This window comes from Eublepharis macularius, chromosome 7 (assembly GCF_028583425.1).
Source record: "Eublepharis macularius isolate TG4126 chromosome 7, MPM_Emac_v1.0, whole genome shotgun sequence".
NCBI classification, from domain to species: domain Eukaryota; kingdom Metazoa; phylum Chordata; class Lepidosauria; order Squamata; family Eublepharidae; genus Eublepharis; species Eublepharis macularius.
The window spans coordinates 5,988,072-6,231,864 of record NC_072796.1 but is presented as its reverse complement, the minus strand read 5'-3'; the positions used below and the strand labels follow the sequence as shown (position 1 = coordinate 6,231,864).

At 45.3% G+C, this 243,793-nt stretch overlaps 4 protein-coding genes and 1 pseudogene across 9 annotated transcripts; 2 read left to right on the top strand and 3 right to left on the bottom strand.

Annotated features, from left to right (window-relative positions):
* The first annotated feature begins 3,487 nt into the window (after nucleotides 1-3,487).
* On the top strand, nucleotides 3,488-80,991 carry FAM193A (family with sequence similarity 193 member A). 6 transcript variants are annotated; one of them, XM_054984618.1, is made up of 16 exons: nucleotides 3,488-3,568; nucleotides 7,294-7,430; nucleotides 10,876-10,950; nucleotides 33,765-33,877; nucleotides 34,256-34,504; nucleotides 42,160-42,313; nucleotides 42,402-42,584; nucleotides 44,809-45,045; nucleotides 47,432-47,618; nucleotides 52,152-52,424; nucleotides 52,936-53,209; nucleotides 57,651-57,837; nucleotides 59,942-60,172; nucleotides 74,730-75,480; nucleotides 77,648-77,729; nucleotides 80,216-80,991. In XM_054984618.1, the coding sequence occupies exons 2-16, from the start codon at nucleotides 7,365-7,367 to the stop codon at nucleotides 80,307-80,309; spliced, it is 3,156 nt and encodes a 1,051-aa protein (XP_054840593.1). In that variant the 5' UTR covers nucleotides 3,488-3,568; nucleotides 7,294-7,364; the 3' UTR covers nucleotides 80,310-80,991. The 6 variants fall into 6 exon arrangements, with proteins under 6 accessions (XP_054840593.1, XP_054840596.1, XP_054840592.1 ...); XM_054984617.1 differs by lacking the exon at nucleotides 3,488-3,568 and adding an exon at nucleotides 4,700-4,790; XM_054984620.1 differs by lacking the exons at nucleotides 3,488-3,568; nucleotides 42,402-42,584 and adding an exon at nucleotides 4,700-4,790.
* Nucleotides 80,992-82,652: 1,661 nt separating this feature from the next.
* On the bottom strand, nucleotides 82,653-121,068 carry ECSCR (endothelial cell surface expressed chemotaxis and apoptosis regulator). The gene is made up of 7 exons (XM_054985676.1): nucleotides 120,935-121,068; nucleotides 109,560-109,697; nucleotides 107,095-107,202; nucleotides 97,770-97,868; nucleotides 88,235-88,271; nucleotides 83,674-83,759; nucleotides 82,653-82,954 (listed from the first exon to the last, which is right to left on the bottom strand). The coding sequence occupies exons 1-7, from the start codon at nucleotides 120,990-120,992 to the stop codon at nucleotides 82,917-82,919; spliced, it is 564 nt and encodes a 187-aa protein (XP_054841651.1). The 5' UTR covers nucleotides 120,993-121,068; the 3' UTR covers nucleotides 82,653-82,916.
* A 14,087-nt stretch (nucleotides 121,069-135,155) lies between these two features.
* STING1 (stimulator of interferon response cGAMP interactor 1) lies at nucleotides 135,156-167,574 on the bottom strand. Its single transcript, XM_054985349.1, has 7 exons — nucleotides 167,494-167,574; nucleotides 159,145-159,383; nucleotides 158,808-158,988; nucleotides 149,037-149,145; nucleotides 146,638-146,876; nucleotides 141,966-142,152; nucleotides 135,156-137,381 (listed from the first exon to the last, which is right to left on the bottom strand). The coding sequence occupies exons 2-7, from the start codon at nucleotides 159,381-159,383 to the stop codon at nucleotides 137,182-137,184; spliced, it is 1,155 nt and encodes a 384-aa protein (XP_054841324.1). The 5' UTR covers nucleotides 167,494-167,574; the 3' UTR covers nucleotides 135,156-137,181.
* Nucleotides 167,575-195,297: 27,723 nt separating this feature from the next.
* UBE2D2 (ubiquitin conjugating enzyme E2 D2) lies at nucleotides 195,298-220,757 on the top strand. Its single transcript, XM_054985253.1, has 7 exons — nucleotides 195,298-195,558; nucleotides 212,788-212,851; nucleotides 216,221-216,252; nucleotides 216,330-216,407; nucleotides 216,494-216,599; nucleotides 218,954-219,047; nucleotides 219,863-220,757. The coding sequence occupies exons 1-7, from the start codon at nucleotides 195,535-195,537 to the stop codon at nucleotides 219,906-219,908; spliced, it is 444 nt and encodes a 147-aa protein (XP_054841228.1). The 5' UTR covers nucleotides 195,298-195,534; the 3' UTR covers nucleotides 219,909-220,757.
* A 21,381-nt stretch (nucleotides 220,758-242,138) lies between these two features.
* On the bottom strand, nucleotides 242,139-242,221 carry LOC129334132 (U2 spliceosomal RNA; annotated as a pseudogene).
* Nucleotides 242,222-243,793: the final 1,572 nt, after the last annotated feature.

The window sequence follows — 243,793 nt, the reverse complement described above, 5'->3', positions numbered from 1 at the left end:
GCATGTGCGGGGATAAGAAGTGAGTTGTTGATAACACGATTTGCCTTTTATGTCTTAGGATGGTCTGCTTGCCCCTCCCCTGATATTTGTATTTGTTGGTTTAGTCTTATGGCATGGAGCACCTGCTTAGTTAGTACTGTTTGTTGGCTAGACGGATAGAATGCTAGAGCTCTCTTTTTCTGGAACCAGTTACTTCCATCCCTATATCTCCTATTTAACATGTTGTTCTGAATTGTAGGAGCTGTGGCTCATTGGAAAAGCTGCTGCTTTGCATAGAGAAGGTCCCAGGTTCGATTCCCAACATCTCCAGTTAAAAGACCAAGTAGCATCTCCAGTAAAAGGACCGAGACCTCTGCTTGAGACCTTGAAGTGTTGCTGTTGATCTTGATGAACTGATGATGATTCAATGCAAGGCAACTTCATGTGTGTTTACACACATCTCTGCTGTAAGACCTACGATCAGGAACCTTCATGAGCTATCAGGAAACGGCAACTTTTACATGACTTAAACATTTTGCAATATATCCTGTACTTCCTATTTCTAGAGAGTAATACACTAATGTCTCGCTTTCATAGTTGCTTAATAATCAGTGTGTCTATGCCAAAAATTCAAAGTTCAAAGACGTCTGGAGTCCGGACCAATTTTAAGCAAATTGAGGTTTGCTTCATATCATGTATCACATCTTTGCTATTCAGACGCTTAAAGTAATTTGGATGTTTTGAATATCACACATTCTGCATTTCAGCATTGTAGCTAGTGCAGGAACAGCTCGGACATTTGGAGATACATTTATTTCCATATTTAGAGAAAGGAGAAGTATTTCTCTCCCTTTTAGAAGTTTCTAGTAACCATAGTGCCTAGCTCTGTACAATATGCCTACACACATGCTTGGATGGTATGGAAATACTGTACCATTGGACTGTACACTTAATATTTTCCATTTGGAGGAAATGATAAAATTTTTTCAGGCTTTCTAATATTTAGATGAAGTGATCCTAAGCAGGTCTACTCAAAAGTAATCCTCATATTATTCATAGGGACTTAGTCCCAGGAAAGTACCTTTAGGACTGCAGCCAGAGTGTCTTAGACTACATGTGTACCAATGACAAACCCTCTTGCTAATGTGAAAATACCTGAACCATTTGGGAATTCTCTTTGTCCCCATTTTCCAAGGGAAATTTCTGTGTTCACACTTACTTGCCAAAATCCCCTCTCTTATGCAACTATTAACAGTACAAAAGCTGTCTCCACCTTTGCACAAGGTTCCCTAACAATGCATGTTTATTTAGAAACAGGTCCCATTCTATTCAGATGATTTTTTAAAAATTAATTTTATTACTCAGTTATACAACACGTACACAAAACCATACATTAACAAAACCAAACAAACAAGGAGAAAAAATGAAAAAGCAACTATCAAACAAAACAAAATTACGAAGGAAATTTTTTTTTTACAATCATTGCTATACATTTTGTTTTAATTGTTGTTGTTATGTTTGTGTATGTCTGCGTTAATAGAGTGCATATCAGCAGGGAGTGCACTGCTTGAACATGGCTTATGTACTGTTTGTATATTAACATATGACATGGATTTGTTTGTACATTGATTATAACCATTGTTGTGGGATTTTGGTAAGATATATTGAAATGAGTATTTAGTAGTTTTGATTGTGGTAATTGACTTCTCTAGTGTTTTCGCCAGTACCGTGCTTTTGTAAATCCCTTAAGATCCCTTCACGTGTAGTGTTCTACTCCATTCGTTTATGTTCATTGGTGAAGGTGCCTCCTATATTTTGAGTATTAAAATGTCAGCAGTCATTTGATTTTTCTGCTAATTTAATTTGGTGTGTGTTAATTTCTCTGTCCAAGCTATATTCCATGAACACTTGTACCACATATAAATAGGAATTTGCAGATTTCAAATATGATGGATTTCACTGATTAAACAATTAATAATTCATATGGCACTTTCTTATTCACGTGGTAGCTAAAAAAAGCAAATGCAATTTTCAGCTGTATCAACAGAAACATAGCGTCCAGATCATGTGAAGTGATGGTATTGCTCTACTCTACTCTGCTTAGACCTCGCCTAGAGTATTGTGTTTAGTTTTGGGCAACACAATTTAAGAAGGATTTAGACAAGCTATTACATGTCCAGAGGAGGGCAACAAAGGTGGCAAGGGGTCTGGAGACCAAGTCCTGTGAGGAAAGGTTGAAGGAGCTTGGTATGTTTAGCTTGGAGAGGAGAAAACTGAGAGGTGATATGGTAACCATCTTCAAGTACTTGAAGGGCTGCCATATAGAGGGTGGAGCAGAGTTGTTTTCTCCTGTCCCAGAAGATCGGACCAGAACCAACCGGTTGAAATTAAATCAAAAAGAGTTTTCAGCTAAACATTAGGAAGAACTTCCTGACAGAGTGGTCCCTCAATGGAACAGGTTTCCTTGGGAGGTGGTGGGCTCTTCTTCTGGAGGTTTTTAAGCAGAGGCCAGATGGCCATGTGGCAGCAATGCTGATTCTGTGAACCTGGGCAGATCATGAGTGGAAGGGCAGGAAGGTTTACATCAGTGTTTAGTTCTCGTGGCCTCTATTTACATGCCCAGGGTAATGCTGATCACCACTTTGGGGTCAGGAAGCAATTTCCCCCAGGCCAGTTTGGCTAGGGATCCTGAGGTCAGGATTCCTGTCAGTTTTTTGCCATCTTCTGGGAACGGAGCAGTGGGTCACTGGGGGTGGGGGTAGTTGAGAATTTCCTGCATTGTGCAAAGGGTTGGGCTAGATGACCCTGGAGATACCTTCCAGCCCTATGAGTCTATGTAAATTTAACAAAACCCCTTTTGGACCAGGTATTTATGTTAATGTCAACATGTTGTTATTCTCATCATATATCACGTCCAAATCGGCCATTTTCTTCCTGAAGATCAATTGTTCCCATCTAGGGAGAAAGCCAGGCGCTACCGGGAGGTTGGCAACATCATAGAGTCCTATTCCGCTGTCTCAGCTCCCGCAGCCCCGCCCTGCCAGTTCCACGGCCTTTCCGGCGGCGGGACCTTCAGCTGTAGACCGGGCCGTACCACTTCACACGGCACGTCGAAGGATGGCAAAGCAGAAGCCAGGCTAAGCTACAGCATTTTTCTCTTATTGATATGAAGACTAAGAAAAAAAAAACCTGTCCAAGGTTTTGTTCTATTTCGGTACGAAGAACGCTCTAAACAAAAATTAACTTTCCCCCGCCTGCCTTCCGAAATGGTACAGTCCACTCCCCCTTTTCGGCCTACGCGGAGGTAATTCTATCACATCACAAAATCCACAGAGGGATCAAAGAGTACTACTCCGCCGTTTAAAAGAAGCCCGTAGAAAAAGAGCGTCTGTTTGAAGCGCGGCCGGCTGGGCGGAAGGATCGCTTCCTTGGAATGACAAAGAACTTCGGCGTGGGGGGGGGGGGGGGGGGGGAAGAAGCTGAGGGGGAGGAGTCAGTCGAGCGTCGCCGGCGACGGAGGAAGCCCCGCCCCTCGCCCCGCCCTTCACTCGCTCCGCAGCCGCGATGGCGCTGAGGAGACGCTCCTGAGGTAAGGCGCGGGGCCGCCGGCGCTTCGCCGGGCTGGGTAGGCCGCTCGGCCTCTTTCCTTCCTTCCCCTTTTCCCTCGGAGGAGGGAGGCCCTTGCCTTCGCGAATGGGGCCGGCTTGTGGGCCGCCTGGCGCAACTTCCTCCTCCGGCCTCTCCGCCGCCCCGCCACTGGGCCTCGGAGGCCGGCCCGAGGCCTGCTGCGCCTCTTCGGGGGCAACCGGCGGCCTTGTTGTCTCGCCCTCTCCCCCCCCCCCGCGAGTTGTACGCTGTATCGAAGTGGGGGTGGTCTACGCTAGCAGCAGGCCGAGGGGGTGGGAGGGGCCGGGCCCCTTTCAGGCTGGGGGTTTTCTTTTTCATAATCCCCTGCCTTAAAACGAATTAGATCCAGAGGAGTTAGCCGTGTTAGTCTGTACTTGCACAATAGTAAAGAGTCCAGTAGCACTTTTAAGACCAATCAGCTTTATTGTAGCATAAGCTTTCGAGAACCACAGCTCTCTTCGTCAGATGCATCGATCTGACAAAGAGAGCTGTGGTTCTCAAAAGCTTATGCTACGGTAAAGTTTGTGAGTCTTAAAGGTGCTACTGGACTCTGCTATTTAAAAAGAATTGAGCGCAAGACCACGAGTGCAGAACCTTTCCCCCCCTCTCTCTCCCCCAAGGCCTTGCCTTTCTTGCTTCTGTGTAAGTTTAAAATATGGATTAGCCTTTGAAACTGCAAGATGTGGGTCTAGTAGTATGTTAGAGTGAAAGCGCCAAACTCGTACCCTGGAAATTTAGCGAGAGGCCGTTGGCTCCTATAAGACTTAAACAAAATTTGGGGTAGGATATGAGCTTTTGTGAGTCACAGCTCACTTCTGTAAGTGCTATTACTACTACCACTAACACTACTACCAATAAACCAGTAACATGTATAAGCCTAACAATTTGGGGTAGGGTATGAGCTTTTGTGAGTCCCACACAAACTGTGACTCACAAAAGCTCATACCCTATCCCAGATTTTGTTAGTCTTATAGGTGCTACTGGTCTGTTGCTCTTGCTACTTGTTTCTTGCTCTTCTCTACTGTTACAGACAGACTAACAGAGCTACCCATCTTGATCTATCTCCCTGGAAATCTCGTTAATCTTTCAGGTGACCCAAATCTTGCACTTCTTCTACCGACACGGCAACCCACTTGAAACTGGCTTCATTTGCAGCTGGAATATTGCACTGGCAGTTTGAAATGGTGCAGCTTATATATTCATTTACTTTGTTTGTATTGCACTTTTCCTCCAGGGAGCATTCAAAACAACGTGCAGTCTTCTCCATTCTCACTATTCCCCTGTGAGGTAGGTTGGGCTGAATGTGTGTAATTGGCCCAAAGTCACCCAGTGAGCTTCCTTGACAGTGTGGGGATTAATACCTGTCTCCCAGATCCTAGTCTGTCACTCTTAAGGGTTACATCACCTTGGCTCTCCTTCTGCTTCTCTTATTCTCCGACATGGGCAGACAAGATCTAATTGTGCCAGTGTAGTGGTTAGAGTGTCAGACTGGGATCTGTTAGACTCTGTTTTGAATCCCCGCTCTGTCATGGAAGCTTGCTGGAAGACTGGGTGAGTCAAATGCCCTCAGCCCAAGTTTCTTTCACAGGGTTGTTGTGAAGATAAAATGAGGGAGAGAGGAATGATGCAAGCCATTTTGAGTTCCCAGCGGAGAGAAAGGCAGGGCGTAAATGAAGCAAATGCATGAAATCCTAAGCAGATCTATTGAAAGTCCTGCTCAGGTTTATTTAATAGCGGTTGCTCTCTTGAAAATGTTCATAGGATTACACTAAGTTTGGCATTTTGTGGAGCAACAAAACTTTTTGAGTTTTTCGTGAGCTGAGGCTTAATGTGGTGGCTACAAGCAAGTATATTATTGCGGCAGGGTTTCCCTCTTAAACAGCTGGAATAGTGATCCCTCTGCACTCCAGATTTTGCTTGAATCTTTTGGATTGGGAACTTCCTTGAGTAAAAGACTGGTTTAAAATGGTTTGGGGCCCATTCACTCTTTGCAGTGAAGTTTTGGGTGCTGCCCTAAGGATCCTCAAATAAAATAATTTAGATATTCCTGTTTTTTCTCTGAAAATATAAATGTTGACTGAAAAGCACTCAGTATCTGCCTTTTTTTGACTGGTTAGATTCCCCCCACCCCTTGAGTAGATAGCACTTTACTGTCTCCCTGTTATATTCTTGAAAATTCTCGCTTTGATGTAAACTTTCATGTTTCAATGTGGAAAGTAATAATAAAGAATCTCCTTAAAATGTATGCATTTACAATGACACTTTCCAAGGGTGGACTAAAATCTGTGCAGAGTAGAAATGCCTCTCTTCCTTCAGAGTTTTTCATAGCAGAAATTCCCAAAGAGCATGACATGAGAAACAAGTGTCTGCAAGCTCAAAATACTATCTATAGAAAGTGCTGTCTACTGAATTTCTGCATATTGTCCTGTTCTGGCCTTACTTCCTTTCTCTTCTTACCAGGAGACATACTCAGATTAGTGACATGTGGAAACAAATGGGGGGGGGGGCTGCTCTGACAGTAGATTATCCTTATATATTCTAGAAGTATCCTTTTTGGGTGTAAATGTGGGGGAATGATTTCTTCTCAGTCTTGGATTCCTATGTATTGGAGGAAGTAACTTCTTCCTGAATTGGAAACTCGAGAATGGAGTCATTTGTGCTAAAATACATGTTGGTGTATGGCTGGTGTTGGAGCATTGTAGTGATGTAATGGGGGTAACAAATCATTGTTTATAAGTTTCTTCCAAGGTCATGTGGGATGTCAGTTTCCGGTGACACATACATAGCATTCAACCAGTTATTTTTTTAAAATGTAGATATGCTGTTGCGGTCCATATAACTGTTCACAAGACAAGCGTATTTGTAGTGCTCTTAATGCTTCTTATTCCCAAATTAAGTTTAGGAGAGGACACAGCCTCAGAAGAGGAGCTCAGGTGCTTCATGTTTGGTACTTGTTCTAATGTACCTTTGCATGATGGACTAAATACGTGTCGGGATCAGTCAGATTGAATTTTACTGCCATAGGATGTAGAGATGACCACCAGTTTAATTGACTGTAAAGGGGATTAGACAGATTCATGGGGGATGGACCCATCAGTGGATGTTTGCTGTGAAAACTAAACAGAACCTCCATGTTCAGAGGTAGTATAGCTCTGATTACTGGTGCTCAGGTGCAGTACTGGGAGAGGCTTGGGTCTTTAGAGACCGATTTTACCAGTGTTTGGCTGGCTGCTATGTAAAATAAGATATTGGATTTAGATGGAACACTGGTCTGATCCAGCAGTGCTGCTCTTATGTTCTTATGAATGGCTTTTAAAACATAAATTTTATGGTGATCATCATACATCTTTATAACGTGTGCCTAAAAGGATAATTGCATAACCTTCCACTTGAGAGCAGGAACGGGGTGGAGTGAAATTCTATAATTTGACCAAGTCTCCAGTATTGTAGTAATATTTTAGTCTTTATTCTAAGATATTTATGCTGTTGCAGCTTTGCAAATAAAGGCCAGTTACAAATATGGTCTAAAAACAGGATTTTGTTCAGATCTACCTAATTGATAACCTTAACACTTCTTAAAATTTCTGCACTCCTGACATATTAAAGCTGCTAGTGGATACTGCTGACTATTTTGATATCCTGCAGGTGAATAGTCCATTATAACAACTTTCTTAATTTGTTGGCTAGGAATAACACTCAGTTTGTGTGGAGATACTTATAGTACCTTGCTACAACAGTATTGCCAGTTGGGACAGGAGATGGGGCAAGTTGCTGAAGCATGGCTTGAGTGTCAGAAGAGAATAGATGATTATGTTGATGAACAGGTAAGTATATTATATGGGCATTTTATTTTAATACGTGCAAAGTTAATGCAAGGTGTGTGTGAGATTTTTTTTTTCATACTAGTACGATTTCTGTCACTTTGCCGCTGGGTGGTGTTTGCTGTCATGCAGCTTCCTGGCGGGCTGTGCCGGCTGTGCCTGGAGTGCCTTGGCATCTCCTTTTGCTCCTAGGTTGTCCGTGCTTGTTATATATTTAAAAAGGCTACACCTTAATTGTGGGATTGGAGAGCAACAAAGAATAAGGTGTCTGTTCTGGCAGTCTATGTGCTGTTCAGCCGACCCACCCACCCCGCCCTAATATGAGAATAGTCCAAAAAATCTAGGAAACCATTTTTCTTTTCTAGGGGCCAGTAAGTAGATAAAATAATGTGTCTGTATGCGTAAAAATCAAGATCTGATCCTAACCTGACTTTTAGGATGTCTGTCCAAAAGTTCAGCAGAGGCAGGCAGGGTCTGAGGCTGGAGCGGAGTGCAGTGTGAAAACCTGGCATATAACTTTGCTTTAACAGCTTAGAATTTTGCTTTGTGCATTGCAGATTTGACACAAACCACCAAGAGAAGCTTCATTGCAGTAGAGTTGTCATCAGCACAAGAGAAGATGTCAAAAAGAAAACATGAACTTGGTGGCTTATGTTCTGTGCTGGTGTTGTCCTCCACTGCCACTGAAGAAATGAGTCTTGATATTCTCTGCAACAGGAAACAGATCAGCTGCTTGTATTCATTATCTGTGAAGTTATGTGACCCTTGCCAAAAATATGGCTACCTATGTAGCCATTCAGTGCTTTGCCAAAGAATATGTGAAGTATAGACTGCTTGGGTGATGGACACTGCGTATAAAACATGAATCAGGCAAATGGCAGAGTATCATAATGTGGAAGAACAAGGATACTGCTTGAAAACCTAAGAGCTTGCATATAAAACAGTGAGCAAGCTGGCCTCAGTAGGGTCAGCAATACCAGTGAGTTCAGGTTTGCTTTTGAACACCTTCTGCGGTGTTGTTGATGACAACTCTACAGTGGTTTATTTCAGATCTGAAACAGACCTAAAACAAATTATGCACATTTTACCTCTATTAGTTTGGGCATAGCAGCCCCTAGACAAGGTGAGAAAATGTGTATCCTGGCTTATTTTTAACTCTTACTATTATCTGAAAACAAAGAGGCCAGTTGGTTGCCAGAAATGACACATTTTTTCTGTCCCCCTCCCCTTCTAACATTGTTCCAGTAGGGGAGCATTGTCAGTAGCACACACCACCATCATGAACTTCTCTTGGTTGTTAGCTGCTAAACTGTTTTCATTCTTTAATGTCCTACCATGTTTTCTTGTGCAGCAGACATGTTAAGCTACTCCACAAGATATTCTATTCAGGCAATGTATGTTAAGTGCCACAGAAAGTGGTGTTTTTGAGGTGTATGAGAATGTTTCATTTTTAATTTGCATGCTTATTTTTGTCAAAATAACTTTGAGGATTAATTACAGTGTGTTCATAAACCAGAAACTACAACCTACAGTGTTCACTTTAAAGGGAAGCACACTTTACATTCAGTTATTTAAAGACATTCTTTTAAAATTCTGACATCACTGGAATGCTTGTCAGATTTCTTAAGTATAAGAAAGTGGTAAAAGTATATTTATTTGGAAATGTATATGCTGTCTCTTAAGAGACCTGCTTGAGGTTGCTCACAGCTAAAACAATATGACGAAACAAGCTAGGATAGAAAAACAAACATTGCGTAGCCTAAAATGATACTCATAAATAATCCTTGTGTTAGAGGCTGTTATAAGGGATGGAACCCTTTGGAAAAGCCGAGGTAAAAAGACATGTTTTGACCTAGAGCCTAAAGGTAAAGGTGCCAGGTAAGCTGGGGGGGCGGGGCAGGGATGAGGGGGCCACATTCCAAAGAGGAGGCCCCACAGCTGAAAAAGCTGTATCTAGTCACCACGTGCCTCACCTCAGCAGAGCAGGCCTTGAGAACAAGGATCGTAACCGCAGGGGTGAACAGCATGAAGGGGAGTGTACACAGGGGTAGGTTAGTAAGGATTGCTGATACCATCAGCCTGGGAGTGTTCCATACTATGATAATTGGGTTTCTTAATGGCACCAGTCACACGTCTGGATGTTATATTCATGCAGCATTTATGATGCTACAATCTTGTCTACTACTTTGTAAATTAAGTCGTCGTGAGAAGACCTTACTGGCCAAGATAGTTGTTAAAATGATAAGTATTGCAAGCAAATGTACAAAGAAATTAGCTAATTGCAAGATGTCTTACTGTTTTTTTGTTAACACAATCACAAAAGAAGTTATGCATCATTAAAGACTTTAGTAACCAGCAATAAAGTATAAATACCTAAGTTGTCCATCTTTAGTAACAACACTACAAAATGGGGGGGAAAGCTAATTATACATTTATTAAAAGCCTTTGTGTGCTGCTTTTCCATTTAATAAGCCATTAAAGGAGCTTGCAGACTTCATATGTACATAAAATCCGAACTTTATCTGGTCACATAAGACATTTCTCCAAATAATATAAGCCAGTAGTAAAATACAGACAAGAAACCGGCAAAAAGATATCAAGCAACAGTTTTAAGTCAACTGTATTTTGATTCATTGCCAAAAAGGACATGCACATAGCTGGTTTGGATGCCATCTTCTGATTCTGCATAATGTATCATTTAGAAAAAAAATAAGATGCTTTAGATGGAAGAAAACTTAACTTTCCTGGTTTATCTTTCACTTTAGCGTCCATTGCAATTTCAAGTTGTATTGCAACATGACTGTTTTTGACTATCATAAATACAAAATTAAAAATAAGAAGCAAAATTGACTACAGCTTTAAAGATAAAGATTTCACAGTAGACTCCAATCCTCTGTCATGAAAAACCAAATAGCAAGAGAGATTACGGTTGGGGAGTTCTTCAGTTAAACAAATGTAACTAGTAAAATATTAGGGAAGGACAATGAGTAGAGCGGCATAATCCATTTAAGTTTATTCTGTGGATTGGGTCCCGCGATCCATCAGTGGAAGGCACTGTTGGTCACCTGTCTTCCTGGTGTTAGCCTCAGTACCATTTCTGACCCTGGGAAAATTTTATTCCTGATGTCATGGGTTCTGTGCATGGAGCAGTCACTATGCAGGTCAAGAAGCAATGGGGAGGTCCGTGTGAAATCACTCCATCCTGCCTCCTTTTCCATCAGCCTTAAGGAGAATTGGCATCAAAATACTGGAAGATAGAAACCCACTCAAGTAAAAAGTCATTCAGTGGATTGCTAGTATGTTCTTTGCTTACTGACAATCCACTGAATGGTAGCAGGTAATTACGGCATTGAGCAGGTTTTCTTGTTTCACCAGCATGTACTCTGAAATAGGTGTAGTGTTAATTAGGCTGCCTTTATCCAATTAATTCGAATGAATTTTGTTCCAGGCAGCAATGAAAACAAAGCAACGTTTGCTGAAAGAAGATTGGGAATTTTATAAACAGAGCCGTTTTATAGAACAGGTGAGGCCATTTACTTGCGTCACTTAATTGCCGTACAGGAAAACGAAGATTGTTTCTGAACTCTTTGGTATATAATACATTTTTCTTCAAACAAGCTCATGCGTGTTCCCAAAAGCCAGCGCTTGTATCCCAGATGATTCTACCTTGTTTTAAATTATTTTATGTAAAATGCAAACATACTTACTTAAAACAATTCCACTCTGCTTTGCCTACTTGGACTCAAGGTGGCAAACAATGTAAGAATCAAGTTGCAGAGGCATAAATTAAACAAAAAGCCCAAATTAAAGTATGCACTTTACTAATTTAAAGCATTTAGTCTTGACCTACCCAGGAGTTAAAATACACAGGATCAGCCTTATGTGCCTCCCTAAACATAGTAGAGTATGGGCCCGTCATCACCCACTGTGGCAGGGTATTGCACAGGACTAGGCCCACCACGGAAGAGGCCATGGCCTCATTATGGCTCCGTGGACAGGGGGGAGGACACCTTGAGGAGGAGGCTGCCTGAGGAGCATAAATGGTGTAGGGGTGTCATACTAGGAGATGTCAGTCCATATGTATGAGGATCCTGGGCTGTGAAGGGCTTTAAAGTAACCAGCACTTTAAATTGGACCCGGAAACAAATAGGTAGCCAGTGCAGTTGATGCAGCAATACAGTTCTGTGTTCCAAGTGACTGATTCTGGAGAGGAGCCTTGCTTCCACGTTCTGCACCAGCTGGAACTTCGGAAACATCAGAGGTAGCCCCATATAGAGTGCGTTACAGTAGTCCAGCCTAGAGGATACGGCATCAGGAATCAGTATAGCCAGGTTGGCAGGATCTAAATAAGGGGCCAGCTTACAAGCTAGATGTCCTTGAAAGATGGTGCTTCTAGCAAAAACAATGACCTGCTTATCCATTAGAAAAACGGGGTCCAGGTGATCCCCTATGCATGGTGTAGTGGTTAGAGTGTCAGGCTTGGACCTGTTACAGCTGGTGACTAAATCCTGACACTGCCACAAGAGCATGTTGGGTCACTTTGGGCCCATCACTGTCTCTCAGCTTAACCTGCCTCACAGGGTTGTTACGAGGGCAAGGTAGAGAGAATAATGCACTAAACCCCTTGAGAAAAGTGGAATATAAATAAATAACACCACTATGGCTGTTGGGGCAGATTGTGAGAGCGAGAGGATATTGGTGGCACTTGTTTTGGCTGGGGTGGGGTTAGCCAGGCTTTGGTTGGAGCAAGGAGATGTAGAAGGGCAGATTGTGAGGTGTGAGTGTTTATACTGAGGCGGGGGTGGGGGGGGCATAAAAATGGTGAAGAGATTTTGAGTGGGGACAGCAGGTGCGGTGATGGAATGCTGGAAACAGATAGCATTAAAAAGTAGATCGAAGCTGAGAAATTACTCAGAGCAAGAGTTTTTAAGCTCATATTGGACTTCTGTTTTATTTTTAATAGCAAGCAATATAAAGATTTGCATCTAGATTAATTCTTGTATAGATTGTAGATGTCTACAGTATTTTCAAGAATTCGTTTATTGTTTTACACTTTACTGATTTTGTCCACAATTAATATGCTGTAATGTGTGTAATACACTATTGAAAATACCGAATTCTTCAGTATTACAAACTTTAATTGGTTATGTTAATGCCGTTGATTCTGTTCTGATTGAGACTGTTTCTGTCCAAATTGTACTTTTGTTTGCTGTAAAATTCTTTTCAACTTCCCCTTCTCAGAAGCCAAAAACTAGAAATACGTGCAAAGATAGCCAAAGATGCAGATGTTTACAGTGTTTTCTAGATAGTATTGGCAGTTTTGCTTGTAGAACACTAACTTTCAGAAATAAACCAGATAGTTCAACTTTATATGCCAAATTATAAATGATGCACTTTACGTTAATGCAGTAAGATAAGTTTAAACTTGATAAAGAGTTTCAGATTTCGATTTCCCCAAACTTGTGTTCCTAGGGGGAAAAAGCCACTTTTTTGATGGCTTCTAAACGTTTGGACATTAGATACCTCGTAATGCAGATGAAGTGCAGGGAAGGAGTGCAGTAGCACTGAAGTAAACTAAGGAGTCTCTCTACATGAGACATGTTACACATGCTCAAGTGTAGGAAGCTGTAATGTTAGCCTGGAAGTGTAGTTTAAAAAGACAGAGCCAGTGGAGATGGCTCCTCAGAGGGTTTGTTAATATGATCTTCATCTCCCCAAAGGCCCTGTCAATTTCACCTCCTTTTTCCAGAGGCAAAGATGAAATTAACAAACCCTCTGAGGAGCCATATCTGCATGAGGTGAAATTGACAGAGCCTTTAGCTCTGTCTTTTAAAACTATGTTTTCAGGCTAACATTCAAAAGGAAAACAAATCCCACACTCTACATGTTTTGAGCCTAATCATATGAAGAATTAAATACATCAAACATTGAACACATTTGTGGCACTTTAGAAATTGCCTGTATACTTTATTATTTTATTTATTTGTTTATGTCATTATAGTCCATCTTTCTCACTGAAACTCAAGATGGATTACACAATATGAGATTAGTACAATGAGTATCAAGTACATTTCCATATAGTATCAAGGACATTTCCATAAACAATACCGTAGGGTAAATGGATACAAGTTTAAAAAGACACAGCATTATCAAGAATCCAATACAAAGTAGAAGAAATACTGAAACAAAACATAATCAGTTCTAGGACTGACATTAGACAACCTAAAGCACAGGTAGTACATAGGAGTACATATTTAAAGCAACAGATAATATGTAAGGCAACATAGTGAAGTCTGTGGTCCCTAACTCATTAGTGAAGCATCTGAGACCCCATCCCTACAATACAGCCCTCCCATTTGAGTAAAAAGCCTTTTTGAATAATTCGGTTTTGCATTGTTTGAGGAAAGCCAGGAGAGTGGGGGCTCTGCTGACTTCCTCAGGCAGGTCATTCCACAGGGTAGGGGCCACCACAGAGAAAGCCCGTGTATGGGCTGCTGTTGATTTCGCACATGTGCAGCCTGACAGCTGCAAGAGATCCTGTTCAGATGAGCGAGGCTGCTGTGAAGGAACAAAGGGAGGGAGGTGGTCCCTTAAGTATGCCGGACCAAGGCCTTGAAGAGCTTTGTATGTAATAACCAGTACCTTGAACTGATATTGTCTAATGGAGCAAGAAGTATATGTAAAAACTATTAAGGAATTCATTGTTAAGAAAGGACTAGCTCCCTGTGCTAAGTTTTCCCTATGGGAGATGACAGTTGAGTAAATATATACTGTATTGGAATAATCCTAGTAATACCCACACACCCCATAATGCCAATGCCATCAATTAGTACCTGAATTTGGTTGGTTCATTTTTCATCTCTGTATTTTTTAAACAACATTTTGGTTAATATATATTATATGCTTAGCGTGTGTGTTTCTTTAAGGTCTACAAGGGGGGAGTCACAACACAACACAGACTGAATATGTATGGACAACTGTCAGTCTTGTCCATTTGTGTGGGGTCACCTTCAGGAGTCTTTTCTCAGCGTGAATGTGTTGTAGTGAAGCACAGTGGAATTGGTGGTCCTGCAGATAATGTGGGTCCAAGGTCATGACCTATGATGTCTGCATGAGGACTGCCTCCTTGGGTGCTACTCAATCAGTTAGACTTTCTAGGTCTGAGCTGTTGGTTCCCAGCACAGATTTATGTGTTCTAGCTCATTCTAAGGTGGCCTGAAAGCTAGGTGACTGTGAGCACTGGCAGGTCTATAAGGTCATATACATTTTGAAGAGGAGGAGGAGCTAATTCTGTTCACTCTTCCGGTATTGAAGTGTTCCTGATTCCATTTGGTGGGCTTTGTTTCCCCTTTAGCTGGATGGCACCTTTGTCTTTACAAAGGTTTTGCAGACCCCTGGCAGTACCGTCATGGGCTCCAGAATGAAAAATGCTCCTCTTATTTATATTTACCAGTTTCCTGTAGAATTATTGGCTTTTCTCTCCTCAAGGATCAGTTACCCATTAACTATCTCAACAGAGGCTGCTACTTACATGCTTGAAATTGCATCATGAGCCCTAGAAAGGAGGTCTAATCTTGTGAAAAGTTACATATGTGGCGTGAAGAGTGAATTGAACGGATCGACATTACACACTGGAAAAATACATTTTGACTTCCTTTGGGTCCAGATTTCCCAAATGGCAAAAAGAGCCCCATATTATGGAAAACAAATGAGCTCCAGTTCCTTGCTCCAGCCTGCAGAATCCATGTATAAATTGAGAAAGACACGAAGAAAGTAACAGATTAAAATCAACAACATTACACTGATGAGAATATACTTGGTGTACCACAAAGAAGTGGAAGTGCTTCTTTTTTTTTTGAATATATATTTTTGAAGCAACTTCTGCACTCCTTTCTACATTTTGCCTTTGTTTCATTGTTCTTGTCTTAATTGTTCTTTTAGCTTTCCCTAAATACAGAAATGCACACAAACCTAACAAAAATCACATAGGGGCTGTTACGCTTTTAAAGGGCCGTAATACATATGGCCTCCAGTCTTGAAGAATGAAATTCAGTGCAATCAAGCAAATGTTTACTTGGAAATAAGCTCCATTATCTTCAGTGAAGCTTTCTTTCAATTAATTGAAAAAGTCTTTAGCTGCAGTGCTGGGCACAAAGCTGTTTGCTTACTTACTATTGTCTTACATTTTGTTGTAGTAAATTAGTGTATCCAGGTACTGCGGACTCTTAAAAATAATAACAACATTGTGCATTTATACCACCCTTATGCACAGATTAGTGCCGTCTCACTGAAAGAGGTGAACAATGTCAGTGTTGTTATTATTCCCCCAATACAGCTGGGGAACTGGTCTGAGAGGAGGGGCTTATCCAAGGCCACCTACAGAGTTTACGGAAGTAGTGGGAGCTGAACTAGCAGAGTGCTGTTTTGCATTCCGGCCACTTAATCACTATGCTACAGCAGCTCTGCAAAGCGAGGACCCTCCCTCCCTCCCTCTCTCACCCCACACACCCCACCCTTTCCCCCCTCCTCTGAAAACCCCCCTCTTGTTTTTTCCTGCTTGCTTCTCTCCTTCTCATTCACTAGTCAACCTACCTTTATCTGGCCCTCCCCTTCATCTCTCTAAAGGCTCTGCTCGGGGCCAAGATGCTCGATGCTGGCCACTGAGCTCAGTTGTACCACAAGGATTTGTGTGAGACACCACACTTTTTCACGTATTCCCTTCCCTGAATTATTTCCTCTTTCCCTTTGCCTAGTAACTCTACATATCTTCATCTTTCATTGCTTTCTTCCCTCCTTCCCACTCACCCAGTCTACCTTTTATCACCCCCTCTATTTACTTCTTTTCTGCCTTTTTTCACACTGAGAATCCACAGCAGCCTACATAATTCTCCTCTGTTTTATCCTTATGAAAACTCTGAGGTAGGTTAGGCTGAGATTGAATAACAGGCCGAAGGTCACCCAGTGAGCTTCCGTGGCAGAGGGGGGATTCGAACCCTTGGTCTCCCAGATCCTAGTTTGAAACGAACCACTGCTCCACACTGACTTCGGTGGAGTGGCTGCTGTTGAACAATGCAAGCAGCTGGTCCTGGGTGGGTCGTGCAAGTGATGTGTTATCAAGCTGTTAGTTGCTGCCAGGCCTGGCCCTGATAAATCCTCCCTCAGAGGCTAAAACAGCTTTGGAAAGGGCCCTGCCCCTTCCCGTCACCTTGTCCTGACAAAAACCAAGCCTAAGAGTTCAGATTTTTCTGCAAAGCTGGAGCCTTTTCAGGATTGTAGAAAGATCTGTCTTGTGGATTCATGGCTCTGATATCTGGATTTAAGTATCCGCAGATTTTGCCACATTGAGAATTAGACATATTGATAATGGATTCCCAGGCATTGCTCAGAAAGCTATCATTTCAACAGTTAGACTCTTATCGGCTAGCATTACTCTTATCAAAAGCTTATAAGGGAATAACCTTATCCAATTCAATTTCTGTGAAGAAGGTTATTGCTTCTACAAGTACAATATTGAAGCATGTAGTTTCCTGTGTGTAGTTCTGGTATAGCTGTTTTTCATTGTGAAATTCTTTGTAAAATGACACAGAAGTAGAGTTACACTTCATGGAAAACTTCAGACTGGGGTAAGATCATTCACAGATGAAAGAGTTATTGTTGCCACATGTGGTGCAGACAAATTTCTGGGTATCTAGACATATTTCCTACTTTGTGTCTTCTGTTTTACTCACTGAGTCATAGTTTTCTAGGTCATTTATTTTCTTTCAAGGATCGCAAATGGTCTACTAAAAGTTCTGCCTGTAGCCATGTATTTGCTGTTCTAGGGATTTTATCCATGCCAACAAGAACGGTGGTCACATCTGTGTCTGATGTTCAAATCACTGCAGTCTTTGGAGGACAAATCTACTTTTGCAGGGAAGCCATATGTCTGTTGCTTTGTGACTGCTCTCGAGTGAATCCACTTCATTTAAAATTGTTTTTCTAATTCATATTTATATAATAGAGTGTCCAGACTACTTCATGCTGTTTTGTTGTCTGCACGTCCAGTAAAGTTAGGTTAATATTACGTACACAATGCAGATTGGAGGGCTGAAGCTGAAAGTGAATGGCTTGCTTGAGACCCCCCCACTGAGTTTATGGCAGAGGTCAGATCCAAACAAAGGGCTTCCTGAACTGAGATTCAGTCTCTCACACTAGTTCTCATTTAGGAACCTGAATAAAAAGAGTTTTACCTGGATGATATTTTAGTGTCATTGAGGATGCAACTGCCATAATTCTGATGTTTTTTGGTTAAGTGCAAAGCCGGTTTTGGTTAAGTTCACTCCATGTGTGTTGGGAAATTCAAATTAGCTTCTCTAAGCTGCTCCAGAAATCACAAACTGAATTTTTGTTCTTCGTGTCATTTTTTTGTTTTCCTCAAGGTCTTTGATACATAGTGAAACAGTTCTTCCTGTTACCATGCCTGCTTGTTCCTCTGCTATATGGCAAAGTAATAACGAAATACAGAGGAAAAGCTGGCCATATATAACTGGGAAATGAAGAAAAGACACGTCTGCAGTGATGCAGTCCCCAGCTATTGGTGAATCATTTGTGTCACAACGTTTTAGATATCTGAACCCATTGGTTTTGTCACGTGTCAGTCAAGCTACCAGTAGGACATAAACTCTGTGCTATGGAAGTAAGTGGATAATGAGTGCTCATGCCTTGTCCACTTTCTTCTTTCAAGCCCAGTATGAAGAATTCTTCAAGTTTGATCTCTCAATAGTTCCATTTGAAGAACTTTTCCATGAGTATTTTTTCCTGCTTTCTCTTCACACATTCCAAAAGAACAACAAACACATGCATAGTGCAGAAGTCTCTAATCTACTAAGAGCTACTGTACACTAAGTAATAAATACACCCTCAACTTCATTCAACATTTAGCATTCAAGGAAAAAAATCTGATTGTAAACATAATACAGGTTTTCAAGAATTGGATGCTTTTGTTTGCAACACCGTCAAAGGGATTGAGGTAGTCTTTGATACCATCAGTCTCAGTTCTTGGCTGTCCTTGCAAAAAATTAGACAAAGTAGTGGAAGTATGGTGGCTCTTACACAGTTGAAGGAGAAGAGGTAGTTCTGATGTAGTCTGTCTGTATCCTGTTGAAATAGATTTAGTATAAAAGTTGTAGTCCCCCTAGCCTCCTTTTAGCATCATACTTCACCATTCTATAGTTAAAGCAATGTCTTGGGGCAAAAACTTTATACGGTACGTCTTCAGAATATTCAGGCGCAATTACAGAATTTAGCTCTTGATTCTGAATGAGATCCACCTATTTTTCAGCAAGGTATCGTAAAATTGCATTAACTTTCTTTAGTTAAATGAAATACAGATGATAGACTTGAAAGCCTTGTTGGGTTGCTTATATCTAGTTCAAAGTCTCCTAATGTTCCTTGAAAATACTGAAATAAATGTAAAATTATGCAAGTCCCCCAATGAACTCTTCATATCCTTCACGAATGTCACATGGTTCTGAACAGGGCTTTTTTTGTGGGAAAAAAGGTGGTGGAACTCAGTGGGTTGCCCTTGGAGAAAATGGTCACATGGCTGGTGGCCCCGCCCCCTGATCCCCAGACAGTGGGGAGTTGAGATTGCCCTCCGCGCCACTTGGCGGCGCGGAGGGCAATCTCAACTCACCTCTGTCTGGAGATCAGGGGGCGGGGCCACCGGCCATGTGACCATTTTCAAGAGGTTCCGGAACTCCGTTCCACTGTGTTCCAGCTGAAAAAAAGCCCTGGCTCTGAAGAACATTCACTCAGTTCAGTGAATGAGTTTGATAATATCAAGAAAAGTTGGCGGTTCTTTGAAGACCACGTCAGGCATCTGCTCATCAAATACTTTTTAAAAAGAAACATTTGAAACTCTAATAGGGGTGTGCAAGGAAAAAACTTTCGGCTTTCTTGTTTCGGGATTACCCGAAACAAGATTCTCTACCGTTAAAGCCGAAAGCCGAAACAAGAATCTCTTTCGGGATTCGGGATTCTTTCGGCATTCTTTCGGCATTCTTTCGGGTTTTTTTGGGGGGAAATGCCTCCGTCTTTCAGGACTCCTGGAGGAGGCATTTTCCCACCGAATAAGCCCAAAATTGGTGGGGACCTTCCTCTAACCCTTCTCTAACAACCACCCAAGTTTCAGACAGATTGGACTTTGGGGGGCCATGTTATGGCCCCCCAAAGCAGGTCCCCCCATCCTCCCATAAGAAAGCGAAGGAGCAGCATATTGTTAGCATGCTGCTGCTGATCTTTCTTCATTATTTCCTATGGGGAAAAAATGAAGAGGCAGGCTTCCTTTGCCAGGGGTGGCATTTTGCATGCAAAATGCCCCCCAGCCCTCAGGGGCCCTTCTCCCACCCCTCCTCCCACCCCCCACCAAGGCTCAGCCTGCTCCCACTTGGGGGGGCCATTTCATGGCCTCCCCAAGTAGGTGCTCTAATCTCTACCACTGACAGCTGGGGGAGGCTTGTGTTGCCAGGGGTGGCATTTTGCATGCAAAATGCCCCCCAACCCTCTGGGGCCCTTCTCCCACCCCTCCTCCCACCCCCCACCAAGGCTCAGCCTGCTCCCACTTGGGGGGGCATTTCATGGCCTCCCCAAGTAGATGCTCTGCTCTCATCTCTACCACTGACAGCTGGGGGAGGCTTGTGTTGCCAGGGGTGGCATTTTGCATGCAAAATGCCCCCCAGCCCTCTGGGGCCCTTCTCCCACCCTTCCTCCCACCCCCCACCAAGGCTCAGACTGCTCCCACTTGGGGGGGCCATTTCATGGCCTCCCCAAGTAGGTCCTCTCAGCCCCTAAAGTCCACCCCTTACAGCCCCACACAAACCCAATTCCCCCCCAGCTGCCACACACAGACCCAAATCCCCACATTAGCCCCTCACAGACCCAAATCCACCCCCACCTGCCCTACACCCATAACCCCAGGAACAGGCTGGCAAAGGCCAGCCCTCTCCCTTTGTTCCCTATGCTGGGAACTTCTAAACTCTCTTTCCCTGGGCAATTCTGCACAGCCCAGGGGTGCCACAATGGTGGGCACACTTCTGAGTGCCAGCTGGTCCCTGTGAAAGAGCACCTGAACCACAGACACCCTCCCTCAAATTCCCCCACCACCTACAGAGATGGCTGGCCAGCCAGCCCCATTGTTCCCTATGATGGGAACCAACTGCACAACAAAGAATAAAACAAGAACAACACAAAATAAAGTTTTAAAAAAATTATATTCTCCCTTCCAAAGTACAAGTAGGCAAAGCATTATGACACATTACACCAGCAGTCCCCCACACAGAAAAATTAAAACAAAACTCACTTAACATCAGAGAATCACAAAGCATGATTCCTGTCAAAAACACTTTATTTCTTGAACAGCTTTAGGTTACACAGCAGGGGGGAACACCAAAGGGCATGGCAGCACTATCTTACACAAAAATAACACAACTCACTTAACATCAGAGAATCACAAAAGCACAATTCCTGTCAAAAACACTTTATTTCTTGAACAGCTTTAGGCTACACAGCAGGGGAGGAACACCAAAGGGCATGGCAGCACTATCTTACACAAAAATAACACAACTCGCTTCACATTAAAGAATCACCCCAAAAAATTGCTGTCAAAAGCACTTTATTTCTGTAACTGCTTTAGGAAGGCACCACAGAGCAGGAAAGCAGTGTACTACACAAAAATAACACAACTCACTTCACATCAGAGAATCACACAAACACAATTGCTGTCAAAAACGGTGAAGTGGGTTGTATTATTTTTTGCAGTACATTGCTATCATGCCCTGTTGTGCCCTCCTACTGTGTAACCTAAAGCTGTTCAAGAAATAAAGTGTTTTTGCCAGGAATTGTGTTTTTGTGATTCTCTGATGTTAAGTGAGTTGTGTTATTTTTGTGTAAGATAGTGCTGCCATGCCCTTTGGTGTTCCCCCCTGCTGTGTAACCTAAAGCTGTTCAAGAAATAAAGTGTTTTTGACAGGAATCATGCTTTGTGATTCTCTGATGTTAAGTGAGTTTTGTTTTAATTTTTCTGTGTGGGGGACTGCTGGTGTAATGTGTCATAATGCTTTGCCTACTTGTACTTTGGAAGGGAGAATATAATTTTTTTAAAACTTTATTTTGTGTTGTTCTTGTTTTATTCTTTGTTGTGCAGTTGGTTCCCATCATAGGGAACAATGGGGCTGGCTGGCCAGCCATCTCTGTAGGTGGTGGGGGAATTTGAGGGAGGGTGTCTGTGGTTCAGGTGCTCTTTCACAGGGACCAGCTGGCACTCAGAAGTGTGCCCACCATTGTGGCACCCCTGGGCTGTGCAGAATTGCCTAGGGAAAGAGAGTTTAGAAGTTCCCAGCATAGGGAACAAAGGGAGAGGGCTGGCCTTTGCCAGCCTGTTCCTAGGGTTATGGGTGTGGGGCAGGTGGGGGTGGATTTGGGTCTGTGAGGGGCTAATGTGGGGATTTGGGTCTGTGTGTGGCAGCTGGGGGGGAATTGGGTTTGTGTGGGGCTGTAAGGGGTGGACTTTAGGGGCTGAGAGGACCTACTTGGGGAGGCCATGAAATGGCCCCCCCAAGTGGGAGCAGTCTGAGCCTTGGTGGGGGGTGGGAGGAAGGGTGGGAGAAGGGCCCCAGAGGGCTGGGGGGCATTTTGCATGCAAAATGCCACCCCTGGCAACACAAGCCTCCCCCAGCTGTCAGTGGTAGAGATGAGAGCAGAGCACCTACTTGGGGAGGCCATGAAATGCCCCCCCAAGTGGGAGCAGGCTGAGCCTTGGTGGGGGGTGGGAGGAGGGGTGGGAGAAGGGCCCCAGAGGGTTGGGGGGCATTTTGCATGCAAAATGCCACCCCTGGCAACACAAGCCTCCCCCAGCTGTCAGTGGTAGAGATTAGAGCACCTACTTGGGGAGGCCATGAAATGGCCCCCCCAAGTGGGAGCAGGCTGAGCCTTGGTGGGGGGTGGGAGGAGGGGTGGGAGAAGGGCCCCTGAGGGCTGGGGGGCATTTTGCATGCAAAATGCCACCCCTGGCAAAGGAAGCCTGCCTCTTCATTTTTTCCCCATAGGAAATAATGAAGAAAGATCAGCAGCAGCATGCTAACAATATGCTGCTCCTTCGCTTTCTTATGGGAGGATGGGGGGACCTGCTTTGGGGGGCCATAACATGGCCCCCCAAAGTCCAATCTGTCTGAAACTTGGGTGGTTGTTAGAGAAGGGTTAGAGGAAGGTCCCCACCAATTTTGGGCTTATTCGGTGGGAAAATGCCTCCTCCAGACGTCCTGGAAGACGGAGGCATTTTCCCATAGAAAAGCCGAAAGAAAGCCGAAAGAATCCCGAAACGTTTCGGCTTTTTTCTTTCGGCTACCCGAAACGTTTCGGCATTCCCCGAAACGTTTCGGCATTCCCCGAAAGAAGCCGAAACACTTTTGTTTCGGCATTCTTTCGGCATTCTGAATGCCGAAACGCACATCCCTAAACTCTAATGATTTGTTGCAGAAGCTGACATCGCTTGAAATATACTCCAGAAATAATTTCAGTGATCCTGCAGTGATTCAGATTGTCTGAATACTTGTGGCCTGCAAAATTTTTCAGTGTTCTCCCCCAAGCACTTGAAGGAGGCTGTTTTGATCTTGCAGTCCTCTCAAGATGGAGGAAGGGATGATCAAAATGTAGGGCTTCTTCTGCTTGTATGTTCAAGGCGGTTGTAAAATTAAGTGTGACCATTATATGGGCCTGATCTCGGTTGTGGTGTGCTGAGAGTTTGTCACTTGTTTCTACAACTGCAGCCAGAGACATTGGAGAGGTGGTTTTCTATAATAAAAATGATGCAGCAAGTTTGACATGCCAATATAGGGGAATGGACACTTTATTTTATTTATGTCATTTATTGTCTGCCTTTCTCACTGAGACTCAAGGTGGTTTACACAGTGAGATTAGTACTGTCAGACAGTGGCTTGTTAAAAGTTGCAATCCAGACTACCTCTTGCAATGAGACAAGAACCCATAGATTTCAAAAGATTTACTGAATGATAACAACCATTATAGTCCACTATCCAAGACACGAGGATCTTGGCTGATACACGTGTTGTTACGAATGACAGGCAAAAGCTAAGGTACAGGATAGCAAACCCCTGCAGGCCCCATCCTCCCCCACAGTTCTCAAAACAAACGGCCCGAGGGTGAGAAAATGGAAAGCTTCCCAGGACTGGAAGAGTTGTAGTCATAACATTCTTCCTCTCTACGATGTCTTCTACTGAACAGCATGCCACCTGCAAGAAAGGCACTTAATACACTGACAGGATTAAAATGGAGTCCCTTTGGTTTGATCACACATGAAACATAGTCAGAACCTGACAAGTACAACCACTATCAAGTACATTTCTGTACAGTATCAAGAACATTTCCATAAACAGTGCCATAGGGTAAATAGATGCAAGTTTAAAAAGACGTAACATTAGCAAGAATCCAATAACAGAGAAGAAGAAATACTGAAACAGAACATAATCAGTTCTAGGACTCACATTAGACAAAGTACAGGCAGTACATAGGAGTTCATATTTAAAGCAACAGATAATATGTAAAAGAACAGTGTAAAGTCTACAGTCCCTAACTCATTAGTTGAAGCATCTGAGACCCATTTGAGTAAAAAGCCTTTTTGAATAATTCAGTTTTGCATCGTTTGCGGAAAGCCAGGAGAGTGGGGGCTCTCCTGACCTCAGGCAGACCATTCCACAGGGTAGGGGCCACCACTAGGGATGCTAGACCCCTGCTGGGGGCGGGGGATCCCCCATACCCCGCCCCTGCTTACCTGGCCAGCGGGGGGGGGGGAGCATGCCTTCCATGCGTGCTCCCCTGTGGTGCTGCGCGCTCCCATGCACTGCTGCTGCCTGGATTGGGCCCGTTTTGGCCCGGATTGGGGCCGCTGCAGAGCGCGGAAGCGATCCTTCCCTCTGCAGGGGCCCAGATCGGGCCTGCTTTGGCGTGGATCGGGCCCGTTTTGAGCCACTGTGGAGCGTGGGAGTGCTCCTGCGCTCTGCAGCAGCCCGAAATGTGCCCATTTTTGCCTGGACAGGGCCCTTTGGGCCGCTATGGAGTGTAGGAGCACTCCTGCACTCCACAGCGTGTCAAAACGGGCCCGATCCACACCAAAACGGGCTCGAAATGAGCCTGATCTGGGCTGAAACGGGCACGTTTGGGACCCCTGTGGAGGGTGGGTGCGCCCCCATGGGCTTCGTGATGGTGTCACTTCCCAGAAGTTACGTCATCACACTTGTGGGGGCATGACCCCCCCCACCAAAACAGGTAAGTGCCAGGCCCCAATCCCCCCCTGAGAGGTTGAGGGGGCCTGGCAACCCTAGCCACCGTCGAGAAAGCCCGTGTACGGGCTGCTGTTGATTTTGCCTGTGTGCAGCCAGGCAGCTGCAGGAGATCCTGTTCAGATGAGCGAGGCTGCTGTGGAGGAACATAGGGAGGCAGTTCCATAGGTATGTCAGACCAAGACTGTAAGAGCTTTGTATGTTGTAACCAATACCTTGAACTGATATTGTCTAATGGAGCAAGAAGTATATGTAAAAACTATTGATCTTAAGCAATTCATTGTTAAGAAAGGACTAGCTCCCCGTGCTAAGTTTTCCCTATGGGAGATGACAGTTGAGTAAATATTGAAATAATATGTATTGAAATAATACCATAAGGCCAATGCCATCAATTAGTACCAAAGTCCAGGCTGGGTGTGACCCCTACCCTCCATCGCTGATTCTGAGTGGAATGCCTGAAAGGCAGTTTCTTCTGGTCATGAGAGAACCATGAGATAACCCAGCCTGGATTGTGCACTCCACCTCTTTCATGACATTTGCAACTGATTTGCATCTACTCTTCCCTCACCACCTATATCTCTCTGGCCAGTTTCTTCATATTCTCCATGCATCTGATGAAGAGAGCTGTGGTTCTCGAAAGCTTATACTACAATAAAGTTGGTTAGTTTTAAAGGTGCTACTGGACTCTACCATTTTGGGACTACAGACTGACATGGCTAACTCCTCTGGGTCTGCAGTCTGCAGCTGTGTCTCAAGGCTCTCTGATCCAGTGGGAGTGGCGGTGTAGGCTGCAGAGCAGAGTGCAGAGACTAGAGAGAAGAGAACCAGGGTTTGCCAAAAGTACACCACCCTCTCACTTTCTGAGACCTTGGCAGATGAATCCATTATACTAACTCACAGCAACTGTTTGCTTGCCGTTGCTTTGTGCTTGGTAGTTCTGCTGCTGTAGGGCCAGTGATGTGAGTACCTCTTTCTGTTCTGTGGTGTTTCCTTATTGGTCTTGGATTCTGCCTGGTTTCTATGAGTGATACTGGTTCTGTCCCTTGCTTCGGTTTGGTTTTGGGAGAATTTTCTGGTTTGACATGATTCTCCTGTTTGATGTTTCCCCTTGAATCACTTTGGTTCTGTTGGAATTTCTTTGGGTTCAGTTTACATTGGGGATTGGCCAATGGCTGCCTTGCCACTTGGGTTTTTGCATGAGAGCCAGTTTAGAAACAATGTCAAAAAGAGTCCAGTAGCACCTTTAAGACTAACCAATTTTATTATAGCATAAGCTTTCGAGAATCAAGTTCTCTTCATCAGATGCCTGATCAAAACTGGGCAGATACAGAAGAGGAGGGGGAAAGAGAGGGAAGGAAGGGAGCATAAATCACAAGAAGGCAGAATGCAATTATCATAGAGGCAATCAAAACATTCCTTTGCTTGGAAAAGTAAACATCTCCTTTTGGTGTGCAGTCAGTTTGTAGCAGTGAAGGTATCCAATTCCTATGTAGTATAAGCCTTCGGTAACCACAGCTCTCCCTGCCAGTTGCATCTGACAAAGAGAACTGTGGTCCCCGAAAGCCCACACCAGGCGTCACTGGGCTCCCCCAGATCACGCCTCTGTAAAGAGAATCTGTTACCTTTGGTAATGTGATAACCATTCATAGTCTCTATTCAGTCCCCGCTTGACAGAGTCAAATTTGCATATGAATTCCAATTCAGCAGCCTCCCGTTGGATTTTGTTTTTGAAAGGTTTCTGTTGAACCACAGCGACCTTTAAGTCTTTGGTGGAATGTCCTGGTAGATTGAAGTGTTCTCCCACTGGTTTTTGGACGTTTCCATTTCTAATGTCAGATTTGTGTCCATTTATTCTTTTGCGTAGAGGTTGGCTGGTTTGTCCAATGTACAGAGCAGAAGGACATTGTTGGCACATGAGGGCATATATCAGATTGGAGGATGAGCAGCTGTAAGAGCCAGAGACAGTGTAGTTGATGCCATTGGGTCCTGTAATTGTATTCCCTGGGTAGATATAGGGGCAGAGCTGGCATCTGGGTCTGTTGCAGGGCTTGGTACCTGTGCTGGTGACTCTGCTGGCCGATTCATGATTGTAAGTGAGAAGTCGTTTAAGATTGGGGGGCTGTCTGTAGGCAAGGAAAGGTCTTCCACCCAGGGCTTCTGAGAGAGAGGTATCATTTTCCAGGATGGGTTGTAGCTCACTGATGATACGTTGGATGGGTTTGAGCTGGGAGCTATAGGTGACAACCAGTGGTGTTCTGTTGTTAGTTCCTTTAGGTTTGTCCTGGAGCAGACTGTTTCTGGGTACTAGTCTGGCCCTGTTAATTTGTTTCTTCACTTCATTTGGTGGGTACTGTAGTCCCAAAAATGCTTGTTGTAAATCTCTTAAGTGTGAGTCTCGGTCGAGAGCATTGGAGCAGATACGGTTGTAACGTAAGGCTTGGCTGTAGACAATAGACCGAGTGGTATGTTTAGGGTGGAAGCTGGAGGCATGTAGATATGAGTATCGGTCTGTTGGTTTCCGGTATAAGGTGGTATTTATTCGTCCATTATGTAGTTGTACAGTGGTGTCCAGGAAGTGTACCTGTTGTGTAGAGTGGTCCAGGCTTAGGTTGATAGTAGGGTGAAAGTTATTGAAGTCCTGATGAAATCTCTCAAGGGCTTCCTTCCCATGGGTCCAAATGATGAAGATGTCATCCAGGAATCTTAAGTATAGTAGTGGTTCCAGTGGATGGGAGCTGAGGAAGCGTTGCTCTAAGTCCGCCATGAATATGTTAGCATATTGTGGTGCCATGCGTGTGCCCATGGCTGTGCCATTAACCTGTAGATATAAGTTGTCACCAAATTCGAAGTAATTGTGACTGAATACGAAGTGACAAAGTTCAGTGGCGAGGTTTGCTGTGGTTTTGTCCGGGATAATATTCCGTATGGCTTGCAATCCATCTGCATGTGGGATATTGGTGTACAAGGCCTCCACATCCATGGTTGCTAGGATGGTGTCATCTGATAGGTTGTCAATGGATTGTATTTTCCTGAGGAAGTCAGTGGTGTCCCGTAAATAGCTGGGTGTGCTGGTGGCATAGGGCCTGAGGATAGAGTCCATGTATCCCGAGACTCCTACTGTGATGGTGCATTTTCCTGCAACAATTGGGCGTCCTGGGTTACCCGCTTTGTGGATTTTGGGTAGTAGGTAGAATCTTCCTGGTCGTGGTTCCTGGGGTGTGTCCGCATTCTTGTATGTCCATGGGGAGTGTTTTTAATATTTTATTGAGTTCCCTTTTGTATTGTTCAGTGGGGTCAGAAGGTAGTATTTTATAGAATGTTGTGTTGGAGAGTTGTCTTTCTGCTTCTTGTATATAATTTTGTTTATCCATGATGACAACTGCTCCGCCTTTGTCAGCTTCCTTGATTACGATGCCAGAATTATTTTGGAGGCTGTTTATGGCCTCTCTTTCTCCACGGCTGAGGTTCTGCTTTAGGTGTTGTTGTTTGTCAATTATCTCAGCCTGAGCACGTCTACGGAAGCATTCAATGTAAAAGTCCAATGAGGAGTTACGGCCCTCAGGGGGTGTCCATGTGGAATTCTTTTTCTGGAGTTTTGTAACGATGATTGTGTATTGCTGGGTTGGTGGGGTGGGGGCTGCTGTGATGGTGTCTGTTCAGTGTTTTGTTCGTCGTTTTGTCCAGCAGAGTAGTTGAAGAATTCTTTCAGTCTTAGGCGTCTAAAATAGGCCTCCAGGTCTCCACAAAGTTGTATGGTTTGTGTGGGTCTGGCTGGGCAAAAGGATAGTCCACGTGAGAGGACTGATTCCTCTGCTGGGCTCAGCTTGTAACTGGAAAGATTGATGATGTTGCTTGGATCCCAAGTGTTTTTGCTCTCTGTTGCAGGCAGGAGTTTTGAGAATTTCTTCTCTTCCTTGTTCTGTAATTCAGTGAATAGATTACAATAAATAGTTTCTCTGGTTGTGGCAAACATCTCCCAGTTACCGGTCTGTGCAGAGGGGGTGCACTTCATGGAAGAGTCTAGTTCAGAGACCTCTTGCTTGATCCATTGTTGCTTGCTGTACATCAGTCCAATGAGGTGAATTAAGAGTTTCCTGGATAAGGTGTTGCATAGTTTCTCACTGTAGTCTGTGTAGTAAGTGGATTTCAATGGATTCCTCACACGAAGTCCCTTGGGTAGAATGTCCAGTCTTTTGCATTTAGAAAGAAAGATGATGTCTGTTTGTATCTGTGCCAGTTTCTTCATGAGGTTGATGGATTTCCTCTCCATTCGGCTGAATGCGGTGCTTTCCATGGTCATAGATCCAGAGGAGTTAGCCGTGTTAGTCTGTGGTAGCAAAATCAAAAAGAGTCCAGTAGCACCTTTAAGACTAACCAATTTTATTATAGCATAAGCTTTCGAGAATCAAGTTCTCTTCATCAGATGCCTGATCAAAACTGGGCAGATACAGACAATGGAGAGTGACTGGGTTCACAGGGCACTTGGGCTCTTGGTGGAGGGTCCCTTGCTTCAGTTTCGTTCTGTTGGGCTTTCTCTTGCACTTGGAACTGTGTCTTTGGCCAGTGGCTACCTTGCCCTTGTACGTTTTTACCTGAGAGCTGGCTTGGAAATTTTCCAACCATAGAAAACAATGAAGAGTGGCTGGGGGCAACTTGTTCAGGGGCCCATAGAATTGGCCTTTGAGGTCCAATCATCCTGAAATTTGGGGGCGGGGGGTTGGTTAGAAGACAGTCAGGAGCAGGTTCCCTGCAGATTTGGCGGAGTTTGTTTGAAAATGTCTCCCAGCCACCTGGTTACTTTTCTCCATATGGCATGAGGGCTGGATTCTATAATCTTGCTGAACTGGATTAGAGAAAGTTACCTAGATTTCAGGGATTTTGATCTGGTTCAAACAAATTTCTCTTTGGTGCATACCCCTGGAGGGGCTACAGCTTTCCTGAATTGTATTGTGTTCTTTGCAGGAGTGGAGGATGGGCTGAAGAGAAAACGGTTGGTTATCATGATGGTTTCTTACAGTATTTGCAGTACCTGTGTTCCTGTGACTTCTTGTGTACTGTTAGGATAGATGAGTTGGTTTAAGAAATACTAGTTAGTAGGTAGAATAATGTTACCCTCAGTCAACAATACAAAATATTCTCCAATTTGGCTTCTGTTGGCTGATATGTGTACAGTTTCAGCCCCCAGTGGTCTTCTGCATACTTTCCAACATGCTCTGCACAAGGATGAGACAACCTAAAATTGATCCAAATAAGGTGGTGTCCAAAAGAAGAAACCCAAATGTATAATAGAGCAACATCCCAGAGGCACCTGCCTCAGCAATGCCAATATTTTGATGAGCGTTTTGAAATAATGGGCTCTGCTGGTAGACTTGAATCTTAATGTATGTGTATCTCCAGACTGCATGAATTACATGAGTGGGAGAAATGTCCCTTGTCCGTTGCTGTATCCAACCACCCTCCTGGGGTTCAGATGAAGGGGTATATATGTATGTGGAGTGTAAGTGTTAGTGGTGAACCCATAGAAGCATATGGGTAATAGTAACTGAGGAAGTGGAAGAAACATCACAGACAGAGCTTGATCCTTTGCTCATTTCCTCCCTCTCTTATTGTACGATGTGTGTAGAAGTTCACTCTTGTATCAGATGCTTTTATACTTGCTAATGCTTAATGAGAAGACCTGTGTAATACAGCGTTTTGCACCTGGAATTTGATCCTGGTTGGAGCTTGCCTACCTTTGGTGCACTAGTAAGAGCTAACAAGAGTTCTTCTGGCACAGACCAGAGGAACAGATCAGTGTTCCATCTAGTTTAGCATCCCATTCCCCACAATGTGAGACCAGATCGCTTGGAAGGGACGCAAGGGCCATCCGCTGCTGCGGCCTCATTCCACCCCAACAGCTGTCAATCTTTTTAGTGTTTAATATGAGAGAATAGCCTTACAAACAAGTCTACGTTGACAACACATATTTTAACCCTGCCCAGTATGTGAATTTGATTTTTTAAAAAGCTGTTTAAATATTTTTAAAAGTTTCTTTATGGCATACTCTTTAAAAATAATAGGTATAAAATAGTTGTCCTTGGCTTAGCTGATGAAGAAATGATAAAAGCAATAGAGGGGAAAATTGACCTTGAAGTAACTTGAAGAAGTAACGCTCACTTTCTTCCTCCCAAAGGCCAAAGGTGATCATTTTTTTAAAAATCCTATGTGCTCAAACTGACCCGTGCAGCTTTGATCCTATGCATGCTTAAAGGCAAAGGTAGTCCCCTGTGCAAGCACCAAGTCATTACTGACCCATGGGGGGACGTTGCATCACGACGTTTTCTTGGCAGACTTTTTACGGGGTGGTTTGCCATTGCCTTCCCCAGTCATGTACACTTTACCCCCAGGAAACTGGGTACTCATTTTACCGACCTCGGAAGGATGGAAGGCTGAGTCATCCTTGGGCCGGCTATCTGAACCTGGCTTCTGCCAGGATTGAACTCAGGTTGCGAGCAGAGCTTGGGCTGCAGTACTGCCACTTACTACTCTGCGCCACGGGGCTCTTATGCATGCTTACCCACGTTTAATTCAAGTAAAGATGCACAGGATCATGGTGTTGAGCTGCAATAATAAATGTCCTTAATTTGGAAAAATAGCCTTATTAAATTTAAGTGATTTGATTTATTTGATTTATTTGAGTTTTAGTGCCCTCTCCCTATGAACAGGCTCAGAGTGGATACAACAATATTAAAACTTGACATAAATGAAATTAATGTAAGTGAAAATTTACGTTAAAATCATTAATAACGTACAGTTCAATCATAAAATAGCTCTGGATGACGGTCCCAACTTACCCCTGGCCCCCCAAAAACATTTCTAGGGGGGGGGATGTGGAGGAACCAACAGCAGTCTCACTGACAGAAACTGGGGAGCGGGCTATGTATAGCTCTGCCTTTAAAGGTGAGTTAAGTGGCTTCTTAACCTTTTACCCCTTGGGCAGTTTGCTGAAATTTACCACTCTAGGCTACTTCCACCCATGGTAAAAGCAGCTTGGGGTTGGTGAATTTTAGCACGGAAAAAGGTTAAAAAGCAACCTTATTCCCTGGACCCATTCATCCCCTTTAAGTTTCAACGCTAGCAGAGGTATTTTCTCAAATGAAGTCCTAAAAAAATCCAATTTTCAGATTGGAGCAAGGAACCTAGGAACAAACTGCAAGTGAAAAACTTGGACAAATCCACACACCCTCAGAGTGTCCTGACGTTGCGCTAAATGTTTGCTAAATACCCGGAAGTATAGCGTCTTTCTAGCGCAATTCAGAAATCGCGCTAGAAAAATGCTATACTTCCGGGTGTTTAGCGAACATTTAGTGCAACACCGGGACGCTCCAAGGGCGTGTGGATTCAGCCATTGTTTCAGTCTTTTTCATTCTAAAAGAGAAATAATTACTGCTTCTTGAAAAAACAAACAGTAGTGAACTAACCTAGTCAAAGAACTAACTTGGAAAAAAAAGATAAGTATGATATTTTAAAGATTAGTATATTGACTATTGCATAAACTTTCATGGACTAGAACGCAGTTCTGACGGCTAGAGATAATGAGAAGGTAAATAAATAAAAACTGATCTAGCCTGGAAGAAGGCCCCCTGCCTGGACACAGCCCGTCTGGCTACTTGAATCCGTGGTATGGTAACATTGAAACTTGACGGCTGTAATGTCCTTTGCATAGGAGTCCCTTCAAACTCAACTCAGAGACTCCTGTTGGTGCAGAATGCTGCAGCTTGATTTTTATCAAGAGCTAGGCGGCGTGTGCATGTTACTCCCATTCTGCAGCCACTTCATTGACTACCCATCAGTTACCGGGCTCAGTTTTAAGATTTTGGTTACACATACAAAGCCCTTCGTGGCCTTGGGCCCTCATAACAACGGGACTGCCTCTTCCCCTATGCCCTAGGCTTCAGTCCTCTGAGCAGGGCCTTCTGCAGATGCCACTGTGCAAATGGGCAAAATCAACAACTGCCCATTCATGTGCATTCTGAACTGTTGCCTCCATGTTATGGAATGGCCTGTTCGATGAGGTACGAAAGCGCACACTCTTTCTGCAAACTGTGCAGAGCCAAATTATTCAGGAGAACTTCCTTACGTTGGTAATAGGACTGTGCTGTAAGGAAATGGTTCAGAGAGATGCATTGGTTCTATTAGGGTAGGTTCCGTAGACTGTACTACTGAGTACTGTCTGTTGCTGTAAATATTCTTCTACTTGACAGTTCTGCATCTGTTTAATCTGTCATACCAATCTGCTTATGTTGTGTTTTAGCATCCCCCCCCCCCCCAACACAGTATCGGATTTCTGCTTGTTTTGTTTCTACATTGTTTTCTAGCTCTGTATTGGATTTCTGTTTGTTTTCACATTTCTGCTATCCTTACCCTATTTTGTTGTTTACTGGATGTCCTGGTCATTGATCGTATTGACTTATTCTTTATAATCTGCCTTGAGACTTAGTGAGAAAGGCAGACTATAAATAACATAAATAAATAAATAATCACACAGTCTCAGTTTTAGCCACAAAGCAAAGAGGCTTCACATACAAAACTGAAAATATTGGGTCAGTCTTTAGAGCTGAATTCAGCATGGGTAATGGATTTGATTCTTTTCGAAGACGATTCAAACTCATCCAATAAGCAAGGAAAATTAGTGAGCCTGTGCAACTGCATGTTGGGGTGGGGAGCAGCTCTGTTTCTAACTGCAGTTATGCATAAATAGTTTTTATCTGAGCAAACTATTTTATCACGTTGTTAATCTCCTTTATCTTGGAATTTTACTTTTCAGGGAGAAATACTTTTTCTATAACTTTGTCAACAAATTAAAATACCAAAATTACAGTGAAATCCTAAGCAGAGTTACTCCAGTCTAAGCCTATTGATTTCAATGGGGCCTAGACTGGAGTAACTCTGTTCAGGATTTCACCGTTAACAATACCAGAAATCATTCTCACTGCTTATTTGTGTATTCCCTTGCAAATTCTAGTTAAATGGCAAGAAAGCACTAGCTGGAGAAGCTAACTTCACAGACACGATGAGACATCTGTTTTCATCACGACTGAGTATTTCTGATTGTCCCAATTGCAATTATAGGCGCAGGTGAGTTTGTAACTTTTTAATTACTACTTTTAACTATTCATAATATTGGTGTTTTGGGTAACAGATGATAGTAAATAGCATAAACCAATTGCCTTGATCCATTGCAAGAGATCAGTACCCGTAAGTAGCCTTCAGCATGATTTGCCAGTGCTGCTGCATACCTGGGTGCATCTCTCAGTCTGCATCTTGCCTACTTATCTGATCCCTGCTGATCTTGCTGGATAGGTAGTTGATGTGAATGGGGATGAATTTGGCTATTGATTGCTCCATGTGACTTGTGCCTACCTCTTACTGTGGCTGGATAGCAGCCAGTATGTTTGAATGGAATTGAATGAGACCCAGAATGCTAATAATGTTGTATTTTTAACTCGTGAACAGATGTACTTGTGATGACTGCAGCCTTTCTCATATTCTGATGTGTGGAATCATGGACACGCCAGTTACAGAAGACATCCACAGTAACCAGCTAACACTGCAGATTGATTCTGGTCCAGATTATCTATCTGAAATCCCCCTTCCTAGCATGTCATCTGGAAGCTCAGGGTCAGGTTCCAGTTCCCCTTTTACGGTACAGCAGGCAGAGAGACCGAGACTCATTCTGACAGATAATGGTTCTGATCCAGCTTTGTAAGTGCAATCTTTATTAACATTTCGGTTATAGCGAACTTAAAAGTTTTGGGACCATGCGCTATAGGACAATACAGAGAAGCTCTGCATCTGCAGTGGGGCTTCCGAGCCCTACACAGGCCCCCCCTCTCTGGTCAGTTTCCTGCTTGTTGTGACAAAGTCATGTGGAGGCCCAGGAAAGAAATCTGGCAACAGCCTTTGATGCAACATGTAGAATTGCACGTAAAAAGGCAAAGAAAATGAAAGTATAAAAGTACTTGAAGAAAATTAAGGATCTTTATATCCCAGGTATAAAAAAATTATGTATTTTAAAACTGATGATGACTTGAAGATTATCATTTAATAAATATTTGTAGCATTTACTGCAAAGCTAGACGAGACCATCTCTGGATTTCCCAGATACACAGCAAAATACCGGTGTTGTACATTTTAAAAGATTATTCCCCTGCCTCCAGTGAGCCCTAAAAGGGCATGAATTGTGGGATTTTGAGGATACTCAGGTATAAAATAAAAAAGTAGAAGGAACAGAGGGAGAGGAGAACTTGACTTACTAATGGCTTTTTAGTATCATAGAGAAGGGAGTTAAAGTTCATCTACAGTCTTCCTGTGCAGTCCCACATGGGACTGTGCATGCGCATGCCTGCCGACTTTGGAGATTTTTAAAGCTCAAAACCACTAGGGGCTCCCTTGCCTCTCAGTGCACCTGCGCAGCCGTCTTTCCCACTGAAAACAGCCTCTAAGAGGCGGGGTGCCTCCGACGTACCCTCAGTCCCTCTTTTGCTGCCAACTTGAGAGGTTCTTGCTCACTCTACTTCTTCAGACCCAGAGGAGTTCCTTCTTCCGAGAGATCTTCTTAATCTGTAAGAATGTCAGAGAAAGCCCTATTCAAAAGATGTATTTCGTCTGATAGGAAGATGACTAAATCCGACAGCCACTCCAACTGCCTGTATTGCTTGGGGAGACCCACAACATACAGGCCTGTAAACACTGTCGCACCTTCACCCCGAAGGCCAGAGCAGAGCGGGTGGGTAGACTGCAAGTCTCCTTGTGGCAGCGCACCATGGCGGCGACCGATCCCCCTATAACAGAGAAATCCTCTCTGCAAGGATCAACTACCCTGCTGATACCCAGGCCCTCTGGAGCTAAGACACCTCGCTCTTGCCCTTCTCCGACCCATACTGAGCCCCGACTATCAGACATGAACATGCCGGTTCGGAGCTCCTTGGAACCGACCGCACATACCTCATCGGATCTGACCCCTTTGGACTCGAGACCGGCTTCGGAACCACCCACCAGACTGGATGGTTCCGTGACTCCAGGGCTGTCAGAACCTAGAACTCCTCGGAGTGGAGCCGCATCGGATCATCGGAGTCAAACTGGTAATTCATCGGCTCGGAAACCTTCGGATCTGACGAAATCTTCGGAACCATCAGGTGCTAACCTAGAGAAGAAAAAGAAAAAGAAACATCAATCCTCTAAAAGTGATAAGCAGGTCCTGGAGAGCGTTATTTCTCCACAACCATCAGTGGAACAGCGGGTCGAGACTAGATCCGAACCACCCGAAAAGCGACGTCAGGGCTCTGGGGACCAAATCTCCCCTCGAGACACTCCCAGATCGAAGGGTTCTGGGGAACAGGATGTCTTTCTGATTGAGAAGCCCCCGACGCCATCAGGGACAGCTAGATCTCCCTTCCATGGTTCCTGGTCATCATGCTCTTCCCATAAAGAGGGGGGGTCATGTACGACAAAGAGAAAGCCCATATTATTGGGAGAGAGATAGCCCTTACTCCAGACATCACCATTCCCTAATGGGCTCTACCTCACACTGATATTACAGGAGAGGTTCGTATTTCTCTGATCGCGGAACCAAGGACCGCTCCAGGTCCCCCTCGGTATGAGCTTGCTCTTCTGAGGGATCCAGAAGGACCCCTAGATTTCCGACACTGAATATGATGACTGCACTCGTTATGAAAGGTCATATGAATTCCCACCTTCAAATTCACCTGATAGGGTAATTGGACTGTCGGAGAAGGCATCTCCGACAGATGATTTCTGCGCTTACAACAAACTCCTTCAACATATGGCGAAGGCGCTTGAAATCGAAGTGGCTTCTACAGAACCGCGTTCAACAGACAAGATACTGAAACTGTAGCCTTTCCAGTGATCGAAGGCTTTGTGGATGTGCCCATTTCTGTCTTTACATCCTCCCCCATCCTCACTAGTGACGGAGGACATGCAAGCGAAACTGAAACAAGGATCCCTGTCGGTTCCTTCAGACAAGGAGAGCAGGAAGGTCGATTCCTTGGGCAGAAAGGTCTATAGATCTGCAGCCTTTGGCATCAAGATTGCCAACTATGCAGCAATGATGGCTGCTTATCAGTTATTGCTGTGGAATAAGGTGGCAGTGTTTGTTCCACAATTACCAGACGACCAGAAGATCTTTCTCAGGGTCATTCAAGAGGAAGCGGTCCGTTTGTCCCACCATCAAATCAATGTGAGCAGGAATATGGCAGATACTTCAGCCAGAGCCCTGCTTTCGGCGCTTGTCATCTGCAGATTCATGTGGTTGAGAACGACTGCTCTACCGGCTGAAGCCAGGAACAAGGTTGAAGATCTTCCCTTTGAGGGACAGACCCTGTTCTCAGAGAAAACGGATGACTATTTGTCAAAGAAGTGCAAAGATAGGCTCACAGCACATTCCTATGGTGTTCTTCACCAGCATCAGGCACCTAATCAAACTCAATATCCCTATCATGGGTATAGCTACTAACCACAAAGGCAGTATCAAAGCCCACAATCATCCTTTTCGAGGATGAGACAGGGCAATAAGAACAAACAGGGAGCTCACCAGCAGCAGACCAAAGATCTGGCACACTCTCAGAAGCAATTCTGACAATTACACGGACCTGACCCACTGTTTGGGGACAGGCTGTCTACCTTTTTCTCTGAGTGGTGCCATATTACTTCCAATGTGTGGGTTTTGCAAGTAGTTAAAATTGGATATAAAATTGAGTTCTTACAGTGGCCTGGTCTCTGGCTCCCTACATTTTCATCCCAGAGTACTCTATCTGGGGTAGTGTCTGAGCTATCGGCTCTATTGGAGAAAGGGGCAATTGAGGAGGTCTTAGATACTTCCCCTCCTCTTGGTTTCTATTCTAACCTTTTTGTAGTAGAAAAGAAGGATGGAGGACTCCGCCCTATTCTAGATCTTTGTGAACTGAACAAGTTTGTACGAGTCCGTAAATTTAAGATGACCACTTTACAGATAGTCCTTGCCTTGATACCCCCCAATGTTGGTTTGTGGTCATAGACCTCAAAGATGCGTACTTTCACATCTCTGTTTTTCCAGACCATAAAAAGTTCCTCCGTTTCACTTATGGTACTCATATCTTCCAGTACCGTGTACTCCCCTTTGGGTTATCCACTGCCCCTAGGGTGTTTACTAAATGCATAGCAGTGGTTATTGCCTTTCTTAGAACACAAGGTTGTTGTATATTTCCTTACCTTGATGACTGGCTGATAGTTGGGCAGTTGTCAATTGATGTGGATAGGCAAATTTCCACTATTCTGTCCATTTGTCTAAAATTGGGCCTATTTGTCAACCAAAAGAAATCGAAACTGTCCCCCTCTAGAGTTACCCAGTTCATAGGGGCTGTGATTGATGGAATACGGGATGTCGGTTTCCTGCCCATAGACAGGGCACAAAAGATTAAAGTGCTGATTATGAAATTCAAGAGATGCAGGTTTCAATCAGCTAAGCTTATTCAGGTGTTACTAGGATACATGGCTTCCATTACAGCTGTGATCCCACTGGCTAGGCTTCGGATGCGTCCACTTCAACTCTGGTTTACTGCAGCCTTTTCTCCAGAAAGGGACTCCCAAAATAAGAGATTTAGTGTCCCTCGGAGGGTCCTTCTATCTCTAGATTGGTGGATCGAGGACTTGAACCTTTATAAAGGTGTCAAATTTGGATATAGGCAACCTGAGGTTTCAGTTACAGCGGATGCGTCCACGCTAGGTTGGGGTGCTCATTGTGAAGGGTCTTATGCCCATGACATGTGGGATGAAACGGAATGTGAGGAGCACATTAATCTTCTGGAGTTGAGAGCTGTATTCTATGCCCTAGTCTCCTTTTCAGATACGGTTTGGAAGAAGACAGACCAAATTTTGATGGATAATATGACCACGATGTTTTACTTAAATAAACGGGGGTATGATATCCATGGCATTATGTAAAGAGGTAGTGAAAATTTGGAATTGGGCAATAGACCACTCTCTGTGGCTTTTAGCAGTCCATATCCTGGGTGTAGATAACACTGTGGCAGATCATCTTAGTAGGCTGCAGGGGGACAACCATGAGCGGTCCCTTCAAGACTTGTATCTACGTCCTGTCTTTACAGAGTGGGGGTTTCCAGACTTAGACCTTTTTGCGTTGGAGGAAAACCACAAGACTCCCCGTTATTCTTCCAGAGGAGAAGTCGGCCTCGAGTCTCTTGGGGATGCATTTCAACTAGAGTGGTCCAACCGTCTCCACTATCTGTTCCCTCCGTTTCCTCTGTTAGCCAGGCTTCTCTGCAAGATTCAGATGGACAAAACGTCGGCCATTCTGATAGTGACAGCCTTGGTTTCACATGCTCCTGAGACTCCACAAGTGGATGCATTGCTTCCCGATACGTCCGGATCTGCTGTCGTGGAAAGAGGTGTTCCACCACAGAGTACACACACTCAAACTGACAGCCTGGCTGATCCTTCAGGATGGGGTTTCTCCGAGGGAGTAATGCATGTGCTAGAAAATGCCCGGCGCTTGTCTGCTCGACAGTCCTATTCCCTAAAGTGGAACAGGTTTACTGTTTGGTGTTAGGGAAGGGAGTTGGACCCTTTGACTTCTTCCCTTTCAGAAATCCTTGACTTTCTATGGGGACTCAAGCAAACGGGTTTATCTAACTCATCTGTTAAAGTCTACTTGGCAGCTATTTCTGCCTTTCACCCCCCAGTGGATCGCAGAACAGTGTTCTCTCATTACACTTCAAAGATATTTTTGAAAGGATTGAATAACTTATTTCTCCCTGTCAGGGTGTTAGTTCCTCAGTGGTCTTTACCCCTGGTTTTGACTAGGCTCCTCTCGAAGCCCTTTGAGCCTTTGGCTGCTTGTCCTTTGAACTTTCTTACATTTAAAGTTGCGTTCCTGGTAGCTGTTACTTCAGCTAGGAGAGTGGGGGAATTGGCAGCGTTGTCCTGTGAACCCCCTTATCTAAAAATCCACCCAGAGAAGGTAGTCCTTAGAGCCAAGGTGGAATTTTTACCTAAGGTAGTGCCTAAATTCCACCTTTCTCAGGAGATCTCCCTACTGGTATTTTTCAAAGATCACATCTCCGAGACAGAGAGGGCCCTCCACACTTTAGATGTCCATAGGGCTCTTCTCTTTTATTTGGACCGTGTATGACCCTTTAGGGGGGATTCCCACCTTTTTTTATGCTTCGCAGGGCCAAATAAGGGGGGAAAGGCTAGCTCTCAGACATTGGCTTGCTGGGTGGTCCAGGCTATTATTATGTTGTGTTATAAAACTGCTAATTTACCTTGTCCGTTGGAAGTGCATGCTCATTCCACTAGGTCTCAAGCGTTGTCCGCAGCTCTTCTGAGAGGCGTCCCACTGCAGGACATCTGTAAAGCAGCGACGTGGGCCTCGGCAGACACGTTTGTCAGGCACTACGCCTTGGACGTCCTAGACAGGAAGGAGCCGATAGTGGGTACAGCAGTCCTACAATCAATCTTCCTGTGATGAGCCTTCGTTACCTCCACCCAGGTATTTAAGCTTTGTAATCTCCCATGTGGGACTGCACAGGAAGACTGTAGATGAAAAACAGTGTTGCTTACCTGTAACTGTTGTTTATCTAGGTCTTCCGTGCAGGCACACACACCCTCCCTCCTTCCCCGCTAATTCTCTTGGTACTTACCTTGTAGTGCGGCGGCGAAAGAGGACTGAGGGTACGTCAGGGGCGCCCCGCCTCTTAGAGGCCGTTTTCGGCGGGAAAGACGGCTGTGCAGGCGCACTGAGAGGCAAGGGCGCCCCCTAGTGGTTTTGAGCTTTAACAATCTCCGAAGTCGGCAGGCCTGTGCGTGCGCAGTCCCATGTGTGCCTGCACAGAAGACCTAGATGAACAACAGTTACAGGTAAGCAACACTGTTTTTCCTTTGTTCGTTCATGACCATATTTTCCCCCTCACCAATCTAGAACGTTACAAGATTTTAAAGGCTCCAATCAATTTGCAGCCAAAGTACTCTCAGGGCAGGGAAGGTTTGAAAGAAAAATACTTTTTCTGATCATAATTGCATCTTGAAAGGAGCAGATTGTGTAACAGGTTAAAGTATTCTGGAATTGGGCAGAGGGAGTGGTGAAATTATGCTTGAGGGAGCAGTTCCAATTTCCACCCACCACGTCACCCTCCCATTCGGCTTGGACACGAAGAATACTCACATTATATCACTCATGTTCACTTTACCTGCTGTGGTTCAGGATGAAGTCAGTGGCAAGTTGCTCATCTAGCTCTAGAGCTATATTAACGTACTTGTGGGAATTTCTTATTTTATCTTCTCTCCCACCTCCCAATTTCTTTCTGTTAATGCTAAAGCGGCTGGCCTCCTTTTTGAACACTAAAACTCCTCATTCTGCCAATTGATAAGGGATGCGAAAGAGAGAAATGAGGAGGAAAAGGCGAGGGCATTAACAGAGGGAAAGTACTGCCGCTTGAAATGCCCTGTCTCTAGTTACCACCCACCTTATTTCTGCAGGTAGGGGCACAGAACAGTGTTTTTAAAGTTGAATTTGAAACACTGTAAAATTTCACTGCTGATCCAGTGAAAGTTGTGGCTGTTCATGGATTTTAATTTTTACACCCCACCATTCTCTACAATGAGGACCCAAAGCAGGTTTCTCCTCTCCTCCGATTATCCTCACAAAAACGCTGTGAGGTAGGTTAGGCTGAGAGTCTGTGACTGGCCCATGGTAGAGTGGGATTGTGACTGGCCCATGGTAGAGTGGGATTTGCACCTGAGTCTCCCAGATCCTAGTCTGAAACTGTAACCAATCCACCATGCTGGCTCTCAGTATGGATTTGACTCTTTATGAAACATTCTTATCATGTACACTAATGACTCTTGTCTTACTGTTCCTTTTAAATAAGTTAAAAGAAGTATATTGGAATCCAAAAGAACATCCACATTTAAAATTGCGTATCTGAACAATCTGTCTTGAGAATAAGGCTACCAGTAGTGCAGTGCAAAGATGCTTCCTTTCATGTCCATATTGTACTTTGTGCTGGCATCTTTAATACCCTTGCTTGTGGCATTTTTATCGTCCGTTCTTTCTAGCAATTTATTGCTCTATATCAGATTACTTATCTTTCCTTTTATGGTACAGTTTTTGATCTCAAATTAATAAATGTTAAACCTGTCAACAAATTTCTTATTGAACATTTCAAATCCAGTATTTCTTTTAAGAAGTTCCAGTTGTTGTAAGAAAAGTTTAAATTATAGTAACAGCCTTGTTTCTAGATGAAATTTCCCAGCTGTGAAGTAATGGGAATTATATATTTTAACTCTGTTTCTGCTGTATGTGTGATGGAGCGTTTGATAGAAATAAGGCTTTTTCTTCACAGTAATAGTGAAGATGAGGACGTTGCACCACTATCAGCAAAACTTACTGATATTTACTCCTTTAATAACTTTGATCACACGGATGTTGTCAGAAATGTTGATGGAATCCACAGTGAACTGAATGGTGGAACTGAGAACATGACATTGAAGTATGAGGTACCGTTATTTTCAAGTATGTTTCATACATTTGTCAGATGCATTCCTTCGGAATCTGAAAAGTATCTTTTGCCTTTAAAATGTTTAGCAGTCTCTCCAGGGAAACAGTACTAGTAGCAGTTCATCAGAAGATGAAGCTGAAGAAGCAGATGCTGAAAATGGTAGCGAACTACCGAGAACCCTGGAGGGTGATTTAATGCTTGGCAGAAATGTGCTAAGGGAAAGGGAAGCCAAAAGTGACAGTCCTTTGCCATCATATGCCACTCAGCAGGTACACCTGATTTGGTTCCGAGGACTATTGTAAATAAAATTTAAAACTATATTCTTCCACATGTTCTTACAGATTTGATGTGGGAAATGGGGGCTTTGTTAGGCTTCAGCTTCATTGGACCCGCCCCTCCAATGGTTCCCGTTTTTAGTATGATCATCATAATGTGCCATCCAGTCTTAATTAAAAGGTTGCTTGGAGAGGGTTTAAATCACTTATTTTATAATGCCAAATGGTGGCACCTGTAACTTGGCACCCATTTCATTTGTCTAATTTATAGTCTTCCTCTCAGTCCAAAAATTTCTGTCATAGACGCAGCTCACCTGACTGGGTTAACCTGGTATTGGAACTTCTTCAGAGGAGTATTACTATCTTACCGTGGGAATCATCCACTGGCATGGCATGAGGATAGAGGTTTCTAAAACACAAACCAATTGGGAAACGCTCTCCCGTTTGCAAGAATGATTTTACCTCTGTTTTCTCCTTTTCTTATACTACATTTACTCAATCCAGTGCCATGCCTTACTGCTTTCTGTGCTGCAAGAGTCCATCCCATGCTGCAGCTGTCTTCTTCCTCTGGCCTCCCATTGTCACATCTAACTGAATCACTGCTGTCCATTCAGACATGTGAAACCATTACTTTATATCCCTGCATGGGGTTTCTGCCCTCTCTTATACCCAGCACAAGCCCTTTCACTTCTAAGCTGTCCACTGGCCTTGGCTTTCCCTAGCCCTTTGCACTCCATTCCTGAGAATTCCTTGCTTGCCATTCAATCCTTCAGCTCCACTGTTTTCAGTCACTGGGAGATAGCTCTCTTCCTCATTTAAATGACTTCGCCCACTCTCCTGGCAAGATTTTGGACCTTTATACCAGCATCTCCCTCCCAGAATACCCACATAATGCCTAGTTCTCTGGTCCTTCAAATCTGTATTTTATGCTTAAGTAACCTTGTCAAGGTTTAGCTAAATCCATGTAGCTTCATTTTGTCACATCCCTTGTTACCCATGCTCTGTTTTTTCCTTCTCTGTCAAAATCAGCAGATGTTTTTTGTTTCCATTACTTCGTAAAACAGCAAGAGCATTATAAATAACATGCACAGTGTTACACCACTCTCTCTTTCTGTACGCACACACTCTTGAATGCACAGCAGAAAATCCAGAATAAAAATGTCATATTAGAATGCCGAGTAGCTGGGTTTTTTTTACTGTTAAAGTTTTTGTTTTCCTTGAGTGAAATTGTTGGTAGATGTTTAACCATAATTTGATTTTAATTGGGTAGGATTGTGGGGGGCCAAATGAATTTGTGGGGGGAGCTGTCCTGTGGACCACTAGTTAACCATCCTTATTTTCAGATACATATGTAATTGTGTTCAGTTCCTGATTAGCAATGAATAAGAACTTACAGACCCATTCTTGGGCTGACTGAACTTCAGTTATTTATAGCTGATTTCAACAGTAATCTGTGTGAATATTACAAGTATGGAAAACATAATTATTTCTGTCATGTAACACACAGACCCTATAGTTTAAAGCTAGGAGATGTGCTGAACCCTACCTTCTCTACCAGCGACTGCAGAACCATCATTTAGACAGAGTTTGCTATTGTTTCTTGTTGCTTGAGTCTTTGCTGGAGACATTCTCGTGAATTCCCGCATCCATATGTCTGGCTTCACCTTCTGATTCTGGCAGGTGCTTCCTATTTTTGGAAGGGACTTTACCATTTGATGTAATACTGTTTATTAGTTTGAAATGTAAATATCCCACCAGCTAACCCCACAAGTTGTCGTTGCTGCTTTAACAATAAGCAGTAAACCGTCCTTCAATTCCTGTTAACATTTAAAGTAAGCTCTATGGGGCGGGGGCCTACTTTATTTCTTATGGCTTTCTTTACTATTTACTGGAAAAGGTAGTTTGAAAATTGGGTATACATATACGTATTTCTTTCCTTTTTTATTATGGCATGGTCTTGAAATTTGATGTCCTGTAAATATCCGAAGTCACATAAATACCAGTGACTACTCTGCAACCCTACCAGAAAAATAGTTTAAAGATAGGGCAGTAACTCGTATAAAATTAATATGGCTTTGAGCTTATTTTTGTAAGAATGGCACATTCTGATACCATTTTAAAAACCACTGAAGCAACTTCTTGTAAAGTTAAAGAAATGTTTCATTTTTCCCCTGTATGATTAGAGTTGCACACTGTTCTTTTTTTAAATTGTTTGTAGGCTGATCAAGGTTCAATTTGTTGTGAATGCCATGCCTGTAAACAGGAAGCGTCTGATGCTGAAACAAGATGTCTTCCTGCTGGGCATCAGTTTAGGATCCCAGAAAATTCTGCCCATCCTGCTCTTCACCTTTATCCTCACATCCATGGACAAACACCCTTGCATACTCTGCCTCATTTACCGCCTCCACTAATCCATCCCTCATTATATACAGCATCCTCCTCTTCACAGAGTAAGGTAAGTCTATACAGCAGTTGTCCACAGATTTCCAGGAAACAATTTCTGAACAACTGCATTTGATCAGTTAAAAAAATTTGACATGCTCTCTCAGCGAATGTTATCAAATGTTAGTCAGCAAGACAGAATTCATGACCAGAGCAGGTACTTCACAGGTCTAAAAAAATAGTTGCTGTAACTATTAAAAACAAACGAAAAAGCACGTGAAACTTATCAATTAAAATGCAATTACAGAATTATATTTTAATAACATTAATTTTGTGTTAAGATTATATTATGTAAGATTGCGAAGGTTTGATTTTCTCCTTGCAAATATTCTGTCAAAAATGCCTTCTGGTTTGCCAGGACATATATTTTGCAGACTTCGTGATCATATAGACAGGCTGAATTACAAACAGCTCTATATTGGAAAATTCAGGAATTTAGCATGCGAGGTGATATATTTGTTAATTATGTTTCCCGTGTGGATACTGACTATTGTGATAGTTTGATTAAAAATAAGTGTTTTTCTAAACCTAATTCCTGTTTACAGGAATTTTGTTGGGGTTGTTCGATTTTGAGAAATAAACAATAGAAGGAAAACTGTACAAATGGAATGAAAGAGGTGAAATGTTCCAGAGGAGACAGTCTAGGAAGCTGCAAGCAAGAATGCCTGTCTGTCTCTTAAAGAAATGAACTTCAAACTCAGCCAAATTACTTGTAGTACTAAAGAGTAGGAATGCGCTGTCTCATTTGTCTGTAAAAAATATGTTAAGTAAAATGTCTTGAAATGACAGTGTGCGCCAATGGCAGGGTCTAATACATTTTTTCTTGTAAAAATAGTATTATACAAGTGGGGGATCTTTGAGGACTTGCCAGGGGAGGGGATTTTCCTACTTCCTTTCTACCTCTCACTATTCCTCTTTACCTCTCCCATTCTCTCCCATCCTTAAATCTCGTCCCCCACCTTCTCCCCAGAAGCCCCTCCCCTTCCGTTCTCTCACACCCACCTGCCTGTTTCTCACCCTGGTAGCCTCTGTAATTGCCCCCCACCCCCAAATCTGTCTGGCCATCTTTTTCTATTTCCCTCTCCCATTTTCAGCTTTTCCTTTTTACCTTTTTTGTTCTCCGCCTCCAGCTTTACCTTTTCTTTCTCCTACATTTTAAAAATTCTCTCTCTCTCTTTCCCTTCCCTGCATTGATTCTAACTGAAGGTTGGAATCATGGGCAGTATTGGTTGAGGGTTGTCTAGCAGCTGACAAAATTAGCTGCCAAGATATCACAATATAGCCTCTTTATATTTTGGTGGCATTCTTTTTTTAATGGTTTATTTCAAAATAAGCAACAACGAATGCAACAATAGCAGTGGCCGGTCTACATGTAGGCTTCTATGAAAAGTCTTCAAATATCTAAAAATAAATCCATACAGAGTTGTCATCTGTATGCTAGTCATTCAAATGTTGATAAAGCAGTAAGTTTCTTAATCTGTTGAGTTACGGGCGGTGGGCATTTGTCTGTGCAATGCTGTGATATAAGACTTTTAGCTGAAGTAGATCACTGAGGGTCTGTTTTCGTTGACCATCAGTTAAACTCTAGGAAACAGGCAAATAATTTAGAAGTACATAAACATCTTCAAGAACCAATGGATATTCTAATACAAAATTAATATGACCTGCTCACCAAAAGACTGAATAACTGGATATATCCAAATCATATTCTTAAGAGATGTGTCCTATAAGTTGCAATGCCAGCAATTAGAAACTATAAAAGCCCCAAGCCTGCAGCTTGTAAATACGTAAAATGGATACAGAAGATGTGTCAGTCTGAAAGATTGATTTGTTTAATTAATTTATATCCCACTTTTCTCTCGAATGAGGGACCCAGAGCAGTTTAAGCTGCACCAAAGGCCTCTGGGACAAAGGAGCAGAAATGCCTGCTTGTGATACTGAAGCCATAGAAGATAGCGGCGCATAGTTGTAGCCACCAGGACTTAGAGCAGCTCAATTTCTATGGATTATTTTGGAGTATTCATCCCAGGATTTTCCCAAGAATCACAGTTAGGTGGGGGCCAGATGTCAGCAAATGTATTTTTATTTTGTGATTTACCACAGGTGCTCTTGTTAGATTTGTTTGTAGGGAAATAAAGTCCACTGACATCCTGGGTAGTGGGTCTCTTCTGTGCTTGTTGCCACTCATTGTGATTGACAGAGCCCTGAGGAAGGCGTATGAAGAAGTTATATTATTAACTACTTCTTGTTGACCCAGATGGCTGTAGCACGTGTCCTACCATTCTGCTCAACAAACTTTTGAAGTCTTCTTCCATCGCAAAGTTTTCCTTGAATACGACTAGTGATTTTGAGCAGATGCAAATAAGAAGAATGTTAATTAGAAAATACTCTTGTCTTAGGCACTGGTCCAGAATCATGCAAACAAGTATCAAGCCCTCAGTACATCACTCCAAGATCATATCTACCCAAGTTGTTTTGGGAATACTCCAGACTGGAAAAGTTCTAAATTTCTAAGCATTTGGGAATCTGAAGTCATGAATGACAAGAACTGGAATTCCTCTACCTTTTTGCAAGATGTGCTTCCTGGTAAGAGTAAGGTTATTCTGCTTTGCTCTCAGAAATTGCATTTTGATTCTGGAATATTGAAATCTGTTTTGATAGTAAAGCTATTTTGTTCTTGGCTTGAACAAGATTTACTTTTTGGATTCCCTTTTAGGGGTGTTAATTGTTGAACAATATGAGAGAAGAGATCAGAATTGAAGAATTGGCTGTTTTGCCTGTGATAGTTAACGTTTTGGCATTGTCGAAATCGAGGGCCTAGAAGAGATTGTAAGAGGGGAAAGCAGTAGTCCCCCCCCATCACAGCTTTGCCTTTAGTAACGGAATTTATAGAAGAATGGTTTAATCAGCTCTGTTTCTGCATACTGATCATCCTTCCTTCCTTTTTGTGTGGTGGTGGTGGTTGCTGCAATGGAGATGAATTGTTTTTAGTTGCATACATAGAACATAATCGAGTCAAAACATATAATCAAGTCAATTTGCAGCTTCCATTCTGGAGTATTGTAGAGTCTGGAGTATCATAGAGTCTGTGCTAATGTTCATTTATAAATAGATTTTTTAATTAAAAAGATGAGGTTTCATAAACAGCAGCCACAGTCCAACACTGATTTAGGTGTGCTTAAGCCCTTCTGTTTCAGCCAGTTATTAATTCTGACCAGGGTTTTAAGTACTGCATTTGTTTTCAGGTGAGGGCCCCTGCTGCATGACTTCTGTTCCGTTATTGGAGGAGGAGACTGATGTACTAAGGAAGGGCACTACCTTTTGTACCTTGCCAGAGCAGTGTTTAGGTGGTGCTGTGTGCTTCCATTTCCCCACTTCTGCACGAAATTGCCTTCACCAGGCTGGTTTTTGCTTTTTCATCTTGTGAGGGGAAAGATAGACAGATGCAACTGGGGTGGGGGGGAATGCACACTGAAGGGAGGTTTTTGGCCTGAAAAACACTAGAGGTGAAGTGAGCAGCCTTTCTGCAGCCATAGACATGAAGTACCAGACTGACAGTTCCTTTACAGGCAATGCTTCTGCTGTCATAGGAGGGTTATGATGGCTCAGTGGAAGAGCCTCTGCTTTACATGCAGAAGGCCCCAGGTTCAATCCCTGGCATCTCCCATTAAAAGGACCAGGTAATAGGAGGGGATGTGAAAGACCTCTCTGCCTGAGACCCTGGAGAGCCACTGCCAGTCTGAGTCAATACTGACCTTGGTGGGCCAGGGGTCTGATTCAGTATAAAGCGGCTGCATGTGTGTTCAAGTCTTACTGAGTATGAAAAATAAACTTCTAAATACTGCAGTCCAAATACAAATACGACTCTTGGTTATTATCCTCATATTGAGGAGTAATTGGGTTGGTGGTCTTTGACAATCTAGTAAGTACATATTGCAGACTGGGGTGGGGGTTGCAGTCATGATCCTTGCATACTAGATGCCAGCTAGAGTTGACAGTCTCAACCACTAGCTAATAAATATTTTTTAAATGATTATGTTTTTCTGTTGGTGAAATACTGTATTACAGGTATCCATTGCATTACTGTACTGCAGACAGACAGTAGAACAATTACATAAAAGGACGTGTAAATCTTTAACGTGAACTCTTGCTGTCCAGGAACTGGCCTGGACTCATGGCAGTCGACCCTCCCCCTGGTGTCCCATAGGACACCAGCCACATGGAGCAGCCCTGGCGCCTCTCCCCCTTTTATCGCCCTGCAGCCCTGCTTTTGGGACAGGAATGTCTTTTGATGCTGGGGTTGGTGGCTGGAAGCAACAGGCTGGCCGGCAGCTCTCGCTGACTGCAGGAGAAGCTGCGCTGGTGGATGGTGTCATTGGCTGGCTCCCGTTGAGCCCCCACTGCGCTAAGCCTCAACCCTGTAGCACTTGGAGGCTCTCAGGGAAGTGTTGGGTGAGGCCAGGAAGAGCACAGGCACCCAGGCCAGGCCAGGCCAGGGAAGGGCCTTGGGCCAGATGCCCAGCCACTGGCTTGTAGAGGCCCAGGGAAGGGACTGTGGAGATGGGGCTGCACCTTGGGCCAGGTGGTGGTGCAGCCTGAGCCATGGGGGCGAGTGGATGAAAGGGGTGGGGAAAGGCGTGCGAGGCCAGAATGCTGAAGGGTCAGGACTCCTGAGAAGCCGGCAAGAGGAGGGCCAGGCTGCTGGAACTCCCCTCTGCCCTTCCGGTCTGAGGCCTGGCCAAGGGTGATCACACCGTCACATTGAAAACAGGCTACAAGAAAAAAAATAGCCCTATAAAACATACTTCAAATGCAGCCTATCTAAATTGTACTCGTCGTCGTCGTCCCCCCCAATTTAAAACCAACTGAATGTAGACACATCGTGCTTTTTTAAAAAAAAATCCAGCAAGGTAACATGGAGTGGCAAAATAAAGCCAGATCCCAAAACGTTACTTTAGTTGCTGATTTCGGTGTTCTGTCTGTATGGACGCAACACAACTGGGCAGCTTTTGGTTTTAAGAAAAGTGGAAGAAAGTCATAGAATTCGGCAAAGCACACGGGGTTAGATTCAGCCAGTTCTTCCTCTCGATCGCATCTAATTTCCTTCCTTGCTGTAGACCCCGTCGCACCTGCCTCTTTCTCCGTGCAGGGCCCATGAATCCCCAGCATGGCTTTTTGGTGGTCAAAGGGGACCTCCCCCCCCCCCAGTCCAGTAGCTCACAAGCTGATTGGCTCCAACACATAGTTTGAACTATAGCACCTGGGGATATTTTTTTCTGGTAGACAACAAGACTTGTTCTGAGAATAAAATGTAGGGAAGGAGAATGATATAAGCGGCTTTGGGTCCCCATTGTGGAGAAAGGTGGCAGGAAGTAGTAGTGAAGGGAAAGTGATATGAGGGAAGGTGAGGTCCTCACAAGTTTTTGCAGGTTTCCCACTGTGCAACTGGGACCGGCCCAGCGACCAGCAATGCGCAAGTGGGCCGTAGTTTTCTCGGGTAGAAGCTGCCGGGAGCAGGGAAGGAGGGAAACCGTAGCGAGGGGGGCAGATAAAGGTAGTTCTGCTGATGGGTGGGGAAGAGGGAAGAAGGCAGGGAAAAGGGAGAGGCTAGGAGGGCTTTCTGGGAAAGGAAAGAGGAAAGAGAGGGAGAGGAGGAAGTGAAATCTCCCCTGCAAGTTTTTGCACATTCCCACTTGTCATATCTACATTTAACTGTTCTGTTCATCAGTCACTGCTGTGCTCTGTATAGCATTTGGCAGGAGGATGTGTTCCTGATGATACATTCTAAATTCCCTAATCTGTATTTCTCCTTTGCAAAACTGAGATTGGAATGTGAAGGCACTCTTCCTCCCTCCTGGCACATGTGTAATAGATACTTACCAGCACGATTCAAAAATATACAAGAGGGAGACCTGGTATGAGGCATTGGGTAGAACGTTGGAAGGAGTGGAGATATCCCTGTTCAAAGCCCCATTCGGCCAAGATCAGTACTTCTTAGCCGGACTCCACAAAGTTTTGGAAGAACATGATGCAAATATAATTTAAAAATTGCCTGGCTTCCTACATTTTGGACACATTAGACAGCACAGTACATGTTCTGCAGATCGTAGTCACAGATAAACAACCTCTGAAATAGGAATGTTGACTCCTGTTACATAGCCCATCTTCTCTACCCCTCTTAGCTATACTCTATAAGTCACATTCAGTGCATGTCAAATTGTCTTGTAGATGTTAAGAGGGCATAATTCATTTCTGTGCTAACAAGATGAACAGGAAGTACATTCAGACTACTGAAATTTCAGTTCCTTTAAAAAAACATTAATTATGGTCTTAGAACAGTCAAAATGTTGGTCAGCTTTGTCATGCCAACCGTAAACCAATTTTAAGAGTAACTCTGAACTGTAACCCTAGTTATGGCTGAGTGGCAGAATATTTAGCCATTCTAGGTCTTAGCATGGATCACACCTTTTAAAAATCCCATTTATGCTAAGAGCAAAGTCCCTGATAGCCAGTAGTTGACTGCTGCAACATGCTGTGCGTAAGGTTTGCCTTTGAAATAACATGGACGTTTCTGAATGTTGCAGGATTTTGTCACGGACCTGGAATGAATGCCGTGGTTTCATCAACTCTCTTGGTTGTGCATTTACCAGGCGCTGGTCTTGATCTTTGAAAGCTGCCCTGAGTCTGCCTGGTGTAGGGGGTGCCTTCTCTTATATCATACTCTGGAGAGATGTTGCTTTGAGTACCACTATTTTTAAAATGAGGCTGTTAGTAGTAATATCTTTTAAGGCTGCTATTGTATATCTTTTGTGTGTGTGTGTGTCTAAAAAATGTACTGATCTAGCTATCAAAATCAGCCTTCTCATTTGCTGTGGCTGTGTTTGGCTGTTGCATTCTGAAGAGCAATTTAGAACGTAAAGTTCACTTTGATTGGCTGCCGCAGCAGATTGCACGAGCAGCTGAGCATTTGTACTAGTCAGATTAGTATATTGCCTAACCCTAAATTTAAAATGCTTATGGGCAAACAGTGCAGTGTTTTGCAGGTTACTGAAGGATTGAACTTTGGTTATATTAATAGAATTCTGTTAACTGTTCCCTGCTTCTTTCTTCCATTTAAAGGCAGTGATACAGTAGCACCAACACTCTTGGAAATGAAACCTAATGAACTTCCTGTAATGTCTAGTAATGAAGGAATTGTAGTGACTGATAGCAAGAAGAGGGAAAATGTGTTAAAGAAAAAATGTCTGTACCATTTCCAAGACGCTGTTATGGACACTAGCAAAGTTGTTATGGCAACTTCTTCTGCAACCTCTTCAGTCTCATGCACCCCAACTACAGTGCAGTCAAGCAACAACCAGTTTAAAGTTTCATCTAAAAGATTGTCATCACTAGGTAAACTTTTTAAATTGGAATTCAGTAAAATACAGCATATTTTATCTTTCCGGTATACCTGCAACATGTGATTATGGCCCATGGAAATGTCCAACTTCAGTGGCACAATTGTTTTGTAAAAGTTCGTACTAACTTTCATTTTGGCATAATGTTCAAGGGAGATACCACATTACAGTTGATTTACTATCTCTCTTCCCTCTAACATTGCATGCAGTAGCTGCACAAATGTTCAAATTTGAAATGCACAGTTGTGTCCTGAACATGCACACTACCTTGGATTCTGATATTTCAAGGCAGACATGGTGCATTTTCCGTTTGTCTTTGAAAACGTCTGGATAAACTGGTCTTCAGATTTGCAACATAGAATTTCATTCAGATTCCTAAGTGTCCTGAAGAGATTCCATGGAGCAAACAAGGGTCATACGAAAGTCGCAGTTCTATAGCAAAAATTGCTGTTTTAAGAGTCTGAGCTAGACAGTAAATAACAGCTATTTTCTCTTTTCATATTTAGGTCAAGTATTCCACAGTATCAATACACATGATCACTCTTCATCGGCTGTGCCACAAACCAGTTCTACTTGTTTAGCATCGCTACCTTCTCTCTCTCCTGTGGTGCTTTCTCCAACTTCTGCTCCTCATCTCCAAAGTCCTGATGCTCCATCTTTCTCTGAGGTTACTGCAGCCGCTTCTGGCTTTGGGGATCCCTGTTCAGATCTTTATTCTACAACAGTTGCACCTCCTTCAACTACCGAAGATTTGATCAGTGCTCCATCCAGAGCCTGCAGGTAAGATTTTGTTCTTTGTCTTTACACTTGTCTTTTCAAGTTATAGTAAAAACAAAGAGGGGTTGGTCACAGCTCAACCATATGTGTCTTTAATGCTTAGATGGTTTCCAGTAGTTGCAGCAGCTGAGAAATTTTATTTCTGGAATGTGACTCTTGTGTTTGTTTGCACATTTTAACTTGTTTGACTGCTCCCCCTGTATTGTGATCCAAGTGCGAGTTCTTTGTATCTGATGTATGTGTGTGTTATGTGCTGTTAGGTTGCCTCCGATCCATGGCGACCCTATGAATAAAAGACCTCCAAAACGTCCTATCTTTAACAGACTTGCTCAGATCCTGCAAACTGGAAGACATGGCTCCTTTTATTGAGTCCAGCCATCTCATTTTAGGTCTTCCACTTTTCCTCCTGCCTTCCACCTTTCCTAGCATTACTGACTTTTCCAGAGAATCTTGTCTTTTCATGATGTGACCAAAGTACAATAGCCTCAGTTTTGTCAAACTGGAGGGTGTGACTTCTTTTATTTAGTTAAGCGGTCTCATTTTGGGTCTTCCTCTTTTCCTACTGCTTTCATCTTTTCCTAGCATTGTTGACTTTTCCCAGAAGATAGATTCAGGTGGGTAGTCATGTTGGTCTGTAGTAGTAGAGTATGATTTGGGTCCAGTACCACCTTAGACACTGAATGCACAAGCCCTCCTGCCGGACGCTCTCTTCATTCCCTTGCCTCCCCGACAGGGCCTAAGCTCTGCAAAAGGCGAAGAAGGGAGGCTCATTGGTTGTCGCTCCTTCTGACTCTCTGTATCTGGAAGTCAGAGGAGTGCTTTAACTCCCAGTAAACCCTTGCAAGACTGCCAGTTACCCTCTCCTGGGTTCCAAGGGTGAGATACTCACAAGTAGAACAACTAAGCTTGGAAAAATAAGTACTTTATTATACAGTTTAATTAAATTCTCAGTTAAAGTCATTCCAGTAGAAGTCTCAGCAGTTCTGAAGCATAAAACAATAAAGCTATCTGAGCTAGGTCGTACAACTGTTACCTGGAGCTGACTTGTTCTTTGGCTCCTCTTCATAGATGGTTTGAGTAGCAGCCGGGCAATACACAAGCAAGGCACCAAAACGCATCCAATTGCTGTTGTCACGGCCATCTTCTGTTCTATCTCTTAATTAGAGATAGGCTTCGGGCTCACATGGGCCAGGCAGGAGGCCAGTTTCTGGTAACTTTCCAGAACTGATCTAAGTGCTCTTTACTCCCCGCTCCCAGTACTAAAATCAAGCTGTATCACTCTGTGGTTGAAACGATCCTGAGTTGTTAATTGGAATGTCTTTTACCGAGGTGTGCCGAGTTAACAGAACTAAGTTCTGAGCAGTTTCATTAACTCATGACGCACCAGGGCTACTGGACCCTAATCTTACTTGTCTTTTCCCAGTGAGTCTTGTCTTCTCATGATGTGACCAAAGTAGTCTCAGTTTAGTCTTTTTAGCTTCTACAGAGAATTCAGGCTTGATTTGATCTAGAACTCACTTAATTGTCTTTTTGGAGGTGCATGCTATCCCTAAAACTCTAACATGGTGATGTTCTTGTATGCAGTCATCCAGTTGCCTGAAGCATGTGTTTGCAATGAACAAATGTTTATTTTCCAAATGTTTGTCCATTAGTTCCAACAAAAAGGCTTCTAGTTAAATTGTATATTGATCTTCAAAATTTTCTGTATTATCATATGAGTTTGTGACCAAAATTTTTTTGCTTTAGAACAAGTCCAGCAAAGATGATAAAATGTGCCTTCATGTTGCTCATATTTTCAACATTTGTTTGACATACCTTTACTCATATTTGCTAATTTATCAGGAGACGTATACCACTGATACATCATTTTATAAAAGTTTTCTTTAAGTGTGGAATTCAAAGTGAATTTGAGCACCTTTACCCACATATTTTCCCACTGGTCCATTTGTTTATTATACCCAAAATTTTTAGCCCATTTTACCGTAGTCTTTCACACATTCTTCTTCCATTTCAAATTTCAACAAAAGTTTATACGTTTTAGAAATAACGTGTTCATCATTTGTATAAAGCTCTTTTTCAAACTTTGTCTTTTTGTAGTCAACCCCATAATTTTTTATTTGATTTAAACCTTTCCAATAATTGTGCATAGAAAAACCATTGACATTTATAACCTTTAGCTGTTAGATCTTCCCTTGTCTTCAATTTACAATCTCCTTGTGAGAACTCTCATAAATCTCCATAAGTCAACCATCCCTGTTTAGTTGTCATTTCGCCTCAATAAAATGCTTCCTGTGTTGAAATCCAAAGCAGGGTCTTCTGTGACAGTCTTAGGTTATATTTCTTCCAAATTCTCAAGATGGCTCACCTAATATAATGATTTTTGAAGTCCACGTTGATCTTTGCTTTATCATATCACAAATAAGCATGCCATCCAAATCTCAGGTCATAAACTTCCAACGTCAAGAGCCTATCATTTCTCAGAAGCATGCATTCCTTCATCCTCATTAGACATGAGGCAGTGAAATACAACTTCAAATCCAGTAAACCTAGGCCATTTCTCTCCTTCACATCTTGTAAAATTTTGTATTTAACTCTTGGTTTTTTCCTTGCCATATAAATATTGAAATATTCTTTTGCGCTGTTTAAATGGTACTTCTGAAGTTAAAACAGATATTGTCTGGAACAAACATAGCAACCTAGGTAAAACATGCATCTTGATAACTGCTATTCTCTCCAACAAGGACAACTGTACTTTAATCCCATCTTAACCTATCTTTTTTATCCCATCTTACGTACCTTTTTTAATTTCTGTCCATGTCTTAACATAATTATTTTAAAATAGCATACAATTCATCCCCGTCAGTGTGGTACCTAAATATTTTACCTTTTTTTCAACCTTAAAACCTGTTATTTCCATCAATTCTTCCAGGGTTTTAGTATCCATATTTTTCGTTAGCATTTTTGTTTTCTGTTCATTTATTTTGAAACCTGCAAGAGTACCAAACTCTGTCAAATTCTGCAGAACGAAAAGAGAAAGAAGCTAGAAAAGTAGATGAACAGTTAACCACAACTGTTTAAAGATAAGAAAAATATAGCAATTATTCTAGGTCATACCAAAACTATATAGTTTACAAGTGTGAAATAATAGTGCTCTGGCCACAAAGACTGTATAAAGCACTGTACTGTGCTACAGAAATTGACTGTCATATCAGGTAATATGTTTCGAGTGGAAGAAAGAAACAATCATACTCCAAACCACAAACATTTTACCCCTGCCCCCTATTTCTTACATTCCTTGCTCTAACATACAACTAGGCTGGCAGAACATGTTTTTGGTCAAAATCTAGCAGTATATTTTAAGATGAAACTTGATATGCAGACATGAGCTTTAGTTAACAAACCCTTTTGATTTCTTTTGAAAACTAAAAAAAAAACCTAAATCAGTTATTACAAACCAAGAAACTACAGAGATTGTAATTCTCAGACTGATTTTGCTTGCACTTGTGCATCTGGAGGATATGGGGATCCATTTAATCCTCACAACAACCCTGTGAGGTCGGTTAAGCTGAGAGTATGTGACTGGCCCAAGGTTACCCAACAATCTTTCATGGCAGAGTGAGGATTTGAACTCGGGTCTCCTAGTTCCTAGTCCGACACTGTAGTCACTGTACCATGCTGGCTCTCCATGCTTTCGTAGGCCGGAAGGGGGCAATTCTGTTCATATTTATATGGGAGGAAATTCACCTGCACAAAGTGGAGCTGGATTTCAAGTAAGTGGTTGCAGGATCAGAGTACAGAAGTTGGCTATTAAGCCACTTGGAAACTAAAGGTTTTCCTGCCAGTGGAAGAGGGCAGGTGAGTCTCATGCTAAGTTTGGTGATAGCGACAGTGGAGCCTTACGATCTGTACGTATGATGAAAGAGTAAAGCAGGCAAAGTATAATTCGAATTCTTGGTTCTTCCCTTAAAAAAAAGAGTATGCGATTTGTCTTGTGATAGAGTTTGAAGTTCTTGTTCCTTCTTCCTTCAATTTTTGTTTGGCATTTGTCCGCTGCTTATGGCTGTCTCCTGGCTCTGACAGTTTTCTTCTGTGGCAATTCAAATTGAACAGTTACTGGCAGAGAAGGATAAAAGGTGTCCAAAACCTTTTTTTTTAAAAAAGTCAAACATTTATCTTCAGTTTGATTTAGTTATCAAGTCAAAGTCCCGAAGAGTGACTGAAAACAAACTGCCTACTTGTTGGTATCAGTTTTGGTCTTCTGCTCCAAAACTGCATCTGTGTTAGACTGAAATCATGTGTACATTGCAAAGGGTGGGAAGAGGTTTCTTTCCCCCCATATGTTGAAAACCTGATGCTCATGCATTTAAAACTTTCTGTTTTTCATATGTGCACAATAACAACAGAACGGCTGTGGTTATAAGTTCCCTTTTCCACCTTAATATAGTGATCCTGACTGTGAAGGCCATCACTGTGAGGATAACAGTCTATATGACCACCAGCAATATGATGGCGAGGACAGCCAAGATGAAGACAGCTGTTCAGAGCATAGCTCCAGTACCTCAACATCTACAAACCAGAAAGAAGGAAAATACTGTGATTGTTGCTACTGTGAATTCTTCGGCCACGGAGGAGTAAGTAGTCCATTCACAGCATATATTAGTTATAGATTTCTTCCTGTCATTTCTTTCTGCATAAACTCTGTCTGCAAAACATACTAACCAGACCTGCAGGGTTTGCAATGTGATCCTGTGCAGAGTTACTCTAGTCAAAGATTCCAGTGCTCTGTGGGTTATTTAGTGGCTGGATTCGGTTGTCACATTGACTTGGGGCTTAATCAAGATTTGTTCAAGCTCTGCGCATTAAACAAGGAGGGAGGTGGGAGGAGCAAAGGCCGTGTGCAAGCACAGCGACACACTGTGCCGAAACAGAGTCTAATGGTCACATCCTCCCATGGCGTCTGAATACATCCTAAATGTCTACCATGGGGGAGGAAGAAGAAGGAGTCCCTACCCTTGCTCATCTGTTTCCCTCTGCTTCCTGTGAGGCTAGCCTGCAAGGGGTAAACCATAGCACTGAGGCCTCCTTTGCTTGGATATCCCAGAAAGTGGGAATAGAGTGCACTGGCATTGCAACAAGGTTAACTGCAGCTCTTTATGACACCTGAATGCAACTTTTCTGTACTATATTGTAAAGTACTTTATTGATGAAATTATTGTGAGAATATACTACAGCCAGATGATAGGGTATATGCAACAATATCCTCTGAAAAGCAGTTCTTGTAATTCCAAATTTGAAATGCAACAACAAAATAGCTTTAAACAAAGTAATAGCTTTAAACAAATTAAATTCAATTTTAGACATTTGTATGTCTGCCTTTCCTGCTAAATATAGGGGCCCAAGGTGGGAGTAACGACATAAGATCACAAGTAACAATGTCTATTAAAAACAGAATAATAATGACTCCAAACAAATCAAGTCATGCCTTAGGCCCTTTTGCAGCTCATGGGGGTCTTTCTCACAGCCTATGAAAAGCTGTTTCATAAAATGGGGGCTGCAACGGAGAAGCTACTGTTTTTCCAGTAGGAGGGCAGGAGGAGGAGGAGGAGGAGGAGGAGGAGGAGGAGGAGTCCTCCACCTTTCTCGCTGAGATCCAAGGCGGGTTACTCAGTGCAAGTGAAAATACAATATAATCGACCCCTAGGACATTCATTGAGCAAAATACAATAATGAACATGAGTTAAAACATTCAGTGAAAAGAGACACACAATATGGTATGGTAGCAGAAAATGTGAACAACAAGCATAAAGCCAAACACAGAGATGAAGTCTTTCTGAAACAAAGCATAACTAATTTTCATGGCATGTTTAGCAATGTGGAAAGCTTCCAAGCAGGTGTATGTCTGTATCAATAGACAGTACCCAACAGTGTAATAATAACATAATAATAACATTCAATTTATATACCGCCCTTCAGGACAACCTAATGGCCACTCAGAGCAGTTTACAAAGTATGTTGTTATTATCCCCACAACAAAACACCCTGTGAGGTGGGTGGGGCTGAGAGAGCTCCAGAGAGCTGTGACTAGCCCAAGGTCACCCAGCTGGCTTCAAGTGGAAGAGTGGGGAATCAAACCTGGCTCTCCAGATTAGAGTCCTGCCGCTCTTAACCACTACACCAAACTGGCTCTCAGTGTATGTATAGTCCCTGTTCCTACCAGTGCATCTTTCTGAGCCCCCACCGTTCATAACGGAGTCCACCAAGGAAGGATTCACCCCATTCCCATTTAATGTGAATATTGTATGCTTCCAAAAAAGAACAAATCTTTCTATTTATTGTTTTTCATATCCTAACCTCAAAATTTCTCTCTAGGTGGTTAATGGTACTGTTTGCCATGCTTTGAACCATTCTTTATTTCTAGGCATTTTTGGATTTCTTTATTATTTAGCTACATTTTTTTGCAGCTGTTAACAAATTAGTTACTAGGTAGTAGTGTGTTTTTGATACAGGTGCATTTAAAAGTCTCAGCAACATAATTTTTAGAATAGGTTGTTTTAAATTAACTTGAAGCTTCCTATTAAGTCTCATTGTTCTCTTAATGATTATTGCATTGGGTTATATTTGGTTCTCATATCACATTCATTGTTTCGGGACTTCTGCTGAAATGGCATGTTGAATTTTAAGCACTCTTACAAACTTTGGGACATGATTCCTATGACCTTTTTTATCCTCTGATAGCCACCAGCAGCACCAACTAGTAGAAACTATGCTGAAATGAGAGAAAAACTTCGCCTGCGTTTAACAAAGAGGAAAGAGGAACAACCTAAGAAATCAGAACTAATTTCAGATAGAGAGAGTGTTGTTGATCCTAGAAAAGTGGAAGACTTGCTACAGTTTATAAACAGCCCTGAGACTAAACCAGTAAACAGCACGCGGGCAGCCAAAAGAGCAAGGCATAAGCAGAAAAAGGTAAGACGCACCATGCCATGGAAGGTAGGAAAGAAGAAAGTGGGGTATTCAAAGTATCATAGTCTTGAGATGATGCTGTGCTATTTAATTAGATTCTTTTTCTCGTTAAAAGACATGAAAGAGTTAATTAAGTTTGATAACTAGGTTTAAAGTTAAGGAGTGCATGATGGAGGGGCAAACTGTTGGTTATTCAAATGCGTGTAGCAAAACCGTATTTTTTAAAAAGAAGAGCACTTGCAATTTTTAGCTGAAAAGCAGTGGAGAGGAGGAAACTACCCATTCCTCTGCTTTTTTTCTGCTCACCCTTCTCCTGTGCATTTACAAGAGGATCATTTTATTTTTATTTTAAATTGTCATTTATATGGGTAGTTAATTGTTAGACTATGTTTACCTGAAAGGAAGACAACCCTGAATATAACAGATAAGACAACTCCCTTAAAGAGAGAGATAATACATAAAAATACATGTCCCCTCCCCAGTATGATAGATGAGCCAGCCACCAGTGTCCTCTTCTTCTCAGCCCCCCCCCCCCCCGCCCAGTTCCCAGTGGCTCCCTTGTCATTGCTTTTGCACCTCTCTGTTGCTCCAGTCGATCCCAGCCAGAAGACATTGATTAGCATGATGCAGCTGCTGGGGGGGGGGGGTGGACGCGCCACTGTATCTCCCTTAACACTTTTTGGACAAGTCAGAAAGCACAAAAGGAGAGACTGGACCCTGCAGCTCAGGCCCATAAGCTGCTTCCAGCGCCCTCCCCAGCTGACAAGCTGGCCTTTCTCTCTCCCATGCAGAAAGGTAAGGTGGCCCCCGATCAACTAGGTTGTAGGAGTGGCAGCTCCATTCAGCAGACCCCACCAGTAGGACACACAACTTCTGAACTTGATCTTTCCAATATCTGTCAAAAAGGACCGTTATTAATATTCTGTTAAGGTATATAAATCGAATGTTGTTGTTGTTATTATTATTATTATAGTCATGTGCTGAATAATATTCATTTATTCACATTGATCTTTATTTTTTTTTTAACGTTGTTTAGTTTATTGAACGATGCTGTTTTGCGTACATACATATTACTTGTTTGAAAATTTATCCTGTGCTTTCTCCCTCAAGGGGACTCAAAGCAGCTCACAATATTTTACAGTTTCCCTTGAAGAAGTTGTCAAAATGTTTCTGGCAGTGTCCTTTTGGTAATAAATTTTCTACCTGACACATATTGGAGGTTAGCCTCCTTTGTTCGGCCTGCAGCCGTTTCGGCTGCTGCCCCTCTTTTGCCTTTAAGACAACAGTACTTCCTCTCCCACCTGACTTCTTCCATGCTTGTGATTTTGATGATTTAATGGGAGAAGAAAGGAAGTAAGAAGTTGTCATTTCAAATAAGGTCTGCTCTGTTTATCCTGAGGTCTGTCCGCTATCTTTAGATATTAGTGTCTACACTAGTATCCAAAATTGTGGAAACCTTTTGGAAAAAGTACATTTTTGCAGTTTGATGGCTCATAACACCACTTTTTTTTTTGGAGTAATACCATAAAATTATATATCAATGGAAAGATAATTTAATCAAGAATGTAATGCAATAAAGTTTGTTCAATTATCTGTATTCTATCAAATGTTACAGCCAAATAACCAGGAAAAGGAAGCACAACTTGCTTAGGTTGATATGAAGTAGCTTTCCTTCATTTGAATGTAGCCATTCAACGCAATACAATTAAAGAAATGGCGCAAAGAATTGACTGGTCACCCAGAAAGCGATGTAAAATAGTACTATTAAGTGAACAAGGCTACAGTTATGAAGAAATTAGAAGAAAAATTGGTGGAAACTTAACCAAAGGTGGCATTTCTAAATTTTTGAAGAGGTATAAGGCAACTCAGTCACTACAAAACCAGACTGGTAAAGGCAGGAAAAGGTGCACACAAGCAAGGGATGATAGAAGAATTGAGAGACTGAGCCTAGGTGACAGAAGAAAATCATCGGGGTGTATACAGAACGAAATGGCATAATTCAATATGAAGTTGAGTGCAAGGACTGTTCTGTGCAGACTGGAGGAATTCGGTCTTAATGCTAGAATTCCACGAAAAAAACCATTGTTATCTCTCAAACAAAGGTTGAAAAGATTAAACTGGGCTAAAACCCATGTTAACTGGACAGCGGAACAATGGGACAGTGTTATTTGGAGTGATGAGACCAAAATCTCCCTGTTTGGTAGTGATGGCATAAAATACGTGAGAAGAAGAATCGGAGAAGATTTGCATCCTGATTGCATTATGCCTACCGTGAAACACCCAGTTAGTGTTATGATGTGGGGTTCTATGACATCAAAAGGTGTGGGCAGAATTTGCGTGATAAATGGCAATATAAATGCCCCAAAATACATAAATGAAATACTTGAGCCCAAACTGAAGCCTTCCACACATGATCTTTTCCAAGATAGTGAAGCATTTATATTTCAACAAGATTCAGCTCCATGTCGTGTTGCTGCTGTGTGCAAAAAGTGGTTTCAAGATAATCATATTCCACTGTTAGAATGGCCTGGGAATAGCCCAGACCTTAACCCCATCAAAAATTTATGGAGCCGACTAAAGAAACTGGTTAGTGAGAAGCAACCCAGCAATAAACCGCAATTAATAGAAGCAGTAACTCAGTCGTGGTTTCACATTATAGCAGCTGCAGAACTAAAAAACTTGGTTCGCTCCATGGGAAGGCGTAAGGCCGTAATTAAAGCAAAAGGTTACCCAACTAAGTATTAACTGACATGGTGAGAATTGTTGTATAGCTCATTTTTTCTGTGTTTCAATTTTCTTCTTTATAACTACTGCTCATAAAAGTTATTGTGTTGCATTCTTGATTAAATTATCTTTCCATTGATATATAATTTTATGGTATTACTCCAAAAAAAAGTGGTGTTATGAGCCATCAAACCTCAAAAATACACTTTTTCCAAAAGGTTTCCACAATTTTGGCTACTAGTGTACAATATTTGCAAGCTTGAATTATATACAGAGTTTGAAATCCTTACAGCCATCAAAAATTTTAGGAACTCTGACAAGTTGGCAAAAATTAACTTACCTTTTTTTCAAACACCCGTTTTCTTTTGAATTGGGTTTTTCTTTTGATCGCCTTAAAGTTTCGCTCACTGGCAGTTTGGCACGTAGTGATTGGCAGCGTTTGGCATGGCCACCAGATAACTGCTGCCTGTGTGTGCTTACTCACTGTTCCCTGGATCATCATCATGTCTTTTAAAAAAAAAAATAGTCGTGTATTCTGATGCCTTTGTGCCTGTGCAGACATCCTTCTTCTCTTCTTCTCCCCTTGCTCTTCACAGTTAGCATCTTTTTGTTCCATTGTGTTGTTTTTTGGGGGGGAAATGCATTGTTTTTACTGCTGTTATTTGCCTTGGGTGCCAGTTGCCTGAGAGAAATGCAAGCTTAAAAATGTTTCAAATGCATTACTTAGCCAAGGCTTCATAGGCATGTTCAGATAATATAGAACCCCTCCTCCCCCACACCCAGGGAAGTTTCCTGGCTGTGGAGAGCTCATCCCTAAGGGAAAGTAATCGTCCTGTAAGATTATTTTTTTTCACTGAGTAGAAAATGATTTGGGGAGGGTAACAGCCATGGCAAAGGTACATGTCCAGATTATTTCCAGTTGGAGGAATTTTCAAGCCATTCTGAGTAACAAACACTGGGGCAGAGAGGCTTGAGGGACACCTGAAAGTTCCCTTACACCTGAAAGTTACACATGGTGAAATGCAAAATTTTTATATACTTAAGGACCATGGCAAACACCAGATGAGAAGGAGAGTGGTGCCAGTGAACAAGGGGAGGAAACCCTGGAAAGCAGCAGGAGAAACATACATGTACAATTGGATTTTTTGAACAATGAAGAACATAAACTGTTGAAATGCAATTGAACAGTGTCAGATATTCAATTCATTGTCCATCTTCTGTGCAGTCCCACATGGGACTGCACACACGCAGGCCTGCCGACCAGAATTCTTTTTCTAGCAAAAGTCCACCAGGGGGCGTTTGTCTGCCGAATGCCCATGTGTGGACTTCCCCACTGAAACGACATCCAGTGACGGCGCCCCCTCACCCTCAGTTTCTCTTTTGCCGCCGACCAGTTAGCACCTAGCTTGTCCACTGTGAAAGAAGTGCGCAGTTGGTGAGAGTAGATTACAGAGATTTCGGATAAAGCTTTATTTAAACTCTGTTCAACCAAAATGACCAAGACTGATGGTCATTCAGTTTGTCTAGAGTGTTTGGGGGAAGCCCATAATGTGCCGAAATGTGAGCATTGTCAACGCTTCACACTGAAGGCTAGGGCCGAACGGGTGATCAGACTCCAGGCTGTCATGGAAAAGGACCATGAAATGGGCTACGGGTGTCACCAAGACATCTCCCAGACCGCCATCCATCAGTGGGGTCTGTTCATAGCGCGGCCTCAACTTCCAAATCCCGTTCTCCGGATCGGATCCGTCAGCCCTCCGTTATTGCCCCGGATCCGAAGGGGGTGTCGGATATCCCGAGCAGCCTTAAGGACCCAGGTTCGACTCGGGCTTGCAGACAACGCTCGAAGTCGCTGTCACGTTCAGAACGGACGAACACTCCAACTCCAAAAGCAAAGAGGGCAGCATCAGATCTGGTCCTACCTGTGAGATCGGAATCGAGAGCGTCAGATCCAAGGAGATCAGACTCAAAGTCGAGGAAGATCGACTCCACAGCTTCCACCTTGGATCCGAAGACTTTGGATCCAACTGTGCCTGACATGAGCTCAGATCCGAAGGATCAGAAGTGTAGTGCTGACTCTGTCGAAGTTGTACCTGCTGCTAAGAAGTCTAAAAAGAAGTCGAAGCACAGGCACTCAGCTGCTCAGCTGCAGTACAAACTGAGCAGGTCTTATGGGACAGGCCTAAAACTCCCTCACCATGTGCAAGATCTCCATCCTGCCACTCTTCGATGGATGAAGGCGAGTTGCCCGAAGCCCCTTCAGCGGTGTGCCATAGAGGGACTTCCTGGGATTATGTCTCTCGAGAGGGACTTTCTCACCACCTCTCATATCGAGACTATAGCGGGCAAGGATCGGATTTTTCCAGGTCGCATTGCTCTTACTCCCCTTTTTATGGCAGAGACGACTGGGATGGAGGTCGGAGTGACTACTCCCGCTATGGTTCCCCGGAACGAGAGTTTGTACATCACTCGTCGGAACCGAATCGGGAGCCGAGCCCTAGCCCACATTTGGATCAGTCCCCTGAGGAGATCATTATTGGGACAGGACATGTTTCCCTTAATGAAGACTACAGGCTGTATACCGAGCAGATGCTCTGCATGGCTCACTGCCTAGAGATTGAAGTTTCATCTGTTAACCCAAAACCTAAGGACAAGATCCTACAGTACATCCATTTGGGGAATCCCACCACTATTGCCTTTCCCATGACAGAAGGCTTGGTGGAAGTCATCTCTTCACTTTGCGAGAAGCCTGCCTCTCTCTATCCTACCTCCCGCAAGTTGGAAGCCTTATACAAGGCAAGAGACAATGTATGCACTTACCTCTTCTCGCATCCACCACCATCTTCCTTGGTCACTGAGGAGATGCAGGCTCGACACCGTCAGGGGTCTCATGCTGTGCCTGCGGATAAAGAAAGCGGAAAGCTAGATTCTTTGGGCAAAAAGATATATTCATCAGCAGCCCTAAGCCTGAAGATAGCGAATTACTCTGCTATCATGGGAGCTTACCAAATTTTCCTATGGAATCGTATCGCGATTTTCCTTGAGAAACTCCCTGATGATCAGAGGCCCCTCTCCAAGGTGATCATGGATGAGGCATTATGCTTGTCCAGACAGCAGATCAACACAGGATGTGATTCTGTGGATACATCTGCACGGTCTTTGGCTTCTGCGGTTGTACTTCGTAGACACTCCTGGCTTCGCACCATGGCCTTACCCGTCGAGACATGTAACAAGATAGAGAATTTACCATTTGAAGGACAAACCTTGTTTTCAAGCAAGACTGATGAGTATCTTTTGCAGAAGCGTAAGGATCGCCTTACTGCCAGATCTTATGGGGTGCTCCCATCCAGGCAACCATCTGATCAACGATATCAATACCGCAATCCGCAGGGCTATCGTCGTAAACACCAGAGATTCCACCCATATCCTCATTATGGATTCTACAAAACCGTTCCAGCCTCCTTCAGGTTCCTAATAACCGACCCCGCCGCAACCAGCAGGGTCCTGTTACCAAGGAATCTGCCACTCAACCCAAACAGTTCTGACTATATGATGAACAGTCTGTAGTATTTGGGGACAGACTGGCTAGTTTTGCTCCGTCTTGGGCCGAGATTACAGTTGATAGTTGGGTTTTGAGCATCGTTACATTTGGTTATAAGGTTCAGTTTGAAACTTACCCTGAATTGTCTCTGCCTGATTTTTCTCACCATACTTCCTCTGACAGTTTACAGGCGGAAGTACTGGCTTTACAACAGAAAGGGGCTGTTCAGCAAGTCCCACCACAGGCATCCCCTTTGGGGTTTTATTCTAGGATGTTTCTAGTAGAGAAAAAGGATGGAGGAGTTCATCCTATCCTAGATTTGAGGGAGCTGAACAAGTTTGTTAGAGTCAAAAAGTTCAGGATGCTCACACTCAATACAGTCCTTCAATTAATGCCTGATAATATGTGGTTTGCTGTCCTAGATCTTAAGGATGCATACTTCCATATCTCTATTCACCCGGATCATAGAAAATTCCTTAGGTTTATCTGCAAGGATAAAATTTTCCAGTACCAGGTACTGCCCTTTGGTTTGTCTACTGCTCCCAGAGTATTTACGAAGTGTATGGCCACTGTCGTGGCTTTTCTTAGGGAGCACAGATGTACCATATACCCATATTTAGACAACTGGTTATTGGCAGCGCCCTCAGCCGAGGCCCTCCAGGAACAGGTGGGGAAGGTGGCGTTTACCTGTACTCACTTGGGGCTCCTGATTAATTTTAAGAAATCGGCCCTTATTCCCTCTAGGAGAATTCTCTTTATCGGTATGGTTCTGGTTGGCATTTTAAACAAGGGGTTTTTACCTACTGATCGAGCGTGAAGGATCAGTAGAATGGTTGCCCTCTTTAGGAGGTGCAGATTTCAACCTGCAGCAGCTATTCAGAGATTATTGGGACTTATGGCCTCTGCTACAGCAGTCACCCATATGGCAAGGTTACATATGCGTACCCTCCAGTTATGGTTTCTGTCAGTCCACAACTTTGGGGTATCTTCCCAAAGTAAGAAATACTCAATTCCTAGGGGTGTTATTCGCTCATTAGATTGGTGGCTTAGGGAAGCTAATCTACTGAGGGGGATAGCGTTTGGCCCAGTACAGTCTGTAATCTCTGTTTCTACTGATGCATCTACAATTGGGTGGGGTGCCCAATGTGGGGTCCTTAATGTGCATGGCACCTGGACAGATCAAGAGAAGGACTGTCATATTAACCTTTTAGAATTAAAGGCCATTCGTTATGCCTTTATCGCCTTTGCAGATATGCTTCACCAGAAATCGGTTCAGGTTCTCACAGACAACAGTACCGCGATGTTCTGTTTGAACAAGCAAGGGGGCACCACTTCCAGAGATATTTGCAAAGAAGCAATGTGGATCTGGGAGTGGGTATTGGACAGACGTATCCACATTTAAGCAGTACACATTCCCGGTACCACAAGCGTAGTGGTGGACAAGCTGAGTCGCATGATGTCCGACAGCTACGAGTGGACGTTAGCAGACAGTTACCTGAACGACGTGTTTGTGAGGTGGGGGTTTCCGGAAGTCGACCTCTTTGCTTCAGAAACCAACAAGAAGGCTCCTCAGTTCTGTTCCAGAGGGGGGTGTAGGTCTCCATTCCCTAAGGGACGCCTTTCAGATAGTTTGGAGGGGACACCTGTTTTACGTTTTCCCCCCATTTCTGCTGGTCTCCAGAACGGTCAGCAAGATTCAACGGGACGGATCCCATGTGATTCTAGTGACACCCTTTTGGCCCCGACAGCCTTGGTTCCAACATGTCATGCTACTTTTGCAGGGGTCATACTATCAATTCGACCTGAATCCAGACCTTCTATCGGACAGGGGAATCTGGTATCACGACCTACCCAGACTGAACCTTACGACTTGGCGTATTCTAGACAGGGGGAAATGTCAGACAGAATGACTGAGATCCTGCTTAATGCTAGGAGGGACTCTACTAGATGATCTTATTCAGCAAAGTGGAGACGTTTTGAGTCTTGGGCAACCCTGCAGGGGTTAGATATTTGGGATTGCCAATTGGCGACTATATTTGAGTTCTTATTGTCTTTGAAAGACGAGGGGCTTTCTAATTCGTCAATTAAAGTATACTTAGCGGCCATTTTGGCCTTCCACCCCAGAATAGATGGAAAAACTGTCTTTTCTCACAGTCCGTCTAAATCCTTTCTAAAAGGATTACACAACATGTTTCCTCAGGTGAGGGAGATTGTACCTCAGTGGTCCCTCATGTTAGTACTAGCGGAGCTTATGAAAACCTTTTGAGCCATTAGCGACATGTGATCTGAAATCATTATCTCTTAAAGTTGCGTTTCTAGTAGCTATCACATCAGCCCGTAGGGTTAGTGAGTTAGCAGCTCTGAGATCTGACCCTCCTTTCCTGAAGATGCATCAAAATAAAGTGGTGTTGAGACCTGACCTTAAGTTCAGACCTAAGGTGGCTACACAGTTTCATATGTCACAGGATATTGTTCTCCCTGTGTTTTTCCTGTCTCCTTTAGATAGCTCAGAAAGGGTCTTGCATTCATTGGACGTACGTAGAGCAATTTTGTTTTACCTATAACGTATAACTCAGTACAGGAAGGATAAGCAGTTATTTGTTTGTTATTTTGGCCCTAGGAAGGAAAAAGCTGCTACTTCTCAGTCGATTTCTAGATGGGTTACATTGACTATTAAAACTTGTTATTTGCATGCTAACTTGCCTTGCCCCCTTGAGATCAGGGCTCATTCTACGAGAGCCCAGGCTTCCTCGGACGCATTTCTGAGGGGGATTCCACTGTGTGACATCTGCAGAGCCGCTACGTGGTCTTCTTCGGAGACGTTCATCCGGCATTATGCTATGGACGTTATGGAGAGGAAGGAAGCTGCGGTCGGGCAAGCTGTTCTTCAATCACTTTTTCAATGAGAAGCACACCCACCTCCAGAAAGTAAGAGGATTGTGACTATCCTATGTGGGACTGCACAGAAGACGGACAATGAAAACAGAGTTGCACTTACTGTAACTGCTGTTCATTGACGTCTTCTGTGCAGGCAAACAAACCCTCCCTCCTACCCCGCTGTGTTCTTCCAGATGTGGGAATAGCGGCGGCACAGGAGAAACTGAGGGTGAGGGGGCACCGTTGCCGGATGTTGTGTCGGCAGGAAAGTCTGCGCATGCGCATTCGGCAGACGAGCACCCCCTGGTGGACTTTTGATAGAAAAAGAATTCTGGTCGGCAGGCCTGTGCATGCGCAGTCCCATGTGTGCCTGCACAGAAGATGTCAATGAACAGCAGTTACGGTAAGCGCAACTCTGTTATCTGCTTGTTACAGATAGCAAACTGAACTGTCAGATGACTGACTATTCTTGCCAATTACAGACATTTGAAGGAAGAAAAATAGCAATGAATCTGATGTTAGACTGATATTAGACATAAAGATCTTTTCAGAAAATTTTCAGATAGTTTTGTTGTGTAACTGCAAAGCAGGATATGAATTTTAGTCAGCATGACAATCTCTCCCAACCATTGCTTTTATGTAATTCTGTCTGTTGCAGTTTTGGGGTCGGCAGAGGTGGTCCCTGGCCTACTGCTGGAGACTCCCAGACATTGTTCTGGAATAATTCAATAGACAGGTGAAATAACCTTTTCAGAATTGGTTTCAGTTTTCCTTTGCTGTGGCTTAAAGGGGAAAACACCAAGACTGTGTATGATGCTTGGAAAAGAGCACATCATGTGCAAGCTCCCCCTAAAAAGTGAGGCATCCAGATACCCACACAGGGAAACACTTTATGTGCAATTGACCATTATAATATTTTCTTGAATTTTGTCCCAATGATCTGAGATTATAGTTCTTTAGGGAAGGAAGACGATAATCCTCTGGCAGCATGATCTATCTTTCTTTGGACACGTTCAGGTTCTTTCAGGGCATCCGATTGAAGCTCCATATTTAGCAGAGCATTTATGTCGCTTATTTTTTAAACTTCTACATAATGTCCTCATTTCCCTGTCATAATTTTTGATCCATTGATGCTCTGTCTAAATTAGTACAGTCAGTGCTTGGTAATCCTTTTACACAGACCTCACGGAGTATGTGTTTGGCATCTAGCATGTGCTCAAAGTATGCATTCAGTCAATAATACAGCACTGGACAAAAGTTTAGCTGTATTTTTAGGGGCTGAACTATAAACATAATACAGCTTATTCTACTATATAAAAGGCAACCCATGTTGCTGATGACTCCCTTTTTTTCCTGGCACAGGCACAGTGAGTTGTCAGCAACATCGTGCCTGCGCCAAGATAAGCCTGGAGAAGGTGCAGCCCTCCCAAGGCCTCTGTGGCGTGGCCTTCCAAAGGAGGCCTCCGGAGCAACATGGGTGGGGAGGCCCAGTGCCCTAGCACAGCCCTTCAGAGGCCCAGGAAGGCCTGGTGCACTGACAGGAAGACCCATTAAGGCAGCACAAGGGCTGCGCCGGTGGAGGAGCGGCCTTCTCTGTCACTGCGGGGCCTTGGGAGGGGCGCTATGCCATGCTGGGCCTCTCTGCTGCCTCTGCGACCACAGAGGCGGCAGGGAGGCCTGGTGTGCCAGTGCAGCCGTCTGGAGGCCATTTTCTAGTGAAAAAATATTTTTGAATTACATCCTGCTGTATCTAGGGTCCAGATGTCATATCATATCATATCTAGTTCCAAATGTTGCAAAACTGTTAAATCCAGGAATTAGTCCAAGCATACCAGAGGCAACATCAGAAGACACCTAGTTTCTTAGTAAGAAGGTGTCTTCATTATGTCTGGTTTTAAAAATCTGACATATGGGAGGAAAGAAGATTATTCCAGACTGGAAGGGGAAGAAGAATAAGAATAGAACAAAGAACAAGGAACTTTGGGGATAGATAAATAAGGGATGAATGATAAATAAAGGGGCCCCAAATTTACTTGGTAAAAATTTTAAAGAGAATTCCCTATAAAAATACGATGGTATCTGCTAGTACAAAGGATTAAAGGTTTGTAAAGTAAAGATTGGAAAGGGGTATAGAAGTATTATTCTATTATTTTGGGTGGTTAATGTGTATTTGAAAGATTAATTTTTAGTCTAGGCCAGAGTTGTATGTGTTGAGAAATATGGACCCCCGGCGGGGGGGAGTATGTTTTCTTTTTAATGTCATGTAGGGACATTTTTATGTATGTATGTCGTTTATATTCCGCCTTTTTTGCTGAGACTCAAGGCAGATTACATAGTGTGGGATCAGTACAATCAGTGGCAAGGACAAGGGCAGGCATTTTCGTACAGTGTCAAGAACATTTCCATAAACAATGTCATAGGGTAAATGAATACAAGTTTACAAAGACATAATATTAGCAAGGATCCAATATGGGGTTGAAGAATTGCTGAAACAGAACACAAGAAATTCTAGGACTTACATTAAACAACATGAAGCACAGGTGGTATATAGGAGTGTCAGACTATGGCATTCCAATAGGCTAGAGTCTGCCTTCCTCCCTTCTGCAAGAAGACAAGGTCCCTTGGTTTCAAAAGGCTTTATTCGAAAGACAGCATTCAGGCCCAGGTGGCCACGTTCCAGGTCCAAGCAGATCCTGGCTGAGCAAAGCTTTGTTAGGAATGAGATACAGAACGAAAGTTGTTACACATCAAACTCTCAGAGCCCAGCCTCCCCCCAGAGTCCACACATAGCAGAAAACTCCTCGGTGAGAACGCTGGCCAGCCAAGGTCGGCTGAGAAGAGAACAGATAAGACGCAGCATCCTCTCCCATGGACTCGGCTCCTGGCATCCCACGGGCCTAGAGAGAGAGGAAGACTAAACAACTGCAGAAATAAGTATGGCGTTACTCAGGTTGCATTTCTGTAGAATAACAGACTCTGACAAGGAGTACATATTTAAATCAACAGATAATATGTAAGGCAACATAATGGTGAAGTCCGTGGTTCCTAACTCATTAGCAAAATGTTGAAGTGGTTTGTCTGCTGACAGTGGAGGTATTGGATTGGAATGATGTAAGTTTTAATTGAGATTGTCAAACTTATAGTTACAAAGAGATATAAAAGTATACATAGCAAATTGGAAGCCCTTGATGATTTTCTGTGGAGAAGAAAAATGAATTAATGATCAGTCTATGTTAAAATGTGGGATGTTAAGGATATATATATTTAAAGAAAAAGAAAATTAATTAGACCACAAGCTGATTGATGTGAAAAGGATGACGTGTCGTAGGGGGAAAACTGTAATGACTAATAATATGAGTTAGTTTTCTTTTTTAGGTCTCTGTGTGTAGGCCACTCTAGGCCTTTATTAGTTATATGTATTTTTCTTTTCCTTTCTGTTCTCTCTCTTAATTTTTCTACAATAAAATAAAAATGTAAACATTAAAAAAAAATCTGAACTATTTCTGCAATGGTATCAGTTGCTGATTTGTCCAATCCTACTAAGCCAAAGATTCGTGGTAAAAGTTTCGTGTGTTTGGAATAAAAACAGTTCTGAGAGGGGAAGGTAATCAGCTGAAATAGATAAATCCAAATGATTCCCATTTCACCCTTCTCAAGGACTTGGGGAGTGATTTAAAGAGTACGTTACTATTCTTCCTATTTGCTTCCAGATTGGATTACTTGATATATTTACATGGGAGTGGTCCTTTCCTCTTGAAGGAAGTTTGAAATGACCATGCAAGCATGGTGTAATGGTTACAGCGTCAGACTAGAATCTGGGAGACCCAGGTCCAAACTCTCTATTCTACCGTGGACGCTTCTGGGTGACTTTGGGCCAGTCACTCACTCTCAGCCTACACTACCTCACAGGGCTGTTGTGAGGATAAATGGAGGAGGGGGAATGTCAGCCACTTCAGGTCCCCGTTGGGGAGAAAAACAGAATATAGATTAAGTAAATAAATTCAAGGTAGTAGCTATTCCCACATTTTTGTCCTGAAAAAGTTATTGCTGTCTGTTTTTTCCATAGTTTTTCCATAGTGAAAATAGTTATTGCTGTCTGTTTTTTCCATAGTTATTTCCATAGTTTTTCCATAGTGACTTGCAACGATTATTTGAAGGTATCTAATAGGCTTGTGTTCTTGTTCACGAAGCCTAATTTTTTTCCAACATCCAGAACTGAGGAAAAGGACAAATTAACCTTTTGACTTGTAAACATATTAGCAGCAGAATGTGTACCATCAAAACTGGCAAATTACCTGATTTGTTAAACTTAAAGATTTGTGTTATTGTCATCCTCATCATCATGAAAACATTTATATCTCAGCTGAACTTTCACTTTTCATACACAAATATACAAACAGGTAAAATATGACCAGTCACTACAGAATAAATAACAGTACTGATTCAGTGTAACGATTGTGAATGTGTACATTTCCCCCATGCCCTTCAATACAGAATATTACTCTGAGGATAGAGAGGAAAGCGGAATTTCATGGTAAATAAATGGGAGGAAAAATACCCAGAGTGGCCATTTTGTTAGACAGCTTTTATGCCCATATCGGGACTGATGATGGGGCTGTGGCACGTTGACCGCCTCAGAGCAAGAGTGATCTCTGTTTTCCTCTTCCTCCAGAATTTCAAGGACAGTAAAGCAAATAAATGGCACAAGGCTAAGGATTGGCTAAGTATTGTTCCCTCAGCTTGCTTCTTTCCTGCCTTTCAGTTGTATGCACGTTTCTGTGTAAGCTGCTTTCTTGGATATTGGTTATTAAAGTATGTCTTTTCCCTATTTACTTGTGAGTAGTAACTAGAAGAAATGAGGAAGTCCAATAGAACATTTTACAAATGATGTATTGTCGAAGGCTTTCACGGCCGGAGAACGATGGTTGTTGGGGGTTTTCCGGGCTGTATTGCCGTGGTCTTGGCATTGTAGTTCCTGACGTTTCGCCAGCAGCTGTGGCTGGCATCTTCAGAGGTGTAGCACCAAAAGACAGAGATCTCTCAGTGTTACAGTGACTGAGACACAGTGTTGACTGTGACACTGAGAGATCTCTGTCTTTTGGTGCTACACCTCTGAAGATGCCAGCCACAGCTGCTGGCGAAACGTCAGGAACTACAATGCCAAGACCACGGCAATACAGCCCGGAAAACCCCCAACAACCATTTTACAAATGGCTGTATTTAATGTTGAGAGTTAAGCCTTTAACCATTTCTCCTTGCAGTCTTTTGAGTAGAAAAGAATATGATGGATCTGTTCCATATTTTATGTAGTTGTTATGCGTGTCATGTTAAGGAGTCAGTTGTCTCAAACAATTTGTTACGGCTGTAATACCTTTTGGTCCCCATAGACATTTTCAAAAAACAAATTTGTCTTCACAGTTAAAAGAAAAGGCTCATCTTGAAACTGAAGCTGGAGTAAAGGAGTCTCACCAGCTGCAAGATGAGGAAGTGCAACTGAAAAAGGGACTGCAAGAAGCGCAGGAGTTTCAGGCCGTGAAGAAAAAGAAAAGAGAAAGAAGCAGCCCAAACTGTCCCCCACAGACTCAGAATTGCCAAGTAGTGGTGCCGCCTGACTCTGGACCCCCAGAAAATACTCAGAATGGACTACAGGGGAAAATAGAAATTGCATGTGATTCGCTGTCTAAGGATGCATGTAATGTTAAACAGGGGCCAGTTTCAGAAGATGTCTGTGAGTTGCCTAATTCAGTGAATGGCAAAGGCTCAAAGCCGTTCTTCAACACAGACATGACCGTGAAATCCCACGAGCCTCTTTCTTTGCTCCTTAATATAATGCATCATCATACAGAAAATAAAAGCAAACAGCAGATAACACAAATAGGTAAGCTCTTTGCTGAAGAACTGAAAAAGCCATCCAAAGCAACAAACCTTCAGCCTAAAATAAAAAACCAAATGCAATCCAAAATAAAAGCAGCAGCTGCAGCCTCCAAAAAAGAGGAGAAGAAAGTAAATGCTAATAATATAAAGCAGGTGAATCAAGCAACTGAATCATCTTTGGCAAGTGGCTCACCAAAGCAGCACAATAAGCTGGTATTGGAAAGTTCTCCTGAGCCAAAGTACAAGAGCAAGAAAAATAAGAAAAAGAAAGGCGACAAAGGGAACTCATCAATTGGTAAGCTTTTATTTTAAGCAACAGACTCCTGTCATTCTGGGGCAGAAATAATACTGAACTAGAGAAGAAACTGATAACTGTTATGTAGGACCAAGCTACATTCTAGCCCAGGCCCACCCCTATTTTACTGAAATGTGCCAAATGAGAATAGAAGAAACAGAGTGAGTGTGTGTGTTTGCAAGAGGGGCACCCTTAACACATCCCCTATTGCCACACCCAGTTGCTTCTTCCCAAGTAACATTTCCTCCTTTGCTGTCGTAATTACCTTTGTCCAAGCAAATGTGATTGGAATCTGTATAAGGAATAAGTTGCTGAATGGAGGTGACATACACCAGAAGGTGGTGGGCAGAGAGTCATCGCCTTGGGTCCTCCTGTAAGGTGTACCTCATTCTAGTTATTTCTCCTACAGACCTCTCTCTGATTCTGTTTTTATCTAGGGCATAGCTTTTGGGATATGTTGTACAACACCCAAGCAGCAAGCTCCCTTCACTAATGCACAGGGAGCATACTTTTTAATAAAGGGGCCCGAATGGTCATAAGGAAAGGTTTAAAAGGTGTGAGAAAGCAGTAGTTTTGCTTGGCAGAGGGTGAAATTTGAAATTCAGTGAAGTTCGTTTTGTTATTAGTATCCCAGTCAGGCAACTGCTGTTCATATTCATGTACAATACCCGTGTTGAACACAAGCAGCAAGTATGACCTTGGATGACGGAACATCTATTCAGAAAACATAGAGGGCATGTGCAGTGCATGCAGCAGTCTTTACAAGATGCTAACGTAGCCTCGCCTTCCAGTCCCAGCCTCTTTCCCTTCAGAGTGCTGTCCTACCTCCACCACTCATTTTGGGATACCCAGCAGTCTTACTTCCTCCACGGCAAGGTGGCTGTCACTAGAAGGAAGAGAGGCTGTGCTCATGGGTGACACGAGAAGAAAGACAGTTGGATGCCCCAAAGTAAAATGTGGGGAGACTTCCAAGTGAGAGGCTGCAGCAGTATCCTGCTATGCGTTCATGGGATTTAGAATGGCTTCTTAGACTGCTGGCCTTGAGTCCAAACTTGACCATACCACCTCATTGAGTCTGCCATGGGGATACAGCGCCTTTTTTTCACTTTTAAAAATGCCCTGGGGGCCTGATCCTGCTGGGGACTGCAGCACAAAGGGATGAGAAGCTCTTGTCCTCAGCTCAGCTCTTGAAAATAGCAGAGAACAAAAACGGTTCTGCATCCACATGATGGACTTGGGCATTTGGGATCATCTAATTTGACTCTCAGTTTGACAATCAAACTGCGTAATATCAAAGTTATGCACTTTAATTCCAGTTAATTTCAGTTGGAGAATTTGAAACGTTCCGTTCTCTGTTGAATCATGATTTACAAGTGGTTGACTTTGGTTGCATACTGCCCACACCCTGCATCTCATTTGAGTCTCTTTGTTGACTGGGGCTGCTACACATGGGAATCAGTTAGTAGAACTCTCTAAAACTTCCATGTAACCAAAAGTTGGGCTGCAGTGCGTGAAACAAAAAGTCCGTGGTTTATACTTTTATTGCCTGTTGATACCCGGTCCATCAACACACTGAGGGTTTTTTATTTGTTTTTCTCTTAGAACAAGCATTGATTTTGAGTGGGTATTCTGTGCATCTAACAACATAACTGTCACTTGGCTTTACTTCTTGGCAGTATCTTTATTTCGTTACGTATATTTACAGCCTAAGGGCTGTATGAAGATTGCAACAGTAGTATGAACTGCTTCGTATTGCAAACGCATGCAACTTAAACTTGATGGAGTTGCTAAGATAAGGTTAAGATTCTTGTGGCTATATATCAAATCAAAATTGTTAATGTAACTACATCACTTCATTCGGTAGACGCGTGTCTTTGATTTTTGCTATAGGTCTGAACAGGCATATGTTCAGTTGAATGTTAGTTGAGCCACACCTAATGATGAGAGCACTCCGCAGTGGGGTCAGTTGTGGGTGATGGGGGCTCTCTCTCCATGCAGAGGCTGGACAGTCATGGATGCTTCAGCTTGGATTTACTACATTAAGGCAAAGGGTTGGACCAGGTGCCCTATAACACACCTTCCATCTCCATGGTCCTGTGTTTTAATTTGTTTTCTAGGTGAACGGGTTACCAGCATTTAATCTTGTACGTACAATGTGATTTTTCAGATGATGTATTTTTGCCCAAAGATGTTGACCTTGACAACGTGGAAATGGATGAGACAGAGCGAGAAGTGGAATGTTTTAAAAGGTAAAGGAAGGGCCATGTGTCTTTCTGTCTGCTGCTATGACCAGAATAAAGATTATGTATTTTGTTTCTGATCCTCCTCTGAGTAGGCACATAGCCCTGTAATGGTGTAGAGGACTGAGCAAAGGTTTGAATAGGGCCCAGATAATACTTTTCTTTATTCTCTGCTCTTACGACTACAGTCTTGAGCATCAACAATACAGAAGACCAGAAAGCAATTATAATGATAACAGCAATTAATGATAATAATAACGACGGATATAACTAACATCGCCCAGCTGGAACACCGAGTTGTCCAGATCTGGCTGTTTATTAGATTTAATCACGTAGGAGCAACTGAAAGAAAACTTAACTAAAACAAATCTTGACACGTTTTCTGGCGGCTGCTTGAGGTAGCCCAAAAATTTAGGAGCCGGGTCCATTTTCCAGCTTTTGGGGTTTCATCTTTTAATGACCCAATTTTCTAATTATTGTTACCACAAAACCTAATCCTATCTTGCAATTAGGATTACAATTGTAATTGTTGCTTGTAATTGTATTAAAACTATGGCAAAAATATTGTAATACAGGGATAACCCTGGTTGCCATCACCACAATTAAAACCTAACCTCTCTCTCTAGCCTAACTTCCTCAGTTTCTCATAACTCCATTAATGCTTTTAAAAAACTGCACTAAATTGAACACGAGCCAGAATAGCAAGCATCTGGTCCAGGTATGAATTCCACTACCAACAAAAGGTGTAAAGTTTACATATAAACTGTGAAAAGAGCTTCATAAACTTGTGTGTCATACATTAAAACACTCTGATGCAGTGTGATAACTAAGCTTTTGGTTGGGTCCAGTTGTCAGGTTCTGCTAAGGGCGCTGCCCTGTGAGACGCCAGCATGCCTGACTTCAGCCTTAAGGGACCTTCAGGGAATATGTGGGATCCCGCTCTGTGGAAGGAGAGGGGGTATACCTCACCCTCACACTCTCTCAGTCCACTCGCAGGTCCCTTCAACCTGACATTGTCCCGGCTGCCTTCCATGACAGCTGTCCCCATCCAGCTGTCGGTCTTACTGTTACTCCTCCTCCTCCTCCTCCTCTTTGTCTTCTTTCCTCCACCTCCTCTCCACTGTCCTCTCTCTCGTTCTCGTTCTCTCTCTCTTCCACTCCTCCACACTCCTACACAACAACCCACCCCACCCTGTGGGTGGACTTCCCTTACATCCTTTCCCTCATTCCTGGCCCCACCTGTCAGCCACACCCCTCTTTTGCCCGCTAGCCTTGGCCTTGGCTGCCTCAAGCAGCTGCACCTGGGGTAGCTAGTCTGGCTGTTTGGGGCAGCTACAGCTGTGCTCTCTTGGCTGGCTGCCAAGCCTCCTCTGCTCGGAGCTTCCAGCAGCCTCAGCTGGTCTCTATTATTCCCTTCCTCCCTGTTTGCAGGTTGGGGCGTGGCTCTGTGCTGCTTCTGCTGTCCTGCCGGTAAGGTTGCTGTCTGGCTGGCTGACGGCTGGCTGTCCCTATATCTTGTGCCTTCTCCCTCTGCCCTGGTCCCCTCCTGGCTGTCCTTACTCCCCCTGTTGGGGCTCTTAGTCTCCCACTGGAGGGTGGGGCTAGCTGGCTTCCTCCTACCCCGTTTGACTCTCTGGGGCTTGGGTGTCCCTTCTCTTTCCCTCTGTTGCTGGGCGTGGCAGGTCCATGGTGTCTGTTTGAATGGCTGAGCGGTGATCGTCTGGCTGTCTCCCCTCTCCTTCTCCTGTTAAGTCCGGGGGCAGAGCCTCAGATCCCAGACATCAGTCAGCTTTTTCACTCAGTCTTGGTTAATTCCCTCCCTTTTACAGCCTCTGTTCCGTATGGCTTTTGTTCATGCAGGTCTTGTGATCCCAAACGACCCCTCCGTTCCTTTTTCATCAGTAGAAAAGCTGGAATCTCCAGTGGATGAAATGCTCTGGAGCAATGGGCTGGTTGCTTGGTGAGCATGGAGCTGAGAGCATCTTCAAAACATGAGGGCATCATTTGATCCCTTGTGCCAGTAGTTGGCATCCTTAACCCCAGTCAGTTCATTTTTAGTCCGTCGCAGTTTTTGCTCCTTAACAGTAGCCATGTTTTGAACTGAGCAAGACTTGAACAGACAGCAGCATTGGCTCTGCCCCATTGACTCTCCTCAGCCACTCACTCCAAGGCGAGTGTGATGGCTCACATCATCTATTGCAACCCATGCTCATGTGGTCAGTATTTTTGACTTGTCAGTTCTGTTAAGGAATCTTTTGGGGTTTTAAATAGTTTGTGCTGTTCTATCAGATCTTCTTGACCTACTTAGCATGATTGTAATATCTCTAACATTACATTTTCCTTTATAGCTAAAATCAACTCCACTCAAATGTCAGTTTATGTTTTAAATAGTTGTTAATTGGGAAGCTGGCCTTTGAATCACAGGACATTATGACCTGAACAAAGCCAGTGCTCTGTTGGGATCTGTTGAACCCTTACATATATTTTCTCAACAGATTCTGCTTGGATTCTGCCAGACAGACGAGGCAAAGGCTTTCAGTCAACTGGTCCAACTTCAACTTGAAGAAAGCTAGCTTTACTGCCCACTAGAAGACACAAATGGGCACCTGACTGCTATTGGCGCTAATGACTAACACAGCTTTCTACTGTGCTGAGAACTGCTCTGGCTCTGCGAGAGACAACCTCGTTCCCAAGGCTGTGTGGATCTGCACTGATGCGCTAGCCTTTGTCCTAATTATCCTAGCAGACTGAAAAATTGCTGCTTTTTCTGCATTTGTTAGCTTGTGTGTAGACTTCTCTGATTGTAGCTCTCGAGTGCTGGAGATAGAACAATTGTTTCCATTTCTGGAAGGCCCATGTTGTCGGTGACTTTCAGCAGTTGTGTTGAAACTGGGCTCCTGATTTGCACCACCTTTGGTTTCTGCCATTTCAATATGACCTCCCCTTCAAATAGAGCAGTGGATCCATTTGCTCTTTCGGCTATAGACTTTTCATGACAACAATACTATTCTGGGACGTGCATCTACTTTGTTTTTCACAATCTACTGTTAAGAATGTACAAGTTAAGCTATTTGTGTTTTGATTATTTCTTATTTGTAGCCAGCTTGTGTAAACTTGCAGAAGGCAATTTAACAAACAGTACTCGCATATCAAATCAGTAATATTCTATAATTGTATTAACACTGAAGCCTACCTGGCTAATTTTTAACATATTGTTAAGTAATATTAAAATCATGCCTTTCTTGTTGAAAGATGGAATACATCAGTATCAGAAAACACACAAGTCCTTTTCTGTATTTTTCACTGTCATTGTGGAAGGTGTGGGGGGAAGCCAGTATCTTCAATATTTGACAAGAAAGAAAGACTATCCCTAAACAGCCAGAATTTTTTACCTAACACGATAAGGCTTTTGAAGGCAACTGGTACACTGAGGTCGCAGTTCAGCATGTAAAAGGCAAAGTAAACTAATTCAGATGGAGTTAGTAAAAGACCTAAGGTTAAAATTTTAAAACCTTATAATACAGATTACAGGCAGCACAGTTCTGTTCCAGACTTGTACCCACTAAGGCCAATAATTTTGCCAGCAGAGTGACACCTTTGCATTGGTGGGAAGCTAGCACTTATTAATTCTATCACTGGCAGGACTGGGGTATGACAGGGAGGAGGAAGTGTTAGAATCCTGTGTACTCTCAGAGGTGGGGCTTGCTCCTGACAGTGGTGTAGCATTACACCAGCAAAAGAGATGGCATAAGTTAAAACACTCCCATTGGAGTCTGTCAACGGCCCCAGACAACTGTCCCCCCTCTCCTCACCAAGACTCTCCTGCCAATCAAATTAGAGGGTAGAATTCTGACTTGACAATACAGCCATGCAGTGCCTACCACCAGAAGTATATAAGGCCTGGCTAGGGAAGCCTGGCCTCAACAGTCAACATGCATACTGTGTCCCCATATCTAAATAACTATTAATTTAAAACCTCCCACCCAGCCCTCTTATCAATCAAGACTTTCTGAGGTGGCTTACAAATCTTCATACGAAGCATTCATCTGGGACTATTTTGATGGGACAAACACCTAACCATCAGTCAGAACACAAGAACAAAAAAAATAACAATTGTCTTCAGAAAATCCCTTTATTTCTATTCTATGCTCTTAAGGGGAAGGTCAAGAGGTGGCTTAGCAACAATTAAAAACAATATAAACAGTAACAAAGTGAAAGGTAACAGCGTAAAGTCAGTTGCACAAATAATCAATACAGTTCAGAAGCTGCAATATAAAAATGACAATTATACTGTAAATCAAAACAAACCTAGCAGTAAAAACAAAGCAATAAATAAAACAAGTAGAGTAAGTAAAAGTAGAAACAAAGCATAGCCCTGTATCTGCTAGTCAACCTCCTTAAACAGGGGAGACAAATGCAACAGGAACTCCGAAGATGATCTCTGCTGCTGATCAGCTCCACGAAGGTTAGCTGTAGAGAGAGCAGTCCTAGACTGTTTGCAGGTACCCTGCCCAGGACGCCAGACCCAAACAAGAATTCTCACCCCACTAGTGAAACAGGTTGGAAGGACAAAGCACCCTATATAGATCTGTGTAGGAGGAGAGACTCGTAAGGGAGGGGAAGCCCATGCGTCAAGGCATAACACTTGCATCTGCTTCATCCCACCCTTGAGACTTAGGCTTCCTGTGCTTGATGTTGAAATGAAAAGGGGATTGTATAGGCAAATAAATAGCTATCCGAGTACAGGGAACTTTGGGTAAGGATCAGGGCTTTTTTTCAGCAGTAATGCGGTGGAACAGAGTTCTAGCACCTCTTGAAAATGGTCACATGGCTGGCGGCCCCGCTCCCTGATCTCCAGACAGAGGGCAATCTCAGCTCCCCTCTGTCTGGAGATCAGGGGGCGGGGCCACCAGCCATGTGACCATTTTCTCCGAAGGCAATTTAAGCTTTAGAAAAAAACCTTGTTCCAGCTGACCCAAAGTGACGTCATTGTTCGGTCCTGAGTTCCATCACCGCTTTCCCCAGAAAACCCCTGGTAAGGATGATATATCCCCTCAAGAATCGCTCAGAATACATTGAAGACACAGTTGAAAACTAGGTGATGTCCCAAACAGGATTCCCATTCTTTTATAAATGAAATATTTTCCTGCGTTCCCTATTACGATAGAAAATCATTGCAAACTCTTTATGGATTCCTTATTGTTCATCATGTGTTACCATTGACTTCGTAATACCTAGAAAAGCAAATGAGAAGGCTTTAGTGTTACAGATGCAGAAATCAAAGCTACTGTTTCCTATTTATTTATTTAGGAAATCTATAGGCCATTGCTCTGGTGTACTGCTAGCCTGTGTTGTTTGCCTAGGCAACTGAGAAATAAATCCATCTAAAGGACAATGGTTCATCAGGGACTGTGGTTGATACATGTATAGCCAATGGCACGCATGTTTTGAATCTCAGCTCATGGGAAGTTAACTGCATGCCCAGATTCCTGTTAACTTTAGATAAGCCGCAAAAGGACATCGTTCTTGGCTACAGTCATGCAAGCCTGCCATCGTGATCAAGCACAGAATAAGTAAATCAAAAAGTGACCTGGATTAATAAGAGTGAAAATTTTTGTATCATGTTATATCGCAGAAGACTAAACTTTTTCTGATGCATTAATGTGGAAGCCAGGGCTTTTTTTCAGCAGGAACGCAGTGGAACGGAGTTCCGGAACCTCGAGCGGCGTGGAGGGCAATCTCAACTCCCCTCTGTCTGGAGATCGGGGCGGGGCCACCAGCCATGTGACCATTTTTGCCGAAGGCAACCCACTGAGTTCCACCACCTCTTTTCCCAGAAAAAAAGCCCTGGTGGCAGCTATTTTCACACTAACAGAGGTAGGCTTTTTTGCAGGATGGACTCTACCTACTTCCCACTATGGGTCTGCACATGAGAGTTTTTCCTTATACTTACCCTTGCTGTTGTTCGTGTTTAAGTTCTTCATAGAGACCAGCATAATGTTCTTTTTGTCCGCTGCAGGATCTGCATCATCAGAGCAGCTGTCAACAAAGAGAGAGAGAGAGAGAGAATGCATACCTCTTTGAAAAATCTGGTCCTGTCATGAGAAGTGTTTGTTTCTACTGCTGGTTACCAATGCCTAGGAAGAAGAAGGTTCGGTGGCTCGCTATTTCAGTTTCGGTCCACCGATACTGGGAATAAAACGCTCAACAAGCTCTGCTCAGAAATGGCCTAAATATTACAAAGGCACAAGAAAGGTTTCTCCAAGCTCTGGAAGATCAAGCTTGAGCTGCATATAGATGTATGGAATAATATGTATTTGAGGGGAGGGGAGGTTATTATGCAGCAGGACATGTTTTATTGTTTCAGTTACCAGTTCTTTCCACTTTTCTTTGATGTAACCAAACTTCCAGGAAGATTCTCACTTGTGGGATGTGTTGCTGCTTTGCATCTAGGCTGAGGCTCTTACCTCCAGGGAGCCAGCTACTTCTTTCTCTGTCCCTTGGCGGTCTGTGATTTCAGTACATTGTCACTGCCCCATGAATCCACTGCTGATATTAAACAGAGGAGGGAAGCCGAAAACCCAGCTCACCTTCGAGGTGCAGAACTTCCTGTTGGCCATTTCCCATATCAAGCATTAAGACTCAATGTGGTGTTAACTTAAAGGGGCTAGGAGAAGAAACAGCAGGAGGCAACAGAGGGTGAGCAACCCCTACTGACTGAGCAGCTGAGGAGGAGGCAAGCCAAAGTCTGAAAGACTCTGCAAAGTATTTCCAGTTTAGCTAATGGAGACCTGACGTGGTCCAGGGAGCTGGATCATCAAGAGTGACTGTTTGGGCAGGCCAGGTGCTTAGATCACCTGCTGCCACTCCTCTACAGGTAGAAGAGGAGCTAGAACGCTACGAGACCCAGAAAGTGAGAGATCTCGGCGGTGGGGGAGATCCTGGATAAAGGATTTTCCTCATTGCCTTGAGGTCCCCTCGGAGAAGGGCGAGCTAAAATCTCTGCAGTACTCTTTGAGTCATTTGTTTGGCATAAGGTCGCCAGAAACCAAGCTTCAGAACCAGATTTGGCCAACTTGAAACGAAAGAAACAGCACGAAAGACCCAAATGGAACAAATTGAGGTAAAAGATCCTTATCTTGCTTTCGGACTTAAAATGAGAAGAGAAATTTAACTAAAAGTTAAAATTGTGGACTAAGCTGATAGAACAAGAAAGGAGCAAGGCATTTTGAAGGAAAAAGTGGAATTTGATAGACTATAAAGCGTAAAAGAAGTGAAATTAATTTTTGTTTATGCATACCTGCGGTTTTGGAAGAGATAACTGGCAGTGAGAAAAGGGGAGGAGGTTGAGAAGCTGCGGAGCAAACATCGCGAGAGGTTAGAATGCAAGGAGAACAACGAGTGACACTGCCTAGAGAGGCTTAAGCTGGAGAGCAAGAAGGAAGTGGAAACAGCAAAGAGACCTCGGAAGGAAAACAAAGGAAAAAACACGAGATATAGCAACGAGAGGACAAAAGGAAGTGGATACCCACCATTCCGGAAGTGAAAAGGACAAAGCAAGTTACCATAGAGACTCTCTGCCCGATATCTGGTGAGATTAAAGTAGTCTGGATTTTCAAAATAAAAGACAAAAAGGATATCTGGGACGGGGAAGAATCTAGTGTAGAAGCATGAAGAAAGTAGAGAAGGAAGGGCAGGTTGCCATAGGAACGGCTATAGAATCACTGGGGGAAAAAGTTACAGAGGGCTATGAAGAATTGAGCAAATCTATGCAGAAAATGGAACGAAGTTTGATTAAAAATATAAAGGATTTACTAAAAGCAGAAGAGGAGGTGAAGAATGAGCTACAAGTAACAAAGCAGATAGCTCAAGAGATGGAACAAAAAACCACCGAGTTGACATTGAGCTTAAAAGTTGAAAAACAAGCTTTTCAAGATCGTGTGGCAGAAATTGAGTACAAAACTACAGACATTAAGCTGGGAATTCGCGATATGTTAGGGGAAACAACGCAGAGTGTGCAGGAACAAATGACTGAAGTTCTGGCAGAATTTTTAAAGAAGCAATCAAAAGAGCCAACAATAAACATGGAATACAGAATCAACTCCAGTTATGTACAACAGAAGAATTTACCAAGAGATAATATTGTTCAAGTGAGAGAGGAAACCCGGAAAAGAGGCAGAAGTGCAAGATTCAAGTTATAAACGGGAATTACTTAAACGACTAAGTTTTCAGCTTTAAGCTACAAGAGCTACCTAGGGGATTGAATTTATGGTTAAAATGTAAAGTTAAAGGAACAATGTATTGTCGAAGGAACAAATTGATAATGTAAGATGAATGAACAAACTGGAAAATGCTAAATGTAAAGTTAAATGAATTAATTGATAAGAAAATAAGGAGAACAAAATTTAAGTAAAAAAAAATGTAAAAGTAAAATTTATTTGTAAAAGATGTGGAGAGATAGAAATATAAGAATGAAACTATAGATGGAATTATTTGAAGGAATAAGTTTTTAGTTCTAAGTTAAAAGTGCTATCTAAGGGATTGAAGCTAAAGCAAAAGTGCAAAGTTATATGTAATTGGCTAAAGAAACAAATTGTAATAGATTGAAGACTGGATTTAAACTGTTGTATATTGTGGAAATGAATAGTTTGATAAGGAAGTTATGAAAATAAATTTAGGTGAATTTTTTTTTATAGAATGGGGGAAATTTAAAATGAAATTTAGGTGGAATTAAGGGGGATCCGATAGGATAAGAGTACTCTATTGATAATTACAGAAATGTAATGATAAAGAATAAGCTAGAATTTTGCCTTTAATTATAGGGACAAATGAAAGTAATATAGAGTTAACGATAAGAAATAAAGGAGTCATAGTGCTGTTGGGAGTCAACATAGAAAAGGGGGGAGGGGGAGGGGGAGGGGGAGGGGTGGGCTACATATATCAATATATGGGGAAATCATGTTGCAAAATGATTGGTAGAATGTATGTTAACCCACCCAATAAAAATTTATTTTTTAAAAAAATGAAAGACTGCAAAGGAAGCAAATCCACCCTGAAAGCATTCCTACAGCCTCTTGTAACAAAGGTTGCTCTTCCAACAGCTAGAGTATCCCCAGAGACCTGCCACTGATAAAGGCAAAAGAGTCTGGAAAGGTGACCCAGAAGAACTGCTTGGTTGATGGGCAGAAAGGGGACTTCTGGCTCCCCATCTGAGAGGGCACTACAGAATTTCTGTGGACCAAAGGGAAAAAATTATCCAGACTTTATTGAAGCCTTCAACCAGAGCCGGTCAAAATCCAGTTCAGAAAGACCAGAAAAAAGGAAGAATTTCTTACTGCTGATGACAAGACCATAGCTAAGGTCCTAGTGGAAGTTGTTGAGGGCAGGTTTGGTTCGGAGTTCTATGTGAAAAATACTAGAAAGGTGATCAAAAACCTTTTGAAGAAGCAGTGGTAATTATGACCAAAATAGGAAAAAAGTATGCAACTTTGGAATGGTAAAAGAACGTGAATGGCATGAGTAAGCTTAAGTCTTTTAATCTGAAGGGAAGTATGAAATATAATGTAAGAAAAGCCTACTGGATGGGACCAATGTTCCATCTGCTCCAGCATCCTGTTTCACACAGTAGTCAACCAGTTGCTATGGAGGACCAACAACAGGGCATAGAGGCCGAGGCCTTCCCCTGAAGTTGCCTGCTGACACGGCATCTGAATGTAGTAACTTTGGTAACTGTGGCTTGTCACCACTGACAGACCTCTCCTCCATGACGCTGTCTAATCCCCCTTTAAAGTTTTCTACACCTGTGGCCATCACTACCTCCCCTGGCGGTGACTGACTAGTCCCATTTCAGTAGAGTTCCTTCTTTTGAAATCAAAAGTGATTATTTTGGACTTTGGAAGCAACTTCCTGTTGGCATTAACGATGAAATTAATAGCATTGTGATCGCTGTTCCCACTCAGTGTGACAACATTTATATCTCACACCAGGTCAGAACCAAGCCCAGAGCTGCTACGCCTCTAGTTGGTTTTGTGACCAACTGCTTCAGTGCACAGCCATTGATGATGTCTAGAAAGCTTGCTTCTGTGGCATGACTCAAGTATATATTTGTCCAATCAGTTTGAGGGTAGTTGAAGTCACATACTCCCCTTTTAGCCACCACACTTACTTTCCTCTTTGAACTAAATTACACAAGATGAATTACATGAGGACACTCAAGTGAAGGGAGATGCAATGTTAGCTGGGAAGCATAGTTTGAATTTCACTCCTCTCTACAGAGCCGGCAAAGATCACTCCTCTGAGGGTTTGTTAATTTCCTCCTTGCCTTCTTGAAGGCTCTGTCAATTATTATCAAACTTTCTAGGGAGCAATCTTTGCCAGCTTTGGCTCTTAGCCACTACACCAAACTGGCTCTTCTGCATGCCAAGCAGATGTTCTGCCACTGAGTCACAACCTCTCCCCTAACCCATGGTCATTTTAACAAGCAAACCAAGAAAGGAAATGATTAAGTAGTTCACCTGTAAGAGACTGTCAGCTGTTGAGGTTTCTGTTTATCTGTTGAAAAAGAAAAAAAAACGTTATTGCAGACTCGTACAAATATATTCAAAACAAGCAGAAAATACGAGGCTGTTCCATTGCTACTGAACAAAGGACTTCAGACAGTAGGAGACAGACTTCCAAACAGCAGGAAAAGACGAAAAACTTGCTTGTGAGAGATTTAATGTGAGATAGTGAGAAGACACCCAAATAATGAAATAGCATTTAAACCAGAAGTAGTATCAACAGAAGAAAGGGATCCAAGTCAGGAGAGGGAAAAATAAAACAGAATACCTTCAGCATAAAAATAGTATTTCACGTTACATGAATGTATAATGGTTGCCAGGCCGAAGAATGATATAGAGGAAAAAAATGGGGACTGTAGACAGAAACTGGAACTGCAGCAGAAAAAAGGAGAAGAGACGCAGACGCAGACGCAGATTCTGAAAAGAGAGAAAGGATAAAATGAAGCTTGTTTGCCAAAACCCCGAGAATTTGCCAACACTATTGAAAAGCTGAGGAAAGATCAGAACTCAACTAAAGTCAGGAGGCTTAGCCAAAAGAGATCATGCTACACCCTTGCAAGTCATTAATTTGTGACTCATGATTTCACTTATTCATAGTCTGTGTGTCAGGTCTTGCTAGGTAAATTCCCAAACACTTCATTGCATCACTCAGGTGTATGAGTTAAAGTTACTTTATTGAAGAGAAATACCAGTATCAAGATGGTCAGACAGGATCATTGCCTGGAATGGCTCAGGATGGTAAAGCAAGGTTAATTATAGGGCAAATTCCCCAGCCCAGCCCAGTTCCTAGTAAGGAAGAAAGTCCATTAGGATTTTGGCTCTCAGAGCCTGGGGAGAAGGGAGGAGGGAAAGGATGAGCATTGCTCAGTCTCTTAGAAGTTCGGTGCAGTCTCTGCTGTACTTCAGGGTCACTTTCTCAGGCCTGCCAGGAAACCATTACCAAAACACCTACAAGAGAAGCAACTAGCAGTCCTTCAGCAAAACAGATTTTACTCTGCATGATCTCAGAGGCATATTAATCCAGCTAGCATGAGAGACACAGTAAGACATTTAACACGTTACACAATGTGGCCCCCAGTATGTTTTTACTCTCACTGCACCATCATGGCAATCATTACATTGACAAATTTTGTGGGAAATGTGGTAGTTTTGTCATTGGGAGGCAGCAGACCCCTGGGTCGTGGGCTGGGCCAACCCAAGCAGAGTAGTCAAAGTCCAGTCGAAAGTCAGAGCATGAGTTCAAAGCCAAGGGTGAGTCCAAAGTCCAAAACCCAAGTCAGGGAGTCCATAGGTCAGTTACCGGTAAGGTCAGGTCTAGATGCAGGCAGAGACAGGGCACTGCCCAAGAGTTACAGGAGCAAGGTGAGGTTCAAGGGACTGGTTGCAGCAGGAGCAGGAATACAACACATTGCTTCCATGCTTGACAGTTCCTCTAGACTGGCTTGTATAGCCAGGCGTGCTTTGCAACCAGTCGCTTGGGCTCTAGTCTGATGCTACTCATCGTTGCTGTTCACAAGCAGCTGGTGTCGGCCCAGGAGGCAAGCACTGTACTGTCTCTCCTGCAGCTCCACTCTCTGCCTTCGTCTGCGGCACTGTTTGGGTATAGGTGAACCTGGGGGGGTGGAAGCCCCTGGCTGGGCTTCCTCTTCGGCTCTGCCTCAGCTGCTGGCTGTGAACTCTGATTAGCCAGCAGCTGTTCTTCCTGATCACCGGCTTCAGCTGAGTCAGGGCTGGATACACGAAGCTTCTCTTCTCCTGAGGAGTCAGGGCTGGCAACACGCAGGGCCAGTGCCACAGTTTCTGGTACCTGAGGCCAGGGGCAGCTTTAGGGTTGTTGCTGCCCCCACACGCGCACACGTGCACGCGCACCAGGGCTGCATGATGACATCTCTGCATGTGACATCATGCAGCATGTCGCTGTGAGCTGGCCCCAGCTGTGTACATGCGGTGGTGGTGGCAGTGTGAGGCAACTGAGCGGGAGGGCTGGGAGACTGCCTGCTCAGACTGCCCCGTGCTGCCGCCGCCAGCACACACTCCCACCCGGGCACAGCAGCTGCGGGCCAGGCATCTTCCCAGCCCTCACCCTGCCGCCTCCAGATCTGTGGCATGCGCCCCTGCCGACGCCTCAGTGCTCAAGGTGGCTGCCGGACCTGCCTCCATGGATGCACCAGCCTTGGCTACACGAAGCTCCTCTTCTCCTGAGGAGTCCTCACTTTCACTGAGCCCAGACTAACCCATGACACCCTTCCTCTCCCTATTTCCAGTGATCTCAGGAACAGCTCCCCATAAATGATGAGGGTCTATTGTAATTGAGATTTCTGAAATGAATTAGGTAAATGTTACTAATTAGGAGTGAATAATTCAGGTTCGGTATTTGGTTAAAAATACCAAATTTTACCTGATTTGGTGAAATTCGATACTACTGAACTTAAAAGGTATTACTGAATCGGATTCAGTAATATAGAATTTAAGTTTACCAAATTTATTTGGCAAAATTCAGTAAACTTCAGAAATCATGGCTGGGCTGTTCCTTGGTTAAAGAACAGCAAAGAAACACTGCATCTCCTCTTTTTTTTACCAGATGGCAGGGAGGGGGGGGGAGGGAAAGGGGATGAGGCAGAAGAGGAAGGGAAAGGGGGAAGGGAGAGGGGACTGAGTGGCCAAGCCTTGCAAGAGCTCTCCTTCTCTGGCCAATGGGATTCTCAAGAAGGAGAGTGCCTTTTTTAAACTGCCCTGCAAGGAGTTAAATTAGGCAGGCTTGCCTCAGTCAGCCTCCTTTTTGCTCTGGCCTGGAGAATGAGAGATACTGTCTGGCTTGTTGCTGACTGTTGGCTCTCTCTCTGTGGTCTGGCTGGTTTGGACTGTGGCTCAATCCTGCTACCCAATGAGTGGATTTCTGGCTGCTGCTGCCTGTACTGAGACCTGCTGTACCTGGAGAACTTCTGCTGCTGCCTGGTTTGAGAGCCGTAGACTCACTGAGTTTTTTCTCTCTTTGAGGGAAGGGATTGGCGTGGTGTCTGGGCGGGATAGGGTTGGGGGGAAAGGGTAAGTTTTTTTAGCATGCATTCTAAAAACTTTTTTTTGCTGAGAGGGGGCTTTGGTTGGGCTTTTGTGTAGAGGGGTTTTTGGTTTCTGGCTTTTGAATTTGGTTATATTTACCGTTCACTTTGCTGCTTGTTTTTCTGGGGGGGGGGGTCTTTCTGCTATATCCTGTTGTGAGTGATCCTGTTGTGGGTTTTACAGTTCCAGGTAATTTTATTAAATTAATCTCTGTTTTTGCTGGTTGTTCTTTAGTGGGAGTTTGTTTTTCCTTCTTTTTGGTGTTCGGGGTGCTTTCTCTTTATAGTGTTCACTGTTTTTTGCTTGGTGTTTTCTGTTGCCATAAGTTTGGTTTAGTGTTCAATTGTTGGTTCAGGGTTGGTGTTCTTTGGGAGGGTGTTTGCTGGGGTGCTTGGTTCAGTTTAGCTTAAATTACCTAGTGGTGTTTGGATGTACTTTCAGGAGTAGGTCCCATGAAAATTTGGTGGTGGATTTTGCTTGCAAAATGCTATCCTCAGGTCCCCGGATAGCCCCCAGATAGTTTTCCCCATAGGGAATAATGGAACTTGGAGGTGGCTGGTGGCACCTTCTTTGGGAGGCCATAACCCCCCCCCCCGGTCCAATCTTTATGAAACTTGGGGGATAATTAGAGGGCAGGTAGGAGTAGGTCTCCTGCAAATTTGGTGAAATTTGGTCAAAAAATGACCACCCCCATGCCCCTGGGTATACCTGAATTGAGTTTCCCATAGGAAACAATGGCTGAATTTACTCTGTATTACCGAACTGAACTGGATAATGAATTCTGTATTCAGGGAATACCAGTTTTCCCCCCAGTTCATTATTACCTAATCCAAATTTACCAATTTTTTTCCTTTGCACACCCCTACTTCTAATCTATGTTCAGGATTTCCTTTTTAAAAATTTTATTTTTAAATTCTAATCATCCAGTGAAGAATCAGTTGAGAAAGAGCTTCTGGGGGAGGGTGTGTTTCACCCTCCCCCTACTGTTTTTCTGACCTGAATGACACCCCCCCCCCCAAAGCCATGCACGATAAACACACAGAGCCAAACTTTTCTGAATGAGCGGAGAATAATGAACAGAAAGAATCGCGATGTTCCAAAAGGAAAAGGCCCTTGAAAACATCAGAAATGAAAAGAAATGGAGTTAGGGGGATCCAAAGAAGATTTTTTTGAGAACAGGAAAAGTAGCAAAGAGAAAAGGAAAAATGAAAGAAGCATTAATATAGGAAGGAGCCAGAGGTTCAAGCAAAGCAGATGTAATGGGACCATAGGAGAAGGTAGTGGCTTTAGAAGCAACCACAAGGGAGAGTAACACAGAATCTCTCTACACAAGACAAATGACACGAGGATGCTCAAGTGAAGGGAAACGTAATGTTAGCCGGGAAGCTGAGTTTTAAAAGACAGATCGGAAGGCTCTGTGTCATGTCTGCATACCATTCATCCATGCCATCCGTGTATTCTTTGTTCTGTGCATTGGTGTGATCACACTGTATACCTGTATGCTCTCATATCATGCTTATATATTGTAACCATTATATCCATGCCATCTCTGGGCTGCCTGGAAACTAAAGTACTATTGCTGAGCTTGTTATCTCTGAAGCCTGCTTGTTGACCTTGTAGTGTAACTCTTAGCAGGAGACAGAGGGAGTTGAATTCCTTGTAATCTTCTGGCTTTCTCTGCCCAGACAAAACTATTGTGATTCTCATGAGAATTGGGTTGTTCGTGCCTTATTGCTAACTGCCCCAGAGGAGGGGGAGTCCTTCTCCTCATATCATAGTGCATGTGCTTGTATTCTCATTCCTGCCAACCTATTCATCTTTGGATGTGCCTGTGAACTTAATGGATCTCTATAATAAAACCTTTTCAAGCAAGACCCTGGAGTACTTGCTGTGAGAGGTTTGGTGATCTATCTGCCATGGACTGCCATTCCTAGAACTGGGATTCTGTCATTTTCACCTCTCTAGAGCCGGCAAAGATCACTCCTCAGAGGGTCTGTTAATTCCCTTTCACTTCCCTGAAGGCTCTGTCAATTTCACCTCTCCTTTGGGAGGCCAAGAGGAAATAAACCCTCTGAGGACCATCTTTGCTGGTTCTAGAGAGGTGAAATTGACAGAGCCTTCCATTCTTTTAAAACTCGGGTCTCTCTTCACTTGAGCATCCTTGTGTAATTCATCTTGTATAGATAGACTCACAGAAAGGGGAGTAAGAGTAGACGAACTCAGAGAGGGTGGTGACATCACTAGGTATCTGTGCTGACTCTGGGCTGGGAAAATCCTGGAGATTTAGAGGTGGAGCAAGGGGAGGGCAGGGTTTGGGGAGGGGAGCGACTTCAGCAGGGTATGATGCCATAGACCCCACCCTCTGAAGCTGCCATTTTCTTCAGGAGAATTGATCTCTGTAGTCTGGACATCAGCTGTAATTCCAAAAGATTTCCTGGCTCCACCTGGAGGTTGGCAAATTGACCAATCAAAGCTAATACAACGGGCCTTCAGTCTGAATTAGTTTTACCTGACCCAGTGATGATATCACATAGCCAAATTTGATTGGCTATGTAACAACTGTCTTGATCTTGGGGGAGAAAAAAGACATTTAAAGCAAATGGCGCTGCACCGGCAGTTGAATGGGGCTGCCGTTATGCTGTGAAGAAGCATGAAAGAAGACATTTGCTAGGCTTTGAGGGAACATTTCAGACTCCCCAATACCCCCTTTTGTCCCCAAAACATTAGGTTATAATTCTGTAAATGCAGCCCTAGTATAAATCACACTTAGAAAAACACCCTCAAGTACCTGAATAAATTTAGAGATGGAACACAATGTGCAGAAAAACAAGCCTCTTGCAGTTCCAAAAAAGCTTCCTCAGGAAGGAAACGAATCACTTTACCTTGGGGAACTTTGGATGTCAAGGAATTGGCTTTTGACACATGCCAGAGAGTTTTGCAGGAATACATGTTCAGTCACAAATCAGAGCGTTTCTCATTTTCGTTAACACAACAGATAAAATATTTTATTAACTAACCATTGCAAGCACATTCGGAAAACTAGCATTCAAGCTAGAGAGCTTAATCCATCCTGCAATTCATCAAAGACCTAAAGGAGAGTAGGGAGCAGGTAAAGGGAAAATTCAGGAAGGAAGGATATCTCACCTTCCCCTTTATGAAATGCTGGGGAGGGATGCTAAGGGGTTTCCAAGCTGACATCCTTTTATTCAGTGTTAACAGAAAACCCATCCTCCAGTTCCGTATTAAACCTCACTTCACCCAGGTGTTGAAAGAGGAGGGAGGAAATTCCATGTTTTGACCTCTCCAGGGGAAACTTGAACAGGGCAGTTGAAGTCTGTTAGCAGGGGCAGAATGAGACATTAACTCTGGAGTGAGCACCCTCAGTGCTGCTTGGTCCAAACCCAGGTGTAGGCTGGCTAGCTGCCTCCTTTCACACTGCCTCCAACAGGGTCTGGCCCAGGACTTTTTTTCAGCTGGAACGCAGTGGAACGGAGTTCTGGCACCTCTTGAAAATGGTCACATGTCTGGTAGCCCCACCCCCTGATCTCCAGACAGAGGGGAGTTGAGATTGCCGTCCGGCACGGAGGGCAATCTCAACTCCCCTCTGTCTGGTGATCAGGGGGCGGGGCCACCAGCCATGTGACCATTTTCACCAAGGGTGATCTAAATGTTTAAAAACTCCCGGGATTCGGTTTCATTTTCTCGGCCATGTCGGACGCTCCTCTCCGCAGGTCCGGGAGGAAGCGCCCGAGCACTCTGACCGGGCGGCTGATCTGCGAAGATTAGCCCCCAGGACTCCCAGTGAGGGAGGCAGGGTCCGGGACGCTGCGGGAAGAGCCCCCCGAAAACCTATGTGGGGGGTAAATTGCCCGTTTGTCCCTATGGAGGCCGGCAGAAGTGCGCGGTGCCTCGTGTGCTGCCGGGCCATGGAAAACGGCAAAGAGCAGAACTAGGCGGAAGCCTGCAAGTAAGTGAATCCCTTCTGTTATTACAAGCGCACGCGAAGGAGTGGTGGGATCTGAAGCTAAGAAGGCTCGTTCTTCCCCCTCGCTGAGTCTCAGAATTTGGTCGGCGGTCCCCCCCCCTAAAATGGCAGCAAAAAGACAGAGTCCCGCCCTGGGCAAGTCAATCTCGGCTGCCCTGCAGGGGAAGGGAGAGTCGCTCGAAGAACTGGTGCGGAGGTCGGTTATCGAAGCCATAAAACCCTTTGTTGACAAGCTGAACAAAACAGATCAAAGGGTGGGCTTAATTGAGAGCGAAGTGAAAACCATTAAGGAAGCAGCGGGGGGGGCAGAGAAGTCTGCTCAGGAAAGTGCGTCACTTGTGAAGGCTACGAATAAAGAGTTAAAGCTGGTGGAGAACCAGCTGATCGGGCTACAAGTGGAACGAACACAAACAATTTTGCGCCTCCAGAATGTGAAAGAGGAGGAAAATGAGGATTTATGGGGTTTGGTCTCGGAACTACTGGCGACACCCGCGAAGGCAACTAAAGAAGAGGTTAAAAGCGCCATTTTGGAGGTCCGTAGGGCTTCTTCAAAATATGCAACGAAGCGTCAGCTGCCTCGCGAGATCATCATCGATTTCTCATCTAAAAGGATCCGAGACATCATCCTATACAACTCATACAATGCGGATCTGGACTTTTTGGGTAACAAGGTCAAGATACTGAAGGACGTCCCATTTTTAGTTCGGAAAAGACGTTTTAAGTATAAAAAGCTTGCAGCTCTTCTGAGGGAATGTGGAATAAAGTACAAATGGTTATTTTCTGAAGGCATCTGGTTTAGTTACAAAGATCAAGCTTACAAGATATTATCAGAAGATCAACTAAGGGATTTTGAGGATAAAAATCCGGAATTCCAGTGAGACACTAAGCAAGAAGAAAACGAGAAGTCTGAGGGGCGGGGGGAGGAAACGAGCACTGCGGCTGCAGTTGCTCAGAAAGAACTGCGTCCGGGACCCAGGAGGGGGAGGAAAACTTAATTTGAATTTGAATTGTAATTTGCATTTTGTAAGGTCGACCACTCCATCAATATTATACAAAGCTTTAGTTTTTAATAATGGCAGTATGAAGGGAAAGCATTCTGTGTAGTGTAGATGTTATATGTTGTTGTTTGGGGTTTTTTTTTCTCTTTCCCTTGTTTCCCTTCTTTTCCTTTGTATTGTTAGTTAATGTAGTTAATAAAAAGAATAAAAAATGAAAAAAAAATGTTTAAAAACTCCCCCCTTGTTCCAGTTGACTCAAAGTGATGTCATTGGTCCTGGGAGCATGCATGCACTTTGCGCACGCACATCTGGTACCAGGGGCACTACCTCCTGATCTACTGGCAACATGCACACACCTCTTGCTACTCTTCAGGTCCAGGCTGGGTGACCCTTGTCATAATCCTGGTGATGCAGGGACTCAGCTCAGCTGGCCTCCAGCAGCCCACCACGAACTTTCCCATTTAGTTTAAGGGCCAGTCTACCCCGGCTATTAGGAATTAAAGAGGGATGGGAGAAGTACACTTAAGAGACTGATAGTACAATCCTACACAGCGTACAGTGTCAAGTGTCAGAAAAGACAAAAACAGCTGAATTATGGAAAATGCACAGGCCCAAGAATGAAGCAATTCTAGGCCTTGGCTGCTCTCACCATAGGGTTGCCAAACTCCAGGTGGTGGCTGGAGTTCTCCTGGAATTACAACAGGACACAGAGATCTGTTCCCCCAGAGAAAATGGCTGCTTTAGAGGGTAGATTCTATGGCATTATACCCTCTGAGGTTTCTCCACTCCCCAAACTTTGCCCTCTCCAGACTCCATCATGTTGCCCAGGGGATGCTCCCGTGCTATCTGCAGGGCTGGTTCGGCCCATTTTGGGCCCAAATCACCCCCAAACGAAGCGCAAGAAAACACTCTTGCAGCCAGTGCGACAATGTCACTTCTGGAAGTGATGTTGCCGCGCCCCTTTGGAGTGTGCACACCGCACATGTTCCCAGGATGCCTGCCGGTGGTGGGCAACCTCCAAGGGGCTTACCACCTCCTGCCGATTCCTGGTGGGTTGACGGGTGAGGGGGCAGATCCCTGGGAGTTTCCCTGCCACCGGTGGGCACTTGGGATCCTTAGTTGGGACCTGGATGTCCTCACCCCTTCCTGCACACGCTTGCACCTACTCGCTCGCCGATGGCCTCCAGCATTAGTTTGCGAATTGCACTAAGATTGTGGGAAGTAGGAATTGGTTGGTGCTGCGTAAGCAGAAAATTAAGATGGAGAAAAGTTCCTCAGGCAAGCAAGGGAGAGGCAGAGGAAGTAAGCAGAGCCCATGTCACAAATGATGAATTAAGAACCAGGGACATGGCTTAAGAATACAAGGTGAACACGGAACAGTTAAACTGAAATTAACAACACGACTAAAACCGCTATTACCAGCATCATTATGACATGTGTGAAATACCTTCCTCATCTTTGCAGGGGTGACACCTGAATTTTAGGCTGACCACGCTGACCAGGACGATCACAACCACCACTAGAATGACGATGAAGCTGGTGACACCTGGGAACAGGGGGAAGAAAGAACAACCCTTAGTTTACCTTTCTTGGGGTTCTATTCAGCAGGTTGGATACAGTGGGAGGGGTTTCAAACAGAACAGGACTTTCTTGCCTCCCCCATTTTTCTGCAGCCCAAAGAGTCCCCCCAAATGCTGCTTCTGGGGGACAGGGAACCCCCAAGAAAAGCAAGAGTAGTGAACCTGCAGCAGAAGGAAGGGATCAGGAAAAAAACACAGTTAGTGGAAATCTACTGCTGGATACAACCCAATATCTGTTGGAATGTCTGACATGGGCAGTGCAGTCCTAACCCTCACTCCCACGGATGCGGCCAGCCTCCCATGGATCCTCAGCTGCACTCGTTCACTCCTTAAGGACTTTTGGGAGCAAGCGACACTGCCACTGCAAGCCTGGCCAGGTGTGGCAACTGGTGAGGCCTGGCTAGGAGAGAACACTCCAGATGTCCAAGCTGGGGCATCTGGCTTCCCAGCTCTTGTTTACTGTGTCAGACTTGTGGCTAGATAACGTTCTTACTCCAGACTACCTTCTGCAATTAGACAACAGTCCATTGTTTCCAAAAGGCTTTTACTGAAGAATTAGTTCATTATAGTCCACTAGCCTGAACACAAGGTCCAGGATGGTACATGTGCATTGTTACCAATGACAAGCAAAGCATGAGATACAGAGTAACAGATCACAGCAGGCCCATCCTCCCCCCGCAGTTCTCAAAACAACCCCTTTGAAGACGGAAGAGCGAGAAGCTCCCAAGGCCGGTTCTTGGTGGAACGTCGGTAGCCAAAACAATCCATTTCTGCAAGATAGCTTCCTGGGAACCTTGGCACCTGGAAGAGAGAGCACTTACACACTGAAAGGATTAAAATGGAGTCAGTAAAGCAAAGGCATACATGAAAGCAGTCTGAACCTGACATTCTGCCCCCTCTAAGATGCCCCCCCTCCAGGTTTATGTGGGTAGCGGGAGTGGAAAGCCTTAACCAACCTAGGGGCACGAACGTGCACAGAGTTCACCCATTCATCAAATCCAGAATCAAAGTCCTTCCATCTAATGAGATAAAATAACTGGTTTCTTTGTATTTTAGAGTCTAGTATTTGTTGTACTTCATAGTGGGTTTGATCATCGATCAGAGTGGGGATTGGAGGGGCACGGGTGTGCCATTGGTTAGCCGGAGGAGCTTTCTTTAACAGACTTACATGAAAGGTATCATGTACATGACGAAGATTCTTTGGCAGATTTAAAGCAACAGTCACTTTGTTGATTACTTTGCGAACAGGAAATGGACCTAAAAATTTTAACGCTAGCTTACGGCTGGTTTGGGTTGTTTTCAGATTCTTTGTGGAGAGATAGACCAGATCACCCGGCTGTAATTCCCATTCCGCCGCGCGGTGGCGGTCAGCGTATTTTTTGTAATCCTGTTTGGCTTTGATGAGGTGTTTCTTGATCTGTGTCCACTGTTGGGCGGCTTCCCCCCACCATTCGGTGACATCGTTGGAGGCTGTAGCGGGGGGAGGAAGCGCCTCGAATGGAAAGGGCTTGAAGTGAAAACCATAGACGATTTTGAAGGGAGTTTCCCCTGTAGAGGCGTGCACGCTGTTATTATACGAGAATTCCGCCAGGGGAAGTAAATCAAACCAATTATCCTGTTGGAAATTAATATAACAGCGCAGGAATTGTTCTAATATCTGATTTGTTTTTTCTGATTGCCCGTCCGTTTCTGGGTGGTGGCTTGAACTCAGACCCTGTTCAATGCCCAGTAGTTGTAAAAGCTCCCGCCAGAAGTTGGCAACGAACTGTCCGCCGCGATCCGAGATCACCTTGGATGGAAAAGAATGTATTTTTACAAAATTCCTTAAAAAGATGTCCGCTAATTTTCTAGCCGAAGGAATAGTAGTACAAGGTATAAAATGAGCTTGCTTGGAGAACAAATCGACTACGACCAAAATACAATTGTGTCCCTTGGAGGGGGGCAAGTCCGTGATAAAGTCCATGGAAATTATTTCCCACGGTCGGCTTGGCGTTTCTAGGGGTTGTAAGAGTCCCGGAGGTTTTCCTTTTCGGGATTTGGCGCTGAGGCAGATGGGACAAGACGCTACATATTGTGAAATGTCTTTGCGCATGCCCGGCCACCAAAATTGGCGCTGTACCAAATGAAGAGTTTTTAAGTACCCATAATGTCCCGCTGTGGGAGCATCGTGACAGCGTTGTAACACTTCTTTTCTCAAGCTTTTGGGTACATAGAAGCGATCCCCCCAGAGCCATTCCCCCTGGTTGGATTGTTGCAGTCTGTTTTTGGGCACATCCTCCCCCTCCTTTTCCACTTCAGTTTTCAACTTTTCTCTCCACCCTTGGTCAGTATGAGGGAAGTGGGTGGTGCGGCTGCGCGTTGTCACCACGCCCCCTAATTGCGTAGGTGAGAAGACTGTGTCTATCATCTCCTCCCTTTTGCTTTTGTGCTGGGGCATGCGTGATAGAGCGTCCGCCAAGAAATTAGTTTTCCCAGGGAGGAAGTTCAATGTGAAATCGAATTTGGAGAAAAACTCCGCCCATCTCAGTTGTTTGGCGTTTAGCCGGCGAGGGCTGCGCAAGGCTTCTAAATTTTTATGATCCGTCCAGACTTCGAACGGATGGCGGGCTCCTTCTAACCAATGTCTCCAGGTAGTGAGAGCCGCTTTTACAGCGAAAGCTTCTTTTTCCCATACATTCCAATTCCTCTCCGCTTCTGAAAACTTTCTGGAAAGGAAGGCGCAGGGTTTGAGTTTTTCATCCGCCCCCCGCTGTAGTAGTACACCCCCAATTGCCGTATCGCTAGCATCGACCTGTACTATGAACGGGCGACTTTCATCGGGGTGTTGTAGGACGGGTTCTGATACAAACTGCGTTTTTAGGTGGTCGAACGCCATTTGGCATTCCGCAGTCCAAGCCAATTTCGCACTTGGTTTTTTGGCTTGGTCCCCCTTATCTTTGGTTTTTAACAGTTCCGTTAGGGGGAGTGTGATTTGGGCGAAATTTACAATAAACTCTCTATAGAAGTTGGCAAAGCCTAAGAAAGATTGTAATTCCTTGCGGGTTGTGGGGGTTTGCCACTGGAGTACTGCTTGTATTTTACTGGGATCCATCTTCAAACCCTCCCGGGAGATACAATAGCCCAAGTAAGTAAGTTCCGTCTTGTGAAATTCACATTTAGAGAGTTTAATAGGTAACTGATTATTCATGAGGGTGGTTAAGACTTTCTTTACCAATTCTACGTGTTCCTCTTCAGTTTCTGAATAAATTAACACATCATCCAGATACACCACTACACCTTTATAGAGGAATTCATGCAGTACTTCATTAATCATGGACATGAAAACTGAGGGGGCTCCGGCCAAGCCGAAAGGCATAACTAAGTATTCAAATTGGCCGAGTGATGTGTTGAAGGCCGTTTTCCATTCATCCCCCTCTCGAATACGAACATGAAAGTAAGCATCTTTTAAATCTAATTTCGTAAAGATCTTACCTTGAGCCACGACGTTAACTAGATCCCTTATGAGCGGAATGGGGTAGGCATTGCTGGAAGAGACCGCATTAAGACCTCGGAAGTCCGTGCATAATCTCAAGCCCCCGTCTTTCTTTTTTACAAAAAGTACTGGTGCTGCATGGGGACTGTTAGCTGGTCGGATAAATCCTCTTTGCAGGTTGAGGTCGATGAAGTTGCGGAGCTCCTCTCTTTCGATGGGACTCATAGGGTATAGGCGGCCTTTGGGCAGCGAGGCGCCTGGCAAAATTTCTACGGCACAGTCTGTCCTCCTGTGAGGAGGCAACGAGTTGGCTTCTTCTTCTGTGAAGGCTTGTGTGTACGCCCTGTATTGCTTGGGTATTAGATTGATTTCTTCCTGGGAGAGGAGAGCCGGTTCGGTTGTGGTAGGATCCTTTCCCCAATTTTGATCCCACCGATGACTTTTGCAGGACTCATGGGTGAAGGTGATGCTTCCCTCTGCCCAGTTGATGTAAGGGTTATGATCGCATAACCATCGGCTTCCCAGGATCAAAGGGTACTTCGCGGTGGCACTAATAACAAAAGATCTTTTTTCCCAATGTCGCCCCAGGCCTGTAATGACTGGCATGGTTTCTGTAGTTACTGGATTCATGTTAGTGCCATCCATTTGTTCGAAAATGACCGGTATGTCTAATTCTTTGACAGGGAGCACTAGTCCGTTTACCAAGGCTGGCGCAATAATGTCTCTAGAGCAGCCCGAATCAATGAGGGCTTGTACCCGGATGTGCATCTTTTTGTCTGAATTTACTAAAGTCACTGGTATGAAGAGTATGGACCCGTACGGTCGGTTCAAAACTGGAACTGACTGAGGTTTGATCTGTCGGTTGGGTCCTTTCACGACAGATCCATTTCGTTTCCCGAGGAGGGGCTTTCGGGAGTCTCCCCTCCCGCCAACGCCGTCGGGTCATATTCCATAACTTCTTCCAATTCTAGCCCCCTCTCGGGGGGGTTTCTTCTCGGCGCTCCCCTACCTCTTGCCGTTCTGGGGGCTGGGGTAGGGCGCGTTGGCGCCGGGTAAGTCGCGGGGGCTGGGCGTCTGAGTTGGAGCGGAGTTCTTTGCACAGGCCGATAAGGACATTGCGCTGCAAAATGACCACTCTGTCCACACTGCAAACACAATCCTTGTTGCCATCAGCATCTCTCGCTCCACGGATAGCATAGCCAGCCCCTCGGCTCCCTCGAGCAGGAGTGGAGGATCGTCTTTGACCCGGAGGTTGTTGGTGTTGCTCCACCAAACGAACTTCCATTAGACGGTTTTCTACTTCACAGGTTAATTGTATCCATCCTAACAGCATAGGAGGGTTATCTTGCATTAAAGCTCTGTCTAGTAATCTAGGGTTTAAACCCTGTTTGAACATGATTATTTTGGTGGACTCCTCACACCTTGGGCATTTGGCAGCAAGTTGTCGGAATTTGGCGGCATAGTCTCTAGCCGACATGTTGCCTTGCCTGATAGCCTGCAATTCTGTCCGGGCTCTGGTTTCTTCTAAGGGATCCTCATATTGAGCTCGGATTGCGTCTACCAGCCCTTGGAGGGTATCTAACTCGGGGGCCCCCACGTTATACAGTCCTACATACCAGTCAGCTGCTTTGCCTTGAAGACGCGACCCCAGATGTTCGATTTGACTAGCTTCACTTCCGAAAAGATGTCCCCAACGATTAAAGAATTGCACTACTTGCACTAGAAAAAATCCCAATTTGGAAGGGTCCCCATCGAACGTAGCATCCAACTTGACCCAACCCATCGGGAGATCGTGTCGCGGAACCGGTGCCGGCATTGGATAGACATCGAGCGGTTCGAGGGGTTGTCGCGGGGCCGGGGCCGGCATTGGATAGACGTCTAACGGGCCGAGGGGTCGCGGAGCTGGCGGCATCTGTGGTCTCTGTGGTAGAGGTTGTTGCGGGTGCAGTCGCGGCTGGCGCAGTGGAGGTACTCCCGGACGCGGCTGGGGAAACAGTCCTCTCGGTATAGGTTGCGTTGGCCGCGTTGGTGCTGGGGCCGTTGCCCCTCTCGGCCGCGGCTGATGAGGGGCCGGTCGTAATGGTTGGGGATGGAGTGGTAGCGGATGAAGCGGAGGCGTATCACCTCGCGGCCCCGGGGTTGGTCCCGCTTGCGTTGTAGGTGGAGGGGCTACCGGCTGATCAGCTTGCGTCGTGGTTGGAGGGAGAATTGGACCCCCCGGCAGTATCGGTTCCCCTCCGCCGTTGGTGGGACGGGGCTCCCCCGGTTGCGGTCCGTCACCCCCTCCACTGGTTCCGTCGTCAACTGGTCCGACCGGCTGGTCAGGCTGGGAATCATCTGGGCATGAATCATCTGGAACGGGTCCTTCTCCGGGGACCTCTTCCTCATCCCCCGTCTCTGGTGGCTGTTGCGGCCAGGGTTGGATCGGACCCCCCGGCCGAGGCAGGAGCGTTTGAAGATTGGCCAGACTCTGGCTGATGTCTGGCCATCCAGCGGGCCGCTCACGACCGCCGTCCCCCGCGACTAGCACCGACAGCAAGTGGACGGCACTGGCTAAACTTTCTTCCATATTTATGAGTCTGTTTTCCAAAAGCTGTACTCTCCCCATGGTTTCCTCACCCTCAGCAGCTTCGGCCGTCTGCGAGGTTTGCCCAGTTTCAGTCCGCGGCCCCGTGGTGAGCGTTTGCTGCCAAGGCAAGGGTGCCTCGTCTCCTCGCTCCTCTTGGGACCTCGCGGCTAAAACTCCTTTTGTCAGGCCGGTGATTGCCGATATACCTGAGTCAATGGCTAACGTTCTGCTCTGCAGTTGCACCCACTGGTGCTCACTTACGTCTTGTTGCCCCGACCACGGGGTGACTTCCGCATAATCCCAACTCAAGGTGCCACGGCGGGACGCATCCCACTCCGATTGTTCGGTCGTTCTATTCCAGTAAATCCAAGATTGATCACCGGCTTGTTCAGGGATGGATTCCAGGCTACGCCGACTATCCAGCTGTAAGTGCGTGAACATCGTACTGGCCCTCCTATCCCTGGTTTCCCTTGGTCGCGCACCCCACTGTGTCGGGGTACGCAGCGATAGCAGTGGGAGAGCCGTGGCCCGAGACTGCGTATCCGCCCTGCTTGGAGCAAGGGTATAGATCGTTGTAACCGAGGAGTTATCCTCCCTCGGTGCAGGTACTTGAGTGTCCGAGCCTTGAGAGCCGGGAGAGGCATACGGGTCAAACAAAGGATCCCTGACAGGGACAGCTTTGGAGTCCGTCTGATCCGGCTTAGGCATTGGAAAATGGGATTGGTAACAAAATGTCAGACTTGTGGCTAGATAACGTTCTTACTCAAGACTACCTTCTGCAATTAGACAACAGTCCATTGTTTCCAAAAGGCTTTTACTGAAGAATTAGTTCATTATAGTCCACTAGCCTGAACACAAGGTCCAGGATGGTACATGTGCATTGTTACCAATGACAAGCAAAGCATGAGATACAGAGTAACAGATCACAGCAGGCCCATCCTCCCCCCGCAGTTCTCAAAACAACCCCTTTGAAGACGGAAGAGCGAGAAGCTCCCAAGGCCGGTTCTTGGTGGAACGTCGGTAGCCAAAACAATCCATTTCTGCAAGATAGCTTCCTGGGAACCTTGGCACCTGGAAGAGAGAGCACTTACACACTGAAAGGATTAAAATGGAGTCAGTAAAGCAAAGGCATACATGAAAGCAGTCTGAACCTGACATACTGGTCAGTGCATCCACACCACCCCCTGAGCTGAGACTGTAGAGGACCTGTATGGGAACTTGAACAGTCAGACATTCTGGACTTAGCTCCCTCTTGTCTGTGAGTGTGAAGTGCTCACTAAATCTCACAAAATGCCCCCTTTGTGCTTTCCCAGCTACTGTGTGCCTGCTCTCCTGCCTCCACATGGCAGAGGACTCCCAGACAGACCCTTGTGTCACATCCCTACTTGCCTGAGTTCATGGGCACCCTGGCTAGAGCTTATGAAGGTGTGGGGGGTGCTGTGATTGGGCTCCTAGGAAGGGGTTCAGCCGCCATGGGGGCACAAGTGAATTGGTTGCGGCTGTAGTCAGCATCCTATGCTCCTTCAGGCTGTTTGGGCGGGGCTGAGCCTGGGGGTAGGATAGCAGCTTTTGCTGCAATGTAGGAGCCTATGGACTATGCCACCTTTTTCATGGCTTAACTGTCAGCCTCTGCAGGGGGCGTTCCTAAGCCCGATAGGGCTTAGGGAGCAGTCTAACTCACACCCAGCCTCATGACCTGTCCCCCCACTGGCACAACGAGTTACGCCCTGATTCTGCCAGAGCCCAACCACAGCAGCCGAGTGCTGGTGGGGAGGCCGGGTGGAGTGGCACTTTCTCATCCACAAGTCATGATGAGCTTCAAGACAGGCTCAGTTGCTTTCTAAAACATAATGGATTGGATCTAGCAGATCCATTCAGCTAATGGATGTGCTTTTCTTCAGCAGAAGGAAGGAGTATTACCCAGTGCGCGCCAGTCTTCTGAGCAGCTTCTGTTAGGAGATGGTTCCTTCCACTGGAGGAAAGAGCCTCTGCTAGCAGAGTTGATTCATGTGGGGTGTCCTCCATGCCCCTGAATGGGCAGAGGCAGTAACTTTGCTAACAGCCAGGAACTGCAGGGACACAGATGACCAATAGGCTAAAATCATCAAAGAAATATCCAACGAGATATGTGCCCACTTGGTTTTGTAGAACGGATCTGAGTAATTGTCAAAGGTCACATGCATATAGCTACTTGCAATGCCTTAATTATGCACCATGCTCACCACTGCAAAACAGAGGCAGCAATATAATTCATACATAAGAATAAAAAAGGCCGGGCTGGATCAGACCTGAGGGCTGCTGATTGGGCCCCTTTGTCCAGCCCGTTGTGTCTGAGAGGCCCAAAAGTTGTACATGAACCTTTCCCTGTTGTTTCTTCTCTAACAACGGGTATATGAAGAAGTCAGCTATGGCTCACAAAAGCTCCTACCGTACCACAAATTTAGTCAGCCTTATAGGTGTTCGTGGACTCTTGCTCTTTTCAACTGGAATTTTGTTGAACGGATTGGAACCATCCAGGGCTTTTTTTCAGGGGGAATGCGGGGGAGCAGAGTTCCGGAACCTCTTGAAAATGGTCACGTGGCTGGTGGCCCCGCCCCTGATCTCCAGACAGAGGGGAGTTGAGATTGCCCTCCGCGGCTGTGGCGCGGAGGGCAATCTCAACTCCCCTTTGTCTGGAGATCAGGGGGCGGGGCCACCAGCCACGTGACCATTTTCTCCGAGGGCAACCCACTGAGTTCCACCACCTCTTTCCCCGGAAAAAAAGCCCTGGAACCATCATATATGCCTCATCCTTCCAGTTGCTGCTGCTATTTTCTTCATTGACCCAACTGTCATATATTCAGCACTGCTGCCTGTTTGGGGCACTTAGCTGTAAGCAAATGCCATATTTCATTAAGAGTGGAAAATCAAGGATATTCTTGGCATTGGGAAGAGATAGAGGTTCCAGTTCTTGGGTCTAACCTCTCCCTAGCAATTGCACTGGATCAGGTGCATGTGAACTTGCTTGTTTTAAAGCATAGATAACAAACTTTTCAAAAACTGGAATTGATTTCCTCCCACCCCTGCAACCTTTCGTATCAGAGCTCTTCCATACAGTCACAGCTTTCCCCCTAAATTATGACACCATCTTCCTGATGTCCCAGCTGCTTACCAGCTGCCGCCATTGTGAGAGCTGATTTATCTTCTGTCGGGGTAGGGCTCATGAAAAAATCTTCTGTGTTTGTAATCTGGAGTCCTTTTGTTGAAGTCGCTGATGTACCTGTGGAAATTTGGAGGAGGGGGATTTAGAGAGGAGCAGAGGGGAACCTCTAGATGTTGAACCAAGAGGGATGGAATTCAAGTAAGACATTTGACTAAGACACCTATGGATGGGGGCCTGTAGATCTCCCATAAGTACAACTGGTCTCCAGACTGCAGAAATCTGTTGCCCTGGGAGAAATGGCAGCTTCAGAGAGTGTACTTTATGGCATCATACCCCATTGGGCTCCCTCCTGTTACCTAACCCTAAACCATGCCCTCCCCGGGCTCCATCCCCAAATCTCCAGGAATTTCCCAACCTGGAGTTGCCAGCCTTGTCCAAAACTCTTGTGACTTCCCTTGCATAGTATCTGCAGTAATTAGATGTTTCAAAGTGATACCATTCACATTCTCTACATCCTGAAACCATGATCTTCTGTATCATTTATCATGTGATGCCCCAAAGGTCTAAATATTGTGGCTTTGTTTGCATGTGCCTTCATGTGCAGAATTCAGCTTCCTGGGAACCATTTTTTGCACCCCAAAAACAACAACAAAATTAATTTATTTGATGTAGTGGTTGGGTTGTCAACCTCTAGGTGGGGCCTGGAGTCCTGCTCTCCAGACTACAGAGATCAGTTCCCCCTGGAGGAAACAGCAACTTCAGACTACAGATTTTGAGGTATCATATCTTCACTGACTTCCCTCTTTCCCCCAAACTCCACTTACCCCAAGCGCTGACCTTAGATCTCCAGGAATTTTTAGGGTTTCCAGACTGGTCTAGCAAACAGTGGGAGACCTGAGAGGTGGGCACATGGGGGGGGGTGGCTGTCAGCAATGGTGTGACATCACTTAAAGGAAAAAACCTGGAAGAAACACTAAGCCTTTCTAGGAATCACCAAAAAATTTATAGTAAAACCATAGGAATTTCAATAATTCCTAGAAAGAAAACCTCTCTAGAAATTGCCAAAAACTCTATGGCTTTACCACAGAATTTCTGCTGATTTCTATAGAGGCATGATGTCAGTTCTGAGTTTTCCTGGAACTGACATCTTGACATAGGCCCATTCAGGGCTTTTTTTCTGGGAAAAGAGGTGGTGGAACTCAGTGGGTTGCCCTCGGAGAAAATTGTCACATGGCTGGTGGCCCCACCCCCTGATCTCCAGACAGAGGGAAGTTTAGATTGCTCTTCGCACCACTCAGCAGCGCGGAGGGCAATCTCAACTCCCCTCTGTCTGGAGATCAGGGGGCAGGGCCACCAGCCATGTGACCATTTTCAAGACGTTCCGGAACTCCGTTCCCCCACGTTCCCCCTGAAAAAAAGCCCTGGGCCCATTACCCATCTTAAAACTTTAATTCTAATCAAACCTGGGGAGGGCAGGACTAGGGGCTAGGAGGGATCCTCATCTGGGTATAATGTCATAGAGTCCACCCTCCAAAGGACCAATTTTCTCCAGGGGAACAGATCTCTCTAGTTTGGAGATCAGTTGTAATTCTGTGAACTCTCCAGGCTCCACATGGAGGTTGACAAGCCTAAATTCTAGAAGAACAAGTTAAAGGCCAGACCCTGCTTCCCTTCTATTGTTAACGATTACTGAGAAGATAAAGGAAAATGGTCCAGGACAGCTGATTGCTATCAGCAATTTTACACCGCTAGCTAAATAATTCGGGTTCCTGGACAGACACTCTCTGGTGTCTTCCAGCCTGCCTGCCTGCTTCACAAGCTGCCTGTGCTTCCTTTATGGGCTAACGACTCCTAGGATCTCCTGTGCGCTTCCATCTTTCTTAAGACCCAACCTTGTCTGCACCAGCACTTCTTTCAAGCGACAGATTGTGAAGGGTTTGGCATTCTGCTTCCTTAGCAGACTGAAGGAATATCCACATTTATGTTTAAAAAGTAATCCAGCTGCTTCCAAGGATACAATATATGCAAATAGAAACCTTTTCATGTTAAGTCAGTGGCTGTTTTCACACTTCTTACTGGCCACGGAACATCGTGCCAAGCTCCCGGAATGACAGTGTCTCCCTGGTGCGTTCTCGCATGAAATTGCGCCAGGAAGACGCTGTCGTTCCAGGAGCTTGGCACGATGTTCCGTGGCCAGTAAGCAGTGTGAAAACAGCCTCTGCCAGGTTTTAGGATACGAGCATCATGAACCGTGGTCATGTTGAAACAAATGGGTTCTTGAGTCATGCCACATTTTCACTGGAAACAAATACTGGCTTTTTAAGGGCATGAAGCCGTCAAAATTAAATACTTTTAATTTTTTTCCCATTAAGAAAGAGTTAAGCTATCTTAACTAAATGAGATTGAAAGTATTTGATTGTGCTTGGATCGTATCCAAAACAAGAATTTTGCACTCAAAACATTCTGCTCCTTACCATATACATTTGCTGTTGGTGATGAGTTTAACTTTCCGCCATGTTGGCCAAGGGACAGCTGCTCTCTTCCGGCAGTCTGATGGAAAGAACTCAGGTCTGGCAGAGCCGTATAGACTGCGTCTGGTTTATTGGACTCATCTGTGGAATAAGACAGGACTTTTTAGTGGCCTCTATTCACACCAAACCTTTTCAGAGACCGTGTTTTCTAGTAATTCTAGAGCTTCTGAGTTGGTTGCAGTGAAAATAAAATAAACAAGGAGTATTGAGGCACTGTAAAGAATAACGTGTGCACACATTTATTTATTCATTTCAATCAGTCAGTCAGTCAATTTGTTTATTTCGGTCACAGACAGAACACAGACAAGAAATTACACTACCCTAAAATATGATTAAAAAATGTAAAACAATATACAATTTAAAATGTGATACCGGTATGCATTAAAAATTAAAAAGTTATATACAGACTAGAAACAAAGCCCGTTGTGGGAAAAAATACAATGGGCTCTAGAAAGGGGAGAGCGGGCAGTCAGGCATTCCCTCCTCCTCCATCACTGATCCCGGGAGGTGAAGCTGGGGGGTGAGCATTGCCACCTGATCCAGACCTGATCTCAGCAACATGAAGGGGTGGTCTTTGCTACCTGCTGCACATCTGATACAGGCTGGGTAAAGGGGGGCAGGCATTGCCACCTGCCCCACTCCTGATCCCAGCCGAGTGAAGGGAAAACGGGCATTGCCTTCTGCTCTGCGCCTGATTATGGCTGGGTGAAGGGGGGCAGGAATTGCTGCCTGATCCTGATCCCAGCTGGGTGAAGTGGGGGTGGGCATTGCCATCTGTTCCCTGCTGGGTGAAGGGAGGAGCGAGCACTACCTCCTGCTCCTTGCCTGATCCCGACAGGTGAAGGCAGGAAGTGGGCTTTGCTACATGCTCCGCTCCTGATCCCAACTGGGTGAAGGGGGTGTGGGCATTGCCACCTTCTCTGCTCCTGATTCTGGCAGGTTGAAGGGGGGCTGCCTGCTTGGTTCCTGATTCCAACAGGGTGAAGATGGGGTGGGCATTGCCGCCTGCTCCGTGCCTTATTCCAGAAGGCTGAAGGAGGCGGGCATCGCGAACTTCTCCAATTCTTGTCCCAGCTGGGAAGGGAATTGCCTCCTGCTCTGTGCCTGATCCCACCCAGGTGAATGCACTGGGCGGGCATTGGCACCTGCCAATGCCTGATACCAGCTGGGTGAAGGAGGTGGGCATTGTCATCTGCTCTGCTTCTGATCCCACCTGGGAAAAGGGGGGTGGGCATTGCCACCTCCTCCGCTCCTAACCCCAACTGCGTTAAGGCAGACAGATGGCATAGCCACCTTCTCCACTCCTGATCCCAGCTGGGTGAAGGGGGGTGGGCATTGCCACCTGCTTTGCTCCTAATACCAGTTGGGTTAAGGCAGGGGGCCAGCATTGCCTCCTGCTCCAGTCCCAATACCAGCTGCCTGAAGGGGGTGGCCATTGCCACCTGCTCTGGTACTAATACCAGCTGGGTTAAGGCAGGGGCGGGCATTACCACCTGCTCTGCTCCTGATCCCAGCTGGCTGAAGGGGGTGGATGGGCATTGCCACCTGCTCCACTCCTAATATCAGCTGGGTTAAGGTGGGGAGTGGGCATTGCCACCTGCTCCGCACCTAATATCAGCTGGATTAAGGCACGGGTTAAGGCTCCGCTCCTGTTCCATGCCTGGGCTTCCCACCGCAGCATGTTTTCTGGAGCGATATGGTGAGTTACCTTGGCTTTCCTCTGTGGCAGCGCCCTCTGGTGGTGCACCAGGGTATAAAGTGAGTTCTCTGAAACATGCTTACTCAATTATATAGCAAGATAAATAATTCTAAATAAGTAGATACAATAGTTATGGCAGCATTATCCTATAAAATTATGCCATCTAGTTTGTATCTTCCATTGGCAGTGCTTACTACTGACACTGCTACTATTTGATGTCTTCTGTCTTCAGTTCTATTAAAACGATCCAGGATCCAAATTCAGATCGGCATATACAGTAAGATACAACAAGCCCATTAATTCTAAATTTAAGCATGTCTAAGAATTTAATACATGTATTAAAATGTATAAAATCATTAAAATCTAATTAAAGTTTCTTAGAAGAAGAAATAATATTCTGTTTGATTACACTAGCCAGCGCACAGAATAAGACAGGATTTTTAGTGGCCTATATTCACAGCAAACCTTTTCAGAGACCATTTTTTTCTAGTAATTCCAGAGCTTCCTGAGTTGGTTGCAGTGAAAATAAAATAAACAGAAGTATTGTGGCACTGTAAAGAATAACACATGCACACTTTTATTTATTTATAATATCTGTGAAATCTGTAAACAGTATTTTATTCTAGCAGAATGGGCTGTGAATTGGGAATAGGAGAGGAGCCATGGCTCAGTGAAAGAGCACCTGCTCGGCACTCAGAAGCACAAGGGTGGTGGTGCCTGTGCTTAAAATGGCTTTTGCCACTGCTGGGTGACCTAATACTAGTGCTTCTGTTTGTGCAGTGGGCAGGAGTCATGGCTCCTTGGTAGAGCCTCTGCTTGGCATGCAGAAGGTCCCAAGTTCAATCCTCAGCATCTCCAGTTAAGGGATCCGATACTATGTGATGTGATGTGACGGGCCTCTGCCTAAGTCCCTAGAGAGCTGCTGCCAGTCTGAGTAGACAAGACTGACTTTTGACAGACCCGTATAAGGCACATCATGAGTTCAGGTAAGGATAGTCAGGTGCAGGGTGTCTTCTCTAGCCACTCACAGGAATGCAAAGTCCATTTTAACTCTGTAAATTTGAATATGTTTACACACTGATATGTTTCGTAAATTGATTGTAAGATAATTAGTTAAATAAAGATAACTGGTAGAATGGAGAGTCCAGTAGCACCTTTAAGACTAACCAGCTTTATTGTAGCATAAGCTCTCTTTGTCAGATGCATCTAATGATATATAAGTAAAAGGTAATGACAAAATAGAGGAAATAAGGACTTTTTATTTTCTAAGATAAAAAGCAGAAATACGTTTGAGTTCCCAATATTATTTTAACACTCTTAAATAGAGATTGGCATGAACCAGGAAAAAAATGAGCTGTGTGGTTTGTGGTTTGTCGCATTTCACGAACTTTTACGAACTTGCCCCAGTTCGTGAACCGGTTCGTTTGGTTCATGAAAGCGTCACTTCCAGGGCAGCAGAAGGTCACTTCTGGGGCTGCAGAAAGCCCCCCCCGGTTGCCTAGGAAACTGATTGATCGGTGCCAGGCTGTCTGCAGTGATGAACCAAAAAATGAACCGGCCTAAAAGTTTGTGGCAGTTTGTCAGAAACGGGCTCTGACGAACCGCTGGTTCGTGAACCACAAACTATCCTAGTTTGACAAATTTTTGTTTGTAATTCTGTTTGTGCCCACCTCTACTCTTAAAGGTTATAATAATTAGTTGTGTTAAGGAATCAGCGTTGTTATTGTTAAGAAAAGGTAATGATAAGATAGGGGTAATAATGGAATAATGTGTTTTTTATTTTTTTAAGACAAGGAATAGAAATAGGTTTTAATTCTGCACGTGTTGTTTATTTGAAAATATATACACTAAACAGTTTTAATTATTGTTCTAACACCTTTAAAGGTTATGATTTTGTACTCTGTACTTTAATAACCCTTGTAGCACACAGCTTTATATTTGTTTTTCTTTTCTCCTTCATTTATCCCTCTTTATTCTGTATTCCCTTTTTGTTATAATAAAATAAAATATTTTTTAAAAAGAAAAACTGGCAAAAAAAGTGCTGTGTGTGTGGGGGGGGGGGGGGGACTCCTCAAAAGCTCCCAGGAATACCAAGCCATGAGTTGAAGACCACTAGCCTAAAATTCTTGTCCTCAATATTTATACCAGGGCTTTTTTCAGCTGGAATGCGGTGGAACGGAGTTCCGGCACCTCTTGAAAATGGTCACATGGCTGGTGGCCCCGCCCCCTGATCTCCAGACAGAGGGGGCCAAGCAGCCCGGAGGGCAATCTCAACTCCCCTCTGTCTGGAGATCAGGGGGTGGAGCCACCAGCCATGTGACCATTTTCTCCAAGGGCAACCCACTGAGTTCCACCACCTCTTTCTCCCCCCACAAAAGCCCTGTTTATACCCCCCCCTTCTCTCATAGAGGCTCAATGGCATACAGAATGCTTGGCATACAGAAGTCCCCAGATTCAATCCTCGACATCTCCAGCTAGAAAGACCAGATGAGAAGTGACGTGAAAGACCTCAGCCTGAGGCTCTGGAAAGCCTCTGCTGGTCTGAGTGTGATGGACCAAGGCATCTTCATTTGCTCTTGTGTTTATGTTCAGAGGTGTTCATGGACCATGGCCATTAGTGGTCCACCCAAGCTTCTGTGGGAATCTAATCTTGTCAGTTTTAGGGTGTTGTTGTAAGTCTCCTGTTTACTTTTTCTAGTAATTTCCTATCAATGTTTTTGAGCTTCCCTAACATCTCCTTGCTACAAGGAGTCTTGAGACTATGACGGTATGGTTACATCAGAGTAGCCTGAAATTGAATCCCCTGAAGACAGAGGTGTCTGGGACGTGGGGCAATCGAGCTGGGGACTCGGCTCCCAGCCCTCGATGGGGTACAATTGAAACCTTCGCTGATGGTGGTGAGCCTGGGTGTGACCTTGGATGCCACACTTTCAATGGAGGCCCAGGTCACGACCGTTGCCAGGTCTGCCTTTTTTCATCTTCGACAGGCCAGGCAACTGGCGCCCTATCTTTCGCCCCGGGACCTGGCCACAGTAAACCATGTAATGGTCACCTCCAGGCTAGACTACTGCAACTCACTCTATGCTGGGCTGCCCTTGGGCCTGACCTGGAAGTTACAGTTGATCCAGAATGCGGTGGCACGCATCCTTACCGGAATGTCAATCCAAGCGCACATTCATCCTGTGCTGTGCCAGCTGCAGTGGAGTTCCGGATCTGGTTCAAGGTGTTAACCTTGGTGTTTAAAGCTCTTCACGGACTGGGACCTGCATACCTGCGGGACCGCCTCTTCCATTACGTCCCCTGCAGGGCATTGCGCTCTGCAGACAAGCAACTCCTGGTGGTCCCCGGTCTGAAGGACATCAGTCCGGCCTCAACCAGGGCCAGGGCTTTTTCTGCTCTGGCCCTGGCCTGGTGGAATGCTCTCCCATTGGAGATCCAGGCCCTGCAGGACCTGTTACACAGGGCCTGTAAAACAGAGATGTTCTGCTGGGCCTTCGGCTGAGTGCCAGCGTGTGTCCCCCTTCTTCCATCAAAGACCACCACTTTTTCTGGGGCTGCCCATATCCTATGCCCATATATGGACTCCCAAATATTTATTTAAATAGCCTGCATCTGGACTATTTTAATGACTTTTAAAGATTATTATTGATTTTATGGTTTTGATTGATTCACTGTTTTATGAAGGTTGTTAGCCTCCCTGAGCCCATTTGTGGGGAGGGCGGGGTATAAATCAAATCAAATAAAGAAATAAATAAAATTTCAGCAAGGCTGAGTGTCTGTGGTGTAATGGGCATGATCTAAGCTGAGCTGCTCAATAGCAGCAGTTAGCAGGAAATGAGCAGCAAGGACAGAGTCTCCAGTGGTGGAGGCAGGACTTCAGGCAGTCATAATTCAGGCACTTCAACCAGGGGACAATATACTTACTTTGCTTTCCCCTGACATATTTTTCAAAAGTGGAGTAGCCTTGGAGGCTGCCATTGTGAGTGGAGGAAGGACACAAAAGGAAAGAGTTGCTTAATCTTTTCCCTACCTGCTGTTTTCCCATTCAAAACTACCCATCCCAAACTCCTTTTATCTTCACTGATACGGGAATCCCATATCTTTTCCACTGTAAATGGGTATATATGTGCTGGGAACCAATAAGACCCCTGCACCATTATGGGTTGGAAAAATGGCATGGGGGGAGAGGCAGGAGGCCCTCTCCACACACCAGGGTGGTACTGACTAGAATCAGGTCCCCATGGTTTTGACATGTAGAAGCCATTCTACATGTCCCTGGGGCAAGCAGGGATGCTGTCTCATCGATGTTGGCATTGATGTTGGCCTTCAGAAAGCCAGCAGCCATTGGAGGCTCGATTTAGACTCTTCTCCTCAAAGATCTACTTTTTCAGTTCCAGAGTCAGTCTCACAATGTGCCCATCTCCAATTAACAGAAGTAGAACATAGTAAAACACACAATTTACCCATTTAAAAGCATTCAGGATTGACTGCCTCTCAGCTTGCCCAATCAGGTAATCAATCACCTGCAATGTGTTAGTTACAGTTACAAAGTTACAGTTGATCCAGAATGTGGCGGCACGCATCCTTACAGGAATGCCAATCCGAGCGCACATTCATCCTGTGCTGTGCCAGCTACACTGGTTCCCAGTGGAGTTCCGGATCCGGTTCAAGTTGTTAACCTTGGTGTTTAAAGCCCTTCACGGTCTGGGACCTGCATACCTGCGGGACCGCCTCTTCCATTACGTCCCCTGCAGGGTGTTGCGCTCTGCAGACAAGCAACTCCTGGTGGTCCCCGGCCTGAAGGACATCTGTCTGGCCTCAACCAGGGCCAGGGCTTTTTCTGCCCTGGCCCCGGCCTGGTGGAACGCTCTCCTGCTGGAGATCCGGGCCCTGCGGGACCTCTTACAGTTTCGCAGGGCCTGTAAAACAGAGGTGTTCCGCCGAGCCTTCGGCTGAGTGCCAGCAGGTGTCCTCCTTCTTCCATCTAAGACCACCACTTCTTCTGGGGCTGCCCTCGGCCATCTGCTATGCCCGTATACGGACTCCCAATATTTGTCTAAATAGCCTGCTCCCAGAATATTTTAATTATTTTTTAAAAATTATTGTTCATTTTATGTTTTTGTGATTTCAATGTATTTTTTAATGTTGTTAGCCGCCCTGAGCCCATTTGTGGGGAGGGCAGGGTATAAATCGAATAAAATAATAAATAAATAAATAAATAAATAAATCCTTGTGTTTCTATTACAGAATGTTAGCTTCTAAACAACTTTGGTTTCTGTGCTCCGTGTGCCCCAGATACTATATACTGTAAGAAAGAGAGATGATGAATCCCAAAGAGCCCTGTCGTGCTTTCCTATGGCCTCAGCATAACAAAAGAGAGAGAGGATCCTTGGAAGATCTTGTTCCAAATCCCTTCAGCCAGGGAACTGAGAGCACTGACAGCGTTTAGGCCCAAAGTCAGCCAGCAATGGTAGACGACCATTCTGATTCTCATAGATCTCTAATGCCTCATCTCGGTGCTGCCTAAAAGTGTTTATTTTAACATTAAACGTTTTAATGTTTTAACATTTAATATTTTAATATTAAAACATCTGGGCAATGGCAAAAAGAAAACATTGCGCATGCAATAGGAATGTGCCTTCTTGTTGGGAATTTTAGCAAGCGTCCTACGTTCAGTCATGAGAGAGTTAAATTGTTGTTCTGTTTGTTTAGTCAGCTAGCTAGTTAGCATAGGACCACTTCCAGCCTCGAGTAAAAGTTCCTGCCATAGGAAGGGGAGTCTTTATGCTTAATTAAGGGATCTAGGATTGTCTATTGGATGAAACAATTTATTGGGGAGCAATTAACTTCCAACATATATTAAGGTTTTATTGCTCTTTGTTTGGTCTTAGTTCATGTAGAGAGGCAGCTATTCATTTTTTTCTCACCAAATGTACCTTTTCCCCTGAGATGTAGCAAAAGTATTTTTCTAGAGCTCAAAACACAGGAGTCTGTCTTTTGATTCTACTGCACAATAATCACTCCGCAACTTTAGCCTCTAACACTTTTCTAGATGTAACGTAACTTTTAAAAACAGAAATAATCAAGGAAGCAATGGGCTACCGTATCTATGGATCATCCCTGCTTAACTAGCAGTCCTATCAGGTCCCCTCCGCCCACCTCACAAACAATGAAATATGCACAGAGTACGATCCTCCTCCTGCTGCTCTTTCGTTGCAAGAGAGCAAATCATTTATTGGTAAGAGGCCACCACAGCCACTCTGTCTACTCCTAGCTACCTTGTCCTGCTGCCTAAGGAATAGACTAGGAGGCTCCCGAGCTGCAGCTCTTTACAACTGGTTTTTTTAAAAGAGAAGAGGAAGACCAATTTCCCTGTCAGCCAAACAGAAGGCCACATGGGAAGGACTCTTCTATTTTGGTTCTTGATGAACAGAAAAAATCCCACTTCGACCGTCTCTCCGCACAAGATATTGGGATCTATGCCCACTAAAGGGGAGTTGACCGAGGCATGCTGGGTCTGCTCCCTGTCTACATGCAATTGGAGAATTTAGGCACAGAGGATACATGTATAAGAAATGGATGTGCTTGTGGGCTCCCACCCCCTGATCAGAAATGCTACTCTTTCCAATGTCCCCAGTCAGGGGGAGGGAACTTAGGCACACCCACTTCCTGTAAATGTGGACTCTGTACACACAAACCTGTGGCAAGAGGAGGATCCAGGGCTGTCCCTCTTCTCAGGTTTCAGAGGGGGACAAACCAAAGAGTTAGAAAGATGGAGAGGTCAGGGCACTCTGTTTACTGCTTACTATTGTTTACTGCTCTGACTGTCCTTTAATGTACAGATTGTTATTCTCAGGATTTCCTCCTCCTGACTTCCTCCCTCTCTCTCCTCTTCCTGGCGTTGTTCCAGGCAACACCATTCTCCTTCTTCTCCCTCCATCTTGGCAGCATGGATGCGGGCCTTGCCTTGCCATCCATGCCCATCTTTAGACTAGACAGGTAGTTAGGATCTGTCTCTCCTCCTTTCCTATCCTGCAATAAAAGAACTCTTATTTCTTTTCTAAATATAAACCAAGTGTATGCTTTTATTATTTTCATTCCTGCACACACACCAGCCAGCAGAACCAGCTCACAACCACCTATAATCACTAGGGGTGTGCGCTCTGGGTTTCCGATTCAGATTTTTAACCCAAATCGGGCCCGATTCAGAAATCCCGAAGCAAAGCTTTCTGAAGTGATTCGGGTCACTTTGGAAAGTTTCGAGGGCCCAAGTTTAAGTTTAAAGGGCTCTTTCGCAAGCAGCAGGGCCCTTTAAACTTCAGCTAGCAGGTGGGGGGAATGCCCCCCTCATCTCCCAGCTGAAATTTAAAGGGCCCTGCTGCTTGTAAGTGGAAGGAAAGGGCCCTTTAAACTGTCCCATTCCCTACCTTACTCCCCCACCCCCACTTACCTGGCACCATGGAGGAGGAGACCCTCCCGCATCCCCACTGGCCTCTGGCGGTGGCAGCCATGGCCGTCTCTGACAGCCAGCCAGCCAGCCACGCCAGCGGTGGCTGCGCAGCAGTGGCAGTGGCCCTCTCTTCAATGGACAAGTCAATGAGCAAATCTCATAACCAAAGGTATTCCAGCCCCACGACTGTCCTACCTTGCAAACACGGTGAAAATACCTGAACCTACTTCATGGGATGAATTATCCCAGCTACCACCAGAGGAAGCTGAGAAATGGAGAAGAGCCGCACAAGAAGAACTTGAAGCCCTACACAAGAACAAGACATGGACACAACACTACCTCAGATGAGGAAAGCAGTGGGGTGCAAATGGGTCTTCAGAATCAAGCATGATGAACATGGCTCAGTCCAAAGATACAAAGCAAGACTAGTTGCTAAAGGCTACTCTCAGAAATATGGAGAGGATTTTTATGAAACTTTTGCACCTGTTGTGGGACACGCCACAGTGAGGACACTACTAAGTGTTGCTGCAAGCAAGAACATGCAAGTGGAACATCTTGATGTCAAGAAAGCATTTCTACATGGCTCCAACCCCCGGCTTTGAGAAAGCAGGACAAGAACACCTTGGATGCATACTACAGAAGAGCATGTATAGACTCAAACAAACTGCTCACGTTTGGAACGTAAAATTGCATGATCTCCTCATCCAAGCAGGATTCAAGAGAAATGAAAATGACCTTTGCCTATACACTAAGCAGAAGAATGACAAATGGATTTATCTGCTAATTTATGTAGATGATTTAATTCTGGCATATGAAAATCCAAATGACAGCAAAGAAGTTGTACAACACCTAAGCAAACATGTTGAGGTCAAGCAGCTTGGTAATGTCACTCACTACCTAGGCATGCATCTTTACAGAGTTTATTCATTTTCTAAATATAAACCAGGTGTATGCTTTTATTATTTTCATTCCTGCACACACACCAGCCAGTAGAACCAGCTCACAACCACCTATAATCACGCTTCCTATGCCACACGATAGACTCTGCCAACGGCCCAAACATGAAATCCTTGAATTAGGTTTCTGGGGCCTACATAATGATTCATTGATCAAAACCAACAAGAGAAGCACCAGTCTGTTCCCATCTATCAGTGCTGATTCCATTGCACTTAATGTGTGTAGAGGGCTCCAGAGTCCATACCCTGGTTGATCTAAACCAGCATTGTCGACATGGCCAGTTCTACAATGATCACCAGGTGAGCTGGTGATCTCGGGTGGTGATTTGGAGGTGCGTGGTAGCCTTTGCCACTGCTAATTCTCCCTTTGTCACTCCCCTCAGAAACTGGAGCACTAACTGCCTATTTCCTCCTTGTTCCCCAGGAATCTCAACACAAGGCAGTAAACATCTGAATACCAGTGCCAGGAGGCAGCGTCAGGGGAAGGCCTCAGCCTCTATAACAACAACAGCAGCAACAACAACAACATTCAATTTAAATACTGCCTTTCAGGACAACTTAATGCCCACTCAGAGTGGTTTACAAAGCGTGTTGTTATTATCCGCATAATGATCACCCTGTGAGGTGGATGGGGCTGAGAGAGCTCTGAGAAGTTGTGACTGACCCAAGGTCACCCAGATGGCTTCAAGTAGAGGAAAGGGGAATCAAACCCGGCTCTCCAGATTAGAGTCCTGCCACTCTTAACCACGACACCAAACTGGCTCTTGCCCTACAGTCTAACTGGTTGGCCACTGTGCGAGCCAGGATGCTGGACTGGATAGAGTGCTGGTCTGATCCAGCAGGGCTCTTCTCATGCATGTCATAAATTGGCATCCTGATCATTAGACGCAAGCGCTTGGGAAGCACTAACGGCCCCGTGCAGCGTGCTATGCTGAATTTAAAGATGGTTGAGGGAATGGAGAGAGAAAGAGACAGGCAGACATCGCTGCTCTGGCACCTGGGAGGCGTGGTGCTGTGAGGTGAGGAGGGGTGGGCCTCAAGCAGCACCTCTTTTTGAGCCCCCATTTGTCCACTCTGACTAGTCTCATCTCTTCAAAGTTCTAGTCGGAAAGAAGCCCCCCCCCCCACCCCAGCTGAGGATCTTGTGAATGCAAGACATGCGCTTCACCAGGGATCCCCGGCCCTCCCGCTGAATGCCATGAAAGCTTCTTACTGTGAGAAATTGTGCCGTCAAGTATCCACAAAAGCATCAGAATCCTTAAGGCCGTCATGATCTCTTCCACTTGTTCTTCCTCAGTGCCCTTCGGCTCTGTCCATTCTGTGACCAGACAAAAACAGGAGAGGAGATGTTTGTCTGTGTGAGTGGATTGGTCTGAGCGCTTCCTGTTAAAGAATAGAAGGAAGCCGACTGAATCAACAGGGGGACTGGCGGGGTGGAATTCTGCTCTTACCCATTATAGTGTCAAAGGATATGAGGCAGAATTTACCGAATATTGTTGTCAAGAGACTCAACATTTCATTTATGGAAAATCTGTGGGGAGTGGAAACAGCGATAGTGCGCACCGAAGTCTAATCTCATTGCCAGTTTTTCAAAAAGAAGTCAGTTGTTTTTAATAAAACTTCCACTTTGGACAAATCACCCCCCCCCCTCAGGGGAGGAATTCTAACTCAAGAAGGTGAGTTCCACAGGTGATATAGGGCTTTGGCGATCAATCTGCCATCATCCAATGTGCCACAAACTCAAAACAAGAACTAGAAATGATGTCTGCCAAGCCAATAACCCTGGAGTCTATTTAATGATGCCCTATCTATCTATCTATCTATCTATCTAGCTAGCTAGCTAGCTAGCTAGCTAGCTAGCTAGCTAGCTATCCTTTTGATTACAATAAAATTTAAAAAATCAATTTTCTAAATATGTTTATTGTTTTCTGTTAACATAGCACAAGAAAACTGGCGCAACATAGTGGCTAAGTAGTTGAGTTGTTAATCAGCACTCTGCTGGTTTAAATCCTACTACTGCCATGAGCTCAGTAGGAGGCCTTGGGTAAGCCAGTCTTCTCAGCTCTATTGTGGGGATAATAATAACACTGACTTTGTTCACTGCTCTGACTGGTGTACTCATCTGTCTAGAAGAGTGGTATATAAACACAGTTATTATTCATAGAGAGCTCCCAGAATAACTCCACCAGCAAGTCAGGAAGGGGGGGTCATCCCATGACCACTTCTGGTGTCCCCCCAGGTCTCCTGTAGGGAAGGGACTCCAAGGGATGCCAAACATGATGGAGATCCAGAGGGCAGAGAAGAAGGTCATTTGGCTCAATGACAAGATGGCCACTCTAGACACGTTCCTTTTCTGTATTTGAGGATGTCAGCTTCTGCAGGCTGCTCCAAGAAGTATGTTGTTGGTACATGCTCCCTACTGCCACCATGCTGGGCAGGACCTATTGGGTTTAGTTAACGATGGCTGGACTAGTCATACAGCTCTTCCTTTCTTTATTAACAGAGTGCTCCTCCTGAGCTTCAGCGCAGCAGTGTGGCCTAAACTAATATTTACCACACTATCTTACAAATTTCACACAGAGAGTCTCTCCTTTGAGTTAAAGAACCAATAATGGTCTATTTATTTAGAGAAATACATTAACAAGTATAGTGGGGAGAAAAAGTGACTAACTAATCTAGCTAACTAGAATGGCTTCAGATTGATAACAGGCCATTTGCCTCATTTGTCCCAGGAGGAGATACCACGCTGCTTCTCTTGATGCATGCGGGGAAGACAGGAGGGAAGAAGAAGGAAGGAAGTTCCCTTGGACTACATTCTACCAATGAGAGAAAGTGAGTGGTAGTACAGTAGCCAGGAAGGAGGCTGATACTAGCCCATCTATCTGTCTAACTTTATGGTTCTTGCCTTCCTTTTGTTTTGTTTATGGTCTTGAAGGTCTGAGCCAGGGACATCACCAGTCCCTTTTTCAAACAGGACCATGATGCCTCCCTTTACAGGGCTGCCAGGGATTATGTGATGGCACAGTTTTCCAGTGTTAGTGGACCTGACCTCTATCTCAGCACGCATACTTTCACTGACTGCGCACTGGTGGCAATCCAATGATCGTCCGCCAGGTGGGGGTTGAGACAACCAGCATCAGGCAGGGTGAGTTGGGGTGCTGCTAGGCCAGCCGCTGCCAGGCTTTGCTCCATGCCGAGGTTCTCGACAAGCCACACATGGCGGATAACATCTCTGCCACTATTAAGAGGCAATTAGTAGGGGGAGTTGTCAGCATAGGGTACATGGGAACCAACGGCAGCAAAAAAAATCCAGATAGCCCCAAGTGGGCTTCAAGCACATTTACTGCATGGTCTACAAATGTCACAGTAAAGGGCTCACTGGGTCTGACTCCTAAGAATCCCAGACTGGATGCTGCAAGTGGTGAGTTTCAGTGTCTCATCATGAGATAACAGTGCATCACAAGTCATTTTTTGCGCAGTGTGAAGGCCACCTATCAGATGTGCAGAAGCAGGTCCTGGCAGGCATGCCGGAGCATCACCTGCTCAGCAATGTAAGCGCTCAGTGCTTGAGTGCTTGGTGGAGCAGAAGGCTGCCCTCACAATGTGGCTCTTGGAGAGTGACACTGCAAGGGGAGGTGTCCGTTTAGCCAAGAGGACTGGCTGGCTGTCTCCCAGGCAGTGGGATGTCCTCAAGCCCTTTAAGTACTTCACTGTGATGCTCTCGGCTAACACAGCAACCATGGGTCTGGTCCTTCCTTTGATCCGAGATGGCTGTCTTTCTGGACCCATGCACAGGATGTGCAGACTTCGTTTCAGCAGTGTCCACTTGTGAGAAGGCCGCAAGAGGGCGTTGAGTTCCATCTGCAACCTCTCACTGAACAGAAGGTGTACATGTTGGTGACCGTGTACAATCCGCCCATCAAGGGCAGCATTGCTAAGTGAACCAGGAGGCTCACCAGCTTGGGAGCAGCATACATAGGCTGGGAGAAACAGGTTCAAACTCCCATTCTGCTGCTGCAGAGATATGATTTTTCCTTCCTTTTTTTTTTTTGGCTTTTCATATAAATTTTATTGGTTCCAAAATCGTTATATATAACTAACAGATAAAAATATATAATGAAATGCTTATGATTTCCATAGATGTTCTTATACAAAATTTAGTCATACTGTAATCAAATCATCAAAATGCAACTAGCCATGCAACTAGACAATGTAGGCATCCTGGTCTCGCAGCTTCGCTCTCTGACTGCTGTCCAATGGACTTTTCAACTGTCACTTGTCCAACATTCCACCAAGCTGCCTACATTTCCCATCAAAACTTGAGGGAAGCAGACAAGTGTCCAATCTGTGCCTTTTGTCACTTGTGGTTCTGCTCTAACTGTTGCTTTTTACAAAATCATTTCTCACTTCATTGATCCATGGTAATAAAAAATAGGTTTTGGGGAGGTTGCTGGTTCTTTTCAGTTATATATTTGAAAAATTCATACCATTTTGCTATGAAATCAGTTTCTTTCAGATAATGCTCTGCTTGATATTTGCTATCATATATTTTTTCTTATATATAGTAATCCCAGATTTTCACCAGCCAACTATCAATCGAAGGTGTTTTTTGTAGCTATTAAGCTCTTGGCAGCTACTAATAGGTTGTTAATCAACTCTCTTCTGATTTGGGGGATCTCAATTGTGTTCCATTGGTCTAAAAATAAAATTTCTGGATCAAGAGGAATTTTTTAGCCTGTTATTTCTTTTATGTGCTTCAATACGTCTTTCCAAAAGTTTACAATTTGGGGGCATTCCCACCAGCAGTGTGAAAATGTTCCTATATTGCCACAGCCTTTCCAGCAGAGTGGTGAGTTTGCTGAGGTTATCGGTGAAAGTTTTTTTTTGGTGTCAAATACCATCTGTGTATTATTTTATATGATTGAATTTTGGAAGTAATTATTCTTGAGTTTAATATGCTTGAAGTCCAGATTTTCCTCCATTGTTCTGATGTGAATTCTGATTTGGAATCTAAATGCCAATTAATTTGGCATTTCAGAGTTTTGGTCTGTATTGAGGCTAAAAGAATATTATATAATCTTGAGATAAGTCCTTTGTGTTTAAGAATTTTGGTGTCTAAAGTTCAAATTCAGTCGGCGATGTTTTGATTATTTTCCATGCATTAAGTTGATCCAACATATTAGAGAGTTGTGGGTAAGTAAACCAGTGTAATTTTTGTTCCAAATCTGCTTTGCTTAAGATTCCTTTGTTTGATGTTATATCTATTATACAGGTTGAATTTGATAGAGATATGAGTTTAATAATCTATACTCTAGTTATAGACATGCATTTTGGTTAAATTTGTATGACCTTTAATACAGTTTTTTGGCAGGTTATGGAAAAATACACGTTCTTTTATCTTTGACAACCAATTCAAAGTTGCTGTGAAAAGGGTAGGTAAATGATTTTTATTTGCTAGAAGAGACCAAGTGTAATTTGTTTATCTAGCTTGTAGTAATCTTTTAAACATCTTTTAAAGATTTATAGAGACTCATCTGTGCAGGTGTGCAATAGCGTCAAAAATTGGCTTAGCAAAATGTCACATGATTAAAAATATGAAGAACCAGCTAAATCTAAAACAAATCACATTTTTATATTATTGTCACATGTAAAAAATCTTAGAGATGTCTTTATTAATATCAAATGTCATTTAGTATAAAAGGATGTCACCAAGATAAGAAACTAGGGTTTTGATGAAGGAAATCTCATACAGTAGATTTTAGATCAAAATGGGTAGCCGTATTTGTCTGTCTGTAGCAGTAGAAAAAAACAAGAGTCCAGAAGCACCTATAAATCTAACAAAATTTGGGAGACGGTATGAGCTGTGTCTCACAAAAGTTGATATACCCTATCCCAAATTTTGTTAGAAGATTTTCGGTGAAAAATGTATGCATCTCTGTGTTTATGAAATTTCATTGCATTTCAGAGTAGATTAAGAATCGTTTGATGTTAAATCATTTATAGTTGAGAAATGTTAATATATTTATTTTTATTGCATACATATGTTCATCACTAATTGGATTCATTTTAATATGCCTTTATATTCTAGGATCTTGCTTAATGAAAAAGATTAGTATTTATTTCAATCTCTATATATAAAGACAAGTGTCCTGACTCACTCATCAATGCCCAGCCCAAACCCTTGGACCTAGAAACGTGAAATTTGGGGAGAACATTCCTTTTGTGATGTAGAGGCTCACTAAGAAGTGATTTTAAGAAATTCGCCCCCTAAGGGGGTAAAAAGGGGTAAAATGTGTTTCCCCATCGGGATACAGCTTCCCTGTGTAGCTGGCAGGCTTCTCCCCCCGCCCCCATCGCCAACTGCCAACTCAGCCACTCTTCCCTGAAGTCATTTGTTTATGCGGCTTGATTGGTCGTCATCCCAACATTCTAAACAGTATGCAGTTGCTGTTGGGAGTCATTTCATGTGTCCTGAGGTAAAAATACACCTCCCAGTCCAATCTCCCTGTGGGGCCTAGCGTTCCTGTGGCGTGGATGGCAGGCTCCTGCCTGCTCTCACCCTCCCCCGTGATTGGTCAGCTGTGGAACTCTGTGTTCTGAGGTAAAAATTAGGTCAAGGAAACTGTAGGCAGTTGAAGAAACACAGTACAAGACTCCTGAATTGGGATTTTATATAAAAGTCAGTATGGCAACTGAGTTTTTAAATGTTCATGGGAAGATGGTGCACAACCTTTCTAGTGCCATTTCAATGTGAACTTCTCACATGAACCTGCCAAAGTGCCCACCAGACCCCCCCTCCCTCAGTCCAACTCCACCTCACACCTCTTGCAGCCATCACCTCTTACTGCTGCCAAGAAGCCTTCTGGCAGATGTTGTGCAAGATATACCAATGCTAAAAGGAAGAAGCAACTTCGAGGTGTGTCAAAGAAATATGCACATCCTACTCCTGCGGTGCACCAAGCAGCAGTGGCCAAGTACCAGCAAGATCACCCTGAGGTGCACAGAGCGGCAGTCTCTCTATGAGCAAAACAACCCTGGAAGACGAGTAGAGAGGCGCTCATTTCCATGGAAGGTCAAGGCTCACTCAGGCATGGCAGATGATCAAGCTGCCTCTTAACCTCATCCATGCAGAAACCCCCCTGTTCAGCATCTCAAAACAAAGCAAAATGGCCCAAGTGCTGTGGAACTGTAAGCTCATTGTTTGGGATGAGAGCACCATGGCACACAAGGTGTGTTTTGAGGCATTAAACATAACCTCAAAGATGTCAGGGACAATGAGAGAGTGATGGGGGAGTCACCGTGCTGCTGGCTGGAGACTTCTGGCAGACTCTGCCAGTAGTCCCAAGGGGAACTCGAACTGATGAGGTTACTGTGTGTGTCAAGGCGTCTTATCTGTGGCCCCTCATCAGGAAAGTCTCACTAAGAAAGAACATGAAGGTCCACTTGAGAAGCGAGGTGTCCACTGGGGAATTCTCTGAACTCCTACTAAAAATAGGGGACGGAGAGTATCCTGAGTCCACGGGAAAGGTGACCATCCCTGCAGGCCTGGGCACAGTAGTGATGGCCACAATATTCCCTGATATCGTCACTATCACGGAGAAATCCATGGACTGGCTGTGCAAGCGTGCCATTCTGACCCTCAAGATCAACAAGGCTGCCATCATTAATGAAACACAACTTAACTTCCTCAAAGAGGCAGAAATGGAGTACAGATCTGTAGACTCAGTGGTGCAAATGGATGATGTGGTCCACTACCCTGTGGAGTTCCTCAACATGCTTAACCCTCCTGGCTTCCCAGCCCACAAGCTTCTCCTCAAAGTGGGGGCTCCAGTGATGCTGCTCCAGAACCTCAGCCCACCCAAACTCTGCAATGGCACCAGACTATGAGTGAAAGCCTCCACAAGAACATCATTGAAGCCACATTGTTCACTGGCAGTGCTCAGTGCGGGGAGGGGGGGACGTCGATGTTCATACCACACATACCATTCATACTGTAGTACACAACTGGTACCTTGAATGCCCCTCTAGCCAATCATGCTAAGAAACACACATACATGGAGTCCTGTAGATGAAGCAATCGTATAATTGTTTATTAAACAATGGAGAAACAATGGGAACACAGAGAGTGAAAGTCTCCTTGTGTCCAAAGCTCATCAGAGCTACAATAGCAGCGCAAAACAATTAACACCTTTTGGTTAATTATAATATTTGTTATCTTATTGGCTCAAAGAATACAGTGGCCCCCCCATTGGAGGAAGAGGATGACCACCTATCATGATACAAATGTCTAAGGGTATTCTGATTGGAAGAAACAACTTAGGTCAACAGCATAGTTACAGCATTACAAGAAATTGCAAGATTGCAATTTCTTGTCTGTCCTTGGTGTTATCTCTGGAAGGAACATCTTCCTTCTTTTCTCACACATCTCCCTCATTCATGCCCACTCCTTTGGTCAATGTAACATTTAATAGCGGCACCCCGATGTCGCTTTCAGGTGACCTTGGAGCTTCGAGCGAGCTGGGTTCCGTGGGTGGAGAAACCACCAATGAGGTCTACAAAGAGGTCCTTCAGTTGGAAAAAAAAAAGATTGTATGTATTTTTCATTTTATTTATTGCACTACAATCTTTTCCTTTTAACATCTCTTCAATAAATGTTACATTTCGAAATTCACTTCATCAGTTTTCGGCATCAACACGCTTCACTTTATTTAAACACCTTTGTGAAGCTTGGGTACTATGCTATTGTACTACAAATCCAACTACACCCCCCCCCCCACAAACCAAAAAATGTCACATACCCTTAAATATTATAACTGGATTTAAAATATTAAATACCGTAGCGAAGCACAGGCATCAAGCTAGTCTATATATATAAAGATAAGTGTCCTGACTGACTCATCAATGCCCTGTAGCTCTACCTGTTGCCTCTGTGGTGCTCTTTGGGTGAAGCTGGAGCTTTGGATGTCCTGGGCTGAGCATAACTGGTGGTGCAGGAGCAGGAGGGTGCTGGTGCCTCTGGCCCAGCTGCTGGCCGTGGACTCTGATCCTCCAGCACCCGTTCCTCCTGACCACTGGCTTCTGCTGAGTCAGGGCTGGCTAGGCTGGTTACACGAGACTCCTCTCCTCCAGAGGAGTCCTCGCTATCACTGAGTCCCACCACAACATCACTTTCAGGTTTTCCTCAGAAATGATGTAACACCATCATGTCAACAGTGATGTTGTACTTTATTTCTCTCCTTCCATCTACTGGAATGACAGGAGGCAATAGTTGCTGGGGTGGGAGATCTCCTGTCCCCCATCAGGTTACTGGCAATACTACTAATAAGTAGGCTAGGCTGAGAGAGAGAGAGAGAGGGCGGACTACAATCCCCTGGAGACCTTGAGAGCAACAGTGGAGATTTGAACCTGGGACTCTAGTCCAACACCATGAACCCTTCCCTGCCTTTTCCTCAGGGTTCTCATCCAAGAATAAGACTCATTCTAAACTTTACAGCAGCTGAAATTGCAAGTCACTGTTTTGATCTACAGGAAAAATCTGAAAGCAGCAGCAATCGGATGCCCTCGTGGAAACTTAGAAAGATCCTCCAGGCCCCCCAAAGAACTGGTCTTTACGTGGACCACCCCAGACCATCACAAATGAGCGGGCAAGTCTTCTAATCAGGGTCCTAGTGGTACTCTCTTGCACTTAAGCACACATTTCTCTTAACTCCATGGCAAGAGGGGTGCTGCACTGCAAACAAATCAGGGGGTACAGACCCCCTTCCCACTTGTTTCAATTCACCTGACTTTCTGTTTCTACAGCGACCCCCTCCTACTCATTCTCAGAATTTGTTAGCTGCTTTCTTCTGCTTTCAAATCCACTTGCTATTTTTGTACTGTATCATACCAGGCACTTCGTGTCTCACATCCTGGCTTGGAGGCTTCTGACTTTAGAGACTTTGGGGGGAATTGTGCCGCAAGAGAATGCAGGGCAGCTTTGTGATCAGATCCAGCAAAACAACAAGCTCTCTGTGGAAGACCACAACACAGAGAACTGCACGGCAATATGATATGATTCCCCTTTTGCCCCAATGATGGCCACTTAATCTCTCATCTTCTAGATCAAGGTTATATTCTGACTAAGAATGACAAATTCCCTGTTGCTGCGGCTCATTTCAAATACAGCCAAATCCATTCATAAGGCTAAGAATGCTGTCTCCATGAATAACAAGTATATACTTTAATTAGACGAATAGAAATTTAAAAACAATAACAGTGTTGTTCAATGTATTGGGGGTTGTACTAGATGACCCTGGAGGCCCTTCCAACCCTATGATTCTATGATTAGTATTATACCGTTGTATATTTAAATGAGTCATTTTCAAATACATAGGAATTATTGTACAATTTTCTCCATATGTATAGAACCAGAATTAGATGTGTTTCAGCCCAAGGACCTTCCTCAGTGGTATAATAGCATTCCGTAAATATAGATTATTAATACAAAAAACCTGACCAAGCACAGGATGGAATAAATCCTCCCATGAAAAAAATTAAAAGTCCAAGGTGGGTGTTACGACTACCTTTCTTTTTCAGTTAGATTTTGCCTTTAACCCTCTTCTTCGCCGCCACCAGGAATTATATTCCAAAATAGTTTGTTTCCCCTTTAATAACGTGCCCAAGTGTCAGGCTCCTTCGTGGGACTATGTGGCCCTGAGGATAGGAATGGGATATAGGAATGACAGATACTCTGGGATGAACAAAAAAACATAAACAAAAAAAACCCTTTTATTTTTACAAGCGTATCGGTTTCACACTAGTACTTAAGCTTGATGGTTTCAAAGATAGTTATCAGTTCTTAAAGTTTGTTTACATAGGCACAGTCACACAGATCTTTATAAACTTTCTCGGGTGCGCACACAGTTTTCCTGCTTCAGAAAGAATGAATATTCTCTCACAGACACACAGAGTTCAGGCTTCCAAACAGGTTGCCTAACTGAACTAGAATGCAAATCCCCTCAGGCTTCCACACAGGTTGCCTAAATGAACTAGAATGTGAATCCCCTCAGGCTTCCACACAGGTTGCCTAAGTGATCTAGAATGAGAATCCCCTCAGGCTTCCACACAGGTTGCCTAAGTGAACTAGAAGGCGAATCCCCTCAGGCTTCCACACAGGTTGCCTAAGTGAACTAGAATGAGAATCCCCTCAGGCTTCCAGACAGGTTGCCTGACTGAACTAGAATGCAAATCCCCTCAGGCTTCCACACAGGTTGCCTAAGTGAACTAGAATGAGAATCCCGTCAGGCTTCCACACGTTGCCTAAGTGATCTAGAATGAGAATCCCCTCAGGCTTCCACACAGGTTGCCTAAGTGATCTAGAATGAGAATCCCCTCAGGCTTCCACACAGCTCGCCTGCTTTGCCCAGACTGCCTGTTTTCTCTCTGCTTCATAACTAACAACTGCAGTTCACTCCGCCCACACTCTTAGTCATCAGCCAGTCATCTCACTCTCTCATCCGTCTCTTTCACCCCGCCCCACTCTTCATCTGTACCCACACCAAGCATTTAAAGACAAACACACACATTTAAAATCATCACAGTGGGCAACTCCTCAAGAAGAAAATTATTTCATTTGCCCATCGATCTTGGCCAAATCAGGAACATTCACACCAAAGACTGTCAGGTGGTCACCTGTCATACCCAACAAGATCCTGTGTATTGTTTGTGATCTAATGTTATGGGTATAGCTACAAGCTGATTATTTCTTGACTGTGATGTAACCCAACTCCTAGTTTGGTTGTACCTCCCATCAACAGTATTTCTACCTCATTGAGCTACAGTTTGTTTGCCCACATCCAGCCTACAGACACTGAGCTAGGGTTGCATTGTCTCCTTGGATTTAGATGGAAGGGAGAAATTAGCCCTCTTCTGGTCATTTTGTCCCTGGATCTGTTACCACACATATGGAATGAATACACTATAAGCAATCCTCCTGATATGTGAGACTGTGTGAAGTTTCAGCCTTGGAACATGTACTGAGGCTGAAGAATCCATGTGTTGCTCCTTTTTGAAGAAATGGCCGTTGTGCGTATTAGGAAAATCACGTGTAGATAGTCATCTTGTATTCACTATCAAATGTGATGATGCAAAAGGGCTATGAGACATTAGCTGTTATGACCCTTGCTTCTCTTGGGTAGATTTTGCCTTTAATATTTCCCTTACACCCTCTGGGTAGTTTGCTGCCACCAGGAATATTATATTCCAAGATATTTTATTTAAGTTTTCCCTTTTGTAACGTGCCCAAGCATCAGGCTCCTTCGTGGTTCTATGTGGCCCTGAGGATAAGAATGGGATATAGCAATGACAGCTACTCTGGGATGAACAAAAAAACATAAACAAAAAAAACCCTTTTATTTTTACAAGCGTATCGGTTTCACACTAGTACTTAAGCTTGATGGTTTCAAAGATAGTTATCAGTTCTTAAAGTTTGTTTACATAGGCACAGTCACACAGATCTTTATAAACTTTCTCGGGTGCGCACACAGTTTTCCTGCTTCAGAAAGAATGAATATTCTCTCACAGACACACAGAGTTCAGGCTTCCAAACAGGTTGCCTAACTGAACTAGAATGCAAATCCCCTCAGGCTTCCACACAGGTTGCCCGACTGAACTAGAATGCAAATCCCTTCAGGCTTCCACACAGGTTGCCTAAATGAACTAGAATGTGAATCCCCTCAGGCTTCCACACAGGTTGCCTAAGTGAACTAGAATGAGAATCCCCTCAGACTTCCACGCAGCTTGCCTGCTTTGCCCAGACTGCCTGTTTTCTCTCTGCTTCATAACTAACAACTGCAGTTCACTCCACCCACACTTAGTCATCAGCCAATCATTTCAGTCTCTCATCTGTCTCTTTCACACACCCCACTCTTCATCTGTACCCACACCAAGCATTTAAAGGCAAACACACACATTTAAAATCATCACAGTGGGCAACTCCTCAAGAAGAAAATTATTTCATTTGCCCATGGATCTTGGCCAAATCAGGAACATTCAGATCAAAGACTGTCAGGTGGTCACCTGTCGTACCCAACAAGATCCTGTGTATTGTTTGTGGTCTAATGTTATGGGTATAGCTACAAGGTGATTATTTCTTGACTGTGATATAACCCAACTCCTAGTTTGGTTGTACCTCCCATCAACAGTATTTCTACCTCATTAAGCTACAGTTTGTTTGCCCACATCCAGCCTACAGACACCGAGCTAGGGTTGCATTGTCTCCTTGGATTTAGACGGAAGGGAGAAATTAACCCTCTTCTGGTCATTTTGTCCCCGGCTCTGTTACCACACATATGGAATGAATACACTATAAGCAATCCTCCTGATATGTGAGACTGTGTGAAGTTTCAGCCTTGGAACATGTACTGAGGCTGAAGAATCCATGTGTTGCTCCTTTTTGAAGAAATGGCCGTTGTGCGTATTAGGAAAATCACGTGTAGATAGTCATGTTGTATTCACTATCAAATGTGATGATGCAAAAGGGCTATGAGACATTAGCTGTTATGACCCTTGCTTCTCTTGGGTAGATTTTGCCTTTAATCTTTCCCTTACACCCTCTGGGTAGATTGCTGCCTTCAGGAATATTATATTCCAAGATATTTTATTTAAGTTTTCCCTTTTGTAACGTGCCTAAGCGTCAGGCTCCTTTGTGGTTCTATGTGGCCCTGAGGAAAGGAATGGGATATTGCAATGACAGATGCTCTGGGATATAACAAAAACAAAGTAAACTTTTATTTTGTCAAGAAGCGTATCAGTTTCATAAGAGTAGTTCTCAATTCTTAAAGTTACTTCACTTAAACTCATTCACACAGATCTCTTCTAAGGCTTCACACACAGTTTGCCTGCTTTTCCCTGACCGAATGTCCTTTCACAAACACACTCAGTTCAGGTTTCCACATAGGTTATATTTCTCTCAGTAATACTTAAACATGCTAAGGCAGCACACAGCTAGCCTCTCTTTTCCTCACTCAATATTTCTCTCAGAACTGCTTAAATTTACTCAGGCTGCACGCAGCTTGCCTGCTTCCCTCACTCTCAGGCTGCGACTGCGTTCACTCCACCCACACTCAGTCATCAACCGATCATATCACTCACTCATCCCTCTCTCACCCCCCCCCCACTCTTCACCTATCTCACACCAAGCATTTAAAGACACATTTACACATTTACTTGAAATCATTATATTAGCATATTGATTACTCTATGCTCTTGAAGTTTCATGTAGATGTTAAAAACATTGGGGACAAGATGGAACCCTGTACTGCCCCATAGGTTTATTTATTCATTTACTTCATTTATACTCCACCTTTCTCCCCCATGGGGCCCTATAATAGCTTACATCCTTCTCCTCTCCCCTATTTTATTCTTACAGAAACCCTGTGAGGTAGGTTAGGCTAAGAAGATGTAACTGACCCAAGGTCACCCACTGAGCTTTCATGGCAGAGCGGGAATTTGATCCAGATCCTAGTCTTAACTCCAACCACTCCACCACACTAGATTTCACACTAGTTAACATCAAAAAGCAGAGCAGCAGTCTCCCAGCATTGGCTTCTGGAAGCTACCAGCCTGATAGGGATAAAAGCACTGGAGAACAACACTTATTTTAAAGTTTTATTTACATTCACATTGAGACTCAATAATATAGCATAAATCAATGCGAACATTCGGATTAAACATCTAATAAGCAATGTAATGGGAGTAGGATCTGAAACCTGAAACAAAGCGTAAGTATTAGGCACGATATCTTATACAATACACAAAATGGTATTACATATGTTGAGAAAATGCATTGAGAGCAAGCAAACACATACAACAGCAGCAAATACATACTGTACATAGTGGTACAGTCCACAGTCCCGTTCCCTTTATTAAAACATCTTCCTGAACCATTTTGTAATTTTGTAATACATATTGTTTGTCATTAGCCGCCTGGCAGAGATCATCCAGCAGGGTGACTAGAGTGTCCAGCGTGGGCATGCTCCCTCCCACCATGTCAAATATACCCTGGAGTCTTGCCAGGGCCGGATCTAGGCTTGCCGGCGCCAAGAGCAACCCTAGTCCGATGCCTCGCGTGTGCGTGCAGCGCATGCGCGCATCCGGCGCTGCATGATGACATCACTTCTGTGACAGCATCACGCAGGGCGGAGTGTGCCGGCAGAGGCAGCGTGCGGGGCTGGGAAGCTGTCCACGCCATTCGCCTCCCTGCAGGACAGGGGGTGGCCAGCCGCCCCCTGTCCTGCAGGGCAGGTGAATGGCGCAGGCGGCTTCGCAGCCCCCCATGCTGCTTTTTGCCTGCCCTGCAGGACAGGGGGCGCACGGCAAGCCGGCTGCCCCCTGTCCTGCGGGGCAGGCGAAAGGCAGTGCGGGGGGCTGCGAGGCTGCCCACGCACTCCCGGCAGCTGGCAGCTGCTCCCGGCGCCCCCTCCTTGGCGGTGCCGGGAGCAGACTACCCCCCTGCCCCCTCTCGATCTGGCCCTGCGTCTTCCTGCCTGGCTGGTAACACTTTCCAAGAACCATTAAGATGACATGGCAACTTCCACAGGGGCCTTAGGGAGTTGATGAGCAGGACGGTCTAGGCTGCTGCCTAACCAGGGGCCTGCGAGGGCATCAGTGGCCTGCATAGTCTTCTCCTGGTAGGATCCGGGTCCCTGCGGCTCTCATTGGCAGCTATGGAACTCTCTGTTGGTGGAAACGGCCAGGGTACAGTGGCCATTAAGGCCACCAGGAAGCATTCCTGTGGGCTGATGGCCTGGGGGGATGACTAACACCAGGGTCACCTAGTCCCAGAGGTCACACCCTGCCAGGCTCGTTCCTGCCCCAAAAGGGGGGCAGGCCTGCAGAGAGGGATGGGGCCTCTCCACCAGGCCTCACCTCGCTAGGCAAGGGACAGGAGTTGCCTTAGCCGGGCATCTCCTACTCTGGGCTGGCTGAGCAGCTGCTCCTTCCCTCTTTGTGGGAGGCTGAACCAGGGTGGGGTGGGGCCCTTTTCCTGGGCTGCCACCCCACTCTGCCTAATAGAGGAGCATCCCTGTCCCTCGGGGTCTCCGGGTCTTTTCTCTTGAGGTAAAAGATCTAGATTTTCATACCTTTTTCCTCCATGGGGCAAAAAGCAGCTGGAAGAGGGCAGAGTGAATAAGAAAAATGACCCTGGGGAAAGAAGGGAAATTTCACATGAATTTCTAATGCAGCTTCTGGTAGCAGTTTAGAATTTTTTTAAAAATGGAGGAAACATCACACTAACTCTTAGGGAGGGACGCTGTGAATTTCATATTGAACCTATGGAATAGGTTTGGTGTGAAATTCACAGCATCCCCAGTTGTCATGAACGGTGTGCCTGTGTGGCAGCAAGAAGGGGGAAACTCTCCCCACTGCGCTACATGTTTATGCATGAGGAAAAAGGCATGGGAGAAAGACAGGAGCTCTCCCTCCCTAGCAGCAGTTTTCTGAGCCCATTTGCACTCTTGTTTTTTTAATAGAAGCCAATCCCCAGAGCTGACGTGTGTCTGTCTGCACAGAACATGGGTTGGCTTCATGGAGAACTCATAAAGGAAGTACCGTGTAGTGGGACCCCTAGATTGAGACAAATGTGGGAGTTCATAATTCATATTTCCTATATGAATATATTTCCAATATTTCATATTGAGACAAACGTGGGAGTTCATAATTTCCATATTTCAGTTTCCTCTTCTGGTAGGATTGCCTGAGCCCACAGTTTCCTGCCCCCAATCTTCTGAGGGTGCTGCTGCCTCCGTTCCTCCCGGCACCTTTGTGCCGTCTGGCCTTGCTTCAGAAGACTTCGGGATGTTGCTGAAATCTTGGTGGCATTCCAGGTTGAAATCTGGTATCCCTGATTATGTTGGAAGCCATCCTGGTGATTTTGTGCAGGAGGGCTCTAAGGTAGGATTTCCAACTTTGGGTTGGGAAATTCCTGGAGATCTGGGATGAAGCTGGGGAGGGGAGGGTTTTGTACAGGAGGGCAGGGTTTGGGGAGGGGGAGAACCTCAGCAGGGTATAACGCCATACAGGGCTTTTTTCTGGGAAAAGAGGTGGTGGAACTCAGTGGTGGAACTCAGGTCACTTCAGGTCAGCTGGAACAAGGGGGGGGGAGTTCTTTAAAGTTTAAATCATCCTCGGCGAAAATGGTCACATGGCCGGTGGCCCCGTGCCCTGATCTCCAGACAGAGAGGAGTTGAGATTGCTCTCCGCACCGCGGGCAAATGTGACCATTTCCAAGAGGTGCCGGAACTCCATTCCACTGCGTTCCTGCTGAAAAAAAGCCCTGATGCCATAGAGTCCACCCTCCAAAGCAGCCATTCTCTCCAAGGGAAGTGATCTATGTCGTTTGGAGATCCCAGAGACTTCTAGCCCATACCTGGAGGCTGGCAACCCTACACTGAGATGAGGGCAAAAGCCCACATCCCCATTTCAGTTCCTTTCACTATGCAAAGACAGAGGCAGGTCACAGTCACTAATCAGAAGCTCGGTTTCTTCAACAGGCTGACGACTGGCCTGTGTGGGAATGCACCCTTCCTCCTTTTCACACATGCTGTATTCCTCCTGGTTCTGCTGTTTTAGGTGTCGTAGGATTTCCTTGGACAAAAAATGCTTGTCATTTTCTTCTGAGTCTGGAAGAACAAAATGAGATGCTCTGAGGAGAAGGTGAAATCAGGGACCAACAGCTGAGGAGACCTCATCTGCATTGAGAAGACAGGAGAGTTCCTCTTTCAAAGTCAGGGTGGCAAAAGGTTTGGATTCTAAAGGAAGTGATTTTTGACACTTTCTCCCCAACCACCTGCAGTCCTCTGAACAGCAGCTTCTCAGAGCTGGGCTGGATACTGTGCAGGGGGCTGCAGCCAGAAAGACCTGACAGGAGTCCTTTGCACAAAAGGTGGGGAGGGATTTCTATTAATTCTCCCTTCTGGCTGCAGCCCCCCAAACTACTGATCCCAAGGAGTGACTTGGGAGGTGGGCCTGCCAGGTCTCCCGGGCTCAACAGAGAGAGGGGGGCCCTTACTCACCTTACTGGAGTCCCTCCATATGCGTGTGCACCAAGCTTCAGCAGTGACATCACTTCTGGAAGTGACATCATCATGCCTGCCAGAAGCGCACGCACTGTGCTTTTGCCTGGGGTGCTGGCCAATAGCGGGCAATCACCAGGAAGCTTGCAATCTCCCACCCATTGCCTGCAATGGGCAGGAAAGGGGGCAAACCACCGGGCGTTTGCCTGCCAATGGTGGGCGCCTGAGAATCCTATTGGGAGGGCATACTGGGATGGGGAAGATGGCAGAATTCCCTGCTACAAAGTTGGTTGCAGGGCTTTAGAGACTGAGTTTTGGATTTTCAGGTCAAATATTGATAGAGGTGTTGGCAGAGAGCCTGTGCAGCAGCCAGAATGCTGAACTGATTAACAGTAACAAAACCTTTATTTATGGAACTGACAAATGGGATAGGAAAGAAAAGAGAAAAACCTAGCTGTCCTGTATCTGAGAGAGAGTTCTGAAAAGAGGCAGAATACAGTCTGAGTTGCATTCTGCAAACAGACAAGGAAAAAAGTCTTGATTAGTGTTGTGGCCTCTGAGTCCTCCCCGAGGTCTTCATCCTCTGAGTCCTCAGAGGATGAAGACCTCGGGGAGGACTCAGAGGCCACAACAATTAGGGGTGTGCAGCCTGAACATATTCAGGTTTCGGAAATACCATAATTTCAAAGTGGCAAGCGGCTTCAGAATTATAGCATTTTACTCGCTTTGGTATGCTCCGTAAATATTCGGAGCATACTGAAGTGAGGGGGGCAACCCCTGCACCCCTCCCCCCGGGGCAACCCCTCCACTTACCTGGCCAGAGGGAGAGCAGGAGGGTCATCACCTGGGCGGCGGGTTGCCGCCGCTCTGGCAGTGGCGGCAGCGACATCAGCATGAGGCTGCGACAGCCTGGAGCCAGCTAGCTCCTCTGCTGCCGCACTGACTCCTGATCCTGCAGGGCAGTGGGGAAGGCCGGAGCCACCTCCTCCGGCCCTTCCTGCCCCTCAAATGGCTGCCACGGCGCCACGGCCATTTGAGAGGCAGGAAGGGCTGGAGGAGGCAGAGAAAGCCCTTCCTGCCCCTCAAATGGCCACAGTGCTGCGGCAGCCATTTGAGGGGCAGGGCTTTCTCTGCCTCTGCTGCCACTCCTCAGCCCCTCAGGGCAGCAGGGAGGGCTGGAGCCACCACTGCTGCCGACTGCAAGGTAAGTGTGGTTGGCGGGCTGGGGGGCCCAGGCTGGGGTGGGTTGATGTTTAAAGGTCCCCGCCGCTGCTTGCAAGCAGCGGCGGGGCCCTTTAAACTCAGCCCCGAAGCTTTCCGAAACATTACAAATGCTTCGGAAAGCTTTGATTTGGGATTTCTGAATCAGAGCCATCATGCTGGCCCCAATTCAGATATCCTGAATCTTTATGGGTCGGGTCTGATTCGGGTATTTTACCCAAATTGGAAACCCGAAGCGTGCATCCCTAGTCTTGTTTAGAAAGAAAATACTCTCCTACATACCTGTCTAAATAGAGCTTGATGCCCCATTCTGGATCTTCTTTGTACACAAAAACAAACAAGAAAAAGGAAAAGAGGTCCTTGGGGAAGCAGAAGTTCTCTATTTTGCTACTAACCATTTCTTCCACAGCCCCTCCCCAGCATATTAAAAGCAATTGTGGGAAGAAAGAAATAGCAGACAATGGAGAAATCCCACTTTCCCAAGTTACCCCCTTTTTTGCTTTTCCCACATACTTTTTGCATGTGGGAAGGATCTCACAGCTGGATGCTCTGTAGGCAGAACCTGAAGCTGCGATTTCCTCCAGGGGGAATGGATCTCTGTAGTCTGGAGATCAGCTGTAATGCCAGGAGAATGCCAGATCCCATTAGGGTTGCCAACTCCAGGTTGGGAAATTACTGGAGATTTAGAAGATGGAATCTGGGGAAGGGTTAGGGTTTGGGAAGGGACCTCCGTGGAGTATAATGCCATACAGTCCACCCTCCAAAGCTGCCATTTTACCCAGGGGAATTGATCTCTGTTGTCTGGGGATCAGTTGTAATTCCAGGAGATCTCCAGGCCCTACTCCAGGCCCTACATGGCAACCATGCATCCCACCTGGAGGTTGATAACTTTACTTCCTCTCTTTCCCTCTTGTCTCTGTCCAAGCCCTGGGTCTTGTAGACCTCTTGGCATCTTGGCTTCTGCATGGGCATACAGTGGACTAGGAATAGCCATCTGTTGCTTAAGTTCAGGGTGCTCACAGGAGCCAAAATGGGGCTGGCATGTGACAATAAGGGCACTATTTTCTTCTACAAAATTAAGAAACAAAGGTTTATAGTTGGTCTCTGGTCTTTGCTTCAGTGTTACAGATAAGTTATCTGATAGCCTTAAAAAAAGAAAAAAAACAGGGAAACCCAGGAGACAAAACTCTAATATTTGTGAAGATCTGCAACCCCAAAGTAATCAGAATCCTTTGGAAGTAATTTCAGTGCTGGAAAATGTATATAAATAAGTCATCATTCCCTGGATCAGAGCAGAAGAACACAGAATGATTCTTAACGATTGCTGACATATTGGTTCTGGGTTGGCCCACAGAGGAATAGTCTGGCTCCTGCTTTGGTATTTTGCATGGGTGGTTTATAATAGGTGGTGGCTTACAACAGCCATTTAGGTGGCATTCTTAGAGAGAGCCAGTTTTGTATAGTGATTAAGAGCGGCAGGACTCTAACCCGGAGAACCGGGTTCGATTCCCCACTTTTCCACTTGAAGCCAGCTGGGTGACCTTGGGTCAGTCACAGCTCTCCAGAGCTCTCTCCACCCCATCTCACAGGGTGATTGTTGTGGGGGTAATAATAACACACTTCGTAAACCACTCTGAGTGGGCATTGAGTTGTCCTGAAGGGAGGTATATAAATCAAATGCTATTGTTATTATTAGCTTGGTGCTAGTCAAGGGTCCAATGGTTATGATTTTGGTACTTTGACCTTGCTTAATAGGACAGCAGGCTACCCACAGTGCTCCCAATAAGCACAATAGTAAAGAGTCCAGTAGCACCTTTAAAACTAACCAACTTTATTGTAGCATAAGCTTTCAAGAGCCACAGCTCTCTTCATCAGATGCATCTGATGAAGAGAGCTGTGGCTCTCGAAAGCTTATAAAGTTGGTTAGTCTTAAAGGTGCTACTGGAATTGTTACTATTTTGCTACTACAGACTAACACGGCTAACTCCTCTGGATCTATGACCAATAAGCACAGTTGCCTTTTTGTGTGAATAGGACAATGCACTTATTTTCAAGGTTCAATATGTGCAAGGGTGTGCCCTCAGACATCTAGGTTCTGAATCCCGTCAGACTGTACTGAAGCTGCAACCCCCCCATAAAATGGCACCCACACTTCTTGAGAAGATTGCATGCAGCTTGATCTCCCCTTATGCATGGGCGGACTGGCAAAATTCATAATGACTGGGAAGGGCAAAGAACTGTGTGTTAGTTTCAAGATTTGTCGTGCTGTGCTAGTGTCCTGTCCTAAACAAAAATAAAAAGTTGTGGGAAGCTGACTTGTCTCCGCTGAATGCTACCCTAAGAACAAATTTCAATTGCTCTCAAACCAGAGAGTTTTTTGTTAAATTGTATGCCGGATATAAACAAAGAACAGATGCATTTTACTATCCATGTAGTAACTGCAGCTAGAATTTTACTTGCGTCCTACTGGAAACGACAAGCAATACCTAAACAGGAGGAACTAATAGAGAAGATAATGGAAACTGCAGAAATGGACAAATTAACTTCCATATTGAATGGACAAGAAGATTTTTTTACACCTTGGAAGCCCTTTTACGAATGGATAAATAATAAATGTACAGAATAGAATCCAACAAGATGGCAATAACGTATGAAATAGCTGAACTTAACAGTTATAATTGTATTGAGATTAACTAGATGACTTGGAGAACTATAATGATGATATAAGCAAGCCTACTGAAATTGTACGGAAAACATTTTTGCTCCTTCTGTCTTATATCTACTTTCTTCTTTTCTCTTCTATTTGGAAAAATAATAAAGAATATATTTAAAAAAAAGAAAAGAACAAACCCCATTGGGCCTTGGGATCTGGGTGCCATAACAGGAAGCCATCAGATCATGGGAGAGTAAAGAAAATCCCAGCCCCCTCCACACATCCGCAACTCATAGCCAGGCTATTGGCCCACTTACCATTGTACACGATGAGCTGGTAGCAGCCAGAGCACTCCTTGGATTTCTCTAAGATTTCCTCCAGTGTTCTGCAGAACAGCTTGGCTTGTTCCAGACGGGCTTGCCTGCTAAAAGCAGCATTTTCATCTTGGGACATGGCATACAGGGATTGCAGAGGGGTGGCATACTCCACCACACAAAAATGCGTCTAGAGGAAGGGGAAAGGGGGGAAGTCAGAAGCTATCTGAGCGGGGTTCAGCCAGTTGCTTGAGGAATTTGGGGCTGCATCCCTTCCCTTGATTGGATTCCCAAAATTGTGTAACTGGGAACAAAATCCAAGAACCTGTTTGGGAGGTGAAATAGTCCAGATTGTCAATGCAGTTGACCACTTCCTGAGATCAGCCTTGATGCCTTAGGATATTTTCTCCCAACCTCTTCCCAGCCCGTCTGGGACATCTGCAATTGGTGATGATCTCCCCAACAATTAGATCCCAGTTCTCCTCCTACAAGCAAACGAGATTGAGGAGCTGAAGGAAAGAGGCATCCCCTGGCCAACATACCTCAGATAACCAGAGCCCAATTCACACGGGACATGTCCTGTGTGAAGAACAGAGCACTGAGAAGAACTCCACACTCGCTTAGCAGAAGGAAGCATTGAACACCTGATGCATACCCTGCTTTCCTCATGCTTCCAAAGTGTCTTTGTGCTTAGCAGTCACTTCTCTTTGGATGAGTCTGTTCGTTCCCTAACAATGTGGACATCTTGAGATTGCTAGCCTATGATGTACAAATGACTCATTTATTATATTTTATTCACCCTGCTCTTCCTCTGCGTGGTTCTCCTGCTAGGGTTGCCAGTCCCCCACTGGGGTAGAGGATCCTCCGCTCCCACCCTCCACCCCCCTGCCCCTGCTTACCTGGCCAGTGGGGAAGGCACAGACGTCCCAGGGACACACTCCTGGGCAGCACACTCCTGCAGGCACGATCCAGCCCAGATTGGGCCTGAATTGGCCCATATTGGGCCGCTGTGGAGCATGGGAGCTCTCTCACGCTCCACAATGGCCTGTTCTAGGCCAATCTGGGCTGATTCGGGCCCAGTCCGCGATGATTTGGGCCTGATTTGGCCTGGATTGGGCTGTTGCAGAGTGTGGGACCGCTCCTGCACTTCACAGTGGCCCAATCCGGGCTAAATTGGCCTGAATCAAGCCCGAATTGGGCTGGATTCGGGCCCCTGCAGAGCACAGGAGCACTCCTGGGGTTGTTGCGCCCAGCACAATGATGTCATTGCATGGGCCTGAGGACGCACACACTTTGCATGCACGTAAGAAAAAGCACACAAGAAGGTGCCAGGTCCCCTGCCTCCGCTGGCCGGATAGGGGGACCTGGCAACCCTATTCTCCCCTCCTTCATTTTACCTTCTCAACAACCTTGTGATGTAGGCTAGGCTGAGAGAGAGAGAGTGACTGCCCTATGGTCACAGTGAAAGTTTCACAGCAAGCAGAGGTTTAAGGCTGGTTCTTCCCAGGTTTAGGCCAACACTCTAATTGTGACACTATGCTGGCTGTTGCCCATTATGCCGATGAGTCTCCTGGTATTATCCAGAGGCTATTAATTAAGCTGGATCTACATCTATTTCCACTGTAGGAGAACTGGCAGCCAGTGGCCTACATGAGACCCGGATGAGGCCCTGGTGAAACTTGCTTTGAGCAGAAGTGCAACTGCTGTCCTCCCTGACTTACCTGAGCAAGAGGATTGCAAGCACAACACAGCAAGACCAATGAGGTCTGGAAACTTGTTGACAGCAAGGGAATGGAGATTTTATTTATCTTCTATATATATATAAAGACAAGTGTCCTGACTGACTCATCAACACCCAGCCCAAACCCCCGGACCTAGAAACGTGAAATTTGGGCAGGACGTTCCTTTTGTGACGTAAGGGCTCATTAAGAAGGGATTTTAAGAAATTCGCCCCTGAAGGGGGTAAAAAGGGGTCAAATGTGTTTTCCCATAGGGACACAGCTTCCCTGTGTGGCTGGCAGGGTCCTCCCCCCCACCCTGGCCAACTGCCACTCTTCCCTGAGGTCATTTGCATATGCGGCCTTGATTGGTCATCTCTCCAACATTCTAAAGAGTGTATACTTGCTATTGGGAGTCACTGAATGTGTCCTGAGGTAAAAATACACCTCCCAGTCTAGGGTTGCCAATCTCCCTGTGAGGCCTGGCTTTCCTGTGTGGCTGGGAGGCTGATGGGTCAGCTGTGGAACTCTCTGTTCTGAGGTAAAAATTAGGAAAAGGAAATTGCAGATAGTTGAAGAAAGACAGTATAAGGCTCCTGAAAAAGGATTTTATATAAAAGTCAGTATGGCAACTGAGTTTTTAAATGTTCATGGGGAGATGGTGCACGACCTTTCTAGGGGCCATTTCAATGCGAGCCTCTCACATGAACCTACTGAAGTGCCCACCACACCACCCCTCCCTCAGTCCAACTCCACCTCACACCTCTTGCAGCCATCATCTCTTCCTGCCCCCAAGAAGCCTCCTGGCAGACGTTGTGCAAGATATACTGATGCTAAAAGGAGGAAGCAACTTAGAGATGCAGCAAAGAAATATGCACATTGTACTCCTGCGGTGCACTGAGCAGCAGTGGCCAAGTACCAGCAAGTTCCGAGTCCAAGGGAAAGGTGACCATCCCTGCAAGCCTGGGCACAGCAGTGACGACTCTAGCAGACCTAACAGCCACGATACACCCTGATATCATCACTATCACAGAGAAGTCCAGGGCCAGACACTGAAGGTGGCAGGAACTGACTTGACTCACATGGGAAGTTCTACGTGGCCTGCTTCAAAGTGAGCTCACCCAGCAGCCTGGTGATCCTAGCACCAGGGGGGAATACCACGAATGTGGTCTACAAAGAGGTCCTTCAGAGAGAGAAAAAAAGGTTGTACGTATTTTTCACTTCATTTATTGCACTACAATCTTTTCCTTTTAAAATCTCTTCAATAAATGTTACATTTCAAAATTCACTTCATCAGTTTTCAGCATCAACACACTCCACTTTATTCAAACACCTTTGTGATGCTCGGGTACTATGCTGTTATACTACAAAACCAACTCAACCCGCCCCCCCCCCCCGAAACCAAAAAACGTTACATACCTTTAAATATTATAACTGGATTTAAAGTAGTTAAATACCATAGGCACAAGCATCAAGCTAGGCTGCTTCCACACAGGTTGGATAAACCACTTTCAATACTCTTTAGTGAAGATTTGAAACTGATTTTCCATGTGTGGAACAAAAATTCCATTTCTAAAGGATTACGAAAGTGCATTGAAAGTGCATTATTCAACGTGTGTGGAAATGGCCCTAGTCTATATATAAAGACAAGTGTCATGACTGACTAATCAAACCCCTGGACCTAGACCTAGAAACGTGAAATTTGGGGAGAACATTCCTTTCATGATGTAAACACCCACTAAGAAGGGATTTTAAGAAATTCACCCCCTAGTATAAAAAGGGGTAAAATGTGTTTTCCAAAAGGGATACAGCTTCCTGGTGTGGCTGGCAGGCTGCTGCTTGCTGGTGCCCCCGCCCACTGACAGCTCTGCTACTCTTCCCTGATTGGGCCAGTCTTTCAAGGTCATTTGTATGTGGGCTGATTGGAGCTCACAACATTCTGCACCTCATCCCCCCCCCCCCAGACAGTTGGAACACAGGTCATTTGCATATGCGGCCTGATTGGTCCTCACCCTCCACATTCTAAACAGTATGCAGTTACTATTGGGAGTCAATGTGCCCTGAGGTAAAATCTTCCCCTAAAAGTTCACAGGGGTTGCCAATCTCCCTGTGGGGCCTGGCTTTCCTGTGTGGCTGGCAGGCTCCGGCCTGCTTTCACCCCCCTCTCTCTGATTGGTCAGCTGTGGAACTCTGGGTTCTGAGGTAAAAATGAGGTCAAGTAAACTGCAGACAGTTGAAGAAAGATGGTACAATACTCCTGAATAGGAATAGCAACACCGAACATGTCCGGGAACAGTTCATGTTCATCAATGTTTGTTGTTCATTGTTCGTGGATAGCAATGAATGAAGAACAGGGTGTTCAGGCGGGTTTTCCGTTCATGTCCATGTCTACTCTTTACTGTTTTGCAACTACAGACTAACATGGGTAACTCCTCTGAATTCTGAGAAAGAGAATTAAGAAAGTGCATGTTCTGCTCTATGGGGAGTAGCCAAGATGACTCATGCCTACAAGACTGACATCTGCTCACTCATGGCATGTGTGTGGATTAAGCATTATTAGTTATCTAGTCTAATCCCTGCCCTGGCAGAAAGAATCCCCGTGACAAATGTTCATATAGGCCATCTCAGAACTTTTGGAATGGAGTAAAACATGAATGAATGAATCTTTTTGAAAAATCTTTTAAGGCTGTCTCATTTGTCTTATTGCATTGCCATATTAGAGTTACAATTCCAAAGTTTTCCCCACTGGTTCCTACTCTTGTGGATTTAAACCTGCTGCTGTTGTTATTATTCTCATAGGTACTTCAAGAGCAACTCATCAGCCTTTTCAGACTTTGCTGTCTGGCACAGAATCCTGAGAAATCTGGCTTTCATTTTTACGTGAGGAAAAACTTGAGTAATCTTATTTAAGGAAGGAAAGGAACAGAGCCTGAAAGCGGGGAAGCTGCAGACCGTACCTTTTGGTCCTCGTCTGAGATTCCGTAGATGCTGTTTTTGTAGGTTCTCCTCTTAATACCAGCTCGATCCACATTCAGTTCTGGGAGGTTGTTTATGAACTGAATCCGACTGTCAGCCCTCCACAGGCTATCGTACACTTCACAGTTCAGGGGAAGGAGGATATGCAGTTTCCAAGTCTTCTTGCATTTCAGCAAAAATCTATTATTTTCATTGAAAACACTAATTGAATCTTTAAGGCCTTTGTGGCAAAAATTCATGGAGGAGAAAAAAAATGGGACGAAGTCAACAGCATTATAATTAACTTTCCAATTTCCATCAATATTTTAGGATGTTACTGTACAATCAAGGTAGTAATTTGCTAATTTTGATGCAAAAAAAGGCAGAATATATCAAGCGGTCACAAAATCCCAACCATTTCAGGGTGTGTTAAAGAGAAAACTTCCGTGATTAAGGTAAGTGATCAAACAGTCTATAATCCTGTTGGTTGTTGTGGGTTTTCCGGGCTGTATTGCCGTGGTCTTGGCATTGTAGTTCCTGACATTTCGCCAGCAGCTGTGGCTGGCATCTTCAGAGGTGTAGCACCAAAAGACAGAGATCTCTTTTGGTGCTACACCTCTGAAGATGCCAGCCACAGCTGCTGGTGAAACGTCAGGAACTACAATGCCAAGACCACGGCAATACAGCCCGGAAAACCCACAACAACCATCATTCTCCGGCCGTGAAAGCCTTCGACAATATAATCCTGTTGTCTTCTCTTTTTCAGGTAGGACCATGGACGTCGGAGGCACAGAATGTACATGGTCCTACCTGAAAAAGAGAAGACAACAGGATTATAGACTATTTGACCACTAGTAGAGATTTACCTTAATCACGGAAGTTTTCTCTTCAATGCACCTCAGGGAGAAGAAAAGATCAATTTATCTTCAAGAATTTGTATGTTATAGATACCTATTATCTGTGAACGGCTCACATTCATTTGATAGTGTATATGAATTATTGACTTGGTTATGTTGGAATGTTCATTGAATTTTGTATGAATTTTCAGTATTTTTTTGAGTATTTATATGAGCACACAGGCATTTTGTATAGCTGTATGTTAGTATAAATTCATAGTAAAATTTTTCATTGTTGTTGTTTACTGTGGCCCTTGATGCCCCTATTCCTCCGGTTGATATCGACGTCTGGTCTGGCTCATGGAGTAGCAGACAAGGTTCTGTAGGTGTTTTTCCATCAGGTCACTGACCAACCCCAGAAATGGAATGACCTCAGGTTGCCTCCATGCTAAAGGCAGACAAAGATTTCTATCTCAGCTCCAGTGCACACACGTGACTCCTCTGTTCAGAAAAAGTTCCTTAGGACATTCAGTGGAACTCCACACATGAAAGGGATTCATACTGAGAACTGCGGCATCCTCTGCTGCAGTGAATGGAGAAGTCTAACGGTAAGGCACTGTATGAGTGCACTGGCTCTGCCTGAGCATAGACCTGTGATGAGATGCTGAAAAAAGGCCCCACAGGGAAGGGCATGGTGCTTCTGCATTTCATCCTCACAGCCCCACATGACCTTTCCCAAATCATACAATACTATTAGCCAGGGCCTTTTTTCTGGGAAAAGAGGTGGTGGAACTCAGTGGGTTGCCAGCACAGGGGGCAACTCTTGGCGGGAGGTGGTGCCCCTGGTACCACATGCGTGTGCACAAAGTGTGCGCACGCTCCCAGGACCACACAATGACGTCACTTTGGGCCAGCTGGAACAAGGAGGGAGTTTTTAAAAGTTTAAATTGCGCTCAGTGAAAATGGTCACATGGCCGGTGGCCCCGCCCCCTGATCTCCAGACAGAGGGGAGTTGAGATTGCCCTCCGCGCTGCTCAGTGACACGGAGGGCGATCTAAACTCCCCTCTGCCTGGAGATCAGGGGGCGGGGCCACCAGCCATGTGACCATTTTCAAGAGGTTCCAGAACTCCGTTCCACCGCATTCCAGCTGAAAAAAAGCCCTGCTATTAGCCTACATTTACTCATACCTCTATTCTTGCCACTAAACCACATCTTAAACTTTTAGAAAATTCTCAATAATAAAAAGCAGTACAGTAAATTCAGATGAACGCAAACTGGTAGCATATATGCAAAATATGCATATCTGCACCTACTGGGTTGATTTTCAAAATTTACTCAAATTAAACACTATGCAATCTATAATTCACACTTAGTTGTCTTTACAGTGCAGTGAATTCTTCAATTTAGCATTAGCCCTACCCCTGAATCTGCAAATTCTCTTAATTTGATTATTTTTAAGGGGCTAAACATGTGAAGTCATAGAAAACAGTGTGCCATTCCGGAGGTCACAAATCCATTTTATATTCCTGTGTCACAGAGGAGAATACTGGTATTGCTTACTTACGGGGCAAAACGATTTTTAAATAGCCGATATAATAAGACCAGGCAAGTCCATGTGCTACATTGAGGTTGTTTCGTTCACATATTTCTGAAATCTCAGCAGTTGAAGGATTCTGCAGATGAGAGCAACAAGAGATATTGTCAAATATTTTCCCTGAAAAGCTGCAGCTCTCGTCCTGTCATTTTCAAATGGAAAATTCAACTTGTGAGGATAAAATTTGGGTGGGAAGATGTCTGATATTTGGGGGATAGATCGAGATGGGTAGCTGTGTTAGTCTGTCTGTAGCAATAGAGAAGAGCAAGAGTCTAGCAGCACCTATAAGACTAACAAAATTTATGGTAGGGTATGAGCCTTCATGAGCCACAGCTCACTTCTTCAGATACAGCTAGAATGTGAGTCCATCTGTTCTTATATCTTAGAGTGGAGTGACTGCAGAAGCCGAATGATAATAGCTAGTGAATGACAAAGGCAGGTGTAATAGAATAGGGTGGGGTATGAAGAGAGTTAGTGAGTGTGGAGAAATCAGCATTGGTAATGAACCAGGAAACCTAGGTCTCGATTCAGTCCAGGTGGCGCATTGTCTTGAGCTTTGTTCTCAGTTGTAATTCAGCAGTCTCTCTTTCTAATCTCCCTTTGAAATTCCTCTGCAGGATAATTTTGGAGCAATGGAGAAGGGATGTTTTGGGGCAATGGAGAAAGAAGGCTCTATGATTGGGGAATGTTATGCCGCAGAGATATCATGCTGGGCTTTATTTCACCTTCTGACTCAAGCCCTGAGAAAGCTGATTTCAGGAAGAAGGGGCCACTAAAGACGCATGTGCAGCCCCCTTTTGCTGTAACTGCCATCCTGTCGTGGAGACCTGGCTGGTTTCCTAACCTTTTGGTGGCATCATAAAAGCCTGGTGTATAGGAGTGATGTGACTGGGTTTGGGGGTGCTATGGCACCTAGAGGGAGGTGTGACCTAACTCAGGGTTGGTGGAGAGGGAAATCAACTTCTCAGAAGCTGTGTTTAAAAAGATCTGCAGTCCTTTGTGTGGTGTGTGTCTTTCATCTGGGAACTGATGTCAGGAGACCAGCTGGTCTCTAACTCTGGGCATTCCGAAAACACACGCCCATCCTAAGGAACCATTATAGGATGCTGCAGTAACCCTGTGCCTTTCAAGTAACATAGTTAGATCTCAGTGGTTTAGCTTTTCCTTTTTTCAGATCTAGCTTTGTAACCTTCCTTGTCATGATATAACCTTGCTTGCATGTTCTGTGCTTGGTATGTATCCTAGTTGTATCACAATAAAGATCTTTCTTTGCTTCAGAGAAAGTTGTGTCAACAGTTTACCCCCCTCCCCCAATCCTAGCCACTCACCCATTGCTAGCACCCTGGGCATGATCAGGGATTCACCAGTCTCCAACCTGTTGGTGAAGGACAACCCTTTTTAAATTTGGTGGTGAGAGACCAAAGAACATATAGCCACAGCAAGGAGCCCTTCCCATTGCAAAATCGTAAAGAGTCCAGTAGTGCCTTTAAGAATAACCAACTTCTGGGCTCATTTTGAGGGGGAACGCACAGGAACGCAGTTCCGGTAGTTCTCCAAAGAGATCACATGTTAGGTGACCCCGCCAACCTAATTTTTGGCCATTTTGGGCCCATTGTGGCCTGGATCAGGGCCGAAAGCCAGGATTGGTCCCGAAATGGCCCAGATCGGGCCTCTGATGGGTGGTAGCTCATTCTCCCACTCAGCAGCGGCCCAATCCTGACCATTTTCGGCCCGTTTTTGGCCATTTTCAGCCCCCTTTTGCTGTTTTGGGCCCAATTTTAGCCCTGAATGGCCAGGATTGGGTCCAAAACAGCCAGGATAGGTGATGTCAGAGGGTGTGGAATATGCAAACCAGCCATGCTAATGACACACTTCTGGTGATGTCAAGGGGTGTGGTACATGCTAATGAGTTATGCTAATGAGTTCCTGCAGCTCTTTTTCTATGAAATAGCCCCTGACCAACTTTATTGTAGCATAAGCTTTTGGGAACCGCAGCTGTCTTTGTTAGAAACTGTCACGGGCTGGGCCAGCCCAAGCAGGGTGGTTCAAGTCCAAACCTTAATGCCAGAGTCTGAGGGGAGTTCCAAGAGCAAAAGCCAGGTCAAACCGGTGGTCAGAGCATGAGATAATGCCAGGAGTGAGTCCAGAGTCCAAGAGTAAGGTCAGGTACAATCCAAGGTCATTTACCGGTAGTGTCAGGTCCAAAAGCAGGCACGGGCAAGGAACACGGAGTGGTTGCAGGCAGTAGACACATTGCTTCCACGCCTGGCTGTCACTCCTGACTGGCTTTTATAGCCAGGCGTGGTTTTCAGCCAGCTGCTGGGGCTCCATCCTGATGCTACGCATCATCGCTCTCTAGCAGCTGGCATCGGCTCAGGAGATGAGCACTGCGCCGTCTCTCCTGCAGTTCCAGTCTCTGGCGCTGTCTGTGGCGCTCTCTAGGCATCGGTGAACCTGGTGGGGTGGAAGCCTCTGGCTGGGCTTCCCCTGTGGTGCTGGCAGTCCCTGACTGAGCCTCCCCTGTAGAAGTTCCTGGCTGAGCTTCCCCCGTGGTATTGGGGCTAGAAGGTGCTGGTGTCTCAGCTGCTGGCCATAGGCTTTGATCAGCCAGCAGCTGCTGCTCGTGATTGCCGGCTTCTGCTGAGTCAGGGCTAGGGCTGGCTACACAGAACTCTTCTTCTCCTGAGGAGTCCTGGCTGGCTACACGAGGCTCTTCTCCTCCGGAGGAGACCTCACTCTCAGACTGGGCCATGACACCATCCCCCCTCCCAAGGCCCCCCCTCTTCTGCGGCCCGGGCAGCCCCGGTTTCCGAGGATAGGCCCGATGGAATTGTTGGACTAGGCGGGGGGCATGGATGTTCACAGCAGGCTCCCAAGAGCAGTCCTCCAGCCCGTACCCCTTCCAGTCCATCAAGTACTGTACTTGCCCCCGCCGGCGACAGGAGTCTAGAATCTGGGCAACCTCATATTCCTCGTGCCCCTCGATGGTAATCGGAGGCGGAGGGGGCGGTGGTCTGGGATGGTGCGGGTCTGGGGGTGAAGCTGGGACTAGAAGGGACTGGTGAAACACAGGATGGATTGGGAGGGTTGGTGGTAGTTGCAGGTGATAGGCCACAGGGTTCACCTGGTCTGTGATTACGAAGGGTCCAAGGAACTGGGCATCCAGCTTTTTGGAGGGCCATTGGCTGCGGATATGGCGGGTGGATAACCAGAAATGATCGCCCACGGACAGGGGAACACCGGGTTGCCGTTTCCAATCCGCAGCCTCATTGTAGCTTTCCTTGGCAAGCTGGAGTTGCTCCCGTAACAGCTCATGCATGGATTGGAGTTCCTGGAGGCGATCATCAGCGGCTCGGATTCCCGATAAGGGTGCTGCGGCAGGGAAGAAACAAGGGTGGCGACCATAGTTTGCCATGAAGGGGGTCTGTTGGTGGAGGAATGCACTGCATTATTATATGCAAACTCGGCCAAAGGCAGTAGAGCTAGCCAGTCATCCTGTTGATGGTTTGTGTAGCATCTCAGATACTGCTCCAGGGTCGCATTGGTGCGCTCTGTCTGCCCGTCAGATTGGGGGTGGTGTGCTGAGGATAGGTGAACTTGGGTGCCAAGGAGGGAGTGCAGGGCCCGCCAGAACCGAGAGGTGAATTGAACTCCCTGATCAGAAATTTTTAATAATAATATGTTTATTGCTTTTCCGGCCGAAGCCATAAGCCATACAAACACCAACAAAATATGAACTGTACACTTGAACATACCCAATTCACATAGACATAACTCGTCATTATCACTTTAAACTATCTAAACTCATGAAAATCTTGTTTCTTTATCACCGATCAGAAATTATATGATCCGGACGCCCGTGGAGTTGAAAGACGTGCTGAAAGTACAGGTGTGCTGTTTCCTGAGCAGTGGGGGGTCCAGAACAGGGAATGAAATAAGCCATCTTTGTGAACAAGTCCACCACCACTAGGATGCAGATGCGGCCTTTGGAGCAGGGCAGGTCTGTAATGAAATCCATGGAAATAGTCCTCCATGGGCCAGTGGGTGTGGGGAGTGGATGCAAGAGACCAGAAGGTTTGCCGGGGATATCTTTGGCCCGTCTACATGTTTCACAGGCTGCCACATACCGGGCCACATCCGATTGCACCCGGGGCCACTAGAAGTCACAGGTCAAGAGGTGGGTTGTCTTGTGGCAGCCGAAGTGCCCGGCAGGTCTAGAATCGTGGACCAGCTGCAGTACCTTTGTTCGTAATGAGCCTGGGGGTACATAAATCCGGCCTCGGTGGGTCAGTAGCCCCTCTTCCTCTGCAAATCCATCTGCCTGGGGCTGGGGAGACCCCCAGACATTCTGGAGGTATTTCTGGGCAACTGGGTCCAGTAACTGTTGAGTCTGTATCTCCTCCACCAGCCCCGGAGGGGGTTGCGTGGCGGCGAAAGTTTCTGGAGCCAGGATGGTTATTGGAGGTTGTTCCAGGTCGGGGGATGTGTTGTACTCCGGCTTCCGGGACAGAGCATCGGCCTTCTTATTCTGGGAGCTGGGAACATAGGTGATCCTGAAATCAAAACGAGAGAAGAACAATGACCAGCGAATCTGTCTCTGGTTGAGACGGCAGGCAGTTTGGAGGTGTTCAAGGTTCCGGTGGTCAGTGAGCACTTGGACTGGGTACCGAGCCCCCTCCAGATGATGCCGCCAAACCTCGAAGGCTGCCTTTATTGCCAGCAGCTCCCGCTCCCAGATGGTGTAGTTCCTTTCGGCGGGGGTCAGCTGGTGAGAGTAGTAAGCGCAAGGCTGTGGAGTGCTGGAGGGGGTTGCCCGTTGTGAGAGCACTGGTCCGATGGCGGTGCTGGAGGCATCTGCTTCGACTAGAAAGGGTAGCTGGGGATCTGGGTATCGCAGGACTGGTTGCGTGATGAAGCGAGTCTTTAGGGTCAGGAATGCCTCACTGGCTTCCGGTGTCCAACGGAAAGGTTCTCGAGGCCAGAGAAGTCGAGTGAGAGGGACGGCTATGGATGCAAACTGGGACATGAATTGCCGGTAGTAATTGGCAAACGCCAGAAATCGCTGCACATCCTTCCGAGAACTGGGGGCTTGCCAAGTCTGTACAGCCTCGACTTTAGCTGGGTCCATTTGGATTCCGTGGGGTGATAATACATGGCCAAGGAATTCCACAGTAGGCCAGGGGAACACACACTTTTCCAGTTTGGCGAACAGGCCATGCTGCCGGAGTCTTTGCAGCACCGTGCGCACATGCCGAGTATGTTGCGACGCGTCACAAGAATAAATTAATATGTCATCCAGATAAACGATGATGAACTGATCCAGGATATCTCGAAAGATGTCGTTCATCAGTCTCTGGAACACAGCTGGTGAATTAGTCAGGCCAAAAGGCATTACCAGATACTCGTATTGCCCATATCTGGTACTGAAGGCGGTTTTCCATTCATCACCTTCCCGGATGCGCACTAGGTTGTAGGCTCCCCTGAGATCCAGCTTGGTGTAGATCTGGGCTCCTTTGACTTGCTCCAAGAGGTCAGGGATCAGAGACAGCGGATACCGGTCTCGGATGGAGATTTTGTTCAGGGCCCGGTAATCATTACACAGCTGGAGTTCCCCGTTTTTCTTTTTAACAAAGAGGACTGGGGCAGAGGTAGGTGAGGTAGAGGGGCGGATGAACCCTCACTGCAGGTTGGTGATGAGAAAGTCCTGGAGTGCTGCCAACTCTGGCTCAGACAACGAGTACAGGCATCCCACCGGCAGAGGGGCGCCGGGAATCAAGTCAATGGTGCAGTCATATGGCTGATGAGGGGGGAGTTGGTCTGCTCCTTTTTCCTCAAACACATCTCCAAGATTCACGTATTCCTCTGGCAGTGCTGACACCTCCGATGCAGCAGCCACCATAGGCCTTGGGTACGGATTTTCATGTGGGCATGGTTCCCGGAAACGAAGGTCTAACTGGCCCCACCGAACAATCGGATCATGGCGGCAGAGCCAGGAAAGTCCCAAGACCAGCAGAAACTGGGGGATGCCCACCACATCAAAACAGAGCCGCTCCTGGTGCTGCTGGATCTGCAACAGGAGGTCCTGGGTTTCCTCAACCACTGGCCCAGAACGCAGGGGCCACCCATCGATAGCCTCAACAACAGTGGGATTCTTCTTTGCCCGCAAGGGAATCTGGTGTTGTGCAGCGAACTTGGCGTCCATGAAGCAGCGGGAGTCTATCATGGCATACACGAATAGCCAACGTCCATCAGGCAGGCACAACTTTACTGGCAAAAGGAATGGTTCTGGGGGGGGGGGTCACTGGAGGAATTGGCTGTTCCCACAAGTGGTTTAGGGTGGGCGGCTCCAGGCTTATGGCTAGGGTCCTTCTTTTCTGGCAGGGCAGCCATCGGCATAATGGCCCACCCCACCACAATACCAGCAGAGGTTGTGGTTTCGGCACCTCTCCTTTTCCTCTGGGGGCAAGTGGTTACAAGGTACCCCCACTGGCGTGGGCTCAGCCGGCTTTTCAGGCAAGGACCGGGGTGGAGGTGGATGCCTTAGCGCACGTGCTTGTCTCTGGCTCTCCAGCCATCCATCTATGCGGAGACATAGAAGAATGAGCACTTGCAGTTCTCCTGGTCGTTCGTATCGGGCCACTTCATCCAACACTTCATCAGACAGCCCTTCCAGGTACTGGTCAACCAGGGCCGCTTCATTCCAGTCCAAGTCCTGCGCCAGTAACTGAAATTCAGTGGTATATTGGGCTACAGTCCCATCTCCCTGGGTGAGGGCACGGATCCTCTGGTTAGCTTTGATGGCTTTCAGGGGGTTAGCAAAGGCAGCAGTGATGTGAGCCACAAAGCTTGGAAAATCCCCCAGCAGAGGGGATTTGGCCAGTAACAAGGGTGTGGCCCATCTTGCTGCCTGCCCCTTTAACAGACTGAGGATGAAGCAGACTTTGACTTTATCCGTGGGGAAGTCTCTGGCCCGGAGTTCAATATATAGCTGGCATTGGGCGAGAAATGCTGGGAATTCCTCCACATCACCCTCAAAGCTGTCAGGCTTCACTGGGCACTTTACAGGCAGAGGTGCAGCAGGTGCAGCAATCTGCTGCTGCAGAGTCACCAGTGCTTGAATTAGTTGCAGTACCTGGTCCTGAAGCAGTGCCAGGCTCCCTGGGGCGGGCGCTGCCGTATCCATGCCGGGAAAGTTTGGATGGAAGCAATCTGTCATGGGCTGGGCCAGCCCAAGCAGGGTGGTTCAAGTCCAAACCTTAATGCCAGAGTCTGAGGGGAGTTCCAAGAGCAAAAGCCAGGTCAAACCGGTGGTCAGAGCACGAGATAATGCCAGGAGCGAGTCCAGAGTCCAAGAGCAAGGTCAGGTACAATCCAAGGTCATTTACCGGTAGTGTCAGGTCCAAAAGCGGGCACGGGCACGGGCAAGGAACACAGGCAAGGAACACGGGCAAGGAACACAGGCAAGGAACACAGAGTGGTTGCAGGCAGTAGACACGTTGCTTCCACGCCTGGCTGTCACTCCTGGCTGGCTTAGCCAGGCATGGTTTCCAGCCAGCTGCTGGGGCTCCATCCTGATGCTACTCATCATCGCTCTCCAGCAGCTGGCGTCGGCTCAGTAGATGAGCACTGCGCCGTCTCTCCTGCAGTTCCAGTCTGTGGCGCTCTCTAGGCGTGGGTGAGCCTGGTGGGGTGGAAGCCTCTTGCTGGGCTTCCCCTGTGGTGCTGGCAGTCCCTGACTGAGCCTCCCCTGTGGAAGTTCCTGGCTGAGCTTCCCCCATGGCATTGGGGCTAGAGGGTGCTGGTGTCTCAGCTGCTGGCCATAGGCTTTGATCAGCTAGCAGCTGCTGCTCCTGATTGCCGGCTTCTGCTGAGTCAGGGCTAGGGCTGGCTACACAGAACTCTTCTTCTCCTGAGGAGTCCTGGCTGGCTACACGAGGCTCCTCTCCTCCGGAGGAGACCTCACTCTCAGACTTGGCCATGACAGAAACAATAAAGTTAGTTAGTCATAAAGGTGCTACTGAACTCTTTGCTCGTTTGCAGCTACAGACTAACATGGCTAACTCCTCTGGATCTTCCCATTGCAGTACTTGCAAATAAGCAGGGGCTGTGGCTCCATAGAATAGCTTCTCTTTTGCAGGCAGGTCCCAGGTTCAGTCCCCAGCATGTTCAGCTGAAAGGACCGGGTGGTAGGTGATGTGAAAGAACTGTGCCTTGGAGAGCTGCTGCCAGTCTGAGTAAACAATACTGAGCCTGGTGGTCCAATGGGCTGAGTCAGAAAAAGCAGTGTCATGTATGTTCAGCTGCTAAGATGAAATAAATAGGAAAAGGGCTCCGTCTGAAGACTCCAGCTGAGTCTGCAGGGGTCAATTTTGCCTGTTCAGTTCCCATACTGCAGCAATTTTTTTGGTGACCATCTGCACCAGATTTGCCACCACGAGTAGTCACTCTGGCCACTATGAGGCTTTCTTCCAGCTTTCCTGGGAGCACTTATACCCCAACTTTTTCAAAAAACCCACTTTGCAGTAGGCTGTTTCCCCGAGAATACTCTTTATTCCTTCTTGGGTGTCCCACCCTCTTCCCCCAACTCCCATCCCCTGCTTTGTGATTGGCTACTCTCATCTAGCCAGCCACTTCCCCCTCCCCTCCTTTCCATTCTTCCCCTCTTTCTTCTTCTTTTTAAGTTTTTTTTTAAGCCCAGCACAATCGCTGAATCATTGATTTGAAAGCACAGGGGGAAGTTCCCTTTTTATTCTTTTTGCTTTGGCACAGGTGGGAATATTGTATAGGGGGCTAAATATCTGGGTATAAAAAAACAAAGATTTTAATATCAAGTTTTAGAGAGGTGAGAATAGACACACAAAAGCTAATTCCATGCCTTTCGGCTTGGCTTCAGGAAAAGTGAGGAGTTATGTCCCCAGTGTAGAAGGGAATTCTGCCTGAATTCCCAAGCGCCCACTGGTGGGGGGCAAACTCCTGGGTTCCCCCCCTTGCCTGCTGATTGCCCAGTGATCAGCAGGAGGTAGCAATCTCTCAGAAGTTGCCCACTACCAGCAGGTACCCTAGGAACATGCACCATGCATGCACGTGCACCCAACAGGTGCAATGACGTCACTCCCAGAAGTAACGTCGTTGTGGAAGCCGTGAGAGCAGCACTCTTGTGCTTCATTTGGGGCCCATTTGGGCCCTAAATGGGCAGCATTGGCCCCACATGGAGCACAGGAGCACTCCCGTGGCCAGCGCAATGACATCATTTTGTGCAGGTGCTGGAGCACGTATGTGCGAAAGTGCTGCTGGCATGAGGCAAGTGCCAGGTTCCACCCCCTCCCCGTGGGAAGGTATAGGGACCTGGAAACCCTAGTCATGGGGCATGTTTTTACACCTATCCCCTCCTGCAGCAGCCTGAAATGGCCCCTGAAATCCTGCTCCTGGTAAAAGTAGACCCTCAGGAACCAAACTTTGGATTGGGGAATTTGCAAACTTTGCAAACTTTGGATTGGGGAATTCCTTGAGATTGCCTGGAGAGGGTGGGCTTTGGGGAGGGGCGGGACCTCAGCAAGGTAGAATGCCATACTGTCCACCCTCCAAAGCAGCCCTTTTCTCGAGGGGAAATTATATCTGTATCCTGGAGAAGAGTTGTAATTCCAAGAGATCTCAAGGCCTTACCTTCACAAACCTAGTGGTTAAAATATTTTTAGTGGCCTGTTGAGTGAAGGGGCTGTTCAGTGGCCCCCTGATGCCTACCTGAAGGCCAAAGATGATAGTCAGAAGCCGACAGAGGCACATGAGGCTCAGATTTAAGCAGAGCGGAAGCCCGGGTTCTTTGGGGAGCAACAAGTAGGCAGCCCCACATAGCAGCAGGAGGAGGCCGTGCCTGTGGAAATCCAGGCAGGCATTTAGGGCCCTGAAATACTTCCCATGATACCTGCAGAAAAGAGAGAGAGGGGACATGATAGAACAAGGCCTTCTCCACCCATGCAGGTGCTCCTAAGGAGGTGAGCTTAGGTGTCTTTAAGCAATAGATGTTATCATCCCACCGTGTTAGTTGTCAGCCTATCTCACATTGTAACACTTTGTTCACCTGGCTGACAGATGGTGGACTTCTTCTGTGAAGCTGCAGATCCCCTTGAGAAGTACTTCAACTTGCTGGACCACAAAATGAATAATAAGGCATTGGGCGACACGGTGGAGAGACTGCTCAGTGAGGTACAAGACGAGGGCGCAGAGTGCAATGAAAAAGTATCTTGCATGCTGAGCCCAGTTTCCTCGGCGTCTGGGAATAAGAGAGGGGGGTTGGGTTCCACCTTCCTCATGAGGCATCTGCAACACAGAAGAAAATCCAAACATTTCATGGGTCTTCTTTTTCAGACTTCCCCAGATGTTAGTAGACAAAACTCCCTCGCACTAAAGGGCAGTTTACGAATATGGCAATATCATAAACCCCTTCTCTTCATTTGCCCTGAGCACAAGGCATGCTGCCTGGCCAGGCAGAATGGTTCCCAACCTGGCTGGAATGGAAAATCACTGGAACGTGAGTCATGAGGCGAGACTGATGAGCAGCCCCATACCCCAGAGATGTGCAAAGATTTAAAGACAAAACAGGTCTTCCAGGCATTCCTGAGTTTATCTCATCCACACCCTTCTGATCTTCTCCCTTTCCTCTTTCCTAATCAAGGCTATTCAGTGATCTGATGGTCCTTCCTATCCCGTGATCACGAGTCATCAATCACCATTTTCACCTATAGTTCTGCCTAGATATGCACAATCAAGCCTTCCCGATTTATTGTCTCACCTCTGGAGACAGCCATTAAGCTATTGTTTGGGGGCAGAAGATGCAATCCTGCCCCGATATAAATGGACTGCCCTGCCAAGTGCTCAGTGTGTATGTTCTGGAACCTTCCATGCAACCTCAGACTACATCTAAGCCCTCTTCTCCCCCTTCCATTAGATGCTAGCCATCCTCACTGCTACTTCCACGGACCTCTTTCTTTCCACGACTGGTAAATATGGCCCTCCCCAATTCTCTCTGACTCTTCCTCACTGATTTCCTAATTAGCCTTGTATTTTGTGTTGTGTATATTTTGTGTGCAGTTGCTTTTTACTACTTGTAAAGGAATTTTTTTATGACCCCTAGTCTAAAGACCTATGTATGAGCATTATTGGCGTTGCCCTCTCACATAGAAGGCAAATGATTTTCTTTGTAAGCAGATACCTTCTGACACAGTTTAGAACACTAGGTCAGGAAGCCCTATAGTAAGGACAACATCTCTCTTGTTTTGTTTTGTTGTACTAAAGAATTAACCTCGTATACGCAGTCTCTCAGGAAGATACTCAAAACTCCTGTGTGGCATCAGATAGTTAGTATGTTTATGTTACAGAGAGATTTTACTGTCTTGTCCATCAGGCCTGTTTTGGTGCCATGTCTCCTGAAGAATTTGATTCTGAGGAATTATCTGTATTAGCTTCGTATAACAATTTTATCTTTTATTCTGTAAATGATTAGCTTTGAAAGTATATAAGATTCTCTGCTGTGGCTGATCTTTATGCTTATGTCCTAACAAGGCAGAACATCTGGGTTTTATTCATGAAATAAAGCTCATATTTCTTCACTGATCACAGTTTGGTGTCTTAATTAATGGAGGGTGATGGTGGTTAGGGATAATAAATTAAAGCAGATTACCTTTTTTAAAAAAAAATCCGTAACACTACTCCTTTAATAAAAACCATTCCTGTTGAACACCTGCCTGTTTATTAGAGCATCCTCTAAGGGAAAGATTCTGGTAAACATTGGTGGATATCCTGCTCGTTACCCCCTTTTGCTGCAACTCGTATACTAATACTCCCAACTCACAAGGAGACCCCCCCTCCCTATTTGGGTAACAGATTAAACGGTGCAGCATACGGGCATCACCCTGCCTCTCTAAGTATGGTGGATACACAAGCCTTAGAGTGCAGACATAAGGAAAACTTCTAAGAGTCCAAACGAAGCACTACCAGGTGCAATTGATCTATCATTCAACAATTTAAAGTGCTAAATGCTAATGTATTTCACACAAAGATAATGCACATTACCAAAAATAACATCATTTCATACTAGTACATAGTTCATGCCCAAGACAATATCGTCCCGTATAACTTTTTGCATATATGGATATAAGGTGCAGTCCCAAAAGTCTCATATGATGTAATAATGGGTATATTTGAATTGCAACAGGTAAGTAAATTCCACACACGCCGCCAAAGTGTTGCCCACGGCCTTTCAAAAGGCCCTGAAAATTCCGTGGAGCAGAAGCATCCAGACTCAGGGGCTTCCAGAGAACGGATCTGGAGTTGGCTAATAAGCGTGGGTAATATAACAATTGACAGTAGTTGGCAACGAGCCCGCCAGCAATTGAATTTGCTCGTTTCGTGAAAGTCTTCTTCCTGGCCAAGCTATCTGTTACATAAATACATCCATAAATTAACAAATATACTTACAGTTGTATACAGACAAATATGTCCCATAACGGTTAGCATACTCACAATTACGGACTGTTACAACCAATGTGTTCACCATTCATCTCCCAAGTCATTCTCAAAGGGCGGTGTCGTCCCAAGGACCTAATTCCAATTATATGCTCATTTTACTAGTCACCATAGCAATGAGCGCTTTATGAGATATTCTGTATTGGAGGTTATGCAACAACACCATAACAGCAGCAATAACACAGATTTATTAAGGGCAGAAGCACAGTGGATCTTTAGAATGGAGAGCCTCTCTCCAAAAGGACTCAACAATGAAATTAATTTTTCTGCATTCTTATAAACATGCCACTGAAGATACAATTAATATAAAGAGGTTTATTCTCCTCCAGGATCATTTTCCTTTAAGTGTGTATATCAGGGCCAATTTAGATGAGCATATAATTGGAATTAGGTCCTTGGGACGACACCGCCCTTTGAGAATGACTTGGGAGATGAATGTATGCATGATGCTCTAGGAGCCTCTATCTGGGTGGAACTCTTTCTCCCTTTTCACCTCTTTGGCCCGTGTCATTCAGCCGCACCTATCAGCACACACATCCATAACTGGCCATGAGGTTTGGTAGAAAGCTAGGGAGTAGCACGTGGTTCCTCCATGGGTGCTCTTTCTTGTTTTGGGCTGTTTTGGATTTGTTGGAAGTAAGGACAAGCTTCCCCTGCCCTGCCCCTCAGAATCGGCTGTGAGCCGCTGTTTTACACTAGGTAGAGGGACTGCCATAGCCTTAAAAACAACTCTATACATATAGATCTGTTGGGGTTTAGCAATCTTCCTGGACTGTGGAGTAATGCCCCTCCCCTCCAAAAAATTGGCTGGACCAGGTAGTGTAGGGTTAGTTCCCGACCCTCTCAGTGTTCTTTTTGAACCCTCTTGTGGAAAGCTGCAAGAGTGCTCAAGCAGAGCCCTTGCTTGGACAAAATACAGAAATGGGTAGTCAAGAAAGGAAAAAACACCTGGCAGTTGGACTCCTTCAGAAGCCCAGAGCCCCTGCAGACACTGCGCGATGCCTTCCAGATGCAGCGTGTGGATAAAAAGTTGAGAGGGTCCAAAGAAGAGGCTTGCGCAGCCTGGGACTTTTGGATTGCCCTGGATGACTGTGTACGTCTTGTTAGGGAGGCCAATGTAAAATTGAGCTACAGGCTCAGGAGTTTGACAGGCGGACTCAGGAGCTCGACAGGCAACAATAGGGTTCTACTCCCTTGCCGGGAGTGGAGGATCCCCTCTCTCCACCCTCCACCCCCCGCCCCTGCTTACTTGGTTGTTGGGGGACATGCCACAGTGGCCCAATTCAGGGTGGATTTGGCCCAAGTCAGGCCTAATTCAGCCTGAATCAGGCCGCTGCGGAGTGCGAGAGCGCTCCTGTGCTCCGTGACTGCCAGATTTGGGCTGAATTGGGCCCGAATCAGGAAGTTTCAGGCCTGAGTTGGCCCCCTGTAGAGCATGGGAGTGCTCCCAGGAAGGCATGTGACCTGCATGTCCCAGAAGTGACGTCATCGCGCAGGCCGGGAGTGCACGCATGCTCTGTGCATCTGACGGGAAGCCATAAGGTAGGTGCCAGGCCTCCAATCTCCTGCCCCAGGGGTCAGGGGAGCTGGCAACCCTAGGCTACAAGCAGAAAAACTTGATCTGCCTGTGGACAAAAGTACTTTTGCATGCGCTGCCCACGATGCCATGGTCTGAACTCAGCTTAGAGACACTGGGACCAGCCTGACCCAGTTTGATATGCAGCCCACATCCATGCTTGTCACAGCCCTTCTCCAATCCATGAGGGACAAGCCAAATAAACCTCCCCCAGCCCGTAGCTCCCCTAATGGGAGTGCTTGTGCTTTCCAGTCAGCCCTCAGATGTAGGAGATTTGAACTCAGGGTGGGAAAGGTCTATACCCCATCCCAGGGCTTTTTTTTCTGGGAAAAGAGATGGTGGAACTCGGTGGGTTGCCCTCAGAGAAAATGGTTACATGGCCAGTGGCCCCGCCCCCTGATCTCCAGACAGAGGGGAGTTTAGATTGCCCTCCGTGCCGCTCGGCGGCGCGGAGGGCAATCTCAACTCCCCTCTGTCTGGAGATCAGGGGGCAGGGCCACCAGCCATGTGACCATTTTCAAGAGGTTCCGGAACTCCGTTCCACTGCATTTCAGCTGAAAAAAATCCCTGCTGGCAAGGAATGTAATAGGGAACTATACTAGTAGCGTACCAATAAAATTGCTTTAACTCATGCAGTTCCTGGACTCTTGCAGTGACATCATTGAGAGTTACTTGGCAGAACCTTACACTGAGGCTCATAAGTAAAACAATACCATAAAAACCAAACAAACCACTAAAACAACCAGCATAAAACATACCTTGAGCACTTTAAAAAAATATTCATATAACAGCCCTAGTCTAGAAACAGGTCATAAAACAACTTTAAAAGACACAGCTCCTCAACTAAAAGTAGAAAGAAATGTTGTGGCCTGGTACTCAAATGAAAGTAAGGGAAGTGACAGGTGAGCCTCCAAGTGAGGGGGTGATACAACCAGATAGTAGCCTACTTGCCACATTTTGGAACAGCTGGATTTCTAGGACCCTAAGTAGCTCCACGCAGAGTACATCATAGCAATCTAACCTGGATATGATTAGACCTAGTGCCAGGGAGGAGATAGACCAGGATCCGACCGTACTCCCGTGCTACAAACTCCTGCTCCTTCAGGGGGAGAGCAACCCTCTTCAGGACTGACTGACCCCTCAGTCCTTTAGCAGCTTTGTTATGGACCATCGGCACCTGAGTCTTGTGTGGACTGAGCTTCAGTTTATTGGCTCTTATCTCATTCCCCTGACCTGGATAGCCCAAGAGAGCCTGATCTTGTTAGATCTCAGAAGCTAAGCGGGATCAGCCTAGGTTAGTAAGTGGATGGGAGCAGGGCTTCTTTTCTGGGGGAAAAGGTGGTGGAACTCAGTGGGTTGCCAGCACAAGGGGCAACTCCTGGTGGGAGGTGGTACCCCTGGTACCATGTGCGCACACACAAAGTGCATGCACGCTTCCGGGACTGCACAATGATGTCACTTTGGGTCAGCTGGAACAAGGGGGGAGTTTTTTAAAGTTTAAATCGCCCTCAGAGAAAATGGTCACATGGCCAGTGGCCCTGCCCCCGATCTCCAGAGAGAGGGGAGTTTAGATCACGCAGTACGGAGGGCGAGCTAAACTCCCCTCTGTCTGGAGATCGGGGGCAGGGCCACTAGCCATGTGACCATTTTCAAGAGGTGCTGGAACTCCGTTCCCCCGCATTCCCCCTGAAAAAAAGCCCTGCCCCGTCCCCAAGGAGTTGTGGCCAAGCTAGTGCCCGACAACTGGGGGAAGCTGAAGGTGAAGGCAGGAAGCGGGACTTCTGGGAACAAATATCCTGCCACCCTTCTCACTGACACTGGAGCTTCCCTCAGCACCACACACCCTACTTCAGCTGCGTGTGAGAACCCAGCTACTAAAACTACAGCCCTTGCCAGGTTTGGAGCTGGGACACACGGGCTGAAGTCGGGGAAGGCATCCCTCTCTCAGTAGGAAACCTTGACACCCTCATCATTGCCTGTGAAGACCATAAAAGAGGACTTCCTCTGAAGCAAAGAACCCAGGAATATCATACCTACCTTCCTTTCCAAAGTTCTCCTCATTTCTCTTGGTGTCCTTTCTTTTTGTTTAAACCGGTGCAGAGCCATTCAGTGCCATAGAAATGCAGATGACCCTGGCCAAAGAATGGCAATGGGCAACCCTGAGTCACACCTAAGTAGAGTTCCCACGTGCTCACCAGTGGCGGGCAAACTCCCGGGGGTTTGCCACCTTGCCTGATGCCCCACCAGTGGTCGGTGGGAGGTGGCAAGCTCCTGGAGGTTGCCCGGCACCAGAAGTCGTGCCGGCCACGGGACTATTCCTGCTCTTAATTTGGGCCCGATTTGGCCCCAAACAGGCTGAATTGGCCCCACATGGAGAGCGGAAGTGCTTCTGTGGCCTGCATGATGACGCCACTTCCGGAACTGATATCATTGTGCAGGCGCCGGAACGCACGTGCTCTTTGTGCACATGTGAAGGAGACCTCACCATCAGCAAGAGGTAAAGTGCCATCCCCCCTCCCCACCGGGTGGGACAATATATGGACCTGGCAACTGTATACCAAAGCCCTAAGATCCATGGGAGGCCAGAGTGAAAGTGGATCTTCCTGCAAACAGAAAGAGAAGTCTGCAGGAGAGAAAATAAGACTTTGGAGCATATTGAGAAAAAAGGCCATTTTCAAGGAGAGGAAGGAGTTATAACAGCTGAGGAGAGCAGCCATAAGAACATGGTTCTGGGAAACGAAGAATGTTCCTGAAATAAAAATTACAGTAACAATAACAACAACAACAACATTCAATTTATATACTGCCCCTTAGGACAACTTAATGCCACACTCAGAGAGGTTTACAAAGTGTGTGTTATTATTATCCCCACAACAATCCCCCTGTGTGGTGAGTGGGGCTGAGAGAGCTCTGAGAGAGCTGTGACTGTCCCAAGGTCACTCAGCAGGCTTTAGGAAGAGGAGTGGGAAATCAAACTGGCTCTCCAGATTAGAATCCTGCTGCTCTTAACCACTGCACTAAACTGGCTCTTAATACAGAAACCCCAGGAAATGGATAAGCCACAATGACTGCAACTTAAAGATTTAGATAGCCTCTCTTTTGTTACCATCTTAAGAGATATGTATAACGTGTAGAGTTGCTCAGTTATGCCTGGCTGTACCTGGCAACCAGTGGGAGGGTTGGGGCAAGGATAAGGGAGGCTGCTACATTATCTGCAGTGCTACATCACTTCTGGGAGAAAAACAGAAGTGGGCAATGCTGCTCTAGGATAGCTCTAGGATTTGACAATTTTAGAGAATTCTACATTTGCCAGGCTGAGTCTGGCAACCAGTGGGAGGATGTGGGGGACATGGTGGGGGACCAGCATCACAAGAATGATGACATCACTTCTGGGGAAAACCCAGATGCAACAGTGATAACTTTAGGAATCACTGGAAATGCTGTGGTAAAACCATACAGCTTCTGAAAAGTCTACAGTAAAACCATAGAGTTTCTGGCAATTCCTAGAGCTACTGTTGTCCCCAGAAGTGATGTCATCATGCTTGTGACACTGCTGAGTTTTTTAACCCCTCCCTGTAATGCTTAGAGTAGCGATGGGCAATGGGAGCATGGGGGGAGCATCTCCTTTCCTGACTGGGGTGTTGGTAGGCTGTGGTTAATTTGATCTCTGTGAACCAAATTAAGCACAGTTCAGTCTGTACTTACCAGGAACGCGGGAAAGGAGGCAGTTGGTAAGTGCTTCTTCCCTAGTGAGAACTGGGCCAATTCCAGATGACTAACCTGAAGGCGCTGCATGCCGCCATGTTCCGGATCGCGACGGGGAAAACGCAAAATATCGCGTTTTCTCGTGCGAAAAAACGCGATATTTCGTGTTTTCCCCGTAGCGATCCGGAACATGGTGGCATGCAGCGCCTTCAGGTTAGTCGTCTGGAATCGGCCCTGGTCACCTCTGGAGCAATTTGAAGGAGAGGGAGACTCAAAACAGGTGCTCAGGTTTCGTAAGAGACTAGCAGTGAAATCCCAAACAGGATTTCCTGTTTAGGATCCTAAATCCTAAAATCAATTGATTTCAAATGGCTTAGACTGGACTAACTCTTCTTAGGATTCAATTGTAAAGAAATTGCAAAACATCTGCTTGCCTCTCCCTGCCATGCTCTTCCTCATAAGCAGATCCTTGAAAGTATTTTATGATGGAGACGGTTTTACTTTTGAGGGAAACGTTTGTTTCATTTCCAAGCCACAGAAATAATTAACACCAACAACCCCTAGCCATTGTATCTTTGCGCATTCACCCTTCAGCCTCTGCAAACAATCCTAGTCAATACTCACCGGAGTCTGTGAAAGAGTCTCGTCGTTTCTAAAAAAAAACGGTTTCCTTTTGTTGCTGTGACAGTCAGGCTGCGAGGGGCACCGTCGTTCTTCAAAATGACAGTGTGTGCACTTTGAGAAAAAGACGGCTCTGGTTCCCTGGCTGATAAACATCTAATTAAGCACCAAAGAATGAGGAAGGGTGGGGTTTGAGTGAATATTTTAAAACAATAGTGAAAGTAAAAATGTTCTTCCTCCAATAGCACTCATTAGAAGCAAAAACCCCCCCTGCTGGATCAGATCCCAGAGCTAAGCCAAGCATGTTGTGGCTCATCATGTGCTTCTGGGAAATTCAAAAGCAAGACAGGAAGGCAGGAGCCCCATCCACCCTCCCTTCTTAGAACATAGAGGGTTCATTAGCGATTGTGGCTGATTGCTATGAACAGGGCCTGTGCGCCATGCATCTGCGCCCACTCTTTTGAAACCATCCACCACTCCTGTCCACTGTGTGGTGAATAGATATGGGTACGAATGGGGGGAAAAACTGAACACGCTGATCATTGTTCGTTGCTGACGACAAACGCGAACAGACGAACAGTAAGAAACATGTTTAGTTAACGAACATGTTTGGTGTTGGTTGTTCGTGGGGGCCAGAACGGACCCATTGGACTTAGAGAGCCCATATTTACAGGGAGTGTTCAGCAGGCTCTCCTCCAGCCATCACCCAAGTTTGGTCAAGTTACGGATCTTGGAGTTATACATTCCCAAATCTGACGCCCCCAGCAAACTCCCATTTGACACAATTGGAGCCACCAGTTGACTTTGGCCCCGTGTACAAGCGGTGGACTCGAAGGTGGGCTGCCTCCCCTCTAGGGGGTGGGAGGTTTGGCTGCTTGTCGGCGGCACCCCCCATATGCCCGCCCACCAGGCCTCCCAGAGGCTACTTTCCGCCAAGGTATAATGGTGGGGTATGTCGGCGGCCGCCAGGCCTGGTGGGCTGGGAGAGGCAGTGGTGGGCTGCCTCCCCTCTAGGGGGCGGGGTGTGTGGCTGCTTGCCGGTGGCACCCCCCATGTGCCCACCTGCTAGGCCTCCCAGAAGCTACTTTCCGCCAAGTTATAATAGTGGGTTATGTCAGCGGCCGCCAGGCCTGATGGACTGGGGAAGGTGGTGGCAGGCTGCCTCCCCTCTTGGGGGTGGGGTGTGTGGCCGCTTGCCAGTGACACCCCCCCATGTGCTTGCCCACCAGGCCTCCCAGAGGCCCCCTGTCCTGCAGGGCAGGCGAATGGCACAGACGGCCTCGCAGCCCCCCACCCTGCCTTTGGCCTGCCCTGCAGGACAGGGGGCGTGCAGCAAGCATAAATTGAAAGAATTTGGGACATTAACAGGTTTTAAAATTAATAACCAGAAATCAAAGATTTTCCTGGAGATCTCCAGGCACCACCTGGAGGTTGGCAAACCTAACTGACAGGTCTCCTGTGCAATTAGCAGTTTAGGACTTACAAGTGTTGGGGGGGGGGACCAGGTACTCTCTTCAGCCTGGATGCATTTCTTCTTTCCCTGTCCAGACGTTATGCCTCACCTTTCAAGGCATGACTTTTACTCTTATGCAGGGCTTTTTTTCAGCTGGAACGCAGTGGAACGGAGTTCCGGAACCTCTTGAAAATGGTCACATGGCTGGCGGCCCCGCCCCCTGATCTCCAGACAGAGGGGAGTTTTTTTAATTTTTTTTTTAATTAGGTGACAATATTAATACATACAACTTTCAAATATCATCTCAATATCATTTCCCCCCCTCCCCCCCTTTTCAGGACTTCCAACAGCTTTCCAACCCTGTATCTTAATCTGTTCCTAATCTATCCTCTTTTTCTGTAACTCATTATGTCATACTTACATTCTGCTTTGTTAAACTAAGCCCTATCTGTTAGCTTCGAATCTATTATTATTAACTTAAAATCTATTATCTATTACTATCTGTTAACTTCAAATATATTTAAATTTAAGCTAACAATTAAATAAAATATCTACTTTGTTAATTGTATCAATATCTATTAACTCCAAATCCACTTAAGTTTATGCTCACAATTAGCTAGTACTTCACTTCATATGGTAAAGATTCTGTCTCTTCCAATAAAAAAACCAAAAACCATTCTAATAATTTTCAAATTGCCATAATTCTCCTTTCACGTCCCACTTCTTTTCTAAGTATGTTTTCAATCTTCCCCAATCAGTAAAAAATTCTGCTACGTTCTGATCTCTTAGCTTTCTTGTCATTTTATCCATTTCCGCCATGTGCAGCAATTTATACATCCAGTCTTCAATAGCTGGTATTTCTTGCGCCTTCCATTTCTGTGCATATAAAAGTCTTGCTGCCGTCGTCATGTAAAATAGTAATGTTCTGTATTGCATAGGGACATCTTCCATACTTAAATTCAGTAGCAATAGTTCTGGGTTCTTCTTTATTTGGGTCTGCAAAATCTCATTTATTACTTCTAAAATATCTCCCCGGTACTGTCTAGCTACTTCACACGTCCACCACATATGATACAATGATCCTTCATGCTTTTTACATTTCCAGCATTTATCTGACATATTTGCATTTCCAAGTGCACAGACAGAGGGGAGTTTAGATTTCCCTCCGCACTGCTGAGCGGCGCAGAGGGCAATCTAAACTCCCCTCTGTCTGGAGAACAGGGGGTGGGGCCACCAGCCATGTGACCATTTTCAAGAGGTTCTGGAACTCCATTCCCCTGCGTTACCCCTGAAAAAAAGCCCTGCTTATAAGAGCGTGTGGAAACGGCCAATACTTTTTTGTTTCTCATGAAAGATTAAATTCATTATGCAAACGTAGACTTTCTTTATTACCTTTGGTAATCTTAGAGATTGACTTGATGGTACTTTCCACCACCACCACCAAGCAATTAACCTGTGAGGAATATATTTAATCCATCACAGGAAACTTGCGGTCACCTATATCCTATTGTAGTAAATGCATTTCTTGTAGTAGAAATGTGTCTGTTTTTTCTCTTTTTATCGTAGGAAGCAGGGGTTTCCCTTTTCAGAGAGTGATATTAAATGACAAATTTGTCTTATTCCTTTAAAAAATAGTTTGAGTTTACAAAACACCAAAAGAAAATAGAATGGGGGTGTAGTAAGAATGAAAGACCAAAGCTACAAAACAGGAGTTAGTTCTTTCATGCTCCTTCTCTCTTCACGTTGAACAGAAAACTTACGATGCTTTTTCCTGTTTTTGAGAAGAGAATGTCAGAGAGGAAGCCTGGGCATCTGGTTCCTTTGAGGACAGATGTCTCCACATGTTTATAGGGGCCCCACCTAACAATTACCTTTCTCCGTTTTATGGAATACTTCCTACATACTACATTGGGACACACACAAATTATTCAATTTGAGCTTCATTATCAGTTCCCCCTTCACCAAATTCTTTTAAGGTAGTCTATTTAACTCTCAAACCACCTACCCCCCTGAAACTAAACCTTGTAATGTAACGGTGATATTTGAGGGAGGTTTTCTGTCTGAGAGACATTAGAATGAACTCTACACCAACAGCACATTCCTTCTTCAGTGCAAATGGAGGAAATCTCAGAGTCAGTATATACCTAAGTAAAGTCCTGAATGCATCTTTGTACCCAGGGCTGTTTTTCTGGAAAAAGAGGTGGTGGAACTCAGTGGTGAAACTCAGGACTGCACAATGATATCACTTTGGGTCAGCAGGAACAAGGGGGGAGTTTTTTAGTTTAAATCGCCCTCTGCAAAAAGGGTCACATGGCCGGTGGCCCTGCCCCCTGATCTCCAGACAAAGAGGAGTTTAGATTGCCCTCCATGACACTGCCATGGAGGGCACTCTAAACTCCCCTCTGTCTGGAGATCAGGGGGCATGGCCACCGGCCATGTGACCATTTTCAAGAGGTGCCGGAACTCCATTCCCCCGCGTTCCTGCTGAAAAAAAGCCCTGTTTGTACCTGTTGTAGGACATCAATGAAGCACACTCACGCTTCACCATCACCATTGATCTCTTCAGCTCTGATGAAGAAAAGGAAAGTGAAGAAGCAAAAAGGTTAAAGGAGGAACGGCTTGCCTAGTATGAATTTAAAAAGCCCCAAACCCAGCACTGGTTTCCAAGTCCTTTATTGTGCTGGATGTGAATCCTTGGGATAACAAGATAGATGGGCAAATTGGAGGAGTGTGTGAGAAGCGTTCAGGCAGATGGCCTGGTCTGGGGATCTTCCAAACTGGTTCCAGTTGCTTATGAAATCAAGAAGCTTCTAATTCAATGTGTAGTTGAAGGCGATAAAGTTGGAACTGATAGGCTGGAAAAGAAGAGCACTGCTTTTGAAGATTGCGTACAATCAATGGACGTAGCCAAGTCTGAGCATTGGTTAGAGTGTCGGATTAGGATCTTGAAGACCCAGGTTCGAATCCCTGCTCTGCCGTGGAAGCTTGCTGGGTGATCCTGGGCCAGTCACTCAGTCTCACCCTAATCTACCTCACAAGGTTTTTGTGAAGATGAAATGCAGAAAAGAGAATACTGTAAGCTACTAGGAGTCTCCTCTGGGGAGAAAGGTGGGGGATAAATGTCAATTTTTAAAAGTCCTGCTCTGCTGTGGAAGCTTGCTGGGTGACGTTGGGCCAATCTAGGGATCTCTGTTCCTATCCTCTGCCCACCACCACCACTCCCCTGACTGGCTGGCAGGAGAGGTGGGGGGAAAGGCCTCCTGCACATGTTTCTGGGCACTGCGTGACATCACTTCCTGGGAGTGACATCAGCATGCCACCCCTGGAGCGTGCCCAAGAGGTCTGTTCCCCCACCTTTCCCCCCGCTGGTCAGGTGAGTGGTGGTGGTGGGCGAAGGGTGGGAGTAGGGGATCCCCCACCCCTACTGGGAGATCTGGCTGCCCTAGTTGATACCAAGACCAGGATTCAATTCTCATCTTAGTTTCTTTTTTTCCTTTGTGTTTCTATTTTTGCCCAAAGAGACATTCTAGCAGGCACTAGACACCCTGCTGCAGCCCTGATGTTACAACCAGCCACTTGGGGCTAGCCAGAGACTATCCCATAGATCAGCATGGATCAGTGGAAAGGCACTGGGATAACATGGCTAGAGCTTCAGCTTCAGTCCCCAAATGGGGAGAAAGGAGAGGCAGATAAAAGCCCTGGTGCTCTCTCCCCCACCCAAATGGCAAAGGGAGGAACAGGATGGTGTAGCAGATGGCACCCCAAAGATCCATCATTTTGGCTGGCTCCGCAACACCCCTTCTGCTAGCCCATGGGCACAGCGCCCTTGGATCCACCTTCCCCCCCCCCGGCATGCATTAACAATCTGCATGGCTTATCAGACACCAGTGTTGCTGTGGGAGAATGTGGAACCCAGAGCCCCTCCCTTCCCAGAGCAGCCACACACCGTCTTGTACCACCCACCAGCTCATCCTCTGTGCACATTGCACACAGCAGCCTGCAGTGTGGGCTCAGCTTCCAAAGTGCCACCAGACCACCGCTCAGTTTTGCCGCAGAACAGAACGGCCCCAGAGGCATCCAGGAAACCAACCACAGCTACCCCAGCATGGCCAGCACCGAGTCAGAGTCCACCATCTTGGACGTGTGAAGGGGCCAGATTGGTGTAGTGGTTAAGAGCAGCAGGACTTTAATCTGGAGAGCCGGGTTTGATTCCCTGCTCCTCCCCTTGAAGCCAGCTAGGTGACCTTGGGTCAGTCACAGCTCTCTCAGAGCTCTCTCAGCCCCATCTACCTGTTGTGAGGATAATAACACTGACTACTTTCAACGCTCTGAAAAAGGCACTAATCGGTCTAGAAGAGAGGTATATATGTGCACTGTTACTATTATTATTATTACTATTACTAAAACCATTACTGTTACAAATAACAATTGCTAATCCAATCCACTCTTCCAGTTTGGTGAGAGAGCCAGTTTGGTGTAGTGGTTAAGAGCAGCAGGACTCTAATTTGCAGAACCTGGCAAGGACCTAGGGACTAGCATTTGTGTCTCCTGAGGCTCAGGTCCTCCTCAAGAAAGGTTTTCTTTTGACTTGGCTCCTCTTCACCAGAGATCTTGTGCATTTGTTTGTGTTCTTTGTTCACACATTTGGGAAGAGAAGAAAATAACTGAAAAAAAGATACAACCATAATATTATTTGCTCTATTTGACTCTTTACCTCTTTACCGGTTTGCAGAATGGCTCCTGACTTCTTTATGATGTTGTAAAATATATATGGAACGGACTGATTATTTCTTTTGCACTAGTTTGTATGACAAATTTGGATCACTTGTTATCCTACTATATAAAAGAGTAACAATGTTCCAGGTGACTCACTTCCTACCCTGGTGTGCCACCAGAGGGCGCTGCCATAGAGGGAAGCCTAGGTGAGGCACCCCATCCCTCCAGAGAGAGAACTGAGGTGGGAAGCCCAGGTTGGGATCAGGAGCGGAGCAGGTGGCAATGCCCGCCCCCGCCTTCCCCCAGCTGAGATCAAGAGCAGAGCAGGTGGCAATGCCTGACCCCTGCCACCACCCAGTTGGGATCAGGGGCAGAGAAGGTGGCAATGCCTGCCTCCTGCCATCACCCAGTTGAGATTCTACTATATAAAAGAGTAAGCGTGTTCCAGACGACTCACTTCCTACCCTGGTGTGCCACCAGAGGGTGCTGCCATGGAGGGAATCCCAGGTGAGGCACCCCATCCTTCCAGAGAGAGAGCCGAGGCGGGAGGCCCAGGCTGGGATCAGGAGTGGAGCACATGGCAATGCCTGCCTCCGCTTCCCCCAGCTGGGATCAGGAGCAGATAGCCAAAGTACTACCTTTCCTGGAGTATACAGTCAAAACTATCACAAGGTATAGCTAAATAAAGTTTATATAAAGTACAAGTGCAAAAAGTGCTCAGTTTCATCAATGAATCACAATAAATACATTTACATCCACAATAAGCAATGAACATCAAGAACAATTATATTCAAAATGGTGAGAGTAACATACAAAGATGCTATAAGGACAATACATTCATTCAGGTGCACTAAGGCACTCAAAACAAATTAAGCTGTAAAGTTGCTTGAAGAACAACAAAGATGCAGAATGCCATGCCAACAGGGTTTGCTGGCATGTTATCCCATCCCATTTCATGCTATCACTTCTTCACAGGCATCTCTTTCAAATAGCAATTGCTTTAGTCAATATCACACGGCGTCAGACCATCCTAGGAATACCAACATGGTGGTGTGATGGTTGGGCACTGGGAAAACAGGTTGCTGTTGCTAGGACGGCTGTCCCTTTTCTTCTGGCTGCTTTCTGGACCGGGTTGGGGACTCAGGAGACTCCCTCTTATGCCAGTCCTGATGAATGCTGTTCCTCTGCTGTCTGTAAGCTTCAGCCAGTCGCTCCGCCCACTGGCCTGCTTCTTGAAGGGTAGAAGGACTCTTGCCCACAAGCGGGCACCAAATGTGCTCAGGAAGAAGATTCAGGAACTGGTCAATGCACATCAGGGCCTTGACCTCAGCCAGGGCCTCGGCTTCTGCAACTTCCACCCACAAGTCATAGGCTTTTCCCAGGCATTGTATGAACTGTGGGAAGGACCCTTTACCTTCAAGCCTGATCTCTCTGCTGAAGTGCTTTTGGGTCCCTTCCTTGGCGAATCCCACTCTTTCTCTCTCTTTGCCTGAACAGCTTGTAATCTGTTCTCTCTTCGTCTTCCATCTGGCCGGACACTGAAGCCAAGACACCACTCAAGTGCGGTCTCAGCTTTTCCATGTACTGCTCTGGGGGGACCTTGTAGTCAACGCAGACTTGTTCAAAATTCTGCAGGGAGGCCTCGATGTCCTCCCCTTCCATGTACAAGGGGTACTTCCAACGGTCCTCTTTCACGGGGACATCTGGAGGAGGCGGACCCTTTGCGAGCTTAGCTCATGCCTCATTCTCTCTGGTTCCAGCTTCACTTCCTCTTTTTCAAGCTCCAAGCGAGCTTGGTTCTCTTTCTCTTCTTTCTCAAGCTGTATTTTCCTCTTTTTCCAGCTCTAAGCGAGCTTGGTTCTGAAACTTCATTTTCTCTTTCTCATGCTCAAGCTTCATTTTCTCTAGCTCAAGTTCTGCCTGCTTAAGTTGCAGCTGAAGATGCAAGACCTCTTCACTTGGGGAATCCATTGTTCTGGCTGTCTCTTCCTTCTCAGACATGGGCCCAGCAGCCCTTGCTTGGGTCTTGCTTCTAGGAACAGGCGTGTCCTCTGATTTTGTCTTCCCAGTTCGGAGGAGCATGCACTACTTATTCTAGCCTCACTATCTGGTTAAGCCGACAGTTAAAACATAAACAAAAATCCCTTTCACCACACCTTTATCAGACCTTTACTTGGTCTTGCAAGCACCTTCAGCAAATGTGGCTTCCTTAAGTGAAAAGCTAAATTTTTTTTTTCCAAAGCCAAATGTCACTCTGCCTTACCAGGGTCCAAAATTAGTCCACCCCACCGCTACAGCCACCATGTCATGCCTCAGATGGGGTGAGCCACCTTATGCTGCCACCACTCTGGGATATAGGGTCCCTTGGGAAGGCCCAGAGTACCCTCCCAAGCCTTCTGACCTCCGTAGCTTGGCCAATAAACAGGCACGAGGACCCAGCAGAGTAACAACAAACAAAATAGTTTATTTACAAGGTGGTCAGTTAATATCAAATAAACCAGCAAGGTGCATTAGCAACAATAGATGGGTGAAAGCAAAATAAACAAAAGGCCCTAGTGCAACTGAACTCCCTGTCCCTCTGTCTGCCAGGCCTGACTTCTCACCCTACCTGGATGAGGGCCTCTCCCCCTAGCAGAAACCTCCTCTGGGTCAAATCCACATTACTCATTCTAAGTCGCATGTTCCCCGCATTCCCCACGCAATCCCGAGTGCCGGTCACATTACCACATTAAACAGACGCATTTCATTCACATTTCTCCCAAATATGTGGTCACAGGTTTTCAACGGGAGTTTCACGGTGGCCGTGAACGGGCCAATGCGCAATTTACGTGGTTTTTTTAAAAACCACCCCCCTTCCTGTCTCTCCGGCCGTTCTGAGAGTTCCTATTGGCTGATTCAACTTGCAAGTGCTCCGTAGTCTGCAAAAGACTGTTTTTGACTTCATAACATTGGATTTATTGATTATGCTGTTTCTGAATCAAATTTGGTAGTTTGAAAAATCATTTTGGGGTGAATCCATCCTCAGAACGGACTCGCGAAACTTCCTTTTTAACTGTTTTTTATTTTTTAAATTTTATATTACTGTAATATCGAAATTATGAAATATCGAAATAATGACACTCCAAGGAAGTGAAACTTCAGTAAAATTCAGGCACTGAACTGTCCTGCATAGGAAATGCCCACGAAAGCTTCCCACATGCTTCCAAATTTCCAAAAAAGAAACGGGAGAGAGCCATCAGTGCTGTCAGTGGGGGAAAGAGAGGCACCATTATCTTCAATGATGTTTCTTTATAAGGCAAGATCGAAATAACGGAAAAGTGCGCTAAAAATTTTTTAAAAAATGGGCAGGAAAAAAAGGTCCCACCCAAAAAAGCGGTTTTCGAGCGGCCGTGTGACTGGAGGGACGTGCGAGAAAGACGGATTGGAAGCAGGAATGTGAACGAAGAGGAAAAAAATCACGGCTTGGAGGCAAACGGAAGATATCCGATAAACATGCGGGTAATGGGTGAATGTGGATTCGACCCTGGCCTGCTCCCTGGGAGAAAGAACGCAGGCTTTTTTCCTCCCAGACTTATATAGCAGTAACCCCCTGTGTTCTGATTAGCCAAAAAGGGCGCCAAAACGACCCAGGGGCTCCTGGGAATTGTAGGCAGGCCTACTCCCACTGCTAACAGGCTTCTGAGGCCTTGCTAGGCCTTCCTGGCACAGCCAGATCATGACATGGGGAGAACAATTAATGCGCTCTTATCACCTTGAATAAGGTACTCAGAAATGTTGTATGTGAACAATATGATGATGATGTGAACTATATGATGATGATGATAACAACAACAATAACCACTCCTCCACTTGAAGCCAGCTGGGTGACCTTGGGCTAGTCACAGTTCTCTGGAGCTCTCTCAGCCTCACCCACCTCACAGGGTGTTTTGTTGTGGGGATAATAATGACATACTTTGTAAACCGCTCTGAGGGGGCATTAAGTTGTCCTGAAGGGCGGTATATAAATCGAATGTTATTATTATTATATATTATTATTATAACAATGTTTAATTTATATACCGCCCTTCAGGATGACTTAACACCCACTCAGAGCAGTTTACAAATTGTGTTATTATTATACCCACAACAATCACTCTGTGAGAGCTCCTAGAGGCTGAGAGAGCTCCTAGAAGCTGTAACTGACCCAAGGTCACCCAGCTGGCTTCAAGAGGAGGAGTGGGGAATCAAACCTGGTTCTCCAGATTAGAGTCCCAAGCTCTTAACCACTATACCAAACTGACTAAAAGTGTTTTTTATTTATTGTGTTTGGTTGGTGTTATTGGGATTGTATTATTTTTGCAGGGCTGTAATTCCCCAAGAGGAGGACTCCAGCTGCTTCAAACTGGAAGGATTGTGGCAAGGGTCTCGGATTGTGGCAAGGGTCTCGGATTGTGGCAAGGGTCTCTATCTGACAAATTGAACTGTTCACCTTGAGTAGTTTTCAAAGACATTGTTGGTTGAAAGTTTCTGTATGGTTGCACGTTTGAGTTTGTTTAAATGCTAACACCAACAAGGAGGGACTCTGCAAAGCAATACTAACAATGACAGGGAGAAACCCCTAAGAGTCCAAACGAAGCACTACCAGGTGCAATTGATTTATCATTCAACAATTTAAAGTGCTAAATGCTAATGTATTTTACACAAAGATAATGCACATTACCAAAAATAACATCATTTCATACTAGCACATAGTTCATGCCCGAAACAATATCGTCCCATATCACTTTTTACATATATGGATATAAGGTGCAGTCCCAAAAGTCTCATATGATGTAATAATGGGTATATTTGAATTGCAACAGGTAAGTAAATTCCCCACACGCCGCCAAAGTGTTGCCCACGGCCTTTCAAAAGGCCCTGAAAATTCCGTGGAGCAGAAGCATCCAGAGTCAAGGGCTTCCAGAGAACAGATCTGGAGTTGGCTAATAAGCGTGGGTAATATAACAATTGACAGCAGTTGGCAACGAGCCCGCCAGCAATTGAATTTGCTCGTTTCGTGAAAGTCTTCTTCCCGGCCAAACTATAATAACGGACTATTACAACCAATGTATTCACCATTCATCTCCCAAGTCATTCTCAAAGGGCGGTCCTGTTGCAATTCAAATATACCCATTATTACATCATATGAGACTTTTGGGACTGCACCTTATATCCATATAACTTTAAATTGTTGAATGATAAATCAGTTGCACCTGGTAGTGCTTCGTTTGGACTCTTAGGGGTTTTTCCCTGTCATTGTTAGTATTTTTTTTTTAGAAAATTTTTATTAGGTGAGAATATTAATATACAACTTTCAAATAGCATCTCATTATCCTTTCCCCCATCCTTTCCCTCCCCCCGTTTTCCAAGACTTCCAACAGCTTTCCAACCCTATAGCCTAATCTATTCCCAGTCTGTACCCTTTTTCTGTAACTCCTTATATCATGTTTACTTACTCTTTTATTCAACTAAGCCCTATCTATTAACTTCAAAAATATTTTTATAAGCTTAAAATCTATTATCTATTACTTTATATTAGCTCCACATATATTTAAATTTAAACTAACTAACAGTCAGATAAAATGTCTACTTTAGTAATTCTAACAATATCTATTAACTCTAAGTCCACTTACATTTGGGCTAACTATGAGCTAATACTTCACTTCATATGGTAAAGACTCTATCTCTTCTAATAACAAATCCATTCTAATAATTTTCGAATTGCCATAATTCCCCCTTTACGTCCCACTTCTTTTCTAAATATGTTTTCAATCTTCCCCAGTCCGTAAAAAATTCCGCTGGATTCTGATCTCTCAGCTTCCTTGTCATTTTATCCATTTCCGCCATGTACAGCAATTTATGCATCCAATCTTCAATAGTTGGTATTTCTTGCACCTTCCATTTTTGCGCATATAAAAGTCTTGCTGCCGTCGTCATATAAAATAGTAATGTTCGGTATTGAGTAGGAACATCTTCCATGCTTAAGTTCAATAGCAATAGTTCTGGATTCTTCTTTATTTGAATCGGCAATATCTCATTTATTACTTCTATAATATCTCCCCTGAACTGTCTGGCTATTTCACATGTCCACCACATATGATACAATGATCCTTCATGCTTTTTACCTTTCCAGCATTTATCTGACATGTTAGCATTTCCAAGTGCAATCTTCTTTGGCGTTAAATACCATCTATAGATCATTTTATAAACATTCTCTTTAATACTGGTACAAGTTGAAATCTTCAGTGTAGTTTTCCATAAATATTCCCATGATTCCATTGTTATTTCTTTATGACAATTAGTTGCCCACTTCACCATCTGTACTTTGACCGTCTCATCCTCTGTATACCACTTCAAAAGTATTTTATGAATCTTAGATATCTTCTTTTTGCTTTCTTGTAGTATAGTTTCTTCCAACTCTGAGTTTTCCCATTTAATTCCTTCTTTTGAACAATCCGAATTATAAAGGTCTCTGATCTGTCTATATTGGAATCATCCGTAACGAGAAGATAACTCTTCCTCCGATTTAATTCTTATCATTTTCTGTTCCATAATCAATATCTCTTTATATGGTAAACATTGTTCTTCATTGTAGATAGCTCTCGGATCAATCACTTCAAACGGTACCACCCAAGAGGGGATGCCTTCACCCAGATATTTTTTATATTTTTTCCAGATCGTGAAGAGGCTCCTTCTGATATAATGATGCAAAAACATAGAATCAGCTTTTATTTTATCCTGCCACAAGTAGGCATGCCATCCGAACAGCTTCTTATAACCTTCCAATGTTAAGAGCTTACAATCTTTCAGTGACATCCACTCTTTTAACCAAACTAAACATATTGCTTCGTGGTATAGTCTAATATTTGGCAACTGCAGTCCACCTCTTTCTTTAGCGTCACACAAAACTTTCATTTTTACTCGTGGTTTCTTGCCTGCCCACACAAAGTCAGAGATCTTCCTCTGCCATTTTTCAAATTGTTTAGTGTCTCTAATAATTGGAATTGTTTGTAATAGAAACATGATCCACGGTAACACATTCATTTTAACTGCTGCTATTCTTCCCAGCCATAATAGATTTAGTTTATTCCATTTAATCATATCTCTATCAATCTGTTGCCATAGCTTTTCATAATTATTCTTAAATAAATCAATATTCTTCGCAGTTAACTCAATTCCAAGATATTTAACTTTATGTGTTACTTCACAATCGGTAATTTCCATTAATTCTTGCTGCTTTTGTTTAGTCATATTCTTACATAGTATCTTTGATTTCTTCTTATTAACATAAAATCCAGCCAGATCTCCGAACTCTTTTATCTTATCAAGCAACTTTGGCATATTTTGTATTGGATCTTCCACTATAACCATCACATCATCTGCAAAAGCTCTAACCTTGTAGGTAAATTCTTTAATCCTTATGCCTCTTATAGCCTCATCTTCTCTTATTTGAATCAATAACAATTCCAAAATCAAGATGAACAACAATGGAGATAATGGGCACCCCTGTCTTGTACCTTTTCTTATTTCCAATTTTTTTGTTAGCTCATCATTTACTACAATTGCCGCACATTGGTCTCTATATATTGCTTTTACTGCTTGAATAAAATCTTTTCCAATTTGCAACCTTTCCATTGTGGCAAACATAAAATTCCAGTTCAAATTGTCAAACGCTTTTTCTGCATCCACAAAGAAGAAACCAACTTCCCTTTCACAATGTTTGTCATAGTATTCTATAGCATTTACTACAGTTCTCAAATTGTCTCTGATTTGCCTGTTTGGAAGGAACCCTGCTTGCTCTTCTGCAATAATCTCAACTAACCAGTCCTTTAATCTCTCCACCAAAATTTTTGCAAAAATTTTGTAATCATTATTTAACAACGAAATAGGTCGATAATTCTTGACGTTACTCAAATCTTGATTTTCTTTTGGAATCAATGATATGTTGGCCTCATTCCAAGACTCTGGTATCTTTTGTCCTTTTAAAATTCCATTCATTACCTCTTTCAGAAAAGGTACCAGTTCGTTTTCCAATAATTTGTAGAATCTAGCCGTAATTCCATCCGGACCTGGTGCCTTCCCTAACTTAGTTGACCGGATAGCCTCTTTTATTTCCATTTCCGTTATTTCTGCATTTAATTTTTCCTTCCATTTTTCTGATAGTATTGGTAAGTTGATCTTATTCAGATATTGGTCAATAGTATCCAAATCAACTTCTTTCCTTTGATACAACTTTGCATAATACTTAAAGAAGGCTCTACTTATGGCCAGTTGGTCTATTAACGTCTTACCATCTTCTTGAATCTTAGTTATTACTTTTTTCTCCCTTTTCTTTTTCAATTGCCACGCTAAATATTGTAGGGGTTAAGAGCACGGGACTCTAATCTGGAGAGCCGGGTTTGATTCCCCACTCCTCCACGAAGCCAGCTGGGTGACCTTGGGCTAGTCACGGCTCTCTGGAGCTCTCTCAGCCCCACCCACCTCACAGGGTGGTTGTTGTTGTGGGGCATAATAATGGTAAACAACTCTGAGTGGGCATTAAGTTGTCCTGAAGTGCGGTATATAAATTGAATGTTGTTATTATTATTGTTGTTGTTGTTTCCTCCTGAAAACTGACAATAGGGATTCACAATTGGTTAACTGATACCAAGGACATTGCTGGCTGAGGCCTGGCTCTGCTTTCTTTGGGCCTCTATGGCAGCGGCCCACCAAGAAAGTTCCCTGTACATTAAATGGCTGCCCACCCCTGATTTCATAATGAGTACATGCTTCTGTTGGCATCCATCACAGCACCTGGGTCAAAAAGATCCAGATGGTGCACTGAACATCTTTGCTTTGTGGTCTAGCATCCAAATTGGAATGTATTCGAGAGATTTTATCAGCAAACAGCTTCACGAAAGTGTCGCAACTAATAATCAGTTTCTGAGAATTTAAAGACTCGGACTTGGGAGTCTTCGGATATCATCACTTTGTTTCAAAACAAATTTGTTTCAAAATAAAGTCTCCTTTAGTTTCTACACTGCATTCTGCTTAGCACAAGGGACACCAACTTTTACCACCGTGCCATTAACGAAAAAATGAAAAAAGATGGTAGATTTTCTTGATGACAGATCCAATGACAGAATAACAAAAAAAGCAAGCCCAGTGGGTGAGGCATGCTGTAAACATGGCACCTGCTGAAGATGGCATGGTTACTTCCCAGTGGGGAGTTCCCACATAGTTGGGGAAGTTCCCACGCAGTTTCCATACAATGAGGGACGTTCCCACACAGTTCAGTCGGCTTACACAAGAAGAGCCATATGGAGTCCAACCACACAGCTTTGATGTTTGGGAACAATCATCCCGTAAAAGGACTCACTGGAATGTGACCTCAAGACCTTCCCAAGAAAAGCTCTTGCCCCGCAAAGCCAGCTTGTCTTTAACATGCCGCAGCAACACATTTTGTTGCAATTGCTGTTCTTCTAAAACTAACCATGTCTGACTTCCTGCAATACATTTTCCCCACACTCAGGTGCAGACAACTACAAAATATGACATTAAAAACAACCGAGAACAGTGCACGTTCTGAGAACAGGCCACATTTCCCTTTAAGACACAAAGCAATTGGCCTTTGATTAATTCCTAGCCGTTCCCGAGGTGAAGAAAAAATTTAAGAGGAATTGAAACGCAGCTATTTTTAGATGAGTGTGCCTGTCCCGGCTGGCGGCCTGAAGGCAATCGGTTATTTGAGAAGTCTGTCAATCAGTCACTTAGTCTGAAAAGCGAGGCTGCCTTATAGGGCTCTGTGGAGTGACTGGCCTTATGTCACCCAGGCTGGCAGCTGCGATACTGCTCTTTGGCTATCTGCCGTTAGGGTTGACAAGCCTCTGCCAGGGTTAGGGGATCCCTCGCCCCCAGCTGCTGCTCCTCACCACCAGTCACCTGGCTGGCAAGGAAAGGGAGGCACAAGGAACTGGCTGGCTGTGTGGCCGCGACCTGGGAGGCATGCGGCTGAATGGGAGTGCGTGCACCCATGTCGCTTGAAAGTGACATCGTTTCCAGCACAATGCATAAGCGACAGATCATGCTGGCGGCCAATACTCTAAAAACCAGTGGTAGTGCTGAAGCATAGCAGAGCCTGATATCTCACTTCTCTGGCAGGCCGCCATGGTAGCACAAGTGAAATGCCTGTTGCTAGACTCCCTGGTTCAGAACTCCTGGTGCTTTACAACGCCCTTCTCAAGTGACATACAGCAAGTGTATCCCGTTCTGCACCAAAGGGCAAAATGTAGAGGGAGATGCTGCCCAAAAGAAGCAAGTGCCAGCCAGGCTGGGGTCTCGCTCCATGGGATGGATGGATCCTGGGGACCGATTCTGCTAGATGGAGGTGCTTTCCTTGAGGAGAAGGCTCCTTTTGCCAAAGAAAAATGCCTTTGTTAGTAGAACAGAGCCACAAACTCCAAACGTCTAACAGGAGTCCTGCCTGGACATATTCTCCTTTTCTTCATTTTGTAACTCTAGCTTTTAATTGTATGTTTTCTTCTCCAAAGCTGGAGTATGTAGATCCAATTATTATCTATCTAAGGACAGCAAAGGAAAAGACTTGGCTCTCGGGTAACAATTGCCCACTTTGTTATCTGAGGACATATAGAAAGCACTAGCAAAACAAAAGATTGAGTCTAACACTGTTACTGTTAAGGGATTTTTCATCACAGGATTTGCTGCCATCTTGTGGACTGCTCGAAAATGGCTAGGTATTTTAGCGAAATAGTAGAGTCCAGTAGCACCTTTAAGACTAACCAACTTTATTGTAGCATAAGCTTTCGAGAACCACAGGTCTCTTCGTCAGATGCAACTTTATTGTAGCATAAGCTTTCGAGAGCCACAGCTCTCTTTGTCAGATGCAACCTGATGGTTGCATCTGACAAAGAGAGCTGTGGCTCTCGAAAGCTTATGCTACAATAAAGTTGGTTAGTCTTAAAGGTGCTACTGGACTCTTCACTATTTTGCTACTACAGACTTAACACGGCGAACTCCTCTAGATATTTTAGGTGACTCTCACACTGCAGCTAAAACTGCCAATACTATATATTAGTCATGTTTCGTAAACATTTTAAGGATCGTTTTAGATTTATGTATATAGATTTTTAATGAATTTTACTTTATTTACTTTAGCCTGCCTTTCTTGATGAGGCTCAAGGTAAATAACACTATGCAAAACCATGCATTCAAATAGCCTGAGATATCCAACAGAGAAGAGCCCTATGGTGCAGAGTGGTAAGCGGCAGTACTGCAGCCCAAGCTCTGCTCACGACCTGAGTTTGATCCTGGCGGAAGCCGGGTTCAAGGTTGACTTAGCCTTCTATCCTCCCAAGGTCAGTAAAATGAGTACCCAGTTTCCTGGGGGTAAAGTGTAGATGACTGGGGAAGGCTCAGACAGGGGTTAACCTGTCTGGCATAGAAGGTAGGGAAGTTACATAGTTGCAGTTGAGTTTTCTAGCGTTGAAAGGCTGTCAAAGCCAAGAGTTCCGTTCCCTAGGAAAAGGGGAGGGGCAAGGAGTATATGGTCAGCATTGTTACAGCAATTGCCTTATGTTAGTTGGTTGTACTGGAATTCCTGAATAAAACCGTTTACCGAATCTGTCTCTGCCTGGTCTGATCGGGGCGGATATTTTGAGAAGATCCATTGAACAGAAACTGACAAAGGCAATGGCAAACCACCTTGTAACAAAGAAAGTCTGCCAAAAAATGTCATGATGCGACGTCCCTTCCCTCTCCCGGTCAGTAAAGACTCAGTACTTGCACTGGGGACTACCTTTACCTTTATCCAACAGGTAATGTGATAGATAGGAATAGAGTTAGATACTAGAAACAATGCAAAAAAGGATCAGACATGATGGGCCATAAGCAATACAAAAATGGAATTTTCAAAAGTTGAAAAAATGCAGTAGGAGCAAAATTTAATAAACAATTTAATAAACAATGTACGATAATATTTCAGGAGTCTAATACACTGTACTTCATCTACTCTAAATCATCAGATGTACCTGATGAAGAGAACTTTGACTCTTGAAGGCTTAGACCCTGGAAGTCTTGTGGGTGTTTCCGGTGCTACTGGACTTGAATCTTGCTCTTCTACTACCTACCAGAAGGAGAGAGGGAATCTTAGATATGACTTTATGCAAGGGAGAGGAGAATCTTTAAAAATGTTCCAAACACAATCCTAGGAATGCTACCCTTGGTTGCTGCCTAATTGGGGTGTAAATGTAATCTAATTGGAAATAAAAGTGAAACCATACTTTGCCTTCTTCTGAAGAGAATGGTGTTCTGGGGCAGAAGGAAAAGCTGGTCTGGGGCAGGGAATTCCCGGGATGGAAGGAAAATCCAAAATTGAAATAAACTTGGGGATCTGGGTAAGGGATGAAGGTCCAGGAGTGTAAGGAGGGGGCATCAGGGATTCAGCAAAGCAATGGCAAAGTTGGGGAAGGAGCCTCGGGTATAGAACCAACTAGAAAACTGTAGAGGGCTGGAAAGTCCAATATATAGACTTTTACGTGGCTAAACCAATAGGGAAAATTCTGGTATTGGCCCAATACTGTGCAGAGTTTAGGACCTGCCGCAGGATTTAATCAGTGGTGCAGGATCTTGTTTTGTAGCGATGAGTCTGAATTTTGGGAAGACAACTGAACATTGAGGCTGGAAATGGAAGTCCAAATACGGCCATGCTAGGTTCCTGGGGTAACCTGTATTGTAAAGAGGGCTCTGAACCCTCAAGTTATTGCCCAGCCAACTTGAGTCAATTTTCTTCTGGCTTTGGGTGTGCAAGGGCTCTGGAGGCTTTAGACAAAAGCCCTTTAATCCACGTCCCCTCTGGACCATTTCTGCAGCTGGGTGTCTCCCATGTGAGAGAGTCCAACAGAATTCCTGCTAGTTCAGGGTCCTCTGGGTTGATATAAAACTGGGTATTTCATTCATGCCTTTGGCAGACAAATCAAAGAATGTATTGTCGAAGGCTTTCACGGCCGGAGAACGATGGCTGTTGTGGGTTTCCCGGGCTGTATTGCCCTGGTCTTGGCATTGTAGTTCCTGACGTTTCGCCAGCAGCTGTGGCTGGCATCTTCAGAGGTGTAGCCCCAAAAGACAGAGATCTCTCAGTGTCACAGTGTGGAAAAGATGTTGGCAGGTCATTTGTATCTACTCAGGAGGGGTGGGGTTGAGCTGAGTCATCCTGTAAGAGTTTCCCAAGGTGTGGAATGCTAATGGCGGGAGGCTTCACTGTATCCTGAGGAGGTTCTTTTGCATATGGATTGGTGCTTGATATGCTAATCTTCTCTGCAGGGCTATTGTCGGGTATAGAGTATTTTGTTAGCCTGGTGTTTTTCAGAACTGGAAACCATGCTCTGTTCATTCTTAAGGTTTCTTCTTTCCTGTTGAAGTTTTGCTTATGCTTGTGAATTTCAATGGCTTCCCTGTGCAGTCTGACAAAGTAGTTGGAAGTGTTGTCCAGTATTTTGGTGTCCTGGAATAAGATACCGTGCCCTGTTTGAGTAAAGCTATGCTCAGCCACTGCTGATTTTTCAGGTTGTCCAAGTCTGCAGTGTCTTTCATGTTCTTTTATTCTTGTCTGGATGCTACGCTTTGTGGTCCCGATGTAAACTTGTCCACAGCTGCAGGGTATACGGTATACTCCTGCAGAGGTGAGGGGGTCTCTACTGTCTTTTGCTGATCGTAGCATCTGTTGTATTTTTCGGGTGGGTCTGAATACTGCTTGAAGGTTATGCTTTTTCATAAGCTTTCCCATCTGATCAGTAATTCCTTTGATATATGGCAAAAACAGTTTTCCTGTAGGAGACTGTTTTTCCTTGGTTGTTTGATTCATCCTGGGTTTGATTGCTCTTCGGATTTCATTTCTGGAGTAGCCATTTGCCTGAAGTGCGTGGTTTAGATGATTAATTTCCTCATTGAGAAAGTGCGGCTCACATATCCGTCTTGCACGATCCACTAATGTTTTCATTATGCCTCTTTTCTGTCGGGGGTGCAAGACTATGCAAGACTGAAGCAAAGCCACCTAGACTATATGGACTCCCCAAAATACATAAGGATTCAGTCCCACTCCGACCCATTGTGAGTGCCATTGGTTCACCGACATATGAATTAGCTAGACATCTGGCCGATCTCCTGCAGGACCACATCGGGAAAACCTCGTCTTACATCAAAGATTCAGCAGATTTCATCAACAAAATCAGTTCTCGGAAACTCAATCCACAAGACATACTTGTCAGTTTTGATGTTGTATCCCTGTTTACCAAGGTTCCAGTAAAAGACACTATTGCACTTATTAATCAGATTTTCCCAGAGGATGTAACAGCCTTATTCCACCATTGTCTGACAACCAGTTATTTCCAATGGGACAACGAATTCTATGAACAGATGGATGGGGTGGCCATGGGGAGCCCACTCAGCCCAGTTATAGCAAACTTCTACATGGAACATTTTGAAAAAACAGCTCTAGAATCAGCACCCCACAAACCTAGTGTATGGTTCCAGTTTGTGGATGATACATTTATCATTTGGAGCCATGGGGAGGAAGAATTGATGGGGTTTTTTAATCATCTCAACAACATCCACCTGAACATACAATTCACAATGGAGAAAGAAATCGAGGGAAAACCCCCATTCCTGGATACCTTGGTCATCTGCAAAGCAAACTTTCAGTTAGGTCACAAGGTCTACAGGAAACCAACTCATACTGATCGGTACTTACACAAAAACTCCAATCACCACCCCCGACAGAAAAGAGGCATAATGAAAACATTAGTGGATCGTGCAAGACGGATATGTGAGCCTCCTCAGGATACAGTGAAGCCTCCCGCCATTAGCATTCCACACCCTGGGAAACTCTTACAGGATGACTCAGCTCAACCCCACCCCTCCTGAGGAGATACAAATGACCTACATCTTTTCCACACTGTGACACTGAGAGATCTCTGTCTTTTGGGGCTACACCTCTGAAGATGCCAGCCACAGCTGCTGGCGAAACGTCAGGAACTACAATGCCAAGACCACAGCAATACAGCCCGGAAAACAACAGCCAAATCAAAGAATCTTTTTGGGATGAACAAATGTCGGGTTCTCTGTGAGGGAGATGGCCTAATTTGTAACACCTGTAGTAGGGTCTGACCTGTGTAGCTTTACATTGACTCCTCAGTCAAAGCACAAGAAAATCCCTCTCTGCTTTCCTTATTTCCATCCCCCCCCCTGACAGTTCCCTCCACCTCTTTTGGAGAACTTCACATCCAATTTGCCACTTCTTGGCACCACCAAATTTCCTTCACACTATCATCAACAGGCTCACACGGACCCAAAGAACTTGGGAACAGTCCTATGTGAACCAGAAGAACAGGCCTTCATGATTCTGCCACAATCTTGTTGGCTCCCAACAGTGTGAAAACATCGTAAGATTGGATAGGGCACGGCCTGGCAACCAGTAGTAGACCGGGAAAGGGTAGGGACATAGGGTGGGGGTGCCATTGGCAACGTGACATCACATCCAGGGAAAACCTGGAAATGACATCATTTTTTTCTTTTCTTCTGGAAACAGGAGCTGGAAGATCCTCTGCCCACAGAAGGGGTTTAGCAGCTCTAGTAAATCGTATCAGATCCAGTCTACAAGGTCACAGGCAGCAGATTTGTCTCTCCCACCTGTGGCTCCCACACTCTTTTCTCTGACCACTTCACAGGAAGGAAATGCAGAGTTTAGGATCTGCCACAGGACTTAATCAATGGTGCAGGATCCTGTTTCCTAGTGATGATTCTGAATTTGTGCAGACTGGTGAACATTGAGGCTGGAAACGGATGTCCAAATATGGCCATGCTAAGTTCCTGGGGTAAGCTGTATTGTGAAGAGGGCTCTGAGACCTCACGTTATTGTCTAGCCAACTTGAGTCAATTTCTCCTGGCTAAGGGCATCGCATGCCTCAGACACAATGAAGGAGCAGCACACGTGACATCAGCAACCACGCAGGGGCAACCATGGTCTGTTAACTGCTCCTGTATGCATATACCTACCAACATTTACAAACCAAAAGCTGCTCCTTAGTGTCATGGGCTCTGATTCCTCTGAGGATGAAGACTTCGTGGCGGACGGCAGGGGACAGAGTATTCCAAGCTCCTCAGGAGTCGGGCACGCGGAGGACCAGCGGGAGTAGAACAGCAGGAACCCTTGCCAGAGCAGGCTGAGGAATCCAGGGCAGAATCAGAGAGAGAGCAGCTGTTCCCTTACTGGCGCCAGCAGTTGCAACCAGGGCAACATCCCCACCCAGTTCCCCTGAACCTGATAAGCAGCGTAGGGTGCAACAGCGTCTCACTATACAGGAAAAGAGATGGAAGTGCGAGGCTTCAGGCACTGAAACAGCGGCGTAGTGACCTTGAGTCCTAGCAGGATGAAGCACTGCCTTGGAGGCGATTGCTTTTGAGCTGGGACACCCATTCCCTCGTTGCAGAAGCACCTGTGCAAAGACCTGCCCGGCTCCACTGTGACCCAGCTCTCTGCTATACCTGGTCTCCCGGTTATGACCCTTGGATTCAGCTTTCTGGACTACGTTTACTCTCTTACTCCCTGGATGGCTTTGGTACACTTTGGACTCAAGTTAGGTTTGTGCCTGTTTTCCTGCCTGCACTCAGCACACTCATCTTTCTTTCTTGCTTGACTCTTCTGGATATAGATGGTACCACTTCTGACCCTTGTGATTTCTCCATGGTCAGGACTGCTTATTGAAGACTCCACCTGAAGCCAGCTGGGTGACCTTTGGTCAGTCACAGCTCTCTGAGCTCTCTCAGCCCCACCCACCTCACAGGGTGATTGTTGTGGGGATAACAACACACTTTGTAAACCACTCTTAGTGGGCATTAAGTTGTCCTGAAGGGTGGTATATAAACCGAATGTTATTGTTATTATTACCTAGGGCACCAAAATAGTATTGTTCCTGGAAGGTTCTAGGGCTTCCTCAGCTGACCCTCTTCAGGCTCCTCTTCTCTCCAGCCTCTGCCTTTCTCTCCTTTCCTCCTACTTCAGCAAAAGCTTCTTCCCCCCGGACAGCACTTCCTCCTCCGTCCTCTTTCTGCAGCCACCATTAACAACTGCCAACAACCACATAGTTACAGTAAGAAGTGGAAAAGAAGGGATGTCTGCATTGCAAATCTCCCATTCAATAACCACATTGCTTTTTTAAATATTCCCTTAAATATTCTGGTTCGTGTTATCTTTTGATCCCCGTGTCTGTCTATCCCATATGTAGTTCATACCCCCTAACTGGTTACAAGCAGGAAGTGCATAATTTAGCCAATCTACACAATCCGAACTCAAATGCTGATCTTTTGCAGGTAAGTTGTCATCATCGAGGAAGCTTCCAAAAATTATACTTAAGAACCTGGAGTTGGGGGTGGGGGAGGCATTCCCAAAATACATTTCCAGCCTTTTATACCATTACACAGCCTGAGGAGTATATGCATCATGAAATCTAGAAAGTTTACCCTGGAGGTATGAAATCTGGCAAGAAGACTTTACCTGGGCATTAGCATAAATTCCAGAAAAATCTGGTGGTGGGTGGCTAAATTGTAGCAGTTTAAAATATTAGAATGGTCTGTAGGGTTGCCAGCTCCAGGTTGAGAAATTCCTGGAGATTTTGGGAACGGAGCTTGGAGAAGGGCAGGGCTTAAGGCCCTCAGTGGAGTATAATGCCATAGAGCAGGGGTTCCCAACATGGTGCCCATGGGCAGAATTGCACCCACTAAGGCCTCTTCTGGAGTCCACTAACTGGTTTTAGAAAGCGGATGGGGCCGGGCAGGGTTTTTGCACGGCAGGGCTTCTGATCGGCAACTGGAGTATTGATTGGCTGTACAGATTTTTAAAAATGTTGATTTGGCAGAAACTACTACCACAACACAAGGATCTTCACGCAGGGCTGGATCTACGGGGGGGGGGGGTGTTCCCTGCCCCCAGTGCTGATGAAGAGGGGGCGCTGGGCGTGGCTGATGGTGGTGGCAGCACTGGAGGATGAGCGGGAGGGCTGGGAGGCCGCCCGCGCGCCACCCCAGCCGCCTGCTGCGCCAATGGCCGTGCCTGGCCCGCAGCTGCTGTGCCTGGCCGGGAGCACATGTTGGCAGCAGCAGAGTGGGGCAACTGAGCAGGCGGCCTCCCAGCCCTCCTACTCAGTTGCCCCGTGCTGCTGCCGCCGCCGCCGCCAGCACACTCCCGGCCAGGAACAGCAGTTGCATGCCAGGCATGGCAGGTGGTCGGGGCAGCGTACAGCGCAACTGAGCAGGAGGGCTGGGAGGCCAACCACGTGCCACCCTGGCTGCCTGCTGTGCTGATGGGGTGTCTGGCTCGCAGTGGAGTGCCCTACATGACATCACACGTAGTAGCGCGTGATTTGCACATGCGCACAAGTGCTCATGGGGGCAGCAACAGCCCTGGAACTGCCCCTGGGTGCCGGTGATCCTCGCTACTGCCGTCTTCACTGTGTGACACAAGTAAGCTGTAGCAGCCATTTTGTGGCCAGCTCCGTCTCCTGAAGCAGCCATTTTCTGGTAGCCCGTTTGTTGCTGCACCCACCACATTGGGGAGAATTCAGAATGTGCCCACAGGCTCAAAAAGGTTGGGGACCCCTGCCATAGGGTCAACCAGCCAAAGCAGCCATTTTCTCCAAAGGAACTGATCTCCATAGCCTAGAGATCAGTTGTGATTCCAGAACTCTAGCCCCCACCTGGAGGATGGTAAGCCTACTCTGAGATGAAGATAACCCCCCTCCTTCACTAGCTTTCACTATGCAAAGGCAGAGGCTGTTCCCTGTCGCTAATCAGAAGTTCAATGTCTTCAACAGGCTGTGTGATCTATGGGTGAATGCACTCTTTCTCCTTTTCATACACACGGTATTCCACCTGATTCTGCTGGTTTAGGTGTTGTAGATGTTGACCTAAGTCTGATACATGCGTTCAAGACAATTTCATGGATTATTTCTGCATGTAGGGGATAGGCTGAGGAGAAACATGTAGCAGTTTGACCTACAAAGTCAGGAAAGATGCAAAACATAATATAACTCAGGGTTTTTTTTTTCTGATGGAAGTCAGCACTATTGAGTACCGTCACTTTTTGCGGGGATTTCCCAAGTCCTGCAGGGGGGATTGGTAGAAATCATGGCAACCATACATGAGTACAAGCACCTTTAAAAAAAAGCAGTGCTATAACTGATGCCTTACTGCATTTTTGTCCTATCATCCCTGATGCTGAAGGTGACTTATACGATTCTCCTGGCCTCCATTTTCCCTTCGTAACAGTCGTGTGAGACAGGTGATGCTGAGAGTTTGTGACAGGCCCAAGGATGTCGAGTTAACTTCCTGGGGATTCAAACCTGGGTTTTCCAAACTGCAGCCTGACTCTGCTACCACGGTTACCTGTTGCAGCAGCAGCAACAGCAGCAACAAAAAACCCTTGGGATCGCACATTTACAACATAGGCAGCCACAGAAATGGAGGTGTTTTGTTTGTAATTTTGTAACGCAATAGGATATTACAATGGAATTTAGTATCTGCTCAAGATCCAATTCTCCATGTCAACTTGTATTACCAGTTTTGAATTTATCATCTGCTGCCAGTGAAGCAACCTGGTTTCATGCCAGCGAAGATACTGTTTATTCCAGACAAGTAACTGTATTAGTCTGCTGCAGCAGATGAGGAGTCCTGTGGCACCTTAAAGCCCACACAAAATGCATCCCTGTGTCAGGTCAGGAGTCTGAGAAACAGACTTTACACTGGAATCAATTTGTGTCAGCCTTTAAGGTGCCACTGAACTCGTGTGTTAAATCATGATTTATTTTGTTGAATCAACTGACCACATATTTTTAAGCTGCCCTAAATGTTTAAAATTTAGACAGATAATTCCCCCACTAATTAGTCAGGATTCTGTATCTCCAACTGTCGAGACTTCCAGGCTACTGAGCAATAAAGATGGATGGGTCACATATAGGGTCACTAGATTTTTGGCTGCCATTATAGAAATACAGGAACATACCAAAGCCACTGCATAAACCCTATTATTGAGGAGTTTCCCATTAACAACCTAAACATAAACGCTTAGCAGCTGTTCAAGACCACTGGGTTGAATGATCAAGAGGGATAGCTGTGTTAGTCTGCCTGTAGCAGCAGAAAAGAGCTAGAGACCCATAGCACTTATAATTTTCACAAAATTTGTAGTAGGATATGAGTTTTTGTGGTATCTTAAGTGAGCTGTGACTCATGAAAGCTCATTTCCTTCCACAAATGTTGTTAGTCTTATAGGTGCTACTGGACTCTTGCTCTTTTCTACTTTCTCAGTATATTCTTCTCTCTTACCTAGTTCTTCAAGGATCGCTTCACCTTGTCCAAAATAATGCAGTGTGAGCTATGTGAATGCATTATCCAGTGACACATCAGTCCTGGTGGTTTTCATAGAATCATATGGTTGGAAGGAATCTCTAAGGTCATCTAGTCCAACCCCCTGCAAGATGAAGGAAATTCCCAAATACCGCCCCCCCCCCCCACTCACACAGTGACCCATTACTCCATGCCCAGAAGATGGCAAAACTCCATCAGGATCCCTAGCCAAAATGGCCTGGGGGAAATTACTACCTGACTCCAAGGTTGCGATCAGCCTTACCCTGGGCATGTAAGAAGGGGCCACGAGAACTGAGCACTGGTGTCCCCCTTCCTGTCCTCCCTCTCGTGACCTGACTAGTACCCACAGTACTGGTGGGCTGCTGCAGTCAAATGTGGGTAAGGTTTGTAGAAAACTCTGGTTGTACATCAGCCCATAACCCCTGTGGTGGTACCAATGTTGGCTACTTTCAGGAAATCCTCCCATCCCGGTGCAAAACAACGGTGGTAGTCCATATGTAAAACTGCCTGTGTAATGCAAAAGGACACATTTTAGTCTACTGGAAAAGCCTGAATTCTGGAAGACAAATTTCAAACGCTACTTTAGGCAGCATAGAGAGAGAGAGAGAAGCAAAAGGCCTCAGGAAAGGATCCGAGCGTGGGGCTCCAGCGCTTCCCCGCACTGCACCTCAAGGCACGGCGAAGCAGCCGAGGAAAGCGGGCCTGACGCGACGCGGTGTTGGGAACGCTCCTTCCGTTTTCAACGAGGCACTTCTGGGTCCTTCTGAGGGCGACCCGACCAGGAAAGAATCACTTCCGGGTGGAGGCCAATCCACACGCCTTCCCCGCCTCCTTCCTCAAAGCACTTCCGCCTCGATCACTTCTCGCGATACTAGCTCGGCATGGGTTTTTATTTTTTTGCGAGTCTCCAGTAGACGGGATAATCCTTCTGCCCGTCTTAACACCTCACCCTCACGACTTTTCACCCGTTTGGGCTCCGCGAGGCCGCCTCTCGCCGCGCTTCCCGTCGGGCCCGGCCCGGCCATGCCGCGAGTCCGGACTCGCCGCCGCACCAGAGCGCATGCGCGGCCCCTCGTTAGCCGGGCGGAGGAATCCCATGAACCTCCAGGGCCGCTTCGCGTCATAAAGAACTCCGCGCGAGAGGGGAGGGGGGTGGGTGATGCGGCCGGAGCAGCCGCAGTGCTGAGAGACGGGCACTGCGCGGAGGGAAACCCGAGGGAGCCGCGCAGGCGGAGGCCGCCGCCGGAGGGGACGAGCGCCAAGAGCCAGGCGAGCAGAGAGACAGCGAAGGGAGACGCCGAGAGCGGGACAGAAAGAGCGCCCGGCCGGCCCCTCCGCCAGCCGCCCGCTTCCGCCTAACCACCGCCGCGCTTCTTCCGCCTCCGGAAAGTAGTCCCCTCCCTCCTCCCCGCGCGCCGCCCTCAGCAGGCTCCGCCGCCGCCGCCGCGATGGCGCTGAAGAGAATCCACAAGGTAAGGCCGCCGGGCCCGCGCCGCCCGCCTCCCCCCCGCCCGCCCCGGAGGCCGCTGCCCTGCGCGTGTGGGTGAGGGAAGGGGGGGTCCCTCCGCGCCTTACATAAGCCGGGCCTGGCCTGGGCCGCCTTCGGGGAGGCCTCGCCGCCCCCCGCCTGGCAGCCGCTCCCGGCTCCTCTCTAGCCCAGGAAGGAACGGGCCGGGGGAGCTCCGGGCTGGCCTCCGTTCCTCTCCTGGCAGCGCATTCTGCCGCCACCCCCTTGAAGGGCCGTCAGGAAGGTTCCAAAAGTGGCATCCCCGAAGGTGCCGGTGAGCCTTTGGGTTGCCAGCCTCCAGATGGTGGCTGGAGATCTCCCGGAATTGCAGCTGATCTCCAGGCCACCGAGATCAGTTCCCCTGGAGAAAAGGGCTGGTTTGGAGGGGGGGACTCTATGGCTTTATACCCCATCAGAGGTCCCGCCCCAAACCCGGCCTCTCCAGGGCCCACCCTCAAATCTCCCGGAATTTCTCCATGTGGAGCCCTCAGGTGCAGCCTGGCTGCGAACACGTTGGCTGCAGGTGCCCCAATCCCGGGAAATGCTGCCTCTGGGGACAGAGGCCCTCCTTCTCCAAAGAACCCAGTGGAGTGGACCGCTGGGTGGCCTGTCTGGACAAAGCCGAAGAGCCTGGATCCCCAGGAGGAAGCCCTGCAGGAGGGATCCAGTTCGCTCACCCCCTCTGCCCGGCCTCATTGTGGGGCCCATCGACGGAGGGCCTGGCTGTTTTGTTGCTCTGCTCACAGCTGTTCTCTGTCACTCTTTCTGCTTCCTGTCTGCTTTTTTTGCATCTGTGCCTTTGCAGCTGCATCCAGATTCTCTGGCACTCGTGTTTGCAAAAGCACCCTTGAAGGAAACTTGGGTTTCTGTTATGGAGATAGCTCAAGATTGGCAGCCGTGTTAGTGTTTCTGTAGCAGTAGAAAAGATACCTTTTCTCACTTCTTCAGATACCAAGAGTTCAGTAGCACCTAAAAGACTAACAAAATTGGGGCAGGGGGAGGGGTTTGAGTATGAGCTTTCGTGAGGCACAGCTCACTTCTTCAGATGCCAAGAGACCAGTAGCACCTATAAGACTAACAAAATGTGGAGTGGGCTATGAGTTTTCGTGAGTCACAGCTCCCAAAAGTTTATACCCTGCCTCACATTTTGTTAGTCTTATAAATGCTACTGGACGCTTGCTTTTTCTACTGTTTTGGAGATGTAAGGGAAGTGTGACCAACTGTAGTTCTGTATACACTTGCTTGGGAGTCAGTACTGCTGAACTCAGGAGAGCTTACTTCAAAGTAAACATGCACAGGATTTGCCACTGTCAATGAATTGGATTAGTTCTTAGTTTTATTTTGCTGTGTCCAAGTAAAATTTGCCAAAAACGTGCTGAAAGTTCATTTCCAGGCTGCCTTTCAACTCAAGGACCTTGAGATGATTTACAGCACAGTAAAATGCAATAAAATGTAAGTGCACTTGTTGGTGCTAACACAAAGATTAGATTTTTCAGTTATGTATTGATGTGCAAAGCTGGGGAGACCTAAAAGCTGTGAAGGAATTACTTCTTCCTTCCAAGTTCTTGGATTTGCTGTACACTTAGAGTCCAGAAATGTACATCCTATTGAAGTCACTGATTCTTACATGCATGTACACAATGGAACTTCTTTTTGCTCAGATGTAACTATTAAGAGATGTAACTCATATGTGGTGTTCCTCATCAGGTTGCAGGTATAGGGGAAAGGGGAAACTTGACAGTATCGATCTTTACAAAAAGCATATGATATAACTGGTGCTACTTAGTATTGGGTGTGTGCCTTAGAGAAAGGACGCCTCACATAAGATCTAGCAAGAAGTGGATTTGAGCTGGCTTCAGCAGTGGGCGTTCTCACCTCAGTCTCTTTAAGAGCATTTCCTGATGATGATCAATGTTAAGTATCTTAAAACAACTGAAAATGTGTTTGTTTGCAAATGTTTTGGCCTATATTTTTCTGTTAACAACTTATGTTCTTTGTGCTGCCTTACAGAGGATTGTTTTATACTTCCTACCAACATAGTGACCTAAGATGCTGTACCACTTTTCAAAATTGTCTGTTATGAATTTTGTCAGTTCCATTTATGCCTGGAGATTAAAGATAACTTGCATTTAAACAGATTAAAATGGGAAGGCTCAATACTTACTCTCTGGAAATTCAACCAGAGCACTGTATTTTTTTTTTTTTTAGTTTTGTTTAGTACCTAGTAGTTAAGCTTTTGTCTAGGGTTGACGTTTCTCAGTGGACCTGTTAAACACTCGTCTTGTTGCTACCTTACATTTGATTGTGGTCTAATATTCCATCAAGTCGACCACGACCTTGTATAAGTGGCAGCTTCTTCATTGAACTGTGGTATCATCTGATAGGATGGGCTTCTAGCGTCCCAGCCCCGTAGCAGTCAAGGCCATACACGCGCACACCCTTATTTAGGTTGGATGCTGTAATCACAGCCGTCACTGAACTGGGACAGGGTTCAGGAGGAAGCAGGAAACCAGCACAGGCCAAGCAGCCATGACACCATTCCACACACAATGTGGGCAGTGTGCCCAGTGTGGTGGTCACACTGCGCTGCGGCAGATGCCAATTTCAAGTCTTATTGCTGTGATACATGTTCATGAACACCGATGTGTTGTTACCGCTAACATTTTACAGGTATGTGCACTTAAAAAAAACCCCTTAGATGCGTGCTTAGTAAATTGAGATATACCTGATTGTTCAAAGTAGTATATATCACAGATGCCTAGACTACCAAGTCTTCCAAGTGATCTGGCATTGGACTTGGTACTTGGGAGAGGTATTCAGAGTGACTGTAAGTGGCAGTAGATCCAGAGGAGTTAGCCGTGTTAGTCTGTAGTAGCAAAATCAAAAAGAGTCCAGTAGCACCTTTAAGACTAACCAACTTTATTGTAGCATAAGCTTTCGAGAGCCACAGCTCTCTTTGTCAGATGCAACCGTCAGGTTGCATCTGACAGAGAGAGCTGTGGTTCTCGAAAGCTTATGCTACAATAAAGTTGCATCTGACGAAGAGACCTGTGGTTCTCGAAAGCTTATGCTACAATAAAATTGGTTAGTCTTAAAGGTGCTACTGGACTCTTTTTGATTTTGTAAGTGGCAGTATTACCTTTGTGCTTTGTCACTGTTTTAAACAAATGCTTTAAATATTTGAAGGCCCCAGGCTGCTGCCTCTATTGTCTGTAGGTACTACTGAATAAAGAAGTAGGACTTGCTTCTGAGGAAGCAACCCCCCCCCCCCCCCCAGGATTGTACTGTCACTCACGTTGAAAGCAGTGGGTCTCGTAACTTGTTTCAGTCACTACTAACTTTTAGCTCTGTTGGGTCAGAGTTGATAAAGGTACTGGCTGAAGGACTTTTTAGCAAAGAATGAACCTAATTAGTACCATCCCAGTAAACTTTAATTACTTGGGAAAAACTAGTTTCAATAATTGATAACATTTCATACTGTTCACATTTGAGTGATGCACACAGCAATTCCGTGAATTAGTTCAGTATTAATTTTTGTTGGACTTGTGTTTGTATGAAATAATAGATTGAACAGGATTGTACACATGAAAAGAAATCACTGATATTTATATATACTGTGATTTTTTAAATTACTGAAATCCTATGGAACCTCTAAACAAAATTCAGATTGCCGGCCAGTGTATTGTTACTTACATCATCATCTTTAAAGCTGTATTTGGCAGCAGAAAATCTTAATGTGTAAATACACTTGTAAATAGAGATGCTTTGTCTAGTGCAGTTTTGTAGTTCTCAGTTTGCCATCTTTTCCAGAAGAGAGAGCACATTTTGTGAAAGATTTTTTAACCTCTCCAACACCAAGGACATTATGGGCCAGTATCTGGGGTTAGGAGCTGAGGGAGTATCTTCTCCCACACCAGGTGGGTGACATTTAAAATGAGAAAAGTATTCTCTTGAGAACAGTAGTAATGCAGTTTAACAGAAGTAGCTGATTAATTACCGTAAATAAATGTGAGATTTTTGCTTGGTTCTTTTCTCACTTGGTTGCATTTTTCAAAACCTTATTTGGCATGCCTTCCCACTCCCCCCCCCTTCCATATCTGCATCTAAATGCCAATTCTTACATGTCCATGCTGAAAATGTAATTTATTTTATTTTATGTTCAGTTGTTGGAATTGCAGCCTTCTAAGCCAGCCCAGCAACGGAAGCGTTTAGATCTGGAACATTCCCCTTTGTTAGCTAAGCAAACCTGGCATTGCTGAGTTGATAGTACACTAACTTAGCATCATATATTTTCTGTTTCAGGTTCCTGGGAGAGCAGCCCCCGGATGAGCACCTGCTTTTGCTGCAGGGCCACTTTAATCATGGAGTGGGTGGAATAGGGCACACGTCCCATTCCCCCCCTCCTCCAGAATGGCATGCTCCCCAGTTCCCTGCCAAAGGAACGGAGCTGCTTTTCCACACTGCTCTTCCCCTATCTGATACTGGTGATTCTGGCCCGCTTGCCTGTGTGCCAGTTTTGGCGAGCAGGTTGCCATTTGCTTACCTTTGATCTGCAGCTTCAGTTGTGGGTTTTGTCTGATGAAAAATTATCATCCTATAGAGGTTCCACCCACTTTCCTATAACTTTTGGGTGACTGCCATCATCCTGTCCAAAACCCTTTTCTTGAGAAATTGCCTATCCTCTTTGCCTAGCCAATTCACAAAGTTCTACTTGAATTGTCAAGTGGCGGACCTAGCCTCGGTCCTGAGCACTGTCCTCATTTGAGATAAACTTACCTGGAAGATATGCCTGCAGCATATGACTGCTGCCAACTCAATGTTGTTTTGAAATGGGGTCATGAAATTGAATGAGAGAGTTCCCAGGAAGCGAATGCAAGAAAACTACAGCAAACCTGGCATTGCTAAGCCTATGAGTAGTCGTGTGAGGTAAAGTCTTCAGGCCACCTGAAATCATGGGGGTGACAGAGGAAGGACAGAAATATATTTCCATTGGATTTCCCATCATAGAGGGCAAGGCAGCTGTCCAAAAATGTTTTACCTGAGAGTTGCTTGTGGGCAGGCATCGACAGTTGTGCAAGCAGAGGTTGAGAGCCTTTAATTCTCTGGTGGTGAGAGTGCCTGGCTTCACACATGCCGTTTCCTGAGCTCACTTGAGGGAAGGTAAGAAGCAGCAGGAGTTTCTCTCACTGTTCCTTAAGCCTAGCACAAATGCAAGAAATCATTGAGTCTCCTTGAAAACACCCTATACTGTTGCCTTGCTCTCTAGAGGAGTCCCTTTAAGTGGCTAGATACTGTAGAGATTTCCTTGGAACCCTTTAGAGTGTTTTTTTTAAAAAAAAATGAGTTTAGAGGAAATGGAAGTATATAATACTTTTCTAACAAACTGAAGCTTTCTGACAAACTGAATTCAATGGGGTTAGACTGGAGTAACTCATTAGGATTACATTGTTTTTGTTCGAAGAACATGAAATATATACAATTTAGCACATACACATATACAAAATGTATACAATTTAGCAGTTGTGTGTTAAGTTTAAAAGTATAAATACTCTAGTTGTTAACTAATAATTATGCACAGCATAACTGAGTGCTGAAGGTGGTGATGCACCCTGGTTCACCACAGGATGTCTTCTCTTGTTTCCATTTGGGAAAATAGAAATAAAAAGGCTAGCATGTGGACTGTCTCAGTTCGGGTCCTGAGCATAGAGTAAGCTGCCTGAGCCAAGTGATGAGGTTGGATCTGGCAGGTCTGTTCTGCTAGCAGAGATCGCCCCCCCCCGCCCCCGCCGAAGGAACCGTCCCTTGATAAAAGAGGCTTGGAATAGTTGTAATATTGTTATAATGCTTACTGTAATGTTGATTATTTCAGTTTTAAAGTTATCACTAGGATATAGTAAACTACCTGAACTGAGAAATGAGGTTGAGTTCCACCCCCCCTCCCGCAATTATTTCACAGAATCAGAGGCAGCTTACATGTTTTTGAAGAGCAAACTCGGAAAGAAAAAAAGGCATTGTTCATGGCACAGTATCTGTATACTTACGGAATTAGCCAACTGATTGCATCCTGCTCTGTCGTAGTAAACAGCGTTCTTCTGGTATAGCTCAAGTCCCCCCTTTCTGTAGAACCAAAGTTGCAGATTCTGGCCAAGCTTTGGGCTTCATGTGGTTTTAGAGCTCGAAGGCTTGTGGGAGCCTTCACCTCTTTACATATTTGTGAGTCTCTTCAAACATTCATCAGGGTTTTTTTTTATGGATATGGAGGGCTAAAGAACAAGAGACAAGTTAGCCTGCTTATAAGAACATATGCTTGGCAGGCTCCCAGTTTGTACTCCAGCATAAAATACTTCCAAGTATTCTATATTCTTTAACTTCTGAAAGTACTTCCCCAAGATTGCCATTCTGTTCACACTTTCCTGGGTGTAAGCCCCATTGAATTAAATGAGACTTCCTTCCAAGGAGATCTGCTTAGGATGGTTCCTTGCACTGTATTGCTTGTTCAGTAACCCAGTCAAATGCACTAACAATGCTATCATGGTAACATGACTCACTTTGAATTCTCGGTTTGAGATTCGCTGCAGTGTAAATCTGTTGCCGATGTATTAAGCACTCTTCTAAGAAATACCCCCCCCCTCATCATTTTGAAAAGCAGTATTTCATAAAATGATTTTTCCACCACCCCCTTCCCAGTGCCTAGTTTTTCTATTTCAGGCCTAGCAGTTATGTGGGTGGTGGGGCATTAACATCTCCCCCCTCCCCCCCCCCCACACACATTCTTCATGTCTCAAGAGGTGCAAGTTGAGGGAAGGCAACAAAAGGCTGCAGGGGGTGGCTGGGGAATGGGCCAGAGTCTTGGTGGACTGATTATGATCCAAGCCACTCTAAATTGCTGGACAAAGAATAAGGACAATTAGTCTTCCTGTTGTACTTCCGACATTTTTAAACAGCCATGTGTGCTGATTGATTGGAATAGCCATTACAAATTTCAGAAGTTGCTTAGAATTAAGTAAAAGTTTTTGTGCCCTCTGTTTGGTGATAGCAAAACAGTTGCATGCAATCCACAAATAAAAATAATATTAAAAGTGTATCCATAAACTCAAAAGGTGGTTTTCCCTTATTAGAAATACATAGAAATACAGCCTTTATAGATAATGGAGAGAGAGACTTCCATTGTTCCTGTGAGTTCCCATGTGCCAATTAAGACTTACTTGTTGGAAGAGGAGGACACCCCCCCCCCCCCGTGTATCTTTCAAACTCTGCTTACTGTACTGTATGTAAAACTAGCTGCACAGTTCCGTAGACTGACACAAGAAATGTGCAAGGAAAAGAGAGAGATAAGCGTAGGAAATAGCTGATTTTATCTTTTAGGCCAACTAGTGTAAGAATGTGGGAAGCCGTCAGCTGAATTAAATTACTATTTCCAAGGCTGACAAGATGCTTATTTCCAAAACGCTTCTGGATAGTATAGACATGGTGCAAAATCTGAATGTTGTGTGTCTGCAGTGACATTTTTATTGTGTGCTGGGAATAAGTGCTTTTAGAGTTCTGACCTGTTTTTTATTTCTTATTTTTGAGGTAGTTGATCTGTTACCTTCTAATGCAAATGCAACTTTTACAGTTGTTTGAAAAGTGCTATTTCCTATTTTTCCTATGACTCTAGAACACTTGAGGCAATTTAACAAATTGATGTGTCTGCTGATTTCAGTGCTAGGTGTGAGACCTGTCTGCGATACAGGGAATGGCTTGAATCCACCAGGGATTTCTGTGGCTGGCTGAGAATGCTGTCTGTGGTGAGAGAGTCGCCTCTTCTCCAGCCACGAGTATCTCCTCATGCTGCTCCTGGGAGAAAGGAAGTCCTTAGAAATGTGTGCTGAGAAAGCTGGAGGTCTGCAGCAGGATGGGGGGGGGATGTTGAAAATCTCTCCCCCCCCCCAGTGAAAATCCTCTGAGGGACCAGAGCTTAGTTGTGCATTTTGTACTTTATATAGTTGTGCTGATAAATTAGCGCCTTTGATCTGTACTCTGTAGTGAGGCAGATACCCAGTGATTTTTCTGTGCGTGGAGGCAATTCAGCGCCATCTCATGGCAGTGGAGCCTGGACGATTATTCTTACAGCATGGATCTTGCCTGCCCCTCGACTGAGATGAGAGCGATTCTTGATCAGGCTCATTACCAGAACCTTAAGCCTGACAACAGGATGTTCTGTTTGAATTTTGATGACTTCCTATTTGCTCTGTCATTGACGAGATCCAGTACAGATCTGTCGTCCTGAGACTTACAGGAATCTAAAGCAAAATGCTGTTGTCAGGATATTTGCATTTGGAAGCTTGGATAAGTGTTTGATATATAGTGGAGGTGACCTAAGTCCTTCAACTACCAGCACTCTTATAGTTGTCATTTTACTTCTTTATTTCAGGAGCATGTTAAATTTCTTTCTGAAAGGTTCATATCCACCTGTAAGGATGGAACTTTGGTTACAAGAAGCAGAGGAAACGTGGCTCAGTGGTGGCGCCTCTGCTTGGCATGCAGAAGTCGCAGGTTCGATCCCCGGCACTTCTAGTTGAAAGGACCAGGCAGCCAATGATGAGACCCTGAAGAGCCGCCGCCAGTCTGAGTAGATAGTGCTGACTTGGTGAACAGATTTCGTTAAATCGGATAATTAGGATTTTTTTAAACTGATGACAGCGGCTGATAGCTGTTAAATGTCAACTCCCCCCCCCATTTTGTTCTGTAATAGGCTTAGTTTTACATCCTTTGCACATCCCAGAATAGAATAATTTAACAGTTGATTTCGAAAATTTTCAGAAAATTAAGTTTAGTGAAACCTACTTGTTCCTTATGTGGTAACTTGCATGTATGGAACAGCCATCACTAATGGCTTTCAAGTCTCTAATTAGTTTCTCAAATAATAGATGCACTCTTAAGTGGTCGCTATAACCATTGAAATATTTGCAGGGGAAAAGAGCTTTTATTTCTCTTCACATCATAGAAGGTAGAAGAGCCCCATGGCACAAAGTGGTAAGCTGCAATACTGCAGCCCAAGCTCTGCTCACAACCTGAGTTTGATCCTGGCGGAAGCTGGATTCAGATAGGCGGCTCAAGGTTGACTCAGCCTTCCATCCTTCCGAGGTTGTGTAGATTACTGGGGAAGGCAATGGCAAACCACCCCGTAAAAAAGTCTGCCAAGAAAACGTTGTGATGCAACATCCCCCCATGGGTCAGTAATGACTCAGTGCTTGCACAGGGGACTACCTTTACTTTTACATAGAAGGTAAGCAGCCAGCATGCCATACAGCGCACCATTTATGCTTGGGAGAGTAACAATCCTCCCTACGATTGTTACTGTTATTGGGGTGGGTGGTTTGGGTAGTGGGAATTCCGTTTGTGCTGCATGTCTGAATGGCAGACTGCACTAGGTATAGCCGTTTGCTGGATTGTTTAAACTAAACCTACTCTGATAGGAAGTTAGCAGAGAAGCTGGGAAATTAATAATTTAGAGGAGTTGGGAAATTTAGAACTGAATTCTTAACATTACTGATAGCATTAATGTTATTAGGGATAAAGCTGTTGTCTATATAGACTCGGGTTACTGTGCAGTGGGTGTTGTGGGATTAGTGGCTGAGGGCGGCAGTCATTTGGACTGGTGGTCGATATGAGGCTGGGGATGCCAGTGGTTATGGGACGAGGGAGGTATGGCGGTGGGGCTAGGTATTATAAGGGAAGAAGCCAGAGATATGGTTATGCTTGGGTTCCTTCCAACCTTTGCCCCATCCCAAGGGACTCAGTGACCTCTCCCATCACTGCTGCTGTGCAATGCCAGGTCCATTAATAACAAGACCACAACCCTTCAGCAATATTTTGCGGTGGAAGAGGTAGACCTGGTGTGCGTAACTGAGACCTGGGTACAGGAAGGTGAAACTGTCAGCCTGAAAGAGCTGCCCCCCGCCCCAGGTTTCTTGGTCCTTCACCAATCACGGAACAATGGCTGGGGGGGTGGGGGGTGGCGTGGCGGTGCTCATTCAAGAGTCTTTCTCCATCAGGCCGCTCCCCATGCCAAAAATTGCTGGCATTGATTGTGTGGGATGCCGAGGAGAGTATAGCTATCTGTCTGGTGTACTGATCGCTTAGCGCACCAGCAGATGCTGTGCCTGGCCTGTTGGAGGCGGTGGCTGGCTGGGCCTTGGAGTACCCCAGGCTTCTGGTCTTGGGGGACTTCAGTGTCCATGCCGATGATGCTACCTCCTCACCGGCCATGGACCTGATAGCCTCCATGGCGGCATTAGGACTCTCCCAGTTTGTATCGATGCCCACACATTGAGCAGGACACACGCTGGATTTGATCTTTGGGGTGGGGATAGAGGTGGATCTGGATGACCCTATAGCCACCTCGTCCTGAGAGCTTGTCTGGGAACCATGACCCCTTCCTGCTTGGGCGACGAGCTGATTTATGCTCACCCGCGGAGTCAAATGGATCCAATTGAATTTCAGAACGCTCTGCGGGATCTAATGCCCCCTGGTGGCCCCATGGATGAGCTGATAGAGGACTGGAATGCCCGTCTCTCTGAAGCTATCGACGATATCGCTCCCTGTCGCCCTCTCCGCCCCAGAAGTAGAGTAGCTCCTTGGTATACTGATGAGCTACGACAAATGAAATGGGAGCTGAGATGGCTAGAGCAAGTGTGGCGGCGACTCCATGACGAAGTGACAAGAATATGTTATAGGACATTCATGAAGGCCTATGAGATGGCAGTGAAAGCTGCAAGGAGAGACTACTATGCAGCTTCCATTGCGTCCACTAGTTCTCGCCCAGCACAACTTTCCAGAGTGATTCGGTCTTTAACGTCCCTCACACATGGGACAAATAAAAATGTAAATTCGGTAATAAGCTGTGAGGCTTTTGGAGACTATTTTGCAGATAAGATCTTGTCACTCCGCCGGGATCTGTCCACCATGGTTGATGCAGTATGTGTACTGGAGGCCCCTTGGTCATCCTCAGGGTTGATATTAGATCAATTCAGGCCATTCTCCCAGGAGGCGGTAGGCAGGGTCCTGCATGCTGTGAAACCTACCACATGCCCACTGGACCTGTGCCCATCATGGCTGGTGAAAACTGGTGGTGATGGGATTCGGGCACCATTAGCTGACATCATTAATCTTTCTCCGAGTTCTGGTTTTTTCCCAGACTCACTGAAGGAGGCAGTGGTGCGGCCCTGATTAAAGAAACCATCACTGGATCCTGTTGATCCAGCCAATTACCGCCCAGTTTCAAATCTTCTGTTCCTGGATAAGGTAATTGAGAGGGTGGTAGCGGAACAGCTGCAGGTATACCTGGATGATGCCTCTATCCTGGATCCATTCCAGTCTGGCTTCAGGCCTGGCCATGGTACAGAGACGGCTCTGGTTGCCCTCACAGATGATCTGAGGCGACACCTGGACCGGGGCGGGTCAGCACTGCTGATACTTTTAGATCTTACAGCAGTGTTCGACACAGTCGATCATAATCTTCTGACCCACCGCCTTGTTGATGTGGGGATTCGTGGAACAGCCCTGCAATGGCTGAACTCCTTCCTTCGCAATCGGGGACAGAGGGTGGCACTCGGGCAACGCTCGCCATTCTTTGGTTTGCAGCGTCCCTCAGGGGGGGCGATTCTTTCCCCAATGCTATTTAACATCTATATGCGCCCCCTCGCCCGGTTAGCCTGCAGCTTTGGGCTGGGTTGTCACCAGTATGGGGATGACACTCAGCTCTATCTGCTGATGGATGGCCAGTCTGATCTCGCTCTGGATTCCTTGGCCAAGGGTCTTGAGGCTGTGACAGTATGGTTACATCAGAGTCGCCTGAAATGGAATCCCCTGAAGACGGAGCTTCTGTGTCTGGGTCGTGGGGCGATCGAGCTGGGGACTCGGCTCCCAGCCCTTGACGGGGTACAATTGAAACCTTCGCCGGTGGTGAGGAGCCTGGGTGTGACCTTGGATGCCACACTTTCAATGGAGGCCCAGGTCACGACCGTTGCCAGATCTGCCTTTTTTCATCTTTGACAGGCCAGGCGACTGGCGCCCTATCTTTCGCCCCGGGACCTGGCCACAGTAATCCATGCACCGGTCACCTCCAGGCTAGACTACTGCAACTCACTCTACGCTGGGCTGCCCTTGGGCCTGACCTGGAAGTTACAGCTGGCCCAGAATGCAGCAGCACGCATCCTTATCGGCACACCAATCTGAGTGCACATTCATCCTGTGCTGTGCAAGCTGCACTGCCTCCCAGTGGAGTTCTGGATCCGGTTCAAGGTGTTAACCTTGTTGTTTAAAGCCCTTCACGGACTGGAACCTGCATACCTGCGGGACCACCTCTGCAGACAAGTAACTCCTGGTGGTCCCTGGCCTGAAGGACATCCGTCTGGCCTCAACCAGGGCCAGGGCTTTTTCTGCCCTGGCCCCAGCCTGGTGGAACACTCTCCCGCTGGAGATCCGGGCCCTGTGGGACCTGTTACAGTTCCGCAGGGCCTGTAAAACGGAGATGTTCCGCTGGGCCTTCGGCTGAGTGCCAGCGGGTGTCCTCCTCCTTCCATCTAAGACCACCACTTCTTCTGGGGCTGCCCTCGGCCATCTGCTGTGTCCATATACGGACTCCCAATATTTATTTAAATAGCCTGCTCCTGGACTGTTTTAATGATTTTTAAAAAATTATTATTGATTTTATGTTTTTGTGATTTTAATGTATTCTTTAATGTTGTTAGCTGCCCTGAGCCCATCTGTGGGGAGGGCAGGGCATAAATTGAATAAAATAAATAAATAAATGTCATATTAAGAATTTCTGCTTGGCTCTTTATACACAAATAAGGATGCTAAGCAGTGTCACTTGTTTGAAGCTTAAATGCCCAGAACATTCAGAGGCAAGAGCTGGACAAGTTCTCCATGAACAGCATAGTCCAGCCCAAGTTAAGCATTTTTTACTTTTCATTGATTTTGATGCGTGTCGTCTGAAAAGCAGCCCTCGTGTGCCCTGGAGAGCCATTGGCTGGTCAGTGAGACACTTGCGTGTAAAATAAACCTTGTGTGTTACGTGCCACTAGTGACTTACGGCTACCCTAGGAGTTAATGACCTTTAAGATGTCCTGTCATTAACAGCCTTCCTGAGATCTTGCAGACTGGAGGCTCTGGCCTTCTTTATTGAGTCCTGCCAATTTTATTGAGCCATCTCAATAAAAATAAAGGTGCTTTCCACCTTTCCCAGAATTACTGTCTTTCCCCTTGAGTCTTGTCATCTCATGAAGTGACCAGAGTACGGTAGCCTCAGTCTTGTCTTTTGCGCTTCTAGGGAGAATTCAGGCTTGATCTAGAACCCACTTATTTGTCTTCTAAGAGGTCTGCTATCTCCAAAACTCCAATACCACGTTTCAGATAAATCAGGTTTTTCCTGATAGTTTTTTTCATTGTCCAGCTTACGCATGCATACGTAGTGATGGGGAATACCGTAATTATCTTGTTCTTGGTTGGTCTCCAGCAACACATGCATGTTCCTTCAGGGCTTCCCTTTCACGTCTCACTCTCTTTCTGATTTCTTGGTTGCAGGTTGATTTATTAAGCCAAGGAATAGAAAATCTTGGAACAGTTAATTGTCAATCTTAAAATTCCTTGGTAGTTGTTGCCTTTGTCTGTCATGTCATCTGCATATCTCCAATTGTTAATGTTTCTTCCGCCAATTTCACTCCACCGTCACCTAAATCTAATTCAGCTTTCACTTCGCTTGCATGGGAAATTAATACAATGGTGCAATAGTTTATGCAGTCTTTGACATCACATTTTTTCAGAATTGGAACGTAAATTGAGTATTTCCAGTCTGTGGACTGTTGTTTTGTTTTACATATTTGTTGAAATATTCTTGAGGGACACGTTAGTACATCTCCTTAAGACACGTTAGTACGTGTCTTAACTTAAGAGTTGGTAGTCCACAAACGTAAGGTAGGTATTTCATGGTTGCTGGGAATAAAAAAGAATTTCTCAGATGTGGGGGAGGAAAGGACAGCCTCCATCTTTATTAGGATAACTCTTTCCTGGGCCTACAGGCTCCTTGGAGAGATCCCCCAAGTGTCCGTTCCTGGCAGGCAGATCCCTCGGCCCCTCTCCAGTGAACACACATTGATTCCAGTAGAAAAGCTTTATTAGGATCTTTACAGTTCAGGTCTGAACTCCATCATGGAGCTTGGTAGAAGTGGGAATTCAAAGCAGATAAGCAGGTTTTCCCGCTCTCAAACAACCGTTACGGTTTTGGCGCACAACTCTACACGGGTCCTGTGAGAACCCTTTTTAGTTATGGCTAAACGGTGAGTACACAATAATAGGTTCCCAGCGTCTGAGCAAAGTAGCAGGCATCTGGAATCTCCAAGGTCGTCTCCAGCTCGGAGATGCATAGTTCCGTGAGATGACATGAGAGGCCCCTCCTAGCTAGATGGCCTGGAGAAACAACAGTTATAATATGGAAAGAACATGGCTAAGGAGAGAATACCTCAGGTTAGCATTAAACATTCAATATACTGTGGCATCAGTGACATAACAACCAAACAGTCGTGGCAGGGCTGTACACAGACATGACACCAAGCTTGAGGAGGCTTCTCTGCAAGCAGGGTGGATTTGATTTAAACCGAATCAATTTAAATCACGGTTTAAATTACTAGTCAGTAAGACTAGATTTAAATTACAGTTTTCTACACAAAGACTCATTCTTCTCTACATAATGACTCCTCACACTTAGCTTCTTGTGCAGATCTTTTCTATTCCCCATAGTCTTCTATTCATTGAATTTTTTGAAACTTAGCACTTAAGAGGTAAGGGGTTGGTTGGTTCTGTGTACAAAGATTTGCAAAGGAACAATGGGATTAAGGTATTTTTCTCAGCTGTGCATGTTTATTTTATAAGCTTTTTGCTGTGAAGAAGAGACATGATCTCTACAGACACAAATTCACAGTGTTGAGAACTGTAAAACCGAACATCTGTGATAATATCTTTTAGATAGAAAAATTGCCCAATAATCTTACAGAAACCTCTGGACATTGTGAACAGATTAATGGAATTTGTTTACCAAAAAATTTAAAACATTGCATGAATATACAGCCTCATGCTACATAATTAAAAACCAATCCTTATTTCATGATGATAACCTTTGGACTACATTGTATCTTAAATAGAAACCTATCTTTAGATAGATTTTTCCTCAAAAAACATTTTATTAAAAAAAATCGGTTTCAAATTTTTTTTAAACAATCATTGAGTCTTATCCACTCTGTCTGCCAGTGAGTCAAGGCCACCTACATGCCGTGAGCTTTCCCCTTAGAGCCCTGACATTAGCTGTTTTAATTTGACTCTGCCTTAAGCTTAGGCCTGAGATGTTGGATTGAAATCCCATTTTTTGTTTGTTTAAAGCATTTTATGCAGTCCTTCAGTGCAAAGTACTCTCAATGCAATTGACAAGCAAAATGGTGTTAAAAAGGACCCTCAGTAGACGGAAACCCAGCAGAGGATAGGAAACTAAAACCAGAGGGGAAAAAAACAGCGGTACCCCAAAACCTAAAACGAACATCTCTTCCCACAGCAGAATCCAAAATTAGTATCTATCGAAATATCAGCCAACAGTCTGTGCCAGTGTGGTGTAGTGGTTAGATCACTGGTCCTCATTCTGTGGCTTGTGGGAACCACATTTGCAGTGCCCCTCAAGCAAAAGAGCCACATTTATTTCTGTCCCTGGCATGAGGCTTGCACCTTACTTACTCTTCTAGCGTCTGCTGTTTCAAGGTGGAACCAGCTACCAACCACGAACCCCGTTGACCTTGCCTACTTTCTGAAGTATGGGGTGGGTGCCACATCTGGGAATGGTGCTCAGAAGAGCCCTGGGTGACAGGTTAAAGAGCCACAAGTGCTTACCCACTAAGTGTGCATTGCTGGGCTAGATTATCCAACGAGGACCTGGGACAACTGGGTTTGAATCCTGGCTCGGTCGTGGAGGCTGGCCAGGTGGTCCTGGGCTTGTCACAGTCTCACAACCTATTGTTGGGGGTAAGGTGGAGGAAGGGAGAATGATGTGGTAAGTCATGTTGGGTCTCAGTTAGGGACACAAGTGGGATATGAATAAAAAATAAACATAACATATAAATCCAGTTAGGTAGCTTTTTGTTTATTCTGTAGCAGCAAAATAAAGCAGGAGTCCAGTGGCATCTTAAAAGTCTAAAATTTTTCCCAGCATCAACCTTTGTGAGTTAAAGCTTACTTCATCAGGTGCAAAAAGTGTGCCTCTATCTAATATATAATTAACCAAAGAGCTTTATGTGAAGAATTGTTTTAACCATTTGTTACTACCGTGATTGCTGCTCTGTGCAGGAGATGTAGTGGCAGCTGAGGCTACAACATAACAGATCCTGGATGGTCGCTGTTTTGTCTGTAACTGACCTGAAATTTAAAAGCAAAAGTATTATAGCCCAGTGAGAAGTTGGTGTGGTCACCAGCACAACCCTGGCTGGAAGAACCAGAAGAGGCAGCAGCCAGCAGAGGTCTGCTGTCCGTTCCCCTCTACATGGCCTGTTCTCCTACTACTGTATCTTCCCCTCCTCCACAGCTTATTGATTCTCGCACCATCCTTTACAAGAACAAATAACCACACTTACTACAGGTTAGATGTCAGCTCTCCACTGGACCTGGATAGGACAAATAAACACAGGGACCAGCTCCCGCCTGGATCCGACCAAGACAGAAACACACAGTATAAGACCTCGGAATGGCATGCCTTCCCCCTTCCTCTTGCCCAGGCTCAGTTATCTTCAGCTAGCTTCGTTCCACAATCATTTGCTGGTGCACTGTAGCTCAGGATGCATCCTCAGGGGCAACATTGGCTCCACAGTATAGGATTGTAACCGAGTTGTACATGCTGACTGAAAACAAGATAGAATTACCAAATATTAGCAAACAAACCTGTGCTTTAATGACAGGCTGGAGTTTTAATTCTCAAACACTGGTTGTAGAGTTTTGTAATCTGGTTTTACGTTTCAGTAGAAGGAACGTTCTCTCCTAACACTTGTCAATATTTAATTGGCAACTTTATTTTTAAAAAGAAAGTGGTAGAAGTAGACCCTTGTCTTCGTGACTACAGTGGGCAAGTCATGTGGCTGTCATCGGAATTGACTGTGGCATTGTCTGTTTTGTTTGGTAGGAGTTGAACGACCTGGCACGGGACCCTCCGGCACAGTGTTCCGCGGGGCCGGTTGGAGATGACAGTAAGTACCCCTGGCTGGCAAAGGCCTCCGACGAGCACTTCCTCCGGCAAAGAGAGCAACTTGACCTGATGTATATAAAGCCAGTGCTTTGTTCTTAAATTGGAAGAAAGCAGGGAATATCGGCACCAGGGTTTTTCTTCTGGGAAAAGAGGTGGTGGAACTCAGTGGGTTGCCCTCGGAGAAAATGGTCACATGGCTGGTGGCCCCGCCCCCTGATCTCCAGACAGAGGGGTGTTGAGATTGCCCTCTGCGCCGCCGAGCGGTGCGGAGGGCATTCTCAACTCCCCTCTGTCTGGAGATCAGGGGGCGGGGCCACCAGCCATGTGACCATTTTCAAGAGGTTCCGGAACTCCGTTCCCCCGCGTTCCCCCCGAAAAAAAGCCCTGATCGGCACTGAAGGGAACCTTGCATTTTGCTCTGCCTGTGCCTCAAGGAGCCTTCTAGCTAAGTTCCTGCTACATCGATGCAAGAATATCTTGTGTCAGCAGAAGCATTCTTGCACCGAAGGAATGCGATGCTAGGGTCCAGCTAGACAGGCAAAATTTTTGGAAGTTACGGAGTTGTGGGGAAAAAAACCTTTTGGAGAGAGAGAAATGGAAATGGGGGGGGCGGGATTGAAATATATCCAATACTCGTTATCAACTTCTTTAACATTTTAACAGCGTAATGTTCATAATTTATACTTAGTACAGTTTTATGTACTAACTGGCATATTTATGCTATTTAGACATATAAATGTTTTGGCTTTCTACAAGGAGTGTTGTGAATATGCCCAGTGCTTGACACAGAGAGGTGCAGACTGCTGCACTTTATGTTACCTTGGTACATGAATCTTAGTTTTTGCCATCTGAAAGGCAGGGGGGAAAGATGCATGTAAACAACTTCTGTAGAAAACTGAACAGATTTTATTTGGACAGAAGGAGTCTTAGACTACATAGGATTGGCTGCATATTTGTATATTGTCATAACTTTGGATGTCTTCAATGATGTCTTATTATACTACTATAAATGAAGCAAATAAACTCTGAAAATACTTTGTATGTCTGCACTATATGCAGGGATTGTCTTGAACATCTTATTCATTCAAAAAGATAAAACATTTCATTTTTTCATAATTCCCCAAAGTTTCTAGATTTTCCAAAAGTCTGGATGGGCTCGGCTCCCCCCCCACCCCCAGGCTTTTACATCTCCAGATTTAGTCCTTTATCCCAAATTACAACAAACACAAAATACCGCTATTGAATTAAAAACAAGCTTATAAAGCCCTTTAATAACATTCATAATCACTATAAAACAAATACAAATGAGTATCAGTATCCTTGAGACCTTGGTGATGGTAATAACAGTATGGAACAAATATTTTTTCCTTTGTGAGTTCTTTGGGTATCCAAATATTTTCATATTATTTCTTGTAATTCAAAAGCTGCAATCCTGAACAGATTTAGTGGGGAGGAAGAAAAAACATGTTTGGGATTGCAGTGCATCTGGCTGAAAATCTTGTAGAGAAGTTGTTACTTAACAGCCAGAGAGAACAGATCATCTCTGTCTTAAAATCAAAAAGAGTCCAGTAGCACCTTTAAGACTAACCAATTTTATTGTAGCATAAGCTTTCGAGAACCACAGCTCTCTTCGCCAGATGCAACTTTATTGTAGCATAAGCTTTCGAGAACCACAGCTCTCTCTGTCAGATGCAACCTGACGGTTGCATCTGACAAAGAGAGCTGTGGCTCTCGAAAGCTTATGCTACAATAAAGTTGGTTAGTCTTAAAGGTGCTACTGGACTCTTTTTGATTTTGCTACTACAGACTAACACGGCTAACTCCTCTGGATCTCTGTCTTAAAGGAAGCATCAGAGAAGAGCTTCTTCTCCAGGAGAAGTTAAGGACTCCTGCAGACACTTGGAAGTAGACTTGCTGCACTGCTGAAATGGAATAACTTTGGTTAGGCAGAAGTTACGTCACCAAACAGTGTAGCTAGTTTCTCTTAACGATAAATATCACTCTAAAGAGCGGCAAATGAACTTGGTTATCAGAAACAACCCAGTCAGTGGCCTAGGCTAGTCCAGTCTCATTGGCTCTTTCTTAGAAGCTAAGTATGGATGGCCATGGTTAGTACTTGGATGGGAGACCAGACCACCAAGGAAGCCCAGGGGTGGCTGTGCAGAGGCAGATAATGGCAAACTACGTCTGTCCATCTCTGGCCTTGAGAATCTCTTGAGGGTCACCATAAGTCAGCTTCAACTCGACGGCACTTTACACACACGGCAGACCTGTAAAATACAAACATTGAATCAGAACGGAGCAGTTACTGTAATTTTCATTGTTATATGATCTGGGACAATATCTCAATTGCTGTATTTAAAAGAGGCCAATTTCCCTCTGGTGTGTCCATTTTCCCCAGCAAAAAGAGGCGGTTCTGCTGCTAGTCTGGTGCCCCAGTCAGAAGTGATTGAACAACATAAAATGCATCATTTATAACTGAGTGAGAATATCAGATTATACAATTTGGTAGCATATTTTTGGAATTTAGAAGTATAAATATGTTTTCTATAGGAAAAAATTGCAAGTGCATTCAATAGTTGTAAATTACTGTACCCTATGCCGCCATATCACATCTATATTTAATTTTTGCCACCTGAGGGATAAGAAGAAAATAAGAGTTGAAGATAGAAAACCAATTCTGGACTAGACAAAATGAAATCTGTTTTTTGGACAGAAATTAGTTGAGACTACCAGCATGTTTAGGTATTAAGCTAAATTTTATAGTACTGAACTCTTACAGCATATTAATTGTCACCAAAATTATTTACAATTGAATAAAAGATTACTGAAAATGTTCTATGTGTTTTATGATTACAGTATTTTTTTTATAGTGCTCCCCCCAAATCCCAGTTTTTTTCTATTGGAGGAAAAATCAGAACCCTCGGATGGTGGCTTCAAAGTTGTTGTATAAAATAAGTGTACAGTGCAGTCCTGCACAGAGTTGTTCTGCATTTGATCAGACTTTGATACAATAGAATGTAATAAGCCTTTCTGTACTGAAATGCCCAGTGCTGAACACCTTTTTGTTTCAAAAGGAATGTTAGAAACGATCAGTAAAAAATGCACGTACTTTTGAATGTTATACTTCCCCTTGATTTCTACCGTGGTGGTAATTTTTCATTTTATTGGTGCACCAGGAACTTATGCATGTGACTTTCACTTAAGCTCATGTTTATGAGATGAAGCCGAGAGTAAAGTATTGGTGCCTGGATCTGTTTTTGCTGCAGTGTTTTTGAGACAGGTTGCATGTGCAGATATCTGCAAAAACGAGTTTGCTTTGTGTAAAATACGTTGGTCAATAACTTGGCTTCTATCTTTGCTCTTCTAGTGTTCCATTGGCAAGCTACAATAATGGGACCGGTAAGTAGCTTTGCGATCTTAACTGACATTCATATAAAACTACCTTAAGCTTTCTTCTAACAACGTTGTCTTTTCAGAATGACAGTCCCTATCAGGGTGGAGTGTTCTTCTTGACAATTCACTTCCCAACAGATTACCCCTTCAAACCACCTAAGGTGAGCGTTGTCTTTAAGTCTTGGCACTACTGATGTCTTTTCTGGAAACAAGTCTGCATTAGAGAACATCTCTCTCTCTCTTACAGGTTGCATTTACAACGAGAATTTACCATCCAAATATTAACAGTAATGGCAGTATTTGTCTTGATATTCTACGGTCACAGTGGTCTCCGGCATTAACTATTTCAAAAGGTAAGCTGGTTTTTCTTGCTAGCAATCTAAAACTTGTTGCTTGTTTTTCTTGTCCTTCTTGGGTATTGGCACGCCCCACTTCTATTCAGTTTTCTGCTGATAGCCAATTAAAATTTAAAGTTGTGTAGGCTTATTGATAGTCAACGGTTCAAACTGTGCTTGCGGGTCTGTGCCTTGGGTGAAATTCAGAATATCAGTTTGTCTGGTAATGAGGACTCAAAGCAAATGAAGTAATGAAAATATCATTTAAACAGAGGAAAAGAACAATAGTCCAGCAGCACCTATAAGACTAACAAAATTAGTGGTAGCTTATGAGCTTTCGTGAGCCACAGCTCTCTTCTTCAGGGAGAAGTATAAAGGGATAGAAAGACACTCACCCTAGGGTTAGAACCTTGTGTCTTTTAATGCTAACTACAGTCAGGGTCAGAGATTTTTGTTTGCTCTGCCCTTCCTCCAAGGACCTCCTCCAGGGTGGCATGCTTCATTCCATTTTGTCCATATCTCAGGAAGGCTAGGCTGAAAGTGTCCGGCCAGCCCCTGGACATCGAGTGAGCTTCTACAGCACAGTGGGGGCTTGAACCTGTGTTTCCTGGGTCCTTGTCTGACACTCTTAACTGTTACACCACACTTGCTTTGAGCATAAAAGGGATTTGGATGTATAACCAGAAAGGAGGAGAGAGGGCTGGAAACTGCTAGTTAAAGCAAAGCAAGGTGGCACCTCAACCATTTAGAAAGTGTAGACACCTTGGACTAGAATGGGGTGGAGAGGAGACAGACACAAGAGAAATGCCCATGAAATTGTGTGTGTCAGTGTGAGGCAAAGAAATATAGAAAAATGGATGTACATAAAGGAATTCTGGCTTGAAATTGATAAGCATCCCAGTTCAAAATGAACAAAAAAAGTCTTGTCTGTGGAGCTTGTTGCCATGGGATCTTGTGAGTCACTGCCATAAATGTTTCTAAAAGACTTCTAGCTGAAACCTTGTCCTGCGATACAGATAAAAGGGGATGATGTATGCCGCTCTGGAGGAGCTTCTCGGGGGAAGGGCAGAGCAAACAAAAATCTCTGACCTTGACTGTAACTAGCATTAAAAGACCTTAGGCTGAGTGTTTTTCTCTCCTTTCTACAGGTACTTTAAAGTTTGGGCATGGCCAGAGCTGCAAACTTTTAATGCAACCCAAAGGGCTCTTGGTCCATGGATTGCAACTTGTGGTCCTGCATACGTCAGGCTAGTAGAATCAGCTCTAGGCCAGGAAGTTAGATCCTACCGTTTAAATGATATTGGCTGGACAAGAAAGACAAAAAAAGTCTTGTCTGTGGAACTTGTTGGCATGGGATCTTGTGAATCACCGCCATAAATGTTTCTAAAATACTTCTAGATGGATTAATGGAAGAAAGGTTTCTAATTGACTCCTCTTTAGGAACCTTCGTCTTGTGGTTGGGTACTGTTAGACCTAATGCTGACAAGAACAGGCCACTTGACTGACTGTCTAGCTGCCTTTAATGGAAGAACCAATCTCCAGAATTAGATACAGGATCAGAATGTGTTTTTATGCACAGTAACAGTTAAAGGAGAAATCCTGGTCCGTTGTAAATTCTGTCTTAAAGGCAGCCTGCCTTATTCGGTGGGTTGCATCCTTTGGAGGTTCCGGGGGTGGGCGGGCACTCTTGCCAGCTCCTCTTCCACACAACAGTTGCCCAACCTTTAAGGCATTTTGACTGCAAAGGTCATTCAACCCCTCTACAATACTTGTTCGGAGGTTATAGGAGGGTGTTGCAGAATGATAGAGAAAGTTCCATTTCTAACAGCTGGGATGGCTGTAGGATAAAATCTAGAAGCTGTAGGATGTTTGTTCCCTACTGTAAAGCCCAACAGAGAACAGTAGATGTAAGGAGGTGGAGATCTGTCCTGTCCCTGACCACCCCCCCACCCCCAGCAAACATATTTTCTGTTGTCTTAAGCAGAAAGACCAGATAACTTTGAAACTGCATTGCATTGTACCCTTCCAGCAGTTCACCAGAGTCCTGGCAGTCGTGAATGCTTGCATCTGAAGCCCCAGGAGTTCATGGGCGAGCTTTTAAACCCAGGAGTTAATCCACGGCTGCCTAGGCTGGGGAGCTCTCGTGTTCAGATCAGGGGCTGGGAGCCATCCTCCCCCCCCCCCCCGCCACTCCTTCCAGAGTTGTTTGGAAGTTCAAAGCTGTTAACTCCACTCAGTGCTTTCTTCAGCCAAAGGAGGGCCATCCATTCTCCAGCCCTGCTCAGGGTCAGAGCGTGACGTGCGGAAGGGCTTGTTTCTTACCATTCTTCTGCTGGGTTTAAATCCTAACGCCGCGTATTTCTTCCCCCTAGTACTTTTGTCCATCTGTTCTCTGTTGTGTGATCCCAATCCAGATGATCCTTTAGTGCCTGAGATTGCACGGATCTACAAAACAGATAGAGAAAAGTGAGTATAGAATCCAAACTACTTTTGAGTGGTTCAAACCCTAAAGTGAGAATGAATAAGGAGTTTGAAAGACTGTGTGCAGACAGAGAGATGTACGCCTTAATCTAGGATTCACTCTGTGGATTTCGTACCTGTGTCAAGGTAAAGAGAACTGTTTACTGAATTTTAAGCTGCAGCAGATATAGGATCAACAGGAGGATCAACGCAGCCACAAAAGAGCCGGGGGCAGAGGGGAGCCTTGAGGGTCACAGGTGACCAAGAAATACGTATCTGGCTTCATGAGAAACTGCAGGGGTAACAGTGGTGAGAGTTTAGTTGCAGACAGTAGCAAAAAGTTCTTGAATCCTTTTCTAAGGATTCTTTCCCAGTAACCCTAAATGAAATTAGAGCGTCTACTGTGCGAGCATTGCTTTAGCCAGCCGAAACGGGGCAGCATTTGGCAAAAGGTACTCGTGAGCATAATGAGGTGTGTCAGAGGTGAAGGTGGCTCTTTGCAATTCTCCATTGCTCCACAGCAGACCAGAATTGTACAGCTGATTATCCAGGGTTAAACACAAGAGCTTGAAATAATCCCCTCTCAATATTGTGCTGCTTCACAAGTGTAGAGCCGAGGAGCTGGTATTTGCTGCGCGAAACGTTCTAAGGAGAGGTTCTGTACATGACGATAAAAGCAGTTTGTCATCTGCCGGAGTTCATACTTCGTAGCAGTGTTACAGAGGTGTTTTCAGTCCAAAGCACTAGATACGAACTTCACCAAGAATGGCTACTGCGAAGCAAATTTGCACTTCATTAATTATCTATCTTTATATATACAGGTACAACAGAATAGCCCGAGAATGGACTCAGAAGTATGCGATGTAATTAAAGAAATTATTGGATAACCTCTACAAATAAAGATAGGGGAACTCTGAAAGAGAAAGTCCTTTTGATTTCCATTTGACTGCTTTCTATGAGCCCCCGCCTCATCTTCCCCCGTGCACATGTTTACCTGATACAGCAGTGCTGTGTGTTGTACATACTTGGAACAACGAAATACCGTATTCCATACCAACATTGACTCCTAGCAAAGAAATGTGTGTGAAAAGCCAGTTCTTCCGTTAAAATCTAGTTGTGAGCATAAAAGCATTCCCAAGATATTTCAATTGGGTACGGAAAAAAAAAAGGCGGTGGGGGCGGCGGGGGGGGCGGCGGTTTCATTTGCTTCTTGGGGACTTTCTGTGACTTGAAAGATGACTTCTTTTTAAAAAGGAAAGCGGAATCCTTTTAAACTCATAACTGTAGTGAAAACTGATGTGAAGAACTTGAAGCTGTTTCTGTATTTTATTCTGAAGGACCTATTTAGGTAAATGTATGACCAACAAGATCAAACTGTACCCACATCCTGTATTGAAGGTCTAAGTTGAACTGGTCACCATTGAAATGCATTGGAGCTATTAGTGCATTAAGTGATGTTGATTTGTTTTTTGTTTTGTTTCAACTCTGTTCCCCAGGTCCCCCCTTTCATAATTTTGGTTTGTAAGTGTTTTCTCAGTTAACATAGCTAATAGCTCTTATTTTCTTAAGTTTTTAACTGCTTAGGTCTTTCTGGATGTAAGGGTAAAAATTCATTTGACAGACTTGTGTATATTTAAAGACCCAACTGCTCCCTCGGAGCTTGTACGTTCAAGAATAATTAATCTGTGTAATAAACTGATTACTACAGTCATTACATGTGATGGTGTGAATAGGCTTTTGATTCCCCGCCCCTCCCCATGGGCCAGGGTTTAGGGGCTTTTCCTTTGGTTCTTGCATTTGATTAGTTGCTTTTGAGAACTGTGGCTCTTCCGGGTTTGCTTGCAAAAGGGTATTCCTCCAAATATATACATACACACACACACACAAATCAGAAATATTTCACAGTTGGGCTGTGAAAGTGCTGCATTCTGTGTTAAACTAGGAAATGTGGATGTTCCTATGTCAGAATCAGACTGTTAATCCAGATAAACGGCTTGCTGGCGGATCAACATTTCACAAACTTCTGCTTTGCACGGGAATACATGAATGCCTATGGACTATAGGTAAGGAACCCCTTATGTAACTTTAAGACAATAGGTATAAAAGGGTAAACTTTACCAAATGCATCAGCACAAACTCTCACAAAATGTAGCCTTTCAAAGATTGTTGCGCTAAACACTTGGAAATGTTCATTGTATGTGTGTCTTTTTGAATAGCCTTCATTGGAAAACTAGTGAAAATGTAGTTTAAATTTTACCTGTTAAACTAGCATGTGGCTGCTTGACTCCCCCCCCCCCCCGTGCCCCCTTCAGTTTCCTTCAATGACTTCCATGTGTAATATTGCCGGAGTAATGCTGGATTCCAGCTCTTTCTGCCACAGTGCTCTGCCCCCATCTCTTCCAGTTTACCGGTCCATTTTTGCACAATTGGGGAATAAATGTCCACTACTTTAGTTTTCAATTTGTTCCATTTGTTTTCTCTCTGAACTTTGTTTGCGTGTACATCTGACATCTCTTTTGGCATTAGCTGAGCCACTTCTGTGAAAATTTTAGATTCCCTCAGTTACCAAGAAAAGGTTGTGCAGATAGATGCATTAACAGCTTTGTGGTCCTGTCCCTGCAATTTATGTTGTGCCTTGAAAACCAGAGGCTTTTGTTGTGCAAATGCAACACCTTTTTAAGGGTTCAAAGAACCCTTCACAACAGCCCTGTAAGTCACCACTGGTAGCACCCATGAACTGGCCTGCTTACTTAAGGTTGCCTTGTAAATTTATGATCGTGGTGAGCCTCTGCCTGAACATTACGTGCTTGCAGTCAACTTTCTTAGCCGTGAATGCAGTGCTGGCCTCTTGGGTACTTTGAAAGTGGGATCTTATGCAGTTTCTCCATTCTGAGCCAAGGGCAATCGAAGGGTAGATACTGACCTTGGAAGTCTTTCCATGTGGCTCTAAATATGTGGTGTCTCTGCCATGCAATCCTAAACATGTACAGTTGAGTAAATCTCATTAAGTTCAATGGGACTTAATCCCTAATAAGTGTGTTTAGGATTGCGGCCATAGCCATGATGAAGTGTTGCTTAAACTATGCTTGATTTACATGTGCATGAATACGGCAGAATAACGCATCACTGCCTGTCCACAGGAACTGTGGCACAATTGCTTGTTATGAACAGCTCCTCACACTGTTTTCCCCACGTTTTAACATCAGGTTACCCAATATACCCAGTTGTGTAAAGTATTAAAAATGATAAGAGTTCAACTCTTGCCAGTCAGTGAAAATGGTTTACATGATAAAAAAAATATTTCATTTGATTGCCATGAAAAATAAAGCAGATTCCATCCTGTCAGTGTTGACACCATAGAAATTTTCATCCCAAGCATTCTGCAGCCTCTTGCAAATATTTTTGCTAATGACATCTTTATTTCTGTATTCTGCACTCTCCCATTGAATATTGTGGTCTCTGTGTATCATACTGATGGGAACGCGAGCATGCAAGGAGTCTAGCCAGAGAAACTTCCGAGCTAAGCCAAAACAAGGGCTGTAGTGCTGGCAATGCCCATCCCCACCACCACAGCAGAGGCATGGGAAAACTCCTCTTGCCGTTTGTGAGCTAGGATTAGACATGGGCACGATCTGAATTACGATTTCAACCCCCCCCCCCCCCCGATTTTGGCGTTTGCGCCATCGTGACTCAGCTAATCGGTTCAGTCCACGGCAACCGATCCAGCAGTCGGGGGTTTGCTTTCGGGACTTGATCGGATATATCGGTTTCTGTTCGGAATTGCAGACACTCTGGCGCCAGTAATTTATTCCCAGGGCAACGGAGCCAGGGGAATGAGCTGTGTTTGCCCTCCTTCTGTCGCCCTCGAAACACGAATGGAAGCCCAACTTTCCTTGATTAGCAGGCCTCCTTCCAACCACGGAGCAGCAACCCAGGGGAGGGAGGGGGGAAGGGGGTGTTCTGAAGCCATGGGCACAAAGGAAAGGCAAAAGGCAGCGCGGGAGGCTGGGAGGCCGCCTGCGCCATTCGTCTTGCCCCAGGACAAGGGGCGCGTGGGCAAGCTGGCCGCCCCTTGTCCTGGAGAAAGGCAAAAGGCAGCGCGGGAGGCTGGGAGGCCGCCTGCGCCGTTCGTCTTTCCCCAGGACAAGGGGTGCGCGGGCAAGCCGGCTGCCCCTTGTCTTGCGGGGCAGGTGAACGGCGTGGGCAGCCGCCGAGCCACTCGCGCTGCCGCCAGCTTCCCGCCGGCTTGCTGCTTGGGGGGGGGTGACCCAGGAGCGCGCATTCGCGCACAAGAGCCTGACTGCGGTTGCCCTGGGTGCTGGCAACCGTAGATCCGGCCCTGAGAATTTCCGGCGGCTCGTTGCTGGGTTAAAAACTCCCCCCCCTCTAAGTGTGTGTGTGTGTGTGTGTGAATGTCCCCTCCCTCCCTGAAGGGAGGCGGCTCATCGCCGCCTCCCCCTGCCTGCCGGGCCTGGCGTCCGCTGCCACCAACCACCGTTCCAATATCGCTGGAAACAACGGGGCGCCCTCCCGCTTTGGCCTTCCTGATTCTGGATCGGAAATGGGACTTGATCGGTTAGAATCGGTGGCCTGGGTTCGGCAGCAGCCCAGATCCACGAACGACTTAATTGGTATTTTTTTGGGGGGTCGTGCCCATCTCTAGCTAGGATGCCTTTTCCCCTCATTTGTCTCTACCCTTTTCACTGTCTTTTTTGCAGGGGGTGGGGGGGAGGGAGAAGAGATTGCGGAAGGCTTTTCACTCCTTATGCTTTCTTCTTGCCTTCTTTCTGGCTCCAGTCCATCGTGCAAAAGACTGTTTTCAAGCCCTGCGTCTCCTGTTGGGGAAAATTACCCACTATTAAAGGTCCTGCACGCCAAGTGCTTGCTTTGTCAGGCCGAGGAACGCTGCGTTGATTCCTCCCCGCACAGTTTGACATTTTCCAAACAGGCTCATTGAGAACGTTTGTCCTTTCCCCACCTTCTTCTTGATGGAGCAGGTCCCCTCTTGGCTGCCCCGGCAGCTTCTTCTTGCTCCTCCATAAGGAGAGACTGGGGCACCTTAAGCACCCGCCTAAGTCCAAGCCTGTTCTTGGCGGACTCTACGAAGAAATAAAGAGTCCAGTAGCACCTTTAAGACTACGCAACTTTCTTGTAGCATAAGTTTTTGAGAGCCACAGCTCTCTTCGTCAGATGCATCTGATGAAGAGAGCTGTGGTTCTCAAAAGCTTATGCTACAAGAAAGTTGCTTAGTCTTAAAGGTGCTGCTGGACTCTTTACTATTTTGCGACTACAGACTAACACGGCTAACTCCTCTGGATCTACGAAGAAGGGAAAAGACAAAAGGAGCGCAAGAAGTAGCCTTACTCCAGCTCCACAGGCCCCAGTGCCTACAGGGCCTGCCTGCAGCCTTGGCTAACTGGCTGTGCCTATGCTGGAGAGCTTCCAAAATGCCCTTCCACTTGTCCTTCATGCTCTTGATGATTCAGGCAAACGCGCGCAATGTGGATTGTTTCTCTGGCTATTCTACTGACCGATTGTCTCTTGTCCTTCCAAGAGTGCTCTGTCAGGGCCTCTGCTAGCCGTTCCACGCCCACCAGGATCCCCCTTCAACCTCTTAAGAACAAGATATCCACTACACCCAGCCCCACCGTGCCCGAGCCTCTCTGCAGGGATAATGATCTTTCCAGTCCTCGTCTGATGGGGACTGAAATCCTTGGCACATCCCTTTGGTGCTCAGAGCATTAGAACCCCCAGACCAGCTTCCCACAACATGGCTATTCTCTCTTGTGATCAGAGGATGCGTGATCTGTCTTGGAAGGCAGAGCGTTGGACTTCTGTTTGTCCCTTTTGGTTTCGGACTTGAAGCCTGCCTCTCCTTCAGAAGACCCAGAGGTCTTCTTCTGAGCAGCTCCTTTATATAGGGGAAACAGCCTGATATCCAGCAACCTATTGAGGATTCTGGCCGCTGCCTTTTAATCAGGCAACAACTCAGCATGGCTTGTCATTCAGACTGCAGAGCAAAGCTGTTGGTAAGGGCTATTTTCTTACCCCACCATGCTTGGTTGCAATCCTCCTTAGCCGCTCCGACCCCGGTGTGCATACAGGACCTTTCATTCCAAGGTTAACATTCTGAAATAGATGATGCTCTACAAATGGGTCCAGAAGCTATGATCCACAGCTTGTTCTATGAGCCTTTCCACAGGCCTATGCCTTCAAAAGCAGCGCTCACGGTGCCGCCCATATCAAGGTTGCAACTGCACTTCTTCAGATGCCAATCATCTTGCTGCCCTCTTTCATCTCTTAAGTCCCAGGCTCTTTCAGCACTCTTTAAGTCCACTCCATCTTCAAAACGTCGTCTCTGACTACATCCCTCATGTCTCGCATATGACCGTATGGCGCCCCACAACCCATCAGCATGGGAACACCTCACATGAGGTTCATGAATCCTCGCTATTAGCAAACGCTACGCCATAGAATTCAGAGCTATTCCAATTGCCACCTTTGCCCACTACCTTTCTCGTCGATAGAAAAGATCTCTTTCAAAGGGTGTGATTGAGCCTGTTCCAGCCTTCCAAAGAAACCAGATTCAGTTCCCGCTGCTTTCTCGTACATAAGAGGGTTGACCTGACAGTGTTCATTTCTGGACCTTGGAGGGTGAATTAATTCACTCCCAGAAATTCGGAATGGTGTCCCTTGCCACCATCCTGCTCCTGCTTTCCAAACATGTCCAGTTTGCAGCACTCGACTTCCAAGCACCATGTGAGATATTACGGCCATCTACGTGCCAGATGTCAAAACATGGAAGCCTCAGCAGAACAGTGTCATTGCTCCATGGGAGGCCTCTTCATGTTTCCATCCTTTTCTTCTGACATAGGGCCTCCCAGAAATAGACATGCTTGCTTCACAGACCAACAGGAAGTGCACAGCGTACAGCATCTGTGGAGGGAGAAGCATTCCTAATGTTGTGGAGGAAGACCTTCCTTTCTACGTTCCCCTGCTTCCACTCATTCCCAGGGTCGTCGATCCAGATTATGAAGGATTGGGCCAACCCAACTGCATTTTTTAATAATACAATTTTGACCATGCCAGATGTAGCTTCCATCCATTCCTTGTCTGGCTAAGGGAATGTTCCTACGCTCAGCTCAGCTCAAGGACCTGCTGTCTCAGAACAGAGGACTACTTCTTCTCCCAGAAGTTGCCAAACCGAACCTCTCTGCATGGAGAATCTATCGCATCTATTCTCTAGTAGTTCACTTTCTCCCATGTCATGTTAAATCTCAGAACACTGTCAGAAGTATGTCCTCCTTCAAATGGAAATGTTTCTGCTTCTGTGCTTCGTCTTCACCCCTGTTAGACTGCCCAGTTCATCCAGTGCTGAAATATCTGTTGTCCTTACGCAGTAAGGGACTTTGATTTCCTCCTTGCTTACGTACCCGGCGGCTGTATCTGCACGCTGTTGCTTTGTTGCTAGTTCTTTTGTTATTTTCCCTGCCATTTGTTAAACATTTCTTTCAAGGTTGGATTAGGCTTGATCCTCTGGTGGTTAAGCCCCATCTCCACCTTGCAATCTTCAATTAGTTCTTTCTCAGCGGTTGTCCATTTGGATCTATGGAGGCCGACAACCTCTGTTGTCATTGAAAATTGTGCTTCTAGTTCCCATAACAGCCCATCGCACTAGCTGTGCCGTGCCTTGAGGCTAACTTGCCATACTTCCAGTTTCACCCAAACAAGTTGATTTTGTACCTGGATTTCATCTTTCTTCCAGAGGTGCTAACCTTGAAAAAAAGAGGTAGGATCATGTCTTGATTCAGGAACAGAGGGTGCTTTGTACTTCCGATGTCTGCTGGGTTCTTGCCTTCTACCCAAGCAAAATGGCTGCTTTTCACAAAGACCCTCATCCACTTATGTGCCCCAGAGACAAACTTCCCTCTCAATGCTTGAGCAAATGGATATCTTCTAACTTGTATCTTATAGCTTGTTTTGCTATTGGCTAGTAAATCACCTGCTGCTAGATCAGCTTACGGGCCAGTTGACTGGAGCCATTTCTAGATCCTTGGCCGCTTCCAGTGGCATCCCCAAGCTAGATTAACCCTCAGCCATCATACCTCATTGTGCCTTAGATGCCTGTGCTATGGGGGATTGGTCAGGCGTTTGGCCGGGCAGTGCCAAATGCCCTGTCCAGTGAAACTCCTGTTCCCATCACCAGCATGCTCATCTTCCTCCATCAGTGTGATACATGGAGACCAAGAAGTAGTACAGATTGCTTACCTATATAAGTGGTGTTCTTCAAGTGGTCTTCTGTGCAGACCCTTGATCCACACATCTCCTCTGCAACATGTGCGCCCCCTGATCCTTGCGACATCTTGGGAAGAAGAATTGAACAGGAAGAATAGCTCCACCCTTTCTGAGCACGTGTCTTACTCACTGGGTGCTTGGGATGAGTGGGGCTGGCACTATGGACCTGTTTTTTCTTCAGCTTTAGAAGTTTCTCTGACTCAAGGAGCTGCTCAGAGAACATCGGTAACAGCTAAGCAACCTGTTCGTTTCCCACCCACCCCTCCTTCCGACAATCCTATGAGTTGGGGTAGGCTGTGACGGCGCAAGGGCACCCAGCTGACTTGGGGGACAAGCAGGGCCTTCAGCTGGGATTGACCTGATCCAAGACTTTCTCAAGGGTAGAAGTCGGCACTACAAGAAAAAATTAACCTAGTATGAAAAGGAAAATGGCTGTTGTGGGAATGAAACAAGAGAAAGCAAATCTGGGCTGATCTTTGAGGAGGAAGCTGAAGACGGGAGGCCCTGAGGAGGATGGAAGCATTGCGTCACGGCCTGTTCTTGGTGTCCACCCAGAGGCTCACTGGTGTGCTGCGAAGCTCTAAGGCATCCATACTAACACCAAGAAGCGTGGTATCCTGCCATCTAACCTTTGCTCCAAGGGTCTTTACATCACAGTGTGTCATTTATGTGGCCCTTTTATGCTTTGACAGCTGGCTTGCATTACGCTGGAATGGAGTGTGTGTGCTGGGGGGGATTGAGTTGCCTGATATTACTCCCTGAACTTCCTATGAGTGATCTGAGGGCGGGTGCTCTAGGCAGCACTTGTATTGCCATGCCTTGAAAGATTTACTAGCGGGGAAGGGAAATGGGCTGAACTCTGCCCCTGCATGGGTGGGTAGCTGTCAAGGAGGGCTCCCTCCTGCCTTTGCCATCCTCTTCCGCTTCAGTGATGCTCTGAGCATGAACACAGGAGGAACTCCACAGGCAACAGGGAGTTATGGACCTTGGTCACGAGAATGCTTGGTGGTGCCTCTCTTCTCTTGTGTTGGCCAGCCTAGAATGATCTCTGGTGTCATCTTCCACCATTGTCAGGCAGAGACCCAGTTTGGTGTAGTGGTTAAGAGTGGCGGGACTCTAATCTGGAAAACTGGGTTTGATTCCTCACTTCTCTGCTTGGGGGGCCCTTGGGTCACTCGCAGGGTGGTGGTTGTGGGGATAATAACAACATACTTTGTAAACCACTCTGAGTCGGTATTAAGTTATCCTGCAGGGCAATATATAAATTGAATGTTGTTATTAATCTGGGGGAGGTCTTTTGACCTCAATAACAGGAGCAGGCACGGCAGCAAGGGACAGGACAGGACAGGGCCACCATTCCCAGTGTCCCTTGCTGCAATGAGGGATAGGGCTGCCCAGGGCTTTTTTTCTGGGAAAAGAGGTGGTGGAACTCAGTGGGTTGCCCTTGGAGAAAATGGTCACATGGCTGGTGGCCCCGCCCCCTGATCTCCAGGCAGAGGGGAGTTGAGATGGCCCTCCTCGCCGCTGAGGGCAATCTCAACTCCCCTCTGTCTGGAGATCAGGGGGCGGGGCTGTAACGAAATGGTTGCCAGGGGTGAAATGGGTGCCAGTTGCTGTTAATTTGTCTTTAAAGAAAGGGGAGGAAATGTTCCCCATGAGGTCTGATGGGCTGTGGGGCCAGGAAGAGGCCTGCCGGAGTCTTGGTGTGGGACGTTCTTCTTCCTGGACTACAACTCCCAGCTGCCCCGGGCCAAGAAAGTGCGGGAAAAATAAGGGGTGGAGCCGGAATGGGGAGACTCAGCAGATCCTGAGGGGAAAAAGTCAGTCAGTCTCCTTCTTGGTTGAAGACGGAGAGGCTCCTGCTGCTGGGTGAAACCCGGGTGCCTGGGCCCTAAATGTGGAGGGCCTGGGAGGCAGCGGAAAGGGAATAAAGGGTGACCCTTCCCTCAGACCCCCACCACCCCCTTAAGGTAGAGTAGGGAACAGTGTGGTAGGGAAAGCAGACGGCGGTTCTCTTCAGTTTGATTTTCTGCCCTATGAGTTCTGAACGGGGGGGGGGGTCTACCCCTATGTGTTGTGCCTTTACCTGCTTTGTATGTAGTGCTCTGCATATAGTTATTAAATTATGCTTTTTTTGGAATATAAAGGACCTTGTGGTGCTCTGACTACGTAAACTCCCCCACTTGGCACGCTACAGGGAGGGAGGGAGCCCAGGAGAACCTGATCAGGCCAGACCTTGGTGGGTTGCCAATTCTCCAGGGCCCACCCGAAGATTGGGGAATTCACTTCCCAGTAAGGAACCTCAGCCAGAGGCGTCTCACTGCCCCTCAGTCAGGCGGTGTACAATTCAGTGAATGGTGGCAGCGACAAAGAAGGTGAGCCACGCCCACCAGGGACGGTGGGAGGCGGATAGCGGGGCTAGCAGGCCATTGACGGCGGCTCAGTTGCCCGGACTGAGAGCCAGCGCCTGTGCCGCCACAGGGGCCACCAGCCATGTGACCATTTTCAAGAGGTTCTGGAACCGCGTTCCAGCTGAAAAAAAGCCCTGGGGCTGCCCAGCTGCATCCTGCCCAGTCACCTTGGCCAGGCTCCTTCCGCTCCAGGCTGGTTGGGCAGGGGGCCTTTCCCAGGGCTGTTCCTCTCCTCCACTTCTACCCCTTCATGGGTACTTAATTGCTACCTGAAGTTCACCAGAACAAGCTTAGAACTGCATCATTGCATAGGCAAACTATTCTCATATATACAAAGATGTGTGTGCACATACACAAACACACATACACACACCCCATGGGGGAGCAATATTTAGGTTTGAGACATCTGGCCTTTTTTTTTCTTGCTGCTACTTGGGGGTCTTCCAGTGGGAGTTCTTGAGATTACAGCTGGTTATGGGTAAATTGTGTACCACATATACCATCCTGTGCTGCTCCGGTTCATGGGGAACAATGGGGTTGGGGCCAAATGTAGGGAAAAGATGGGGGTTAAACCTTGGCAAAGTCCTGGTAACCCTATACTGTCACAAAACAGACAGCTAAAGGCAACAAAACATCACAAAAGATCAACAGATCTTGACATAAATTTAAAACAATTTTAGTATAGCTGATTGTAGAGAACCGATTAGGAGAAATACATGCAGTGTACACATTTGTGAAATGCTTCCACAAAATGTTATTCCTTCTAACGTTCTCTGGCTAAAACCATTAGCTATAATATTAGGACCCCTCTCCCAAGAGATGTTTATGTACATTTCAACCAGCAATGAAACTGCCTTTCTCCTGGCTTGGGAACAGAAAGCTCTTTATCTTGGGTAGGCACAAGAAGGACCTTTCCAAGAAGGAATAACATTTTGTGGAAGCATTTCACAAATGTGTACACTGCATGTATTTCTCCTAATCGGTTCTCTACAATCAGCTTTCTGACGTTCAGAACGAAGTGGGTGCGTCGAGGCCTGTTTTAATCGGCACCATCCCTTCTGCCTGATAGCAGGCCACTCGAGTCAGATGAAAGTAGAGGCAGACTGAGCCACTCGATCTCACACATGGCGAGCTGGCTTGATGGTCCCTGACCCCCAGGGCTTTTTTTCTGGGAAAAGAGGTGGCGGAACTCAGTGGGTTGCCCTCGAAGAAAATGGTCACATGGCTGGTGGCCCCGCCCCCTGATCTCCAGACAGAGGGGAGTTGAGATTGCAATCTCAACTCCCCTCTGTCTGGAGATCAGGGGCGGGGCCACCAGCCATGTGACCATTTTCAAGAGGTTCTGGAACTCCGTTCCACCGCATTCCCGCTGAAAAAAAGCCCTGCTGACCCCACAGGGAATTGGAGGGGGCATACCACCCCCTTAAGTTTACACCCATGCAGAGGGGGGGCGGTATCTTCCGATACATGATAACTGTGTACCTTAGTTAACACTTATCAGGGATTCCAATGTTGAACCTTAAAAATACTACACAAAGGTCTGGTCATCATAACAGCCAATTGACGACACCTTTTGACTGATGAGGTACAATAAGTTGTTTTTTCCTTCCTTGCATTTTTTTTTACCAGCAGTTATCAGCATTCATTGCCAAAGCAACGGAGGTCAGCCTTGAAGGGAATTGGACCTTGCTGGAAATCATGTTGGAGGGAGAAGGCCAGGTTCTTCTAAAGAATTATATTTCAGCCAGGGACTTGGACAGCAAAGACCCTGTAGCTTCAGAGGGCTCATCTACCCATTACAAAGGCCTCATAATCATTGGGAAAGAAGGAAAGGACGGCATCAGACACACTCCCCCCACCCCCAGAGCTTTTTTGTGTGCGACCAAAGCAAGCAAAGTGAAAGCATCTATAGCCTCTCCCCTGCTGCTGTTGTTTTGCATTTGCAAACCACTCAGTGGAGCTGCCGGCTCCATTGTTCAAAGCACCTTACGTGACTACAGATAAGTTTCACAACGGAGCCAACCGTGGTTCTACCCGAGAGTTGGCAAAGTTGGCTTGTTCTTCCCCAACAAACACGAGCCCTTTGTAATGTGTAGGTAGGTGGGTTAGGAGCTTTAGAAGGTCTACCCTGCTTCAGAACAGATGTCAGCTGATTGTAATCTACCTTCTCTCTCTCTCTCTCTCTCTCTCTCTCTCTCTCTCTCTCACTCACACACACACACACACACACACACACACAGAGCCTTACACTAAATACCTTCCTAATTGACTCAAAGGGATGATAATATTCCTTTTGCTTAACTTATTTTTTGTCCCACATCAAAACACAAGTTTCTAGACATGGAATGCTCTAGAAGTGATAACTTATTTCCAAACAATGGATTAAATTCCGATGTGCATCTAAACTTCAATTTATTTTCAACAGCATTTACCCATCTTTTGGTACACACAAATTCATATTGGCGGTATTAGTTTTTAAACTAGCTTTCCCCTTCCAATCCTCTATTTTCTATTACTGGCTTGGAGGCTAGGGAAGCCTGCCAGGGGCATAAAATGAAGGCCCAGCGGCCTTACTGCTTTAGCTGTAAATTGCTTACTGGAGCTCTCTTGGAACAAACAGCCCAGAAGGGGACAGGCAATGTACCCACCCCAGGTGACTTCTCTGTCGTTTGTTCTACCTGCTTTTGTGTTGCTTGCTTTCCCACACCTCCTTTCTGCTCAGGATCTAATGATTTTTATCCCCACCCTTGGCCATTATTTAGGTACTGCTGGTGTATCTAAAACAATAAGTTGTTACATACTACCCTTCTAGACAGATTAGTGCCCATTCAGAGTGATGAACAAAGTTAGTGTTATTATTATTCCCACCATATGGCTGGGCAGCTGAGGCTGAGAAGGGTGACTTACCGAAGGCCACCTGCTGAGCTCATGGCAGGAGTGGGAGTCGAACCAGCAGGGTGCTGATTCACAGTCCAACCACTTAACCGCTATGCTAAAGCATCTGGGCTTTTTAAAAAAATTTTTTTAAAATAAACAACTTTTATTAATTATAAACAGAAACAATAACAATAAGCATTAAATTGCAAATACATGGAGTAATATATTGGTTATACAAGCTTGCAGGTTTCGAAGAAAAACATTTAAAACACTTGCTTACTATAATTTGTAGTTCATATACCACAAGAATAAGTCACAGTATATTGGTATAGTTGGTTTAGTTTGTAGTGCTAGACTTTCCATATATCTTGGTGTAGATGGTTGGGAGGAAGTGTTTCAGTTTCGTCAATGAAATTTAAGAAAGACCACCATTTTTCATAATAGTTAGATGTCGAGGAATTAGCCGATAAATTGTCTGTTATTTTATCTATAAGCATCTGGGCTTTTTGAAGCCTATAAAGCCTGGTCATGTTTTGCACTGACTTTATCACATTGCCCTAAAGCAGTAGGAGAGTGATAGGTCCAAGCGTCACAGAGGTAGTACACCAGCCTTCAAGTTCCTTGAAACTTATGACTTACTGGCATTTGGGTTCATCCTAATCTTCAGAATGGATCGAAGCCAGGGTATTCCCGTTTATTCCTGTTTCACCCTGTTGTACACTATTAATGTCACAATTCTAATATACCTTGTTAAAATGTATATTATATTTTGAGGGTCTGACTGGTGGTCCAGGTAGACGCAGCTTCAGAAGTCCGACAGCATCAGATACAGGCACACAGCTACTATCGCAGCTCATTCTGGGCTCTCTTGTTCAGGTTATTGGGTTTTGCCTCTTGGGGTTTGAGCCCTGTAAGTCTAAGGGCATTGCAGCTTCTTTTAGAAGAATGCCGCCCACCGTGTATATCATCTACGTCATCCGTGGGTATCTTCAAGGATCAAAGTTTTCTGGAAGATTGGTAGGCAGGTATCTGAAGAAGGGATCTCTGACTCTAGAAATATATACCCTGAAAATCTTGTTTGTTTCTAAGGTGCTACTGGACTCAAATCCTGCCCTTCAGTGACAAATGAATCCGTCAAGGCTGGGCAGGCTTCAAATGGGTTGTAATAGATAGAAAGCAACACAAGATGGCGCCAAAGGCTCACAAATCCCACCAACAATCTTCAGTGGCAAAATCAAAAAGAGTCCAGTAGCACCTTTAAGACTAACCAATGTTATTGTAGCATAAGCTTTCGAGAATCAAGTTCTCTTCGTCAGATGCATGATACAGAAACTGGTCAAATATAGAGGAGGAGGGGGGAGGAGGGGAGGAGAGAGAAGATGCAGTTAGGGGGGGGGAGAGGGAGGGTGCAACCAAAACATTCCTTTGGTAGTAAATGTAAACATCTCCTTTTGGTGCTACTGGACTCTTTTTGATTTTGCTACTACAGACTAACACGGCTAACTCCTCTGAATCTTCAGTGGGAGACACTAGGATTTTGTATCAGCAAGTTTGAAGTGATTCGTTTAGGGCTTAATCAGGAGCAGAGATTTCTGCCCACCAGGACTTTTTTTCAGCTGGAACACGGTGGAAAGGAGTTCCGGAACCTCTTGAAAATGGTCACATGGCTGGTGGCCCCGCCCCCTGATCTCCAGACAGAGGGGAGTTGAGATTGCCCTCCGCGCCATGCGGCGCGGAGGGCAATCTCAACTCCCCTCTGCCTGGAGATCAGGGGGCAGGGCCACCAGCCATGTGACCATTTTCTCCGAGGGCAACCCACTGAGTTCCACCACCTCTTTTCCCAGAAAAAAAGCCCTGCTGCCCACTACCTGTGTTAAGAGAGCAAGGCTGGGAGGAGTTGCGTTATTGCCAATGCCAAACTCTGCCCTTTTGAACCGTCTCTGTACTTCTATCGATTGTGTTTGAGTTTGGCATAGAAAGGCCACCCTGGCTACCTCCGGCATATCCTGGCCTTTCAGTCTCTCGAGTTACACTCCTATGCCAGCTGGGGATATTCTTCATGCAGCTGATGAGGAGGGCTCCAGTTCACAAAAGCTTGTGGCAGAATAAAAACTTGTTAGTCTTGAAGGGGCTATAAGGCTCTGGTTCAGTTTTGCCCCGATAGCTGGCTGTTGTCGCTCCTCAGGACAATGAAGCTGCCATCAAGATGGTCTGGCAAGAGGCGGGGGGGGTGTCGGGGACTGACTTCAGGGGCCTTCAAAATTTTAAACAAGACTAAAACAGTGTGTGTGGGGTGGGGGGTGGGGAGAGAATGACCTTGCTGATATCCTCTGTGAAGACCCTGATTCAAGAGTTACTGATCTCAAGATTTTATTTGAAAATAAAAATGACAATAGAAAGTGCATAGAAACTTAAACAGAATACAAAGATCTGAACTACATCAGAAAAGTATATTCAAAATATGTGGCAACACAACTAGTTTATGGGATATTTCTCTTCTCTTTCTTCTTAATTGCCTATACCTAAAATGGGGCAAAACTAAGGCCGTTTTCACACTGCTTACCAGCCGCGGAACATCGTGCCAAGCTCCCGGAATGACAGCGTCTTCCTGGCGGGATTTCGCGTGAGAACGCGTTCCGGGAGCTTGGCGCAATGTTTTGGGGCCGGTAAGCAGAGTGAAAATGGCCTAAATTTAATATCAATAGTTTTTAATCAGTCATCTGGGGCCTCCTGATTAGATGAACGTTACCTGAAAGAAACTCTGCAGTGAAATCCTAAGCAGAGTTACTCCAGTCTAGGCCCACTGATTTCAATGCATTTAGAGTGGAGTAACTCTCTGCTTAGGATTTCGCTGTTAGGTGGTAAGAGGCACAGGGGCCGATGCAGCATTTTTGTACAGGTTAGATCTGCTGCTAAAAGGTTTGTAGAGTAGATGCTGGGGGGGGGGGGGCTAAAATGATGGGAATGCATGCCTAAAGCCCAGGACGCAGAGAAGACTGAAGCCTGCCCACAGGAGCTAAGGCCAAAGTGCCTTCAAACCAGAGGAAAATTATTCCCGCATTCCTGATCCAGATTTAGAAAAACACTATGAGGAGGCTGACGAATTGCCCTCGGAAAGGACGCAGTTCATACTTGTCAACTATTACCTCTTGTTGCTTGAAGGACGGTGGTGAGAGAGAGCGGAGTTGGGGAGGTACATTTTATTTATTGAAAGCAGCGTTTTTACACCATCTCATTGCAACAATGAGATTTGTATTGTTAACCACTCTGATGCCTTTTGGAGTATGTAGCAGCAAGCAAGCAAGGAAGGGCAAGCTTAACCGCAGGGCCATGCTCTAGAACTGACCCATTTTTCATGGGAATACAAGAGACGTTTATGAAAATCACAAAACAGCGTTCCGTACATTGAGGTGAATCCTCCAGATTTGTTCTGTTGCTTCTTCTGGCTCAGGGAGCCTTCCCTGGTACAAGAAGCTCTTGCACTGGAGAAAGGGTCTGCGTTGGACCCCACTGAGGCTCCTCCCTTCTCCAAATCTCCAGGAACTTTCTAACCCAGAACTGGCCATGCTACCTGAGGCCAATGCTTCTCTCGGGATGTCTCGACTAAACCAAAGGGGAGGTCTCCGAATCGGATAGCGCCTAACTCTGGGGGAAGCTCCCAGAGAGACCATTTTTTCCAGGGGAACTGATTGCTGTAGGCTGGAGATAAGTTGAAATTCCTGGACTACTCCGCAACCCTGTCGTCAGGGCAGAATTTGGAAACAGAGCGTGGGAATGAGCAGAGAGAGCAATGCTAGCGTAACAGATACTTCTTGGTTTCCGGTTTGATTTGGAAAGTTGGCAATCCTACCCTTGCCTAATTGTTGCTGTGCCCATGAAACAACACAGGGCTAGGATTTCCTCCCCACCAGAATTTTATTGGCCTAATAAAAATTTATTCTCCTTGTCTGTTGCCAAGAATGGGTGAGTGCGTAGGCAAGAAACTAAAATCTCTTTCCACTATTTTTTACTAGGAACATGCAAGCCTAAATAGAACTACCCCGTAGAACTGTTTTTACCCAAAATGTGCCAGGCCACAATAAACGGTATCCTGCATACATCTGAGGTCCCCTCCCCTTGTTTCCTTGACACCAAGGGTAAAACCAGGCTTGCTTCTTGAAAGCTGTGTGTTGTGTACACAGATCGAGAGAAGTTAGCCGTATTCGTCTGTAGTAGCAAAGTAGTAAAAAATCCATTAGCACCTTTAAGACTAACCAACTTTATTGTAGCATATGCTTTCAAGAGCCACAGCTCTCTTCGTCAGATGCATCATCACCTTTTGAGAACTACAGCTCTCTGTGTCAGATGCATTGTCACCTTTTGAGAAACACAGCTCTCTTCGTCAGATACATCTGATGATGCATCTGATGAAGAGAGCTGTGGCTCTCGAAAACTTATGCTACAATAAAGTTGGTTAGTCTTAAAGGTGCTACTGGACTTTTTACTGTTGTGTATACAGACTCCTGTGCATTGGGCAGCTTCAGGTAGTCCTGCCTCTGAGTAAGTGGCTGACACCATCTTTTAGGGTGTCTTTAATAGTGTGTGCGTGCACATGTGTCTGCATGCCTGCTGTTCTGCCAAGTGTCACACTGAGCCTCCAGCTTCTCCCTAGAACACATCTCAGGGCTGAAGATATGGGGCGGGGTAAGGCCAAGGATACCAGATTAGACAGGGCAAAGCAGTACCCATCCAGGCTGCTTAAGTCCAAGAAAGTTGCTCCATTTGGTGAACAACCGTGTTTTTCCGTGGGGAAGAAATCTGCATACCCCAAGGTGGAAAATTATGAAATAATAATAATAATAATAATAATAATAATAATAATAATAATAATAATAATAATAATAGCAATAGCAATAGCAATAGCAATAGCAATAATAGCAATAATAATAATAGCAATAATAATAGCAATAATAGCAATAATAATAGCAATAATAACACTAATAAAAATAATTGTTATTATTATTTATAGTCTGTCTTTCTCACGGAGATCCAGCATGGATTACACAGTGGAAGTGAAAATACAATATGATCCACAGCTAGGACATTCACTGAGCAAAATACAGTAATGAACAACACTTAGAACTTCTGGTGAAAGAGACACAGTATGGTACAGTAGCAGAAAATTTGAAAACAAGCATAAAGCTGAAGCACAGAGATGAAACCTTTGTGCGTAACCAATTTCCATAGCATGTCAGGCCGGGATTGTGCCTGCATGCTGGGAGGTCTCTTTTGATCTGGCCAAATGGTATGCCACAAACATTATGGTGTGAGTGGAGTCTCTTTTGCATTGATGCAACAGCTGCTTCCACAGGCTTTTCTTCAGACATTGTATTGCATGCCACACATGAAGGGCACATGAAGGTGGCCAATCAGAGCAGCACTGTCATCAAGTAGGCTATGAGTCATATGGTCGCCTAGATAACAATGGGTCTCTCCCTGCTGATAACTACAGTCCCCATGAGGCAGTGCAAGAATGCACAGGTACAAATTTATCTGTATCCAGATAAATCCATAAGTTTGCCTGCTGGGACAGACCAGTGGTCCATTGAGAGCAGCATCCAGTTTCACCCAGTGACCAGCCAGTTGCCCTGGAAGACCAAACAAACAGGGCACAGAGGCCAAGTCCTTCCTCCCCCCATTATCTGAATGGGAGTCCTTGTGAGTAAGAGGGCAGAATTAGTAGCAAGGAGAAGGCCGTGTAAGAAGGGTAAAAGCGAGATCCTCCACCAATTTTTAAGGGGTCCTCTCCCCAAGCAAGCTAACGAGACAGGTGCTCTTCAAAGTCAAAGAGAATTTTTTATTTAAAGGGAAAAGCACACACACACAAGAAGTAACTCAAAAGCATGTAAGATTCATAGGAAAAACAGTGGTGAAATTGGAATAAGTTTGAGGAATTTTGGGTGATAATTACCTATCCACAAAGAGGGGTTGTCCACGGAAGAAGAGGGTTTCAAACGTCCTGCGTCTTTGGCCAGGGAGAAGGGCTCAGAGTGACAGACTCTGAGGGCACTATGCTTGGGTCCCAATAAGCGTGTACAATTTGAATGCCCTGGTTCTTAAAGGGCAAATCATGCCCTGAGGCTGGGGAGCCCCCTCAGCCGTTAGGACAAAGACCTTAAAGGTTACCTCCTGAGAATGACAAAGGTTTGAGTACCTTTGATTGGTGCTGCCAGGGTGGGATAAAGAACTCAGACTGGGTGCTCCTGGTGCTTTACAAAGAAATGGTTGCTAATTAATGTTCCCAGAGCTTAGCTAATGAATTTAGATTCTTTATTAGATGTTCCCAGGAAGGAGTTATAGACTTATCAGAGCTCACACCCCATTGCCTGCCAGCACTGGCATTCAGAGATTTGCTGCCTTTGTAGTTGGAAGCTCCCTTCTGTCACCATGGCTAGCAGCCACAGATGGAGGTCTTCCTCCATGAATCCTTCTAACCCCCTGTGAACAGAGGATGGCAGGAGAGACTAGGGCGGCAGCCGGTGGAAAATTCTACAGGAAAGTGCTATGAGATTGCATGCATATGCACAACAGGCTCAAACTCTTTGAATACCAGCAAGCAGTTTGGCCAGCATTTTCCTGTGCTGATTGAAGCTGGTATAGCCACAAATCAAGCTGCCAGGGAACAAACAGCCTTGTCCTTGGGGCAACTAAAGAGTGGGTTCTAATATTTGTTCTTAGTCTACAATGTCTGTTCTTAATCAGCTTGCATTTACTATTACTCTTTCCCTGTGTGTTGATGCATGTCAGTGCATGGCATTGCACCTTTGGGAAGAACCTTTGAGCAGAACCACAAGTGACAAAAGGCACAGATTGGACACTTGTCTGCTTCCCTCAAGTTTTGATGGGAAATGTAGGCAGCTTGGCGGAATGTTGGACAAGTGACAGTTGAAAAGTCCATTGGACAGCAGTCGGAGAGCGAAGCTGCGAGACCAGGATGCCTACATTTCCCATCAAAACTTGAGGGAAGCTGGCAAGTGTCCAATCTGTGCCTTTTGTCACTTGTGGTTCTGCTCTTTGTCTTCTGGGTGCCCTGAATAAGGGTCCTGATGGATCATAACAGGCATTCCATTCACACATTCAGGTTTGCCAGTATGTGGGTGCAGGGCAGAGAGCTGTGACCCAATTTCCTAGCTTATCCAATATACAAGCGTTAGGCTGAGCGGGGAATTGAACCTGAGTAGTCCTTGTTCAGTGTCATTATGCCACACTCGGTCCTAGGGTTGCCAGCTCCAGGCTGGGATATTCCTGGAGATTTGGAGGTGGAGTCTGGGGACGGCAAGGTTTGGAGAGGAGAGGCACCTCAGTAGGGGATAATGCCATAGAGTTCACCCTTCATAGCACACTTTTTCTCCAGGAGAACTGATCTCTGGGGATCCGTTACAATCTATTGCAATTCTGTGAGATCTCCAGGCTCTACCTGGAGGTTGGAAATCCTAGAACGGAATGCGGGAGACTGTTGATCAACGTCCCAGCCGGCATGGCAAGACTCAGCTCTTTTAAGTGACGTGATATTCCAATTCAGGCCATAGAAACATTTCTCCTCAGGAATGGTTGCATTGTGGATTTTCCTTCACTGGGCTAATAGCACAGGAGAGGGGAGTTTCTATTCCAGAAATGCGGTTGTCCCGGCTCTGCTAGCCCTGTTCCACATCCACCATTCTGGGCCTGATTTTAAATACAATTAATTAGGCTAGCCATTCACAGACCTCCAACGTCTTGCCCAGCTGCATCCTGTGGTTTCACTAAACATTACAGTTTCTTCTATTTATTTTAAACAGTTTTGGTTCCTCATCCAAAGAGTGTCTCGGGGATTGCTTTTCCAAGGAGAATGGGTAGGTGTGCATGTGCTCATCTGTAATCTTTTTCTCCAAACTGTTGTCTTATGCCTGCTCAGGGCTTTCTTTCTGGGAAAAGAGGTGGTGGAACTCAGTGGGTTGCCATGGGAGAAAATGGTCACATGGCCGGTGGCCCCGCCCCCTGATCTCCAGACAGAGGGGAGTTGAGATTGCCCTCCGCGCCGCATGGCGCGGAGGGCAATCTCAACTCCCCTCTGTCTGGAGATCAGGGGCGGGGCCACCGGCCATGTGACCATTTTCAAGAGGTTCCGGAACTCCGTTCCCCCGCGTTCCAGCTGAAAAAAAGCCCTGTGCCTGCTGTTGAAAATGTATAGGTACACATGCCCCCTTCTCCCCAGGAGAAACTGGCTCTTTGGAGGGCAGACTGTATGGCACTATAACCTGCTGACGTACCTCCACTCCCCAAACCCAACCATCCCAAATCTCACAGAATTTCCTGACCTGGAGTTGGCAACCCTACAATTGACTCAGGTGCCCCGAAGCTCCAACTTGCAATGCCCTGAGCCTTCATAAATTGCTTCAAGTGTACCTCTGAGGTCCGCTGAGGTTTTTTATGTTCAGAGAATTGAATATGCTTTTTTGGTCGCTATAGCCCAAAATGATGCCCCTGCCATTTCACCCTGAGCTCTTTTAAAACCGATTGTCTGTTTCCAGCTTTCTTCAAAGGTTACTACATTAACATTTCAAAAATCAGGAGCCCTCCAAATGCCTGAGTCTGAAACCCGGGCATCTATAATGCACTGTGGAAGGGTGGACTCCTGGAACCGGGGCCTACAGCGTGCAGCCTGTGTCTGCCACGCTGGCCAGAGACGCTCCATGCTGGGCCTCCATCAGAGAGACGAATCTCCCAGCGTGGGTTGGAGGACCTTCCACTTTATGGCCTCCTGCCTATTCATCTGTCTAGCCACACTTATTTGCATTTAATTTTCTTTCTTTAGTTCAAAGCAACATAATGCCATTGGGGGAAAGGGAATTCTTGCACCTACGCTTTTAGTGTAGAAGGCTTGTTTTCTGGCAAATAACATCTTCCATAAGGAAGAAAACTTTTTGGCTAGGTTGAAAGCAGCAAGAACGACTGACTGTTGTTGAAAAGATGCAAATGCAGCAAGAAGCTCACAGAAGACATTTGTAAATCCCAAAGCTATTGAGAATAATATTCACAGGATATTTTGAACAATATTAATTTAGTAAGGCCAAGTATACATCTGCCTGGCACATTCTTCAGTGAATAACATTCTATTAATACTTCCAGCCATGATATGGCTACTTATCAGAGTCCAAAAATGACGTATCTGAGGGTACTTCACTGTTTTTTCTTCTTTTCAGATGTTACATTTCAGCTTTAAAGCAGGCCAGTCCTTTCAACTATTTCAGAACCATGCCTTACTAAAGAATCGCCACCTTAAAGGGGAGCAAAGCTTAGTCATGTCCTAGCAATCATCCAGATGTAAAAATGTTCTTCAGAGAATGAAGAGAGACACCATTAATAAAAATGCATTTCAAAGAACATGATGCACATGGGACACATACAACGTTGGTTGTTATTTAAACAATGGTTTTTTAAAGTCAGGAGTCTGGTTTTTATTTTCTTTGGGAATACTAGTATCTTTGTAACCTGGAAAAGTTTTGGATTAAAGACTGCAACTTACAGGTAAAAAAGGCGATACTACACTTGATCTTAGCCAAAAGGCCGAGAAGTGATAACTTACAGGTATCATGTTTTTGCTCACATACAAAATGTTCTTAGTTTTGGTTAAAAAACAAGAGAGAGCGTAAGAGGCATTTTGAATCACATTGTAGGAACTATGAGATAGGTGAATGATTTGGGCAAGAAGGAGGGCAAAGGAGAGGGTGGTGTCCCAGCTAAATGTTTGCTCAGCAAAATGCATGCCCCCCCCTTTATTGGAGTGCTTTATGCAGGGCTTTTTTTCTGGGAAAAGAGGTGGTGGAACTCAGTGGGTTGCCCTCGGAGAAAATGGTCACGTGGCTGGTGGCCCCGCCCCCTGATCTCCAGACAGAGGGGAGTTGAGATTGCCCTCCGCGCTGAGGTCAATCTCAACTCCCCTCTGTCTGGAGATCAGGGGGCGGGGCCACCAGCCACGTGACCTTTTTTAAGAGGTTCCGGAACTCCGTTCCCCCGCGTTCCCGCTGAAAAAAAGCCCTGGCTTTATGGAATGTAGCTTGAAAAAACGGCGTAATAAAAAGTGCTCATTTCCAAAGAAATCCTCCAAATTAGTCTTTCCAGAATGAAACATCACCTAAAATAGTTGTACCTGCCAACAGTAAAAACAAACAACAAACAACCCTGACATTAAAGGTTACAACTGAGTTTAGGATAAAACTAAAATTTCTTTCAGAATAAAAGATTAGTACTTGATTACTTAGATATATCTTAGAAGCTTCCCGGTACAATGGAAGATCTCTTCTAGAACAATTCAGAAGCCATATTATTTTTTCAGGAACGAACCAGTTATTGCTACAAGTTGAGCCATTGGGTAGTGTAGCTGGAGATTAGGGAGATTCCCCTTTCCCCATTTGCTATGGTCTTTTAAAGAGTGTTCATAGAAATCCTAAACTGCATGCAGATTTTTCAATCAGTTTATAAAAGTATGGCTTTAACCAAAGAGAACTGCAGAAGTGAAATGTTGTAACAGTGATGAGACAGAGGGATGCCAGCTCCAGGCTGGGAAATTCCTGGAGACTTAGGGGGGTGGAGCTTGGAGAGGGTGGGGTTTGGGGAGAGGATATGGGTTGCTAGGTCCCCTTTTCCTCCTAGTGGTAGGGGGACCTGTATTAGGCTATGGATCCCTGTACCATTGCAACAAGAAATCCAGTCTCTTGGTTAAATGGCTTTATTCAGAAATCAAATCATTTCCATAGATATGTCCATAGGGTTACTCAGAAGCAAGGTAAGCATCTAAGCAGTAAGAGCAAGATTGACAGGAATAGTAACATGTGGGGAAATCCTTTCTCTCAACCTACACATTTGGTCCTTCCTTCTCCCAACAGTAAACAGGACTTTTGGCGCGAACTTGTCCTGAGAACATTTCGCATATTATTACTATCAGGTCGAGACACTGAGAAAGCAAGAGATCAAAGTCGAGACATAGCAGTACATGGGAGTGAGCAGTATGCAAGGTCAGAAGCACTGAATGTTTCTACAGTCCATTAGATAAAGCACCTGCAGTAAGCCTGTGAAAGAAACCGTTATGACATTGGCAACATGACATCAAGTTATAGCATGAAACATTGATGCAGAACAACAGGTCAGCAT

Excerpts from the sequence above, each read along its gene's own strand:
- FAM193A (XM_054984618.1), top strand. The coding sequence starts at position 7,365 with ATGGGGCAAGTTGCTGAAGCATGGCTTGAGTGTCAGAAGAGAATAGAT. Across the intron at positions 7,431-10,875 it reads ATGATTATGTTGATGAACAG|GCAGCAATGAAAACAAAGCA; the intron begins GTAAGTATATTA and ends ATTTTGTTCCAG. Across the intron at positions 60,173-74,729 it reads CAAGGCATAAGCAGAAAAAG|TTAAAAGAAAAGGCTCATCT; the intron begins GTAAGACGCACC and ends TTGTCTTCACAG.
- ECSCR (XM_054985676.1), bottom strand. The coding sequence starts at position 120,992 with ATGACGGCCTTAAGGATTCTGATGCTTTTGTGGATACTTGACGGCACA. Across the intron at positions 109,698-120,934 it reads TGACGGCACAATTTCTCACA|ATGAGTCCAATAAACCAGAC; the intron begins GTAAGAAGCTTT and ends CTTATTCCACAG. Across the intron at positions 83,760-88,234 it reads CAGCTGACAGTCTCTTACAG|CTGCTCTGATGATGCAGATC; the intron begins GTGAACTACTTA and ends CTTTGTTGACAG.
- UBE2D2 (XM_054985253.1), top strand. The coding sequence starts at position 195,535 with ATGGCGCTGAAGAGAATCCACAAG. Across the intron at positions 216,253-216,329 it reads AAGCTACAATAATGGGACCG|AATGACAGTCCCTATCAGGG; the intron begins GTAAGTAGCTTT and ends TTGTCTTTTCAG. Across the intron at positions 219,048-219,862 it reads TACAAAACAGATAGAGAAAA|GTACAACAGAATAGCCCGAG; the intron begins GTGAGTATAGAA and ends TTATATATACAG.
- STING1 (XM_054985349.1), bottom strand. The coding sequence starts at position 159,383 with ATGCCTCATGAGGAAGGTGGAACCCAACCCCCCTCTCTTATTCCCAGA. Across the intron at positions 158,989-159,144 it reads GTCCACCATCTGTCAGCCAG|GTATCATGGGAAGTATTTCA; the intron begins GTGAACAAAGTG and ends TCTTTTCTGCAG. Across the intron at positions 142,153-146,637 it reads TCTCAGACGAGGACCAAAAG|ACGCATTTTTGTGTGGTGGA; the intron begins GTACGGTCTGCA and ends CCCTTCCTCTAG.